At 43.1% G+C, this 288,358-nt stretch overlaps 1 protein-coding gene across 7 annotated transcripts; it reads left to right on the top strand.

Annotated features, from left to right (window-relative positions):
• The first annotated feature begins 104,161 nt into the window (after nt 1-104,161).
• EPB41L3 (erythrocyte membrane protein band 4.1 like 3) lies at nt 104,162-248,554 on the top strand. 7 transcript variants are annotated; one of them, XM_070361517.1, is made up of 21 exons: nt 104,162-104,507; nt 157,179-157,378; nt 160,685-160,882; nt 189,590-189,694; nt 191,178-191,220; nt 197,790-197,865; nt 200,001-200,219; nt 200,814-200,901; nt 207,204-207,356; nt 213,155-213,252; nt 214,247-214,422; nt 218,771-218,937; nt 228,189-228,242; nt 231,235-231,426; nt 242,219-242,341; nt 242,927-243,310; nt 244,099-244,230; nt 245,848-245,946; nt 246,376-246,456; nt 246,727-246,843; nt 248,023-248,554. In XM_070361517.1, the coding sequence occupies exons 2-20, from the start codon at nt 157,190-157,192 to the stop codon at nt 246,835-246,837; spliced, it is 2,688 nt and encodes an 895-aa protein (XP_070217618.1). In that variant the 5' UTR covers nt 104,162-104,507; nt 157,179-157,189; the 3' UTR covers nt 246,838-246,843; nt 248,023-248,554. The 7 variants fall into 7 exon arrangements, with proteins under 7 accessions (XP_070217618.1, XP_070217615.1, XP_070217621.1 ...); XM_070361514.1 differs by having other exon boundaries at nt 218,717-218,937; XM_070361516.1 differs by lacking the exon at nt 104,162-104,507 and adding an exon at nt 104,924-105,001 and having other exon boundaries at nt 218,717-218,937.
• Nucleotides 248,555-288,358: the final 39,804 nt, after the last annotated feature.

The following is a 288,358-nucleotide window of genomic DNA, read 5'->3' as shown; positions in this document are numbered from 1 at the left end:
CTGGCTTAAGGTGATACAGACATACACAACTACCAATTTTAAATACATCATATATCATATTTAGAAAACTCCTTGGTTTGTAAAATGTGGCAAAGAATCACTTTTCAGATGATTAGCTCCAATGTATCGCTAAGTTCTCATGCTTTGCCACAGATCAGAAAATAGCCTAAAGAGTTTCTGCATCTAGAGTGTTCTTTTCACAGGCTGGCATGCATCAAGCCAAGGAGCAGGAAACGGCAAGTCCTAAATCTTTAGAATGAGTTGATGAGTTGCAGTTATGTGGGAGGTTTATTGATCAGTCACTGCTGTTTGATATTTCGCAGCAAAGGGCAGAGCTTCCTACGGAACTTTCTGCTCTCAGCAACTTGGTGAAATTCGTATTATAATGGAGAGGTACTTATTTTATTTTATTAGAGTATAATTGATTTACAATGTTGTGATAGTTTCAGGTGTGATTCAGTTACATGTATATACATATTCTTTTTCAGACTCATATAGGTTATTACAGAATATTGAGTAGAGTTCCCTGTGCTCTAGAGGAGGTCCTTGTTGATTATCTATCTTACATACAGTGGTGTGTGTGTGAATCCCAAGCTCCTGATTTATGCCCCTCCCCCCACACCTCCCCTTTGGTAACCGTAAGTTTGTTTTAGATATCTGTTTTAAGTCTGTTTTGCAAAGAACTTCATTTGTACATTTTTTAAAAAATTAAATTGCAAATATGAGTGATATCATATGATATTTGTCTTTCTCTGTCTGACTTATTTTATGTCGTATGATAATCTCTAGGCCCATCCACGGTGCTGCAAATGGCATTATTTCATTCTTTTTTGTGGCTGAATAATATTTCTTCACATGGGCTTTCTTGGTGGCTCAGATGGTTAAGAATTTGTCCACGATGCAGGAGACTCTGGTTTGGTCCCTGGGTAGGGAATATCCCCTGGAGAAGGGAATGACTACCCACAGTGGTATTCTTGCCTGGAGAATGCCATGGACAGAGAAGACTGGTGGGCTATGGTCCATGGGGTCACAGAGTCAGGCACGACTGAGAGACTAAGCACGAATGCACACACGCATATTCCCTTGTATATATGCACCAGGTCTTCTTCATCCATTTACTTGTCAGTGGACATTTAGGCTGCTTCGGTGTCATGGATATTACAAACAGCACTGCAATGAATATTGAAGTGTATGTATCCTTTTGAATTATGGTTTTCTCCAGATACAGGCCTAGGAGGGAGATTGCTGGGTCATATGGTAGTTCTTTATTTACTTATTTACTTATTTATTTTTGACTGTACTGGGTCTTCACTGCTGCTGGGGCTTTTTCTAGTTGTGGCGAGCAGGGGCTCCACTCTAGTTGCGGTACGTGGGCTTCTCATTGCCTTGGCTTTTCTTGCCGTGGAGCACACACTCCAGGGCACGCTGAATTCCTTAGACGTGGCGTGTGGACTTGGTAGTTGCAGCTCCCGGGCTCTAGAGCACAGGCTCAACAGTTGTGGCACACGGGCTTAGTTGCTCCACAGCGGGTGGGATCATCCTGGACCAGAGATTGAACCCATGTCTCCAGCATTGGCAGCTGGATTCTTTACCAGTGAGCCACCAGGGAAGCCCCTGTTTTTAGTTTTTTAAGGAACCTCTATACAGTTCTCCATAATGATTGTACCAATTTACATTCCCACCACTCTATTTTTACGGAAAAAAAAAAAGGGAAAATCATTCTAAGGCTGATGCATGCCATGCCAAACCTAAGGAGGTCTGGAGGATCAGTGACGATTCAGTGGTTTTAAGTATTACAGTAGGATTTCACTTGGAGGAAAAGCTGGTTAGGAGGATGGGCGTGTCTGATTGTAAGAAAAACATACAGGTGTTCCATCCACAGCATTTTTAAACTTCTGATGTTCTTCAATTTCAGTCCAAGCAGCTTGAGAGGGAGGAGGCTGGTGATAGTGATGACAGCACAGTGTCATTCTTAGGGCTCTTCCTCGTTTTCAAAGCCCTTTCATCAGATTATTTCATTTAATCCTACCTATTCAATGAGGTCCTCATGGCATTCCCAATTTATCTAAGGAGATTGAGATTCAGAGAGGTTAAGTCTGAGATCCCACTGCTGGGAAAGAAACAGCACTGGGGAAGAAGCTGGAAGACATTCCTGGAAATCACAACTTTATTTGACTTTTTGCTTCACGTTTTGAAGTTTGCAGGGGCAGGACAGCAGCAACGAGAGGAAACGATTTTTGCTGCAAAGGCCAGTCTCCAGTTTATGCATCAGGAGGCCACGGATGCCAGCCTTCAGTTTTGCCAGTCCTTGTGTTCGCAAAGATGGCTCCTTAGAGAAAACACAGGGAAGTCTGCCTTTCAAAAGATTGCATAAACCAGCTAGGCCACTTCTGCAGAATCCAACATTCACCTTGAAGGCTTTTGCTAATGAGACAAATTTAAGAGAAATAATGCTCTTTTCAACTATCGCATTCCGTTAAGGATGTGCTGAACAACTTGAATAGTTAGAATACCTAAAATTTCTATCAGAGCTGTATCTTTCATTTAATTCACTGTATTCTACTGCAGTATCTACCTGGATACTTTGGGGGGATTATAGAAAATAAAAGCCACTTTTTGCAATTCCAAATATAAGTCACTGTCTCTTATGTGTAGTCTCCAAGCAGAGTCATTAAATAATATTAACAGTAGGACTTTTGTTGTTTTAGTCACTAAGTTGTGTCTGACTCCTTGCAATCCCATAGACTGCAGTCCACCAGTCTCCTCCGTTCCTGGGATTCTCCAGGCAAGAATACTGGAGTGGGTTGCTTCTCCAGAGGATCTTCCTAACCCAGGGATTAAACCCTCCTCTCCTGCATTAGCAGGCAGATTCTTAACCACTATGCCACCAGGGAAGCCAATAGTGGGACTGGCCTCAGTCAAACTTGCTTTCTGAATTGTTCTCAAACACATACTCAGATTCTCCGTAAGTATGCAGAACAAGGTACATGAAAAATGGGATGATTAATCAATGATAAAAATTTGTCCCATGTGTAGGACTTTTCCATTTCATTTTGTAGAAATGTTTTCTAAGGACTTCCAACTTATAAAGCCCAAGTTTGACCCAGAGCTTTAACAGTACAAGAAAGGGATTCATTTCCCTTGTGAGCTGAGTTGCCACTTTGGAAAAAGACAGTGCTAAATACGAACCCCTTTAATGAGTTCCTTCTGCTCCAAGAGACTCTGTTTCACAAGAGGAAAGTGTCCAAAATCATTTTAATAGACTCCATGATTTGAAAGAATATGTTTCAAAACTTTCGTTGAACTTTTCATTTTGATGCCTGGTGATATGTAATTTCACCTTTTGGCCAACTAAATGGTCAGATGATCGCTAACAACCTTTTGTTTGCATATTACCTGCTTTACTTCCTATTCATCAAACACATAGTTATTTTAAGTCTTTTACATTCTTGATACTCTTTTACTTTACTCTGCTGTTTTTTTTTTTAAATAATCTTTTTTTAAAGATTTTTTTTTATGTGCACCATTTTTAAAGTCTATTGAGTTTGTTACAATACTGACTCTATTATTTACTTTCTGGTCTTTTGGCCAAAAGGCATGTGGGATCTCAGCTCCTCCAATAGAGATCGAACCCACGCCCCCTGCTCTGGAAGGTGAAGTCCCAACCACTGAACCACAAGGGAAGTCCCTACTCTGCTTTAATTATATAGGCCTCTCTATGAAACCTTTCAACTATCTGGCTTCCATCTCTTTAGTCACACTGACAACCCTTAGTATGTGAATCTATCAACAGTTAGTTGTAAATGTGTTCATGTGTTCCTGGAATTTCACCCATTCATTTAACAAATATTTATTGAGACTCTATTGTATGCCAGGCTCTGATATAGGCACTGAGGATACAGCAGTAAACCTCAGAGACTAAAATCTCCTTTTTTGTGGGGTTTACAGTCATGGCAGGGGATGGGTTGACTGTAAGTAATTAATAAAAACAAGCTATACTATGTTGGATTGTGATGCAAGCTATAAAGGAAAATCCAGCGGTGAGAGAGAGAAGGTGTGTTGGAAGCAGGGAGTGTAATTTCAAATACGGTGCCCACAGGAGCCTTCACTGAGGAAGACCTTTGAGCAAAGGCCTGGTGCTGGTGCAAAGTACAGGGACACCTGGGGAAGAGCATCTCAGATGCAAGGAGGAGGATGCACGTCAGGAGCATCTTGGAAGCCAATGACCTTGAGTGGGGCCCAGGGTGGAGAGCAGTAAGACAAGAGGGAGAAGAGGCATTAAGACCAAAAGGGCGGTTCTGTTTGGATTTGGAATTTTTATGCTGACAAAGTAAAAGCCATGGAGTTGGGACCTGAATGGAGAAGGAAATGGCAACCTACTCCAGTGTTCTTGCCTGGAGAATCCCAGGGACGGGGGAGCCTGGTGGGCTGCCATCTATGGGGTCGCACAGAGTCGGACACGACTGAAGCGACTTAGCAACAGCAGCAGCAGCAGGGAGCTGAAATGATACGATATATTTGAAAAGTATGATGTAGGCTGAGGGGCTGACGACAGTCTTCGGTAGAGCCAGGTCCAACACAGGGGACCGGTGACGAGGCTATTATGATAGTCAATAGTGATGGAGGTGGTGAGAAATTTGGATTCTGGACTCTGTTCAAGGTGGAACAAACAGGATCTGCTACAGATCAGGCATGGGGTGTGAGAGAGAGGGTGTTATCAAGCATGACTTTGGGATTTGACCTGCACAACTGCAGGGACAGAGACATCATTTTACTGACGGGGACAGTCAGGAGCTGACAACAGCTCTGGGGGCCCAGGAGCCTGAGACAGAAGAGGCTGCAGGAGCAGGGGGCAGCAGCTGGGGCAAGAGGGAGGGGGTGGCTAATACCGTCAGAAGATGCTTACACAATGGGACTTCCCTGGTGGTCCAGTGGTTTAGACTGCATGCTTCTGCTTCAGGGGGCACGGATTCAATCCCTGGTTGGGGGGACTAACATCCCACATGCTGCACCATGCAGCCAAAATTTTAAAAAGATGGTTACACAAGGCGAGTCAGGAAAGTAAGTCAATATTCTGAGGGTAATGAAAGGTGACTCTCTGTCAGAGAAAAGATTTACAAATAAAGAGGGAGGGCTAGAATGAACCCTGAATGTTTGAGGCGGAATTGGTAGTATTGACGTGCTATTTACATCTCTAGATAAATACAGAGATCAATTTACCTCTATATGTTTTCATAGATATATACATATAAATGGCTTGATAGAAAAATAGATGCATAGATATACACACACGTAGCAATAGACATAAATGTGTGTGTCTGCTTGTGTGTGAACATTTGTCACTTACTTCCTTGCTCGCCCCACCGAGAGAGCGTAGAGGTTAGGACATGCTAGTAGCAGTGAGCATTTGTGTGCCCAGAACTCATTCCTTAATGCCATCCTCTATGAAAAGAAACCAGGGCTCCTCAAAGAGCTCACTGATTCCAAGACTGGGGCAGTGAAAGTACCAAATGAGCCATCTTGATGTGCCAGAAAGTGAGAACCACGGAGGCATGATCAGAGGGACCGAAGAGCCAGCTTGAAGAGACACCCTCTGGCCAAATCTGGATGTGTGAGCATCAAAATAAATAATGAAAGTAATAATATGATCCGTGGGCTGGAATAGGAATTCATGACTCTATACTGCCATAAACAGACAAATGCAGGTAAGGGAACTATTGTTTTCACAGAATGCCAATACACACTTGAAAAAAGGAATGATGCAAATGGGGGGCAGTCATTTGGCAACCATCATAGCAGTGGCTGATTTAGGCAAGACTGGTTGAGTGAAGTTTCAATGAGAAACAGACAATTGATGTAGCCTAGGAGTCTGTCCCTATACTTCTCAGTCATAGGACAGAATGCTGACTTCACACTGGAGGATTCCAGTGTCTGACAACCCAGGAGATCAAGGTTATTATCACAATGATGGGATGCTTCTTAGTGAACTGTCTAGAGCAGAGTAGCATTTCTTTGATGCACCCAACAAAAACGCACGACCTGGGTCAAACATGAAGAAACATCAGATGGATCCAGGTTGAGGTCTCTGAAATCTACAGAATAAAAGGCATGTCATTTTCAAAGCCATCAAGGGCATGAGAGATGGAAGAACTGTGGCAGATGAAAGGAAAAGAACCGGAGGTGTCACTTTCAGGGAATGTGTGCACCTAGATTGGATTCAGGACCAAAAATGAAAATGAAACATTTTGCGGCAAGTTGGGAAATCTGAAGGGATTCTATGGATCGGCCGTACTGTGCTTATGTGGGAGAGAATTCTAGTTTGGGACAAACATATCCTGGAGTGTTTAAGGATAACGGGACATCATGTCTACACCTGCTGTTAAATGATTCAGACAAAGAATACTGATCATGAGTATCTACCCATCTAGAGAGAAAGAGAGGTCAATGTGAAATGGCCACAATTCAGAAAACTAGGACAGAAGGACTTACTGAGTTCTTTGTACTATTTTCCATACTGTTCTAAGTTTGAAATTGTTTCAAATCATTAAAAAGTGACTTCACTGGTCCCTGGGCCTAATCCCACCCTTTTACAGGAAGGAAGCATTGAATGACACACTGCGCTATGCGAAGTCACTGCAGTCGTGTCCGACTCTTTGCGACCCCATGGACTGTAGCCCACCAGGCTCCTCTGTCCATGGTGATTCTCCAGGCAAGAATACTGGAGTCGGTTGCCATGCCCTCCTCCAGGGGATCATCCAGATCCAGGCATGGAAACGGTGTGTCTTATGTCTCTTGTCTCTTGCACTGGCAGGCGAGTTCTTTACCACTAGCACCACCTGGGAAGCCTGAATGACACTAGGAACCCCTAAGTCCTGAATGAGCAGTAACACATGAAAAGGATTTTTCAGGTATCACATGCCACTCTCCCATTCAAAACGGATACAAAAGTGCCACCCACGCTAATTGCAGCACCTTGGGAAAGGTATTTTGCTGGTAGATGGGGTGGAGCACTGCTTTCTTTTACAAGGAGGTCAGAGGCAATTTGGAGGGTAAGAAATGGCGAAAGATTGTGAAACCAGGTCACATGAGGAAAGGCTGGAAGCCCAGGGCACTTTCGTCTGGACGAAAGAAGTCACACAGGGGATCTGTTATTTGTCTCAAACAAGCTGGAGGGCTCTCTTGTGACACAGGGCTCAGACATTTCTATGACCACCAAGGGGAGGAACAGAACCAGAACCAATCAGTAAAAAAAAAAGTGTACTGTTTCGCATTTCATCTTCAAGTAAAAAAGAGGGCATGAACACTGGCTAGTCAGTTTCTCATCACAGGGAAAACACAAGCAGGGTGAGCAGTTGTCAGAAATACTCTATCAAAAGCAAATATAAAAAGGTCTTAGGTAACCTTTAAGCCCTTTTTAAACTCGGTTTACAATAATAGCTACTATTCACTGCATGCTTCCATCTTTCCACAAGCAGACGTTGTGCCCAGCATTATAGACTGCGCTATCTCAGTGAGTCCTACCTACGGCTCCATCAGACAGGACCCCTGATCCCCGTTACACAGATAAACAGAATGAGACTTTAACAACCTGTCTCACTTGCAAATCAAACACAGCACACGGAAAAAATGGAACCTGGAGTCAGCCCTGTGTCTGTCTACTCCATAAGCCACTCTAAGTCCCAAGAACTCTCTCATACCTCCTCCTTCCAAATCTTGAGCCATTTGGTATGTTCAGTAGACCAAAGAGCATCCATTGATTTCTCATACTATTCACAGGTGCTCCAATTTTATCTCTCCTTGCTTTCTCAGCCACTTGAGTCTTTAGCTCCTTCCCTACTATTAAGGAAAAGCCATCTTGTCTAGTTGTTTGTGCCTGGTCGGGCTGTCAACACATCAGATGCCTGGGTGGACTAATATTAGACAAGAGGCATGTCCCCCATCCCCACCTCCACCTCTAATCAGGTACTCCTTCTGGTACTGAATCCAGCTGCACTCAAGTTTGAGCCAAGCCACACCTTCATTCAACCCTCAGTTTCAGCCAGTTCAGGTCAGAGTGCAAAGCATTTGCTATGCTATGCTAAGTCACTTCAGTCGTGTCCGACTCTGTGCGACCCCATAGACGGCAGCCCACCAGGCTCCCCCGTCCCTGGGATTCTCCAGGCAAGAACACTGGAGTGGGGTGCCATTTCCTTCTCCAATGCATGAAAGTGAAAAGTCAAAGTGAAGTCACTCAGTCGTGTCCGACTCTTCGAGACCCCATGGACTGCAGCCCACCAGGCTCCTCCATCCATGGGATTTTCCAGGCAAGAGTACTGGAGTGGGGTGCCAGCACTTAACCTGTAGTATGAACAGACCTCCCATGAATGTTTTACCTCTGAATTGCGCCACCCTAGTCTCTTTGGGTTTCAAGTTTTAAGAAAACGGATGAGGACAGACTTGCCTCTTCTTGAGAAGTAAATGTTAGCTCTTGGCTGCCAGGAGGGGGAAAAAAAGTGGCTATCATTTTCCAAAGTGAACCCAAGGTGTGAGGATCTCATGAAACAAAATCTGCCTTAAGGTGCAAGGAACTGGGGCTACGAAACAGCATCCCAAGTCACTTAGCAATAAGAGGACAGCGAGAGTCTCCTTAACTGGTGACAACTGCCGCCTGATTTTCTTTAGTGAAGCCTCTTTCCTCCCCCTCCCCCTATTGAGGAGTCTAGAAAGCACAGCTAGACAGGACCGCGTGTGCACGCTTGTCACGCTTAAGAGTGGCACAAGGGCACTCACAAAACAGAGATATGTCCCTGACGGACTATAAAATGTGCGATTTGGGAAGTTCATTTTGAAATGTACTAAACTAACAGGGAGTTGGCATTGTACCTCGCTCCCATAGATATATCAGGGAGGGAGACGTTTCTGGTTGACTGGATCACTTCCTAGAGTGGGATTTTCATCTTTTTATATGTTTTTCTCCTCCAGTAGACTTTACCCAAGGAATTGTCCAGAAAGCATGACTTCAGGAGGTACTAAGCGACAGAGGGAAGGTGAGCATGAATGTCTGGACGATGGCCCAGGAAACTCCTATCCCAGTCTCTAGGGAGGCAGTGGGAGGAAAAAGAAAGATCAGGTGCCCTCTGTTTACTTAAAAGATCCAGTTGTGCAAAACGCAGGCCTTGTGCATGCACGGGCGTGAGTGTTCTCCGCCTGGACGCCGAGGCGCAGAATCAAGCAAGCACGTGGCTGACGCGCTGGGCCTTCCTTCAGGCCTCGGGGCTCGGTGGGCACCGGTAGGGGTGTGGCTAGGGGGTCGCTGGAGCCCGAGGTGCTCCGCGTCGGTGGTGCAGGTTGGGTGAGAAAAGACCCGGATCCCAGGACTTATCTTCGTATTTTAGCGTTTCGTGTGAACCCGTGTGAAGCTTAAGCGGAAACAAGCCCCCGAACACTTAAGGACTCGCATCCCCGCCGCTTCTGCCGTGACTTGAACTCTTTTCAGAAACTGTACAGATTTAATACCAGCAAAAGGAGCCGAGTTACCAGGTCCCCTTCAGGCGCGCGAAGGGCTTGTGTCACACCGTATCTCTCTTCTCCAATCCCCGGCCGACACAAAATTGCGCGTGTGTGTGCCCGATCCTTCCCTCCTTGCCGAAGCCCAAGCAGCTCGCAGCATTCGCGGGCTATAAAGCCTGGGGCTGCTGGGCAGGAACGCAGCTCGGGGACGGAGTTGGGCGGGGCCGAGCGCCGGGACTGCCCGGGCGCGGGGCGCAGCCAACCAGCGGCCGCGGAGGCGGGTCGGCGTGGGCAGAGGGGCGCGGGCTGTCACAGGCGCCTGGCGCGCGCTGCAGGTGGCAACTTGGAGGTGCCACCGCCGCCGCCGCAAGAGGGCCCGGGTCTGGCGGCCCCTTCCGGCCTCCGGGAGCCCTTTCCCGCCACCGAGCGGAGATCGGACGAGGGAGAATCCGCAGGAAAAAGCCTCTGCGCAGGGACCCGTGAGCAGCCCTACCTCTCCTCTGCCCTTCCGCTACTTTTTTTCTTCGAGGAAGGTTGTGCCGGGAAGCGGCGACCAGGCTTCGTGAGAGGCCGGAGAGGGACACTCCCGGCGACGCAGGTGAGCGCCTTTCCTCCACCTATCCCAGCCGGGCGCAGGCCAGGACGCTGGCTCGCCCAGTGCGCAGGGGCCGCGGCGCGGGCGCCTGCCCTTGGCTCGAGGTCGAGGAGGGAGAAGGGGAGGCAGGGGGCGAGGCTGCCCCGGCCGGGGGCTGCTTGCCCGGAACCACCTGAAATGCGCAGAGACTCCCGGTTGGGCACTTGCGGCGAGGGATGGACGGAGAGGGGCTCAGCGGTGATGGGAGGGCGGGCACCCTGCTTGCCGCGGGCCAGGATCGCCCCCGTGCGCGCCGTTCGGGAGCCGCAGCGGGAGCCGGGCGCTGCGCCTCTGCGAACCCCGGGAGTGAGCGCGCGGGTCCGGCGAGCTCAAGAACCTTCAGTCTCTGCGAGACCCGGGCTTCGGAGGACGTCATCCCTCCCGGCCCCACAACTCCTCCGCCCTTCTCGCTTCCACCCCTCCGTGCCCGCGGCGCAGCCTATTCGGAGATCCGTGCCTTGGCCGGCGCGTGGAGGGGTTGTTGATTCCCCTCCCTGCCCTCGCCCGAGTTGGAGCGCCCCGGGGTCCCGCTCCTCTGCCCCGACCGCCCAGCAGTGCGCTGGAGGCGAGTGGGGCGGACCGGTTCTCCGCGCCGAGGGCGGAGGTGGCGCGGTCTCGCTCTCCAGTGCTCCCTCTGTCCATACCACCCGCCCCTCCTGCAGTTTGAACCGCTGGCCCAGGGAGGGGAAACTCTGTAGCCAGATCCTCTCTCGCTCTGGGAAACTGGGGGGCCTCCGGGGATGTTGGAAACCTCGGAGAAGAGGCGAGAGTATCTGCCTCCATCTGGACGTTTCAGACCCTACTGTGAATTGGACAGTGGCTCTGACCTCCGTGTCCGGGATCTGGCGTGGGGGTGCTGGCGGCCGTGAGCGTGTGTGTGTATGCGTGTGTTCCTTAGTGAGGCAGAGGTGCAGGGGCCGGCTCCCCCTGCCCGGCGGAGACGCAGGGCCCCGCCACCCGTCTTCGCCGGCCGCGCGCAGCTGCACCGAGCAACTCAGCGCTGCTGACTCTTCTCCTCCGGCTCCAGCTGCCCGCCCCCACCCCCACTCCACCTAGACGCGTCTGGGGTGGCTATCATCTGGCCGGAAGGTGCGGACGGAGATCCAGTCTCTCCCGGGGCGAATGGGGCAGGTTTCCAAAATCCAGAGGAATGCTCCTCGCCCGGCTGTAGGGACCTCGGGAAGAGGCTGGTGGAGGCGAGTCCGCGCTTCGCGGAGGGTGTCGTGTCCCTCGGGAAGCCGAAGTTGGGGTCGCTGAGCCGCCGAACTGCCTTTGGTGCGTCCGGGTCGGAGGCGGAGGAACCGGCCGGCGGGGGGCGCGCTGCGCGGGCGGTGGGCGAGACTGGGGACCAGCTGTGGAGAGTTCCCGGGGCCGCGGGTGCACGGGGGCTCGGCTCCGGTGTGTGGGCGGGGGGCGCGTCCGGGCTGCGGTGGGCTCCGGGGACGCCCACTAGCGCTAGTTGAGGTCGGGGTCGGTGCCTCGTGGGGATCGCCCTCGCGGCCGCTGCGGATCCCAAGCAGTAGCCACGCGGCGCGTTCGGCCCCCAACTCCGCCCGCCGGCCGCGGCTTTCGCTTTTCATTCTGCAGAAGTGGAGCTTCTACGCAGGGAAAGCCGGAGATGCTGGAGGCGAAATCCTCCGGGGAGTGAGGGCGGCGCCCAAAGACGCGGAAAGGGAGAACGCGGGTAGCGCAGTGAAACGCCAAAGATCCCCTAGGCAAGGCAAGGCTGGCCCAGGCCAGAGGTCGGGCTCCGGGCCCTGGCCGCCGCTTTCCTAGGGGACGGAAGGCTCCAGCCTCCCGCGCCCCCAGCCCCGGCTCGTGGTCAACTCCTCTGTAATTCCCTGCGAAGTGCACTGGATTAAGACTGGGCGGGGAAGGGGCTAGAAAGCACGAAATGAATGAAAGTGGAAAGGGCTGTAAATCCCAATTTTAATTCCGGCTTAAATCTAAACTCCATTTGATTAGAAACAGACTCTAATCTGGTCGCGCGGGGTCTGGATTCATTTCTGCTAAGGATAGTTACTGGAGGGCCGGGCGAGGTTCGTCCTTCCCAGACTGGAATTGTCCGCAGACGCAGGTGGGCGGGGTGCACCGACACTTCACTTGCAGCAGGGAATCGGTCAGTTCACGTTGGTTTCGAAATGACCTTGCAGGCCTTCTCTTATTTGTCACAGGCATTCCCTCCTGGATCAATTACATACGTTCAGAGACTTCATGACACCAAGGGGTTAAAATCCTTGCCTGTAACAGTAGTTTCCAAGGAGGGCTTTTTAATGGGCTCCTTAGAACTGCAGTAACCTCAGGGAACATTCTCAGTTCCCAGGAGCAGGGGTGTAAAACCAAAATTTTATACCTCGGCTATAATGTGTAATCCCCCATAAGGGAGGTTTCCTCCTGACTATGGTGTACGTTATTGAGGGCAGGGCTCTGATTCTTTTTTCTCTAGGGCCGGAAATATAGTAGGTGTTCAACAAACACATATAGACTGGTACTTACAATTAAAAATGTTGGCCTGAAAAAAACATTTAATAATTTCTAGGATCAATCATTATTAAAAATCAGAATCTTAAACCGAGTGTTATAGTCATTTTGAGGCCTATTGTGCGTAGTTTAGTTACATTTTTAAAAAACCGTTTGTGATTGATAAAATCACTTATGAGAATGCGCTTAGGATGTTGCTGTTGTTAGTCACTCAGTTGTGTCCGACTCTTTTGCAATCCTATGGACTGTAGCCCGACAGGCTTGTCTGTCCATGGGATTTCCCAGGCAAGAATACTGGAGTGTGTTGACATTTCCTTCTGCAGGAGAATCTTCCCACGCCAGGCAGGGACCAAACCCGGATCTCCCACGTTTCTTGCACTGGCAGATGGATTCTTTACTGCTGAGACACTGGAGAAGCCCACTTAGGATGTTAGGAAATTTAGAAATAACAGAATGACTGTTGCATGTTTAAAGCCCCTCTGTAACAGTCTCAGATTCCTCCAGAAATGTAGACCTCACTACTTTCACAAAGGTTCAATCCACTGTAGATAAACTCATTATTCCAATGTTGGGAGCTCAAGGTTGAATAGGACAGGGCCTCTGTCCTCACATGCTGGTTGGCAAGCCAAAAAGGAAACGTGATTTTGGTCCTGCTGTGTAGACATATGGGAAAGTTAAGAGATCTCAGTGCTTTGAGTGACAGCAGCAAGGGGCACCTGACTGAGGACAGTCCTGTGGTTTGGATTTGGAGGAGGAAGAGGACTATATAAACAGACTAATAAGAACTTTCTCAGTACTTCCCTGGCAGTCCAGTGGTTAACACTCTGCCTTCCAATAGAGGGTGCCCTGGTTCCATCCCCCATCAAGGAACTAATATCCCGCATGTTGTGCAGTGTGGCAAAAAAAAAAAAAAAGAAAAAAATTAATTATATATTAAAAAAAGAACTTTTTTGAAGCTTAGCCTGCCTGTCTATTCCTCCCAGAGCCATCTCCTGAGCTGTGACCCTCACGCCCTCTCTCTCCTCCATGCCTACCCTTCTTCTCTGTAACAGCAGTCTCCAAGCCTCTCTGTTTCTTCTCTTCTTGAAGCCTAAGATTCTTCATGCTACACCTCACCCTGCATAACCAGCTCACCTCACAGCACACTGAATATTAATATGCTATCTCTGAAAATTAAAAAATGGGGAAGAGGAGCAAAAACTCAAGCAGGGGATGATTTGTGTAGGACTTGAAGTCAGAGCAGTGAATAGTTCATTAAAAAGATCCAGGGAGTGGGATGAGTCATGGTCCATTCTGGGCAGCCACTTCCTGGTCTGGAAGGAGAGTAATCATTTTCACCTGCCATGCGGTGAGAATCCATTTATGGCTCCTGCGTTATCAGAGATGCTGGGAAGGCGCCGGTGAGAGCAAACACATAGAACCTATATTTTTCCAATCAGAACTGGTTAACCAGGAATAGCAAGACCCACAATTAGTAAGAAAACAGGACTTTCCCTGGAGAGCCGCTGAAGGGGCTGGAGATGTTGAAAGTTATTGAACCATGATCTTCACAGTAAAGATGGAAGAAACGTCAATAGCTGTTATAAAGTTTCTGATTTATCATTTTGCCAGGGAGTCATTGAAACAGTGATGGAGGAATCAAAGCGACCACCAGATTGCTGCGGGGAAGACAATCATTGTGTTTTAATGCTACCTGAGTGGCATGTGAGGCTGCTTTTTTTGGGCAGCTTTTTGTGTCCTGATGACATGATGTAGAAAGCAGGTCTGATAGATGGACCACCTGTGTTCTGCAGGGCCACCGGTCACAGGGCCCAAAGCTAATACTAGGGCTCCTCTCCTGGTGGGATGCTGGACAGAATTCAGGACACCAGAGCTAAAAGTCCAGTATCTCGGAATCCTCAGTAGCAGAGAGTGAGCGGCTACCTAGCTTAAGAACAGTGATGTGATAGGGAATAGCACTGCATATAATCAGGGCCGATTAAGAGGGTTTTGGTCAAGTGGAATGAACCCAGATCAGAACGGGAGGAAAGATGTGAATGGGCGCAGGAGCGCCTGGTAGAACTTGGTACCTGGGGACTCAGGAACAGAAGGAGGAGGAGAGCTGTCCCATCTCAGTGGGAAAGCAAGGGCCAGAGGTGGCAGTCGGTCCTTGCTGCTGCTCCAGTGTGTTGTTACGGAAGGTCTCTGAGCCACAGCATCTCCATCAGGAAAATGGGGAGAAAGATGCTTCCTAGTGAGAAATCAGTACCATGTAAATGCCTTACATCTGGTCTGGCTTCCAGGTTAGCTGCCCTGGCAACAAGCTTCCAGTTTGCTAGTCCAGGAATGTAGGCTGACTGGATGAATTATCACCAGGTCATTCTCTTCAGCCTCCTTTAGAAGTCCAGTCTCACATTTTCAGCTGCCAAGTAGCTTCCCTGATAGCTCAGTTGGTAAAGAATCTGCCTGCAATACAAGATACCCCAGTTCAATTCCTGGGTCAGGAAGATCCCCTGGAGAGGGATAGGCTACCCACTCCAGTATTCTTGGGCTTCCGTTGTGGCTCAGCTAGTAAAGAATCTGCTGGCAATGAGGGAGACCTGGGTTCCATCCCTGGGTTGGGAAGATCCCCGGAGAAGGGAATGGCTACCCATTCCAGTATTCTGGCCTGGAGAATTACATGGACTGTATAGCTCATGCAGTTGCAAAGAGTCGGACACGACTGAGCAACTCACTTTTACCCACATTTTCAGCTGCCAAGTAGATATTTTTACCCTGCTGTTCCACAGTCACTTGGACTTGATGGATCTCAATGTTTCATTCATCTGTTTCATGCTTTTCTCCCTTATACCAGTACGTGCCCTCAGTCTCCAGGCAGGAAGCCTGGTCTTCATTTTCTTTGCTTCTTCTTCTCACGTAGCTCCCCTGTAGATACACAGAAATGCCAGTAGTCATGTTGTGACTCCCATTGTCGCTCCCTTCCCCAGTCTCTTCCTGTCTGGACTATTGTATTGTCCTCCCAGCCTACTCTTATCCCACCCCCTAACCTGAGCTTCCCACTCAGTCCTTTGATTGGACAATTTTGATGACATTGCTGCTGCTGCTGCTGCTAAGTCGCTTCAGTTGTGTCCGACTCTGTTCGACCCCATAGACAGCAGCCCACCAGGCTCCCCCGTCCCTGGGATTCTCCAGGCAAGAACACTGGAGTGGGGTGCCATTGCCTTCTCCAATGCAGGAAACTGAAAAGTGAAAGTGAAGTCGCTCAGTCGTATCCGACTCTGTGTGACCTCATAGACTGCAGCCTAGCAGGGTGCTCTGTCCATGGGATTTTCCAGGCAAGCGTACTGAAGTGGGGTGCCATTGCCTTCTCTGTGATGACATTGCTGCCTGGCTCCAAACCTCAAGTCTCTCCTATTTCCTGATAGGCGCTCAGCCCTTTCAATCTGTGTTCAACATTCAGTGTGACCTCCCACTGGCCCCCAGCAGGAAACCCATTACATCTGTCCCTGGTTTTTTTTTTTTTGGTTGCACACCTTGGCATGTGGGACCTTAGTTCTCTGGCCAGGGATCAAACCTACACCCCCTGCACTGTAGGCAGAGTCTTAACCACTGGACCACGAGGAAAGTCCCTGTCCCTGTTTTGAATGTACATCTTTCGGTTTTGTGTCCACATCCTTTGCTCATCTACTTCCTTCAACCGAGATCCACCCCCTCTGTATTTTCTTGAAATCCCACTGGTTTTTCAAGGTCTAACTCAAACACCACCTCCCTTCTGTTTTCCCTGGTCATTCTCAGAAGGTCTCCCTTCCCCTTCAGCAGATCTATGCTTCTTCCTCACGCAAATACCATGTTTTTATTCCGTGGTGTGTTCCTGTTGAGAACTTATGGATCTTTGTCTTCATCACTGAGTGGTACCCTCCAGAGTGGAGACTCCATCACTTTTCATTGAATGAATGATTGTGTCGTGAAGCCTGAGAAAGACAATGAAAGAAGGATGCTCGAAACCCAGGTCAAGACCTACCTCCAACCTAGGTAGGAGGAAGAAGTGCCTTGATCAGGTCTTTGCAGACAAAGTGGAAAAGAGGCAATTATCTGGAGGGTTCACAAACCACACTCTACCTCCTTTTGGTCTAATTACATGAGTGACTCAAGCTTTGGCAGCCGGAGGAACCTGTAGCATTATTGACATTCTTCATTGTAGAAATCAGCTTCTAGTCATGTGAGTTGGACAGAGCTTTCCAAAGCAGGCTGGAGTATGGGAAAGCCAAGCTGACAGTGATTGGGCTGAAAGGAAACAGGTATCCTGGGCAAGATGCCTGTAAATGCTGGATGCAGCCAGAAAAAGGAAAGATTCTTGGTCTGGGACTCAGGAATGTCTGATCTAGAATTCCTTTTAGGAAGCTTTTCATCTGATTCCTCTCATAGCTCCTTGCTTTACAAGATATACATACTATATTATCAAAATCTATAATCATGCATGTGTTCATTAGCATGGGTAGTTGTTTGAATGTTTCTGATGGAGAAGAATGAAAAGACTAGGCCTATCCTCCTGTGCATACAATATGTTTGAGGACAGGTTGGAAAACAAGTTTTTATAAAAAGCTTGCCAGTTTGCAAGTTCCAGGAACAGAAATGCTTCCAAACAGTCGTAAATATACAAGCTTTCAAACCTGAGAGGATAAATCCATCCTCATCAAATAGTTATAAACAGCCCATTGCACACGAGGAATGAACAAGTAGGAAGAAAATAGGGCATGATCAGGTGCTGAGGTTTTGAATAGTCAGGAATGAGACACTTTATTAAATGATGTTTGAATTATACTCTCAAACCTCTTCTGAAATCTGAGCAACTGGATGATCTAAGTGATCAAGAGCTGTTGTGTCTGTGCTATATAGACTTTAACACATGGTATTTATATAGTCTGTATACATACATTACAAAATAGAAAAGATGTTGGTCATCCAGTGTGTGAGAACATTTAGCCACATGTTTGATTCCTATCTAGGACAGTGTCCAAACTGGCTAATAGAGATGATAGTGTTCTGTATCACAGAAACAACAACAAAAGTACTGAATGGCATCTCAGAGACACAGCATTTTAATTACTACTCTGATAGTTTAAAAAAAAATCAGCATTTTGCCATAGAAATCTCTTCATCTCTGTAACCTCCTCGATATAAAAGTCCATCGTGGAAGATTCACAAGAACTATTTCAAATACAAGGAAATTTTTGTTCTTTAGGTTTTATTGAAGTCCTGTTACATTAATTTCTGCCGTACAGCAAAATGATTCAGTTACATATAGAAATGTGTGTGTTTGTGGATATATCCTTTTTCATATTCTTTCCCATTATGGTTTGTCTCAGGATACTGAATATAGTTCACTGTGCTATATACCCTGTTGTTTATCCATTCTATATATAATAGTTTGCATCTGCAAATGGAAAAAGAAAATATTTTGTAAAACAAATGTGATTTCTTTTTGGCACTTTTCACATTAGAAAAAAAATTTTTTTAACCAAAGTACAATTCAGTTAGGAAGATAAACCTGCCGATTCTACTGCAAAATATGTCTGCATTTTAAGATCAAATAGAAATGATTATTATGTTGATCTACCTCCTCTGCATCATTCATGTTGTAAAAATAATGTCGCAGACGTTTGTCTCTGCACTAAAATAATCCATGACAAATTCATTTAGACTCTTTGATCTTGAAGTGATCCACATTGATCATGTAATTACCAAGATAATTAGGTAAAACTGCTGCACCTTCTTTTTTCAGCTGGGCAGAGCTGATCTGCTTCTTGAAAAAGCAGTTCCGTTTACAGTGGATGCACGAGTAAGCCATGTTTCCCAGGCCAAAGAGCTTAATAACCGTAATGCGACTCACTCTATCGCCACCTGCAATCGTGTTAGTTCTGAATAGAGTCAGATTTCGCCTACTGACCTTAGGAATCCCTGGGGATCACTCCCTGGCTTGCGAAACCAAATTCTTCCGGGCTGCCTGCACTCCACCATTTTCACTTGCTTTTATTCAGGCCACCATGATGTCAAATGATGACATTTGATATCAAAGATCCCAGATGCACCCAAGGATGCTGTTAAACCCACCCTGACTTGAACCCAATAGAGAGGCGCCCATGAGGCCAGCAGGTGACGTGCTCCCCAGCTTTCCCAAAGTCTGGATTGAGTACAAGTTCAGTAGAAAAGTGAAGTGAAAGTGTCAGTCATTCAGTTGTGTCTGACTCTTTGCGACCTCATGGACTGTAGCCCCGCCAGGCTCTTCTGTCCATGGGCTTCTCCACGCAAGAATACTGGAATAGGTTGCCATTCCCTTCTCCAGGATCCCAACCCAGGGATCAAACCTGGGTCTCCTGCATTGCAGGCAGATTCTTTACCATCTGAGCCACCAGGGCAGCCCACAGGTTCCACGCTGGTAGTGCTTGGATCACTACTCAGCTGGCAGCATTGTCCTCGTGGCCCCGTGAGGTCCAGCATTCAGCCCTTTGTCTTGGAGACACCAGCACACAACAGAGCCTCTTGGCGGATTCTGTGATTGACATGAAGTGGCTCCTTCACTCAGGACCCAGACACGAGGGAGCCAGGCATACTCTGTATCACACTCCAAGCCTGTTACAGTTTCATGGTTTCATAAAATACCCCTGGCACACAGTAAATGTGTGAACAAGGATACCAAGCTTCTAAGCTTATGAAATGTGTGTGTGTGTGTGTGTGTCTCCACACATGCGCTCAGTCGCATCCAACTCATTGTGATCCATGGAGTGTAGCTCACCAGGCTCCTCTGTCCATGGGATTCTCCAGGCAAGAATGCTGGAATGGGTTGCCATTTCCTACTCCAGGGAATCTTCTTGACCCAAGAATCAAACCCACATCTTATACATCTCCTGCACGGGCAGACCGATTCTTTATCACTGCACCACCTGAGAAATCTTGGAGTTTATCAAACAGGCAATGCAGACCCATGGAAGGAATTTGTGTAGGAGAGTCATATAGGAAATTAGAAATAGGCTTACTCTGGCTGTGGGTGGAGTAAGCTTGATGGCACAAAAGGGCAGAAAGTTAGATGGGCAACCAGGAAGCTTTTCCACCTTGCACCACACTCCTTGCTGACCTTGGACTTTGAATCTCTTCCCCTTTGATTTGGGTTCTTTCCTGGGAGGCCCCTAGCTTTTTCTCCTATGATTAGGTGCTGGAATAACAGAATTTAAAACGTAGAGATCTCATTCTTCAAAGGTTGGGTGGCTTAGATACTTTCCTTCATAAATTTTATGAATCTTGGGGAATATTATCGTATTTCAACATCATCTACATTATATTTATAAAGAATGAGTAATGTGCTATTCTTAGTCATTTGCTTTCTTTGGAAAACATATTAAAGATGAAAATGAATTAGGTAATTCAACAATGAGTAATGCTGCTGAAGTGTATGTGCAACCCAGATGTCAAATCTTTTCACTCAGTGAAAAATATCATGATGTTCTGATGTATGTCTTATACCTTCAATATACAAGTATACACTTATCTTTCAGGTTATTTCACATAGTATTTTGTCTTAAGTGTAGCTTTGTCCACCCCCTAGATACAGTTAGGAGATAACTGTGTTTCATGAAAAATAAACAGTGATGTAATTTTCCAGATTGTGGGTTTATCAGCATTTAATTTCCCTGGATGACTGTTTATTCGTCTTTAGGATGGAGTTACAGCTGCTCCAGCTTTCAAATCTACAATCTGAAAACATCATCATAGATTTAAAAAACCTTTTGTTTTCTAAACCTGATATCATCACATAAACTTCATGATCGATTTTACACGTCAGCATTATTGAAACATAATTTTGGCTCAAGGAAATGAAAATATCACTTTGCAAGGGTCTGCTGTACAAAAATACTAAATTCACTGTATTGTAGGAATTAAAACAACACTGTAAATCAACTACACTTCAGTAAAATAAACTACAAGGGAAGCAAGACCAAATACTAAACAATTCTTTAGTAACAATAATAATAGTAGTATTATTAGAAGCAGAGGTAGTATAGTTTTGTTCTCTGGATAATTGATCTCATTAGTTTGATGACGATGTCCTATTTTTCGGAACTGACTCAACACTTTCTTTAACCACATTATCCAGAATTTCATTTTATCTTCCTCCCCTTTGACCTCTCCTCCTAGATTTGGATGGTCTCAAAGATATTCTAAGTAATCTTTACAAAGCCTGGGAAGATGATTTATCTGTGTGGTTTTCACTAAAATCTATTGGAGTGATCAACACAGGCTGAAGTATAGCACATCTTTCAGAATGCTTTCTCCTAGACTCCATTTGGCTTAAGGAAAGGAAGTGTTGGTTACATCTGGCCAGCTGTTAGTCTAGTGGGAAGTCAAGGTCCATTGGGCAGGGCTGGAGTGTAGCAAATGGCTCTAGCAGTGAGCTGTTTGAAGCTTCAAAGAGCAGCTGGGCTGGGACTTCCTGGTGGTCCGGTGACTAAGACTCCTTGCTCCCAATGCAGGGGGCCCAGGTTCCATGCTTGGCCAGGGAACCAGATCCTGTATGCCGCAACTAAAGACCCAGCACAGCCAAATAAATAAAAGAACAGCTGGGCTGAGCCACTGGTGACTTTCTATGGGAGTGTGGTTCACTTATTGCCTGGAAATGAGAAGATTTGGGAAAAGTGACCCATAAAATTATTGCTCTGACCAAAAGTATACTTTTAACAAGATTGAGAAATAGAGTTGAAAAATAGAAAAACCAAAACAAGGAAAATAACCATTTCCTCACATTATACTTCACTGTGTTGGATGGAAGTGAGTGCTGGGTGTCATGGATTCCATAAAGCAAGTTACATTGTGTTCACAGAAAATTAGTCAGAGTCAAAGAAATATGCTCTTCTTTCTCTGCCCATTGCTTCTGAATATTGCCCAAGACCTTGCCTCAAAAATAGCAACAACAGGGACTTCCCTGGTGGTCCAGTGGCTAAGACTCGGTGCTCCCAATGCAGGGAGCCTAGGTTCAGTCCCCGGTAAGGTAACTAGATCCCAATTGCTGCAACTAAGACCCTGCTGCTGCTGCTAAGTCGCTTCAGTCGTGTCTGAGTCTGTGCGACCCCACAGTCGGCAGCCCACCAGGGTTGCCTTTTCCTTCTCCAGTGCATGAAAAGTGAAAAGTGAAAGTGAAGTCGCTCAGTAGTGTCCGACTCTTCGAGACCCCATTGACTGTAGCCCACCAGGCTCCTCCATCCATGGAATTTTCCAGGCAAGAGTACTGGAGTGGGGTGCCATTGCCTTCTCCGAACTAAGACCCAGCACAAATAAATAAATAAAAATATTAAAACAACAACAAACCCAACCAAAACTCTTTTCTTTTCCTGATTGTTTTATTGAAATATAATTGGTCTACAGGGCTTCCCTGGTGGCTCAGTGGTAGAGCCAATGCAGGGGATGCAGGTTTGATCCCTGGATCAGGAAGATTCCCTTGGAGAAGGAACTGGCAGCCCACTTCAGTGTTCTTGCCTGGAGAATGCTGTGGACAGAGGAGCCTGGTGGGCTACAATTCATGGGACCACAAAAGTGTCAGAGGTGTCTTAGTGACTAACCAACAACATCAACAATTGACCTACCACACTGTGTAAATTTAAGGTGGACAGCATAATGATTTGACTTACATACAACATGAAATGATGACCCCAGTAAGTTTAGTGACCATCCATTATCTCATATAGATACAAAATAAAAGAAAAAGCAAAAACTTGTCTTCCTTGTAATGAGAAGTCTTAGGATTTATTCTCAATTTTCATATAAACTATACAGCAACATTCAGGTCTTCATTATATATATCATATTGTACATTATATCCTAGTGTTTCCTTATTTCATAACTTTGTACATTTTGACCACTTTTATCCACTTCCTCCTTCTCCCCCCATACCAGCTCAGGCAACCACACATCTGATCTCTTTTTCTGAGAGTGTTTTTGAAGCATAATTGACCTAAAACACTGTGTCTGTTCTTGGTGCACAGTGTTGTGATTTGATATTTGATGGCATCACCGACTCGATGGACATGAGTTTGAGTAGGCTCCGGGAGTTGGGTGATGGACAGGGAAGCCTGGCGTGCTGCAGTCCATGGGGTCACAAAGAGTCGGGCACAACTGAGCAACTGAACTGAACTAATATGCTACATGATGATCACCACAGTAAGTCTAGTTACCTCCTGCACTGCAGGCAGATTCTTTACTGTCTGAGCCACCAGGGAAGCCCCAACATATTATACAAAGATTAATTACATAGTGATTGGTTATATTTCCCATGGTGTAGATTTCATCCCCATGACTGGTTCATTTCATAACTGAAAGTTCCTGCCTCTTAATCCCCAAATTCTCTTAATAGCCAAGAGCCAGATTTTTGTGAGGCTGTCCTTTAATATAGAGGACATGAAAGTGAAAGTGTTAGTCAGTCAGTCATGTCTGACTCTGTGACTCCATGAACCGTAGCCGTTTAGGCTCCTTTATCCATGGAATTCTCCAGGCAAGAATACTGAAGTGGGTTCCCATTACCTTCTCCAAGGGATCTTCCCAACCCAGGGATCAAACCCGGGTCTCCCACGTTGCAGAGCACATAGTAGGCATTCAGTAAATGCAAAGAATCCTAAAAACTTGATTTAGCATCATGAACCAGGATGCAAACTAAGCATGTCTGCTCATCTGTTTTCAAAAAAGTTTAAGTGGCTGAGTTCATCAGAGTGATATTTTAAAGATCCTTGTCTCTGCTTGTATCTCCTTGTATCTGCAGTGAGGGGTTTGCATTTCCCTTTATTTTTTTTTTAAATTTAATTTAATTTTATTTTTAAACTTTACATAATTGTATTAGTTTTGCCAAATATCAAAATGAATCCGCCACAGGTATACATGTGTTCCCCATTCTGAACCCTCCTCCCTCCTCCCTCCCCATACCATCCCTCTGGGTCGTCCCAGTGCACTAGCCCCAAGCATCCAGTATCGTGCATCGAACCTGGACTGGCATCTCGTTTCTTACATGATATTTTACATGTTTCAATGTCATTCTCCCAAATCTTCCCACCCTCTCCCTCTCCCATAGAGTCCATAAGACTGTTCTATACATCAGTGTCTCTTTTGCTGTCTCGTACACCAGGTTACTGTTACCATCTTTCTAAATTCCATATATATGCGTTAGTATACTGTATTTATGTTTTTCCTTCTGGCTTACTTCACTCTGTATAATAGGCTCCAGTTTCATCCACCTCATTAGAACTGATTCAAATGTATTCTTTTTAATGGCTGAGTAATACTCCATTGTGTATATGTACCACTGCTTTCTTATCCATTCATCTGCTGATGGACATCTAGGTTGCTTCCATGTCCTGGCTATTATAAACAGTGCTGCGATGAACATTGGGGTACACGTGTCTCTTTCCCTTCTGGTTTCCTCAGTGTGTATGCCCAGCAGTGGGATTGCTGGATCATAAGGCAGTTCTATTTCCAGTTTTTTAAGGAATCTCCACACTGTTCTCCATAGTGGCTGTACTAGTTTGCATTCCCACCAACAGTGTAAGAGGGTTCCCTTTTCTCCACACCCTCTCCAGCATTTATTATTTGTAGACTTTTGGATTTCCCTTTACACCCAACAGTCAGAGAGCTGTGAGCATGTGTGTTCTACCCAGGCTAAAAACACTGTGGTCAGTTCCAGGTGCCTTCTTGTCTCAGTGGTCTGATACGATGGTCTGATGGTTTCCTGTTTGTAAGCACAAGCTGAATCTGTCCCTGTGAGGTTGCTTGCTTGAAATTGATGGTATGGTTCTCCCCTACTCTGTGTTGACTCTTCTCTGCTTACAGAGAGACACACTGAATTCAGAAATTGGCTTTTGGGGGCATTGACCTACCAAAGTATCAGTTTGTTCCTGATGTGAAAGTCAGCATCAGAGATGTGAACAGGATGAGGTCAGTGACGTTGAACATCCTGAAGCCTTTTATTTTTCAGCTGTGCTCACACAGGGGAGAAGCCTGGCTTCAGAAGTCCTGTGCCCTTTGGAACAGGTTGAGCAATGTTGCCAACAGAGTCTTTTTTTTTTTTCTTTTTGAGCCCTTGGTCTTCTTTGAAACATTTATACTTCTGCACCCCCCAGCAACCCAACCCCATAAGGAATTGAACTTCCCTGGTGGCTCAGCAGTAAAGAATCTGCCTGCCAATGCAGGAGACACAGGAGACTTGGGTTTGATCCTGGGTGGGGAAGATCCCCTGGAGAAGGGAATGGCTACCCACCCCAGTGTTCTCACCTGGAGAATCCCATGGACAGAGGAGCCTGGTGGGCTACTGTCTGTGGGGTCGAAAAGAGTCGGACGTGACTTAGCGACCGAGCACAAACTCATGCCACAAGGAATGCATTCAGTCATATACTTTGACAAGTTTCGGCACTCCTTTTCTGAGTTATTTTTCAAAGCAGAAGGCGAGCAATGATCAAAGAGCCCTTTAATGGATGTAGTGCATTTTGTTTGTAACAGCACGGAAATGCTTATTTTCTTCAACCTCTGGCCTTTCAGTCCTAGGGGTGAGATGATTAGATTGATAAAAGGCAGAGACCTACTTTCTGAATACAGTCATGCCCCATTTTACAGAAGAATTGTTTTTCCAAAAGTACATTTGTTAGTATTTGTTTGAAATGTTGAATTCTTAGCCCGGAGAGAAGATACTGAAAATTATGGTTAGATTTCTAGGCTAGTTCAGACAACTATGCTCAGTCTGTGTCATGAGAATATGTTGGAATTATTAGTACCACTACTGGGACTCAGACAGGAAGCCAGTGGTGCCTCATCATGGGGACAGCCTAAGGTGAAAATCTTTTAATTCATATATAGCATCTCTTCCTGACTCCTCATTCATCTTCTCCTGCCCACTTTTCTGGGCTCTGATGTCCACATACTTTCTTGAGTCTCACTTCTAGTCTTTCCATTAGGCTTTCTTCCCCCAATACATTCCTTGTTCCAATTGTATTACCTTCTTTATTTCCCAAATAAAGCTATCATTTCCTTAGTTCTGCTGATCAATCCTGATACGAGTAGGAAAGCCATCTGATTGAATTAACTGTAATTGTATGTTTGTATGGGATTGATAACCCCATAGCCCTTTCATGCTATTGCATTAAAAAGGAAAATGTCTCACAGATGGCCAATAGTCACATGAAAAGATGTTCAACACTGCTAATCAACAGATGAATGCAAACTGAAACTGCAATGAGATATCATCTCACACTGGTCAGAATCAGATCAGATCAGTCGCTCAGTTGTGTCCGACTCTTTGCGACCCCATGAATCGCAGCACGCCAGGCCTCCCTGTCCATCACCAACTCCCGGAGTTCACTCAGACTCACGTCCATCGAGTCAGTGATGCCATCCAGCCATCTCATCCTCTGTCGTCCCCTTCTCCTCCTGCCCCCAATCCCTCCCAGCATCAGTCTTTTCCAATGAGTCAACTCTTCGCATGAGGTGGCCAAAGTACTGGAGTTTCAGCTTTAGCATCATTCCTTCCAAAGAAATCCCAGGGCTGATCTCCTTCAGAATGGACTGGTTGGATCTCCTTGCAGTCCAAGGGACTCTCAAGAGTCTTCTCCAACACCACAGTTCAAAAGCATCAATTCTTTGGCACTCAGCCTTCTTCACAGTCCAACTCTCACATCCATACATGACCACAGGAAAAACCATAGCCTTGACTAGACAAATCTTTGTTGGCAAAGTAATGTCTCTGCTTTTGAATATGCTATCTAGGTTGGTTATAACCTTCCTTCCAAGGAGTAAGCGTCTTTTAATTTCATGGCCACAATCACCATCTGCAGTGATTTTGGAGTCCCCCAAAATAAAGTCTGACACTGTTCCCACTGTTTCCCCATCTATTTCCCATGAAGTGGTGGGACCAGATGCCATGATCTTCGTTTTCTGAATGTTGAGCTTTAAGCCAACTTTTTCACTCTCCTCTTTCACTTTCATCAAGAGGCTTTTGAGTTCCTCTTCACTTTCTGCCATAAGGGTGGTGTCATCTGCATATGTGAGGTTATTGATATTTCTCCCGGCAATCTTGATTCTAGCTTGTGTTTCTTCCAGTCCAGTGTTTCTCATGGTGTACTCTGCATATAAGTTAAATAAACAGGGTGACAATATACAGCCTTGACGAACTCCTTTTCCTATTTAGGACCAGTCTGTTGTTCCATGTCCAGTTCTAACTGTTGCTTCCTGACCTGCATACAAATTTCTCAAGAGGCAGATCAGGTGTTCTGGTATTCCCATCTCTTGAAGAATTTTCCACAGTTTATTGTGATCCACACAGTCAAAAGCTTTGGCATAGTCAATAAGGCAGAAATAGATGTTTTTCTGGAACTCTCTTGCTTTTTCTATGATCCAGCAGATGTTGGCAATTTGATCTCTGGTTCCTCTGCCTTTTCTAAAACCAGCTTGAACATCAGGAAGTTCATGGTTCACATATTGCTGAAGCCTGGCTTGGAGAATTTTGAGCATTGCTTTACTAGCATGTGAGATGAGTGCAATTGTACAGTAGTTTGAGCATTCTTTGGCATTGCCTTTCTTTGGGATTGGAATGAAAACTGACCTTTTCCAATCCTGTGGCCACTGCTGAGTTTTCCAAGTTTGCTGGCATATTGAGTGCAGCACTTTCACAGCATCATCTTTCAGGATTTGGAATAGCTCAACTGGAATTCCATCACCTCCACTAGCTTTGTTCGTAGTGATGCTTTCTAAGGCCCACTTGACTTCACATTCCAGGATGTCTGGCTCTAGGTCAGTGATCACACCATCGTGATTATCTGGGTCGTGAAGATCTTTTTTGTACAGTTCTGTGTATTCTTGCCATCTCTTCTTAATATCTTCTGCTTCTGTTAGGTCCATACCATTTCTGTCCTTTATCGAGCTCATCTTTGCATGAAATGTTCCTTTGGTATCTCTGATTTTCTTGAAGAGATCCCTAGTCTTTCCCATTCTGTTGTTTTCCTCTATTTCTTTGCATTGATCGTTGAAGAAGGCTTTCTTATCTCTTCTTGCTATTCTTTGGAACTCTGCATTCAGATGTTTATATCTTTCCTTTTCTCCTTTGCTTTTCACTTCTCTTCTTTTCACAGCTATTTGTAAGGCCTCCCCAGACAGCCATTTTGCTTTTTTGCATTTCTTTTCCATGAGGATGGTCTTGATCCCTGTCTCCTGTACAATGTCACGAACCTCATTCCATAGTTCATCAGGCACTCTATCTATCAGATCTAGGCCCTTAAATCTATTTCTCACTTCCACTGTATAATCATAAGGGATTTGATTTAGGTCATACCTGAATGGTCTAGTGGTTTTCCCTACTTTCTTCAATTTCAGTCTGAATTTGGCAATAAGGTGTTCATGGTCTGAGCCACAGTCAGCTCCTGGTCTTGTTTTTGCTGACTGTATAGAGCTTCTCCATCTTTGGCTGCAAAGAATATAATCAATCTGATTTCTGACCATCTGGTGATGTCCATGTATAGAGTCTTCTCTTGTGTTGTTGGAAGAGGGTGTTTGTTATGACCAGTGCATTTTCTTGGCAAAACTCTATTAGTCTTTGCCCTGCTTCATTCCGTATACCAAGGCCAAATTTGCCTGTTACTCCAGGTGTTTCTTGACTTCCTACTTTTGCATTCCAGTCCCCTATAATGAAAAGGACATCTTTTTGGGGTGTTAGTTCTAAAAGGTCTTGTAGGTCTTCATAGAACCGTTCAACTTCAGCTTCTTCAGCGTTACTGGTTGGGGCATAGACTTGGATTACTGTGATATTGAATGGTTTGCCTTGGAAACAAAGAGAGATCATTCTGTCATTTTTGAGATTGCATCCAAGTACTGCATTTCAGACTCTTTTGTTGACCATGATGGCTAGTCCATTTCTTCTGAGGGATTCCTGCCCGCAGTAGTAGATATAATGGTCATCTGAGTTAAATTCACCCATTCCAGTCCATTTCAGTTCGGGGATTCCTAGAATGTCGACATTCACTCTTGCCATCTCTTGTTTGACCACTTCCAATTTGCCTTGATTCATGGACCTGACATTCCAGGTTCCTATGCAATATTGCTCTTTACAGCATCGGACTTTGCTTCTATCACCAGTCACATCCACAGCTGGATATTGTTTTTGCTTTGGCTCCATCCCTTCATTCTTTCTGGAGTTATTTCTCCACTGATCTCCAGTAGCATATTGGGCACCTACTGACCTGGGGAGTTTCTCTTTCAGTATCCTATCATTTTGCCTTTTCATACTGTTCATGGGGTTCTCAAGGCAAGAATACTGAAGTGGTTTGCCATTCCCTTCTCCAGTGGACCACATTCTGTCAAATCTCTCCACCATGACCCGCCCGTCTTGGGTTGCCCCACGGGCGTGGCTTAGTTTCATTAAGTTAGACAATGGCCATCATCAAAAGTCTGCATATAATAAATACTGGAGAGGGTGTGGAGAAAAGGGAACCCTCTTACATTGTTGATGGGAATTAAATTGGTACAGCCACTATGGAGAATAGTATGGAGGTTCCTTAAAAAGCTAAAAGTAGAGTTACCGTTTGATTTAGCAATCCCACTCCTGGGCATATGTTGGGAAAAGAAAACTCTAATTCAGAAAGAACCCCAAAGTTTATATCAGCACCATTTACAATAGCCAAGACATGGAAGCAACCTGTGTCCACTGAGAGATGAATGAGTAAAGATGTAGCATATATATATATATGATGGAATATTACCAGCCATAAAAAGAATGAGATAATGCCATTTCCAGCAACATAGATAGGCCTAGAGACTATCGTATTGAGTGAATTAAGTCAGAGAAATACACATATTATAAGATATCATTTATATGTGGAATCTAAAAAATAACACAGATGAGCTCATTTACAAAACAGAAACAGAAACTTACAGACACACAAACAAATATAGTTACCAAAGAGGAGAAGGGATAAACTAAGAGTTTGTGATTAGCCGATGCACCCAACCATATTTAAAATAGATAAACAACAAAGATTTCCTGTATTGCACAAAGAAATATATTAAATATCTTGTAATAACTTAATGGAAAAAATACATATATATGTATAACTCAATCACTTTGCTGTGCCCCTGAAACTAACATAACATTGTGAATCAAGTACGTTTTGATTAAAAAAAAAATAGAATGTCTTGTAACTCAAATCAAATGCAAGGTGTTGTATTTACTTCAATTTGATTTTCACTTATTTTTTACAAGCAAGGTACTGATGCAGGCCATGAAAATACAAGTGTGAATTAAAAACGGTGCTTATCATCTTACTGGGAGACAAATATATAAATGCCAATAAACATGATCCAAAATGTTATGAATTTCTAAAGAGAATTTTATGAAAATATCAAACCTTATACCTCACTGGAGTGGAGCAGATAAACTGATAACGATAATACTGAAGAACAAGGGACTTCCCTGGTGGTCTAGTGGCTAAGAGGTCACGTTCCTGATGCAGGGAACCCGGGGTCTGATCCCTGGTCAGGGAACTAGAGGGGCTTCCCCTGTGGCTCAAACAGTAAAGAATCTGCCTGCAGTGCAGGAGACCTGGGTTCGATCCCTGGGTCAGAAAGATCCCCTGGTGAAGGGAATGGCAAGCCATCCAGTGTTTTTGCCTGGAGAATTCCATGGACAGAGGAGCCTGGTGGGCTACAGTCCATGGGGTCACAAAGAGTTGGGCACAAGTTAACAGCTAACACTTTCACTTTCTCTGGTGGCTCAGCAGAAAAGATTCCACCTGCCAATGCAGGAGCCACAGGAGAGGAGGGTTCAATCCCTGGGTCGTGAAGATCCCCTGGAGGAGGGCATGACAGTCTACTCCAATATTCTTGCCTGGGAAATCCCATGGACGGAGGAGACTAGCAGACTTTGCAATCCACTGGGGTTGCAAAGAGTCGGACATGACTTAGCGACTAAACAACAACAACACAACATCCTAAGTGCATTCTTATAAGTGATTTCACCAGTCCCAAATAGTTTAAACGTTAAAATTGAAGAAGTTTCTAGAAGTCACGTCAATCAAGTTACCACATACAAAGCTAGATGTCAGGGGGCTTCCCTGGTGGTCCAGTGGTTAAGATTCTGCACTTCCGCAATAGGGGGCACAGGTTCAACCCCTGGTTGAAGAGCTAGGATCCCATTTGCCATGTAGTGAAGCCAATAAATGAATGAATCAGTGAATAAATAAAGTGAATAAATCAGTGAATTAATTAATCAGTGAATAAATAAAGTTGTCAACAGGTGTCAGGGAGGAGAGTTTCAACTAAATCATCATGAGATAGAGATTTCTATTTTTAATCTATTCATGAATCACAGGCATCTGTCTTCAGCATATACACATTCCTTCAATTCTGTTTCTCTCTCTGTACATGTAATGGTTACCTAAGAATTGAGCAGCTCTTGGATGGCGGGTTGTGATGTGAAGAAAAAAAAAGGGAGGAAACCAAGAAAGGAACTGCCATTTACTGAGCACCTGCTGTGCTCCAAGTATTCTGACCTAAGGGCTGAAAATGCCCTTATTTCTGACCTTTCTTACAGTTCTGCAGAGATGAGCAAAGACAACAAAATCAAGGCTTGCCCAGGGCAAGTGACTCACCAAGCCAAAGTAGATTCAAAAAGACAGACTATCTCTGTGAAATCATACTGGGTCCCTCCTTGCTTTACACCCCTCAAAAAAAAAAAAAAAAAAGAAAAACAGGGAACTATATTTAATATCCTATGATAAACCATAATGGAAAAAATATTTAAAAATGTATACAGGTATATAACTGAGTCACTTCGCTATACAGCAGAGATTGGCACAATGTTGTGAAAAAACTAAATTTCAATTTTAATAAATAAATTTTGAAAGAAAAGTTTTAATTAGATCCACTCAGAAGTTTAGCTTCCCAAGTGGCTCAGTGGTAAAGAACCCACCTGCCAATGCAGGAGATGCAGAGACCCGGGTTTGATCCCTGGGTTGGGAAGTTGTCCTGAAGAAGGTGATGGCAACCCAGTCCAGTATTCTTGCCTGGAGAATTCCATGGACAGAGGAGCCTGGCGGGCTACAGTCCATGGGGCTGCAAAGAGCCAGACAAGACTGAGTGGCTGAGCACACATGCATGCACTGAGAAGTTTAATTCCTTGGGTTTTTTGCTCAAATGTCTTTAGCATTTTTTATAGGTCTGCCCTCCTCTCCTGAGGTTTTACCATCTCAGTCTTGCTGAAAGGCTTGAGCATCTTATCAGTTTTGTTTTGTTTTTTTTAAGGTACAGACTGTCCCCTCAGTGATGCTGTTCCAGCAGGCGTCCCTGGAGAATGCACTTTGATAAGAATGTTTGATGTGACTGGCCTTGTTGCCTGGCTGCGTTCCTTCATCTCCTTCACACCCATTTCCTTACCTGGATATGCCTTAGATCCGTCTTCTCTCACTGATGTTACTAACATACAATTATTTTCTTGTTATTAAAATCATAATCACGCTTTTGGTTGCTATTTATTCCTGGAAATTGCATATTAAGGTAATTATTTTTATCTTGCCGACATTAACAGCTCATAAATTTTACAGTCATAAATATTAACCGCTTAGCTGCCTGCCTCTAGCTCCTTGGTGAAGAGAGAAGTGAGGTTTTTTTCCTCTAACAGTTAGGGGAATGCAGAAGGGACTTGAGGATGGATAAAGCTTGCAGCAGCTTCTGAGGTGACAGGTACCAAAAAGCCAATAGGGCTAGCAGAGGGCGTTCGCGGGCAGCACAGAGGGGCTCACTTCCTCATAGCTCAGTTGATATAGAATCCCCCCTGCAATTCAGGAGACCCCAGTTCGATTCCTGGACGGGGAAGGTCCCCTGGAGAAGGAATAGGCTATCCATTCCAGTATTCTTGGGCTTTCCTGATGGCTCAGCTGGTAAAGAATCTGCTTGCAATGCGGGAGATCTAGGTTCTATCCCTGGGTTGGGAAGATCCCCTGGAAAAGGAAAAAGCTACCCACTCAGTATTCTGGCCTGGAGAATTCCATGGACTGTATTGTCCGGGGGATCACAAAGAGTCGGACACAACTGAGCGACTTTCACTCACTCAGAAGGCCTCACTGAAGTCAGAAAGGACCACCTATCCTGGAAGCTCTATTTCTTCCCGCCCCACAGAGCATCCTCAGAGTAGTGACTCTGATCTTGGCTCCACTGGAATGCGGGCTCCTCTATAAACATTTCCCACTTTCCAATTAACCATAAAGTGGGTTTCAAAAAATGAGCACAGTGCAGACATTGCACCAACCACAGAGGAGAAGTTATTCTTTTTGAAAGCAACCTTGAGATTCATTGTAGGCTGATGAAGCTTTATGTTGGAGCTTTATGAATTCATGTTTCTATGATGAATCATTAAAAGGTAGAAAAGTAAGATGAGCAGTGAGTAATTCTTTACGTCCATCACAGGCAGGGAAAGACACTGTAACTGCAGCCTCCAACACGCGTGGACCAGACTGATCTTGCTTTTTGGTTAAGACCAGAATCATGCATGTGGCCCCGGGGGCTTCTCCTGCATCCTTCTCAGCCTCATCGTTTACCCTTCACTATCCTGATTTCCGTTGTAGACACTGTGGTACCCAAATATTTTGGTCTTAGGACCTCTTTCCTTCAATCATCCTTAAAAATGATTGAAGAACCTTTGTTTATTCGTGCATACTTATTGATATGTACTACGTTCAGAATTACAACGGAGAAATTTTTCAGATATTTGTTTTTAATTCACCTTAAAATAGTAAATTCCATACCATGCGAATGTAAACATTTTTTAAATTTATGTTTAACTGGAGGTTAATGAACGTGAATATTTTTATGAAAGTTGCCTATATTTCCAAAATAAGAATAATTTAGGGTAAAGAGTGTTACTGCAATTCTATTTAATGCCCAGCTTAAGAGAGTGAATTCTTATGTAGGTTCCTGCTTCCCACTTAGAAACTGAAGGTGAGACCTCATAGACCATGTAGCATCCAGAAACTTCCACTGTATGCAAAAGGCAAATTAGTCCACGGGGTCGCTAAGAGTCAGACACGACTGAGCGACTTTACTTCCAGTTTTCACTTTCATGCATTGGAGAAGGAAATGGCAGCCCACTCCAGTGTTCTTGCTTGGAGAATCCCAGGGACGGCGGAGCCTGGTGGGCTGCCATCTATGGGGTCACACAGAGTCGGACACGACTTAGCAGCAGCAGCATGACTAGGGAAAGGGCTTCCCTGGTGACTCTGGTAAAAAAAAAAAAAATCCACTTCGCCAAGCAGGAGACGGGGATTCAATCCCTGGGTCAGGAAGATCCCCTGGAGAAGGAAATGGCAACCCACTCCAGTATTCTCGCCTGGGAAATGCTGTGAACAGGGGAGCTTGGCGAGTCAGTCCATAACATCACAAAAATGTTGGACATGACTCAGCAACTAACAACAACATGACTAGGAAAATTGTTTTGATCTCACTGGCCTCCTGGAAGAGGCATAGGGGCCTCCCGGAGTCCTGGACCCCACTTTAGAAATAGACTCATGGGCCTTCACAGGGTTGGAAATAGGCCTGTAGGGATGGATAATGACAAATACAATTGGCAGTTGAAGTTGAGGCTACAGCATATCCTATTTCAACATTTCTTATCCAATGAAGGGACTGAGCATTCTTGCTGAGAAGCAGACAATAAATACTCAAGGACATTCCAAAGCCCACTCTGAATTTTTCCTGCTTATTTCCCAAAGGTCTTTTCCAAACATCATTTCATTTCCTCTGCACCATGACTTGATGAGAAAACCAGGACCTCATTCTCCTTTTCCACTCAAGGAAACAGATGTTTAATGACTTGCTCAAGATTCCCCCAGTTCCTTTAAAGGACCCCTGAACCCACACTTCAGATTCCCCAATTCCTCCCCTTACTCTGGCTGTCTCCCCTCACTGTGAGGTCAACCCAGGCAGTCAGGGGCCAGGTTCACAGGGTGATGGAACCTGTGGGCAGAAGGTGATTGAAACCAGATGTGTATGCTCACTTCTGTGACAGTGACTCATGTATGCACCTACGTATTCCCTTTCCTGAGTCTCTAGGAAAGAAAAATAGTCAATATTATTTTTATCCACAGAGAGGATCAGCTGTATCCTTTGGCCATTACCAAGGAAGTCCGTGTGTTCTCACTGGGAAGAAAACACCATTCACTATTAGAACTAGGAGAGTAGATGAAACCAAATGCTGCACACTAGTCAAGTTCTTAAACTTTTTAAATATCCAGAGGACGTTAGGGGCACATTGCAAGGTTCCGCGGGCTTGGACGGATCAGGAGGGGGCTGTGGGCTGAGTGCTGACAGCTGGCTCCTCTCTGGTCTCTGCAGGCATGTCTGTCACACTTCATCCAGTGCCCTTTAAGTAACTGCTCTTGTCCCAGACCTGTGGAGAGGAAGACCAGGTTTCTTGAGTATGTGCTAAGGCTGCTTTTGTTTCACAGACTGCAATATTTTTTAACACTTTATGCTGAGCGTGACTTAGACTTTTATTCTTTCTTCTAAAGATTGGGTCTACAAAGGGTGACCAGTAATCATTCTAACAATAGCTGTTTTGTTTTTAAGTGTGGTAATGTGCTGACTCACTGGAAAAGGCCCTGATGCTGGGAAAGATGGAAAGCCAAAGGAGAAGGGTCAGCAGATGATGAGATGGTTAGCTAGCATCACCGACTCAATGGACAGGAATTTGAGCAAACTGCAGGAGATAGTGAAGGACAGAGGAGCCTGGCATGCTGCAGTCCATGGGTTCACAAAGAGTCAGACACAGCTGCCGTCTATGGGGTCGCACAGAGTCGGACACGACTGAAGTGACTTAGCAGCAGCAGTAGCAGTCAAATGCTTGTGGGAGTATGTAAATAATTTTACTGAGTTTTCTGATTTTGATTTTGAAATAGCCTAAGTCTTTACTTGGCCACAACGTGCCTGCAATGCAGGAGACCTGGGTTCAGTCCCTGGGTTGGGAAAATCCCCTGGAGAAGGGGATTGTCAACTACTCCAATATTCTTGCCTGGAAAATCCCACGGGCAGAGGAGCCTGGCAAGCTACAGTCTGTGGGGTCACAGAGAATCAGACACAACTGAGTGACTAATACACTTACTTGACCACAGTCTCAAACTCCTCCCCCATTCTAGGCCACATTGCTTTCATTATTTTTATGTCCCTATGCGTTCATACAACTCTTTTATAGTCTCTTTCTGGAAACATCTATTATACATTCAAATGTGGCTTGCATGTGTTTTCTCTTATTTGTAACATTTGTGTTCTCTTATCTGCTCGTTGAAAGTGTTAACAAGAGATCCCTTTGTGTCTCTCATGAATTATCTACCTTTTCTTTTTTTAAATTTCAATTGGAGAATAGTTGCTTTCCAACATTGTATTAGTTTCTGCCGTACAAATTATGAATACATATACCCCCTCTTTTTCAGATTTCCTTCCCATTTGGGTCACCAGAGAACACTGAGTACAGTTCTCTGTCTATACAGTAGGTTCCCATTAGTCATCCAGTTTATACACAGTAGTATATATCTGTCAATCAGATATATACTGATCTGTCAAATAGTATATATCTGTCAGTAGTATATATAAGCTCATCCCATCTCCTTCTTTCCCCCTTGGTATCCACAGTTCTCGACCTTGTTTTCCTATAGCAACTTTCGCCTTGACCACTGTGTCTTGGCAATGGGGCAGTTTCTAGAAAGGAGAGAACTCTTACTATCATGCTCAGAATGGGGATGAGTTATCACTAGGTGTTGAATTACTTCTAATCTATGTTTTCTTCTCCTTTTTGCTCACCTCCCTGTCTTGCTGCCCCTCGGAACATGGCACGGGACCTGCCCATCATCTGGAAAAATGTTATTTCTGGGCGTGCAACATGGACTATGTGGGTGAGTCATGAAATTAATGTTTAAGCTGTTGATTTCTGTGTTTGGAGAAGAAGAAAATTGCCAGATGAAATTGCTTGTTGGGAAAATATCTTTAGCATCCTGGTGCCCACATGCATGCACCCTATGCGCCTTCATGTTTTGCTCTTGGTTTTATTTCTGAAAGGAGGGGTTTTGTACAATTTTGAAGAATAGTTCTTTATAACAAAGTAGTTTGAAAATATCCCAAACAGTTTGAAATGGAATTTTCTAAGGCTCTTGTTTGGTTGTTTCTATAAGTTATACACCACGGATATTCACAATTACCATTTGTGGCAGATATGTGTGTTGGTTTTTGTGATGCTGGCATTGTTTCTAATATAAAGGCATTGGAAATGGTACACTATGGATGTATTTATATTCAATGAGTCGTGAATTTGACATGAAATCTTCTCACTTTAATTGGTCCCACTTTAATTGGTCCTCAAGGTAGCAAGATTCAAAATATCAAACTTTGTTCTTCCAAAGCTGGGCAGTAAGGATGTACTGGGCACCCAGCTATTCCACCTGTGGGACCAGGGAGGGGAGAAAGGGTTCATGTCTGCTGGTGGATTTCTTGTTGTAGAATGGAGACCAGATGACAGGCAGGTTTTGAATACAAAAAGTAGAGTTTTAGTTACATTTATTTCTAGTTATCAAGCATGTGGGAAATAAGATTCCTCCCCCCGCTGAGAAAGGCTTTGATTAGCATGATACTGTAGGAGTGGCTGGTTTAATAGTGTCTATCCATTTTTAATTTCTTTATTTTTAATTGGAGGATAATTGCTTTATAATATTGTTGGTTTCTGCCATACATTAACATGAATCAGCCATAGATATACATATGTCCCCTCCCTCCTGAACCTCCCTGCCACCTCCCACCCCATTCTACCCCGCTAGCTTGTCACAGAGCACTCGATTTGAGCTCCCTGGGTCATACAGCTCATTTCCCCTGGCTATCTGTTTTACATATTGTTATGTATACATTTCGGTGCTACTCTCTCACTTCATCCCACGCTCTCCTTCCCTCACTGTGTCCACCAATCTGTTCTCTATGTCTGCCCTGCAAATAGGTTTATCAGTACCATCTTTGTAGATTCCATATATATGCATTAATATACGATATTTGTCTTTCTCTTTCTGACTTACTTCACTGTATATAATAGGCTCTAGGATCATTCATCTCATTAGAACTTCTATCCTTTAAAAAAAAAATGTCCTTAGCATGGCTGGTTCCTGGGAAAAAAAAAAAAGAAATCCTTTGGGCTATTCTTCTGTAGGAAAATCATTGTCTTGATTATCCATTCCACTTTCATCCTGGGTCTCCCTCCTCATAAATTCCAAATAAATTTCAAACTGTCGTCTTAGTCAGTTGAGATGGCAGGATTTCACTTGCTGGGAGCAAATGCATGTTACTGTTACAAATACATAATGCCATCTGTTATTTCTGGAATCTCTAAAACTATATATTGAATGTTAGCATGAAATTTGGCATGGATGTTTGTAAGATTTTCTATTCTGGTGTAAGTAATTTGGGAATCTTATTCTTAGATGATTTGGTTGCCCGTAAATATCCTTAGGACTACGTATCATTTAAGTTTACTCTGTTGAGCTATGAGTTGTTGATTTGATGCAATTACCGCTAATCAGCAGTTTTGCCTTTTGGGTTATGCTATGATTTTTCAGTTCCACATCTCAAGTCCCCTTTTGGGATTCACACTGTGTGTTTTCCTCTGTGTATGTCTGTAGGTCTTTCCATTATCCTTCTCATTAACGAGCAGTCCTCAACCTGGCACCCAGGGTCGGTTTTATGGGGAAGACGATTTTCCCACAGACCAGGAGTGGGGGTCTGTGGGAAAATTCGGGATGATTCAAGCGAATTGCATTTATTGTGTACTTTATTTCTATTATTATTACATTACCTCCACCTCAGATCATCAGACGTCAGATCCCAAAGGTTGGGGACCCCTATTGTAAACGATAACCTGCTGGACAACCATCCTTAAAATCTCACTTTCTCTTCCAGTAATAATCAGTAACTAGAACCTACTTCTTTTAAGTTAATCGTGTGCCAAATACTGTGAATTCTTCTTTCTTCTAGGACTTAGAAAGTTTGGAATATAGTACTGTGTTTGTGAGATGTTCAGGGAATCTTCTGAAATCTCTGCTCCCAGAAGCAGCAAAGTACAAGCCAGAGTGTTTGCCTGTTTTTTCACCCTCGACTCCATCCCAGAGCATGTGTATCCTATCAGTTTCTCCTTTTCTTTCACTTTCTAAGGCTCCCTTCTACTCTATTTAGGAATCTTTTGATGTGTGTGTGTCATTTGGGCTTTTAAAATTTGTTTTCGTTCCATTTACAGAGAGGGGACAGGCAGGGTCTGCAGCCTAAAGATTTGGTCGATCTGGGATCACTTTCTTAAAAAAAAAAAAAAAAGCTAATGGGCTTGTCACTCGACATGGTTTCTTTTCTGGGATGTGCATGACCAGATATCATCAGCAGCCTCATTTTTGGCCACACCTTCATTACTTCCTCTTTCCCAGGTGCTGGGCGATGGACTGCACATGTGTCCCATTTAATCTTCATAACCTCATGATAGGAACTTACCTATCATCTGATTTTATGGATGAGTTAACTGAGGTACAACTTACCTGCTAAAAGCCACCAGGGTCCTAGTCATAAACTGGTTTTATTTAGACATATTTCCTTTTAACCATTTTAATATACTTTTTGACTCTCCTGTACCTTCAAAAACAGAATTTTGGTGCATCTCAGACAATATTTTGTCACATACAACTAAATTTGTCTTTCATCTGGAGGTTATATAAAGCTCTTTCATTGTGCAGGGGGAAGGGGGATTAGAAAGGGTTATAGTAAAAAAAAAAAATGTGTCAATCAGTAGGGTGATTTGCCCTATGAAAGAGATTTCTGTTTCTAGAGAAGTTGCTATCCTCAACAGTGTATTTTGGTAGAACTAATAGTGGTTTTGCAGGAAAAAAAGTCAAACAGAAACTAAATTTTTTTCCCAATTCATATAAAGCCTTATGCCTACAAATTCCATTTAGATTTTCAACTCTTTCTTTTGAGGGTTATTGAGCTTCTAAATCTAATCATGAATACTTCTCTAATAGCTAATTTTCTGCTTTATTAGTCAGGGTAATAAGGCCCTTCTCAAAATCAGAGAGACATGAAAAGCAGAGAGTTATCTTGGTCAGCTTGCTCTCCCTGCTTGGCTCTCCCAGGGGTCTGCATTGAGAAGGACAGGAGTTGAGGAAGCCAAGCCATAGACACCTTGGACCAGAAGACTGGGATTTCCAGTTGCCCAAGGTGTGCAGATTTTCATCATATCTTCCCTGAGTTTTGCAAAGGCTTGCCAAATCCTTCTTTTCATCTTTACGCTATCCTTCATCTGGCTCCAAAGATGCATCCAAGCTATAAATCTGCCCATGCCCCCCTCTTGCTTTAAACACCCCAGTGGTTCCATCTTGCTTCTGGTCCTGCTTCTCCACCATAGTTTTGCAACAGCCTGGTGAGCATTATCATTTGTGTGGGTGTCACAGGTAAGGGGCTGCTAATAATAAGTCTAAGTATTAGAGCTTAAGAAGTATTTATTTCTAAAGTAAAATAGGCTGGATTCAAGTTTATCTCTATGGCATTGTTGTCTGTACTCACTTTTATTCTGTACTGTTTCATCTGTGTGTAAAATAAAGATCTGTTAATATCTATCTGTGCTGTGTGCTCAGTCGCTCAGTTGTGTCTGACTGTCTGTGACCCCCAAGGCCTGTAGCCCACCAGGCTCCTCTGTTCATAGCATTTCCCAGGCAAGATACTGGAGTGGGTGCCCTTTCCTCCTTCATGAGACCTTCCCAACCCAGGGATCAAACCTGCATCTCCCACATTGGCAGGCAGATTCTTTATCATGAGCCAGCAGGGCAGCCCATCTATCTATCAGATGTCATATCTGGCTATGTACTGGGGATTGTGTATAAAATCATCAGCCCTCTTTATTTGTCTCATCACCTCGTGGTTTCTGGTGTGTCGCTAATAATTCTGTTTATCCAGAATCTCTGTAGCACTTGTGAGTTGTAACTTTGTAGTTATTGACTGGGTCTATGTAATTTTACTGGTGGGTAATTCCTAGGTAAGAAGGAAGGCAACTATCCCTCGTAGTTCAGATGGTAAAGAATCTGCCTGCAGTGCAGGAGACCCGGGTTCGATCCCTGGGTCGGGAAGATCCCCTAGAGAAGGAAATGGCAACCCATTCCAATATCCTTGCCTGGAAAATCCCATGGATAGAGGAACCTGGTGGGCTGCAGTCCATGGGGTCACACAACTGAGCGACTAACCCACACACACACAAGAAGGAAGGCAAGGACAGCTGAGGAGAACTCCAACATTGTATTGTATGTAATGATGTTATAAACATTGTGACCCAAATGGCAATCGTTTCTGATGACCACATAAACATCAAAGTGATGATAAGAAGTAAAACTTTCAAGAGGACAAGTCATATAAATAAAAAGTTAAGATCTGTACATTTTGTTTGTTTTGGTAGCAATAAATAATGTAGTTGCTCTTCAAGAGTCCATGTTTATTTACTTTTCTAACATTATCCATGAAATCGAGATTTGAAAAAAAAAGATAAAGTTCTTTTTTCAAAATAAAATGTTTTGAAAAATCTTATGTGCTGATGATTTTTCTTATAAAATATCTAATTCTGTGCATAGTAGATAATGTCAGAAATTAGTTTATGTAAAGTGTTGTCCATACCACCCTCATACTCCTGAAATGTCTGTGCTGCTTTTTGCTTTATATTCCCAAGTAATTTTGGTGGAGGTCAGGAGTTGGGAAAATCTGAAAGTGTAGATTGCATGAAAGTCATCTGTCTTATGTCTCCATCTATAAAAAGGTCAAGAACAAAGCTCCTTACCATCACCCGCAAGTTTTCCCTGATCCTGTTACCACCTACCAGATGCATCAGCCAGGTGGCTTTTGGCTCCAGGCTTGTGTCACTTGTTACTCCTGCTGTGCCCCATGTGTGTCCTGCCTTTAACATCCCAAGGACTTGCTTGTATCCATGATTTTTCTCATTTTCTCTCTCTTGCTTTCAACTCCTTGCCTTGTCCTTATCTAGTAATTCCTGCTTGTCTTTTACACACAGCTCCCAAAAGAATTCTGTCCTAATAAACATCCCCTTCTCCCATCCTCCTGGGTATGAGAATCCATCAGACTCTTTCAGCAACTAAGTGTGTCTCCCTGTATCTTTGCATGTCATAAGGAGTAATGGATTTACCTATATATGTCCCTGTTGTTTTATAAAACCATGAAGAACTGAGACTTCTCTTGAACAATGCCTTATGCCTTATTCATTATGCCCTAAAGTCTACAGGGATGTCATGGGTTATTTCTTGAGAATAGATTGTGAAATGGACATTGATGACGAAGATATTTATTAGCAGAATATCCCTGAAACCAACGCCAAGGAGGAAGGCAGGACAGAACAGAGGGAGAAGTTGTGATCCCCACAAAGGTCTCAGCTCATCCTATGAGGACCCTTAGAGCTGGGGTGACCTCCAGGTTATTTCCAGTTAGAGCAAGATGGCCCAAGCATCCTTACCTGCTCCACTGGAAGGATGTATGACATAGGCAAGGCAGCTGTCTTCAGTGGAGGCAACTCCACGAAGGGCTGACAGCTGAGAGCTGCCTACTGACAGCACTTCCGGAAGCTGGAGGATTATAAATCGTTTGTTCCTGGAAGAATATCATAGTGCCCACATGCATGCATGCTAGCATCATCACTTTAATCATGTCCAACTCTTTGTGACCTACAGACTTTAACCCGCCCGGTTCCTCTATCCAGGGCATTCTCCAGGCAAGAATACTGGAGTGGGTTGCCATGCCCTCCTCCAGGGGATCTTCCCTACCCAGGGATCAAACCTGGGTCTCTTTCATCTCCTTCATTGGCAGGCAGGTTCTTTATCACCAGCATCACCTGGGAAACCCCTCGTACTGCCCACTGTGGGGTTATCATGGTGTCCACTTTATAGGCACAGAACTCTTGTGACATTGACTGAAGAAGAGCAAAATGCCTGTGAATTTGGGAAATTGGGGCTGAGAGGAGGAAATGAAACACATGGGTGATGTCTATCTGCTCTATTAATAGAAATGGTTTTAATAAAAATGGATTTTTCTCTGAATAAGGAGATATGATTTTTTAAAGACCCTTTAAGCTCTAAGCCTTCCAGCCCTGAAAGCAGCAAATGCATTGTTTGTAACTGTTCCAAATATTGAAACTTCTGCTGCTCATTCCACAGACATTTATTGACTCCCCGAAAGATACACAGCACTATAGTAGCTGGTGAGGGACCCAAAAAATTGTTTAAAGAAAAAGACAATCAAATATCCAGGAGATTTCAACCCATTGGTAGATAAGGTCATCTAGACAACGGATCACAAAGCAGAGCAGAATGAAACTCTGGAGCGAGATGTCACATGAGCTGAGCTTTGAACCTCCAGAGCCTTGAGTCTGACTCTTCCAGGAAATGGTAGCTTTTACTTTTCTCCCTGAAAAAATATCTCATTTGACTTTTGTAGCCTCTGCAAACAATGACCTCCATTTGTTTAAAAGAGAGGCACTCTTATCACAACTTACAGTGGCCAATGAAAACCAAATCATAACTCTTTCTTCTGTGTTCCATTCCCAGACTCTAAAAATGAAATGATGCTCGTGCCTTTTAGCTGTGGTTTCTGTAGGGAAAAAAAGTCCCCACACGTGGAGCTATATATCAGTTCCAGGGCTGGGCCTACAGAGGCTTATGGGTCTTGCTTGGTGATGTTTGCTTCTAATCACCTCTGAGGTTCGCTGTGGGCTCTTGTCCCAACTGGTGATCCTGAGTCACCTGCAGGGTGGAGGTGTGCCTCAGCTCATTTCCACTGTATTTAAAAGAAAATGCCTTTGGGGACTTTCCTGGTGGACCAGTGGTTAGGACTCCCTTCCACGGCAGGGAGGGCGAGTTGGATCCCTGGTTGGCAAACAAAGATTCCACATGCTGTATGAATCAAAAAATAATAATGTTAAATATTATCAAAAAATAATAATAATAAAAATAAAAGAAAGTGCCTTTTCACCTTGCTTTTATAGAGGACTCGCCCTTCCTTTTAATGACTTCTATGTATATTATAGTTCCTTTCTTTCCCTACCTTATCTTTAATTGCTAAGATGGTGACGGTGCTGATGAAGAAGACATATGATTCTCTCTCAAAGGTTTAGTCAAAAGGAAAAAAAAATGAAGCAAACTGAATTACAATAGCAGAGTTCTCAATTATGCTTATGAGGCAGTGCTGGTGATAAGGAAGTAGTTAAACATTACTTTGCTTAGGAATTGTTCTTGGGACCAATACCAAGTGTCAGCAAAACAAAAAACAATTGATCTATCAAGTTCTTTCCTCCTTGGCATATACAGAATGAGATGCTTAGCTTGGCAAAGTTATTCTGCAGTCTATTTTAGTGTGTAGCTTTCTCTACCCACCATTTACCCACCCTGATGTTCCTGAAGTCCCATATGTAAAAAATTTTAAAACATCAGTTACCCAGTCTCCTCTGCTGACTCTTCTAAAGATGTTACCCTCGAGATAAAGAGAGGAGAGCTGAAGGGCTGAAAACCTGTCAAGTCTGTATTGATCCTTCCTGTTGAATTTAGCATCACTTTCCTGATGTTCATCATGCAGGAAGTAGATACGAGATGCCCAGGTCACCTATCTTTTAGGGAAGAATTTGAATATAAGTTTTACTCCATAAGACTCTATTATCATAGTATCAGTACTGGCTACAAGAGGGCAGCAAGAGAAACGGGGAAAGCACAGTGTTTGGGGGAAGTGTGTGAGTGTATATTTTCTGTGCTACGGGGTGGATTTCACCCCACTCCCATCTGAAAAGCTAATTGGAAAACTCCAGTACACTGTAGCAGAAGGAATAAGAGCATCAACATGGAAACTTGGTATGAAAATAAAAGCTTAATGAGCAATCTTACATGAAAGTTGTCACTTTTAAAGGTATCGAAAAAGGCTCTTATAGTCTGTCCAGTTCATCTAGTCTTTGTTTTAGCCAACAAAAAGCTTGAGAACCCAAAGCTCAGATCATTTCTCTTCTTTTTTTAAAAAAATCACCTGGGCTTCCCAGGTGGCCCAGTGGTAAAGAATCCACTGCCAGTGCAGGAGCTGCCTGAAATGCCGGTTTGATCCCCGTGTCAGGAAGATCCCCTGGAGTAGGAGATGGCAACTCGCTCCAGTATTCTTGCCTGGAAAATCCCATGGACAGAGCTACAGTTCACGGGGTCGCAAGAGCGGGACGTGACTAGAGACTGAGCACACATACTGTCATCAAAGAAGATTGTCCACTCCTCAGTGCTATTCTTCTTTATCCTATTGATTTTGCTTCTGTAAACCATTTATGGTAGCAGAACAATTTGAATTTAGTAAATAGCTTGAAAAGGAAGGGAGCGGCTTGCTTATGGACAATATGAAGCAAACGTCAAAAAACATGATATTTGATATCTGCTTTTTATAACTGTTCTCTTTAACGGGTATAAATTCCCGGTTCTGTTGATGCTGGATTCTTCGGGTAGTGCTAACTGCCTCCATGCCTACCTGACCCAGCCTGAACCTGACTCTTGGATTTTCTGGGGAAGAATTTATGTGAGGTCAATGATTTGTACTTGTTCAAAGGTTACCGTGCTACATAATTCGGCTGTCAGCAGAGTCAGGTCTGTCCTGGCCCAAGACTGTGTATAGATCTGGAAAAAAATAAAATAAAAACAGACTACACAACATTTTACTGCCCAGTAAACTGACAGAATCACATAGGCTATGTCAGCACAGGTGCTGGGTGGTTGGGCAAGGGTAACTGCTGCTCGTCTGAACTTTGCATTTTGAGCACGTGGCATTGGAAAGACAGCCCTGAGATAGCGCAGGGGGAGCTGAACCAGCAACGATGCCCAGGAAATATTTGTGGGGCTATCATGGTGTTTTCATCCAGCAGCTGTGAATGATGACTAAGTTTGGCCGGTTATCTCTGAAGTCTTATCTCCTCCAGCTTGAGTCCACTGAGAGGCTCAAGACTAGACAGCGCCTATTTTTAACAGCAAGTCCTACAGACCCATAATTAAACATGTGTGTGTGTGTGTGTTTCGGTTCAGAAGTCACTCCTAAACCGAGGTTCAGATATTCCTAAATGTCTGGTTAGGCCTTTCTGCATTTCTTAACCATGGAGAACATAGAGATTTGAATGTATTTTGCTTTGCTTTTATTTTACTGCAGTCTAGTTGATTTACAATGCTGTGTTCATTTCTGCTGCACAGAACACTGATTTAGTTATACTTATACATGCATTCTTTTCCATGATAATTTATCCCGGGATACTGAATGTAGTTCACTGTGCTGTTAATTTGGATATTTTGCCTTTTACTCATGATGATGTTTTCCATCCTCCTCCTTGTTAGTCACTCAGTCGTGTCCGACTCTTTGCAATCCCATAGACTGTAGCCCACCAGGCTCCTCTGTCCATGGAATTCTCCAGGCAAGAATACTGGAGTGGGTTGCCAGTCTCTTCTTCAGGGGATCTTCCCAACCCAGGGATCAAACCCAGGTCTCCTACACTGTAGGCAGATTCTTCACTGTCTGAGCCACCAGGGAAGCCTGATGATGCTTTGAGGTTTGTCTTTTACTCTGATCTTTTTGAGTCTTGTTTTTCACAACAGCGTGTCTCTAATTGGAATGTCATGGTATGTCTGAGGACTATGCCCACTTTAGACACAGGAGAACATTAACACTGTCAAAATATTTTTACAAGTGTCCAGAAAGGATTTATTCCCCAATCCCCATATGCCTCCTCTTCAAAGGAAATATAATATTTGCATTGAATTCAAATCCTTACAGCTCTTGACTCTGTCACTTTGCACCTGGTGCTTCTCCATAATAAACATTAATGATCCTATTCATAGTCATGGTTTTTATTGTTAGAAAGAAAAACTCCATTCTGATGATACTATAGATTTTAAGGATACGTTCTTTAAAAGTGAGAAAATAAAAGTGCCTTTCGGGTTTTGCTTTCAATTGTTTTTTTCTTTCGCTTTTTAAAATCATTCCAAATCTTGAACGTGGGGCTCCACCTAGTGTAAGTTTTAGGTTAAAAAAAAACAGTATGAATATAAGGAAAGGGCAAAAATAACAGAATGGACTTCTTAATGCTAAAAATGCAAAACAAAAGACAGTGATATTTCATAAAATGCTTTTGTGGTTCCAGATGCTTCACGGAATTTAGGAATGCAGAAGCATTCTTCTTCGTTCCATCGTTTTCCACAAATTCTTACTTTTATACCTTTTTTGAAAAGCAAAAATACATTATAGATGCGTGTAAATACAGTTTTAGGTTGTAAACATTTTCTTTGCCTATGGTAAATGGATTTAGATTCAATTTTCCAGTGGTGTAACAAGACAAGAATCTTAAATAAAACAGTTCGGGATGTCTTCACAGTAAAGTTAGAGTTGCTACCGGAAATTGCTATTTTTTGGTTTGTTTTAATAAACAAGGACTTAAATTTTAGGCTAACATTTTAATTTAATACTTTCAAGAATACCATCTGATTATATTTTGAAAATATTTATATTGCATCCAGCTTAAAGATTGAGTTTTTTTTTAACTTAGTAGTCACTAAGTGGAGTTGTAGTACTGTCACTAACACAAATTTTTTACAGCTTTGAAATGATCACTATAGTCTAGTGTTCAGTATCTTTATATTTTTTTCTCATAGAGGGGAATTTGCAGTGCTTATGTCTATTGTCAGTGAGTTCCAACAGCAGACTGTATGTACGTCTCTAAAGCACCAAGTACCAGACTGAAGTGACACATACAGGAAATTGACCTAGCTTCACCATATCAACAGCCAAGAGATGCAGAGAGTTGAGAAATTCACTTCAGAAATACGTCCCCTCGAGTGTTAGGATTTTCAGACAGGCAGCATTTGCCCTAGAATTGACCCATGGTGGTTTCCAGGGGAATATTTCCCACGTGCCCCCTGCATGACAGGTGTTGTATATATAAGATGTATCTACTTTTCCTAACACCCTGTGATTTAGGAACACAGAGCTGTTTTACAGAGAAGGAAACAAGCTCAGAGCAGTCAAATAACTTATCCTGGGTTTGAACTCAAGTCTGTGTCTCTACATATTATGTTTTTTCCTCTGCATCATATTACTAAACTACATAAAATTTCTGAAATCTTTCATGACAACAACTCTTTTTTAAGATTCCAATTAATCGCTGTTTTTATTCAAGACTGAATATGTGCTAGGGAGTTCCAAGGGAGTTGATACTATTGTGTCCTCAAGAAACTTTCATTTTAGCTGAAGAGGCCGAGCACAAGTTGTTACTGTTGCTATTTAGGCTCTGAGTCGTGTCTGACTCTTTTGCCAGCCAGTGGACTGTAGCCTGCCAGGCTTCTCTGTCCACGGGATACTCCAAGCAAGAACACTGGAGTTGCCATTTCCTTCTCCAGGGGATCTTTCTCACTCAGGGATTGAACCCGACTCTCCTGCACTGCAGGTGAATTCTTTACCATTGAGCCACCAGGGAAATTCTAGATTTCAGGGAGATGAATTCGCAGGTCCCAAGTCAGAAAAGAGGTTATATGACAGATCTAGAATGTGGATCAAAGATCCTAGAAAGATGAAGACCAATGCATGAAAACCAAAACTGGCTTGAGGAGAGGCTGATGGCACTGGGGGCAGGGAGAGGGGTTAGGAACAAAGTAGACTGAAGCTAGACCCCTGGCAGTCTACAGTGGGAGAAGACAGGTGAAACGCTGGTCAAAGCCAAGTCTTGTAGATCTTGCTATTATCTATGGTCTTATTTAGTTATAGGGAGGGTGTCTGGGAAAAGATATTTCCAGCTGGAAAATATATTCCTTAAAAATAATTTGAAAAAGAAAAAGCTTAGCTAAAGATTTATAGAAAAACATGTCATTATTAGAACCCTATGAAAGTGACTCCATGAAAAGAATCTTCTCATTGCATTTTCAGAAGCATGACATAATGTTTTTGTTTCAAAAGAACATTTTAGCCACAACAATAAAACTGCCACAGAAATCTGTCATTGAGAGGAAGGGAAAAAATCAACAAAACTTTTTCATCCTCTGATTGGAATGAGCAGAATAAGAAATTATTTTCTCTTCATATCCTCTATCATTTCATGTGAAACTAGCATTGCCAACTAGTCAGACACATTTTTTTGTGCCTGTGCTGGTCATCTACAAGTTTTGGAGACCCAGATATCACCACATCTGTGACCCAGATGTGGTCTACTAATCAGAGGACCCGGGCATCAGAGTATGGTTAGAACCTGGGTCTCCAACTTGGCAGTGCGTCTTTGGGTAGGTCACACCCAGCTTCTGAAGATCTCCATCATGTATACAGCAGGAAATAAAAACTAGATCATTGGTTCTCAAAGTGTGGTCTATGGACTGACAGCATCAACATTGCTTGGAACTGGTTAGAAATAGGTTGCTGTATTTCTACTCAGTTAGAAGAGAGGCCCCTCCCAGACTTTCTGAAGCAAAACCATAGGAGCAGGACTCAGAAATCAGTTCTGACATGTTCTCCAAATGATTTTGTGCATTCTACAGTTTTTGAGCCATTAGCTTAGCTGATCTCTTAAATTCCTTCTAGTTTCAATGCTAGAAGATTCTAAGAGTCATGTGGCTCATTCTGGCCCTCGGGGAAATAGTTGTCTGGAGCCATCAGAACAGAGAATCATTTTTCTTTAATAAATATCCAGAAGACAGAGACTGCCATGAGTGGCTCACTGCATTATTTAACCATTTCAAGTTATTGTACCTTGTTGTTTATTCAAAATATATGTAGGACAGTGATTTTTTAAATTGATTTTTGGATTATGGTTACCTTAAAGACAAAAAGAGCTGTGAGGATTCTCCAGTGGGGAAGGTGACTGGAGGGAAGGAGAGCCACCTCCTAGAATAAGCATGTAATTGATACACAACTTTAAGCGGTTCACAGATGCCCTAACACCCATCCCTGGTACTCACAGACTTGGTTAAGAACTGACTTGGAAATTTTTCAATAATTGTTGAGAAAAGTAAGGACATTTCCAGGGGTTCTAAAAGAGAGACTCATTCAATAGATTTCCTCCAGTTTCCATCTGTTTGTCAAATCCATTTTAAATACTTACTGATGGGGAAGGTGCAATTCTGAGTCCTGGGGTGGGATATATCCTATTCTTTTTTGTTGTTGTTGTTTAATTTTATTTTATTTTTAAACTTCACAATATTGTATTGGTTCTGCCATATATCGAAATGAATCTGCCACAGGCATACATGTGTTCCCCATTCTGAACCCTCCTCCCTCCTCCCTCCCCATACCATCCCTCTGGGTCGTCCCAGTGCACCAGCCCCAAGCATCCAGTACTGTGCATCGAACCTGGACTGGCGATTCATTTCATATATGATATTATACATATTTCAATGCCATTCTCCCAAATCATCCCACCCTCTCCCTCTCCCACAGAGTCCAAAAGACTGTTCTATACATCAGTGTCTCTTTTGCTGTCTCATATACAGGGTTATCGTTACCATCTTTCTAAATTCCATATATATGCGTTAGTATACTGTATTGGTGTTTTTCTTTCTGGCTTACTTCACTCTGTATAATAGGCTCCAGTTTCATCCACCTCATTAGAACTGATTCAAATGTATTCTTTTTAATGGCTGAGTAATACTCCATTGTGTATATGTACCACTGCTTTCTTATCCATTCATCTGCTGATGGACATCTAGGTTGCTTCCATGTCCTGGCTATTATAAACAGTGCTGCGATGAACATTGGGGTACACATGTCTCTTTCCCTTCTGGTTTCCTCAGTGTGTATGCCCAGCAGTGGGATTGCTGGGTCATATGGCAGTTCTACTTCCAGTTTTTTAAGGAATCTCCACACTATTCTCCATAGTGGCTGTACTAGTTTGCATTCCCACCAACAGTGTAAGAGGGTTCCCTTTTCTCCACATCCTCTCCAGCATTTATTACTTGTAGACTTTTGGATCGCAGCCATTCTGACTGGCGTGAAATGGTACCTCATAGTGGTTTTGATTTGCATTTTTCTGATAATGAGTGATGTTGAGCATCTTTTCATGTGTTTGTTAGCCATCTGTATGTCTTCTTTGGAGAAATGTCTATTTAGTTCTTTGGCCCATTTTTTGATTGGGTCATTTATTTTTCTGGAATTGAGCTGTAGGAGTTGCTTATATATTTTTGGGATTAGTTGTTTGTCAGTTGCTTCATTTGCTATTATTTTCTCCCATTCTGAAGGCTGTCTTTTCACCTTGCTTATAGTTTCCTTTGTTGTGCAGAAGCTTTTAAGTTTAATTAGGTCCCATTTGTTTATTTTTGCTTTTATTTCCAATATTCTGGGAGCTGGGTCATAGAGGAACCTGTTGTGATGTATGTAAGAGAGTGTTTTGCCTATGTTCTCCTCTAGGAGTTTTATAGTTTCTGGTCTTACATTTAGATCTTTAATCCATTTTGAGTTTATTTTTGTGTATGGTGTTAGAAAGTGCTCTAGTTTCATTCTTTTACAAGTGGTTGACCAGTTTTCCCAGCACCACTTGTTAAAGAGATTGTCTTTCATCCATTGTATATTCTTGCTTCCTTTGTCAAAGATAAGGTGTCCATATGTGTGTGGATTTATCTCTGGGCTTTCTATTTTGTTCCATTGATCTATATTTCTGTCTTTGTGCCAGTACCATACTGTCTTGATGACTGTGGCTTTGTAGTAGAGCCTGAAGTCAGGCAGGTTGATTCCTCCAGTTCCATTCTTCTTTCTCAAGATAGCTTTGGCTATTCGAGGTTTTTTGTTTTTCCATACAAATTGTGAAATTATTACATAGAAAACCCTAAAGACTCCACCAGAAAATTACTAGAACTAATCAATGATTATAGTAAAATTTCAGGATATAAAATCAACACACAGAAATCCCTTGCATTCCTATACACTAATAATGAGAAAACAGAAAGAGAAATTAAGGAAACAATTCCATTCACCATTGCAACGAAAAGAATAAAATACTTAGGAATATATCTACCTGAAGAAACTAAAGACCTATATATAGAAAACTATAAAACACTGGTGAAAGAAATCAAAGAGGACACTAATAGATGGAGAAATATACCATGTTCATGGATTGGAAGACTCAATATAGTGAAAATGAGTACACTACCCAAAGCAATTTATAGATTCAATGCAATCCCTATCAAGCTACCAACGGTATTCTTCACAGAGCTAGAACAAATAATTTCACAATTTGTATGGATATATCCTATTCTTTGTGAGCTTTCACACTTACCTGCAAAAGTGGTCAGAACAAGTACCAAATGGGCCACAGATTCCTTCTGCCGGAAGCTATTTCGGTGTGTGTTTCGGCGGGGAGTGGTGGGGAGGGATTTTCAAAAGAGATGGCACATGAATTGGTCTTGGAGATGAGCTAGATGGGCATTTGCAAACTGAGATGATGGCAGGAAGGAAGGCTGGAGATCCAAGGTCATTCAGGAGGCCCAATTGATGGAGAAGCTTTAAACAAAGAGACCCTGGCTCCTGAGTTTTCTTCAAGGGCTACATGGAAATTTCTAGAGGAGATAAAGTAGAATCCTTTCCTTCCCTCACTGATGTTAACATGCACAGCTGTCAATTCTCCACGTTAGCTCCAAGGATTCTCTTGGAAACAACTTCTTCCAAGTGATGATATTGGATCTTAAACAATTGGGCTGTTCTCCTAAGAGAGCAAGTTATAACCACAAGACATTTGCCCATAAGACTTTTCTGGTAATTTTAAGCTGTATTTTTACTTCTGTTTTCAAGAAGCTAATGGAGGTGTGTGTGCTCAGTCATGTCCAACACTTTGCAACCCCATGGACTGTAGCCCACCGGGTTCCTCTATCCATTGGATTCCCCAGGCAAGAATACTGGAGTGGGTTGCCATTTCCTCCTCCAGGGCAACTTCCTGACCCAGGGATTGAACCTGCATCTCCTGCATTAGCAGATGGGTTCTTTACCACTGAGCCACCAAGGAAGCCCTCAAGAAGCTAAAAGTTGGGTCATTTTAGAGAACTAGTCACTAATCATTTGCTTAGTCTCAAAGTGCCTTGTGTGAATTGATTAATTCTGTGTACTTAACAAGTGCTCATAAGGCATAGCCTTTTAGTCCTTTAATAAGATTTTAATTAATTCTTGCAAGAGCGATAATTTTCTACTCATTTCTTAGACCTTTCCAGTTATAATGACAATAGTTGTGTCCTGATGACCTCATGTAGTGCTTCATTTCTTGGTGGTTTAATTTCAGAAGGAATAGGGCAGTGTGAAAGTATCTTCTGATTTGATTGAATTTTCATCCTTGGTATTCACTGCTAGACTATATTAGGACTTCATTACTGAGAGACTGCTTACATTCCCTGCAAGGGGAACAAACAGTTTAATCTGCTGGAGTTTGCTCGGATTCGTATCCACTGAGTTTGTGATGCTATCTGACTATTTCATCCTCTGCCATCTTCTTCTTTTGCCTTCAATCTTTCCCAGCATCAAATTCTTTTCCAGTGTGTTGGCTCACTGAGCCACCTAAGTTTGGTCACATCAGGTGGCCAGAGTGTTGGAGCCTCAACTTCAGCATCAGTCCTTCCAATGAATATTCAGGGTTGATTTCTTTTAGGATTGACTGGTTTGATTTCCTTGCTGTCCAAGGGACTCTCAAGAGTCTTCTCTAGCACCACAATCCAAAAGCATCAATTCTTTGGCACTCAGCCTTCTTTATGGTCCAGCTGCCATACCAGTACATGACTACTGGAACCATGTCTGGTGGTTTAGTTGCTAAGTTGTGTCTGACTCTTGCAACCTCAGGGTCCTCTGTCCATGGGATTCTCCAGGCAAAAATACTGGAGTGGGTTGCCATTTCCTTCTCCAGGGGATCTTCCTGACCCAGGAATAGAACCCGGGTCTCCTGCATTGCAGGCAGATTCTTTACTGACTGAGCTACAAGGGAAACCTGGAACCATGTCTACAGGATGCTAAGAAATCAAACAATACAATGTCTATGGTGTTGTCATAGCCATCATTACAATCAACCAGGGAGTTAGAATTATTGCTGTCTGGGCCCCATCAATTAAGCTCATGTCTCTGAAGCCTGGGCCTTGGTGTCAGTTTTTAAAGGCTCCCAGGTGGTTCTCAAGGGCAATTAGAGCTGAGATCTCCTGGTCTTCATGAGACCTGCGTGGTTGTCACATTTGGGCAGTGATGTGATTGATAGAAAGATGTCAACAGTTACAGCCAGAAGGTATGGTTTTTTTTCTTTAATGGCAATTGACTTGAAAACATCCAGAGACTCTTACATTAAAGCAGGATATAACATAGCGTGTTCCCAGAGATATGGATTTCCAGGCCCCTGAAGTTCCCCATGGTGATGGACAGCTGGGATGGATGATCCCCATGTGAAGTGAGGGCCTCTGGGGGGTGGGGGAGAGCATCACTTGGTCCCTGAGTTCTCTGTTCCTGCTTCCTTGTCCATATGCCCCCCGCCACCTCTGTTCTGGGCGAACTGGCTACCTGTTTGCTGCCAGTGCAACCTCCCTCCTCCAACACATTCCTAGGCTTGTGCTGCAAAATTAGATAGATCCAGAACCCCTGAGGGGCTGCCTGGATAATCTCCCCAGGATCCCCAGACAGCTGAGGGCCATTCTTGCAATGGCCAGTTGGCAGTCTATCTTCTCTCTTAAAAAAATACGTATATATATATATAATTTTTTTTATTTATTTAGTTTGTGGCTGTGCTGGGTCTTTGTTATTGCACAGGCTTTTCTCTAGTTGTAGCCAGCGAGGGCTACTCTCTAGTTGCAGTGCATGGGCTTCTCACTGCAGTGGCTTCTCACTGTTGTGGAGCATGGGCTCTAGGGTGCTCCGGCTTCAGTAGTTGCAGCACATGGGCTCAGTAATTGTGGTTCCCCAGCTCTAGCTGCTGCTGCTGCTGCTAAGTTGCTTCAGTCGTGTCCGACTCTGTGCAACCCCATAGACGGTAGCCCACTAGGCTCCTCTGTCCCTGGGATTCTCCAGGGAAGAATACTGGAATGGGTTGCCATTTCCTTCTCCAATGCATGAAAGTGAAAAGTGAAAGTGAAGTTGCTCAGTCGTGCCCAACTCTTAGCAACCCCATGGGCTGGAGCCTACCAGGCTCCTCCGTCCATGGGATTTTCCAGGCAAGAGTACTGGAGTGGGGTGCCATTGCCTTCTCCACCCAGCTCTAGAGCACAGGCTTAATAGTCGTGGTTCACAAGGCTTAGATGCTCCAAGGCATGTGTGATCTTCCCGGACCAGGGATGGAACCTTTGTCTTCTGTATTGACAGGTGGATTCTTTACCACTGAACCACCAGGGCTTCCCTGGTGGCTCAGCTGGTAAAGAATCTGCCGGCAATGCACGAGACCCTGTTCAATTCCTGGATCGGGAAGATCTGCTGGAGAAGGGATAGGCTACCCACTCCAGTATGCTTGGGCTTCTCTGGTGGCTCAGCTGGTAAAGAATCCACCTGCAATTCTGGAGGTTCTGGGTTTGATCCCTGGGTTGGGAAGATCCCCTGGAGAAGGGAAAGGCTACTCTCTCCAATATTTTGGCCTGGAGAATTCCATGGACTGTATAGTCCATGGGGGTCACAAAGAGTCAGACATGACTGAGTGACTTTCACTTTCACCAGGGAACCCCTCTTAGCTTCTCTTTTAAAGATTGGGATGATTTTTCTAGTGTTTTTTGGGTGGCAAAACGTTTTAGGTAAATTACTGATCATAATAATTAAATAGCTCATTTCTCTTTGTTTTGAAAAAATGAGAGACAATGAGGAAGTTCATCATAGCTTGAAGCATTTTTAAGTCTAGACCATGCCTAGCTTAGTATTCTTTTATAGGCAATTATTTAATTTTTCTGGCAATTATTTCATTTTTCTGGGAAGGGGAGAGGCTGTAAAAGATGACATCATGTGTCTATTTCTGGGTGTTCTCCCTTTCCAGAAAATGACATATTGAAATCTTTTTAATGTTTTTATTTGATTTCCCTTTTCTTTCACTCCTGGCATTTCTTTTTACCCTATACTTAGAGGTCAAAATAAAGGTGAGATTTTCACATGTTTTACCAAAGAAAAATGACAAATTCAAACTTTTAGCAATCATTGCAAATGCCAATTGAAATTTTCCTTTCCTAATATTTCTTCCACTTTTTTTCCCTCTTAACCAAATGATTCTCATGTTTGCTCACCACAAAAGCTTTGTGGCCTTGGTCGATATACTTAACAAGAAAATAACCATGACAAGTGAGCATTGGATGTATCCTCAAGTCCAGGGCTGTGAGAAGACAGTAAGCATTATAAAAATTTTTTTGTTGAATAAATGAATGGATCTACCATTTAAATTTTTCTTTTTTGCTCAAGATGACTATATAGAAACTTTTCTGGGATGTACATACTCATATATTTCAAACTTAAAATTATTTTATTTCATCATAATAACATAACATTCTTAGCTCACTCGCTTATAGTTGGAAAAGGGCCATTTCCACATTATGGACGGTATTTTGAAAACATCATATGCACACAACTTTTTTCTCTTTCCATTGCATCTTAAGGGTACCGATTCTAAAGTTGGAATTACTGGGTCCCAGGCTGGGGGCTTCCCTTGTGGCTCAGCTGGCAAAGAATCTGCCTGCAATGAGGTAGACCTGGATTCAATGCCTGGGTTGGGAAGATCCCCTTGAGAAGGGAACGGCTACCTACTCCAGTATTCTGGCCTGGAGAATTCCGTGGACTATATAGTCTGTGGGGTCACAGAGCTGGAGCAGCTTGAGCGGCTTTCACTTTCACTCTTTGGGCTGTGCTCAACATCCTGACTCTTTTTGAAGATTGCATGGTTGTGTCCCAAGTTATTGCACTCCTTTACAGGAATTCATAGGGCTCCTAGCAACTCCTGCCAACATTAGATTTATTATTTTAATTCATGTTTCCCAGTTTGGTAAGTGTGAGATGGTACTTTATTTAAATGAGTGCTGTCTTCGTTGTCTATGAAGCTGAATATCATTTCAAAGTGTGTTATTTTAGTGCCTCTGTGTGTGAGCCGCATTTTACTCTTGTCAAATTGAGGTTAGGTATTATCTTAAGGGATTTAAGGAGGTATTTCTAAGAGGCTTACATTCATAATATAGAGAAATTTATTGTGATCATTGCAGCTGTCTTGATTTTCATCTTAGTTCTCATTTTTGTGTCCTACAGAATTATTTTATTTCATTATGTTAAAGCCACTAATAGATTATAGGAGTCAAACAAACTCTAGCTGCTCTCCAGAATTAAAATTCTCTATCTCCCTCTCTCCCTATTTCCGGTCTCTCTCTCCATCTTTTAAGCTTTCATTGGTTGCTTTTACATCTTAAGGAAATTTCATGGCTGTCACGTGAGGGGACAGAATCAGGAAGGGAAGAAGGACGTTGAAAGGCTGTACATGGTCTGTACTGCCCGGGCACTCAACCCTGAATGGTCTTTTTCTAATTATAAGGCCCATTGCTGTTTGATTAATTTCTAACTTCCCTGCTTCTTCCTGATGATCCCTATTTCTCAAAGTTGCATCAAAGTATTCTTCTTACTAATTGTTTTCTACAGATAGTGACAGATGTGAGTTACAGTTCATTTCCAAGATGTGTGTTAAAGTCTGTTCTACTGAATTTTTTAAATGTTATAAACCCAAATCTGTAATTTATTCACATTTTCTCAGGACACTTGAACAAGTTGAGTTCTTGCCATTGCTTCTTGTGGATGTAAAGGGCTAAAGAATTGTGAAGGTTCTGAAGATATTAAAAAATGACTGTAATTACCTAGGACACCAAGGATTTGAATACCAACTGTTTTTCCAGCATCTGCCTATAAATATATCATGTTGTCAGGCTTCATGGAGCTCACTGAATAACCAAGCTGCCAAATAATTATCTTTGGACATCATTTAAATGACCACACAGGAAATCCTATTTATCTTAAACAGTACCACACACAGAAAAACACAATGCAATATAATTGTTGACATTTAAGAATATTTAGACTACTTATTCATAACATATGATCCTTGAATCTTTCAACTTCTCTGCCTAATATAGCTTGGTCAAATAAATGACTTAAAAATACATGACATATGCCAAAATGCAGAATTTTGCTCTAGCTGAATTATTGAAGTACAGAACAAACACATTTTAGCTATCTATTAGCTTCGTTTGTGGATGTAGCCATTAGGACTGCCCCAGGAAGCAGGAGGCACATGCAGCTGTGAATTTCAGCAGGGAATTTTATAGAAGCCAACAAGAGATGTTGAGGTACCAAGACCAGAAGAGGAGAGAGCCGTAACCACCCTAGACTGACATGGTGAGGGGAGGAAGCTTTTTACAGCATCCAGTGTGAGTGGAAGGGTAGGAGAGAATGCTTCCAACAAGAATGGTGCCAACAATATTTCCTTCCCATTTAGGTCCCCACAGAGCACTGAGTAGAGCTCCCTGCTCTATACAGTAGGTTTTCATTAGTTGCCTGCTTTATACATAGTATTGTGTGCATGTCAATCCCAATCTCCCAATTCATTCCACCCTCCACTATATCTGTGTCTTTCTGCTTTGCAAATTAGTCTTCTCTGGTGGCTTAGTTGGTAAAGAGTCTGCCTGAAATGTGGGAGACCTGGGTTCAATCCCTGGGTCAGGAAGATCCCCTGGAGAAGGAAATGGCAACCCCCTCCAGTATTCTTGACTGGAGAATTCCACGGACAGAGGAGCCTGGTGGGCTACAGTCCATGGTGTCACAAAGAGTCAGACATGACTGACTAACACCTTCATCTGCACCATTTTTCTAGATTCCACATATAAGCAATATTATAGGATATTTTTTTCTTTCTGACTTACTTCACTCTGTATAACAGTCTCTAGGTCCATCCACATTTCTGCAAATGGCATGGTTTTGTTCCTTTTTATGGCTAATATTCCATTGTATACATGTACCACATCTTCTTTACCCATTCCTCTGTTGATGGACATTTCAGTGTTTCCATGTCTTGGCTATTGTAAATACAGCTGCAATGGACATTAGGGTGCATGTGTGTTTTTGAATTATAGTTTTCTGGTTATGGGTTTATGACCAGGAATGGGATTGCTGGATCATATGTAGTTCTGTTTTTAGTTTTTTAAGGAGTCTGCAAACTGAATGGTCCTTGGAGATCAGGTCCTTGGAGACATATGCAGCCCCTGGGAAGCACATGGCATCATAGCTGGGAGGAAACCAGGGGAAAGTACTCCAGCCTATCTCTCCTCTACTTCAGTCCTGATGGTGTTTCCCAAAGTCAAAGTCAGTCTGAGCAGAGGGTCAGGCAGCCTGAGTGATGGGGATAGGTCCTATAAGTAGACCCTCACCCTATCCCCAATTCTCTGGTATGGAGGCACGTGGAAAATGGAGTTCCTACAGGGAAATAATTAGCATGATAGAATTTTGAGTTCCCTTTGAGGATATCTATTGATAAACACATTCAGAAGAGCAGTATACAAGAGAATCATCTATCTTTTAAATAGATCTCTACTGTGAAGAAAGCTGAGTGCCGAAGAATTGATGCTTTTGAACTGTGGTGGTGGAGAAGACTCTTGAGAGTCCCTTGGACTGGAAGGAGATCCAAACAGTCCATTCTAAAGAATATCAGCCCTGGGTGTTCTTTGGAAGGAATGATGTTAAAGTTGAAACTCCAGTACTTTGGCCACCTCATGCGAAGAGTTGACTCATTGGAAAAGACTCTGATACTGGGAGGGATTGGGGGCAGGGGATTACAGAGGATGAGATGGCTGGATGGCATCACTGACTTGATGGACATGAGTTTGAGTGAACTCCAGGAGACGGTGATGGACAGGGAGGCCTGGCATGCTGCGATTCATGGGATCGCAAAGAGTCAGACACGACTGAGCAACTGAACTGAACTGAACTACGTGCACTCGGGCTTCCCTGATGGCTCAGTGGCAAAGAATCTCCCTGAAAATACAGAAGACTTGAGTTCAGTCCCTGGGTCAGGAAGACCCCCCTGGAGAAGGAAATGGCAGCCCACTCCAGTATTCTTGCCTGGAGAATTCCATGGACAGAGGAGCCTGGTGGGCTACAGTCCATGGGGTTGCAGAGTGGGACACAACTTAGCAAATAAACAGCAACAACAACTCTAATGCATAATGTGATAATTAATAATACAAAATAGTATTAGAATATAGCTTCTTTAGAACCCTTAATATAGAAAGAAATTCTTGTCAAATCTAGTGTTAATGACCCAAGAGAAGACTTAGCGACTGAGTAGCAGCAATAGTATTTGCATTACTTGCTTCAAAGATAAATATTTAAGCTCTTTCAATATTATTTTGAGTAGCAGGAATAAGCAGAGAGATGATCATGTGTTGGCAAGAGCATCCACCCCTTGTAAATTACAATTGCAGACACCAATTGGGTGAATTTATAAGTCAAAAAACAGCAAAAACTGAAATTAAGCTACACCTAGCATATTTATCTATTTTTCTCTTTCTTTTCAATTTGGGTTTGCATGTCTTTCTTCAAAAGTTTCACACAGTTCTCGAAAGCATGAAAGGGTCATTCTATTAATTGGGGGAAATTGTACCCTCCTCTATACAAGGCAGCCATTGATTGTACAGTAAGAGTCACAGGGGCCTGCAGTCCAGTTTTCTGAGTCATCGTTTCATGCTGGACTTAGCATTATGTTCATCTTTTTTAATTCAAGTCAGCCTTCTCTTTGAAGCTGTGTGCCTTCGATTTTAATTTGCTACAGATTTTCACTTTGAAGCAGATGAAATACTTTGATTCTTTGGAATGTCTCACACTTGGTGGTTAGGAGTTATTTTCATATATTTATTGATTACAGTAACTGAAATTCTCCCTTTTAGAATGGGAAAAACATAAACTATTACTCAGGGAAGGTAATGAACAGTTACTGAACACCTGTCACATGCCAGTCTTTTCATCTTTCTCTTTGTTCTGTATTCTTCATTTTATTTCACAAAGAAGTTTGGAATAATTTTTGTTAAGAGGTCACAATCTTTACTGTAGCTCTATGCAGCAGGTACTATTCATTTCACTTTTTTAGATGAGGAAGAAACATCCAAAGAGTTTAAATAACTTTGTAAAGCTATGAAATGAAGCAGTGTGTGTGTGTGTGTGTGTGTGTGTGTGTGTGTGTGTGTGTGTGTTCAGTCGTGTCCGACTCTATGAAACCCCAAGTTAAACCTTGCTATCTCCCCAGGAAAAATGAGATGATCTACTAATATTAAACTCAGTGCCAGAACAGCATCAAAATATACCTGACAACCTATCAAAAGCTTTCAGTCACACCTGTTTCAATGGGATGGATTTTACCACAGCAGATTCATTCCAGGAATTTTGGATCTGGCATGGAGAGGCCCTTACTGAGCCTTAGTGATTGAATCTAGGAATTTAAGGCCTCAGCTTTTTGCCAGTTTATGCCATACCCTCATTTCCAGTGATTGATAGGTAGAGAACTTATAGACATGTTCTAGAGCAGAAACATGCCGGATAAGCATGTGAGAATGGTTAATCTGAGTTTTCAAAGGTGTTTGTCCTCTTAAAAAAATACAAATGAACTGATTTACAAAGCAGAAACAGATTCGTAGATTTAGAGAACCAACTTATGGTTGCCAGGTGGAAGACTGGGGAAAGGGATAGTTAGGGAGTTTAAGACAGATAACCAACAAGGACCTACTGTATAGCACATGGAACTCTGATCAATATTATGTGGCAGCCTGGATGGGAGGGGAGTTTGGGGGAGAATAGACACATGTATATGTATGGCTGAGTCCCTTCCCTGTTCCCCTGAAACTATCAAAACATTGTTAATTGGCTATGAAAAAATGAAAACGTTAGTCACGCAGTCCTGTCCGACTCTTTGCAAACCCCATGGACTGTAGCCCACCAGGCTCCTCTGTCCATGGAATTTTCCAGGCAAGAATAGTGAATGGGGAGCCATTCCCTTCTCCAGGAGATCTTCCCAATGCAGGTAATCAATCAGCTATACTCCAATACAAAATTAAAATTAAAAAAAAATACAATGACTCTTCAACTTTCAGCTGCTATATGATCAGCCCATCAATTTAATAACACTTTGAGGGTAGGAAACACTGCCACATTGAATATACAAATCAGTTTCACATCCTGATTTCAAAGATGTTGAAACAGTCAGAGAAAAAGCACATGTTAGAAATGAGGAAACAAAGAGTTCCTGGAAGGTTACCTGACTTTCAGAAGTACACTTGTTTCTTGTAGTCAGCTGGATCCAGACGATATTTGGGGAAAAAAAAAAAAAAAAAAAGAGGAAGAAGAGCTGTTGATTTTGAATTGTGCTGCCCTGGATAACCTACTAAGATGGTCATTCTAACGGGTAAATGGGTCACGCCTGGGCCACTGTGTCTCCTGGGCTGGTTCCCGAGTCAGTAGACTTGGAAAACCAAGACTCAACCACAATGTCTCTGAGCTTCCCGAGGCTTCGTGAGTACAGTGGGCAGGCAAATGCCTTTCTTGTGAGACTGGTGGACATTTGACAGACCTCACCTCGATGGGTTACCTTGTCAGGTGGTCAGGACTGTTGTAGGTCTTCTACGATGGTTTATGACCTATTGGTCTCAGCCACCCTGCCTGGGAGTCACAGTGACTAAAAGAGTCAGAAGAGATTATTTCCCTGATTCATCCCTTTGCCTGAATCTCAGAAATTCCAGAACCCTGTCCAGATTCTCCTTTTCTATTCACTGCCCCCCCTTTTTTTCTGGAGTATTTAAGGTGCATCTCATGGGCTCAGGGTCCTTAGTTACCCTGTGGCATCTGCCACCTTCCCCTCTGCTGCTCTGGGTCCCTGTCATGACATCAGTAGAGGCTCCCAATTCCTGGGAGAGGCCAGCCACTTCTCCAGGGACCCTTTGCCAGGTCTGCTGAAGCTCCAGCATCAGTCCTGCCAAATTTCACATCTGAGAGAGAATGAAGGACGGGGAAGCTGGCGTGCTGCAGTTCATGGAGTTGCAAAGAGTTAGAAACCACTTAGTGACTGAACAACAACAGGGGTCCCCAGGGGCTGCTTTTAGTTGGTGCTTACACTTTCATGACAGTTCCTGTAATTCCAGGGGACATTTAAGTTTTTATGAGAGGTTAAAATAAGTGAAAATCACCACTCAGGTCTGACTTCCTGCTCAGTCACAAACTACATAGAATCAATAAGTCATGTAACTAACGGGGTCTCAGTTCTTCCTTCCTAAAATGAGGGCTGGAAGAGCTTATTTGCTTGGTCCTTCCCAGCACTGATATTCTCTGCATTAAAACCATTTTGGCTGTTGTAAGAAAATACGAAGCCACATTTGTCGTATTTAGAAAACATTAGTCTTAGAGCCTCCTTAAACATATACTGTTTAGCATTTTAAGAGTAAGCATCTGTTTGATGTTGGGAGAAATTAACTTGTAGGCTCCAGATGTGATCCTGTTCTCTGTGGAAACATCTATTTAAAGCCCACGTCTCTAACCAGCCTGGAGGCAGCTGCCAAGATCTCTTATGTTCCTTTACCTGTTTTTTAGTCTTTGCGGGATGAAGATTTTGTGAAGCTTTTCCTGCTCCGTTGGCTTATTTTCTTCTGTGTTGAGAACTTTTTCTAGCCTGGGATCGTTCTCAGTCTCCCACTGCACTTCTTCTGTGATGTAAGAGCAAAATGTAGTCGTTGTGGACTCCCATGGCCTCAGGATTCAGTTTGAGAGCAAATCCCAATGGTCTTTGGATCTGAAATCACACTGGAGGGCTTTTTACTGAGACACCATGGAGCAAAATTTTCTAGTTTGATGTGAAAACTCAACATTCCAAATCCTTAGTCTCTTTTGCTTTTCTGTTTCTGCCTTCTCCATGAAAGGTACAGGTTGTTTAAAAAAAATTCAGTGGAGTCCATTTGAAGATCTAATTGGCTTTATTCAATGATTCATGAATCGAGAGGCATCCCATCTGACAAAGTTAAAAAAAGCTCCAAGGAGCTGAACCAAATGGGAGGTTTTTATAAGCACACGGGATGGGGAGAAAGAAAGAGCAGATTCCCTTACTTCCTTTGGGGAATGGAAAAATGGGCCAGTTACCAGTGGATTACCTATTTCTGCTGTCCAGGCAAGTCTAGATGGACTGGTATAAGATTACAGACCTGGGAGGAGCAGAAATTGCAAGAAGGTTGGGATTTAAGTCTTGGTTTGCTGACATGAGGCTTAGCACAGGTGACTCCATTTGGAGTCTGTTGTCTCTATTTTTTAACAAGGTGAAACTACAACATCCTAAGTTTTTAGAAAGGTTAAGGTTTTGTGTTTTGAAGGTCTAAGTGACATTTGGTAGAATGTGTGTGTGTGTGTGTTTGTGTGTGTGCTCAGTTGTGTCCAACTGTTTGCAATCCTACAGACTGTAGCCCACCAGGCTCCTCCATCCATGGGATTCTCCAGGCAAGAATACTGGAGTGGGGTGCCATTTCCTCCTCCAGGGGTCTTCCTGACCCAGGGATTGAACCTGCATCTCTTGCATTGGCAGGCAGATTCTTACCACTAGTGGCACCTGAGTGGTTGATGGACTGTCCCAGAACTAAACAATGAAGTGTGTATGTGTGTTTGGGGGATTGGGGGGGAAGCAGTGATTGGGGGAAAGGGAGTTCCATGCGCCTTTTCCCTGGCTCTCACATATCTTAGCGATTCAGAGTTTGTACAGGCTTTTTTTGTTGTTGCTTTTTGAGCTCTTTTCCTTTTTTGCATTTTTGTATCCCACTCCCAACTCACATACCCATCTCACTTACTCACATCAACAGCAAGTACTCGAAACTGTAGCCTGTTTACTCTTTCATTATTCTCTGGAGCCTCTAGCTTTTAAAATCCAATTTGAGAGAATGTTCTTATAACTGAACCTAAACTCATGGGAGAACTTCACATTTAGACACTGTAAGGGTGTGTGTATGTGTGTGTGTGTGTTGGGTGCTCAGTCGTGCCCAACTCTTTGTGACCCCATGGACTGTACCCACCAGGCTTCTCTGTCCATGGAATTCTCCAGACAAGAATACTGGAGAATTGCCATTTCCTTCTCCGGGGAATCTTTCTGACCCAGGGATCAAACCGGCTCTCCCACACTGAGGCAGATTCTTTACAATCTGAGCCCCCAGGTAAATGCCCCAAACTAAAAACCTCCAAAAATAAGATCTCAGAAGCCAAATTTAGGAAGTCTAGACTTTCTGTGAGTGATGATAATAGTGAGTCTTATTTTTTATAATATTAATGGTGGCCATTCAATAAGTGCTGGTTACATTCCAGACTCCATCTGCTATATACATCACCAACAATTAAGCAAAATTTTTCTTTGCTTTTGTCACAGCAAAAAGACTTAATAGATTTTCCCGAATTTAAAGAGATATGGTTACAAATATCGATGGCTTCATTTCCACTAAGTTGCTCTGAGAGGCCACTGGCAGGTGTGGGCCTGGCCCTGAGGAGGAGCAGAAAGTGAGATACAATGGGAGGCTGCGGTGCCCAGGGGTGTGAAGGACAGGCCATGGTGGGAAGCACGTGTGAAATCACCAGCAAGGATTGTAACCGGGAGCCCCAGGATGGGCGTCATGGACCAGCTGCTCCAAGGGAATCACGTTCATTTTAAGCCACGTTGCTTCTCATATGGATGATTCAGTGACATATGCTGGAGAAGGGAAGGGACACAAGGGTTTTTGAAAATAGTTAATGAGTCTCAAGTAATGCCAGAAAAACTAGGCAGCATTTTGTGTGTTTGTGTCTGTACATATGAGTGCATGTGTGTGTGTGTTCATGTATGTGTCTATACATGTGTGCTTATGAGTATGTATCTTTTGTTATGAGTATATATGCATAAGTGTTAATACATGTATGTGAATATGTATGTCTAAATACAGATTGGGCATGGGTGTATGTTCATGCATATGTGTATATGATGTGTGTCTATATGTATATGTATGAGTGTGCATTTATATATGTAGTGTCCACGCACATGTGTGTATCTATACACATGAAAGTACATGTGGATATTTGTGTTGGTACTGTGTGTGTTTCTGTACATATGTGTGTGTATTAGTATCACCACCATTAAGAGCTTGGACAATGGAACAAGAGACAACTGGGTTCAAGACTTCCATCATAATTGTATGTCCTCTGGGAAATTTCTTGACCTCTTTTTCTTACAGTTTGTCTTTAAATTGGAAACAATAATAATTCATGCCTCATAGATTGTAGTGAGGGACATGTCAAAAAGCGTTGGTAGTGCTCTGGCTGATAAGCAGATAACAGCGTTAAATCATCAGGATCACCACCTTTATCATCATCTGAAGTCCTTGCATCCGAAGGACTCTGAGTCTGTGAGAGTGAGACAGCCCCTTCCAGTTCAGGATGCTAGGTTTGGTTGGTCTGTGTACTGTTCAAAATGTCTGTTAGACTGGTGATACCTTTCTTGTCTTTCAACACAAGCTGGAAAAACTAAGTTGATTGGTTCTGGTTATGACCTGTAGACAAGGTTGCTCCATCCTCATAGATGAATGGGAGTCAGTTGTGCTATTTGTACGTCTCTAGTTGAAAGCAGGGTAGAGGTCTCTGTTCTGGTGGCAGTGGGGGCTTCAGAGTCTGCTGAACCTGAATTTGAGTCCTTAATGCAGCACTGTATGACTTGGACCCAATTTTTCTTTATTTGTTGTTTTTTTTTTCTTGTTTCTTTGGGTGTTTTTAGGACCTCAGATGTACAAACTGGGCTTCCCAGGTCATGCAAGAGGTGAAGAACTCACCTGCCAATGCAGTAGACATAGAGATGCAGGTTCATTCTCTGGGTTGGAAAGATCCCCTGGAGGAGGGCATGGCAACCCACTCTGATGTTCTTGCCTGAAGAATCTCTTGGACAGAGAAGACTGGCAGGCTACAGTCCATGGGGTAGACAAGAGTCAGACATAACTCAGTGACTTAGTATGCACACACTTGTGTGAATTAGACTACTAGTAATCCTCGGTCAATGATACACTCCAGTTGGTGTTTTCTCTTTATTTCATTGTTTTCTAAATGCAGTAAGGCTAGTGAGGGGGTCTCCTAGGTGGCTCAGCAGGTAAAGAAATTACCTGCAATGTAGGAGAGACCCAGGTTCGATCCCTGAGTCGGGACGATCCCCTGGAGGAGGAAATAGCAACCCACTCCAGTATTCCTGCCTGGAGAATCCCACGGACAGAGGAGTCTGATGAGCTACAGTCCGTGGGGTCACAGAGTTGGACACAACTAAGGGATTAAGTATGCATTCACACAAGACCAATGAGACCACCTCCCCAAACAAAAGCCAGATTTGACAGTGACCTTCACGTAACCATCAGGCCATTCCCTTATTTCATTCCAGCTCCACCTGCCCTGACTTTATCCTGAGTCTCATGTTTGTTACTCCTTTTCTTTCCTTTCCATGTGCTTTCACTGCATTCATAAGAAATCCGAAAAAGGAAACCTTTAATTATAATTATCTTTTACTTTCTATAAAGGATATAATGTTGCATGTAATCCTGTGAAACTAATTTTTTATTTCAGAGATTCATCTACATGATGATACACTGTACTACTTTTGTTTTGCTCTATTGTTTAATATTCTAATGTGTGAAGCATTTCATAGTGTATTTATATGGTCATTTGTTGATGGGGCATTTGTGTGTCTTCAGAACGTTATTGTTGTAGAGAGGGGTATTTTGACATTGAACAGAAGTCTTCGTGCACATGTGTAAGAGTTTCTTGGAGAACAGTACAGAGGTTTCTTTTAAAATTTAAAAACAGAGATACCATATGATCCTGCAGTCTCACTCTTGGGCATATATCCAGAGAAAACCATAATTTGAAAAGATACATGACCCCAATGGTCATACCACTACTATTTACAATTGCCAAGACATGACAACAACCTAAATGTCTGCCAACAGGTGAAAGAATAAAGAAGATATGATACACACATACAATGGAATATTACTTGGCCATAAAAAATAATGAAATAATGCCATTTGCAGCAACTTGGATGGACCTAGATCTTATCATACTAAATGAAATAAACCAGAAAAATACAAATATCATAAGATATCATTTATATGTGGAATCTAACAAAAAAAGATACAAATGAACCTATATGCAAAACAGAAATAGGTCTATACAAATAGAAGACAAACTTAGAGTTATGAAAAGAGAATGGGGGAAGGGGTAAATGAGGAGTTTAGGGTTAACATGTCCACAATGCTGTACATAAATAGATAAGCAACAATGACCTACTGTTTAGCACGGGGAACTATACTCCGTACTTTGCAACAAACTATAAAGAAAGCCTGGTAGGCTACAGTCCATGGGGTCGCAAAGAGCTGGACATGACTGAGCAACTTCACTTTCACTTTCATAAAGGAAAAGAATCTGGAAAAGAATAGACATAAATATACGTATAACTGAATCACTTTGCTGTTCACCTGAAACTAACACAACATTGTGAATCAACTATACTTCAATTAAAAATAATAATTGAAATTGAAAACGAATTTCTCTTGGACAGATGTGGAATTGCTGCATCCTAGGGTGTATGAATGTTTAACTTCAGGACATAGAACCAAATGGTTTTCCAAAGTCAGTAGACCTAATTTTCACTCTCATTGGGATGTAGGTCCACAGTCCTTTAACACTTGTTGGACTTTTTCATTTTTGCTAGTTGAATGGTTATCTCACTGGAGTTTTATGTTTCTCTGACAATTAATAATGATGAATACTTCTCACGCTTACTGGCGGCTGTGAAATGTCTCTTCCTATATTTTGATCACTTTTCTCTTGGGTGGTGATTTTCTTACTTGTGTGTAGGAGATGTTGAGCAAGTTACTTGACCATTTGGAGATTATTTTTGCATCTAAAGATGGGGTTGATAGCTCAGTGTTTGGGGGTTGATTTTGGATTCATGTTTATATAACATACCATAAGTACTAGCCTAGAGCACAATAGATGATCAGAAAGCAAAGCTCTTGCTTGTTTCTTGGTCCCTCCCCACCACCGGAGCCTCTATTTCATAGACTAGCTTTGTTGGAATGTGCCCCATTTACTTAGTTGGAGAATCTCTGCTTATTGGCCTGGCCAGTGTAGCCCTACTAATATTTTTATACTTTAGAGATTAAGCAATTCAGTGAACTCAGACTCTCTTGGAAGAAATATGGGGAAAGAAAGTTAGAAGGGAAGAGCTTCAGTGGAGTCTGGTAAAATAAAGGAGGAAAAAAATTCAGCATCATTATTCCATTTTGCTTTCAGTAGCTCTGTTGGTAGATGTTTAAACTGTGTGTATTAATACAGCATGGGCTTCCCAGGTAACTCAAATGATAAAGAATCTGCCTGCCAATGCAGGAGATGTGGGTTCAATCCCTGGGTCAGGAAGATCCCCCGGAGGAGGAAATGGCAACCCACTCCAGTATTCTTGCTTGGAGAATCCCATGGACAGATAACCCTGGTGGGCTACAGTCCGTGGGGTTGCAAAGAGTCAGACACGACTGAGCATGCAAACCCATTAATAGGGCATTGAAGAGACTTCCTTGGCAGTCCAGTGGTTAAGACTTTGCCTTCCAATGCAGGGAATGCAGGTTCGATCCCTGGTTGGGGAGCTAATATCCTACAAGCCTCGTGGCCAAAAAAACAAAACATAAAACAGAAGTAATATTGTAACAAATTCAATAAGACTTTTTAAATGGTCTACATAAAAAATCTAATTAAAAATATGGCAATTGTGGGAAACTAAGGATTTCTAAAATGCTCATCTACATATTTACACTGAAAATTTGATACAAAGCAGAAGATTCTATGATGCCCGGGAGCCGGCGGTCCTAGGATGCCCTCTGTGACTCGCGGTGTTCTCTTTGCTGCTGCCACTGAAGCTGCTTCACAGCACTTTTCAGAGGGCTGCACCGTCATGCAGAGAAGCTACAGAGAGGGGCCGGGAAAACGATTCGGAGACGGGTCTGAAGGACACTGTGGGATGCCGTGCAGTGATTGCTTCCTGCCCCTGGCTTGTTTTTTCGAGCTTTGAATTCAAGGAGAGCAGCTGGATGTGATCGGAAAACAGTTGCCTTTACCTCCCTGGATCTGTTTGTGTTTCGTTGAATCTATTCCTGGAGGAATAGCAGCCAGGATGCCTGCACTCCGGTCACTTTGAAACTGCTGCACTGCAGCATGCCATCCTTCATCTGCCTCTATCTGTGCTCAAAGTCCCTCTTAGGATTTGGAGGTAACGTTTTTGTCTTCCTAACATGAATGTGTGCTTATGAGAAGTGACCATTTATCAAACTCTGAACAGGATAAATGATGAAGCAAGTCCAGTTATAAATTCAACCAGGGAAATGTGGAAATTCTTCTTTAGTGCCTGAAGTCTTTGAAAACGTTGGTTCATTCGTGACTTTGTTACGTTAATTGTTCTCTAGTTTTTCTCTGTTTGAAAGGCTTTGCTTTTCAGTTTTTAGCAGGAAAACCTGGAGGTGAGAACAGATGGGGTTTAGCTACAATGTCATCTCACCTTCCTCTTTATCCTTCTTAGTCTTCGCCAATCTGATTCATCAGAAAGTCTTTGCTCTAAGGACACACACTTAGAGTTAGGAAACAGCTTTCGGTCATTATGGCAACTTCCATGGAAGAAGTGGTTAAAAGCTTGAATGTGCTCCAAAGAGAAGAATGCCACAGGCTTATGCTCAGGCTTTGCAATTCACAAGTTGTAATTCGCTTTTTTTTATGCCAAGAATTACACAGACTAGAATAGTCAGATGTAACTTAAATTTATTCTGGAAATAATAGTAAAACAACTTCATTAAAGCGTGGATGATACCTACACCTCAAAGGGAGGGAGCTGCCTGTCAGTCAAGCCAGGGATCTATTTCAGGCTGGAGAGTCTCATGTCTGACATCCTCAGTGGTTTCTGTGGGTCTTTTGTGGATCACTGGGAAAATGAATTTTTAGCAATAATTGGTTTTAGAAGTAACTAATTAGCAAGGTATGTATACAGAAGCAGCAGGAAACTCAGAAAGGTTTCTCTGCGGGCTCTTTTGTTGGAATCTTTTGATCTTGACATGTATTTTATCAAGTGAATTCATAATATTTTCAAAGGGGGCTGTTTCCTTTGTCACCCACCTCGTCCTGAGAGACAAGGGGCTTTGACTGAACAAGAACCCAACCTCTTTCCTGCCAACTACTGAGTTGCTAGTTTCTCTTAATTCTTTCCTTTTCTCAGAGTAACTTTCAAGAACAATATTATTATCTGGGAGATTTTGGTGTGATATTTTGAATATTATCTGTATTTTGCACCACACTTTATTTTTCTTTGAATGTCTGTTTCTGAGCTATTTCTCACATTTATTTTCAACGAATCCAGAAAGTTTTGCAGGGCTATGCAAAAATTAACTTTCTAGCATGGAAGTTACAGAGAAAATAGGCCTCCCTTAATAGAGCCATTTTGCTTCAAATGAACCTTTTAGTTGGAAATTGGTAATATTTTGCACCTTGCTGTTCAGTTGCTCCATCATGTCCCATTCTTTGCAACCCCATGGGCTGCAGCACCCCAGGTTTCCCTGTCCCTTACTGTCTCCCAGAGTTTGCTCAAACTCACATCCGTTGAATTGGTGATATCGTCCAACTATCTTATCCTCTGTTGTCCCCTTCTCCCCTCTGCCCTCAATCTTTCCCAGCACCCAGGTCTTTTCCAATGAGTTGCCCCTTTGCATCAGGTGGCCAAATTATTGGAGCTTCAGCTTCAGCATCAGTCTTTCCAATGAATATTCAAGGTTGATTTCCTTTAGGATGGACTGGTTGGATCTCCTTGCTGTCCAAGGGACTCTCAAGAGTCTTCTCCAGCACCACAGTTCAAAAGCATCAATTCTTTGGCTCTCAGCCTTCTTTACAGTCCAGCTGTCACATCTTTACATGACTACTAGAAAAATCATAGCTTTGACTCGACTGATCTTTGTCAGCAAAGTAATGTCTCTGCTTTTCAGTGCACTGGGGTGTGCCTGATTCCTCCAGAACAAACTGACAACACTTGAGAAATGGTGTCTGCCTGTGGGCTTACTAGAGACACCTTACCCAGGAGTTCTATTGGTGGCTGGTCCCATCGACATCCTCTACCACGTTCCCATCAAAATTCTAGGCTCCTGGAGGAAAGTGGGTATTCGGCATAAGCCATGTGGTTTGCACCAACAGTTTGGGCCAAGAGAGTCACCTGATCAGTTGGGAGCAGAGCAAACTCTCCCCTTAATCCAAGTTCCCAGGTACCAGCCAAGGGGCAGTCCTACAAAGAGGCCTTTCTAAGGATAGCATATCCTTGCTGCTCTCACACTTCTCTGCATGGGATCTACTGAAGGTTATTGAACAGCTACAGTGACCTTGAAAACCGTGGTTCGAAAGATTTCATTGGAGTGGAGTGGAGAACAGAGTGGAGTAGTTGGTGAGACACTAGAGCCAGGAGCTTGGAAATAATCTAGCCTAAATCTCAGATGTCAGTGTGAGAATAAAAAGAGGAGGGATGGTTGGTACGAAGAATAACAGGTCAAAGATAAGCAATGCAGGGATAGGAAGTGGTATCTAAGTCTGAGAGATGAACTACCCAGAAGGCTTTTTTCTGGTACAGGAAGATTATTTAGGTAGAGCTCCTTGATGGGAAGGGAAACATTATAAATTCTGGATATATTGATATATATTATCTATATTATATTACAATTTATTACATATCATATTTCCTACCTACTGGATGAGAAGGGAGACATTCTAAATTCTGGATATATTGATATAACATTTATTTACATTATTGCATATCATATTTATACTATATTAAGGGCTTCCCAGGTGGCACTCAGAGAAGGCAATGGAACCCCACTCCAGTCCTCTTGCCTGGAAAATCCCATGGATGGAGGAGCCTGGTGGGCTGCAGTCCATGGGGTTGCTGGGAGTTGGACACGACTTCACTTTCACTTTCACTTTTCACTTTCATGCATTGGAGAAGGAAATGGCAACCCACTCCAGTGTTCTTGCCTGGAGAATCCCAGGGACAGGGGAGCCTGGTGGGCTGCTGTCTATGGGGTTGCACTGAGTCGGACACGACTGAAGCGACTTAGCAGCAGGTGGCACCAGTGGTTAAGAATCCTCTTGCCAATGCAGGAGATGCAAGAGACTCAAGTTTGATCCCTGGGTTGGGAAGATCCCCTGGAGGAGGGCATGGCAACCCACATATTATTTATATTAATATATATTATTCATATCATATATATTATTCATATTGTATACAACATATTGTGAAAGTGAAGTCGCTCAGTCGTGTCCGACTCTTTGCAACCCCATGGTCTGTAGCCTACCAGGCTCCTCTGTCCATGGGATTTTCCAGGCAAGAGTACTGGAGTGGGTTGCCATTTCCTTCTCCAGGAGATCTTCCCAACCCAGGGATCAAACCCAGGTCTCCCGCATTGCAGGCAGACGCTTTACCACCTGAGCCATCAGGGAAGCATGTATTATTACACATAATCAAATTATATGTATATCATATAATATAAAATATGAATATTTTACCACCAACAAAATACATTCAAGATATTGGTAAATTACATTAGAAAAACTGATTCTAACTTGAAATTCATGTCCAAGGTATGTTTTTATGTCATGAGTAGACAATGAGAATAAATCACATAATAAAATAATTAGTGTTGAGAAGAAAATTTAAATTGTATTAGCTGTAAAGGACACACTATTAACAGACATAATTTTAACCTAGAAATATTATTAATGTCATTTTAAAGTATTATATTTTAGGCAACTTATTTTAGCATTTTATTCTACTTACCAATCATTAACAATTGGAATCCTTTACCCAAGCTATCTAATCTGGTCGTGATTTTTTTAAACATAAATAGCTCTTGTTTTTTTTTGTTGTTGTTGTTTGTAAGAAAGAAGTATTGTGTGAACAATTCCCTAGAGGTTTGTTTGCTACAAGGTATAGATTTCTGGTTGGAGTTGATTTAGAAAAGAAACATAGGAAATGGAGTCTGTTAGGGGAATGGGAAGTGATGAGGTCTCTGGTCATTGAACCAAATTGATGAAACAATGTATGTGTACACAGCTTCTAAGAAAAACTCTCTTCTCACTGATTATCTGTACAACACAGGCAGATGCCAGCTGCCTGGAAGAGTATCTGTGCTGTGCCTCCAGTCACAGCGGCTTCTGAGAATCCAGTTATATTTCCTCCCCATAGTTACTACTGTAAATATCCTAGTCCTATTTATTGATTAGCATATAACTGCTTTTGATCAGACTAATAACCACTTTACTTAACCAGAGCAATATTTTACATTCCCTATTTTTTATTCTTTTAATGAAGATTCTCTCTCACTTGCAAGGGCAGAAAATATAGTAACAGGTTTGGGATCATTTTTAGACCTGCCCAAGTTGGGGAACACGTGTGATGCAGGAGCTGGGCAAAGCTCCTTCATAAATATGTCCTGTGGAGATGACGTTCTTGTGTTATACAAATTGGATGTGTCAGGATTTTAAATGTCACTTTGGGATTTAATGTGAGAAATTCCTGACTGGCATTTTCTTGACTTTCTTTAGAAGTGACCCGGTAGTCACAGAAACTTAGTTTCAATTCCTTGCTGCTCAGATGTGAGATTTTTCTCTTTCCTTCTTGCAAGTCCAGCCCCCACCTACTCCTGTTCCTCAGAACTCTTGCCATCTTCTTTGAATGTCAGGACTCCCATGAGTGGGGTGGAGGTGGATAGATGGGGCATCCTAAATCCTTTTTGCCTTCACAAAGTAGAGATCTAAAAGCAGGAAAAAGACTATCTTTCTCTTCCATGCAACTATTTTGCTTATTGCTAATTCTTAAAACTCATATCCCGTATTGCTCTAAAGTACCTGAGTTAGGCGTCCCAATTGTTCAAACAGAATAAATGGTGGAGGAAGTCAGGGTTAAAAGACGATACAGGAAGGAAAAAGCAGAGCCAGGACCAGGTGACTCTGAGAGGTATGTACCTTCATGCCTTGTGGACGAGGTAGGTTGCAGGTTTAACTCCTTCAGGGAAAGTGAAGAGGAAGACATGATTAGTGACAGATCTGAAATATCTTAAGATAAAAACCCCAGTTGTCCTACTCCTGAAACCTGAGAGGAGATTCTTCCAGCTGCTCTTTAAGGGTAATGTAAAGGACAATGATTCACCAGCACCCTGTAATAGACAGCTAGACTCATATGGCTGTTGGTTAGGACCTCGTCAGTAGATGCTTATTTACATGCCACACAAACATACATGAGCAGAAGGAGTTCTAAACAGACCACCAATTCCCAGTACACTTGTTGTTGTTCAGTCACTCAGTCGTATCTGGCTCTTTGTGACCCTGTGGACTGCAGCACACTAGGCTTCCCTGACCTTCACTATCTCCTGGAGTTTGCTCAGACTCATGTCCACTGGGACAGTGATGCTATCTAACCCTCTCGTCCTCTGCCATTTCCTTTTCCTTTTGCCCTCACTCTTCCCAGCATCAGGGTCTTTTCCAGTGAGTCACACCTTCACATCAGGTGGTCAAAGTATTGGAGATTCAGCTTCAGTATCAGTCCTTCCAATGAATAATCAGGGTTGATTTCCTTTAGGATTGACTGGTTTGATATCCTTGCAGTCCAAGGGACTCTCAAGAGTCCTCTTCAGCACCACAATTCAAAGGCATCAATTCTTTGGCACTTAGCCTTCTTTATGGTCCAACTCTCACATCCGTACATAACTACTGGAAAAACCATAACTTTGACTATACTGACCTTTGTTGGCAAAGTGATAACTCTACTTTTTAAATATGCTATCTAGGTTTGTCAGAGCTTTTCTTCCAAGGAGCAAGCATCTTTTAATTTCATGACTACAGTCACCATCTGCAGTGATTTTGTAGCCCAAGAAAATAAAATCTGTCACTGTTTCTACTTTTTCCCCATCTATTTGCCATGAAGTTATGGGACCGAATGCCATGATCTTCGTTTTTTGAACGCTGAGTTTCAGGTCAGCTTTTTCACTGTCATCTTTCACTTTCATCAAGAGGCTCTTTAGTTCCTCTTTGCTTTCTGCCATTAGAGTGGTGTCATCTGCATATCTGAGGTTATTGATATTTCTCCTGGCAATCTTGATTCCAGCTTGTGATTCATCCAGCCCAGCATTTCTCATAATGTACTCTGCATAGAAGTTAAATAAGCATGGTGACAATATACAGCCTGGATGTACTCCTTTCCCAATTTTGAACCAGTCTGTTATTCCACCTCCAGTTCTAACTGTTGCTTCTTGACCTGTGTACAGGTTTCTCAGGAGACAGGTAAGGTGGTCTGGTATTCAGCCTAAGAGGTTAACATTTTTCTATAGACAAGAAGAAGGTGGAGGACATGGGGGGTGGGGCAAGGTCTCTTCTAGGAAGGTCCCATAGGGTCCTGCTCAACTATGGAAGGACAGAGTTAATTTTTTCTACTCAGATTTAAGGACACATCCCTAAATGGATGGTCACTGTGGCTTCACTTAGGTATGATACAAGGGAGGATCCACAGCAGGGATAAAAATCCACTTCAAACCAACATGGAACATGATTCTAACTCAAGTTTCTTACCTTTATAGCAGTTATCTGGAAAAGTTAAAATTTGGGGGTAAGAATCATTGAACACCACATTGCCCAGAAATGAAATGTCATTAAAATCACATTATGTTTTGCCCACTGGAAAAGAAGTCCTAAAATGCATCATGCTGAAATGCAATTAATTACCCAAGAGCTATGAATCCTCAGATGCCTAGCATTTGGTACAGAACAGGCTGAAAAAAATAAACTCCAAGAAATGATGCTTAAATTTTGATCACATTGCTGCTCATGTCAAAATAGAGTCTAGCCAACCTAGAGAATGTTTGCATTCCTTTCTCTAAAAGAAGAATTTTTTAATAAGCAGGTCAATGTATTTGAAAATGGAATTTTATTTGACATGAACTAATGGCTCAATGGTGAGGAAATTTAGAGCCAATGTGTATTTCTGATGCCTCTTGGAATGTTTTCAAATGTGTTTACAACCACTTTTCTCAGAGTACATGACTTCAGAATGCTGAAAGTTTTCCACTTTACCCTTCAAAATGTGCTAATATAACAGAGAAGTCCATTTCAAAGCAATGCACATAATTTAAATTCTCCATGTGTACTGGACTTATATTCAGAAAGAAAGAAAGTCTCTAAAAACTTGGCATTTGATAAGAAAAAAACATACAGACTATTCAACACAATGAAACCTATTTTATTTCAAGGATTACAAAGTTCGATGGAAAATGCTGATAAGCTTGCTTTTCCATAATGACTGCAGTCTGCTCCCTCACCTCTGACATCTCTTGCCACGTCTCTGTTGCCAGGCAACAGCAGAGAAATAAAACCTGTGTAAGGAAACTTCCCTACATAAGGAACTACATAAGAATGGCCTGTATTCTTGAAGCTGGCGAACCACTTATTTAGAATTTTAAATGCATTTTTTTATGTTAAAAATATTATCAATAGCAATTCAGTGCCCCAGCCAGCTGCTGTAAGTCTGTTTAACTCTTGATGCCCTTCCAGGATTAAAAAGTAGCACCTTTTCTATCCAGAGTGAACAGGACACGTAGTAAACTCCTCGACCTCCAGACAGCCTCCTTATAAGAATTATAACAACTATCCCATACCCAACAAATAATACTCTTTTTAAAGATTCATTAGTAAGTCAAAGACAAATATCATATAACATCACATATGATGATATGTAGAATCTAAAAAAAAAAAATGACATGAACTTATTTACAAAACAGAAATAGACCCACAGCCATAGAAAACAAACTTACGGTTCAGTTCAGTTCAGTCGCTCAGTCATGTCCGACTCTTTGTGACCCCATGAATCGCAGCACGCCAGGCCTCCCTGTCCATCACCAACTCCCAGAGATCACCCAAACTCATGTCCATCGAGTCGGTGATGCCATCCAGCCATCTCATCCTCTGTTATCCCCTTCTCCTCCTGCCCCCAATTCCTCCGATCATCAGAGTTTTTTCTAATGAGTCAACTCTTTACATGAGGTGGCCAAAGTACTGCAGTTTCAGATTTAGCATCAGTCCTTCCAAAGAACACCCAGGACTAATCCCATTTAGAATGGACTGGTTGGATCTCCTTGCAGTCCAAGGGACTCTCAAGAGTCTTCTCCGACACCACAGTTCAAAAGCATCAATTCTTCGGCCCTCAGCCTTCTTCACAGTCCAACTCTCACATCCATACATGACTACTGGAAAAACCATAGCCTTGACTAGATGGACCTTTGTTGGCAAAGTAATGTCTCTGCTTTTGAATATGCTATCTAGGTTGCTCATAACTTTCATTCCAAGGAGTAAGCGTCTTTTAATTTCATGGCTACACTCACCATCTGCAGTGATTTTGGAGCCCCAAAAAATAAAGTCTGACACTGTTTCCACTGTTTCCCCATCTATTTCCCATGAAGTGATGGGACCAGATGCCATGATCTTCGTTTTCTGAATGTTGAGCTTTAAGCCAACTTTTTCACTCTCCTCTTTCACTTTCATCAACAGGCTTTTTAGTTCCTCTTCACTTTCGCCATAAGGGTGGTGTCATCTGCATATCTGAGGTTATTGATATTTCTCCAGGCAATCTTGATTGCAGCTTGTGCTTCTTCCAGCCCAGCGTTTCTCATGATGTACTCTGCATATAAGTTAAATAAGCAGGGTGACAATATACAGCCTTGACGTACTCCTTTTCCTATTTGGAACCAGTCAGTTGTTCCATGTCCAGTTCTAACTGTTGCTTCCTGACCTGCATACAGATTTCTCAAGAGGCAGGTCAGGTGGTCTGGGATTCCCATCTCGAAGAATTTTCCACAGTTTATTGTGATCCACACAGTCAAAGGCTTTGGCATAGTCAATAAAGCAGAAATAGATGTTTTTCTGGAACTCTTCCTTTTTCCATGATCCAGAGGATGTCAGCAATTTGATCTCTGGTTCCTCTGCCTTTTCTAAAACCAGCTTGAACATCAGGAAGTTCATGGTTCACATATTGCTGAAGCCTGGCTTGGAGAATTTTGAGCATTACTTTACTAGCGTGTGAGATGAGTGCAATTGTGCAGTAGTTTGAGCATTCTTTGGCATTGCCTTTCTTTGGGATTGGAATGAAAACTGACCTTTTCCAGTCCTGTGGCCACTGCTGAGTTTTCCAAGTTTGCTGGCATATTGAGTGCAGCACTTTCAGCATCATCTTCCAGAATTTGAAATAGCTCAACTGGAATTCCATCACCTCCACTAGTTCACAGTGATGCTAAGGCCCACTTGACTTCACATTCCAGGATGTCTGGCTCTAGGTGACTGATCACACCATCGTGATTATCTGGGTTGTGAAGATCTTTTGTGTACATTTCTTCTGTGTATTCTTGCCATCTCTTCTTAATATCTTCTGCTTCTGTTAGGTCCATACCATTTCTGTCCTTTATCGAGCCCATCTTTGTATAAAATGTTCCCTTGGTATCTCTCATTTCCTTGAAGAGATCTCTAGTCTTTCCCATTCTATTGTTTTCCTCTATTTCTTTGCACTGATCGCTGAGGAAGGCTTTCTTATCTCTCCTTGCTATTCTTTGGAACTCTGCATTCAGATGCTTATATCTTTCCTTTTCTCCTTTGCTTTTCTCTTCTCTGCTTTTCACAGCTACTTGTAAGGCCTCCCCAGACAGCCATTTTGCTTTTATGGTTACCAAAGGGAAAAGAGCAGGAGGGATAAATTAGGAGTTAGTGATTAACATATAGATACTCACACTATAATATTTAGAATACGCAAACAACAAGGACCTACTGTATAGCACAGGAAAATGTACTCAATATCTTGTAATAACCTATAATGGAAAAGAATCTGAAAAAATATATATATATATAAAACTGAGTCACTTTTCTGTACACCTGAAACTAACAAAGCATTGTGAATTAACTATACTTCAATTAAAAAACTGAATTACCAAAAATTTATCATACTAAATTCTAATGTTTGGAGTACAAAAAAAAGACTCATTAGTGTACATTTTAGAAAGCTTGAATCATAAATAGAAAGAAAGTTAAGTGGGATCGAGACCTGTAAGCAGCACCATCGAGGTTTGAAGATGCCTCATTTGGGTTGGACTAATTCCAAATTCTGTTTTCTTGCTTTTTAATACTGATAGACTTTTATGCTTTGTGCACATAAATAAGAAATTGTATTGATGTTACCAGAAACATCTTCTTTTAATTCTCTTTGTGCCTGCGTTTCCCTGTAGCGTGGTCTGTGTTGGCAGTAAGCTGCAGTGGAGGTGCTATGCTGGCATCTTAGAGGTGTGGAGGGAAGAACTCTGACGTCCAACATCAACATCTTGGTCAAGTAAAGTCTTCAGGGTGTTTTGCACACAAATTGTAGTCAGATAGCTATGCGTGTTTAGAGTAAATCTCCAGTTTGTAATTTTCCTTAGAATTTTGCAAAATGTTGTGACAGATATTTGTCAGAAGAAAACGGCACTGATTACAAGTTTTGAAGAGGTATGTCTTCAGGTCTAAGCAAAGTTCATCTAGCTGTATAGCTGAACTTTGCTATCAAAGTACCACAGTTTTGGAAAAGGAAATGGCAACCCGCTCTGGGATTCTTGCCTGGGAAATCCCATTGACAGAGGAGTCCATGGGGTCGCACAAGAGTAGGGCACGAGTTGGCCACTAAACAACAAATCCTGCATGACTTCATTCTAAGCAATTCATTTCAAAAGACCCTGTTTCCAACTAAGATCACATTCTGAGTTTCTGGATAAACATTTTTTTTTTTTTTTGAGAGAAACACTATTCACCGTAGTACAGTGATATTCTGTGTGTCTCAAGGGAATTTATATTCTGCAGTTGCTGGCTGTAGTGTTCTATGCCCAGTAGGTATATTTAAGTAAAGTTTTGAACCAATTCTAACATATGACTACAATTTTTCTTTTCTTTTATTAGTTACTGAGTGTGATAAATATCAATCGTGATTTAGATGTTTGTATTTCTTTTTAATTCTATCAGTTTCTACCATGTATATTTTTAGTCATATTGGATATATACAAATTAAAAAAATTTAGATATCCACTTGGATTTAATATTTTCATTAATAAATATCCCTTTAAAAGCAAAAAAGTACCACAATTTAATTATGCCTAAGATTTGGTATGAATTCATGCATTGGAGAAGGAAATGGCAACCCACTCCAGTGTTCTTGCCTGGAGAATCCCAGGGACGGGGGAGCCTGGTGGGCTGCTGTCTATGGGGTCACACAGAGTCAGACACAACTGAAGCGACTTAGCAGCAGCAGCAGCAGCAGCATACCAATATATTGCCATAGGGAAATATTTTAAGAATTCCAACTAGGGACACACGATAAACATCTTCCACTTAGAGGCAGTGAAAGTAAGCTATTGAAAGCTGTGTGTGCCTGGGAAAAAGAGGAAAAGTAGCAAGGTCTTCACCTCTGGGTAAAAGAAATACACATCTCTGAGTTAGTCACCTAACCTAGTGTTAAGAACTGTGTCGTAAAACACAATTGGCCCTTAAGAGGCCAAGAACATGCTTCCCTCTCACCCGCTCCTCTCATCCCTCAGGTGGGCTACTCGTTCACAATGGGGGCATCACTAATCTGACAACTATGTTGTATTATATGCTACACCTCAGCAACGTTTTAATTGAGTTGTTCACAAGCCCTGCTGACTCTTAATTGCTGTTTTGGTCACGCACCCAACAGAGACAGTGATTCCGAATTAGAAAGTGAGTGATTGGTAGTAAACATTTGATTAACTTCATACAATAAGTACCAGTACTTGCTAAAAATATTGGGAGGTAGCTGACCACCCTCTTTAAAATGAGGGTGGTCAAACTAAAAATCTAAACTAAAAATGTTCTGCTCACCAAAACAAATTCTGCTGTTACTATTCTGTTTCATTTTTTCCCCTTTAGATTGCCTCTAGATCTGAAGGGCTAATTTTGAGAATTCCTATTCCAGATTACTGAAAATTGTGCTAAAAAGCTACGCAGTCCCATTGAAAGAAAACATTACCCAATCAAATCTACCGATTGTAATCAAGATACATTTTATAAAATTGTATTTATGGAAAAGTTCCATTGTTTGTTGTTGTTTGTTGCTATGTCATGTCCGACTCTTTGCACCCCATGGTCTGCGGCACATCGGGCTCCCCTGTCCTTCAGTATCTCCCAAAGTCTTCTCAAATTCATGTCCGTTTAGATGGTGATGCTATCTAACCATCTCATCCTCTGCCGCCCCCTTCTCCTTTTGCTGTCAATCTTTCCCAGCATCAGGGTCTTTTCCAATGGGTTGGCTCTTTGCATCAGGTGGCCAAAGTATTTGGAGCTTCAGCTTCAGCATCAGTCCTTCCATTGAATATTCAGGGGTGATTTCCTTTAGGATTGACTGGCTTGATCTTGTAGGAGCTTGCATAATCGTCACTAAACTCAATTTTTTCAATAGTCCACGTTTTTATAACTGAAAGTCTTAGTTTTATTTTTCTCATTGTTCAGCTTGAGCTTCTTATAGAATTTCTTAAGTTCAAAGCATGCTGGGGCTATGCCAAGGCTCTTTGAAGAAGTGGGTAACATACAACAACATATTCAATAAAAACTTCTTAATTTGGAAATCCGGGGATCTGAAAGTATGGACTTGAAGAACAAAAAACTTTACATTCTTCCTCCAAGAGAGATCCTGGGAATGGTCTATATGTATATATATACTGCTAGGAACATTACTGTAACTTTGTTAGTCTCTCCTCTTGTTGACAAATATCAGTATCACCCAGAGATGTTTTGCATTTAATCAGGCCTTGAGTATACCCCAGGGAGCACCCTAGCAAATGTGGAGAGACCTCTGGGAAATCTAGATCCATATTTTCACATCTAGTGTTTTAAAAACATTCTTTGATATTCAACAAAGCCTTTCCTTTCTCTCAGATTTGACTGTTTTTCTTTGTAACCATCCAGAAGAATTGGTATAAATCACAGTGGAAGGAGAAGGGCAGCTTTCGAGCATGGATGGGACAGTACTTCATTGAGGACCAATGATCTTCATACTTTTTGCTTCTATGCCACCTAGAAGAAGTTTGAGAAACTATGTACCCCTTGTCCATTTTTAGGCTCATATCTAAATGATTTTACACTAAATTTTTTCATGTCAAATTTAAATGGTTATACCACACATGGTTTTAGTTATCATGCATATATGATACTTTTCATAATCAAACAAGTACATCACTCTTCTATATGTATCTTTTAAATTCTGTAGCGATCTTCCTGACCCAGGGATCAAACCCAGGTTTGTCATGTAATAGACAGATTTTTTTTTTTACCATCTGAACCACCAGGGAAGCCCCAAGAATACTGGAGTGGGTAGCCATTCTCTTCTCCAGGGGATTTTCCTGACCCAGGGATTGAACCTGGGTCTCCTGCATTGCAGGCAGATTCTTTACCATCTGAGCCACCGGGGAAGCCCTAGCAATTTCCTACTGGCCATCTATTTTACAAGGACAGGAACAAGCTTTTCTTTTGCAGATATTCTGCATCATTTCTTTTTCTCCTTAAACTTTATTTTTTTTTCTACTTGCTCCATAGAATATAACCCTCATATGGTATTTTTATGCTTGAAAGTATTTTATTGATTGCCTATCATAATTCTCTGCAAAAATTGGGTATGTAAATTGAAATTTGAACTTCATTTTTCACTTTATGTGATATAATATTCTGTGTTTGACCTACTGTGCAGCACAGGGAACTATACTCAATATTTTATAATAACCTATAGGAATGAAGAGTCTGAAAAAGAATATATATATTCACTTTGCTGTACACCTGAAACTAACACATTATAAATCAACTATACTTCTAGAAAGAGAAAAAAACTGTCGTATAATATCACTTCTATGTGGAATCTAGAAAAATGATACAGATGAACTTATTTGCAAAGCAGAAATAGAGACACAGAGAACAAACATGTGTACACCAAGGAAGGAAGGCAGGTGTGAGATGAACTGGGGAATTGGGATTGATATATACAAGTGTGTGCTAAGTCCCTCGGTCGTGTCTGACTCTGCGTGACCCTATGCACTGTACCCCGCCAGGCTCCTCTGTCCATGGGATTCTCCAGGCAAGAATACTGGAGTGGGTTGCCAGGCCCTCCTCTAGGGGATCTTCCCTACTCAGGGGTTGAACCCGGGTCTCCCACATTGCAGGCAGATTCTTTACCATCTGAGCCACCAGAACATATACACACGGCTATGTATAAAACAGTAAACTAATGAGAACCTACTGAATCGCACAATGAACTCTGTTCAGTGCTCTCTGGTGAACGAAATGGAAGGAAATATTACTGGCACTGCTCTTGTTGGATGGATTCTTCCCTATCTTTCAGCTCACAGTGAGTGCTGTTAACAGCTTCCTCCCCATACCGTGTCAGCCTGGGGGTGATAAAGTATCCCTCCTCTTCCCAGTCCTGGTGCCTCAACACCCCTTGTTGGCTTCTCTAACATTCCCTGCCTTATTTCTCTGAAATTCACAGCTGCGTATGCCTCTTGCTTCCTGGGGCAGTCTTGATGGATACATCCACAAATCAAGCTAATAGATAGCTAAAATGTGTTCCCTACTTCAACAATTGAGCTAGAGCAAAATTCTGTATTTTGGCATATGTCATGTTTTTCTTAGAAGTCATTTATTTGACCAAGCCCATTAGACAGAGAAGCTGAAAGATGCAAGTATTATACGTTATGAATCAGTAGTCTAGTCTTAAAATATCAACGAATTGAACTGCATTATGTTTTTCTGTGTGTGGTACTGGCTAAGACAAATAGAATTTCCTCTCTGGTCATTTAAGTCCTTTCCAAAGATAACTGTTTGGTGGCCTGGTTATTAAGTGAGCGCCACGAAGCCCAACAACATGACACACTTGCAGGCAGATGCTGGGAAGACAGTGAGGATTCAAGCTCTTGGTGTCCCAGATATTTTGTAGAATGTCCCTCCATTTGGCTTTGTCTCATGTACGTGAAAGTGTTAGTTGCTCAGTCATGTCCAATTTTTTGCAACCCTATGGGCTGCAGCCCGCCAGGCTCCTCTGTCCCTGTAATTCTCCAGGGAAGAATATTGGAGTGGGTAGCCATTCTCTTCTCCAGGGGATCTTCGCAACCCAGGGATCGAACCTGGGTCTCCTGCATTGCAGGCAGATTCTTTACTGACTGAGCCACCAGGAAAGTCCCATGTTTCCCATGAATAGACTAAGGTCATGCATTTGGGGAAGAACCTACACAGGTGATGTGACCTCTCAGTGCATCATGTTGGGAGCCTGTGACCTCTGTGTTAACATTATTGGTGATGTCAACTTTCATCACCTGAGTTAAGGTGGTTCCTACTATAAGGAGGGTAACATGCATCCGTCTGTAGTTAATAAATATTTGTGGGGAGATACTCTGAAACTTAAACTTTCACCCCCTAATTTTGGCATTCATCCATGGATCTGGTGATTTTTCTATTTCCTTCATTCATCCTACAATTATTAGTTGGAATTCTTCTGTAAGAGTTGTGCCTTCTCCTATTTCTGTGTATTTAGTCAGTCATTTATTTATAACGGTATGGAGTCATGGATATTTACTTGATTCTTTGGGTTATACTCGAGTATCATCCTTATTTCCTTTTTTTGCTCAAATTGTTTCAGTCTTGGCTCTTAGGAGCTCCCATGTCCCTTCCATTATGGCCCCCAACTTATTTTTAGGCACTTTCTTTATGGCTCAAAAAGATGCTGCAGGCTTAGCACATGAAGCACGTTTATGGGATTTTTAATTATGTATCCTACTTGAAAATTAAAATTTCTCCTTGGACATCTCATTCAGTTGATCACTAGCCTTTTAGAAGGTTCTTGTGAAGGATTTGCCATGTGTGGCCATAAGAAAACCGCAGAAGATAATACATTCTTTGTTCTTTCCCCCCAATATAATGTCTTGGAAATTACCATGTAAAGTATGGAACATAACATTTGAGTCACATAACAAGGCCTGCCATTCAATTTCCTTTCAATAAACATGCAGATGTTCCCCTTGCTGATCAATGTACCCGAACAAATGTAGATTTTTTTCAGAATGGTGCAGTGGGGTATCCTGCAGTGTTCTCCAGAACTAGGATCTGCAGGCTTCATTCCCCTGCATATTCAGATAGACTTTGTACTTCACCTGAGGCTTTGACGTTGTTCAGTAACAGGTTGTCTCTTCCTACAGAGTGAATTAAGTTTGAAAAAGTTAAAATTAAAAAGTTACTCTTATCAGGCAGTTTGTGTTGCCAAAGTTGTTTAGTTTTTCTAAATGCTTCCCTGGGGGAACTATTTCTAAACAACCACCAATTTTAAGTTAGGAATAAGAGTTCTTCATTCTTTTTTTTTTTTATCTCCTATATTTATTTATTTGGCTGCATTTACATCTTAGTTGTGGCACTTGGGGTCTTCATGGCATCATGTGGGATTTTTATGTCGGCGCACAGACTCTCTAGTTCTGGAACACAGGCTCAGTAGTTGTGACACGCATCTGGGCTTAGTTGCTCCTCGGCATATAGGATCTTAGTTCCCGGGCCATGGGTCAAACCCACATTCCCTGTATTGCAAGGTGGATTCTTAAACACTGGACAGCTAGGGAAGTCCCTCTTCTTCATTCTTAAAGTTACTGCATCTAGACTAGTATAGACTATGGATGTCCTCCTCACCCCTCCACTCATCAGGCAGTTGCTATGCAATTAATCAAGGGAACCCATCTAATTTTAGGTTGAACTTTAATTAGCTCTTGTGCTATCACCATTTTTTTTTTTTTTGCCCTTTTATACAAACACTTTAGATTACTTTCAGCATTTCTGAAACTCAAAGTTGGGGAAAAACCTGATCCAACACACAGATGCCAAGAGGATTTGCAGGGAGCGTCTTGGCGAGGTTACTGGAGGTGCGTATATTTTCGTGTCTGGATGGTATAGTAGAGTTTGAGCCAAAGATCAAAATAAGATGGCAAATAAAAAATAGCCTACCTATCCATTCATCTGCTGATGGGCATCTAGGTTGCTTCCATGTCCTAGCTATTATAAACAGTGCTGTGATGAACATTGGGGTACACGTGTCTCTGTGGTACATATACACAATGGAGTATTACTCAGCCATTAAAAAGAATACATTTGAATCAGTTCTAATGAGGTCGATGAAACTGGAACCTATTATACAGAGTGAAGTAAGCCAGAAAGAAAAACACCAATACAGTATACTAACACATATATGTGGAATTTAGAAAGATGGTAACAATAACCCGGTGTACGAGACAGCAAAAGAGACACGGATGTATAGATCAGTCTTATGGACTCTGTGGGAGAGGGAGAGGGAGAAGGAGAGGGTGGGGAGATTTGGGAGAATGGCATTGAAACATGTATAATATCATGTATGAAATGAGTCGCCAGTCCAGGTTCGATGCACAATACTGGATGCTTGGGGCTGGTGCACTGGGACGACCCAGAGGGAGGGTATGGGGAGGGAGGAGGGAGGAGGGTTCAGGATGGGGAGCACGGGTATACCTGTGGCGGATTCATTTTTATGTTTGGCAAAACTAATACAATATTGTAAAGTTTAAAAATAAAATAAAATAAAAAGATAGCCTACCTATAGAGGTAGGTGAAATAGCATGTCCGTGCTTTAGCATGCATAAAGGCAAAATTTAAACTATAATATCTAACATCGTGATATAGGTGCAATATCATGAAATTTTCTCTCATCTTTTTGAAAACTGCTAATTATGTGGTAGGTGAAAAATATTTTATGTAGATCACATACCAAGAACCTGAGGTAGTTATTAAGCCATCAGTAATATTGTTTAGTATTCATTAGTTTTTCTAGAGAAGCAACCAAGTAAATACTGCCTGATTGATATGAACTGCAAGAAGGTTTCAAATTAATCCGAATAACCATGAACTTATGAACACTGACATCCATAGGTTCATTTGTAGATTGATTGTTTGGAGCTCAGAAGACAGACTGTTTTAGTGGTTGGCTTCCCAGGTAATTGGATGGAGGTCTGTTTCATCCCTTTGAAGAACAGATTGTTGTTGTTGTTCAGTCGCTAAGTTGTGTCCGACTCTTTGCGACGCCATGGACTGCAGCATGCCAGGCTTGCCTATCCTTCACTATATCCTGGAGTTTGCTCAAACTCATGTCCATTGAGTCGATGATGGCATCCAACCATCTCATCCTCTGTCGTCCCCTTCTCCTCCTGCCCTCAATCTTTCCCAGCATCAGAGTCTTTTCCATTGAGTTGGCCCTTTGCACCAGGTGGACAAAGTATTAGAGCTAAACTCTAGTATTTCAATTCTACTGAATTGACGATTTTTGCATGGCAGCTGTGAAACTTTGCTTTTGGGATCCTATCTCTGGTGAGAATTCAGTTAGCTAGGATTTCACAGATGGTCCCTATATAAGATTCTCCTGGTGTCCTAAGATGGGGGAGAAGCAGGGCTCTCTTGGCAACGGAGACTTCCTGTAGTTGAGGTAGGTCCTCCAGGTACCCATAACTTTCTCTCTCTTTGCATAAAATTGATGTTCTAAATTAGGAACCTAGGGAAATTTTTCTTCTCCATTAATTTGAAAATAGGGCTGTTAAAAGTCCAGACTTAATGATATGAGAACATTTCGTGATAGGAAAACATCATCATCTATTCTCCTGATCAACTTGGGAGTAACTGTGGCTGCCTTGACTTCATAAAGATAAAACTGCTGCCAAATATTTTGAAGATCACAAAGTTCTCCACAGGAAAAAAGAAATGTATATTCATCTTCATAAGGAATGCATGCCAAATTTTTCTTTTCTGAGGTACTCTACAGAAATGGGTCCTGGAAACTTTTTACTTTAGAAACTATCATTTAATTAATTTCAGACGCTGTGTAATGTTGGCAAGGAAAATTCTCATAAAGTTCAAAAAACTCAGACTTGATGTAGTCTAATTGAATTAAAGCACCACTGCTGAAGACTAAGTACCTTTGTAGAATATCAATGTCTGTCCTGTGGTGCCCTCTCCCAGATAATGACCCTTGGGGAAATGAGTGTGTTTCTACATCAATATGAATAATCACAGCTAACATTATAGTGGGCTTCCTATGCCTTAGACATACTAGAAAGAACTTAACATATCTGATTCTCAAGCAACCCTAGGATGAGGGTGATTCCCACTCTGCATTGAAATCACTGAGGCCTTAGGGGATAATTTACTGGGCTTCCTCAGTGGCTCAATGGTAAAAATCCTCCTGCAAAGCAGGAGACACAGGAGACATGGATTCGATAGCTTGGTCGAGAAGATCCCCTGGAGTAGGGCATAGTAACCTATTCCAGTAGTCTTGCCGGGAAATTCCCATGGATAGAGGAGTCTGGCAGGCTATGGTCCTTAGGGTCACAAAGAGTTGAACACAACCGAAGCAACTGAGCACTAGAGATTCCAAAGTCAGGTTTAAACGCAACTCTTAACACCTAGTCTGTGCAGCTTCTATATAACTAAATTTAATATGTAATTATACTTCATACTAGAAGCTCAAACCCTCCCTGTAAACATAATGGTAGCTGGATACACATCCCATTCTCTGTTATTCATTTCTAAGATTTTTGTAGGCTCATTTCTGCTTCCCATTTGAAAGGGTCTCAGAGTGCTTCCCTCTGACACTGGAAATTTCTGTCCACTAGCAAAGCCCTGTTTCAAGGCCCCAGGTTCTAGTAATCCTGCATGGTTATTGTAGGGTTCTATGTTTGCATGGATTACAGAAAGCTTGGCCATTATATGAAAAAAAATTTTTTTTAGCAAATATATCAGAGAGCATTCATTCAAAGGAATGTTGTCTTCTTGAAGAGGGAGAGGAGAGAGCTGTCAAATAAATACTTCTATGCAGACAAATGCAGTTCTATCTAAGATCTTTATTGTGACCTTGGGCACAGACTGAATTTCTCAGGTGTTAGATGGTACAATATAGATTTAGGGGTTTTCTGAATCTCAAGTAATAGAGTGAATGTAACATACTTACCAAGTGCCTGGCAGATAGTAGGCTGTCGATAAATGAGAGCTATGTTTGTGAATGGAGATGGTTCTGTGGCTCAGAGTATTTTTGGAACTGCTTTTTGAACTTCCTTCCAAACTAGTCCATTAAACTCTTCTAAGAACTCAGTTGAATGTGTTTATAGTTAGAACTCCCGGTTTGTGTCTTTCTTTCTTTTTTTTTTTGATGGCCAATGGCTCTGACCCCAGTTGATCCCTTTATTCATTAGTCTGGTGCTAAATCATTTTGTCTTCTTCAAAAATATATAACTATCTTCAGCAACATGAGTATTTGTAGTTTTTGATGGGATTTCCAAATACCGACACATGCTCTTGAGAACGTCTCAGATAAGTGCTTTAAAAAAAAAAAAAAATGCTTCCAGCCATGGTGGCAAGACTGGGGAAAAAATGTGTTAGGAGCAGCACATGTGTTAATACATAAGCTCTTGGCTCCGAGTAGATATGACTTCCTGCATTTACCCCTTTCCATCGGGCAACAGAACTGGGTCAGATTAGCTATTAAGGGCTCCTTGCTGCTTCTTCCTAGCTCCTCGTGAACTAGATATATAAGTTCAACACACCTCCCAAAGATTGAGGGTTTCACTGTTGGCTCAGACAATAAAGAATCCACCTGCAATGCATGAGACCTGGACTTGATCCCTGGATTGGGAAGATCCCCTGGAGAAGGGAATGGCAACCCACTCCAGTATTCTTGTCTGGAGAATTCCATGGACAGAGGAGCCATCCTTCTTTACCTTATCAAGTGGGCTGGTTCTCCAGGGGCCCTTAGCTCTGCCTCTGTATCTTGGAGCCCACAGAGGTGAGATGGAGGGAGGGAGATGTCAGGAACCTGTGGGCTGCACTGGCCAAGGAAGCGTGACCAAAAGGTATGAGTGTGAGCTGCCCTCGTAACCTCATTTAACGCCATCACCATTCTACGAACCTAAGATCTCACTTAGTGCTTTCTACATTATTTCATCCAGTCCTTTCAGTGGCCCTTGAAGCAGGTTAGTCACTCAGTTTAGAAATGAGAAAGCAGACACAAAGAGATGAAGCACCATGGCCCAAGCCAAGTCAGGGCTCTGGCGCTTGGAGGAGTCAGGGGGCTGACTCCAGGCCCAATGCTCTGTCCAGCATGAGGAGCCAGGGCCAGACAGAGAGACTCAGCCTGGTCTTTAATTCCTCTTCCAGGATTGATCACTGACATGGAGAGAGTGAATGTGAACCAGTGGCGAAGCTCAGAGGCTGATGCTCTGGGCTAGGGAAGAATTGCATCATTCTCCCCAGTCTATGGGCAGCATTTCAGGTGGAAGTGTTCCTGCTCCTGCCACACCACTGGGAGAAGTAGCAAGGTTTTGGTACCTGTTCAGTCCCTGTGCACAAATGATATGGATGAATATTTAAGTGCCCATTGTGAGCCTTACTTACTTGTCCAAGATCCTAAAGGCCTCGTGGAGTCCAGGTTTATGCATTTGGTTTTTCTTTGTACCAGAAGTAGTGAGCCCCTTGCCACCACCTGTGCAGGCAGACGCCTAATCATCATGGACCGTACTGTCTCCAATGACGAGAGTCTGGTGACGTTCATTTATCGTAAATGTTCACTGAGCATCTCCCATGTGCCGGCAGTGTACATGGTGGGGACACAGCAGTGAGGAGAAGCAGACCTGGTTCTCAACTGGGATTTCATTCTAGCAAAGGGAGACAGCGGTTCATCAGTCACACCCTCCCTGCAGAGTTGCAACGGTGGCACTTTTGGAGGAACTATGACCTAGTTAAGGAAGCCAAAAAAGAGGAATGGAAAGCAGCTGGTCCGAACAGAGCAGAGTAAGTGCACATGGGTCAGGAGCTCCATGAGAGCTCAGAGCATTGAGGCTGCAATAGAGGGAGTTGTCCTTGCCCTGAGAACAGTGGGCTGTTCTTGTTCTAAGCAACCCACTTATGTCTCTGAGTGCTCACTCTTGTCAGGGCAACTGGAGACTGGAGAATGGACTGTTCCAGTATGGAGAGGAGAGATGTGCACAGATCTGGGAGATTCGGATAAAATGCAAAGGACTTAGTAATAGAGTGGGTAAAGGAGCTGATGGGGAGTGAGGTGCCAGGAAGACCCAGGGTTTCTAAGGTGCATGGCTGGGAATGGTGGCGTCATTCACTAAGCCCTCTAGTGCCTGGTGCTAGGAGTTATTTCAGAGTTTCTTAGGGTTAATGTGCCATGCCATTCATACTGGAAAGTACAACTATGAGAAAAATATACCCACTTTGCTCACAGGGCTTGCAATCTAATGATGTGGGGCACAGGGAGTGATGAAGATATTCTGTCTCCTAAGATTTGTTTAAAGTATGGCCGTGGCATAAACTTGGCAATGTAACACACAAGGACACTTCTTTCAGAGTGGGTGGGAGGCCTTAGACCTTTGTTGCCCTGGTGAAGGAAGAGGCTGGGGATTAGAAGACATTCTTGGCAGGTGAAGGATTGATCTGGTGACCTTTGAACAGGCACCATGAATCACTGAATAAAACCAAAATGCAGACCGCATGGAAAGACACAGTACAGGCTTCAAGCTTGAAATTACAGAATGTGAGACTCATCTTTCTTGGGCACGCCAAGTGCAATCAAAAGAAGTGAGCAATTTATTGGGAGCAAGTGGGATGAGAGTGATTTGTGAAGATGGAGGGGGGATTGTAACTTCTTATCCTCCAGAAGCCTCTTAAAAGTATTCACTGACTGATCACGGTGACATCTTTATAAATATCACCATGGCAACCATGGATGTGAGAAACAATTCTAGCCTGGACACTTCTGCTCCAGCTGATGCGACAACTCCCACTGCAGTGGTCATCCCCATTGTTTGTGCAGATGAGTGAGGAGGGTCCCACCTGGATCCTGTGACATTTTCTTTTGTCTTGAGAAGACAAGTGCTCATTAAATCCTCCCTGATGTTAAGTGGCATTTGGGGTGGTGGCTACACCATTCTTGACTTTCATCGCTGAGGATGTGGTAAGAGATGCACCCTGCTGGTGTCATCCGTGTTGGTTCAGGGTGAGGATGGGGAGCCTTTTAGGGTGGTTAGGAGACTCTGCCCAGATCAGTTCCGCCATTGGATCTGGAGGAAGTATGTTGCTTGTAACTCTGCACACGTTTCTACCATACATCCATTCCTTCTCATATTTAGTTTCATCCTTCTGAATCTCTTCTTTCTGGTGTCCAACTCCAATCCCAGGCAACCTAACTCTGCAGTTCTGTACTTCCTGCCCTTCTAATCACTCTTGTCCTCAGAATTCCTTCTTTTATAATCCCTGCTCCTTTCTTCATTCTTTCATTCAACAAATACAAATTGAGAGCCTTCCCTCTGCCAGGCACTGTTCTCTGTGGGCGGGACACCCAGGGAATAGGATCCCAGAACTCTTGCCTTTGTGGGACTCACATTGAGTACGTAATCAGTAAGGAAATATTGGGTGTGATAGATGCAGGATGCAGGGTGGGAGTGTTGGGTCAGTTTATAATCAGGTCCGCTGTTTACAATCAGGCTCTTTGAGGATATGGCATGTGATCAGATTTGAAGATGGGGTGTCAGCATATCAGAGAGAGGAATTGAGCGTGGGCTGTGCCTGGCTTGTTTGAGGATCTGCAAGGAGCCAAAGTGAGAGAGACAGGATATGTGGTTGGCAGAAGAGGCCTGAACAGTGAGAGCAGAGGATGCAGGTCTAGAGATCTTTGGGGGCTTTGAATGTGAATGACATGACCTGGCTTGTTTCATCAGGATCACAGTGTCTTCCATTTGGACAATGACAACAAAAGTCTCAGAAAGGCAGAAGAGATAAATATGACACTCTTACAGGAACCCAGAGAGGGATGGTGATGGTTTGCCCCAGAGTGCTAGCAGTAGGTGTGGTGAGAAGAAAGAAAGAATGTGAAGTCGCTCAGTTATGTCTGACTATTTGCAACCCCATGGACTGTAGCCTGCCAGGCTCCTCTGTTCATGGGATTTTCCAGGCAAGAATACTTGAGTGGGTTGCCATTTCCTTCTCCAGGGGATTTTCCCAACCCAGGGATCAAACCCTGGTCTCCCGCACTGCAGCAGACTCTTTACTGTTTGAGCCACCAGGGAAGCTGGTGTGATGGAGAGTGGTGGTATTCTGGTTATATTGAAGGTAGAGCCACTAGAATTCACTCATGGAGCAGAACTTTCCCCTTTGGCCTTTTTCCCAAGGTTGAAATAGAAGTAGAATACACTTCTTAGTAAAATAGATCCATCTCTAAAGAAGAAAGTGAAGTCACTTGGTTGCGTCCGACTCTTTGCAACCCCATGGACTGCAGCCTGCCAGACGCCTCTGTTCATGGGATTTTCCAGGGAAAAATACTGGAGTGGGTTGCCATTTTCTTCTCCAGGGGATCTTCCTGACCCAGGGATTAAACCCGGGTCTCCCACACTGCAGGCTGACTCTTTACCATCTGAGCCACCAGGCAAGCTGGAATACATGGATTCCACGTGGGGAACAACTTTTTAAATTTGTTGATGAAATTGCACTGAACTGATGGAATTCTGTAGGAACAACTGGGCACTGTGGTTAAGAGCACAGGCTCCAAAATAAAATTACCAGGTGGTAGAAATGATCATTCCTTAATCCCGTGCATCCCTGCCTTCATAGCTCATTCAGTTTCTTCTCATTATAGTACCTATCATAGTTACTGTTTTTGAAAGTCAAAAAACACTCAGAGAATGCCAGTTTCATGAGATTTAACTAAATATGTGTGTGCGTGTATGTATATGTGACTGTAGAGTTGGAAGCCTTTGGGGTCTAGCTTGGGAGTCAGGCCATCCAAGTTTATATCCTGGTTCTACTGGTCATGGTTATGTGACCTTGGACACATTGTTGAACCCGTTTCTGCCTCATTTCCCCCTTCTGTCAAATAGGGACAATCATGGGATCTATCTCATAAGGTTCTCATGATGGTGAAACAAGCTATTCTCATAGACTAGCTCGTAAAACAGTTGCTTGCACAAGGCAAATGCTCCATAAATTTTGGCTCTTAGTAAAAAATCATGATCACTGAGCTGGGAACATGGTGTAGAATCCCAGTGTGTGAACACCCCTGGGGGAAATCACTAGCTTCAAATCATAAAACATTAAGATTATATTTATTTAGACACAACTTCCTACTAGACACCTCTGATCACATACTGGAATCTTCTATCATCCACCATCCAAGATACTCATGAGTGTACAAGTATATTTTCTCTACTTCATGCAGGAACTTGGAATAAAACCATGAATGATATTTTTTTCTTTGGGGTGTTTGAAGAGTTGTTGAAATTCTAGTCATGATATTTAGTGTTATGAGCTCTTTATGCCTGTTGTTAAATATGCCAGCATTTTATTGACACATTACTGTGAAATGGGCAGCCAGCTACAGTAATAAGTTTCCCCTAAAGAGTGCGAGTATCAACAAATCTGATGGCAGGCACTGCCAAGGAAACTTAACATGTGTTCAAAAAACAACTAGCTTCACAGAGGATAATGGGTACATGCATGTTTAATCCAGTGACTTCTGTTTGAAGGTATAAATAGGTGGCTACTATTAATTTTGATTTTCATGGTATCCTTCTTTTGAGAAATTCTATATATGGCTTAGTTTTGTGCTTTAGTCTTCTCTTACTCTTATTCCTCAACTCTGCCTATCCTTAAAAACCACTTAAGAAATATTTAAAAATATTGATACTTGCTCGTCATTCCCCAGAGGTTCTGATCTCATTGGTTTGGGGGTGGATCTCAGGCATCAGTTATTTTTTAAGTATTTTTAAACTTTCATCATGAAATATTTCAAATGTACATAAAGTACAAATATTTATAATAATAAGGCCACATGTATCTCTTATGCCTCTGTCATAATGAACTTCAGTTGTTATTTTTTAAAATCTCCCCTACCTGATTCTTCCAATGCACCACCATGGTTGAGAACCATTCTTTTAAAAAGACAGAAAATGGGAGGAATATTTCAATGGATATTGACATCAAGAGAAGCTGAAATTTGTTCAAGGTCACACAACAATTTTAAAACATCATTCCATACTCTGTTCATCAAGCCATAATGGCATTCATGAACATGTATGTTGTATGGCAAGTGTGTGCCTGCTTGATTTTGTTTAAAGAGTGGAATAGTTGGGAAATTTTCAGAAAAGAGCTTAGAAATATAATGGTTTTCCATTTATAATCCTTGTACCTTGACTCAAACCACATTGTGGCCATCCACTTAATGCAGCTCAATAAAACGTAACTCAGAGATAAAGGTCTGATGAGCAAGGGTGGGACAAGTGGATTAGAGTTGATGGATCAGACAGGTCATGTAGGAAGGGAAACAGTGGTGGAAATTGTCTTCAGATTCACAGAGAAAAAGCAATGAACCAATCACAGATTAATCTCAACCTATAAGAGAGTTTTGTAGGCTATTCCATAGCATGTACATATATATATATATAGTGGTGGTGCTTTAGTTGCTAAGTCATGTCCAACTCTTGTGACCCCATGGACTGTAGTCTGCCAGGCTCCTTTCCAGGCAAGAATACTAGAGTGGGTTGCCATTTCCTTCTGCAGGGGATCTTTCCAACCCAGGAATTGAACCCACAGTCTCTCACATCTCCTGCACTGTGGGCAGATTCTTTCCTGCTGAGTCAGCAGGAATGCCCCATATATGTGTGTGTGTGTGTGTGTGTGTATAAAACATGTATATGTAATATGTATACTGGATATCTCAGTCAGTATATCTTAATGAAGTTAAGATTTGTATTGCTACCTCAACAGTGAAGACTTGTGGGCAAGCTCTAGTTCCTGCATGGCAAACACTTGGAAAACAATTTGGTCTCAGGGGTAAACAGGACTTTAAATATGATCTCGCCAAACTGCCCATTTGTAAGAGGAATCTCTTCTAGGGCATTACTGACAGATGTCATCTGGTATCCAGATGGAGACCCTTGACCCTGCCAGCTGGAAAGTCCACTGCTCATAAGCCAGCAGGTTCATATTAGGATTTATTATCTTTTATTGAGCTGAAATCTCACTCTTTAATATACCTTTAAAGAAAGAAAATACTTCTGATGTTCCTCATGTTGTCATATTTTTGTTACTTAAATATATATAGATGTAAAACTAGATTTAAATTTCTCATTCTGTAGGTCTCATCAACTATAAAACCAAACTAATCTTACAACTTGATATGAAAAATACAAGACCCATAAATTAACAACATATTAATGGCTACCCACCCAGTATTCTTAGGGCTTCCCTAGTGGCTCAGATGATAAAGAATCTTCCCGCAATGAGGGTGACCTAGGGTCAATCCCTGGGTCTCGAAGATCCCCCTGGAGAAGGGAATGGCTAGCCACTCCAGTATTCTTCCCTGGAGAATTCCATGGACTGAGGAGTCTGATGGGCTACAGCCCATGGGGTTGCAAACAGTCAGGCACAACTGATTGACTAACACTAATGGGAATAATGATCTTGTTTTTCAGAAACAAAATCCCTCACTTTGTGCTTAAGGATAGAAAGATGTATGTCTGGTCAATTTGTTTGGTTCACTAGCTTTCACTGATCAGCACAAGGGATACCTGTCTGCATATGTATGTTCTAGCAAAAGGTGTGAATACTTTAAAGTTTCTATTTGCTGGGTTTGGGAGAGTCAAATCTCAAACTTAACCGAAACTGCCAGCAATTAGTTCTCCATTTCCCATTTTTAGGAGACATCCCTTGGCAACTTTGTCAGGATGTTTTGTGCACTTGGAAATTAAGGTCAGAGTTGTAGTGTTATTGCAGTCTTCAATAAATGGGCATCTAATCTAATTATTGCTGGAACTGGGTACAGAACAATCTTTCATTGTTATTTATTACTGTACTTACTGAGAATGAACTGCTGTTGCAAATTGACGCATACGACAGGATCCAAGCAATAACTCTTACAGCAAAATGTGTGCTGACTGTCATGGCAGAGCCTCCTTATAGTTCTGCTTATCTATGTGGCTGAAGGAGGCTGTCTCTCACTTATCTCTGTCCCACCTTCTATAAAAAGCTATGCAAATAATACATCAACCTTGTCACCTGTATCATTATTGCTGTACCCTAGTGTCCTGGACCAGTGGTCCTCAAAACCAAGTGTGATTTTGTATCAGCTGGGGAGCTTGTTGAAAGTGCTTGCTCTCTGGTCCCCACCCCAGGGGTTCTGGTTTGTTTATCCTGGGGCTGGACCCAAGAGTCTTCCTTATTAACAAGCACTCTGAGGGATTCTGATATAAGTGGTGTGAGTGCTTATAAGCTTTCCAAGATTATGGTTGACATGGAAATAAGAGACTTAAACTCTTCACAAACCACCTGAATTGAGAAACTCTGGTGTCCTCCTCAGATTTACATCATCCGCAAAAAGCCCTTCTTCGATGTTCTGACAAGTGCCTGATAAACATCTTGAACAGGAGAAAGTCGACAGCAGAGTCTTTAAAGATGGCTTTGACCTATTAAGCACCAGATTTATTTCAAGGGACACAGATATTCTAATGATGTTTTCATTGATGCCCAGAACATTCTGGAAGCTGTGGACTATTTTCAGATTATTAAGTATGCACGGACAAGGAGGCAATTGGAAATGGCAAATAAAAGTCCTGGAAAACAGGAATCAAATCAAGCACCAAAGTTGACATTTTTCTTGGGAGTAGTTATAGGTGGATACTCCTTAATTTACAGAGTTAACTATGGCCTGTTTGCCTAAAGTGGGGAACATAAGCCTGCAGACAGAGTCAACAAGCTAATAAACCAGACATCTGAATGTGTCATATTACCATTTTTTTTTTCTTCCTCGGTTCATTCTTGTTAATTCTGGTTAGGATGAAATAGAATAGCTGGCTAGGATTATTTACAACTTTACAGGAGACTAAGGGGCTTGCTGGCATTTATTTCATGTCTTTTGGGGTGAAGTGGTTAAAATGTTACGTGTCTTGGCATAACCCAACAGTGATCATCTATTGGGGTATCAATATGGTCTTAGTGAATTACAGATCGCCAACTTCCATTATTTATATTTTACCATTATAAACAAAATGCCCAAAGATATTCTTAATGGATTTTTATTTCTACTTAAAGGAAAGAGAATAGTTATTGAGCACTTCAACTTTATAAAGAACTGAGGATTAGACTAACCCTTAAAATTTTATTGTTGGAAATTATGCTATTTATTTACAAGTGCTGAGATTACTTTCTAAAGTTCACAACAAATGGAAAGTAAAAAATTATTTAATAAGGGTATATTTTAATACAATGAAACTTCAGATCAGATCAGATCAGATCAGTCGCTCAGTCGTGTCCGACTCTTTGCGACCCCACGAATCGCAGCACGCCAGGCCTCCCTGTCCATCACCAACTCCCAGAGTTCACTCAGACTCATGGCCATCGAGTCAGTGATGCCATCCAGCCATCTCATCCTCTGTCGTCCCCTTCTCCTCTTGCCCCCAATCCCTCCCAGCATCAGAGTCTTTTCCAATGAATCAACTCTTCGCATGAGGTGGCCAAAGTACTGGAGTTTCAGCTTTAGCATCATTCCTTCGAAAGAAATCCCAGGGCCTATCTCCCCTAGAATGGACTGGTTGGATCTCCTTGCAGTCCAAGGGACTCTCAAGAGTCTTCTCCAACACCATAGTTCAAAAGCATCAATTCTTCGGCCCTCAGCCTTCTTCACAGTCCAACTTCACATCCATACATGACCACAGGAAAAACCATAGCCTTGACTAGACGGACCTTTGTTGGCAAAGTAATGTCTCTGCTTTTGAATATGCTATCTAGGTTGGTCATAACTTTCCTTCCAAGGAGTGTCTTTTAATTTCATGGCTGCAGTCACCATCTGCAGTGATTTTGGAGCCCAGAACTTACATGATATGTATTAGCCATGTCTTTTTGACTAATATTTTTCCAAGAGTACAAAGATAGAAAGGAGGAAAATATGGAATTTTGATGAATAGGAATGATTTTTAAGAATGATGTGCTAGCAGCCTATTATACAGAGTGAAATGTTTGAAAGAGAAAAACAAATGTCATATACTAACGCATATATATGGACTCTAGAAAGATGGTATTGATGAACCTATTGGCAGGGGAGCAATGGAGACAAAGATATTGAAAACAGATTTGTGGGCACAGGGTGGGAAGGAGATGGTGGGACGAATGGAGAGAGGAGTGTGGAAACATAAACACTACCGTATGCAAAATAGTCAGTGGGAATTTGCTGTATGATGCAGGGAGCTCAAACTGGTGCTCTGTGACAACCTAGAGGGATAGGATGGGATGGGAGGTGGGAGGGAGGTTCCAGTGGGAGGGGACATATGTATACCTATGGCTGATTCATGTTGATGTATGGCAGAAACCAACACAATATTGTAAAACAATTATCCTTCCATTAGAAATAAATAAAAATGTTTAAAAAATAGCTGAATAAAAGAGAGGAGAGAGAATAAGTCTTCAACATAAAAAAAAAAATGATGTGCTAGCAGGTCTAAACTTGCTCCCTCTCATATGTACATATTTTTACATAGTTTGTGCTGCATTTGTACTTGCATTTTAAAATTTCGTTCTGCATCTGTGCTCTGCATGTACACAGACCTCTGAAATGATGTATACAAACTCAGAATGAAGCATCTGGAAGCCTTGATAAGCTGTTAACTTGACACTATTCTTAGAACCCAGAAACTCTCAAATGAATTTTCATTTCAGAAGAACAAGCTTGTTGCTTCTGAATTATGCATTCATCCCCGGATTTCCCTTATTTATGGTCCCTGGTAATGCTATGGCTGAAGACTTTGTGTCCTCTTTTCAAGGACTTGATATGCAATTCAGGTGCCTGAGAGTATCATGAGCATAAAATAAGCCTCAGCTAGTTACCGCGAGGGTTGTTGGCATTTTACTAGGACAACTGACGACGAGGAACAGTCAGCCTAAAGGACTGAAGGGCATGGAGGTATTTTTAAACACCACATGCTTTCATGAAAGGTGGTCTGAGATCATGGACAGGGGTGCACGCCTGTTAGAGCAGCCGCATCTGCCAGGTTTGGTCAAGCCTCAGTGTTCTCCCAGTCCTCCTGCTGGAGGGCAACGTCCTGGTGGGTTCACTAGACAGACTCTCCATCATCTCTTCCTGGAGTCTTGTTGATGAGGCTGTCATACAGCTGGTAAATGCTGCCTTTGCCTTGGCCATCAAGCTGGAGTTATCATCACTCATAAGGTAGCAGGGTACCAGTGCATACCACGGAGTCAGCATGCTGTTGATGCTCCTGGATGGATGGAGGTTCGTGGGGAATCCTGTCTTTACAGTTTGGGATGAAGTCACACACGTACTTTGCCTAAAGTGAGCTGTGTCCCTTTTCTCCAGACCACGGCTAGAATTCTGGATAGCTTCTTGGCCTTTAGTGATGTATCTTCCCTGCGTGCATGCGTGCTCAGTCACTCCAGTTGTGTCCAATTCTTTGTGACCTATGACTGTAGCCTTCCAGGTTCCTCTGTCTATGGGATTCCCCAGGCAAGAATACTGGAGTGAGTTGTCATTTCCTTCTCCAGGAGATCTTCCTAACCCAGGGATCAAATCCACATCTCCTGCATTGTAGGTGGATTCTTTACCCACTGAGCTACCTGGGAAGCCTGTATCTTCCCTACAAGAGAGCAATCTCAGGAAGCCCATTGTAGGGTAAGCCTCTCTTAGTGGGAGAGACCAGAAAGAACTAAGGGCTGGAGTCATGGCCTGGGGTCATCCTTGCCCCACGTTTCATGGATTATTTCAGCATTTCCTGTATGAACATAGAAAATCTGGAATCTGAGTTCTCAGGCCAAATCTGCACTCACTCTGGGACTGTATGAAAGGCATTTCTTTGACCCAAGAACTACTTTTCTGTAACCCACTGAAGCAGCACCATGAGGGGTCTTACACAGACAAGAATATCAAATTCTCTGGGGGTAGAGCGGCTTTATTTTTGATAGCTGGAGGGATGTAGAGTGTTTATTAGTGTTTTACGAATATAATGCCATCAACTATAATGGCATCATCACCTTATCTTCTTTTTGCTTTCCTTCTCTTCTCCAGGTGGAAGAGCTCCTTATTTCCCAAAGAGAGTTATAATTCATAAGCATAGTCTTTATATTATTGTTTTTACTCAGCAGGTATTAATATGTGATGGCTCAGTGGTAAAGACCATGCAGGAGACATAGGTTTGATCTCTGGGTTGGGAAGATCCCCTGGAGAAGGAAATGGCAACCCACTCCAGTATTCTTGCCTGGACAGAGGAGTCTGGTGGGCTGTAGTCCATGGGGTCACAAAAGAGTCAGATACTAAACAGCATTAGTATGTGATAGTGTCTTTTTATTTTGTGAAACCCTAAGTGCTTTTAAACATAAGCATTTTGGAAATAGTCCTTTGTGAGGAAACAGAACCGTCCAAGTGACAACTTAGTTCTTTATTCCATGTCCATTTATTCATTTAGCAGAAGTGTTCACTGCTTGCTTGCAATGTACCCAGTGAGGCACTGTGGGGAGACAGATGACTAGCAGCGGCTTTGGCATGATATTCACAAGGTAGAAAGAAGAGTGTTTATTACAGAGATACAAGCAAGTACTGACGAGCTAGCCCTGTGATGCTCCTGAATTTTTGTTTGGCCTTTCTTTTTCTCCACGTGTGTGCTAGGAAAAACAAAAAAGAATAGTAGAGAGCCTTGGTCAACCCCAAAGAGTTTCATAATAATTACTTCCCAGGTTAACTATTAAATTATGAAGCAGGATGGTTTTTACTCCAAATTTTGAATTCATGCAGTATTAGGATGAATAGTTAGGTACTTCTAACTTTTAAAACTGCTATTTAGTATTTGAACATTTTCTCCCAAGAAAATAGACCTTCATTACACTATTGCTGATTTTTTCCATCACTAGAAAGATCCAAGATTCATCAGTCAGGGAGAAAGCGGTTCGCTTTCAATTAAAAAAAAACAGCAAAAATACTGCAATAAAATGAATGAAAATATGAAACCATCTGTATCTCCAGTGATAATGCCAATGCAGTGTATACTGTAAACAATACAATTTGTTCAAGTCCACTTTAAAGGAAAGTTGTTTAGTGTGGATATATAAAAAAGGAAAAAAAAATCCTTTCTTTATTCACAGATCTCATATGCAACACAAACCACCATATATGCACAGATGTTACATATATGTGTATATATATTTCTAAACACTCTTGTGGCCCCCATAGGAAATTAACATAGGTCATCACCAAGCACAACCAGTATGTGAATTGTCATCTTTGTCTGTCACTTAAAAGACAGTTCAGGTCTTTGTTATCTCTGGTCCTTGGAACAATGCCATACTCACCTCCTGTCTGCCCATCCTTTCTAGTTTTTGCAGTGTTATCAGAATATTTTTCCTATGACATGACTCAAGTCACATTTTCTTCCTCAAAATTTCCCAAAGCTGCAAACCTAAAGAATGCAGGCCCATACACTCCACAGAAACACAGGAACCATGGTTTTCCAACTGTCTCTAATACAGTCTGAAAAATGCCCCTCCATTTTATTCTTTTCCATTAGGTTTATTACAGGACATTGAATATGGTTCCCTGCACTGTACAGCCCTCTCTCCTTTCTATTGCCATCTTCCCTGTCCTGGAAACACGGGGTTACCCACAGACCCGGTCCAGAAGCTCTGCCGCAGCCATTTAACTGTGCACCACTTATCTGGCACTCGATAGTAAACGCAGTACTTGTGTAAATCCATTTTTTCCCTCCCTGAATGAGTCGGTGAGCTCCCAGAAAGGTGACTAGGAGTATTTGGAGAAGCCCTTAAACATTTTAATAAATGTGCCTTGGTTACTTGGCTAGGGCTGTGATATTGCGAGACAAACCTGCAAACCACTCCCCACCCGCCCCAGGCCCCGCCATTTCACTGGGAAGCGTTATCAATTATGACTTCCCATTAGGCCGGGAAGACCACCTGTAACTGCAGCTTTAGGTTGGGGATGGGGAGACGGTGGGGAGCAGGAGGCTGCCTGGAAAACAGGAAACCTCCCTCAACCTCTAATTCAGATCTTCTCCATTAACTTAGTCTTTCTGGGACACCAACCCGGTGCAAAACACCGCCAATTTGATTTTTTTTTTTTTTTCAAAAAGGTGGGTGGGGGGAACCTGCAGTCCCCAAGCCAGTAAATAACTCACCTGAAGGTCAGGTACGCCCTCCCCCCACTCTCCCGGGGGTGTCTGGGAGGGGTGGGGGTGGGGGTGGGGGGCGGATAGAGAGCCCGGCAGTGATCGCAGTAGAAACCCGGAGGCTCAGGCGATTGGCAGCGGTCTGGGAGGCGTCCTCCCCAGCCCGACCCCGCGCCGGGATGAAGGCGGAGGCGGCGGCACGACAGCCCTGAAGTCCCCAGCGCCCCCTCCCCCGTGGCCGAGCCGGGCCGGGCGCGTCCCTGGGCGTGTGCCCCGCCGCAGCCCGCGGAGCCTCCCGAGTCTCCTGCCAGCGGGGCGGGGAGCGCGGCAAGCGCCCGCGTCTGCGGCTGCCTCCCCACGCCCGAGCCTCCGCGCCGCGCCGCGCCGAGGACGCGCGCCCCAGCCGGTCCCCCCGCCGCCGCCGCCGCGCGCCCGGGCCCCCCGGCCCAGCCCAGGTAACTTTTCTGCCTGCGGGGCCGCGGGGGCCGAGGGAGGCGGAGGGTCGCCGGGGGCGCAGGGCTGGCCGGAGGCCGGGGGCGGGCGCGTGGCTGCGGCGCCGCTCAGCCGCGCGAACCGCGGGAGCCGGGCACCCTCCCCGCTCGGCCCGCCGGGACCCCCGCAGGGACCCCCGCCCCCCTGGCCGAGCCGGGGCGCCGCGCCCGGGGACGTGCCCGCTTCGCCCGCCCTGCGCTGCAGCATCGCAGGGCAGGCGCGCGGCCCGAGCCCCGGCCTCCGGCCCCGGGGGCCTCCCCCGGAGCTCCGGCCGAGAGGGGCGGCTGGCCCCTGCTCGGTCAGTTTCCGAGCCCTCCCCCCGTCCCGGGCGCCATGTTTTGAGTTACCCCTCGGGGTGGGGTGGGGGCGGGGGCGACACTGCGGCGCCGCCTGGGGCGCGGGGAAGCCTGCGCGCGGCGGCGGAGGGTCTGCGCGGGGCTTGGCAGACTCGGGGCCGGTAAGGTGCGCTCGCACAAAAGCATCTGCGCTCCAAGCGGCCGCCGCTTTTATGTAACTTGTCCGCTTCGCCGAAGTGGGGCGGGCGGCGGCCCCCGGACGGCGGCGGAGGCTGCAGCGGGGTGGCCGGGGAGGGGGACGAGGCAGCGTCCTCCTAACGGGGTGCGGAGTTGGGGTAGGGGGTGCTCGGGCACCTGCGGGGCCAGGGACCCGGGGGCGGCGCAGCTCACCTGGCGCCTGTGAGGCTGCACTGCCCCGGGAGGCGTGTGCGCGGGCGGCGCTGCGGCGGCTGGGGGCGGGGAGGCCGGGGCGCGGGGCTCGGGACTCCGGGAGTCGGGGTCTCCGCCAGTTCCGGGCGGGTGTTTCCCGGAGCCTGCCGCGGGGGCCCCTGCTGTCTGGGGTCTCCCCTCTTCTCTCGCCCTCCTTCCCCTCCTTCCCGCTCCCCCCCCCGCCAAGTTCACGGCTTCTGCAATGCGGTGGGTGTGGTTACCTAGTCTATTGCCCCTGTGGTCCTTCGCCGCGGGAGCGGTGTCTCCTCGGTTTTCAGATTTCCGGATCCCAAGTTGTCTAGGGGTTTTTTTCTCCTTCAGTCCCAGCCCAGGGTTAAAGTTGAGATGGTTGCAGAACACGTAGAAAGATAAAGAGAACATGTGTTGTTAATTACGCCTGGAGGCCGGCCTGAGAAATCCTGAGGGCCAGGCAGCCCTGTCATGCGTCGCTTGCATTTTCGTGTTTAACTTGGTGTTTCAGCTTTTTTTTTTTTTTAAACCTCAGTCTGGCGGAATTGTTTTTGCAGATATCCCGCTCTTCCTTTTTTTTTGGGGGGGGGTCCATTTTAGGGTCTCCGGGGCGGCCAGGTGTGCGTTGGAGTTTATCCTGGTAGCATTAACTTTCCTAGTAGAAGAGCCATCAGATCAGACCAAGCACTAAAAACAGTCTTTTTGAATTTTACACTGATTTTTAATGTCTCAAACAAAAATGGTAAACCTCCATTTATGATCTGGGAACCCTAGACACAGCAATTATACAGCAAATTGAGCAGAAAAGCCCTATTAAGGAAAAAGAGCGCATCGAGTTTGAGTAAACTCTGGGGAACGGGAGGTGATTCGTATCTTGGATCAAAAAGCTTTTTTAAAAAATGCACGTTAATTTTGGTATCAGACTTTCAAAACTTTAGTTGGAGTAACAAAGTCATTTCGAGAGGAAATAAATTCCATATTGAGAAGCCTGACTTTAATTTGTTAATTTCAGAAGGCATTGATGAAAATAAAATAGCTGAATACTAAATAGTCTCATTTGCATTATGATTTTCTAGTGGTTTAGAAAAGCAACATACCAGATGCACGAGTTACTGCACACAGTTTATCGAGCTAATACACTTTAGGCAAATAATTTTGGCAGCACAGAACGTGTTTTCTGAATGATTTCTCAGTAGCGGGAAGAGTGGCTGCTTTATTTAATGTGTAAACCCCTTGGAGCTGAAGGATTGAGAAGATGGAGGTCAAAGGTCAGTATCTCAGAGAGCTGTTTACATTTTTTTTTAAGTCATTTCTTCTGTACCAGTGCGATTTAGGTTAAAAGCAGGTTTTGTCAGTTCTTGTACAGTGCTTGGACTTGGGCCAACTTTGAATTGTGTTGAAATAGGAGACCTGGGATTTTTTTTTTAACTTGGTCAGAAGCTATCTTGTCCATACTTTGGTCTTGAAACATTGGTCAAATGCATTAAGGGGCTGCCCAAGGAGAAGGGAGGCAACTGTTCATGGACCAAAGATGTTATGATGTCAGTATTTTGTGAATCCTTCCTTGATTTACAGTTTGTTGGGTTATTATGGCAGGGACATACTATCCAGTGTATTTAAGTTAGTGATTTTTTGAAAAAAAAAAAAAAGCCTTAAAATTCACAAAATAGAATTCATGTCCTCTCCAGTAAAATAGAACTCCAAGAGTGAGCTGAAAAATAAAGACATGTTTCTTTTCCTTGAGAATTTGACTCTCATGGAGATTACTTAAGTCCTGGAGTTCCTTGGTCATCTTTCCTCCCCAGCCTCTTCTAAGGATCCAACCATTGTTTTCCTGTGAACGTCAGCTTTATAGTGAAATAGAGACTTACTATGGAAAACCATGACTCAGGTTTATCTCTGGCACCGCTTCCTTTAGAGAGATCTCTGATGGTATCAATGCAGCATCTCTTTCTTTCGGAAGGCTACACAGCTGCTAGCTTGTTGAGAATTCGTCGGGCACTCCTGGAGAGCTCTGCTCTCATTTCATTCCTCTTGGCTGCAGAGAATTGTGTGCTCAGAAGCAGGGTCTGGAGCCATGAAGTCACTGCCCTGCCCTGTCTGGTGTTGTGACATCACTATGGCTCAAAGGAAACAAGGGTGGGGCAGCAACACCAGACCGTCTAAAGCATCTTGCCGGCATTAACTTTGCCTGATCCATGAATGAGGCTGTCCTTTCTCCAGTTGAACTGCACCATAAGGTATTGTTTGAAGCATGAGATATGGATGCAAGCCTGCATGGGAAAGTGTGTTTCATAGATTAAGGAAGCAGAGCGTTTGTGTGTGTGTGTGCAGTAGTAGAAATGATTGACTCTTCCTCCTGTTAAGGAAAATATTGTTAGTTTTTTAGGAGGGCCATTGAAAAATCATATTTAATTAACGAGTATATATTAATGCAGAGAATAGAGTCAGTATATTTCTTACTCTTTTTGTACCTAAGTAGCATTCTTGCTAAATTCTTGGTGTAGGTGGTTAGTCTTGTCTTTCAAAAGTGTGTGGTGTGGTGTCTGTCGAGATACGGTCTTTTTCTGGGTAGACGGTGTTCTGTCTGATGTGTTTTCCAGTGATGTGTTTGCAATTGGCAATTAGAAAAAAAAGATGGGCAAAAGAAAGCAAGAGGTTTCACAAGTGTAGAAGATAACCTGTAGTGATTTGGGGTAGTTGATTTCTGTGTAAGTTTTTGGTTTATGTGTAGATGATTTTATAATTTAGCACTTTTGAATTCTCTGAACTGAGCATTCTAGTGCAGAGATGATCCCAGACAGGCCGCACCCGAATTTGTGATTAATCAGTTTCCTGTTGTGATTCCTGATTTGAATGTGATGCGAGCATAAAGGAGACCCACAGAACAGCTGCAGCCTGGGGTCTTCTTGCCACCTCTTCAGTAAGATGACTGACCTTTTCTCATGTGAGGATATTATGTGCGTGGGACCTGTGAGCAGTTCTCATTTAACCATGTCACTGTCCAGAACACATTGCCAACGCAAAAGGGAAGGAAAATAAAAAAAAGGAAGGATAGCCCAAATAGAGAAGTTGAAATTAAGTACCAGAACTGCAGCTCGATTCGTTGAAACGTCTTTGGTGTTGCATTTTTAGACTTAACCATGATTGGCTAAATTGCACACTTCACAATTGTAAGCTTCTATTAGCGCCAAACCCCTAATTCTTTGGTAATTTGCAGTACAGAGGAAAAAGCTGACAACTTAATTTTTAGATGGCTGACATTTTGATGCACTGTTCTTATAACCCTTCCTTACAGACTTTAAAAAAAAGCAAAAGCAGAAAGGTTTGTATTCAATCTAGAGAACAGTTGGGATACTTCCTCTGCCTCATGCACTGTTTTTTTCTCTCCACTTAAACTGAATGAGTGCCTGTTGTTTGGAGGGACTTATTTTCCTTTTGCTTGGAGTTTCATTCCCAGACCAGCACAGGTCTAAACTCATAGGGTGTTGAGTAAATATTTATGGAATTGGATTAAGAAGTGAGGCCATATGTGACTTATGCTTCACTATTAAAGAATAGTCGACAAGGCTTAAAAAGCATGGCCACTTCCTTAAAAATGAGAATGTTCAGACTCTTGTATGCAGCTGTTTCTAACCGCACGGTCCTCTTCATAATGAGTTTGCTGCTCTGGCCACAGCTCAGATTAGGTAGGTTCTAGAGGTTTTGTCTGATCCAAGAAGAGAATACTGCAGGTACCGTGAGAAAAAAGGACGGCTTCTTTGAGAGAAGATGGGCAGGCAGCCTGCTTCCCTTCCTGCCATCTCTAATTGGTGTCATGGGGACATCAGTAGAGCAGATGTACTCAGAAGAAGGGGAGAGGGATCAGATGGAGGGAGACAAAAGCAGAATGAGGGCTGGGCCATCATATTGATCTTGATGTTGAACTAAGAAGAGAAAAACTATTTTCTCCTTAAAAATTTTTTTATTTTAATGTTTTTATTGGAATATAATTGCCCTAAGATGTTGTGTTAGTTTCTGCTGTACAGTGAAATGAATCAGCCATATGCATACATATATCCCCTCCCTTTTGAGTCTGCCTCCCACCCCACTCCCCCATCCCCACCCTTCTAGGTCATCACAGAGCCCTGAGCTGAGCTTCCTGTGCTTTATAACAGCTTCCCATTAGCCATCTATGTAGATCTCTCTTCTTTGGTCATTTTTTTATATATGTTGTATTTACATTCTCCAGTAGTGACTTTCTCTGTGTTTTAGTCAAGCTCCACATTTCATCCTTTCTCTAAAACAAACCTTTTTTTTTTTTTTCCACATTTGCACATCTCTGAAATTGGGGTATGTCTTACAGTTGCTCTCAGCCATATGGCAGAGAGAAAGCTGGCAACTGAATTCATTGATAAAGACGCAGACGTCAAAAATTGGAGATTGGGTGTCAGTTGATTGGAAGGAAATCTTGGAGACATAATGGAGCACGCATAAGAAATAGCGCATCACCCATGAAGAAACATAGGTGGTATTTCCTGTGTAAAGGCATAGATCACGGTAACTGAATCAGCATGCAATTTGAGAAAGTTGGATTTTGACCTGTAATAGAATTTTTTTGAGTACCTTGGCTAGTTTATTTTGTTTCTCTTTGTGCATGCAGAGAATATGTAATTAAGTGTAAAAGAGTTCTCTAAATAACTAGAAAATTAAAATTCCAACATATGAGTCACCACTTAATTGGCAGAGTGCTACATATTGCTTTATTTCTTAGAATTAACAGTGTCATGAATTTTATGAGATAGGGTTTGTACTTGGCTATGCAAATTTTAAAAATGCTCTGTGATGTTCAGTGCTTATTCACATGCCCCCTTCTATGTATTTGGTAACTGAGGTGCATCCCTCTGTAGGAAAAACCTATTGAGCGGTTTTCATTTTCAAGTTTGGCTTTTCCATTTGGGTCCTTGAAAGATGGTTGGACTTTGACTAGTCATTGAGAATACATTCCAGATAGAACACTCTGAAAGGTAGGAGGCCTCAAGGTAACTGGAATGTAGTCTTTACCCTGCAGAGTAATAAGAGATGAGTCTCAGGAGAGAGTGTGGGGCCTTACGGTGAATATGAGACTAAGGAACATTTTGCACTTTGCTAGGTACTAGGGAGCCATTGAAAGTAGTGGAGTAGGAAAGACAGTGTTCATCTGGTGATCAATGTAGGGTGTATTAGAAGAACAGGAGTCTGGGGACAGATGACCTTTTGTTAAAGGAGTAATCCAAAAAATTTCAGAAATTGTATGTAATGCTAGTTCCTTTCAGCGATTGATATTTTGGCAACTCATGACATATTTTTTGTGATCGTATTTAGTTGAAGCCTAATTATTACTTTTGGACTGATTAGGGTGGAAAATGAAATGTTCAGAAGATGGAATGATTTTCATTCCTATTTTTCCTTCCAGTTAAAACCTCTCTGTTATTTCAGGTATTAAGAATAATGCATACTCCCTGTAAAATATTTTCTAATAATACTGAAAGACAAGCAGAAGAAACTGCACTGTCTAGAGGCCACTGTTGATAATTGTGCTCAGTTGCTCAGTCGTATGCTCCTCTTTGTGGCCCCATGAACTGTAGCCCGCCAGGCTCCTCTGTCCATGAAATTTTTCTGGCAAGAATACTGGAGTGGTTGACATTTCCTTCTCCAGGAGATCTTCCTAACCCAGGGATTGAACCCTCTTCTCTTGTATCTTCTGCATTGGCAGGAGGATTCTTTACCACTCACCTGGAAAGTGACTAAAACAACAACAATAACAATGTGTGTCTTGGAATCTGACAGCCCTGGGATGGGCTCCTAGGCTTGCTATGTGGTTGCTGTGTGATGTGGGTCAAGTCTCTTAACTTTTTGAGTCTATTTGATCACTTACAAAATGGCCATAATGTTTAGATCCCGAGGTTGCTGCTGCTACTGCTAAGTCACTTCAGTCATGTCCGGCTCTGTGCGACCCCATAGACAGCAGCCCAACAGACTCCCCTGTCCCTGGGATTCTCCAGGCAAGAACACTGGAGTGGGTTGCCATTTCCTTCTCCAATGCATGAAAGTGAAAGTAAAGTCGCTCAGTCGTGTCCGACCCTCAGCGACCCCATGGACTGCAGCCTACCAGGCTCCTCCATCCATGGGATTTTCCAGGCAAGAGTACTGGAGTGGGGTGCCATTGCCTTCTCTGAGATCCCGAGGTTATGAGGGTTAAATGATGCAGTACACACAAAGCACTGCATGTGGTACCTGGTACATCACAAGTGTCTAATTAATAGACACGGATTCCTGTCGTTGTTCAGCTGATGAGTCACGTCCAACTCTTTGCAACCCAGTGGACTGTAGCCCGCCAGGCTCCTCTGTCCACGGGATTTCCCAGGCAAGAATACTGGAGTGGGTTGCCATTTCCTTCTCCAGGGGATCTGCCCAACCCAGGGCTCAAACCTGAGTCTCCCGCATTGCGGGCGAATTCTTCACCACTGAGCCACCAGGGAAGCCCTACTGGCTAGTGTCTTAATAAAGATAATACACTGGAAATAAATAGTCCTAATGATTGTGAGAATGCTCAGCATGGAGGAAAGACCCTTGTCTGGGTTTCTGTATGGCTGATCCATCATTTACCACTTTTGTAGCCCTAGGAAATGAATATAAAATTTAAAAGGTTAAGGAAGTAGGATTAAGGGTTAGTTTTCTTATCTGTTAAGTAGGGATGATAATCATGTAGTGTAATGGTCTGGAGTATGAAATGAATGTCTAATTGAAAATATGTGGCTCTTTAATACATCTTCAGTTGAGGTTAGTTTTCTCTCTTTATGATGAATAATAGAAAAATGGAGTGAAGTTAGTAAAGCAGAGATGCTTCTATGAGAAAATGTGATCTGCTGATCAAAATCAGGCTGAGTACTTTGGGTCTTACAGATATTTTCAAGATATTGTGAAATTCTTAACTTTCATATGGGGGCAACAAAACAAAGCATTGATTTAATAGGATCTGAAAATGAATTCGCTGATTCAGCAGACATGAATTTGAGCAAATTCGGGAGATAGTGAAGGACAGAGGAGCCTGGTGGGCTACAGTCCATGGAGTTGCAAAGAGTTGGATACAACTGAGTGACTGAACAACAAAAGCAACAGCAAAGAAAAATGAACTCAAGAGGGAGCTTCCAGGGGACTTCCTGGTGGTCCAGTGGCTAAGACTCGGCGTTCCCAGTGCAGGGGCCCGGGTTTGATCCCTACTCAGGGAACTAGATCCCACATGCCACGACTAAGAGTTTGCATGCTGCAGCTAAAGGTCCTGTATGCTGCGCTTAAGACCTGGCACAGCCAAATAAATTAAAAAAAAGAGGGAGCTTCCAGTTCTTGGACCTACAGTTTCGATGCAGCCTAAGGGTCTTCAGAAGCTTGTCTGACGCTATGGCCCAGTCTCAGTAGAGACCCAGCAGGTCGCCACCCCCAGCAGATAGCCTTTCAGTTCTCACTGTGCCTTCTGCAGGTGTCTTCAGACACCATCTTGGAGTCACCTCTGCTCTCCTGGATGCTGTATTTCAAGCTGGGGGACCAGCAATACGCAAATAGGATTTCAGATTGGGATGAATGTTCTGAAGCAGGACCAGGTCACAGTGTTGATGGGTGTAGAGGACTGCTTCAGCTACTGTAACTTGGGGACGGTTAACATTTAGTTAAGTCCGTCCTTCTTGTTTGCACCCTTCCTCTGCAAGTGAGACATCAACCCTTAGGTGGTAATCGGTGCCAGGCAAGAGTCACATCTTCCATCAGCTGCATGTCTTTGGGCCTCGTACAGCGCCTGGCTGTAGTCCCAGGCATGCTCCTCTGTCCATGATTTTCTCCAGGCAAGAACAGTGGAGTGGGTTGCCATTCCCTTCTCCAGAGAATCTTCCCAACCCAGGCATTGAGCTCAGGTCTCCTGCATTGCAGGCAGACTGTTAACCATCTGAGCCACCAGGGAAGCCCAGCTACTGAAAACATAGCTTTTATACTCACCAAGCCCTCTCTTGTACCTTACCTTTCTTGTGATATGATTTTTACTGAGACCATGCATTCTTTTCTTATTTCTTAAGTTTGATCTCTTGAACCTTCCCACTCAGATGTGGGCTTAACCATGCATGAAACTAATGGAGCCTATGCTGCTGCTGCTGCTGCTAAGTCACTTCAGTTGTTTCCAACTCTGTGCGACCCCACAGACGGCAGCCCACCAGGCTCCCCCGTCCCTGGGATTCTCCAGGCAAGAACACTGGAGTGGGTTGCCATTTCCTTCTCCAATGCATGAAAGTGAAAAGTGAAAGTGAAGACGCTCAGCCATATCCGACTTTTAGCGACCCCGTGGACTGCAGCCTACCAGGCTCCTCCATCCATGAGATTTTCCAGGCAAAAGTACTGAAGTGGGGTGCCATTGCCTTCTCTGAACGGAGCCTATACTTAAGTTTAAATTCAAACTGTATCATCTTTTTCTTAGAGAACATTTCCAAAATTCGTTTAAGTGTCAGTGTTTATGAAACCTACACCTGCCTCTGATCTCAACCTGTATTCAGTTCAGTTCAGTTCAGTCTCTCAGTCATGTCCGACTCTTTACGACCCCATGAATCGCAGCACGCCAGGCCTCCCTGTCCATCACCAGCTCCCGGAGTTCACTGAGACTCCTGTCCATCGAGTCGGTGATGCCATCTAGCCATCTCATCCTCTGTCGTCCCCTTCTCCTCCTGCCCCCAATCCCTCCCAGCATCAGAGTCTTTTCCAGTGAGTCAACTCTTTGCATGAGGTGGCCAAAGTACTGGAGTTTCAGCTTTAGCATCATTCCTTCCAAAGAAATCCCAGGGCTGATCTCCTTCAGAATGGACTGGTTGGATCTCCTTGCAGTCCAAGGGACTCTCTCCACCCTTTTCTGAATTCTTACTGCAAATGTGGTTCACCCGAACCCAGAACTTTACTGTGTCCCAGTTCATCTTCTCATGGGTGCACACGAAAGGTGTCCAAAGACTTGGATTTGTGACTTGACTAAAAAGCTTCTGGACCTCTCAGAGATGTAAATTCTCATGTAGGAGTGTAGAACAACCCTTCCTTCCTGCGGAATCACCTTCATGTAGTTCAGTCGCTCAGTTGTGTTTGATTCCTTGTGACCCCATGGACTGCAGCATGTCAGGCTTCCTTGTCCTTCACTGTCTCCTGGAGTTTGCTCAAACTCATGTCCATTGAGTCAGTGATGCCATCCAACCATCTCATCCCATTGCCCCCTTCTGCTTTCTATCTTACCCAGCATCAGAGTCTTTTCCAATGAGTCGGCTCTTCGCATCAGGTTGCCAAAGTGTTGGAGCTTCAGCTTCAGCATCAGTCCTTCCAATGAATATTCAGGGTTGATGTCCTTTAGGATTGACTTAATTGATCTCCTTGCAGTCCAAGGGACTCTCAAGAGTCTTCTCTAGCACCACGAGTCGAAAGCATCAGTTCTTCAGCGCTCAGCCTTCTTTATGGTCCAACTCTCACATCTGTACATGACTACTGGAAAAACCATAGCTTTGACCAGATGGACCTTTGTTGGCAAAGTAGCGTCTCTGTTTTTGTCACTGTCATGAGCCAATGGTACTTTTCCATTGATCCAATCCAATTTTCAAGCTGTAAGATGTAGAATATGATGATAATCAGTGTTTTGTTTTTTTTTAGTGAGTTAAGGTAGCAGACATTTAGTTGAAGAAACATCTTGGATTTCTTCCATGCTTTGCTCCCACCATCCTGTGCCTTCATTCCTTCTCCTGATGATGAAATACATCCTGAGGACTTCGCATTAGCACTGTGCCGGTGTCAGCGACAGAGCAAAAATGAAAATAAGAAGCAGCCACTCGCTGGGCTCCCCCAGGGCACAGAGCTGTCACTGCCTGTGAAAGGGGCATCGGGCTCCAAGTTCTCCCCAAGAAGCTCACCACTCAGACTTGGGATGTGGTCCTGGCAGAAGGGAGTGAGGTCTAACCTAGACCTGAACAGTGGCCAGGAGTCAGCATGTGGTGGAGAAGGGGAGGGTCTGGTAGGATCCAGAGTGGACTAGAGAGGGGGTGTTTGTGGGGTGACTGACAAGCAGGTACAAAGGCCAAGGGGGAAAGGATGCTTAGTCAGACATGGTACACGACTGAGGGATGAGACTGGATCCAGGAAGAACACTGGGGAGGTGACAGTGTTGCAGAGGTCCATGGGGTCCACAGGACATCCAGGGAGAGATGTCCGGTAGCTTTCACACCAGAGCAGTCCAGCTTCTAGATCAAGATGGGGACTCATTACAAAAGGATGCTATTAATGCCTTGGAAGCTGAGGCCCGGGAGAGGGTGAGTGAATAGGGTGTGCAGAGGAGGAGGGGGATGGGGGGCAGACACACCTGGAAGCGTGTTTAGAAGGAGCAGTGCTCAGGGCTCCTGGGCACCCAGGAGCACCGAGGCTGTCTTGTGCCTGAAACAGCTTTGGTTCAGCTGCTGACATTGGTGTCTCACAGGGACTCAGAGAGCAGGACCCGTCTCCTCTGGGAGCACCTGGTGTTTCTGCTTCCTTGCGTTCCTTGGTTTTGAGGATGGAGCGAACTGCTGGAGGTAGAGGTCTGGGTGGGGGCAGCAGGAATTGGGGGAGCCCAGGCCCCCAGGAATCTTTCCCACATACAGGTGAGGTGTGAATTACACGCCTGCATATAAGAGGTCCTGGTATCCATGGCGTTTTATTTTTTTTAAAGAAGTACATTGAGAAGCAGAGGTGACATGGCTAAAAGTGCCCGCCTCCTACGTGGATGAGGGGCTGTGTCTAAGGTGACACTGCTGACAGTGGAAAGCACTGAACATAGATTTCGGCCTTCTGTGCAGCCCTTGTTTGTGGACCCTAAAAGGCTCTGATGTGTCGTTTGAGAGCTAGGAAAGTGATGACAGCTTTTCCAGTCCCTTAATTTGTTTCCTGTCTCCTTGTACCAGAAACGTTTCCACCAGTGGTAAAATATTCTTGATCACAGCAGATTAGAAATACTGGACAGCCTTGTCCATTACGTAGAGATCCGTGTCAGGATGACCCATGGATGGGTCTTAACTCAGATCTCAGAGGACGTCGAGATGGGGTGACGATCTCTCTTAGAAATAGTGTGTAATATTTCTGATACCTGAAAAAGTTGAGTAATAGGTACAGTGACCACCTCTGTATCCCACATCCAGTTTTAAGAGATAAAACTTTTTAAAAATGTCACTTTTTAATGATGTTTTTATCTCTTAAAAACATCACTTTTTAAGAGAGAGAGCACTATCCCAAATTGCTTACTTTCCCTGTGTTCTCCTCTGCAGTTGTACCTCCCTCCCTCCTAGGATTCTCTATAGCATCACTAAATTATTTGTGGTGGTGTTCACATTTAAGCAACTTTAAACAGTGTCTTGTACCTGTCCCTCTGCAGCTTTGTTCATCCTGAAGGCTCCATGACCTCCAGGAGCCCATGGTGTAGTTCTTGGGGGTGAAAACTGATGCTTTAACCAGAGCTCATGGCTTCCTCACCAGGCCTTGAACAGGATTGTGCTTCTCACCTCAGAACATGGTACAACCCTATATCTTCACGCTGTGTATCCCTGGATTCAGCCAACCATGGATTGAAAAATACTTCTTCAGAATGTTCTAGAAAGTTCAAAAAAAGCAAAATGTAAATTTGTCCCCAGCAGCTATTTACATAGTACTTGCATTGTATTTACAACTATTTACATAGTATTTCCATTGTGTTAGGTGTTATTGAAAAATATTTTTTTAGAATGTTCCAGAAAATTTCAAAAATCAAAACTTGAATTTGCCCCCAACAATTATTTACATAGCATTTGCATTGTATTGACAACTATTTACCGAGTATTTCCATTGTGTTAGGCATTATAAGTAATCTGCATGCTCAGTCACTTCAATAGTGTCTGACTCTTCGCAACCCTGTGGATTGTAGCCTGCTAGGCTCCTCTGCCCATGGGATTTCCCAGGCAATACTGGAGTGGGTGGCCATTTTCCTCCTCCAGGGGATCTTCCTGAACCAGGGATTGAACCTGTGTCTCCTACATTGCAGGCAGATTCTTTACCTGCAGAGCCATCAGGGAATCCCATAAGTAATCTAGAGATGATTTAAAGTCTATGGGAAGATGTGCAGGGGTTAAGCAAATACAGTGCCATTTTATAGGCTTCCCAGGTGACTCAGTGGTGAAGAACCCACCTGCCAATGCAGGAGATGAGGGTTTGATCTTTTGGGTCAGGAATATCCCCTAAAGGAGGGTCAGGAAGATCCCCTGGAGGAGGGCATGGCAACTCACTCCAGTATTCTTGCCTGGAGAATTCTATGGACAGAGGAGTCTGGCAGGCTACAGTCCCTGAAAGGTAGCAAGAGTCAGACATGACTGAGTGACTGAGCATGTGCCATTTTACATAAGAGACTTGAGCTTCTATGGAATTTGGTATCTGAGGGTGTCCTGGAATCAATCACCCCTCCCCAAGACAGACACCAAGGGATGAGTGTCCTTGCTGCCCATCAGCCTAAGACGTCCTGCCTCTGCACCTGCACCCCATCGCCTCTCACCCCACCCAGCACTGACTCCCTGCTCTGCATCCATTTTCTTCATATGAGTATATGTTTTACTTGTTTGTGTCTGTCGTGTGCCTCCCCCAACCAGAGCATCTGCTTCATCTGTTCTAGGACTTAACATCTGTACTGTTCACCATGGACCCCAGCTTTGAGAACAGTGCTGCTCAGTACCCAGCTAACTGAAGGAGTCCTTCAAGATACGATGTGATAGGAATTTGCCACGTTTTTATTGTCGACCTTTTAGTTGTGGTGGTTTGTCTACTATGAATAAACCTACATTGTACATACATGCAGGAGTCTTCTTTTTTTTAGAAAACAAACACATTTCATTATCAATCCAAAAATAAAAGAAGAAGATGTGAGCTTACGAAGGAGAACTTTTTATTGATCCATCTTTAACCTTTGATTTAGTGGATACGGTTGTGTTCAGAGTGATTTAATGTTGAATTGTAAATATAGCTTCAGTAAGTGAGGCCCCCCTGATGGGAAAAGCTGGCCTGTGTGGCCCGAGGTATCTTGCCAAGAGGTGAAGGAGCCAGTGTGTGTGCACCAGGTCGAGACCTTCCTGCTCTGAGCTGTGAGCTCAGCCATGCTTCCCAGAGTGACAGTTGGGTTCCAGTCATTTTCAATTAATTTGGACTTGCAGTTCTTTATGCTCATTAGAGTATCGTAATTTTCCCCCTCCTCAAGAATTAGCACTTCCACAATCATTTGTACCTTCCCAGACATGCCATCTGGCCTGCCCCCTTCTTTCCCTTCCATTATTAGCACAGTCAAAGGTAAACACGTTTTTTTTGCCCCTCTTCCTTACCGATGAATATTCCATTTTCTTGTAATTTGGAAGATAATTCGTACACCTCTCGTTTTCACTCTTTGTATTCAGTGCTGGAAAATCAAAGTGTGCTTGGTTTTCTGGGCTCTTTAATGAAGCATCAAGTCGATAGTGAGGTTTTGATTAGATGTGCATTCTAATTAAAGGAAAACAAATGATAAATTTCCACTTGGATTGCCATAGGAAGTGATTCCAACATATAAGGATAGATAGTCATGGTATCCTATCAGCAAAATAATTTATAACTTGGTTTTGAAGAATTTCTTATCCAAAAGAAAGCTTTCATGACTGCCCTTTTTTCTGCTTCTTTTATTGACAGTATTTTTCTCTGAATCTGTGTATCTTGTCTACTCTTGGGGAGGGTGGAGACCTGGAATTTCTCTATCCAGGTATTCCAGAAGCATTGGTGAAATGGAATGTTCTCCCTCCATTGAGAAATTTGTTTTCCGTTATGTTCCTTTTTTCTTGATGCCAGCAATGACATGTTCTTGGATGAGCCTTTGAGTTCAGGATGGTGAGTTGAATGTGCCTGGTTGATAAAGGGGAGCTGACTGAGTGGTAAAGCAGATCAGTTCAGTTCAGTTGCTCAGTCGTGTCCAACTCTTTGCGACCCCATGAACCACAGCACGCCAGGGCTCCCTGTCCATCACCAATTCCCAGAGTCCACCCAAACCCATGTCCATCAAGTTGGTGATGCCATCCAGCCATCTCATCCTCTGTCATCCCCTTCTCCTCCTGCCCTCAATCTTTCCCAGCATCAGGGTCTTTTCAAATGAGTCAGCTCTTTACATCAGGTGGCCAAAGTCTTGGAGTTTCAGCATCAGTCCTTCCAATGAACACCCAGGACTGATCTCCTTTAGGATGAACTGCTTGGATCTCCTTGCAGTCCAAGGGACTCTCAAGAGTCTTCTCCAACAGCATAGTTCAAAAGCATCAATTCTTCAGTGCTCAGCTTTCTTCACAGTCCAACTCTCACATCCATACATGACCACTGGAAAAACCATAGCCTTGACTAGACAGACCTTTGTTGGCAAAGTAATGTCTCTGCTTGTGAATATGCTATCTAGGTTGGTCATAACTTTCCTTCCAAAGGAGTAAGCGTCTTTTAATTTCATGGCTGCAGTTACCATCTGCAGTGATTTTGGAACCCAGAAAGATAGTCAGCCACTGTTTCCATTGTTTCCCCATCTATTTCCCATGAAGTGATGGGACCAGATGCCATGATCTTCGTTTTCTGAATGTTGAGCGTTAAGCCCACTTTTTCACTCTCCTCTTTCACTTTCATCAAGAGGCTCTTTAGTTCTTCCTCACTTTCTGCCATAAGGGTGGTGTCATCTGCATATCTGAGGTTATTGATATTTCTCCCGGCAATCTTATTTCCAGCTTGTGCTTCCTCTAGCCCAGCATTCCTCATGATGTACTCTGCATTTAAGTTAAATAAGCAGGGTGACAGTATACAGCCTTAACATACTCCTTTTCCTATTTGGAACCAGTCTGTTGTTCCATGTCCAGTTCTAACTGTTTTTTTTTTTTTTTTTCTATTTTTTAAAAATTAATTTTATTTTATTTTTAAACCTTACATAATTGTATTAGTTTTGCCAAATATCAAAATGAATCCACCACAGGTATACATGTGTTCCCCATCCTGAACCCTCCTCCTCCTCCTCCTCCCCCATACCATCCCTCTGGGTCATCCCAGTGCACCAGCCCCAAGCATCCAGCATCGTGCATTGAACCTGGACTGGCATCTCATTTCATACATGACATTTCACATGTTTCAATGCCATTCTCCCAAATCTTCCCACCCTCTCCCTCTCCCACAGAGTCCATAAGACTGTTCTATACATCAGTGTCTCTTTGCTTCTTGACCTGCATACAGATTTCTCAAGAGGCAGGTCAGGTGGTCTGGGATTCCCATCTCTTTCACAATTTTCCACAGTTTATTGTGATCCACACAGTCAAAGGCTTTGGCATAGTCAATAAAGCAGAAATAGATGTTTTTCTGGATAGCAGCTTAGATATTCTCTGATGACCATGGGCATGGCTAGCGTGCACCCCCTGCCCCCATCATCCCCCATCATCATTCCTCCTGACCTACATCCATGCATGACCACACAATAGTTCTGAGCAGGCCGCACTGGTGCCCTGCCTCTGGCTTCTCTGGTTTTAGGTGGTCTGATAACAGCCATTACTCATTTTGAAGCCATCATTTCTCAGCATAGGCAGTCTGGATTCTGTCTTAGACCCAGATTAGCAAGTTGGAAACTGCTTTAAAGGGTTTGTTAATTGTTGTTATGGCTTTATAAAAGTGAAATAGAATTACCTGATAGAGCAGTCTTGTTTCTTGGCATTCTTTTATCTGATACTGGAAAGAGGATAATGTTGAAATCCCGTTCAGTAGAAACAGCATCACCACAGTCTTCAGAAGTGTTAAATGTGCATTGACTGTTTCTCCTATGGAAGGAATCTTCTTGGGAGATGTACTGAGGACAGTGTGGTGATTTGAATGCATTTGTTTCATTTAGGGTAGGTGATTCTGTGGTACTTGCTGCTGCGGTTGTTCAGTTGCTCAGTTGTGTCTGACTCTTTGCAACCCCATGGACCACAGCACACTAGGCTTCCCTGACCTTCACTGTCCCCAGAATTTGCTCAGACTCATGTCTGTTGAGTCGGTGATGCCATCCATCCATTTCAACTTCTGTCGTCCCCTTCTCCTCTTGCCCTCTATCTTTCCCAGCATCAGAGTCTTTTCCAGTGAGTCAGCTCTTTGCATCAGGTGACCGAAGTATCGGAGCTTCAGCTTTAGCATCAGTCCTTCCAATGAATATTCAGGGTTGATTTCCTTTAGGATTCACTGGTTTGATCTTGCTGTCTTAACCTATTTTATCATTAATTGCATTTCACATGAGCAGGTTTTAGATATTTCCTTTTTAAAGAGCACTTTGATTGTGGAAACATTGGGTTTGAATTCCTGGAAGATACTGTACGTGGAAGAACAATTTTATTATTTGTCTTATTTGATGGGCTGCTGCTGCTGCTGCTGCTAAGTCGCTTCAGTCATGTCCAACTCTGTGCGACCCCATAGACGGCAGCCCACCAGGCTCCCCCGTCCCTGGGATTCTCCAGGCAAGAACACTGGAGTGGGTTGCCATTTCCTTCTCCAGTGCATTAAAGTGAAAAATGAAAGTGAAGTCGCTCAGTCATGTCTGACTCTTTAGCGACCCCATGGACTGCAGCCTACCAGGCTCCTCCATCCATGGGATTTTCCAGGCAAGAGTACTGGAGTGGGGTGCCACTGCCTTCTCCTATTTGATGGGCAGTGACCTTAATAACAAAATAATACTCTGATGGTAAATGTATTATTATACTTGGGCCTTTTCTAACCACCACAGTTTAACTCCTGGGAGGTGCTTAACCACTCTGACCTGGCTCCATCCTTGCCCTTGTGAGGCAAGCAATTTAGCTGGATTGTCTTCTGTGATTAATGCTCTGTGACTCAAAAACATATCCAACTTTTTCAGCTCAGAAATAAATCTGCTGACCTAGTTTCTTTGGCCTCTATTGCTCGCTCCTTGATTTGAAGCATCTTTCTTTGGGGGCATCTCTGGTTTGACACATTTGAAACATCATTGGTTACTACCTGTTGTTAGTGTGTCAGGACACCCAACAGGAAGTAGGAAATGTAGCCGAAGAGCAGGGACAGGACCTTGACTTGCCGCAAAAGATGAAGCAGTCTCGTTCCTGAGCTGTGTTTGAGGCTTTCATCCCTGAGGACGTTGTAGGTTGGGCTGTGCTCATTTATAACACTTGGGGAGCACAGTGAAGGGGGTGAAACACTCCCTCCCAGTGTTTCCCTGAGGACCGAAGAGCAAAGCTGGGGGATAACTAACCACAGGAGGAAGGGACCAGATATGCTCAGCTGAATCCCCCTCAGTGCAGGGGAAGGAGGGTGAGTCCTTTCTAAGGAAAAACAGACCATCCTGTGTGTCGGATGGACCTCATGGTTGAAGCTAAGATGATCCCATGGTCAGGGGCAGCAGTGGTCCTGCAGGAACTCAGCAAGGAGACACCTGCGAAGGCTTCCTCCAACACGGGATGTCCCCAGTGCTCTGCAGAGCCTCCTTAGGGACCTTGAGCAGGGGAGACACAGCTGGTGGCTTCAGTACCTTCTCTTGACAAAGCCCGGAGCAGTTCAGAGGCCCCACCCTGTGCTCTTAAACATACTTGGCATTGGATATGTTGTTTCAAAGTTCTTGGTTGTAAGTGCTAAGTGACTCTTTTGCCTGAGAATTTTTGAAAAGGAAAAAAATGGGAAACAGCCTGACGTATCAGGAGTTCCTAAGATGTAGGGTGGATTGGAGAACAGGGCTGAAGAGAAAACGGTTTCTCCCTCAGCAGTCTCCCCTTCTTTCCTGGGAGTTCCGAGCTGTGTCACCATCTTCCCAAGGACATCCCGCAGTCATCTGCATCTGGACCTGCAGACGGGCCCCGCTGCCACGTGGACGGGCTTCCTTTGCAACGTGCTGTGTGCTTTCACCAAAAAAAAAAAAACAACTGTTGAGGGTTTGTTGTTGTTTCTGCCCTGTTTTCCTCTCTCAAAGCCGAGCGTGAGTTGCTGTCCCTGCAATTTTTCTCTCCAATCAACCCTATAATTTTATTGTAATAATTCTCCGCGGGCTGTCACTCGACACACATCCAAGCAAACACATCGCCTGCTCGGTTGCCCAACAAATGGGTTCAGACACTTGAGCCTCCTCTTACTCGTGTCAACCTTTGAGATATTTGTACCAAAAGGAAAAGCTCAACTCTTTTCATTTTAATCCTCATTTTTATCTGCAAATGTGTGTCCATGTAGAAGAGTGTGTGTTTGTATTCTAAGTAGTGAAAGAATGTTGTTATTCAGTCTCCAAGTACTGACTCTTCTCAACCCCATGGACTGCAGCACGCCAGGCTTCCTAGCCCTTTCACCATCTCTCAAAATTTGCCCTGGTTCACATCCAGTGAATCGGTGATGCCATCCAACCATCTCAACTTCTTTCGCCCTCTTCTCCTCTCGCCCTCAATCTTTCCCAGCATCAGGGTCTTTTCCAATGAGTTGACTTCAAATCAAGTGACCGAAGTATTGGAAGTTCAGCTTCAGCATCCGTCCTGCCAGTGTATATTCAGGGTTGACTGCCTTAAGGATTCACTGGTTTGATTTCCTTGCTGTTTTAACCTGTTTTATCATTAATTGGATTTAACATGACCAGTTTTTAAATATTTCCTTCTTAAAGAGCAATTTAATCATGGAAACATTGAGTTTGAATTCCTGGAAGACATTGTAAGTAGAAGTATTGAAGCTTCAGCATCAGTCCTTCCAATGAATATTCAGGGTTGATTTCCTTTAGTGAAACAATGGAGAGACCCTAAAAGGTCCTTTCAGAGGGGACTAAGTGCATAAACGCTCACTCTCCTAGGCTGGGGTACCAAGCAGTATCAAATACAAGGAGATCGTTTTCTCCACCCAATAAGGAAGCTGGTAAGCGATAGTATTCAAAACATGTTGCTTATTCGTTACTTCATTCAACAAAGATTTACCAAGTGCCTAACATTGAGTGCCAGGCATTTTTCTGGGAACCAAAGATAGAAACAAGCCAAGAAAAAAAAAAATCCTTGGTGTCCTGAAAGTTATACTCTAGAGGTGAGAAGTAGAAAATAAATCATAAATTTGTTGGTGTTCAGTTGCTCAGTCTTGTTCAGCTCTTTGTGACCCCATAGACTGCCGCCTGCCAGTCTTCCCTGTCCTTCACTATCTCCTAGAGTTTGCTCAAACTCACGTTGATTGAGTCAGTGATGCTACTTATCCATCTCATCCTCTGCCACCCCCTTCTTTTGCCTTCAGTCTTTCCCGGCATTAGGGTCTTTTCCACTGAGTCAGCTCTTCGCATCAGGTTTCCAAACTATTGGAGCTTCAGCATCAGTCCTTCCAATGAATATTCATGGTTGATTTCCTTTAGGATTGACTTGCTTGATCTCCTTGCTGTCCAAGGGACTCTCAAGAGTCTTCTCCAGCACCACAGTTTGAAAGCATCAGTTCTTCGATGCTCAGCCTTCTTTCAGATCCAACTCTCACATCTGTATATTACTACTGGAAAAACCATAGCTTTGACTATACAGACCTTTGTTGGCAAAGTGATGTCTCTCCTTTTTAATATGCTGTCTAGCTTTGTCATAGCTTTTCCCCCAAGGAGCAAGTGTCTTTTAACTTCATGGCTGCAGTCACTGACCGCAATGATTTGGGAGCCCAAGAAAATAAAATCTGTCACCATTACCATTTTTTCCTCTTCTGTGCCTTGGATGCCATGAATTACAATAACAGGATATTCAACGTCTGATGAGTGTTATGGAATGACACAGCAAGGGAGAGGAGAAAGAGGGGGGGTGGACTGGCAGTTTTGAGAGCACGTAGCACTCCGGGAAGCCTTCAGGGAAAGATGCAGTTGAGCAAAGCCTGAAAGGGGGGTGGGGCACAGAAGCCTGATGGTGTGGAGGGAAGAACATCCCAGGATGCGTGCACTCTTCACAGACTGACTGTTGCTGGAGAAGAGCAGAGCTTATCCAAGCATGAGCCCTGTGGCTCTCCAGGGTCTGCAGACCACTGAGCAGTCAGAGGGGAAGGAGAGACCGGGAGCCTGGGGCCAGGAATCCTAGGGGAGCCAATGTTTAGGGGGGCGGCGAGACAGGGGCAAGGGGGAGCCATGGCTGTTCTCCGTGCAGGTGGTGGAGACAGTGCAGTGCAGAGCCGTGTGTCCAAGCTGCTTCTGTTTTGTTTAAAGGCGGGAGTTAGCATCCATGTTGGTGTTTGATTCTGCCTGGGGCACTTCTGGGGAAATACCCAAAACACTTGACATGTGTCTTCTGGGGAGGCCAACCCCCTGGGGCTCCAGTCAGGGGAAAAGGAGACTTTCTCAGTTTAAAAATGATCAGTTTTTAAGCCATTTCCATTATGAGAACATTTGAATGGACAGCAAGCCTTGCCTTTCCCTCCTTGGCTCTACTTTGAGGGCTTCTTCTTGATGGATCGTGCCAGACCCTGACGTGTCACGCTTTGGGGTGTAGCGGGTGCCTCTTCTCATTCATTCATTGACTTATTCATTCATTGACTCATTCATTCATTTACTCACTCACATGTGCCGAGGACTGCTTGACATGTCTGCTGGTGGTGTTTAGTCACTCAGTTGTTTCCGACTCTTTGTGACCACATGGACTGCAGCCCACTAGGCTCCACTGTCCATGGAATTTCCCAGGTAAGAATCCTAGCGTGGGCTGCCATCTCTCTCTCCAGACATGTTTGGTGATGAAGCCATAAACCAGAGACAAAGCCACAGTGTTTGTCTTGAGAGCAGTACCCAGACCTCCTCCCCACGCTCATTCCCACTGAGTTTAAGGAGTCCCAGGGCCCTTTAGGATTCCACTAAAATGTTGTTCTCATGCTCATTCTGTTTTCAGATTTTTATAGGCAGTCCTTGAAGCCTGACTATAATTTAGGGCACTAGTATCTGTGTGGAAAAGGCTTCCTGGGTGGCGCTAGTAGTAAAGAGCCTGCCTGCCAATGCAGGTGACTTGAGAGGCAGCTTCTATCCCTGGGTCATGGAAGATCCCCTGGAGGAGGGCACAGCAACTCACTCCAGTATTCTTGCTAAGAGAATCCCATGCACAGAGGAGCCTGGTGGACTACGGTCCATAGGGTCAAAAAGAGTTAAACACAACTGAAGTGACAGCACACATGCGTGCCTCTGTGTGGAAAACAGGCTTTGGGGCTTTCAACGACCACTTTACAGGTTACATTTTGGAATATGACAAATTGGCTGTGGGCAGCTGCCCATACACTGGTCTTAACTGTTCCAATCAGCAGATTTTGTTAAACAGTCTACTCTTGGTTATCTCTGCCTATGGACATTTGTAGTAGTGTGAATATATGAATTTTGATGGCTGAATTAAAAAAAAAATCTATCATTAATTTTTTTGCTTAGGTAAATCTTTCATTGTTACTGGAGTACAGTTGCTTTATAATGTTGAGTTCAGTTCAGTCGCTCAGTCGTGTTGGACTCTGTGACACGAATCGCAGCATGCCAGGCCTCCCTGTCCATCACCAACTCCAAGAGTTCACCCAAACTCATGTCCATCAAGTCCATGATACCATCCAGCCATCTCATCCTCTGTCGTCCCCTTCTCCTCCTGCCCCCAATCCCTCCCAGCATCAGGGTCTTTTCCAATGAGTCAACTCTTCGCATGAGGTGGCCAAAGTATTGGAGTTTCAGCTTCAGCATCAGTCCTTCCAAAGAACACCCAGGACTGATCTCCTTTAGGATGAACTGGTTGGATCTCCTTGCAGTCCCAGGGATTCTTAACAGTCTTCTCCAAAACCACAGTTCCAAAGCATCAATTCTTTGGCGCTCAGCTTTCTTCACAGTCCAACTCTCACATCCATACATGACCACTGGAAAACCATAGCCTTGACTAGACAGACCTTTGTTGGCAAAGTAATGTCTCTGCTTTTGAATATGCTATTTAGGTTGATCATAACTTTCCTTCCAAGGAGTAAGCGTCTTTTAATTTCATGGCCACAATCACCATCTGCAGTGATTTTGGAGCCCAAAAGAATAAAGTCTCACACTGTTTCCACTGTTTCCCCATGGGACCAGATGCCATGATCTTTGTTTCCTGAAAGTTGAGCTTTAAGCCAGCTTTTTCACTCTCCTCTTTCACTTTCATCAAGAAGCTTTCTAGTTCCTCTTCACTTTCTGCCATAAGGGTGGTGTCATCTGCATATCTGAGCTGATTGATATTTCTCCCGGCAATCTTGATTCCAGCTTGTGCTTCTTCCAGCCCAGCGTTTCTCATGATGTACTCTGCATATAAGTTAAATAAGCAGGGTGACAACATACAGCCTTGACGTACTCCTTTTCCTATTTGGAACCAGTCTGTTTCTACTATACAGCAAAGTGAATCAGTTATACATATACATTTGTTGTTATTCAGTCGCCAAGTCGTGTCCAACTCTTTGCGACCCCATAGACTGCAGGAGACCAGGCCTCCCTATCCCTCACCATCTCTTGGAGTTTGCCTAAGTTTATGTCCATTGAATTGGTGATGCCATCCAACCATACATATATCCCTTTTTTAGATTTCCTTCCCATTTGGGTCCCCACAGAGCATTGAGTAGAGTTCCTTGTGCTCTACAGAAGGTTCTGATTAGTTAGGCAAATCTTGAAATGAATTTACATTCCCCAGCTTCACAGGGCTTCCCAGGTGGCAGTAGTGGTAAAGAATCTGCCGGCAATGCAGGAGACGCAAGAGATGCGGGTTCCATCCCTGGATTGGGAGAAGGAAACGGCAACCCACTCCAGTATTCTTGCCTGGGAAGTCCCATGGACAGAGGAGCCTGGTGGGCTACAGTCATTGAAGTTGCAGAGAGTTGGAGATGATTGAGAATGCACACACAAATTCATAGGCTCTGATACCCAGGATGATAGTCTAGTCACATGCTGTGGAAAGGAGTTCCTGGTGTGCTGCTGCTGCTGCTGCTAAGTTGGTTCAGTCATGTCTGACTCTGCGACCCCATAGATGGCAGCCCACCAGGCTCCCCCGTCCCTGGGATTCTCCAGGCAAGAACACTGGAGTGGGTTGCCATTTCCTTCTCTAATGCATGAAAGTGAAAAGTGAAAGTGAAGTCACTTAGTCGTGTCTGACTCTTAGCGACCCCATGGACTGCAGCCCACCAGGCTCCTCCGTCCATGGTGTTTTCCAGGCAAGAGTACTGGAGTGGGGACGTGCCATTGCCTTCTCCGTCCTGGCTGTGCAGTGTTGAGCATTTCTGGTTTAGGGAGCCGTGGAGTGTGAGGAACACTGACAGTTATTTCCATCAAGGATGGTTTTAGACCTCTTTTGGGGGACTGGAAAGAAAGAGCCTCAGTTTATAGAAACATTCATGTGGGAAGCAGCTGATAGTGTCAGGAACCAGCACGGACTTCCTAGTGCCTCCTTGACCGCGTGACTTCCGGTCATAAAAGTGAGAACAGGAGTCCCCTGCCCTTCCTAGAACATTGGTAGTCAGCAGGGTCCTTGATTGCATGGGAGGGCTGGTCCTCATGTCCATTCTTTCAGTATCTCCTTAAAGTATCCTCTTAATTTTGTCTTTGGCATTTCAGAAGCCCACAGTGTGGCTGAACCTTTGGTCTTAGCTGTGGTCTTGAGCTTTCAATTTGAAGAAGCTGGTGGCAAGTCCAGTTCTCAGCTGTGGCCAGGTATCAGTTGCCCAGGAGAGCATCCATAGACTGTGTGAATATCCACCCCGTAAGTGGGGCTCCAATGTGGTCCAGAGACCAGAGGCATCTGTAGCATCCAATATGTTTGTTAGTCGGGAACATCTCGTTGCCCTGAGGACCCTGCCTGTACCAGCTATCAGCTTTGGGGGCATCTCGCTTTTTATGGGCACTTGAGTTTCAGTCCATTATAACAGTCCTTTCTCTAGGCAAGGAAATAATGGTTTTCAGGAGTCTGAGGATGACCCTAGCCACAGGCTTCCCTCTGCCAGGACAGCAGGTTCTTCTCCTTTGGGAAAATCTGCTTCTGTGCCTTTGTTTCCTATGAATATTGGACCAGGTCAGAGAGTTGGTGGGTGGTCCTCTGTGTTTGGAAAAAGTTACTCATTTTCTTAAGAATTGGGCTGCTTTTTGTTTCAAAGATTCAGTCCAATGTAAAGCTTGCTCCCTCTTTGACTTTTTGACTTAATACTCTCGTTTCTGAGACAGGGAACCCGGATGATTTTGAAATAGGATGGGATTTTCATCTGCCTTCTCTTAGTTCCTCCTTGCTGTGCTGTGTTGGTTCATCTTGACGATGGTGCCTGGAAAGGAAAATTATGTAAAAGGCCACGGGAGCTGTGGTATCGGCTCCAGTGCTGATGCTCTCTGCAGCTTTGAATCGGAAGATCTCTCCTATGGTTTTGCACTTCCCCATTTTTCATGCTGAGTCTCAAGTCCCCACCCACGTGACTGGCTCAGTGCATCTGAAAGCAGACACTGCTCTTAGATCTGTTCATAGCCAGTGGTGGAAGAATTCCCGTTTGCCTCCCAGGCCAAATTCCGATCCGTGTTCTTCCAGCAGCTCCGTCTTGAAGAGGACATTTTAGGGGATGATATAAAGCACAGCCCTCTCAGCTCCCCTAGCAGCCTCCACTGAGGCAGCTGGGGAGTCTAATTATAGGCTGGGAAGCCCCTGAGGAATTACAGAGTGTTAGCAGAAGGCCGGCATGTAGATGACAGCTGTTTGCCTGGGGCACCAGGGAACACAGTGCAGAGAGAAGAAAAACACAGTGTCCTGTCCAGCAGATGTTGGCCTTAGACACTTGTGATAATTACCGTCCTTGGTGTTAGCAAAAATGCATCCGTGGTCCGTCACTGTAGTGGTTCTGGCTCAAACCCTGTGGGCAAGAGAACACATCCCTTCCCTTGATTGTTCAAAATTGTGTGTTTGAGACATTTTGACTCTTCCGTGTCTTGGTGATTAAAACATAGTGTAGGAAATCAATGTTCTAGACCTGTAATTTGGCATGTCAGAATATTCTGGGTGCAGCTGTGCCCTGCCTACACTGATGGATTCTCGGACCTAGGAAATCCCACCTTCTTGTTGGAAGCATATGGTGTGAGAAATATTCCCTCTTTTTTAAAAAAAAAAAAAACCCACCAGGCCCAAAGTCATGCCAAGAAAGTGCTAATGAGTTCTCGGAAGGAATACATTTCTCAGGCTAAGTGTTTTTCCTAAGAGGGTCATACGAAAATATATTGTTTCTTTGTAACTTTCGTTAGTATTTTGACATTTCTTGATAAAGATAAAAGGGATACATACATTAATAATATGCGGTGCAAATAAGGCAAGGTTTGGCTTTTAAAGAGGAGAAAACTACTTTGGAAATGAAAGGAATAATTATTTGCAGGTAGCCTCTAATGCTTACGCATGGGCTTCCCTGTTGGCTCAGCAGCAAAAGTGCAGGAGACACAAGAGATGTGGGTTTGATCCCTGCACTGAGAAGATCCCCTGGATGAGGAAATGGCAACCCACTCCAGTATTCTTGCCTGGAGAATCCCATGGACAAAGGAGCCTGGCACGTGACCATCCAAAGGGTCACACAGAATTGGACGTGACTGGGCGACTGAGCACACATGCAGCCATAAAGGGAGGAAGAAAATGTTTTTCAAGCGTGATCTTTTTGTATAATGTATATTTTTTACTATTTATGTAAAGACATACATAATGTCTTACGTCTTATACATAATGTGTTATGTATGTCTTATTTTGGTTGTTGAATTACTCTTACAAAAAGTGCAAGAACACTTACGCCATTTTTGATTGGCCTCAGATATAAAGATACGTATTAACTTTTGCTGTTGTCTTCTCCCGTAAAGGGAAGGTCAACCCCACACTGAAATCAGCGGCGAGGACTGTCTCAGCAGCTGCTCTGGCGTTCTGTTTCAGTTAGGCTGAGGCAGGAAGGAAGTGCCTCATACTGAAATAATCATCACATAAGGGTTTATGTCAGCAGTGTCACTAAGAGTTGTAATTTAATGTATAAGACACACGGAGGGAAATGCTCATTTTCTTCCTCTTTTGTAACCTTGTAGTTATGCTTTTGCCTCTGCATTAACCAAACCAGAGTCAATAATGACTTTTTTATTGAAGTGAGATTCAAGTTTTAAAATGCAACTTTAACTTTGCTGTGTCTTTTTTTTTATCATCAGATTTGTTGTGCATGAAAGTTATCTTGATTTTCTATTGGCATATACCATTAAAACTATAGATGCTACATTCTGGACATACTGGGCCTAGGAATCTGAACTGTGAATGATAAATAACAGCTAATGTTTGAGTACCTAATGTGGACTTGAGAATTCAATGTGATAATTTTTATATAAATCCTATGAGTTATCACGTTGAATTCTCATAAACTGGCAAGATTGGCAGACAAGATTAATATCCCTGTTTAATAAACTAAAACTCAGAGAGGTTAAGTAACTTTCCCAAAATTACACAGCTGATTAATCATGGAGCCAGCTGAACCCATGGTAGAGTTTATACCCTCTCTGTTGTATTGGGTCTTCATTACAGATAGAGACCCATGAATGGCTTGAACAGTTGGGAAAATCTGACAATTTTCTAGGCTGCCACCTTCAGTTTTATCTGGTCATCCCATCCTTTCTGTTTTCCTAGGTCCTTGCAACCCAGCACAAACATCCCTGGCTTTCTCTTCCCTCATTACACCAGACGTGCAGCCTTTATGCTCTGACGGTTAGGATAGGTGAGGCGATGCTGCTTTAACAACCCCAGATCTGCACCTTAAAGATGAACTTCTTGCTTGAGCTCCATGTGCATCATGGTTTGGCAGGAGGTCATTACCCAGGGTAGTAACTGAGGGACCCAGGTTCACAAGGACATCCTACAGTGTGCCTAGAAAGAGGTGGACAGGTGTGACTTGGGAGAGAGTTCTGCCAACTGCGCAACCCAGTTCCCAAACAGGAGACCCACACAGGCCGCCCACTGATGCCCAGGTGCCTTTCCTGATGTGATGTCCCTTGTCCTGCCATGTTCTGTGGATCCTTTTTCTGAAGGATACGCTCCTGTTCCCTTACCAGAAGCTCCAGCGTTTTTATATAGGTGTGGCATAAACACGCATGCTGTTTGGAACTTGGGGGCTACCGGTGTGTCTTGTACCTGCATTCGCATAGCCAGCCCTTTCTCACTCAGGTTATTGGTGGGAGAGTGTGACGACTCTGATTCAGCTTCTGGTGGGAGTTAAATGATGGAGGTGAAAAGGAGATCTGATGCTCGCCATCCCAACTCATCTCCATCTCCATGATGCTGTGATTATTCAGGCCTTCATAGTTTGCCTGGATCGCCATAAGATAGTCTTCACTGGGTCTTGGTCTATTCCCTAATCCATTCTGCACCTTCTAGCCTCTGTGATGCATCTAATACACCAATCTGGGCTGTTTACTGCAAGGCTTAACACCTCAAAATGTTTTGTGGTAGCCTGGATGGGAGGGAAGCTGGGGAAAGAATGGATACATGTATTTTTATGGCCAGGTCCCATCACTGTTCAGCTGAAATTGTCATAACATTGTTAATCCATTATATGTGTGCTCAGTCGTGTCCTACTCTTTGCGACGCCATGGCTCCTCTGTCCATGGGATTTCTCAGGCAAGAATACTGGAGTGGGTTGCCACTTCCTCCTTCAGGTGATCTTCCCGACCCAGGGATCAAACCCATGTCTCCTGCATTGGCAGACAGGTTCTTTTCCATTGAGCCACCTGGGAAGCCTAATCACCTATACCATCAGATCAGATCAGTCGCTCAGTCATGTCCGATTCTTCGCGACCCCATGAATCACAGCACGCCAGGCCTCCCTGTCCATCACCAACTCCCGGAGTTCATTCAGACTCATGTCCATCAAGTCAGTGATGCCGTCCAGCCATCTCATCCTCTGTCGTCCCCTTCTCCTCTTACCCCCAATCCCTCCCAGCATCAGAGTCTTTTCCAATGAGTCAACTCTTCACATGAGGTGGCCAAAGTACTGGAGTTTCAGCTTTAGCATCATTCCTTCCAAAGAAATCCCAGGGCTGATTTCCTTTAGAATGGACTGGTTGGATCTCCTTGCAGTCCAAGGGACTCTCAAGAGTCTTCTCCAACACCACAGGTCAAAAGCATCAATTCTTTGGCGCTCAGCCTTCTTCACAGTCCAACTCTCACATCCATACATGACCACTGGAAAAACCATAGCCTTGACTAGACAGACCTTTGTTGACAAAGTAATGTCTCTGCTTTTGAATATGCTATCCAGGTTGGTCATAACTTTCCTTCCAAGGAGTAAGTGTCTTTTAATTTCATGGCCACAATCACCATCTGCAGTGATTTTGGAGCCCAGAAAAATAAAGTCTGACACTGTTTCCACTGTTTCCCCATCTATTTCCCATGAAGTGATGGGACCGGATGCCATGATCTTTGTTTTCTGAATGTTGAGCTTTAAGCCAACTTTTTCACCTATACCATAATACCCCATAAAAGATAAAAGTTAAAGAAAAAAACTGATACTACAATCCAGCTTTCCCTGATCTCTATTATGGGTTAAGTGTATGTGTTCTAGGAGTGCAGGTACCTCCTGACTCCAGTCCGGGTTGATGATGGTGAGCTGTAAGTAACTTGTTTGATGTACTTAGTTTTTTTTAAATGATTATCATGTAGGTACAACATGTTGTTTAGCGGCAAAAATCAAAAGTAGGCCAAATTAACATGAAAAGGTGCTCAACATCACTGATTATTAGAGAAATGTAAGTCAAAACTACAGTGAGGTATCACCTTACACTGATCAAATTAGCTGTCACTAAAATGTCTACCGGTAACAAATGCTGGAGAGGGTGTGGCGGAAAGGGAACCCTCCTATGCTGTTGGTGGGAATGTGAATTGCTGCAGCCACTATGGAGAAAAATATGGAGGTTCCGCAGAAAACTAAAAACAGAATTACCATACCATCCAGAAGTTCCACTCCTGGGCATATATCCAGAGAAAGTGAAAGTCGCTCAGTCATGTCTGACTCTTTGCAACGCCATGAACTGCAGTCTGCCAGGCTCCTCTGTCCATGGAATTCTCCAGGCAAGAATACTGGAGTGAGTTGCCATTTCCTTCTCCAATAATCCAAATAAAACTATAAAAATATACATGCACTCTTATGTTCATAGCAGCACTATTCACAGTAACCAAGACGCAGAGACAACGTAAATGCCCTTGGACAGATGAGTGGGTCAGAAGATGTGGTGCACACATATACACGTGATAGACGTACTTAGAATGAAATGTTGCCCAGCCATTAAACAGAATGAAATAAGGCCATTTGCAGCAACACGGATGGACCTAGAGATGATCATACCAAGTGAAGTGAGTCAGAAAGAGAAAGACAGATACTATGTGATGTGGAATCTAAAATATGAAACAGATAAACTTCTATACAAAACAGAAACAGACTCAGACATAGAGAAGAGACTTGTGGTTGCCAAGGGGGTTTGGGGTTGGTGAGGGAAGGATTGGGAGTTTGGGATTAGCAGATACAAACTATTGGGGTGGCCCAAAAATTTGTTTGGGTTTTTCCATAAGATGGTGCAGAAAAACCCAGCTGAACATTTTGGCCATCCCAATATTATATATAGGATGGATAAACAAAAAGGCCCTACTGTATAGCACAGGGAACTGTATTAAGCATCCTGTATATTCATCATCCTGTAATAAACCATAGTGGAAAAGAAAAAGTAGGCCAGGTCAAAAATAAGGTATCAGAGCCTCATGTTTTCAGGATGCAGGATATATTAAGAAATGTTACTGAATGAGTGGATAGTTTGGAATGAAGGTGGATTATAGAAAATGATTTGAATAATTATCTTACAAATGAAAACAAAGCAGAATAATGGCAGAACAACAAAAATCCTATTAGTAGAAATTTGCCCAAAGTGCTTTTGAATAGAAGGCGAGCAGGTTGGTGCCAGTGCCCCGGGTTAAGCATATTCAGTTAGGGGCCCGCGACTTGACTTTTTGATCTCCTTCAGCTCCTTTCAGGTGAGCGTGATTCCCCAGTAGCAAACTGTGAAGTAGGAAGATTAATGCCTCCAGTCCCATTTACATTTCCAACTGTTCCTTCTTCCTGCTACACTGAACTCTCTTCCCTGCCAGTTCTCTTTGTCTGAGTCTGTTTCTCGTAATGGGGAATGAGGGAGTCCACGGAGAAAATAGAAAGATAAAAACAGGAATACTCTGCAAAAGGTTTAGAGCAAACGGAAGAGATTTTAGTGGGAGGTGTGTCTTCTGCTAAGGTCAGTGTTAATAAAATATTAGACTTAGTGAATTGGTCTTGTTTTCCCCATCACCAGGAGGAGAACATAGCTTGCAAAGTGGTGTATTTTTCTTTTTTTGCTTGTTTTTTTCGTGACTTTTGGAAGCTGAATGAAGAAGACAAAATATTTTTAGGACCTGATAAGGATTATGTGTGTGTGTGTGTGTGTGTGTGTGTGTGTGTGTGTTAGTCGCTCAGTTGTGTCTGAGTCTTTGTGACCCCATGGACTGTTTAGCCCACCAGACTCCTCTGTCCATGGGATTCTCCAGGCAAGAATACTGGAGTGGGTTGCCATTTCCTTCTCCGGACCTGATAAGGATTAGACTCTAGTAATTATGATTTCATAGTTGTGGTTCCTAGATTACCCAGAAAACTTATTTTCATCGTCTCCCTGGCTGATGGAGGGCGTCATTGTCCCGTGTAACCTTTGTCTGAATGCCTTTTCCTTATCTCCCTCCTGAGAGAGTCCTGGGAAGATAATTATCTCCCAGGCCCGGGTTTTCAGCGGAGTTCACGTAAGCAGGTTACTGGAAATGACAAGTGCACAGAAATGATATATGCGGCTGTGATTTTTTTGACAGACTAGCCAGGAGAGCGTTGAGCCTGTCCCTTAATTTGGTTTATTAATTATGAGTAGATTAGCACTAACAATGCTATAAAACTCTAAAGGAAAAGATAATATTTCTATAAGTTTCAAAGAACTTTGCCCAAATCCTCTTTGGATTTTAACAAAATGTTCATTTTTTTTTAAACTCCCTAATATTGGAGTACATTCTAACCAGGAAATAGCAACAACAGGAATTGATCCACTGGTTTAAAAAGGATGGTCCATTCATTGAATGGTTCCTATGTGTGTTAAACTGTATTAAATGCTACTCTATATATTTTATTTTTTATAATTCCAGCAATCATAAGATGTATTTTATCTACATTTTATAACTGACTAAAAATGGATTCCTAGAGAGTTTGAGTAACTTACTGCAATTCACAGAGCTGGTAAGCGACAAAGCTCAAATTTTACATTATCCGTTAGATTTGAACACCTTAGACAGAGATCAGTAACTGTTCCCAATTGGCAAAAGTGATTAACTTGAGCTTAAATATCTTAAATACTAAGGTTGTTTTGCCTTTTTTTGGTTAACCCCCCTTGAAAGAGAAGAGACTCCTGTCAGATTGTCAGTGCTGAATATGAGGTGGCTATTGTTCAGTCGGTCACTCAGGGGTAGATTATATTCTGTCTCTTGGACCTCATGCTGATGTTCTGGGTGAGCTTTGGTTGCTCCGTGGTTCTTTACAAGTTTTGCCCTGGACGGATCTCCCTTCAGCAGAGCCTCCTAAGGGAGACAGGTGTGGATGTGGGAGGGGTGGCTCATTCTTCACAGCACTTTTTTGGATAGCACATTTTTGACATCTGGATTTTACACAGAAAGGAGTGCTCCTCTTTAGATAGACATGGAGCAGGTGTCTTCTGCATGAAGTAGGGATCCTGGTTAGTGTACAAGACACTCTGCCCTGAATAGCATGGGTTGGAAGTACTCAGGTCCACTTACAGGCAGATTTTTTTCAGTGGTACATACTATTTCGGGCTTTGGTGGCTCAGATGGTAAAGAATCCACCTGCAATGCAGGAGACCTGGATTTGATCCCTGGGTTGGGAGGATCCCCTGGAGAAGGGAATGGCGACACACTCCAGTATTCTTGCCTGGGCAATCCCACGGACAGAGGAGCCTGATGGGCTACAGTCCATGGGGTTGCAAAGAGTTGGACATGACTGAGTGACTAACACAGCAACTTCTGTTTCAGCCAAGATTGGTTGAATCCAGGGATGCAGGACCATGGATGCACAGGAGGAACCCAGTGTACGGAGGGCTGACTGTGGTTATGTGTGATGGGGCAGGGCCCCTGTCCCCTGCATTGTTCAAGGGTCAGCTGTGCTTTTAACTCCAGCCACACTCTTGGGTTGTGCGGTGGCCTGGTCTCCTTCAGCTCCAGGGTCCAGACTGCCCTGCAGACTCCAGGCATTTGGGGACCATCTTCAGAGGTGGACTTGAGGAGGAGGAGTGTCTCAGATCTGGAGGCCCTCTTGCTGTGTCCCAGCTCTGGTCCAGAGGGGCCGTAAAGAAGGAATACCTGACAGTAAACATCTGTGCTTCTGTGACATTTCCAAGGTGTCGCCGCTAGAGATAACAGTGACTGTGCTTTTTCTGGCCAAGGACCCAGCTATGTCTTTTTCCCACTGTGGGAACTAAGCTTCTTTTAATATTTTTATTTATTTATTTATTTATGGCTGTACAGCCTGTGGAGTCTTAGTTCCCCAACCAGGGATCAAACCTGTGCCCACTGTAGTGGAAGCTGCTACTGCTAAGTTGCTTCAGTCGTGTCCGACTCTATGTGACCCCATAGACGGCAGCCCACCAGGCTTCCCCGTCCCTGGGATTTTCCAGGCAAGAACACTGGAGTGGTTTGCCATTTCCTTCTCCAGTGCATGAAAGTGAAAAGTGAAAGAGAAGTCGCTCAGTCATATCCGACTCTTAGCGACCCCATGGACTGCAGCCTAGCAGGCTCCTCTGTCGTGGGAGTTTCCAGGCAAGAGTACTGGAGTGGGTTGCCATTGACCACCAAGAAAGTTCCTGAAGCTTCTTTAAAATCTAGATTTTTATCTCACCTCCTGTTCTATTGAGGAATAGTCCACATTGGGTAATTTCAAAGAACATTCTGAGAAATTAATAAGAAAAACAACAATCACGATTGCTATAGTGTATTGAGGATCTGCTATGTGCCAGGTGTTGTATATACGTCTCTAGTCCTTATGGTGACCTCGTAAGATAGATGTTCACTCGTTTAAAGATGAAGAACCTGAGATGCGAGAGGTGACGCTACCCAAGCACTCAAAATTAAAAGGAGACTGAACTAAATCTTAGCCCAGGTCTGGTTTTCTTTACATTCAGGATTGGGTAGATAAGAGGGTTTTAGTCATGAGGGCTCTTCTTAAGAAATAAAACGTTGATATATCTGTGACCTCTTCTGTTAGGCAACCAAGACCCTGACTTAGGGTGAGGACTCAGCAATTTTTGTGAAATTGAATTGAAAGCACAGGCTCAGGGCTGGTAGGTGGTAAGATTTCATGAAGGCAAAATCTGAAGGAGATCTCTGAATTGTAATTAGCAGGGTTTTTCTTCCTCCCTTTTCTGTCCACCCCTCTCGTGTCTGTCCACTGTCCTCTCTTCATGGGGACCTCATTTCAATTTAAGGGAGGTGCTTCCTTGGAAAGAGGAGGAAGATTTCCTCAACGTTAAAGAAGTCAGGTGTTCTCAACCTTATTTCAGTCATCATCATCACTAATACACACAGATAATATTCTTTCTATCAGTTATTACATAATAGTCTGTTAGAAAGAAGATTGAGCATGACTGAGGCAGAAGAATGTAACTGTTGTGGAACAGACCTTGGAATGAATCTTGCTCTATTACTGAAGTGAAGATCTTAACGTTGGAAAGCATACAGTCTGCATGTACATTTTGCATAAACCAGCGAAAGCAAAACGACATGTACATATGGGAGACGTGAAACACAGTAAGGGTGCTTCAGCTTACACAAGCAAGAGTAAGCCGAAATTGATGGTCTTGACCAGGGCCAATGACTTGTTGTGATCTATTTGTCATTTCTGCCTCCAGATACAGTTGCTTAATAACTTTAGGGGCTTCCCTGATAGCTCAGTTGGTAAAGAATCCACCTGCAATGCAGGAGACCCCCATTTGATTCCTGGGTCAGGAAGATCCACTGGAGAAGGGATAGGCTACCCATTCCAGTATTCTTGTGGCTCAGCTGGTAAAGAATCTGCCTGCAATGTGGGAGACCTAGGTTCGATCCCTGGGTTGGGAAGATCCCCTAGAGAAGGGAAAAGGTACCCACTCCAGTATTCTGGCCTGGAGAATTTCATGGACTGTATTGTCCATGGGGTCACAAAGAGTCGGACATGACTGAGCAACTTTCATTTTCACTTTTCCATCAATAACTTTAGGGCTGTGAATTTTCTGATTGGGCCACTGATTAATAAACTTCAGTGTGGGGATGACCTGGGTGCTTATTAAAACTGCAGAAATGCTAGCTCACTATTTTCATCCCAGTCTGCATTTTAGAATCCCAGAGTGGCTTTTAAAAATTAAGGAGGCTTAAGACCGGCCACCAGGGATTCTGGTTGAATTAGTGGGCTTTGAACCCAAGCATCTTGTGAGGAAGATTCTCTGCACCAGTGGTTAATTCTGAGGACTATGGAAATTTACCAGAGCCCCAGATGATTCTGATACATATACACGTGGTCTGCGTATCGTCCTGTGCACACCTTAAGCCTTCACTGGTTTGCTCTATCTACTGAATGGTGGCACTGGGTTATATTAGTGGCAGATAAATAGGCCTATTTCTGAAGTGTTCAATTATTTTAGGATGAGTCCTTTAAAAAAAAAAAGCCAATTTAAGATATTAGGATAGTCACCTAGAGAACAGATTATTTTAAAGATGCGATAAACATATTTTTAAGGGACTTTCCTGTGGTCCAGTGGTTATGAATCCCTTTTGCAATGCAGGTGACACAGCTCCCATCCCTGGTCGGGGAACGAAAAGCCCACATGCCACAGAGCAACTGAACCTATGCACCACAACTAGAGAGTGTGTGCCGCAACAAAGACCCCGTGCAGCCAAAAAAACCCCACATACCTTTAAGAAACAATGTTTTGGGAACTCCCTGGCGGTCCAGTGGTTAACACTTCACTTTCCAATGGGGAGGGGTTGTGGGTTCGATCCCTGGTAGGGGATCTAAGACCTCACATGCCTGAGGGCCAGAAACCAAAGCATAAAACAGAAGCAATATTGTAACAAATTCAATAAAAGCTTGAAAAATGATTCATATGGAAAAAATCTTTTTGAAAGAGAAGCAGCAATATTTTGTTGATTTGTTTTCTTCTGGTTATATAAATAATACTTTTGTACAAAATCTGAGAAAGAGTCGACCATCTAGAAATGATCTGTCAACATTTTGGTTTCTCTCTTACACACGTCTTCGCTTGGTGAGCCTAAATGTTGAAAACCGCAGGCTTCATCCACAGCCTCTCCAGGGTTAGTCATTAGCACTACCCTCTCCAGCTGTCTGGTTTCTGTTGCTCTCCGATTCCTTCCAGCAGAAAGCATTGCTTCCCTGCTGTCAGAGAACAGTTTAATCTATCTTCCTCTGGCCTTTCATTTTTCCTGCCCTACATCAGAAGCATCAGTGGCTCAGCTGGTAAAGAATCCCACTGTAATGTGGGAGACCTGGGTTGGGAATATCCCCTGGAGAAGGGAAAGGCTACCCACTCCAGTATATTCTGGCCTGGGAAATCCCTTGGACAGAGGAGCCTGGAGGGCTACTGTCCAAGGGGTCACAAAGAGTTAAACACGACTTAGGGACTAACCACCAACAACAGTATTTTTCACAGCCTGACCCTGGCAGAGTCTGCTTTGAGAAAACCCTTCTTATTGTAGCTTCTTTATGTATAAAGCTGCCAGTTAGATTTAGTTTGCTTTCAACAGACAAGTGAAAGGATTTAAAACTAATTACATTGTGAAAAGTGCAGTAATTAAAATTATCAACATTTGAAGTGAAGCAGGTTTGCCTGTGATTAAACCTTTTCTGGAAACCTAGACTGTAAAGAATGTAGGAAAATTTTTAAAGATGAACTTCGATTCAACCTTTCTGTTTTTCTTCAAATTTATTTTTGTCTGTAGGGTTTTAAGTTAATCCCCATTGAACTGGAAATGTGTGGATTTAAAAATTGAAAGAGCTGTTTATTGGCTTAGTTCCCCATTAGAGAAAAAGCATATAAATAAAATAGCACACCTGTAGCCATTCAGTCTTGTTTTAGTACATTGGGTGGGAAATTCAACCCCCCCTAATTGGAATCTGGAGTGCTGGAGAAGACTTAACTGAGAGTCCCTTGGATAGCAAGCAGATCAAACCAGTCAATCCTAAAGGAAATCAACCCTGAATATTCATTGGAAGGACTGATGCTAAAGCTGAAGCTCCAGTACTGAAGCCACCTGATGCAAAGAGCTGACTCGTTGGAAAAGACCCTGATGCTGAGAAAGATTGAGGGCAAGAGAAGAAGGGGGTGACAAAGGATGAGATGGTTGGATGGCATCCCCGACTCAATGGACATGAGTTGGAGCAAACTCCGGAGATGGTGAAGGACAAGGAAGGCTGGCATACTGCAGTCCATAGGGTCGCAAATAGTTGGACACGACTAAGCGATTGAACAACAGTAGATCATAATCTGCCATTAGAAGGCAGCTGCACTGGGCTGTGTTTTTATCTGCTGAGTCACCTGAGGGAGGGGGGCAGGACGGATGGTGGCTGAGCCAGTCTCTGAAAGCTTTAATTACAAAGGATTCGAGGTGCAAATGGAGAACCTCTTCAGTGCTACAGGCACCAAGGGAACAGCCCTGGAGTAAAGAATCCTCTTATCAGCGCCTTCAGAAAACTGGACCAGACACTGTCTCTAAGCAGCTCATTTGTGTGCCAGGGAGATCCTTTAAGAACATTCTTTGTAGTCTCCTTCCATTGCTAGCATAGAGATAAAAACTAATGCATTATGGTAAGAAACAGAATAATTCAGTACTTGGCCTCACATTTGAATTGAAGTTTGCAAAGACTCAACAACCTGTCAAAACTCCCAAATGTAGAAGGATCCAGAGTACCAGAGGAGCTCCCATTTCCTCTCTTACAAGAGTTCTGAACACTTAGTTGATTAATGGGGCAGGGGTCGGGGGGGCAGAAACTCTATGATATGGAACTGTGGTGAAAACCAAATTCTATTAATTTGGCTTTGGAATACCTAAGTGTCAAGACAATGTCAGGATTAAAAAGGGAAGCTGGTTGAATTTAGCATATTCTACTCGGGGAAGAGCTGAGAGCTTTCAACTTGTATTCGTTTCTGTTCATGGCAATAAACCACAAAAACAGCCCCGGCTTTTAGGAGTCAGACTCGATTGGATCTGAGTTCCCAAGACATTATTTGTAGACACGGGACTTAGAGGTTCAGTCATTTGTTCACACGTAGGTGTTGTTGCAGGGTGGGTTCCAGACACACAATAAAGCATGTCACACAAGTTTTTTGGTTTCCCAGTGCCCATAAGAGTTACACTTATACTACACTGTAGCCTGTTAAGTGTGCAATGGCATTATGTCTTAAAAATATTATACAAAACTTGACACTTTATTATTAAAAAGTGCTAACCATTATCTGAGCCTTCAGTGAGTCATAATAGTAATATTAAAGATCACTTATTACAGTGTTGTTAAACTCAGGTTCAGCTGCTCGCCGTTCAAAACCAATCATTTGAGAAGCAAGTGTCAGTAGAAAGGAAAAGTGCTTTAAGCAGACAAGTCAGCAGTCTGGGGAGAAGGTGGACCAACTACAAAGATGCTGCTCGGCCATGATAGCGGTAGTTTGAATCACTCGTTGTTCAGTTGCTAACTTGTGTCTGACTCTGTGGCATCCCATGGACTGCAGCATGCCAGGCTCCCCGGTCCTTCACTATCTCCTGGAGTTTGCTCAAATTCCAGTTCTTTGAGTCAGTGATGCTATCTAACCATCTCATCCTCTGTCGCCCCCTTCTCCTCACTTATATGGGAAGATAAGTGAATCACTTAGATGGGACATTTCTTCCGGGTTTCCTTTGGCCAGTCATCTTGCTTTGCCCAGTTCTGAGTCAATGTTCGGTTTATCTCCAGGTCCTTCCACATGTGCATGCGCCTCTTTAGTCAAGATGGATTCCAGTGAAGAGGGCTTTGGGTAGGTGGGCATCATTCCTTTTTGACCTCCACAGCGCCTTTCTGTTCATGTGTGTAAGGAAGGTCTCCCTGACCTTGACTTCCTTGAGAGTGAGAAATGTGTGGTCTTGTATCTGGCTGGGGTTCAGCTGCTTCTCCTCTTCAGCTTAGAGTATCTGTGCACAGAGGACAGACTCTATTTTCAGCCTGGGCCTATCGATCTCCTGCCTCAATCCCTAAAGTGCTGACGACTCTAAAGAGAAGCCCGAACCCTGGCTTCTCGGCCAGGTTGCCCCAGAAACCAGAGGGGACGTTGTCCCTCACTGAGTGCAGAGGTTGGGAGTTTTAGCCATGACCTTTTCCCTGTTTTGAAAACGCATGGTTCTAAGGGAGAGAGACCCATTTCAGAAAGAGCCGGGCAGCTCTCCTGAGTGGTGGTTAACGGCACAGAGTCTGACTCTGTTTTAATTTATTCACTCTCTCTGGTTCACACCTCATTTCTCACAGATGCAGAGTCAGATGCTGGGTAGTAGAGAAATATGCTCCCTATTTAAGGTGCCAAAGATATCTTTTTGCTAATAAGTTCTTCATCGAGGCAGAATTGGCCAGAAGAAACACGCCATCTCCTTTTCTTTCCTATTTGGATTGTAGCCGTGGAATTCTGAAAAGTTTCAAACAGTGGAGTCGGACAGCATGTTGTTGGTGTCTTGTCCATTTGAGGCCCTCCACGAACAACACTTTCAAAGTTGGAGCTGGTTAAAGTCTAGGCTCAGATGGATATTTGAGGCTAAAGCCACTATCGGTGGAAAGTCACAAATTGTTGAGAATCTAGAAGCAGGGTCAGTACCATTCATATTTTCTCTAAAAGCAACAATGATCATTTTGTTTTCCAGAAATAAGTTGGCAACCTGGTATAGAATTTTAAGAGCTTGCAGTCGATTAGAAACTAAAATTGTGATGTTCTATATATATATATATATATACACACACATATATACACATATATAAAGATAAATTAAGTAGTAAAGATAAGTGCATAAAGACAAGTAAGTAGTAGGGAGAATAGTCTATAAACCAAAATGTAATGTTATAGAAGTTTAAATTTATTAATGTTTGATTTACATTGAGTAAAGGAATAAAGTAGCATTGTGGAATTGTAGATGATCACATAAAACAATGACTTTGGAAAGCTGTCCAGTTCTGAAATAGGGACAGAAGGCTAAGGGTAGGTTTAATTGCTATCACTGAAGTGCAGAATTCATGTAGAAGAGGTCTTATCTGAAGCAGAAACTCAGATTAAAAAAAAAAAAACTCATTTGTGTATTTGGGTGCATCAGGTCTTAGCTGCTGCACGAGGGATCTTTGTTGTGTGGGCTCAGTTGCTGCACAGCATGTGGGATCTTAGTTCCCCAACCACTGATCAAACCCGCATGCCCTGCGTTGCAGGGTGGGTTCTCAACCTCTGAACTACCAGGGAAGTCCTCCAAAACTCAGATTTAATTGTTGGCCAGTGGTGGTTGTTATATGACCTTGGGCAAGGATGACTTCCCGGCCCCTATCTGTCCTGCACACCTTGGGTTCCCTGTGAACAAGTTCCTTTACTTTCTCAAGCACCACACCCTGTTAATTACAAAATAATATTAGGGAAAGCACAGAAAGGCAATGAGAAATTACTCCAAACTCAGGAAGCTCCTATGCATTTTGCAAATTGAATCTTCCTTTGAGGAAGCCATAAGGCAGTATTTTCTAATATTGGCGAAGATGTGAGTTAAGAAGCAAATAATGCTGTTTGAATGACGATCCACACACAGAGAATATAATGCCAGTTTCTTCCTTAGAGTGATTTATGCTTAACAGTAAATGAAGAGAATGTTGCTAAATTTAGCTTGCTCTCTTAGACTTTCCAGGATTCATATTGACATAAGGGCTGTCTTTTTGCCCTTTCTGATGGATTTCATTGGTGGCTGAAATTTCCATTTTGATTTAATTTTTTGCCTATAACCCCAAGGGTTCTGTGGGAGCATCTCTGGCTGAGGGAAATGAAGTCGTGGTCAGTCCTGAACTCTATTTCAGTGATAGGGAACCCAAATGCATGGCTGTAAACAGAGCTCGTACGAAACAGAATTCAAATATTCTAACTCCTAAAAATAAGTGCTTGGCACTTTCTTATCACAGGAAAGCTCCTTAAAATATTTCTGCTGTGCATTGACTAATTCATTCAAATGCTTGTCCAAGTGAAAAAATGTAAACATGATGTGAAAAGTGCTGCCCTGTGCTTGGTAAGGTGCTTCTAGATCCAACCTGGGCAAGAGAAGGTTCATGGGTAGACAGCTTCGTCATTTAAGTTAAACCCTTTGATAGGAGCAGAAGTGTTCTACAAACTTACTAGCACCTCTTTGCTGACGATGACAGCGTCTCAGTGATAATCACATTAAAATCTCATGGAGACTGAAATTCTTAGCCACGTTATGTGTGAAATGAGCATATAGGTCCAGATGCCCTTTAGCTATGAGCTCGGTACCCAAATGAAGTCTAGGAAGCCATGCTCTACACCCAGGGCCAAAGCTTTTCCGTGTTAATCTGCTTTTCTGGGAAGACTGGAGCTGTCACTTAGACCAGAAGAAGACATTCATTACACATGCAGCCAGGCGTTGCCTCTCACCTGAATGTGTTTAGAAATGATGGATAATGACGTTGGGTTCCCTGAAGATCTGCATTAGAGATGCGGCAGCGCCCAGAAGGACTGCAGCCTCATCTTTGCCTGTGGCTGGGCTCCCTGCCTAATGAGTGCATAGTGTGTGGTCTTCTCACCCCCAGGGTCCCTGTGTTTATGAAACCTAACAATGCTAAGCTGTTGTATCTCCCAGCTAGCCCATCTCCCCTGCCTGCACAAGGCTCGGATCATAGCTTCCAATACCCTAGAAGGCACCCCTGCCCTTCCTTCGTCTCCTCCCAGCATCTTCCCTCACCTGGACTACAGTAACCCGCTCACTGCTCCCCCTGCTCCCATCCTGGCTCCCTCACTCCAAACCCAGCATGGTCTTTCTCTCTTTAAAAAAAAAACAAAAACAAAAACCATTTCTTTATTTTTTTTGGCAGCACTGGATCTTCATTGCTGTGCATGGGCTTTCTCTAGTTGCAGCAAACGCAGGCAACACTCTAGTTGCGGTGCATGGGCTTCTCTTGTGGAGCACATGGTCTAGAGTGCTTAGGCTTTTTAGTTGTGGCTCAGGGGCTTAGTTGATCCCCAGCATGTGGAATCCTCCCAGATCAGGGATCAAACCCTGTCCCCTGCATTGTCAGGCAGATTCTTAACCACTGGACCATCAGGGAAGGCCCTGAGTCGTCTCTTAAAAAGCATCAATAAGACCCTCTGACTGCTCCCCTTAAAAGTTCTCCACTGCCTTTAAAATAAAACCCAGCTTCATATGCTGGCTTAGCAAGGCCCCAAACCCCACTTACATCACCTACTTCATGGTGGCCCTCCCCCTGCACCTTCTGAGTCCCAGCTCCCGACACCAGCTTTTTTTCCTTAACCATGGGCTTCTCATTGCAGTGGCTTCTCTGTTGTGGAGCACAGGCTCATTTCATCCTTAGGGCCTGGGCACTAGGCTTCTGGAAGGCATGGTCCCAGCCCTTGTGCCTGATATTGGAAATGTCCCCTCCTTGGAGAAGCCCTGCCTAACCACCCAGCGTCAGCAGCCACCCACCCACTTGGTGTGTGCTCCGACTCTGTGGGTGGCCCATGGACTGCAGCCCACGAGGCTCCTCTGTTCATGGGATTCTCCAGGCAAGAATACTGGAGTGGGTTGCCACGCCCTCCTCCAGGGGAGCTTCCCAACCCAGGGACTGAACCCAAGTCTCTTGCACTGCAGGCAGGCTCTCCACCACTAGCGCCCTCTGGGAAGCCCCACCCAACTTGAGATTCACTCATCTAATACCGTCTCCCTGGGGCTGACGTCTTTCATTTCTCTGTCTCCTTCAATTAGAAGGCAGGCTCCCCTAGAGCAGAGACTTGTTTGTCTTCTTCTCATGTGTCCCCGGGCCTCACATTCAGCACATGTTTGTGGAAGGGATGGATTCATGAACGAAGCAATGATGTAGCCAGTATTTCTAACCTTAGCTGATAAATGCCCAGGCAGAAACAGAGAGACTCGGCCACTATATGCAGCCGTGTCATTTCTGAATGTACAATATCCTTGGAAATACCAAAGCAATCTCTCGGACCCTTCAGGCCCCTTTCCCCACTGTCTGGGGTTCAGGAATCCAAGTTTGGGGCCGTCCTTGCTTTTAACCCAGTGGTCGTAATGCAGGTGTACTAAAGCAAAACTGAGATTGTTGTTCTGCCACTCGCTTTATAGACCTAACTTGCCAGCAGCTTAATGGTTTTGGGAACTTGGCCTCTCCTCCCATTAGTGGTGTCACTGAATTCTGTTAAAATCCTTTACCAGTGCAAGTCCCCTTTCCTCTAGAGGGGGAGCCAGCTGTTCCCCTGGTTTTATAGAAATGTATTTAGAGGACTATGGAAACTACAAAATATCCTGGTATTTCAAAGATACATTGGAGTTTTATACCCTGGCATTTCCCATCAGTTGGATTTCAAAATGTGGACACATGTTCATAAAATGGACACTTACATAATCACCCTATCTATTTTCTTTTTTTAAACTTTTTATTTTGTGTTGGGGTATAACCGATTAACAATGCTGTGATAGTTTCATGTGGACAGCATAGAGACTCTGCCATCCCCGCCGTCCATATACATGTTTCCATTCTCCCCCAAACTCCCCTCCCATCCAGGCTGCCACATAACATTGAGCAGAGTTCCCTGTGCCATACAGTACATCCTTGTTGGCCATACATTTTAAATTCTGTTTTCTAAACTGTATTTGTTTATCTGCTCACACATAGAGGTAAGCATCTTTGAACTTGAAAAGCTAAAAAGTTGCTGAAAAAATTATTTAGGGTTTTCAAGTGTATTCAGTAAACTAAGAGATTGTTTCAGTTTCTTAGGATTATCTGGGTAATGTCTTGCTTTGGTGAATTAAATCAAACTTGAAGAGACTCAAATAGCTGATGAAGCCTTGCACTTGTACAGTGGCCAGGAGGCTGGTTTTCCCACCAGAGTGTGAGCAGTTGCTGCTCTAGGAGCTTCCTGTTCTTGGAGATCAGTTAGTCTCGGTCCTCACTTAAAGGACAAAATTTCCTTAGACTTCATTGTTAATGGGCTTCCCTGGTGGCTCAGCAGTAAAGAATCCTCCTGCCAGTGCAGGAGATGTGGGTTCGATCCCTGAGTCGGGAAGTTCCCCTGGAGATGGAAATGGCAACCCACTCCAGTATTCTTGCCTGGGAAATCCCGTGGACAGAGGAGCCTGGCAGCCTACAGTCCATGGGGTCACAGAGAGTCAGACACGACTGAGTGACTAAAGCCACCGCCACCATCATGCTGTTCATACAACAGTGTCTCAGGTTTCAGGAATCCTAGAATTTCAGCCTCTTAGAACAGAGGGAGAAGCCAGGTTCTTTGGGGTCCCAGAACCTGTGGTAGAGTTGAGGGTAGTTGCTGCGTGGCTGCCCGGCCCTCAGCGTCCTGCCTCATCCTTGCTCTTATTTATCCCCATTCCCCTTTTGTCTTCCCGAAGTAGCCTGTGATCTTTGATTGCTTCTAAAGCTAGTCCTTTAACTTGAGGTTGAAGGTTAGCGATTATCTTTTTTACCCAAGGTGACTTCCCATGAGCCTGCCCTGCGGGCTGGTGGACAACTCTCAGCTCAAAGCAGATTTCTTGCACCCTGGGCACCGTGTTACTTGGCTTCTCAGAGTAGCCTGTCAGACTGATCGTTCCTTGAAGCGGGGGGCTGTGGCCTTGTTTGGGGGTGTTGGTCTTGTTTTGTTTTAAAAATTCTGAGTCGTGGATTCCCAGTACTGTTATGAAACCTGTCTCCATACTGATGGGACTTGATCATCCTTTCCAGGTTTACCATGGTTGTTGTGAAAGTGGTTTTGAATTATTGTGTTGTTGCCATAAAAACTCTTTCTGTTTCTTCTACAAACTTAAAGTCTGACACCTTCATAGGCTTTGGTCTATTGGCTTATAAGATTTGAAATTAGTATGGCCCAAGAACGTCTTTGAAAAAAAAACAGAATTGTCCTTGCCACTGGTCCCAGGCATCGTTGCCATTCATTACTGTCAAGGTTTCAGAGATACTTTACAGCATTGTTGTTCACTGGGTAAGTCATGTCCAATTTTTTGCGACCCCATATTCTGCAGCACACCTGGCTCCTCTTTCCTCCACTGTCTTCTATATTTTATAATGATTTTTTTGAATTTTTTGAATTTCACTGTTTTGTGCTTTGAGGAGTGTCTCGTCCACTGCTGCCCCATCAAGGCCTTCTTGGCCTGTCAACTTGGTCTAATTTTGAGCTGATGTTGGTCATCCCCATGGCTGCCAGAACGGCCTCTGTGTGATGGGATGAGGACCCTTGATGAGGACCCCTTAGCGAGGACCGGCTGGCCTCACAGGGCCTGATCTCTGCCTGGCTGGTCTCATGAGCTCGCCTCACCGGCCACGTAGCTCTCGTGGTCCAGCCACCACTAACCACGTGCCCTCACGCCAGGACATGTACACAAGTTCTCACGCCCTTCTGCTTTTGCCTGACTGGTCACTTGTGCCTAGAAGTTTCTCAGGTCTATTTCTTTAATTACAGCTCAAGAGGTGACATTGACAAGTGTGAAGGGGATGGAATTGGGAGTGAGGAAAGAGAGGTCCCAATCCCCACCGTGAGCAGCTGGACAGACGGACACCTACTGACATGGGGAAGATGGAAGTAGACCAGATTGGGGGCTGGGAGGGGGTGGGGCCAATGGTTTGGATGAAGAAACGTTCAGTCTTAGGTGCCCCTGAAATAGCCAGGGAAACAGGACGGGCAGTGGAGTTGTGTCTGTGGGTCTGAAGCTCAGAGAAGTCACAGAGTAAGGAACCTGTATTTCGGATGTGCTCTTGTGCTGGGAACCAAGTGGAGGAGCTCAATTCCAAAGACCTGCAGAGCTTAGAAACAGGATGAGATGATGAATGTGAAGAGGAGGATGGAAATGAGGCAGAAGGGAGGAGGAAGATCTTGAATGTGTCAAAAACACAGAGAATTCAGAGATGGGAAGGGACTCGCGTGGATTTACTGGCTTGTAGGGAGGTCATCGGTGACCTCAGTAGGATTTAGTAGAAAAATGGGGACCACCCTGAAGGGTGACTGGGGATGGGGATGTGGTGACAGCATGGGGGTGAAGTTCTTTTAGTTTTCCTTCTGTTTAAATTAAAAAAAAAATTTATGGAATATAATTGCTTTACAGTGTTGTGTTAGTTCCTGCTATGCAGCAAAGTGAATCACCCACACGTGTGTGTGTGTGTGTGTGTGTGTGAGTGTATGTATATATACATGACTAGTCACTTCACTCGTGTCTGACTCTTTGTGACCCCATGGACCATAGCCTACCAGGCTCCTCTGTCCATGAGATTTCCAAGAATACTGGAATGGGTTGCCATTTCCTCCTGCAGGGCATCTTCCCAACCCAGGGATGGAACCCCAGTCTCTTGTGTCTCCTACATTGCAGGCGGATGCTTTACTGCTTGAGCATTTTTTTTTTTTAATTCTTTCCAGAACATGACTGTAAAGAAGAGTAGAGAGGTAGGGCCATCCTGGAAGGGTGAAGATGGGGTTGCAGAGGGGTAGGATGCAAGGTCAGGAGCAGTTGTTAGGTGTGTGGGGGTGTGTTTAGTGGATACTGGGGTTTTTTTAATGCAAATAGACTCCACTAGAGGAGTCATGGCAATGGCACCCCACTCCAGTACTCTTGCCTGGAAAATCCCATGGACAGAGGAGCCTGGAAGGCTGCAGTCCATGGGGTCGCTGAGGTTCGGACATGACTGAGCGACTTCCCTTTCACTTTTCACTTTCATGCATTGGAGAAGGAAGTAGCAACCCACTCCAGTGTTCTTGCCTGGAGAATCCCAGGGACGGGGGAGCCTGGTGGGCTGCCGTCTCTGGGGTCACACAGAGTCGGACACGACTGAAGTGACTTAGCAGCAGCAGAAGAGTCATGGGATATCACTGATTTTCACTTGCTTGAAGTTGGTAGTTTTAATGGATCAGTGAATAGTATTCAGGAGTCACAAATACTTAAGCTGAGTATATCAAGATCTACTAGCCTCTCTTCTGTACATTTATATTTGAAAGATCAAAGGGAGAAAAGGCTTGTTTTCTTAAAAATCATTAGTCTTACAATCCCCCAGGCAGGTAAATGGTGTGAAGGGGTTTCTTTATGAAATGTTTTGTTACTCCACAGGAATCCTGTTGTATATGTAAGGACAGAGATTTATATGAAACATTCTCCTGCAGGAAAAATCCTAGGTTTGTGTCTTTTAATAAAATGTCACTGAATTTTCTTATCTGCAAGAGATGTAGGTAAATTTGAATGCAGAAGCTACTGTGGCAGTCAGGAGATGGAGAAGTTAGAGATGCTACTTCTATAAGTGGAAAAAAATGAGGATAAACTGACTTTTTTCTTCTGTAGAGTGAAAAATTAGAGCTGAAAAGGAATGAAGCCTCAAATGAATGCCAGGGACCATTTTTTAAAGGAGAAATGAATCAGGAATTGGGAAGGATTTCATTCACACCTGCGCCATGCCTCTTTGGAAGCTAATTACCATTTCTTTTGGTAGTCATGGAGTAAATACAGCCTTGAAAAGAGGCATCATGGAATACAGTTTATGTTTCTTGAAAAGATAAAGAAGGCTTCTCTTGCCATCATCCCAGTGCATGTAGCAAAAGTCCTTATACCAGTTTTGAGGATTTAGAGTTTCTAGGATTCCAAACTTTTTTAAGCTGAAGCAGAACACAGTTAACAAGGTAAATTTAATATAGAGAAAAGGCCCAGTTTAGCCAAAGCTGAGCATAAGCATTTTGTGTCACTTTCTGTTTGTGATCACAGGTGATACTGTTCCTTCCACTCACCGAATGATTGCTGATTTTAGGTCATACAAAATTAATCTATCAGAAGAGAAGGGAGCATTGGAAAATAGTCATCTTTAGTGAGTTGGCAAGGATAATGTGCAATTTTAAATGGCGGGGGTCATCCAGGAAAGCAAAGAATTGAGTATAAGAAAAAGAAAAACCAAAGCACTGTAAAAATCATGCAAATCTAATACTAAAGAATGTTTCGGCACTTGGGTTTAAGATTGGAGATGTACATTATAGAATTATTAAACTAATGACATAAAGTAAGAAGGACCATATTAAGAAGCTTTGATTTTAGTTGTTTGTTATTGAAAAATCAGTTTATTGCTCACTTATATTGGCATGTGAATAGGGAAGGAAGACTATTTTCAAAGTTTTGAAATTGAATTTACAGGTTGAGGCCATTGATACAGTTTGCTCATAGGTACAATTTGACCTTATGCCCTTTCAGATGTTAGAATTAAATATTGATTCTAGTGAGATTCCAGAATTTTAAAACCTTACATTTTTAAAGTTTCTTACTTTCAGTTCATTTCAGTTCAGTCGCTCAGTCGTGTCCGACCCTTTGTGACCCCATGAATCGCAGCACGCCAGGCCTCCCTGTCCATCACCAACTCCCAGAGTTCACTCAAACTCATGTCCATCGAGTCGGTCATGCCATCCAGCTATCTCATCCTCTGTCATCCCCTTCTCCTCCTGCCCCCAATCCCTCCCACAGCAAGGAAATTTTATTTTATTAAGACTAATAAAAAAACAGCAATGATTTATATTTCTTGTATTATATATTTAGTGTTAGGGGAAATGATATGCTGAGGAAATTTTGACAAGGGCGTAGGATTTTATTTGAAGTGCGGTTCTATGATAAATGTGATATATGCCAGGTCAGGTATTAGTTATTCCTAGGCAGAGAATAATGCTAGGTTATTTCACTATTTAAATAGCTGATAGGTGGTTCCTGGGCTCTGTCCATTTTGCATTTTTATTCGGCCTTTGTGGAGCTGGCTTTTTGCCTTAGAGACAAGACATGGAATTAAAGACAAAAACCAGGTGCTGAGTGATTTCATGGCTAGAATAGTAGCAGTCAAAATTGGGATATTTCTTTACGAGTTTTACCTTTCTGTTTCATGTAGAGTGAATCCCAGGCTAATTTTATGTTTAGAAAGATTTTTATCTTAACACGTATTGAGAAGATTTCAGCCCAGATAGTGAAGAATCTGCCTGCAATGCAGGAGATCCCAGGGTCAGGAAGATCCCCTGGAGAAGGGAATGGCAATTCACTCCAGTATTTTTACCTGGACAATCCCATGGACAGAGGAGCCTGGCGGACTACAGTCCCTGGGGTTGCAAAGAATCGCACTCAACTGAGCGACTAACACGCTTTCAGGTCTAGAGTGCAGTCATATGAGCTGTATATACCACAGTTACCTGTGTGGAAAAAAATACTTACGTTTAAAAAATAGTAAGGAAATCCGGAGAAGATAGTCAAAGAGGTGGCAGGGGGTTACAACATATTTATCTCTGCTTCTAAACCAAGAGTAGGGCTTGACTCATATCTGGTACTCCCTGAAGGTTGGGCAAGTTGAATTGATTATTAGAATGACTCCTCCCCTTCTAAAAGGAAGAATTCAGCTATAGTCTCTGAATTACACAATCACCACCTCTCCCTCCCCCTCCACTGTTTTTTCTGTAGACTTGACACTCTGTATTATAAGCTTAAAAATGAGAATATCATATTTACCTTCAAGATTTGCTTGAAAATCTAAAATATAAGGAGGAAAAAATTGTACTGGTTTTATGTAGATCCCTGGGTGGCCCTGCACTTGGATTGATGTTTACATTTACATGGTAACTGAGCACACGCCAGGTTGACACGTCTTTTATTCAACAGGCAGAATAGCTGGTGATGGTAAAAAGTTACCTAAAATAGAAAGCACCACATTCAGTTTATAAGATAGATTAGTATTTATAATGTTTCCCTCTTCAAAGTGTTAAGCATCTTCCAATGTGTATTGTGAGAATGGGAATTAAATGGTGGTTTTACTATGGAGTTTTATTGGGCATACAAATTCTACACCATACTAACAGGTGTATTATTTGCTTAAAGTGTGATACTAATTCTTTGCTTGATATATTTTTACCATAAAATTAGGATTCAGTTCAGTTCAGTCGCTCAGTCGTGACCGACTCTTTGCAACTCCATGAACTGCAGCACACCAGGCCTCCCTGTCCATCACCAACTCCCGGAGTTCACTCAGACTCACGTCCATCGAGTCAGTGATGCCATCCAGCCATCTTATCCTCTGTCGTCCCCTTCTCCTCCTGCCCCCAATCCCTTCCAGCATCAGAGTCTTTTCCAATGAGTCAACTCTTCATATGAGGTGGCCAAAGTATTGGAGTTTCAGCTTTAGCATCAGTCCTTCCAAAGAACACCCAGGACTGATGTTTAGAATGGACTGGTTGGATCTCCTCGAAGTCCAAGGGACTCTCAAAAGTCTTCTCTCCAACACCACAGTTCAAAAGCACCAATTCTTTGGTGCTCAGCTTTCTTCACAGTCCAACTCTCACATCCGTACATGACCACTGGAAAAATCATAGCCTTGACTAGATGGACCTTTGTTGGCAAAGTAATGTCTCTGCTTTTGAATATGCTGTCTAGGTTGGTCTAACTTTCCTTCCAAGGAGTAAGCGTCTTTTAATTTCATGGCTGCAGTCACCATCTGCAGTGATTTTGGAACCCCCAAAAATAAAGTCTGACACTGTTTCCACTGTTTCCCCATCTATTTGCCATGAAGTGATGGGACCAGATGCCATGATCTTCGTTTTCTGAATGTTGAGCTTTAAGCCCACTTTTTCACTCTCTTTCACTTTCATTAAGAGGCTTTCTAGTTCCTCTTCACTTTCTTCCATAAGGGTGGTGTAATCTGCATATCTGAGGTTATTGATATTTCTCCCAGCAATCTTGATGGCCGTTTATGCTTCTTCCAGCCCAGCATTTCTCATGATGTACTCTGCATATAAGTTAAATAAGCAGGGTGACATACAGCCTTGACGTACTCCTTTTCCTATTTGGAACCAGTCTGTTGTTCCATGTCCAGTTCTAACTGTTGCTTCCTGACCTGCATATAGGTTTCTCAAGAGGCAGGTCAGGTGGTCTGGTATTCCCATCTCTTTCAGAATTTTCCACAGTTTATTGTGATCCACACAGTCAAAGCCTTTGGCATAGTCAATAAAGTGAAATAGATGTTTTTCTGGAACTCTCTTGCTTTTTCCATGATCCAGCAGATGTTAGCAATTTGATCTCTGGTTCCTCTGCCTTTTCTAAAACCAGCTTGAACATCTGGAAGTTCACGGTTCACGTATTGCTGAAGCCTGGCTTGGAGAATTTTGAGCATTATTTGACTAGTGTGTGAAATGAGTGCAATTGTACAGTAGTTTGAGCATTCTTTGGCATTGCCTTTCCTTGGGATTCAAATGAAAACTGACCTTTTCCAGTCCTGTGGCCACTGCTGAGTTTTCCAAATTTGCTGGCATATTGAGTACAGCACTTTGACAGCATCATCTTTCAGGATTTGAAATAGCTCAACTGGAATTCCATCACCTCCACTAGCTTTGTTCGTAGTGATGCTTTCTAAGGCCCACTTGACTTCACATTCCAGGATGTCTGGCTCTAGGTGAGTGATCACACCATCATGATTATCTTGGTCGTGAAGATCTTTGTTGTACAGTTCTTCTGTGTATTCTTGCCACCTCTTCTTAATTAGGATTAGGAAGGGAAATTATATGATGATCTGAGATATTCATTTTTGAAATATTTACCATACACCTGAGATCAGAAATTGCTTAAAATGACATGGTGACCAGTGGTATAGAAGCTCTCTTGCTTAGAGCAAGAAACAGCTTTAACTAGGGCAGCATGTCTATTAGTAGTAGGAAAAAGGTAACAGCAGGGAATAGCTTATTTAGATGTGATCATGTTCAGTTCTCCCATTTGGCAGATGTGGAAACTGAGGCACAAAATACTAGTGTCTTGAAAAGTAAATTATAAGAACATGGCGGTTATATCTTAGACCGTCGTTTTTAGGATGTAAGAGCAGATTATTCTCTGTCCAGATCTGTTGTGTGAGTTTCAGATGGAATATGAGACAGACTTCTTCAACACTCAAGGGAAATGAGGGGGAGCTGAGAAGAAACCTTTGAGAGTGAACTTGTGATGAGCAGGAGAGGGGATGCTGTCTGGCTTCCCTCCGGCCATGGCCAGGGCTGGCGTGGTCCAGTGTGGGACAGGCCCGGCAGTACTTAAGGAGCCGCTGTTATACTGTGGTTGCTCATTCAGAAGGGCGTAACAGTTATGGGACATCACAGAGGAAAGACGTTTGTTCCAGGAAGAATGCATGGATTCAGGGCTGTGGAGGGGCAGAGCAGGGTCCCTGGGGAGGAGGAGAAGAGTGAGAAATTGTACCCGCTTCCATTATTAGATCATCCTTCCCAGAGACTAAAATGTATCTTCAGCTGATACTGCAAATTCATGTTTCTGAAATTAAACGTATCTAAGTTAGGTAATTATTAGGATGGTAGTGTCATTTCCCTGTCACCTGTGGCGAAAATCTAATAGGAGGAAAACCCGTGATGGCCCCGAATCAACTTGACTGCTAGTTAAATGTTCATTTTGCGCCGTCGACGGGCACCCTTGCCAGTGGTGAACTTGACAAGGCTGCTTGCTGGGTCTGTGTTGGGTTCTTAGCGTTTCTCCCTATTCTGGGTGCTGGTTCCCCGAGTGATAGGACTGTCCCTCTCTCTGCCTGCAGAACAATCGACCATGACCACCGAATCAGGATCAGACTCGGAATCCAAGCCGGAGCAGGAGGCCGAGCCCCAGGAGGCGGCGGGGCACGAGGGGGCGCAGCCGGGGGCGCAGCCGGGCCCAGAGCCGGCCGCCGAGGAGCAGCCCCAGGCGCCGGAGCAGTTCGAGGAGGCGGCAGCACACAGCACGCCGGTGAGGAAGGAGGTGAGCCTGCATCGCCCCGTACCTCTGGCATTCCAACTCAGAACCATGAATGAATGTCTGCTGAGCTTTTCCAGGCTTTGCTCTGGCCTGGGTCTCCTAGCACTAGCAGGAACGTGGGGGTCCAGGGGACGGGGAGATCATCTGCTTGTCCTCTTCTGTTCCCCTGGCAGATGGACACTTAAGCTGTTTTAAGACTTTCAGTGAATGACATTCCACAGCCTTGCTTAGTAACGCCTTTCTTTGATGAAAGCACTTCAGTTCACACTGAAATCTGGACTGCGGGTCCACGGTTTTATCTGAGTTTACAGGGAGGCTAGACACTGCACTGGCAGCTCTAATTATGCTCCCAGTTGTTTATTTAAGCCTCTGGTGGCTCAGACAGTAAAGAATTCACCTGCAATGCAGAAGACCTGGGTTTGGTCCCTGGGTTCAGAAGATCCCCTGGAGAAGGACATGGCAACCCACTCTAGTATTCTTGCCTGGAGAATGAATCCCCATGGACAGAGGAGCCTGTTGAGCTGTAGTCCATGGGGTCGCAAAGAGTCAGACATGACTCAGCGACTAAGCATGTACACACTGGTTCAGAACTATTCTAATGTTTCCCCGGGGGCTACTCTGACCTTAAGGTTACCAGCTGTCCCTAGTAGGTGTTCAAGCTGCTCTCTTTCTCTCTGCCATGGACATATTCAACTTGGTTACCTAAATGTGTTTAAGTTGTCATGGAAATGTGATTATTCCTTTTAAAAATTTTCCTACAAAATATAAAGCATGATTTATACCTGGGCCTTGAATGAATCCATATTTAAATTTTTTTGTCTTCAAACTTCAAACCTGGGATTGGTATGTTTTAGGTTACTGACTCATGGGTTAAGGGAATCTGGGAATCTCTACATATGGTTGACCTTTTACAGGTTGAAAGTGTCTGTGTCAAGCTAGAAATTCTAGAGAACATCAAAAGAAGAGACATGAAGTCCCCATGTCTTTTTAAAAACACAACATATAATTATAACATTAAACTGTATGTTGACAGCCTGATTATTTTATTTCTTTTCTCATAGTACTTAAGTTCTGCTTTTAAACTCTATAAAGAGTCATATTGGAACTTCCCTAGCGGTCCAGTGGCTGACTCTGCACTTTGAAATGCAGGGGACATGGGTTCAATTCTTGGTCAGGGAACTAAGATCTTGCATGTGGTGCGGTAGGGGGTCAAAAGGAAAAGAATAACATTTATTTTCATGCTCTGTCTGATCGACATTTTGTGAAGGGAGCTGTGGGTTATCCTTTAACTTTTTGTCAGGTAGAATCTAAGGAGCAGGTGTTGGCATCACGGTTTCCCTTCCCTTTTCTTTTTGTGTAGACATGGTGGCTGTAGGGTTTTGTTTGTTTTCAGATCTTCAGCAATTTTAAATTACTAGGCTGGATTTTTCTATCCTCTTCACTCTGAAATGAAATAAACATGAAAGTGGGAGAAGAGTTTCTATACCCAAGTATAATTAGACATACATGGTTAATACAAGGATTGACTTTCTATACTCAGACAATGGAAACTAAAGAGAAGTGTGACTCTAAACCACTTTTCTTCTGTGGTTATCTCAGTGTTTCCAGAACTCTTTTCAAGTCCTCTGGACGTCAGCTTCCTCCTTTACAAAATGGAGAGGTCAGAAAAGAGAATTTTCTAAGAACATATCTTTCTTTGGACTTTTCAGAGTGTATTTGCAGACCATTAGAAGAGGTGGTTGGGCCCATGGGTTGATATACATTGGTGGTGATCTAATAGATAGAAGAGGGATAGAAAAAGTCATTGGAGAGAGGGCACAGGGAGATTCCAAGGGGACTGACTCAAGGGAGAATGTTACTGTTCTGTAGGATCGCTCCCTCTTAAAGTTCTGAGTCTAGCTTGGACTGGACTGTTAGGCTTTGAAAGCAGATTAAAGCCTTTGAACAGATTTGATATTTTTTTATACTGGCTCATTACAATGAAGGGGGTGGGAAGCAGACTTAAAGGATTATTTTTAATTAATTTCGTACTGCTAGCTTCGTTGAATTGAGTTAGAGCTAAATCACGTATTTTAACAGTTGTAAAATTACTGAGAAGATTAATCCTTAAAACTCTGTAGGCTTTACAGTTTATAAGATACCTGGTATGTTTATGGAGCAGTATGGGTCATGGAGTAAAGGACCTGCCAAACAGCTCGACCCAGTGAATGAAAGAAGCAGAATACATTAGATTCAATCTTAGATGATTTGTTTACTTTTAAGGCTTATACTATCCAATGCCTTTGTTTTTTCTAATTGAAGTATAGTTGGTTTACAATTTGTATTAGTTTCAGGTGAACGGCAGTGTGATACAGTTATACACACATTTTTTTTTTCAGATTCTTTTCCATTATAGGTTATTACAGGGTATTGAAGATAGGTTCCTGGGCTGTATGGCCCTTGTTGCTTATCTAGTTTAATATATATATAGTAGTGTATGTTAAGTTGCTCCAGTTGTGTCTGACTCTTTATGACCCTATGGGCTGTAGGCCTCCAGGCTTCTCTGTCCATGGGGATTCTCCAGGCAAGAATACTGGAGTGGGTTGCCATGCCCTGCCTCCAGGATATCTTCCTGACCCAGCGATTGAACCCGCGTCTCTTATGTCTCCTGCATTGGCAGGCAGGTTCTTTACCACTAGTGCCACCTGGGAAGCGTGTATCTGTTAATTCCAAACTCCTAATCTGTCCCCTCACCCTTTCTCTTCTGATAACTATACATCTGCTCACTATGTCTGTGAGAGCCAATGCCTTTTTAAAAAGTCAGGAGCCCGAACTTCCTGGCAGTCCAGTGGTTAAGACTTCACCTTCCAAGGAAGGGTTTGCAGGTTTGACCCTGGGTAGGGTGCTAAGATCCCACATGCCTCAGAGCCAAAGAACCAAAACATAAAATTGAAGCAGTATTGTAGCAAATTCAATAAAGACTTTAAAAATGGTCCATATAAAAAAAAAATCTTTAAAAGTCATTTGTACCCTTCTTTGCTTGGGCAAAACTTGATGGCATTCACTGAGAGCTCAGCACTTCTCGTATAAATACTTGAGTCAAACTGAAAGAAGTCCCTATGGGTACATTCAGGTGGCAGAAATTATTTAGGTGTACCTGTTAGTATTATTTTTGTGTATGTGTATCCATTCCTTATATCCTAATTCAGACATCCCTCATCCTGTAGGAAATAGAAAATCCCGTTTCTACAGTGTCCTTTGGTTGCCTGAGCAATGCAATATTTATTTCCTGTCTTGCAATGAAAACTGTCCATTGTTTGCTCTCCACAGGTCACTGACAAGGACCAGGAGTTTGCTGCCGGACCTGCCAAGCAGCTCGAATATCAGCAGTTAGAAGACGATAAACTTTCTCAGAAATCATCTAGCAGCAAACTATCTCGATCTCCATTGAAGATCGTCAAAAAGCCTAAAAGCATGCAGTGCAAAGTGATACTTCTGGATGGATCAGAATATACCTGTGATGTAGAGGTAAGTGTATATTTTTTTTGTCCCAGATATTGAAGAGCTGGGGTATATTGGTCTAAAGCATGCAAGATGTCTCTTTGTTTTTCCAGATCTCTGGAAAATTACTCAGACCCAGTTTCTAAATACAAAATTATTTCCAGTCTCTCTCACAGGGGATCAAATTACTGAAAATACTTGTAAAGTCCCCAAAATGTTACAATTAAGAGAAAAATGTGATCTTCTTTAAAAAAAAAGAAGGCAAACTATCTAATACTTTCCATGGTAGGAAAAACATTTTGGAGGCCTTAAAAAATCAGGTTTTCTTTAATATCCTGGCTGTGAGCTGTCATTGAAATGAATTTTACTTTTTCTGTTTGCATTACTTATGGCAGGGTTGTTAATTGGAGGAAACTTACAGATTTCTGTACACAGGAGCGGTAGGGTAATTTGAATGGTGAATGTCCTTTTCCTGCTTGGACAATGAGTAGGATCTGCAGCTCAAGTGTAAAAGGGTTTTAAAATTCACATCTGCAGCTCGAGTGTAAAAGCATATGCTCCTCTGTGCTCTCTCTGTAAAGAAAACAAAAAAAAATTCCTTTGAGAGAAAGGGCAGATGAATGACTTTTATCAGAGATGTGTGGCCAGACCAAGTTGACAGCTGAGAGCAACGTGGGCTGTTGAGAGCCGTAGAGACACGGATGGTCGCTGAGTATCGCGAGAACACAGGCTGGGCGCGAACTCAGGCGGGAGCTAGAAGTCTGCCAGGTCCACCACCCGCCATCCACAGCATCTTCTCCTTGCGCCGAGCTGGGGGAGATTCCCGTTTTAGATTTAATATTTTCATTTAAAGAGCTGTTCCTCTGCCTCCAGCTGCCTGCCCTTGGTCCTTTTCACATCCCTCTGCTTAAACCCCGCCCACCGCATGACTCCACTGGCCCCCTCTTCTGCCAGGGGTGCTGAGAATCTGGACCTCTGTGTGTGGTTGTTCATTTCAGTTTCTCTTTTCTCATGACACAGCCAGCACCAAGCCCACCTGATGCCCTGTGTTCTCTGCCTGTAACCCCTGCCTCATTCCTTGTAGTCTACACAATGCGCTCAACGCACTAGTGCTTTTCTTGGAAGAGAAGGTTCAAATTCATTTCACATTGATAACATCATTTAGGGTGGGGATGGGGTTGCATTACCAAATCACTACAGATTACAGGGACATAGAAAACAATTTTTTAAATAAACTCTTAAATCAAAAGTGATTTCATTTATCATCTTAATTTAGAGAATTTTTGTCATCCTGTAACCTGACAATTGTTAGTGGGTTGCTTAGTGAAATGGGCTTGTTTGTCACCGACTGGTTGAATAGGAAAAATGGGTGGGGAGTAAAATATATGTTCTGAGGTTTGCCACACACAGATCCATTTGTTGCAGTTTGTCTGCTGCTTCTGATTTTGCCTAATTTCTTAGCCCAAAGTATTCAATTATTGATTCAGATGTTTATTCTGGAAACGAAGATCCAATAATATAATTTTACCTGGGCTTTACTATGAAGCTTAAAGCCCTTTTGTAACCTTTAGCAACGTTGCATTTTTCCAATGTGGATCCACCTTCTGGAAAAATTTAAGTCAAGAGAAGCTTTCTTCCTTAACTTGAGGGTGAGTCTTTCTACTGAATTATATTTATATAATGGAGTAAATAGGGTTCCCTGGCAATCCTCTAGTCAGGACTACCAGAGTTTTCTAAAGAACAGTCTGGAAGAAAGTGGATAGTGTTTTCACATAGGGAGAATTCCAGCAGAAAGCGTAGGTGCATCTGTGGAAACCAGTAGCTCTGATGGCTTCCAGTGCTTTTTCCTGTTCTAAGACTCATGGAGAGAAGAAGCACAAAACTCTGGAGAAGCAGGATTACCACTCCCGACCCCTGTCCCCAACTCGAGCAAGTGAATTAAGAATAGAATGGAGGAGACAGTAAGAGGAATATCTCCCCACCACCCCCCCCCCCTCTTTATTTTTGCATTGAATAGACCTCAAACAAGGCATTTTATTTTAATGAAATCTATGTGCCTAGCTGTTTTTCCTCTCTGGCTTATTTAATGCCTTTAATGTTTCACCGTCAAAATCAACAAGGCTCAGTTTGCCACGACTGTGTCATGAGAATTTATAGTTGCCAGCAAAGGACCCCCTGCCAACACACACACACACACCTTACCTGTACCTGATTCTCTCTTCTTTTGATGGTACAGGTAGCTTTTCCCCTTGCCCAGTAGTGCTGCAGCAGAGGAAACCCAGCGACCCTGAAAATCAAGATACAAGAAGCCTTTGCTCTCTGAAAACAGTGACTTCATGAAGTGTACAGTTCCCGCCCCCTCTGTTTGATGGGAAGCCCTTTCCAATTGTGCTGGATTTTTCAAATTTCCCTCCAGCAGTAGCCGTAGATCGTTGTAACAGTGGGTGTTTTCCATTTGAGAGATGTATTTCCTCAGTCATTTTTTTCAAACTCTTCATCATGACTATCTAAAATATAAAAAGAACTAATTACACATAAAATATAAGAAAAAAATCCGATGATCAGCAATTTGATATGCATGTTTGGGCAATGTTTGCAGGCCCCAGGATTGTCACATTTGCCAACAAAATCACCAATACTGCCCTTCCCTTCCTGTCATTTTTATTGGATCTTTAGAGAATGCCAGCTACTTCCTATGGCCAGTTTGTCACCATCATCATTGCTATTTAGTTCTTGACCTTGAATTTTAAAAGAGAAAATAAACAGAAATACCAGTCACAACAATAGAGGAAGTGGTGCTTATCATGTTTATTTTATTTTAATTTCACTCTCATTGTTTCCAGGTCTGATTAGCGTACAGTGTACTTTCTGATGACCATCCAGTTAGAAATGCTTCCTCTTATTTGACACCATATTCATCTAGTCTGATTTGGTTTTAGGAAAATAAAATAGACATGTTTGAACTTTGAATCCATATTTCATCCATATTTTAAGTCATTTTCAGATGTAGTTTGGTTTGTTCTCCATAAGAAACCCAACGGGTGGAGGAGTCCCAAGCTTTACCTCAAAAGTGGCAGAAGGTAGACCTTGAAGCAGACTTTGTTTTTCACAAGGTCCCACTGTGTTGCTGGTTTAGTCCTGAGCAAGACCAAGTGCTTGTGAGCCCCAGGTAATCCCATGTGGGGCTGGAATCCAGGGGACGATGCCCATAGGTGAAAGAACTCTAGCCTCTCTGGAGAGAGCTTTGCATCAGATTTGGGCAAATACAGAAGGGACTTAAGTGTAGCAGTAAAACCTTAGAAGCCTGTAGCTCAGACATCCCCGCAGCTTTGGCCATGCCCAGAGGCCTGCAGGTTGATGGACTCCATGACTGAGTACCACTCAGATCCTTCCAAAATCCAGAGTGTTTACTCCAACATGCACTTCTTGCTACCATTCAGAGATGCTTCCAAGGGACCAGGGAGGATAAAGGAATATTTTGCCCTCTGTCCTAAATATGCTTTCATCACCTTCTAACTATTAGAAAGGGACTGTTAAAAATTTTCCAAATACCCTATCTTGCTTGTGATCCAATTAACTTTCCATATCATGCTTCTGTTTCATGTATTCTACTCACTGGGGTTTAGTTGGAAAAACAAAATCACTGTCTGAATTTTCCATCTTCTCTAGGTTACATGATTAAAATGCCTTATGGTCCCTTTAGAAGTTCTTGAAAAAGTTTGTGTTAGTTGCCCAGTAGTGTCTGACTCTTTGCGACCCCATGGACTGTAGCTGCTCCACCAGGCCCCTCTGTGGTATTCTCCAGGCAAATATACTGAAGTGGGTTGCTATTCCCTTCTCCCAAGCATCTTCACAACCCAGGAATTGAACCCATGTCTCCTACATTGCTGGTAGATTCTTTACCATCTGAGCTACCAGGGAAGCTCTTAGAAGTTCTTGATTGAACAACACATAGATTTGCTATCACACAGAAGGTTGAATAGAACACCTATTGCCTTTCATGGAAGTTGTAGTTGTGAAAAATAAAAAAGAATTTTTTAAAACCACTATGAGTATCATTCACTCAACTACTACATGATTCAGAGGTTTTGATTCTGTATAATTGTGTAAATTTGGATTTAACCTCAATGGGTTTCTGTTCAACTGTGTTTTACTACATCAAAACATCTGTTATGTCTTGTGACCAAGTGGCCCGATCTTGCAGCTGAGCCTTCCAGCTTGAAGACCAGTGGACTCCTGACCACAGAAGGGCTTTAATAAACTCAGTTTCCTTGTGCAGTGACTCTTTGAGCAACCATAGGAACAGGGACACACGAGGACTGTTAACAGGCACCTTCTTATTTACCTGACATAGTCAGCATGCAGTCTTCCCAAGGTGTTCAGATTTGACTTCTTGAAGATTTAAGAGAAACAAACTCTTTTACTAAAGGTGTTAAAATTTTTCTCCTAGTTTTCATTTCAAAAAGTAACAGGGACCACAGCCTCCCAGGCACATAGCTCCAAGCTGATTCAGGTCCCAGGACAGGAGTCTCTGCCACTAGTTGAGCTTCTTTAGCCTCCTTCCTAGAGGAGGCCCTTGATTACAGCTTCCAAACATCTCTTGAGGTGGTGTCTCCAGCAGGCATCTCACTCACATCTCTGTATTTTGTAGAAAACATTGATTGATTTGTACATGGCAGGTACTGAAACAGTTTTTAACAAGGGGGTCTTAATTATGATTCGTCTTAATGAGCCTTCTTTTTTTCTTGTTTACAACCATTCTAGTCCCTAGAACTGACATCACACAGTGTGCAAAAGATGACAAGGAAGACATTGATACAAAGCATTTCTTGAGGGCCTGCAACGTTCCAGACACTGAAAACCAAATGATGCAAAGACTTCAAGCTTAGACAGGGTGTTCTCTTCCTCAGGAGTCACAGTTTTAGATCTGGAAGGATCATTGGAGATAACTTTGTCTCCTGTCCCATTTCACTGAAGAGGAAATAGGCCCAGAGTAGTTAATGTTATGCCTGAGGACACACAGCCTGGAAAGGACCATGAAGGGCTAGGGCCCAGATCTCCTGCCCTCTGCTCCAGAATTCTCTTTGTTGTTGTTCAGTTGCTCAGTCATGTCCGACTCTTTGTGACCCCATGGACTACAGCATACCAGGCTTCCCTGTCCTTCACCGTCTCTGAGAGTTTGCTCAAACTCATGTCCATTGAGTTGGTGATGTTATCCAACCATCTCATCCTCATCTAAGAGACGGGTTGAGTTGATGGAAAGGATGTCATCTTCTCAAGACTTCTTAAATCTAATTTATCAAAAGGACCACCCAGGCCTTGCTTCAGGCTATACTATCATGAAATAAGATGCCCTGAAAGATACCTGCACCCCTATGTTCATAGCAGCACTATTCACAGTAGCCAAGACACGGAAACAATCTAAATGGCCATTGACAAAAGAATGGATAAAGAAGTTGTGGTACATATATACAATGGAATATTACTCAGCCATAAAAAAGAATAGTATAATGCCATTTGCAGCAACATGATGGACATGGAGATGATCATACTACGTGAAGTAAGTCAGACAGAGAAATACAAGCATGATATCACATGAGGAATCTTAAAAAGGATAGAAATGAACTTATTTACAAAGTAGAAAGAAAATCACAGACAGAAAACTTACGGTCACTAAAGGGAAAAAGAGGGGGGATGAATTAGGAGTTTGGGATTAAAGTATACCCATTACTCTATACGGGCTTCCCATGTGGCATGATGGTAAAGAATCCACCTGGCAATATAGGAGACGCAAGAGAGGCAGGTTCGATCCCTGGGTTTGGAAGATCCCATGGAGAAGGAAATGGCAACCCATTCCAGTGTTCTTGCCTGGAGAATCCCATGGATAGAGGAACCTGGTGGGCTACAGTCCATGGAGTTGCAGAGTTGGACACCACATAGCAACAAAAACAAAAACAGCAACTACTGCTATTGCGTATAAAGTAGGTAAACAAAGGCACTACTGTATAGCACAGGGAGCTATACTCAATACCCTGTGATAACCTATAGTGGAAGGTAATCTGAAAAAAATATTTTTTTTCAGTTTGCATTACATGAGAAGCTAACACACGTTTGTAAATCAATTCTACTTCAATTGAAAAAAAAAGATATTCTGTGAAGAGTAGAACTTGGAACAAGCAGTTTTTAATTTTGAGTAAGAAGGGGAAAACAGCTGGGGAAGTGTCTTGCAGAAGCTCTTCAAAGTGGGGAAGGGACCAGAGCTGCAGCTGATCTCCACTCCTTGCCAGAACGTAGAATGACTGGGAGCCAGTTGTACAGTTGTTGCGTGTCCTACTCAGAGTGGAAAGGCAAGTCTGATCTGGGACCCTCACCATCCTTTCTGGAGAGAAACACTTTCCACAATACAGTGATCTCTTCCCCCAGTTTTCCTGATCAATTGCCAGTTCATTTCATAATTACAGCATTTTCCCCATGAAAGACAGGTTATAATTTTCAAGATTATAGCTCGTCTCCTTTTTGTTAGCATTTAAATTGATGCCTTACTTCTTCCGGCCATAGTCTTGGCTCTGCGGGAAGTTTAGGGAGAATGCTACTGGCATCAACCACACAATGAGAAAAGTCTTTTCAAAGTTAGTTCACAACCTGGGAAAATGTCTACATGGTGGATCATCTCTTGAATGTGATACCACTTTTTTTGTTGTTGTTACCTTCAATGTCAGAGGCAGGTGTCTTTGACCTTGTCCCTTCTTGGACAGCAGAGCTCAAGTCTTGTAGAATAGCAGGTTCTTAGGGTCAGAGGACAGTGTAAACTCTAGTTCAGTCCTGCACTCACATTCCAGCAAAGTGCAGAGGTAGGTTCTGGAAGCCTGGAGGACAGTGATTTTAAAGTCCTTGTCTTAGGGACACAGTAAAATAGTCACAGAAAACCAGCTTGCACACAATTTCGTGGTGTCCATCCACATACTAGCTGATCTGGTCTTAGAGGGAAGTGCACACAGTCAGGCAGCAGTTAGTGTCAGGATTTGACTGCCATGTATGCCTTACAGTCCAGCATCCAACTGGCACAGGAAGAGAGCTGAATATGAGGATTGTAGTTTGAAAACCCAGAGAAGGCAATGGCACCCCACTCCAGTACTCTTGCCTGGAAAATCCCATGGACGGAGGAGCTGGTAGGCTGCAGTCCATGGGGTTGCTAAGAGTCGGACACTACTGAGCGACTTCACTTTCACTTTTCACTTTCATGCATTGGAGAAGGAAATGGCAACCCACTCCAGCGTTCTTGCCTGGAGAATCCCAGGGACAATGGAGGAGCCTGGTGGGCTGCTGTCTATGGGGTTGCACAAAGACGGACACGACTGAAGCAACTTAGCAGCAGCAGCACCAGTTTGAAAACCCTTGTAATTTAAAAGGAAATAGCCAGCTGTTACTTCCCTGATAGCTTAGTGATTAAGAATTCGCCTGCCATCGTAGGAGGCACAGGTTCTATCCCCGGGTCAAGGAGAGCCCCTGGAGAAGGGAATGACAAACTACTCCAGTATTCTTGCCTGGAGAATCCCATGGACAGAGGAGCCTGGCGGACTTCAGTCCATGGGGTCACAAAGAGTCAGACGTGACAGCACGCATGCACAGCACAGCTTATTACCTTATAATATAGTAAACACTGGAAAGTATTTCTTAAATCTGAGAAAGTAAATTTCATCTTGACTGTCCCTTTATAGGCTTTTTTCCCCCAACCTGGAAAGATTATCAGTGTTTCCATATGAGCTAATCATTTATCTGGCAGTTGGGGAAATGCTGAATGATTTTATTAAATTTAAACAGGAAGTAACTGCACTCAACACCCACTTGTGAGGACTGAGACACTGACCTTAAACAGGAAATTTGCTTTTCTCACGCTGCCCGGCTTGAACCTGCTGAGATCAGACAGAAGATGTGGCTAAGAGTCTGTTGCTGTTATGCCAGAAATCAGTAGGTGTTTAACAAGCCTGAATGTGTGCTGAAGATAATTAAACACACTCCATATCTGGCTTTCAGCACTAGCCTCCTCTCCTGAGCCAATTCCCACTTTATGGTGAGTGAGGAGGCAGTGGTCTTTGGCGTTGGTGATGAACTCCTCAAAATGTGTAGGAAACTCTATTAGAGAAGGTGTCCGACTAAGTCACCCGCTTTTCCTTCACGCTTGATCCCTTCAGAAGTCCCTTTACAGTCTTTCTAGTTCCAGTAAGCCTTAATTCAGTATAGTTTCCAGTTTCTTCCTTGGTAACTCTGAGTAGTGTTATTTGAAGAGGTTTCTTTACTATTTTTTTAAATCAGAGTTTAGTTGCTTTACAATGTTGTGTTAGTTTCTGCTGTACAGCAGAATGAATCTGCATGGTGTGTGTGTGTGTGTGTTTGTCGCTCAGTTGTGTCCAACTCTTTGTGACTTTATGGACTGTAGCTGGCCAGGCTCCTCTGTCCATGGGATTCTCCAGGCAAGAATACTGGAGTGGGTTACCATTCCCTTCTCCAGGGGATCTTCCCAACCTGGGGATCAAACCGGAGTCTCCTGCATTGCAGGCAGATTCTATACCATCTGAGCCAGCAGGGAAGCCCTATACATATACATAATATGCCCTGTTTTTTGGATTTCCATCCCATTCAGCTCTTTACCACAGAGCATTGAGACCACACAGTTTTGAATGTCTTAAAAATGCAGGTTTCGCTTGTGGCTCAGATGATTAAAGAATCTGCCTGCATTGCAGGAGTCCAGGTTCGGTCGCTGGATCGGGAAGATCTGGAGAAGGAAATGGCAACCCACTCCAGTATTCTTGCCTGGGAAATCCCATGGACGGAGGAGCCTGGCAGGTTATAGTTCATGGGGTCGAAAAGGGTCAGACATGACTTAGCAACTAAACAAGAACAGCAACAAAATGCAGGTCATCCTGTATTTGTCCTTCTGTAGCAAGTAGAGAGTCCCAGGGACGGGGGAGCCTGGTGGGCTGCCGTCTATGGGGTCGCACAGAGTCGGACACAACTTAGCAGCAGCAGCAGCAAGTAGAGAATAAGAGAGTCTTTGTGAGCCTGTTATCCTTGAGGAGTTTTGTGATGTGCTTGGTTTTAATGCAAATAACCAGGGACAATAGGAGCAACTCAGAAAAAGCAAAGAATTGGAAATCTACTCAACTCACTTCCATTTCATGCTGAGACAGATTCTCTGCTTTTGTAGAGAACTTTCTCTCTTGCCTGAAGAAATTGGGAGTGGCTGTTTGAGGCACGTTTCTTAGATTCTTCTTTCTTTTTTAGGATCTAGGTTTTGAAATAGGGCTGATGCATAAAAAGCATGACTCCAAATCTTTAGCTGACTGTAAATACCTCCCTACGAGCAAAGATTCCTCCGCAGTGGTTCATGCTGTTAAAAATGGTATGCACGTGTCCGATCATATTTTTGGCATATATTTATTATTAGAATGTGTTGGCTGACTTTCCCTGTGGTGATATTTAAGTCAAGTAGCATTCACTTATTTTATTTACTTATTTTTAAATTTCCAGAATAATTCTTATTGTACTCAGGATATTTACACAGTTCTGTTTAGAATTTTGGCAGATAAGGAGATGAGAAAAGTACACATGGAGAATTTGAAACGTCAGGAGCAGCTGAGAGTGAAAAGGGAAGGCCAAGGGCCGGCCGGGAAGGATGGGCTTGACTTGCTAACAGGGTTGAGTATTTGCACATACTGGTTTTCTGTGCGTGTGGATGCTCAGACTTGTCTGACTCTTTGCTACCCTATGGACTATAGCCCACCAGGCTCCTCTGTCCATGGGATTCTCCAGGCAAGAATACCGGAGTGGGTTGCCATTTTCTCCTCCAAGGGACCTTCCTGACCCAGGGATTGAACCTGCTTCCCCTGTGTCTCCTGTACTGCAGGTGATTCTTTACTGCTGAGCCATCCAGGAAATTGGTTTTCTAGCTGTATAACACATTCGGAGAAGGCAATGGTACCCCACTCCAGTACTCTTGCCTGGAAAATCCTATGGACGGAGGAGCCTGGTGGGCTGCTGTCTATGGGGTCACACAGAGTCGGACGACTGAAGTGACTTAGCAGCAGCAGCTGTATAACACATTACCATAAACGTGGAGATGTAACACATATCATCTCACATTTTTTGGCTGGATTGTTGCTCAGCATCTTATAGAGGAGAAGTCATGTTCTTCACCGATTACACTTTGTATAGAGGCGGGTCTAGGGGAAGACTCTTTGCCACCCCATGGACTACAGCACACTAGGCTTCCCTATCCTTCACTGTCTCCCGGAGTTTGCTCAAACTGACGTCCGTTGAGTCGGTAATGCTGCCGTTTAACCTTCTGTCACCCCCTTTTCCTTCTGTCTTCAATCTTTTCCAGCATCAGGGTCTTTTCTAGTGAGTCAGCTCTTCTCATCAGATGGCGAAAGCATTGGAGCTTCAGCTTCAGAATCGGCCCTTCCAGTGAATATTCAAGGTTGATTTCCTTTAGGATTGACTGGTTTGATCTCCTTGCAGTCCAAGGGACTCTCAAGAGTCTTCTCCAGATCTATCATTCAAAAGCATCAATTCTTCAGTGCTCAGCCTTCTTTATGATCCAATTCTGACATCTATATGTGACTACTGGAAAAACCATAACTTTGACTAGACGGACCTTTGTCGGCAAAGGGATGTCTCTGCTTTTTAACACGTCAATTAGGTTTGTCTTAGCTTTCCTTCCAAGGAGCAAGCATGTTTGAATTGTGGTTGAGTAATGGGTCTCCTTCAAAAAGGTTCAGGAGAGACTCTCCACAGAGAAACATTCCCAGTATTACTTTCTAACTGCCGTCAAGGCATGGCAGTACTGAAAGCAGAAAAGATGAGGCCATGGAATGCCCCAGGGACCGTCCATGGAGAAATAGTGTCATTCACTGTGATTGATTCTTGTTCTCCCTCCTGTCCGATGCCAGCTGTCCCTTTATTTCTTTAATTTGGCTCTTTGCTGTCCTTTGTACATTAGAATTTCAGTTACACAAAGTGGTAAGGACAATAACGTTACATTTCCTCTAAGGAATGCCTGACCCCTGTTTCTTGGAACACTTGAACCAGACAGGGGACTTCCCTGCTGGTCCAGGAGTTTTGACTTCATCTTGCAATGAAAGGGCTGCAGATTTCGAGCCTGGCTGGGGAGCTGAGATCCCACAATCCTCAGGGCCAAAAAAAAACCCAAAAAAACATAAAACAGAAGCAATGTATATGTAACATTCTTTCAATAAAGACTTTTAAAATGATCTACATCAAATTAAAAAAATTTAAACAAGACTATTAGGACTGGGCTTCCCAGGGGGTGCTAACGGTAAAGAACCCACCTGCCAATGCAAGAGACATAAGAGACACGGTGTTCGATCCCTGGGTTGAGAAGATCCCCTGGAGGAGGAAATGGCAACCAGTATTCTCCAGTATTCTTGCCTGGAGAATCCCGTGGACAGAGGATCCTGGCAGGCTACAGTCCATGGAGTCACAAAGAGTCAGATATGACTGAAGCAACTTACCACACAGCACGTTAGGACTAATTTTACATTAGCATAATGTGTCATCCTGTGATCATCCGTAACTGTGAAGGGGTGGTATTACTCAGAAAGTTTTTTAACTCTTTAAATCTCAAATTAGAAAACAATACCCTCTCCCTGCCTCCACCCACCCAATACATAGTCTCCTGCAGTTTTCCAGTTCAGGGTTGTGGTCATGGCCTGCTGTTCATTCAGGAAATACCACCTCCTCCCACGTCTTCCCCCTCCTTTTGGTCTAGGGCAGATGGGCTTTAAGCTGAATCCAGGTTCCTTCTCTCAAGAGCTGTAAAACCACGGATTCTTTTCCTCTTCAGTTCTGTGGTTTGTAATGACCAGCCAGTGCACTTCCAGGTTTTTATTTGCTTCTTCTAGACTAGATCATAGGAGAAGGCAATGGCACCCCACCCCAGTACTTTTGCCTGGAAAATCCCATGGACGGAGGAGCTGGTAGGCTGCAGACCATGGGGTCGCTAGAGTCGGACATGACTGAGAGACTTCACTTTCACTTTTCATTTTCATGCATTGGAGAAGGAAATGGCAACCCACTCCAGTGTTATTGCCTGCAGAATCCCAGGGACCGGGGAGCCCGGTGGGCTGCTGTCTATGGGGTCACACAGAGTCGGACACGACTGAAGTAACTTAGCAGCAGCAGCAGCAGACTAGATCACAGATTTTAAATTGTGGGATTCTCGTTGGAATGCATCACAGTTCTATCAAGAACGTTAGCTTCTCATAACCTGGTATGATATCCCTTGTTGGATTTCTAGTGTGGATGTTTTATCTCTAGATAAATGGAATTTGGGTCTTTTGCTTGTCCTGCCAAGACTCGTCTCTTTTGTTAGTGTTGTCTAGTGACTGTTTCCTGTGGTTTGGTTCCAGGATGTGTCTACAAATGGCAAATTTAAATGGCCAGATTAGATGCTAATTCATGAAAGGTTTTGATCAGTGGGGGTTTCTTCTCCACGACAAACAAGGCATCTTTGCTGCATCAGAATGTGTGTGTCCTGTGTGACAGACAGCTGTGTGTAACTGGTATGCACATTTGGGGTCACTTTCCAATAAGGGTGAAAGCAATTCCAATCTCGAAGTCATATTTGCACTTAGGAATGCACTGTATTCATCCCACGGCTGCTTGTAGGCATGAGTGATGGTATGCGGACGTACAGTGAGCACAAGGAATTGGTTCTTAGGATGGTGTTCGGAAGGAATAAAGAGACTTGTTATTTCTTATGGAATGCCATGGTGACAGCAAATAAAGTCACTAAAGAGCCGCCACGTTCTTTAGGGAAGTGCCCCTAGACTGGACTTGTCAAACGCACGGGATGCTTTTCAAGGATTACCTGAAGCAAAATGCTTCAGTTCATGTCTCCAGTTATTCCTTTAAAAAAAAACCACTGTCCAAAATATCATGTTGTGACAAGCTTCCTTAATAATACCAGGTCAAGAATTCATCCTCATAGGGGAAAAAAAACCCACCCAAATTCTAAAGATAATTTGTTTCAAAAATACATTTTATTTTAAGTTAGGGTTTCTATGATGTGTACTCAGCCATGTTCTTAAGGTATTTTACAGACGTACATGTAGGCTGCCCACGTGGCTCAGTGGTAAAGAATCTGCCTGCCAATGCAGGAGACTCGGATTCAATTCCTGGGTTGGAAAGATCCCCTGGAGAAAGAAATGGCAGCACACTCCAGTATTCTTGCCTGGAGAATCCCATGGAAAGAGGCGCCTGGTGGGCTACAGTCTGTGGGGTCACAAGGAGTTGGACACAATGGAGCACACACGCATATAGAGATATACATGGAATATAATGAGAAGAAAATGAATAAGCAGAAAGCAGCACCAAGAGAAAATGAGAGGAAGAAGGTGGGAAGAGATGAATCCATAAAACCCGTGTTTTGAACGCTCGCCTCACAGCGTCCATATAATAAAAACACCCCTGTTGTTCACTGGAAGCCCACTTCTACTAACATTACTCAAATCAGCAAACCAGCAGGAATTTGCCACCCTGACAAGTGCGATGCAGGAGCTGTAAAAAACGTTCTCTGGGACTTGGTCCTGGAGGAAGGGATGCTTGAGGAGCAATCTGAAGGATGAGGGAGGGTGTTGGGGGGACCCAGAGTGTGAAGGTAGCTTGTGCAGACTTTGTTTGGCAGAAGGAATCCAGGGGGAGTGGGGAGGAACTGGAGGAAGGTTGTGTGATGGAGCAGGAGGTCAGGGGCTCCTCCCTGCTGTCACGGGCTCTGACTGCGTCCTCACGCTGGCTGGCTGTGCTGCTGGAACTGAATCCGATAGCCGGCTTCTGGTCTTCCCACGTGGGTTTATTCTCACAAAGATTTTTGGGGGATATAAAAGCAGAAGTGAAAACACATTTGATAACATCTTGGGGTGACCTCCTTGGAATTTCACTTCACGTCCCCTCCAAACCTCTCAGACCCCAGGCATCCTACTGCCCCAGAGTCCTTATTAAGCCAGGAGGGAGCCAGCAGGACTGGCTCCAAGGATCACCCTTCAAAGAAGGGGGAGCAGGGTCACCCGAGTCCTGAAGAACTTCCCAAAGTCTCTCAGCCCCGAACCTCCCAGTTTAACCCCGAACGCTAGTAAGGTCCAGGAAAGATGGCTGCTTTCAGGCAAGCACAGGAAAATAAGCAGAATCATCTGAACAAAACTGTAATATTTGACTTTTTGCTTGAATAGAACTGTTTTAATTTTCCTGTCAGTGAAAGAATGTTACAGCTCTTTGTTTAGGGCAAAAGCCTGTACCTACTTTAAAAGCCATTCGTTTTCTGGATTCAGTTAGCCTTGTCATTTCAGTTTTTCTGTGATTGTTATTTTGTGACCGTTTGCTAATGCAATTCATGCTTTAAAAATAAATATAACCACAGAATGCCAAGAAATCACCATCTGAGGTTCAGGTGTCAGCAGAGTGACATTCTCCGAGGTTCAGTGATCTCTTAGGATGGCTGCAGGGTGAGGGGGGACCTCGTGTATCCTAAGGCAGCGGGGCGCGTCTCGTTCTAGAACAGTCCTGGCCTGTGCAGAGCTGAGCAGGCTCCACCCGCCTCTGCCCCCAGGAGCAGGAGCTGACAGGCCAAGGGATTAACGCTGGCTTTTCATGATTGCCAGCTCAGGAGCATTAAGCCAGGATGTCCCTGATCCAGAGCGGATGGTCCAAAAACCGTCCTGACCTTGGGCATATAGACCTGGCAGTACCCAGGGAGTCTACATAGGCTACTGCCTGTGTCCAGCAGAACTGGAGAACATATGTATGTAGGATCAACATGTTTGATGATTGCAAAGACTTCTCCCTTCATCTACTGCATTTAAATGCTAATCTGAAAGATGATATGCTTTCAGTGAAGGCCAGACTGATCCTAAGTATAGTTGAAAGTGTGATCAAAGGTACGTCTAGTCAAGGCTATGGTTTTTCCTGTGGTCATGTATGGATGTGAGAGTTGGACTGTGAAGAAGGCTGAGCACCGAAGAATTGATGCTTTTGAACTGTGGTGTTGGAGAAGACTCTTGAGAGTCCCGTGGACTGCAAGGGGATCCAACCAGTCCATTCTGAAGGAGATCAGCCCTGGGATTTCTTTGGAAGGACTGATGCTAAAGCTGAAACTCCAGTACTTTGGCCACCTCATGCGAAGAGTTGACTCATTGGAAAAGACTCTGATGCTGGGAGGGATTGGGGGCAAGAGGAGAAGGGGACGACAGAGGATGAGATGGCTGGATGGCATCACTGACTCGATGGACGTGAGTCTGAGTGAACTCCGGGAGTTGGTGATGGACAGGGAGGCCTGGCATGCTATGATTCATGGGGTCACAAAGAGTCAGACAGGACTGAGCGACTGAACTGATCACCTATCCTGTTTTTTTTGCCAGACATTTCTATTTTCATTATAGGTTTTTCATAGGTTACACAATTATTTTAATTTAAACCCACAATTTTACTGGTGAAAGGATATAATTACATTTTTGAATTATGAGAGTGTGTGCATGCATGCTAAGTCACTTCAGTCATGTCTGGCTCTTTGCGACCCCCTGGACTATAGCCTGCTAGGCTCCTCTGTCTATGGAATTGTCCAAACAAGAATACTGGAATAGGTTGCCGTGCCCTCCTCCAGGGAATCTTCCCAATCCAGGGATCGAACTCTCATCTCTTACGTCTCCTACATTGACAAGTGGTCCTTTACCACTAGCGCCATCTGGGAAGCCCCAAATTATGAGAGTAGTTTATGTAATAACCCTGAAATCTTCCTCTGTGTGCTTGCTCACAGTCTTGTCCTGTTAATAGGAGGAGACAGTTGCTGAAAAGGACACTGGTTCACTTAAGACCTATTTATTTAAAGCACTGACTGTTTTTATTCAGGTTTATTCATCGTTGCCTTAGCAGTGATTCCCAGCCATTTTGGCACCAGGGACCAGTTTCCTGGAAGATAATGATTCCACGGACTGGAGGGGTGGGGATGGTTCCAGCATATTCGAGCACATTACGTTTATTGTGTACTTTATTTCTATTGTTGTTACATCATCTCCACCTCAGATCATCAGGCTGTAGATCCTGGAAGTTGGGAACCCCTGCTGTATAGGTTTGAAAAGTGACCATTCTACAAATTTATACTTGTTAAATGTATAATATGAAAAGTTATATTTTCACTGTCAGCATCTGCGTCGCCTCCAGGTCTTTACTTGACCAAATGAGTTGTAAATCACAATTGGGGATTTTGTTGGATTTTTCTTATTTTTGGAGACTTGTCTTGGAAAGTGGTCATATATGGATGTGAGTTGGACCATAAAGAAGGCTGAGCACTGAAGAATTGATGCTTTTGAATTGTGGTGTCGGAGAAGACTCATGAGTCCCTTGGACAGCAAGGAGATCAAAGCTGTCAGTCCTAAAGAAATCAACCCTGAATATTCATTGGAAGGACTGATGCTAAAACAGAAGCCTCAATACTTTGGCCACCTGATGCAAAGAGCCAACTCCATTGCAGAAGATGCTGATGCTTGGAAAGACTGAGGGCAGGAGGAGATGGGGTGACAGAGAATGAGACGGTTGGATGGCATCACTGACTCAATGGACATAAATTTGAGCAAACTCAGGGAGATGGTGAAGGGAAGTCTGGAGATGGTGACAGGGAAGTCTGGCATGCTGCAGTCCATGGGGTCGCAGAGTCAGACGTGACTTAGTGACTGAACAACAATGACAGCTCCCAGGAAATGTTTCTCCAAGTCCCCTGTTGTTCTGAATTAGGGCCTGTGGTTCTTTTTTGTGATTCAGGTTTAAAAGTCTGTGTCTCTCCCTCATCCCTCTTCCCCAGGCTTCCTTCTCTGCGTTCACTTGGCACTCATTGGCTTAGTGACTTGAATCCCTAGCAGATTAACAGCAGGAAATGTTGTCTGACAGTTCGCTGCCAACATCTCATACGTGTGATGTGAAACTCTTTGTACAAAAGCAAGCCCAGTGTTTTTGCTGGCCAAGAAGAAGCGTGCTTCACCGGAAAGCTATTATCGGCCACGGTACTCGGCTCTGAGCACAGAAGTCTGATTTCAAACAGAATGAAATGGCTACAACAAATGAAGGCAGAAACAGATTGTGGCTGAAAGAAAAAGACGTCTTCCTAAAAGCAGTGGAGGAGCTTCACGTGCACGAAGGGGTTCTTGTATAGGTGCTGAACGTGTTTTTGCAGAGAATTTCAAACCTCGGTGGGCTCTCCGCGTGTGAACTCTCCCTTCTTGCTCTGGCTGTGCTGCAGGCTGTATCTGTGATAATTCGTAACTCTCATGTTTGGCCTAGGATGTACCTAAGTGTGCCAGTACACCCAGTGCGTGTGAAAAACCACTTTGTGTTTGTATTTGCACAGGGTAATGGAATGTTCCCTTGGTTTACTGATAATGATTCTCTTTTCAGCCATTTCCCACTTTGACCTGTAGAGTGAGATTTGTTTTTCATGAGACATAGGGGTGATTTAACTGCAGATGAAAAGGCTTCAGTCTCTCTCCCAAATTTCAACATTAGAAACCCTGAATTTGCAAAAAAAAAAAAACAAGAAAAACAACAATAGAAAAGGACCCTGAATAAATTGGATTCCTTATGATAAGGGCCAACTGATAATCACCAGCATTGATTGGTAATGGCTTCCCCTAGGCTAGGCAATCTGTATGCTTTCCTGTGTTTCTTATTTTTTTAAGAAATTTTATTTCTGTTTTATGGAAGAGGACGGAAGGTCTGCATTCAGTGCTGCTGTGAAGGTTCCTTGGTCATCAGGGGGGTTTATGTTTGGGGTTTTTTGCAGGGGCAAGGGGCTCGAGGTACATAGGATCTTAGTTCCCCCAACCAGGGATGAAACCCACACGCCCTGCAGTGGAAGTGCAGTCTTAACCACCGCCAGGCCGCCAGGGAAGTCCTTTCCTGTGTATTAATTAATGCAACAGTCTTATGAGTAAGGAAAGATATTATTACCATTTTTTAAGGAAGGGAGTGAAGTTCAGAAAGCTTCAGTGACTGTCTCACCTCACAGCCAGCTAGTTGTAGAGTCAGGGTCCAGCGCTGGGGCTGTCTGATGAGCCTCGTTTAGAATAGAATGATAGGGAAACAAACTTGAATTGGAAAAGAATAATATCTTTAAAACTGCATCCTAAAGATATTTAAATAATGCTAGATGAATTCCAATCTCTAGACAGTTGAGACATTAGACAACTGTCTAATCTCTAGACAATTGGAAATAAATTACTGTTTTGTTTAAAAACCAAGCAACACCAGGATGTGGTTCTGAGTTCCTGTTTTCACAGGCCTCTCCGTATCGGCACTGCCAACTGAGCCGAGTTTAAGAAAATGGCAGAATAACTATTAATGGACTTATTAATATTTAAAAGAACTGTCATGGTTTTCTGAAAAGCCAATTGCCTGTGAATTTAAAGAACATGCTAGTGAGACACATAACGTCTAGGCAGAAAAAATTCATCTCTGCCTCTCACATCAGCCCTCCTTGCATTCGCTGTCTGGATCACACTTGGGATTTGGGCTTCCCTGGTGGCTCAGCTGCTAAAGAATCCAGCTGCAATGCGCGAGACCTGGATTCTATCCCTGGGTTGGGAAGATCCCTTACAGAAGGGAACGGCTTCTAGTATTCTGCCCACTCTAGTATTCTGGCCTGGAGAATCCCGTGGACTGTATAGTCCGTGGGGTCGCAAAGAGTTGGACACGACTGACGGACTTTCACTTCACTTCACACAGGCTGAAGTTTCCATTAAGTCCTGCCCTTTGGGGCGTGGATTCTGGCAGTAGTGATGGGGATAATGGACTTCCTGCTGTGCTTATTAAACTTGGCATTGAAAGTACACTTGAGACAGAAAGCCCCAAATGTAAGTGGATGCACACAGGGCAGCTGGGGCCACGTAGCACTTCTCAGACCTTCCCGGCCTCAGATCTCTCTCGGGGACTTCAGGCTGTTGTCACAGACCAGACACCGTCATCATCTTTTATTCATGAGTTGACCACGGACTCCTGCTATTTTCTAAATGTAGATTTAAAAGAAAACAACAACACTTAAATTTCAGGGCAGACAGTATTAGAACATTTTTCAAACAGAAAAGGGAAAACTGAGGAAGAAATGACTTACACGGAGTCCAGGTGTCCGATTTAGGCTCAGGCTCCAGCCAGGTCAGTTTGTGGAGCTCTTCAGATGCTCCTAAACACCAGGCAAATGGTGATGCCGTCTTTTAGAAATTAAGAGAATTCCATTTGACCTTTAAAAGTGAGGAGAATGGAGAGGCATTCAATGAGGAAATACGCAGTTACAGAAGGAAGCATGAAAAAAGAGATGGCATTTTGCAACAAGACTAATCCAAGGTAATGTGAGGAGAAATTCCTCCTTCAGATTCATGCCAGGAGCACTTATTAGACACATATGTTGAATGTTTTTGGTGTTTAGGACATTCTGTTGGGGACATTAAAAAGGGTGTCCAGTTTCCTGTCCTTAGGGGACAGAAATGCAAGTTCACAAAGTGCATCAATCTATGGGAAGGTATAATTTGCAGGAGAAAATCAGCAATCTGTTTGAGGAAGATACATGGTGGAGAGATGGAAGTGCTTACAGGGCTGGTGCATCCTCAAATTTCAAAGCAGCTGAAATAAAGGTACAGAAGTGTCAATTTCTCTGTTAGTTCTCAACATCGTATATATTTCTTTGTATTAACACATGTGGTTTAGCCTAAGCTATGACAGACCTAGAGAGCATATTAAAAAGCAGAGATCACTTTGCTGAAAAGGTCCATCTAGTCAAAGCTATAATTTTTCCTAGTCATGTACGGATGCTAGATCTAGACCATAGAGAAGCCTAAGCACCAAAGAATTGACTCTTTCAAACTGTGGTGCTGGAGAAGACTCTTGAGAGTCCCTTGAACAGGAAGGAGATCAAACCAGTCAATCCTAAAGGAAATCAACCCTGAATATTCATTGGAAGGACTGATGCTGAAGCTAAAACTCCAATACTTTGGCCACCTGATGCTAAGGGCTGATTCATTGGAAAAGACCCTGATGCTGGGAAAGATTGAGGGCAGAAGGAGAAGACAGGCAGCAGAGGATGAGATAGTTGGATGGCGTCACCAACTCAATGGACATGAATTTGAGCAAACTCAGGGAAATAATGAAGGAGAGGGGAGGCTAGTATGCTGCAGTGGACACAACAACTGAACAATGAAATGTAACAAGACTTTTTTTTAAGCAACAGTTTCTAGAAATGGACACATCGATCCTGAGGAGCCTCAAGGATGTACCCGCAACCTTGGTGCTGATGGCTTTGCTTCCCCGCCTCCCGCCCCCTGTCCCCCTTTTAAGGAGTAGGGACCACTGATTAGCTACACTTCTCAGGCAGGACGACAGTCTCTGCTTCATTTTCTCCATAATTGTGCAGCTCCAGAAAATAAGAACTGCAGCCCATCTTCTCAGGCAAGGACATTATACTTGACTTTACAAATTTCTCTAATTTCAGCGTTTAGCCTTTCTTAGCGACTGATTCATAGCTTTGTGAGACTGAAAGAAAAGACAAATTGTATTGAAGTCTTGTGCTGAGATTTAGTACAATTTGGGCTTATGTTTGGGAGCACAGATCAAGCCAGAGTTTCCAGGCCTTTTAGGAGGGCATGTGCCCAGGTGTGGGCTTCCCAGGTGGCGCTAGTGGTAAAGAATCCACCTGCCAACGCAGGAGACATAGGTTCAATCTCCAGGTGGAGGAGGGCATCATGACCCACTCCAGGGGTTGTATTCTTGCCTGGAGATTCCTGTGGACAGAGGAGCCTGGCAGGCTACAGTCCACAGCGTCACACAGAGGCGGAGGCAACTGAAGCGACGCAGCACGCACACACGTGCACCAAGAGCAGCTCCTCCCTCCATCCCACCCCAGGCTCAGAGCCCTGTGTGTTTGTTCCTTCTGGTCTCCTCCCTAACGTGCTGGGCAAGATGTGAATGCTTCTGCTCAATCACAAAAGAGGAAATCAAGATATTTCTTATCCCACCTGGGTCATTTTTTAGTATGGTATCAGGTTCTTCTGGAGAAGGCAATGGCACCCCACTCCAGTACTCTTGCCTGGAAAATCCCATGGGCAGAGGAGCCTGGTAGGCTGCAGTCCATGGGGTCGCTAAGAGTCAGACACGACTGAGCAACTTCACTTTCACTTTTCACTTTCATCCATTGGAGAAGGCAATGGCAACCCACTCCAGTGTTCTTGCCTGGAGAATCCCAGGGATGGGGGAGCCTGGTGGGCTTCCGTCTATGGGGAAGAGTTGGACACGACTGAAGTGACTTAGCAGCAGCAGCAGGTTCTTCAGTTAAAGTCTATATGTTTTGGCTCTCCCAAGGGAAAATGCCACCACTTAAAATTCAACAAACATTTTAATTTTGTGTACCTTGTTCATAGTTTTCAATGCAAATTCATTGTTTGGTTTGTTTACTGGTTGGTTTTATAGTTTGGTGATTTATCATTGCTCGTTTGTATCATTTTATTTCAACATTTGACTGGTTTTTCATTTCTTGAGAACTTAACGTTTTTTAAGAAAATTTGTTGGAAAGGATATCTTAAGATTTTAAGACTGTGTCTGTATGTAAATAAAGTTTATTATCATGTAGCTATCAGTGTTGGTCTAAGAGGCCTGAAAGAAACTGTTATGAAAAAGTTACATATTTCATCAAAAAAAGAAGCATTGCTTTGGAGTCCTCCTATTTAAGAGTTTTTAAATTGTAAACTTAATTTAAGTGTACCTTTCAACCATACCTGCAAACAAGATCTTGATAACCTGCAAAGACCATGCTCCCACCTTCAGAAATTCTGATTTCTTTGTCCTGACATGGGTTCCTGGATATTGGTGTCTTTTTCACTGTTCCCAGGGTCCAAGGTTGAAAACCCTAGGTTAAATTATTGCTTCTGCAACATTGGTTATGATATGCTGGCAAGAAAAATTTTATGTAAATTTTCCATCACATTACCTTTTTAATCTCTTGATGATATTTGACCAAAATGAGGTCCCATAAAAAGTGTAGGAGGGACTCTCCTGGAAGTCCAGTGGTTAAGACTCCATGCTCCCAATGCAGGGGCATGGGTGTAATCCTTGGTAGGAAAACTGAGATCCCACTTGCCATACAGCATGGCAAAAAAAAAAGTATAACTGGCTTGATAGCATGAAGAATGTCTTTATAGTCGGTCAGGGTAAAAGGTGATGCACAGATAGATGGCTGCAATGTAAAGTGGAATGTGGAAAGTGCCCTCTTGGTACCAGAAGTGCTCAAATGTCCAGAGACAAGAGACATCACATTTGGCTGGGAGGACAGGAAGTGCTATAAAGAAGTGGCACTAGAGAAGCGTCGTGAAGGATGAGAGTTGACAGCAAAAGGCCAGGCAGAGCATTTAGGGACATTTAGAGCTTCACTAAGGGTAACACCCATAATGGACTGAAACACATCAAGCCTGATTTACCTCCGTGAGTTCATAGTGACAATGTAAGACAAAAATTCTAACTGGTGACTTTTAGATGATGCTAGGGAGCCAACTTGTCTTGAAATTGAACAGAGGAGAAGGTGTGAGTGTTGATCCTGGCTTCATCAAATTATGTCACTGGATACATAATTTTGACAAAGAGACTCTCTTCATAGACATGCTCCAGCTGATCATTGGGGGAGCAATGATGAGGATTAGAATATTCCCATCTTGCCATCTCAATTCAATGGGTCTAGGGCAACAATCTTTAGTGACTGTGCTTCCGAGATGGCTTAGTGGTGAAGAACCTACCTGCCAATGCATGAAACATGGGTTCAATCCCTGGGTCAAGAAGATCCTCTGGAGAAGGAAATGGCAACCCACTCCAATATTCTTGCCTGGGAAATCCTATGGACAGAGGAGCCTGGCGGGTTACAGTCCTTGGGGTCACAAAGGAGTTGGACATGACTTAGCAACTAACAACAACAAAATATTACAAAAAAGGCAGGAGTCACTGTATGCCTCCTGATGAAATTACATAGCATCTGTTATAGAAAACAGTCAAATAAGAATTCTGGTCAAGCTTCTAGATTTTACTGTCAGTTTACAGAAAATACAAAAGACAGAGGAACGTGTTAAATTACACCATGAAGATGCGAGCAGCAAGTCTAGACTGAGGGAACTCTGCAGGCAAATGACCTGATTTCCAAAACAAGTTCATTTCAACAGGAAAACCAGGATAAATGGAAAGCTTGCAGTTTCAGAGAGACTACGGAGATATGACAGCCTATTGTGATGTATCGGAGAAGGCAATGGCACCCCACCAGTACTCTTGCCTGGAAAATCCCATGGGCGGAGGAGCCTGGTAGGCTGCAGTCCATGGGGTCGCTACAAGTCAGACAGGACTGAGCGACTTCACTTTCACTTTTCACTTTCATGCATTGGAGAAGGCAATGGCAACCCACTCCAATGTTCTTGCCTGGAGAATCCCAGGGACGGGAGCCTGGTGGGCTGCCGTCTATGGGGTCACACAGAGTCGGACACGACTGAATCGACGCAGCAGCAGCAGCATTGCAATGTATGGGCTTATCAAAGAAAATGAAAAGAAAAGCTTTGAAACAATTGGAGAAATTAAAGCACTGACTACACATTTGGTGATAGTATGGACTGATTGCTAATTTTGTTTAAATGTGATGAAGGCATTGCAATTATACTTTTTGAAAGAGCAGAGTTAAATGCTAAGATAAATAGAGACAAAATTATTTGCTTAGATGCTTCCAAATAACTGTCGGGTAGGATGAGGGGAGCAAAACTCAGATGAACCAAGGTTGTGATCTTCAAAAGGCATTTGTTAAAATTGGGCGATAAGTATACAGGGTTTCATGATACTGTTGTCTCTACTTTTGGAACTGTTTGAAATTCCCCAATCCTGAAACATTTTGAAGTTAATTTTTAAAACTTGTTTCTCTAAGCAGACAAGTGAAAGTGAAAATAAACATTTTAATATAAACTTCCCAAGTGATGCTGATTGATAAGCTATGCCTTGAGAACCAGTGTTTTACAGACATAAAAATCCTGGAGTAGCTTTGACTTCGGGAAGTTTCATTAATGTTGCAGAAAGACTTGTTTCATCTGCTGTGTTTGAGTGGTGGTGATAGCTGTATCCTCATCTTCTCTATTAGAAATCCAGTTTTAAGAGGAAAAAAAGAGTCAAGAGAGGGCAGTCCATCATTGGTTTGTTGTTGTTTAGTCACTAAGTCGTGTTCAACTCTTTTGCAACCCCATGGCATGTAGCCCACCAGGCTCCTCTGTCCATGGGCTTTCTCAAGCAAGAATGCTGGAGTGAGTTGCCATTTCCTTCTCCAGGGGATCTTCCCAACCCAGGGACTGAACCCGTGTCTCCTGCGTTGGCAGGGAGATTCTTTACCCACTGGGCCATCTGGGAAGCCCCTTGGTTTGTAACTGCAAAGCAAACTCAGGATTTCATGATGTTCATGTGTTAATAGTGAAGGGTTACATGAACTGCGAATGCATTTGAGTCAGAGACATGACTTATCAACTCTCAGGAAACAGCAAATGAGATTAAAAAGTGTTTGTCTCCAGTTAAGTAAATTATCCATTGATTTTAGAATAACTCTGTCCAAAAAAACGTTTTTGAATCTACTGAATTCTTGACTCATTATAGCAATATATAAACACACCCCATGAAAATTAGGTGCCTAGATTTGATCACTTCATGAACATCCTTTCTCTGGGAAACAAATATTTAACATAAATTCTCTAGAAATTCCGGGTGACTGTTGAGCTTTAGTCATATTTTAGATACTATTACCCAAAGATGCACATGATGTCAAACATGTAGAAATAATTGACTTGAAAAACTCGAATAATATGCTAGAAAAAAATCATCTGTGTAAAAACTATCAGTTTGGGGGAGGTGAGAGTGATTACAGAGGGGAACTTGTGTGGGGCTGGAAAATAGTCCTGTTTTGTGTCCTGTCTCGACTCCAGCCATCACCAGGGTCTTTCCCTTTACGTGTGCAGATGCCATGTCTAGGCTCTGGGGCAGTGAGCTGTGATCATAGTGATGTTGGCCATGAGCACAGGGGCCCTATATCCTCGAGTCCGTGATCCCTGGCTCCTTATGGAGTCTTCCATTCTCAATCAAGGATGAGCAGGAGAAGGCCCACATAACGTGAGAGGCCTTTCTGGTGTCATCCAACTGGCTGTCGGCTGTGGTGAGATTTAGTAGATAGGAATTTCATTGTTTACATATAACCATCTGTAGTGAAAGTGAAAGTCACTCAGTTGTGTCCAACTCTTTGCGACCCCATGGACTCTGCAGTCCATGAATTCTCCAGGCCAGAATACTGGAGTGGATAGCCTTTCCCTTCTCCAGGGGATCTTTCCAACCCAGGGATCAAACCCAGGTGTCCCGCATTGCAGGCGGATTCTTTACCAGCTAAGCCACAAGGGAAGCCCAACCATCTATAGTAGGAGAGATCAAACCAGTCAATCCTAAAAGAAATCACCCTGAATATTCACTGAAAGGAACTGATGCTGAAGCTCCAGTGCTTTGGCCACCTGATGTGAAGAGTCGATTCATTGGAAAAGACCCTGATGCTGGGAAAGATTGAAAGCAGGAGAAGGGGATGACAGAGGACAAGATGGATGGATGGCATCACCAACTCAATGCACGTGAGTTTGAGCAAACTCTGGGAGATGGTAAAGGACAGGGAAGCCTGGTGTGCTGCAGTCCATGGGGTTGCAGAGAGTCAGACTTGACTTAGCAACTGAACAACAACGACAACATTATAGTAGATTCTAAACAAACCGTCTTGGTTCTTAGAGCCAAAACAGACAGAAACAAATCCCCCCAAACCCCTCAGGGTTAAGAATGGACCACTATGTTATTGTCTTACAAACTGTTTGTTAGTGAAAGAAAAAGAAAGTAATTTTGCCCTGAACTGGTTATTTCTATGTGGAAAAAAAAAAAAGAAAGGCCAAACTAATATGAATATAGAAATTTGTGGAAAAGAAAGCCTGAAAAGAATTTTGTGTGTGATTATATTTAATTTAATGAATGAATTTTAATATTGTATTAAAGGTGTAAAATAGTGGAAAACTAAAAAGTATATGTATGTGTGTGTGTATATAAATATATAGTATTCAAATATGTTTAAGAAAAGTAGTCTATTCAAGAGAAAGCTGTGGGTCATTGTTGTTCAGTCGCTAAGTCATGTGACCCCCATCTTTTCACCCCATGAATTACAGCACACCAGTCTTCCTTGTCCTTCACTATCTCCTGGAGTTTGATCAAATTCATGTCCACTGAGTCGGTGATGCCATTGAGCTATCTCATCCTCTATCAACCCCTTCCCTTCTTGCCCTCAATCTTTCCCAGCATCAGGGTCATTTCCAACGAATGAGCTGTTTGCATCAGGTGGCCAAAGTATTGGAGCTTCAGCTTCTGTCCTTCCAGTGAATATTCAGGGTTGATTTCCTTTAGGACTAACTGGTTTGATCTCCTTGCTGTCCAAGGGATTCTCAAGAGTCTATTCCAGCAGCACAGTTGGAAAGCATCAATTCTTCGGTGCTCAGCCTTCTTTTCGGTCCAACTCTCACATGGGTCATTAATAGAAATCAAATGGTGAGGAGCCAGAAAAGTAAGAACCAGCTAGCACAGTGGTCTCGCCTGAGCTAGGCTTTCCACCTGTTAAACAAGAGGAAGAAGACAGGTAGTTAAAACGATGTCCAAGGCTGCCTGCAGCACGAGGAGGATAAGTCCTCCATTGAGGGCCTGGCTGAGGTCCGCTGGGTCAAAGAAAGTAGAAGTTTCTGTAGAGAAAGGTTTATTTATTTATCTGTTTTGTTTTTGCTCATTGAGAAAGTACTTGGCCAGACACTGCTGTTTATTTGTATGTGTATGTGTTGTGTATATTATGTTCTGCTTAAAGCAGTTAGGCAATAAACATAATTGATATCTGAAAAAACAGGGTATTTTTTAAAATTGTTTATTTATTTTGGCTACACTAGATCTTAGTTTTGACATATGGGATCTAGTTCCCTGACCAAGGATTGAACCCAGGTCCTCTGCAGTTGGGAGTAGGGGTTCTTGGCCACTGGATCATCAGGAAAGTCCCAGAGCAGGATATTTTAATGTTGTGTGTGTGGTGAGTTGCTTCTGTCCTGTCTGACTCTTTGCAACCCTGTGGACTGTAGCTCATCAGGCTCCTCTGTCCATGGGTTCTCCTGGCAAGAATACTGGAGTGGGTTGCCATGCCCTCTCCAGAGGAATCTTCCCGACCCAGGGATCAAACCCGCATCTCTTATGTCCCCTGCACTGGCAGGCTGGTTCTTTACCACTAGCAGAATTTTAGTACTAAGGATGTTTATCAGCCCCACAAGGAGCTGTGTTTGTTCTCCTGCAACAAAAAGGCAAACTGAGTCCTACATTACATATTCTGCCACTTGTCACTTAGGCTGATAACAGCTGATGTTTGTGGGATGCTTGATGTGTGTAATCATTGGACCAAGTTTGAATGTTTTTGTTCTGGGAGATAGTGAAGGACAGGGAAGCCTGGCATGCTGTAGTCCATGGGGTCGCAAAGAGTCAGACATGACTGAGTGAGTGAACAACAACGCTGCAAATAAATAGATGGCATCATACCCATTTTACAGAGGGAGAGAGGTCTGCACAGATGTAGGGGACATAAGGAAGATTCAGAATTAGGTTTATCTGTTAAAGCCACCAACATAGGCAGCAGCAAGACTGCCTCTCTCATCTAAGTCCTCTGCACCTCTGTGTTCTTTTCTCTTAAACTGGAGATCTTACCAATGGAAGCATCAGAAGAACCAGTTTGTTTTTTGTGTGTGTGAAAACTTTATAATTTATTAAGAATTTTTCAGAAGCAATATTCCATTATTTACAAATATAAGATTTAAACTAGCAGGCAGCATTTTGTTGTCATACCATTTACTCATATCCGTTGAGTGTTAAGCAGTTTTGCTATCATGTAATTTATTTTCATACATTATTAAACTTTATTCAAATACAACATTGATTATTTAGCTAGCTATAAACCAGGCTTCACTTTTCTATCCTAAATTTATCTTTTCTCCTAAATAGTCATGCTTGAGGGGGCTGAGTAATTTCCAATATATTTGCAGTTGCACAGTAATACATACCACCTTACAGATCTTCTGAATACTTTCTTTTTTGGCATGCCCATTGTTTATCAATTTTCTTATTTTTCTCTTACTGTATTAAATCTTAAAGACAAATATGCTTAATGTACAAGATGTGAAATGTTGCTACTATGCAAACAAAAAGTAGTTTAGCTTAATTGCTGACGGTTAATCCATCTCAGACTCCAAGGCCAAGTTGAAAGAGCTTTAAAGTCTCACATGAAAACATGATAGATGCTGTGTATCACCATAAATTAAGCTGATGGATTTTTTTCCCCCAGATGATTGCCTTTTTTCCAGACAAGAATACTGGAGTGGGTTGCCATTTACTACTCCACATGATCTTCCCAACCCAGGAATCGAATCCTCATCTCTTACATCTCCTGCAATGGCACCCCACTGAACTGATCACACCCACTCATCATTTACTGAACAGTTACAACAAGCAACATTTTAAAGTGTACCCGTTTTAATGGTGGCAATTGAAGAACTTTTTTGGTAACTTGTTTTTCTGTTTTGTTCTTCACAGAAACGCTCCAGAGGCCAAGTGCTGTTTGATAAAGTCTGTGAACATCTGAATTTGCTAGAGAAAGACTATTTTGGGCTTACATATCGAGATGCTGAAAACCAGAAGGTGAGTGGTTCAAAGCTATAGAGAATCTTCTGGCTTCAGCTGCCCTTCACTGCAAGAAAGTGAACTGACACTGAATCGGTAGATCGTCTTCTCCACCCACCCCTCGCACCCCTACACCTCACATGTACTGTCTGAGGCCCTAAATGCTGTTTATCACCTTATTTCTTCATGAGGGAAATTATCGACAACTTCCTTCAATCTTGAGTCTTTTGGAAACAGTAAGTCAGTGTTTCTGCTCTTCATGCTTGAGTTCTTTATGCTTCCAGAAAAGCATTTTATATAGTGCTTTGGGGAGGGTATGATAATACGTCAGTGGATTTGAGCCACTGAGAATCAAATACATTGATACACGGGAAACATGTCCACTGGATGCCATCTTACTGTTAATTCATCTCATTATGCTTTCATATTCTGGCTGCGTCACAATATGAGAGGGGTCTTGTCTTAGGTATCCAGTCTGCCTCTGTAGACTCTCACAGCTGATGCAGCCTCGTTAGGCCTTTTCCTCACTTATCCTCTCAACCACCTGAGAAATGAGGAAGAACAAATTATCTCCTTAATACTGGAAACTGAGCCACCACAATCGTGTTCATAAATGTTACTTGTTTGGTTGTCATTCTGTGAATCGTACTTAATCTTGGCTGGATTCACTGGGTGATGTCTTCACTTCATCATGAAATGCCTGAGTGTTCTGATGAAGAAAATCATAAAGTCTCAAACAAGTGTTTGTTTGTTAGGAATGCATTTAAGAAGGTGCTTTAAAATCTATAATCACAGAAGTCACTACATGGGAAGCTGAACAGCTAGGACATCAGTGGAGTCACATTACACGTAGCCAACTCTATGTGTTCTCAGGTTCTGCATCTGCAGATTCAACCAACAGAGGATCAAAAATATTTTTTTAGAAAATTCCAGAATGTTCCAAAAACAGAATTTTAATTTGCTGGTGTACCAGCAGCTCTTTCTATCGCATTTCCATTGTATTAGGTGTTAGAAATAATCTAGAGATGACTTCAAGTATGTGAGGGGATTGTATAGGTTGTATACAGATACTGTGCTATTTCATATCAGGGACTTGAGCATCCCCAGATTTCAGTCATCTGGGGTCCTGTGACCAATCCTCTGCAGTGACTGGGGGTTGGCTGTTTCTTCATTTTTTTCTCCTAATTTGTTAGAACATAGAATCCACCATCTTTTCTACTCTCTTTCTATGCTAGCTTGAATCTCTGAAGGCACTTGTAAAAGAATTTTGTCCAGCCTAAATCCTGCACATACACACATCTTCTCAAGAGACAAGAGCCTGGGCCCTCTCGGGACGAGTGAAGGCAGCTGGACATATTAGGGGCAGGACCCAGCTGGAGGCCCTTCCGATAGCCATTCCCTGCTCCCTCCCAAATGCACTTAGCCCGTGTCTCTACCCACTCAACACGAAATCATTTCTGTTCTTCTCTGATTCATATTCAGACTCTCACTTCTTTTTCAGAACTGGTTGGATCCTGCTAAGGAAATTAAAAAACAGATTCGAAGTAAGTTCTTTTGGATTATTTTGTGTAGAAATGGGAGGGAGATTTCCAAACTGTGGGCTTATCTGAATTAGTACCTCTTACCCACATGGCTGGTGTGGATACAGTATTTTGAAAGACAGATTAAGATCTCAAGTTTTATTTTTGGCAGATTTGTCTGGCTCAGATACCCATCACCCTTTATGAATTATGACAACCTGGGAGTAAAATGACATGACTTTTGACCTAGTCCCTTGCCTGTACACAGATGTGAGATGTGATTTAATCAAGTGGTGCCCCCATTGACAATCATTTTAAAGTTCCAAATTTAATTATTAATGTTATATTATGCCTAACCAAAGTACGAAAGGCAAGCAGTCAAGCTAGAAGTAACAGTCATTTAATAACAAGTCAGACTGAATTTTATTATCTGATGATAGCTTCTTTCCTTAGCCCCTAAAGGCAAATTAAGAAATGCACATTTCACATTTCCTAATGGACAAAACAACTACAGGAGCAACACAGAAAGTTTAAAACAGGTAACTAATAAGTATTAGACAGGGTGCTAAATCTTAGTAGTAATTAACTGCTAATTAAAATGAGACATTTTTTCACCTATTCAGTGAAAATGGCACTGTAGCATAGGCAGTTGAGAGAGAGGATTTTTTTTTAATTTTTAGCCCTTTTCTATAGCTGTTGCTTTTTGCTATGGATAAATGGTAAAAGATATACTTTATAGTTTCAAATAACTAGTTAATTTTTTCAAGCAGTTCATTTTTTATCAATAAAACCTAGTTTAATTTTCCAGAGCAAAGATTTTAAAATTTTAATAATTCCCTGCACTGGCAATTTTGTACTCAATTGGGAGAAATATAACCCTTTAAGAAGACACTTTTTGTCAATATTTATTAGAATTTAAAAGGTACTTATTCTTTGACCCCTAATTTTACTTGTAGAAGTGTTATCAGTGTGTGTGTTAGATAGGAGTATGTACATATGTGTACGTGTAGGAAAGTTCATTGTAATACCATTGGCATAGCAGAAAACTGTTTCAACTTAAAATATCCATGTATAAGGAAATGATTAAATCGATCATGAAATAGCCATACCTTGAAATACTAGGTAGCTATTAAATAGAATGAGATAGAGTATAGTTTTAGCTCTCATTAGTGAGACCTTAAAGAAATAAATCATATTTGTTTAAACAGAATTATGCATAGGGACTTCCCTGGCAGTCCAGTAGCTAAGACTCCACGCTTCCGCTGCAGGGGGTGAGGGTTCAGAACTAAGACTCCAGCGTGCGGTGCGGTACGGTGCAGCAAGACAGAGTTATGCATGTATATAGGTATGTGGATATTTGGGAAGAGCATGAATGTTATTAATAGTAAATACCCCCCAGAAATGTCCCTGCGGGGTAAGGGGTTGAGAACAACTAATTTTTTATTTAACCCTTTTCTGTGGCTATTGCTTTTTACTATGGATAAATGATAACAGGTAGATATACTTTATAATTTCAAATAACTAGTTAATTTTTTCAAGCAGTTCATTTTTTTTGTCCATGAAATCTAGTTTAATTTTCCAGAGCAACTGATTCTATTTGGAGACAAAATTTAAGACGAGTTTATTAATAAGAACATCATTTCCATTGAAGTTTTCAACAGTTTACTATTAAAAGAGAAACATCTTTCTAGTGCCTTTGAATGTGCTGAGACCTCCAAATACCCTAGGTGCAAATAAAAAGTAATTAGTAGTAAGCAGTTTGAAATGGTTTAATGCTAGGTAATATCTCAAAATAGTGAATTTTTCCTCAGATAGTAGAGAGCCTGATGAATTATTTGTACAGTGAAAACATCTTTACCATATTTTTGAGAGGAATTTGGTGTCATCACTAACAAGAAACTTGATAATGAAGTAGTTTGATAGAAATAAATTGGGATTGAAACCAGGGAAAGCTACAGGTGTGATAAGTAGATAAAAACACACCTTTATCCAGAGATGTCCAGTAAAAACTTTAAGATGATGAATACGTTCTGAGAACTTTTTTATGGAGTTATTAAAAGCAGATGTGCTGAAATATGTCTTAGCATTTTGTGTGCTTTATTTAAGTTCCTTATAGTGACCTAATTAATAAAATACTATTTCGTACTTGGGTGATTTATAGTCACAAAGCACTTTGAAAATCTATTAAATGTTCAAGGATAAATCATAGTAGTGTTGCAGGAAAGGCTGTATGTATCAACAGGTAGTTTTTTTTGCTGTTAATAGAATTCTTTTTTTCTCTGTCTCTCTCTCTTTATTTCCCATTTATCCTTTGTCCTACCTTTCTTTCTAAGAGACAAGCTAAAGGGACAATCAGACATGAGATTTAAAGCAAATTTTCCTCGTGTAGATTAGACAGTGTTTGTGACAGAAACATAAAACCAAGAGATAATCGTGCAGACAAAGGAGGCACAGAAAATTGGGATTTTTTTGGAAATGGAATTTGGTGTTTTTATCTATATTTCTCATTGTTTCCTGGGTACTAAATACCTTCTTTCCACCAAAGTTACATTCTGTTAGTATCAAGGCAGAAAAGTATTATCAGGCCTCATGTAATTATTGTACAATCACCTTCTCTTCTAAACACACATAATAAAAGGATATTTCCATTATTTTTATGTTGTAGCCCCACAGTAGTTCTCTAGCATGAGATTTTCAAGACAATGGCAATCTAGCTGATAGAGATTTTAAATCACAAATTTATGAGAAACAGAAAATTCTGAGCCTGTAGAGTTTGTGCTTATAAAAAAATTCTTATTCCAGTCATCTTTTATGCCTAACAGATCTAAAATTTCTGAATCTACTATTTTAGGATATAGTGTATTTATAATATAGTGATTTTATGATATAGAATATATGATAGTCATTTATGCTATAAACATAGTATATTTAGACATTTTAAGATTTGGCAGGCATAGAAGACTAAAGTTAGAATTTTTGCATAATAATGAATTCTCTTTAGTTTCACAGTTTTCTAATTATCATAAATTTGTAATTTAAAAGCCTATATCAGTGTTATAGAATGTCATTTTTATGCATTGAGACTCCTCCAATTGTGAAGTCTCTAACCAGAGTCATCTGAGCAGATTCAGGATCACAGGCCTATTTATGGCATAACCATAGCTTCTCAGTGATTTGTTCCTACCAAACTCTCTATGGGGATATATATTTCAGTTTAAATCTGCCTTGCATATTAATTTCAAATTTTATGCCTCATTTCACTGGATTTTTTTCCCCTTGATTATGGTATAGGTTATGTTTTCTTTAAGCTTTCCCACTTTTCAAAATAATGTCCTATGAGACCTCATTGTCATTTGAGTTATAATCTTCAGTTCAGTTCAGTTGCTCAGTAGTGTCTCAGACTCTTTGAGAACCCACGGACTGCAGCATGCCAGGCTTCCCTGTCCATCACCAACTCCCAGAGCTTGCTCAGACTCATGTCCATCGAGTCAGGGATGCCATCCAACCGTCTCATCCTCTGTCACCCCCTTCTCCTCCTGCCTTCAATCTTTCCCAGCATCAGGGTCTTTTCCAATGAGTCAGTTCTTCACATCAGGTGGCCAGAGTATTGGAGCTTCAGCTTCAGCATCAGTCCTTCCAATGAATTCCTTAGGATTAGTGATTTTCAAAGTGTGGTCCCCAAGACCAACTGTATGAGAACCATAAGGGCGTTTATTGAAATCATAGGTTCCTTGGCTGTGTTTCAAATCTCCAGAATAAAAACCTCTGAGAGTGGAACTTGTTGTTCTTCAGTCACTAAGTTGTGTCTGACTCTCTGGGACCCCATGGACTGCAACATGCCAGGCTCCTCTGTCCTTTACCATCTCCCGAAGTTTGCCCAAATTCATGTCCATTGAGTCAGTGATGCTATCTAACCATCTCTTCCTCTGCCGCCCCCTTCTCCTGCTGCCCTCAATCTTTCCCAGCGTCTGGGTCTTTTCCAGTGAGTCAGCTCTTTGCATAAGGTGGCCAGAGTATTGGAACTTCAATTTCAGCATCAGTCCTTCTAGTGAATATTCAGGGTTGATTTCCTTTAGGATGGGCTGGTTTGATCTCCTTGTGGAGATCAGAGCTATGGAGTAGAGTAGAGTGGAGCCTAGGGATTGACATTTTTACCAAGCCCCTCAGATGCTTCTCAGGCCCACAGTCCTTTGAAACTCACTTTCCTGTAATGAGGATTTTTGCATTGAAATATCTTTCTTCTATTTTTATTACCTCTTAGTTTCCAACTTAGAGTGTTTACCCTGAATTTATTATGAGTTTATTTAATTACATTGCTAAACAATTCATTGGATTCACTTTAAAGTGGATGAAAATTATAAAAGAGCAATAAATCCATTTCCCATAACTAATCCATTAGCTTTCATTCCAGTTGCTTGGGGGTGAGCCAGCTCCCATTGTAAACTTCACTGTTGGCAAGTGTTCTGTTTTAGCAGGAAGTGAACAGGGATCAATAGGAGAGTAAAATCAAACCAGATTATTTTTAGAATAACAGGAGGACTTTTTCAAGAACAGGGGGAAGAATAATCACTAAGAATATATTTGATTGACAGATATGTTATGACTTGTAACTCTTAGAGCCGGTGTTTTGGGAATATTTTCTGGGTGGTTTAGAAATGACATGAAACACCCAGTAATACCTGGTCCCATGCTAAGTCCTTTGTAAGTCAACTTAAGAGGGATCCCTGCCAGGTGGAAACCTAAATGTAATATGAGTAATAATGTCAAGAACAAACCAGAATTAATAAATGGACCATGCCGTTGATGACAGAAACACAGGTAACCTATGCAGCCTGAGCATGTGCTACTCAAGCAAGAGAATAATGCAAAGGCTAGAGCTGGCGTGTACTTATCATGCTGGCACTTTTCTTGTGAATATTTGGGAAGAACTCTGGGAGAGAATGGAGCTTCCAGGAGTCATGGAATGAGGAGGCGAGATGGGGTGTGTTAGAAGTCTAGGAAAGAGCTTCCCTGGTGGCTCAGTGGTAAAGAATCTGCCTGCCAATGCAGGGGTCATGCCTTCAATCCCTGGCCCGGGAAGATCCCACGTGCTGAGGAACAACTAAGCCCCTGCACCACCCCTGCTGAGCCGGTGCACCCCAACTGGAGAGTAGCTCCAGCTCGACACAACTGGAGAAGGCCCACGTGCAGCAGCAAAGACCCAGAGCAGTCATAAAGAAAGAAAGAAAGCCTAGGAAAGTGTTTGAAGCATAAGGGTGGAACTGCAAGGACAGGAATCACAGAGCGAGAGGAAGAGTGTGGCTCAGAGGAAAGGCCTCCAGCACCAGAGCTGGGAGACCCAGAGGCTCTTCTCTGCAGCCGTTAAGAAGCAGCAGGCCCTCGCACTGTGCTAACTGGGTGCAGAGAACAAATGAGAACAGTTCCCAGCCAGGAGCACCCAGGCCTCAGTAATGTGCCACGCTAAAAGGTCAAATGGAAAGAGCAAGAGGAAAACATGTGACAGGGTGACCACAGAGAGAGTAAATGTAGGGAAAAAAATGTGTTTTTTCCCACATTTAAAGTAATAAACCTGGTTAGGTGTGAAAGCGTTAGGTCGCCCAGTTGTGTCCGACTCTCTAAGACCCCGTGGACTGTGACCCGCCAGGCTCCTCTGTCCATGGAATTCTCCAGGCAAGAATCCTGGAGTCGGCAGCCATGCCTTTCTCCAGGGGATCTTCCTGCCCCAGGGATCAAACCTGGGTCTCCCTCATTGCAGGTGGATTCTTTACCTTCTGAGCCAAAGAGCATGAATCAAAGGCAGAGCTCAGGGAAGCTCATGATGTCTCACATATGTGTGTAGACTGGCCCAAGAGCAGGTACCCGTGAGCTGATGTCTGGTTGACCTGCTTCCCCACTGGAGAGGCCAGAAGAGATGCTAGAGGAAGAGGAATGGCAGCGTGCAGTGAGGACCCATCCTGATCAGGGGATGATGAGGAGGGGTGGGTTTGGGGATGCACAGAAAATACCCGCAGTGTCTCTTTAATCAGAAATTTCCCCGAGTGAGAAGAGAGCTTTCCGAATGACCCATAGAGCAGATCATCCCTTAATATGACAGCAGACTTTTCCTGTAAAATAAAAATATTTTGAATAGTCCCTTGACATGTATTATTAGAGGATCTGACCTGTAGAAACGAAACAGACAAGACAAGGGAAACGGGGTTATCTCTGCAGTGTTGGTATGTGAGCTCCCCAGAACTTCAGAGGATGGATCCGGCCAGCTCCAGTCTTGTCCAATTGAGGCCTTTCCATACCGTTTACTATTTTCCCTCTTCCCAAAGCTTACCTTCGTCCCTGAGAAAGGGAGCAAATTTAGTCAATTTCCTTGCTTGTTAGAAGCTCCAGTAAAGGATTTAATGGGGGAGATAAGAGATTGAGTGTAGTTGCCGCGTTACCTGCGGATTTCACTGAACAGAAAAGTCACCATTTTCCAGGGATGATTCAGAGTTGTCAGCAAGTTAGTGCCTAGAGTTAAGACAGCTCTAGCTATCAGTTAGTATAATAAGTACAAAGGGATTGTCTGCAATTTTGTTATAAATTTTTTCTCCTCTCCATAGGTGGTGCTTGGCACTTTTCGTTTAATGTGAAATTTTACCCACCAGACCCTGCCCAGCTCTCTGAGGATATCACCAGGTATTTGAAAGTTGGCTGTGAAAAAGGCAGTCATGTTGGGGGCTGTGCTTCTCTTAAATTCTGGGGAAGGGAGCAGGCTTACACCTGGTGAGCTTCTTAGTCGACTGCACCCAAAGGGCGAACAGAAGACAGCTGAATGGGAGCAAACATCTGATAAGAAGATTTGCCGAATGGTATCTGTTCACAGTTGAATCTTTGGTGTTAAGCTGATACTTCCTACTGCCTGACCCCGGTGGGAAAACACGGAATTGAGATGCTGTCATCCTCCCACTGCAGTCAAATTGGATGGGATTCAGCCTGAAATAATATGGCAACTCCTGGTGCTCCTGCTTTAAAACTTGGAAATGTGTCTTCAGATGCGTATGCCTTTGTATATAACCAGTCTGATACGTTGGTGGCTGTTTTGTGTATTTGTGTATGTGTACACACAGGCATGCACACACACACAAATATACATAAACACATGCACATTTAAGAGTTTACCTTCCATGCCTTCTATATACGAGGAAAATGATTCATTTGTTTTGGGGAAAGAACGTTAAGAAAGGAATATCGGTCTGGCCCGGTGGCTGAGCTTTGAGTGTAAGGAAGAATCTCTTTATGAAGTGATCCTGGGTTTGCTGCATGTCTTTTTAGGCCTCTTCAAGTGCTTTCTGCTTTGGAATCCCAGGTCTTCTACTGTGTTTTGTAGTAAATTTATAAGCAGTCAGAGTGATACTGTACAGTGTAGCTGTACATCCTTCTTGGCAAGCTTTTCAGGAAAGAGAAATTACTCAAAAGTTTCAGTCACTTGCTATGATGAAAAATAATTCCAGTAGACATGTCAGAGAAGAGGAAAAACTAGTTCCAGAAGATTTCTTTTATATGTACATTAAATCAAAGAACAATTTATAATTTCTTATTTATATATACTTTCTAGTAATGTTGTGGCTATACAGCTAATTTGTGGCTAATTTGTGGTTAGACAGCCTGTATATACTTGGATATGAAATCTAGTACATGATTCCTTTCTATTTATGTCATGTTTGTTGTTGTTCAGTCGCTAAGTCCTGTTCAACTCTTTGTGACCCCACGGATGGCAGCACGCCAGGCTCCTGTGTCCTCTACTCTCTCCTGGAGTTTGCTTAAATTCATGTCCATTGAGTCGGTGATGCTGTCTAACTGACTAGAACCTGTGAAATTTGTAGAAATCTTTGTATCTAGATTACACAGCATTTATATCATCACCTTTAAAAGCCATATTGCGAGGGGACCTTAAGACTTAATCATAGCCCTCAGCTTCAGCAGTTTGTTTTTTATGTGAAAAGTGCAAGGTATATTTTATCATTTATACTCATATTCTGGGCCGTGAAGAGTATCATTAAAATTCATCAATGTTTCCATTTACTGTGGAGTCTTCTCCAATTAGTATTATATCCATAACTCTTAGAAGCAAAATAACAGAAGATAAAAGTCAACTATTAATGGAGATATTTAATATTGGCAAAATTATACAGAAGGTGTTCTGGATTCCCCCAATTTAAAATTGTTTACTTTTAGTGAAGAGATTTTAAGTACAAATTCTTCAAAGTCTTCATAACAGTTTAAGTTATCTTCATTTTAAAAAATGAGACTTTAACACAGGAGAAGGCATCCACTCTAAAGAGACCCTCATTTCAGGATGCAGGAGGTGGCAAGCCATGTTTGTGATGGCACAGCCACAGTTTATCTTGGTCCCATGGCAGGACCTTTCATCTAGATAGCAAAATGAGTCTTCCTTTAGGCTTTGGGGTCTCATCATTATATTTAAGAGCACTGTTTTAATATTAGAATTGCCTTCCCCCTACCCAGAGAGTTTGACCTTCAGCATTACCTTAATGTTAGAGGGACAGTCTGTAGGTTTCCTTTACCCTGTGCATCATGAACGCATCTATGTTTGATGACAAACGTGGAGTTGCCACTAGATGCCCTTAAATATTACATTTTGTGGCCAAGTATGTCTTCCCTTGGTGTGCAGATCCAAATAGAGATGCTGGACAGAGTGTCCCAGCGGGTCGTTGCGCGGGGAGAAGTTGCCTGCTGCCCGCCTGGGACTGTGCGGGCTCCTTTCCGGTCTCCTAACTCTGGCTTTCCACCCGCCCTCTGGCCCCCGGAAGGTACTACCTCTGCTTGCAGCTGCGTGACGACATCGTGTCCGGCAGGCTGCCCTGCTCCTTTGTCACGCTGGCCCTGCTGGGCTCCTACACCGTGCAGTCGGAACTGGGTGACTACGACCCGGACGAGTGTGGCAGCGACTATATCAGCGAGTTCCGCTTCGCCCCAAACCACACGAAAGAACTGGAAGACAAGGTCATCGAGCTGCACAAGAGCCACAGGTGAGCGGCAGGGGCCCGGAGAGCATCTTGTCTGAGCTGTGCTCGGTGGGTGGGCGTCCCCTGCACTGCCTGCTTCTCCTGGGACCTCCAGGTTAATGGCTTGAGGATGGTACACAGTGGAGTGAGGTTCTGGGTCTGATACATTCTGGGTGGTTGGTGGTTCCACTCCCACTTGGGATGTCCTTGTGCTGTTTCAGCTAAAAGTCATTTTTCTGATACTCTCCCCCGCACCCTACCTCCCTTAGAGCACAAATCAGTGTCTCTGTGGGAACTTGCATGTGAGCTAAGTGGGAAATATTACAGCCCCACCAGGTTCAAAGGCTTCCCTGGTGGCTCAGACAGTAAAGAATCCGTCTGCAATGAGGAAGACCCAGGTTCCATCCCTGGGTCAGAAAGATCCCCTGGAGAAGGAAATGGCAACCCACTGTGGTATTCTTGCCTAGAGAATTCCATGAACGGAGGAGCCTGGTGGGCTGCAGTCCATGGGATCACAAAGAGTTGGACACGACTGAGCAACTAACACTATCTTTCACCAGGTTTGTTAAAAAAAAAAAAGAAACAGTATTGTAATTAATACTTTTCATTTCTTATCAGAGGAATGACGCCAGCAGAAGCAGAGATGCATTTTTTGGAAAACGCCAAAAAACTCTCCATGTATGGGGTCGATTTACACCATGCCAAGGTATACACTTTAACACTCCAGACTTTCTGATTTCATGGAAGTGTGTACAAGGCCCGGTTGTCACAAATATTGTGTGCTAAATTGCTATGTATACCCTTGTTCTGGACATCCACCAGGCAGTCAGTAAATTCTTGTTAAATTTTTAAAACTGTCTGTAAAGTTTAGGCTTCCCTGGTGGCTCAAATGGTAAAGAATCTTCCTGCAATGCAGGAGACCTGGGTTCGATCCCTGGGTTGGGAAGATCCCCTGGAGAAGGGAATGGCAACCCATTCAAGTATTCTTGCCTGGAGAATTCCATGGACAGAGGCTACAGTCTGTGGAATCACAGAGTCGGACACGACTGAGCTGCTAACGCTTTTACTTTCATAAGGTTTAGATGCTGTGACAAAGAATCAGTGCTTTGAAATAAGAGGATTATTTTGGAGTTCAAGTAAAGCTAGCCAGCCAGGCTAAGTCACTGGGTGAGTTGTTGAGGCTCTATCTTGATTCCAGGATCTCGGGAAGAGAGAAGTTGGGGTTGAAAGGTAGGCAGGTTAAGATTGCGGAGAAAGTACTAGCTGCTTTTACTCCCTGTCACACTTCTGGAATCTTTGTATTTTTCAACAGTGAGAGAGTGAGCATTGGAATGTTAGTCTGTTATCTGACAGCTATGAATAGAAGTGCCGTGGAAGCAGAGGCTTTCCTGAAATCTTGTATCATCAAAGCATAGAAGATGTGTTAGGCTCTTAGAGATAGATTCTGGTCCTTCAGCAGTGTTGAAGAGATCCATGCTTGAAATTGAGGGGCAGCTGCTTCTGACTTGGACTGATACAGTGACGTCCTCCTGGGTGGGGACATGCCTTGACTTCCGGTGCACGGAGTGGTATGGTCTCACGGTCCAGACCTCACAAGAACGTGCACGCAACAGGCTGCCAGGCAAGCGAGCGTCTTATACAGTCAAGTTTGGGGCCAGTAAGTGAAGAGGGTTTTGGCAGGCTCTGTTCAGGCAAACATCTCAACAACGCTGGGGACCCCTGGGAGGGGAAATACATGATCTGTACTTTCTGTTGATGCTGCATTTGGAAAGCTGATGGGTTTAGAATGAGTTTGGACAAGATAATAGTGAGCAAATGAGTGCCGTTCTGACTGGGTTTGTCTGTGCATCATTTGTACATCACTCAGGATGAGCAACTTCTGAGGCCCAAAAGCTCCAGTACGAGCAGGATCTCTGAGACTTGGCTGGGGCTTCACCGGGGAATGCTGGTACAGCAGAGCCAAGAGCGCTGACATTTGTGTGTAATTACAACAGCAGGTGTAGCTCTGTTTACTTGCCAGTTAATTATTACAGGTTTTCACTTAGTTGGCACTCAGATCACATAGCGTTTTATAGTTTTATGTCAGCTATAAGGTAGAATGAGGAATTGAAAAAGAAAATAAGGACACACACTTAGATTGTTTTTCTCAGAGTTTTCCCCTGCATGGCCAAAAGATAAAGAAATAAGACAAAAATGAAGGTAGCTTGGAAATTGGAGTGAATCAAAAGCTATTTTTGATACATACGATGACTCACTCACTACCCAGGGAGAATAAATAAATGAAAGATATGGGCCTCTGTTTAGGAGAAGGGCAGCTCAGGATGTGTCACTGTTCCTATCGGGAAAAACGAAGCCACTTAACATGGCTTTAACGACTAAATTAAAATAGATAGCTGGTTTTTCATTCGATAATGTGATTTGAAATTAGGCCAATTAAAAAAGAAAGAATTAAGGAAGTGGCAGTGCCGCCTGTGATAGGATTTCATCTGAATGCTAAGTATAACAAATGATTTGGTTATGGGCTTCATTTTCTGCTGCAACTGCCTTCCATCATTTCAAGGAGGAAATTTACTGAATTACATTAAAGCTAATTTCCGGTTATAAGTGAGATGCTTCTCTGCTGTGGATAGTATCGAAAGGCCCTGAGTTTTAACACCTAGTTAGAAATTCTGAACTGTGATCTTGGACTCAACAGCTCTCCATGAAGAATAAATAACCTACATTAGGTGAAGGTCCCTTGTTTTGGAAAAACCTGTTCTTAATACTTTGTTTTTCTCCTGAAGAAGACTGTCTCTGCTTGTTGGTCGTTTAGTATCACTCTAAAGGCTCTGTCAGAGGCGTTTATTTCATATAAGATTCGGAAATGTAGATATAAATCCATATTGGATATCCTGTGGACCAGGAGATAATAAAGGATGGGGAAGTTGGAACAGTGCTTTTAGATTGAGGGATAGTAGGTTTATTTATTTTAACTGGGACAGGCTGAGACTGTCCAGGTCTTCCGTCAATGCTCCCTGCTAAACACATGTCCCCAAACACATGGTTATAGCTTTCAATACAGTTTGTCAAGTTACTGCTAGATGCTATGGGCTGCAGCAGAAACCTAGATATCAAAGTGAAAGTGAAAGTCGCTCAGTCGTGTCTGACTCTTTGCAACCCCATGGACTATACAGTCCACGGAATTCTCCAGGCCAGAATACTGGAGTGGGTAGCCTTTCCCTTCTCCAGGGGATCTTCCCAACCCAGGGATCGAACCCAGGTCTCCCACATTGCAGGCAGATTCTAAACCAGCTGAGCCACAAGGGAAGCCCCTAGATAGATATCAAAAGTATCCTTTTTTTAACCAACAAGAACCTATTATATAGCACATGGAACTCTGTTCCTTATGTGGCAGCCTGGATGAGGGGTGGGGTTTGGGGGAGAATAGATACATGTATATGTATGGCTGAGTCTCTTCCCACTTCACCTGAAACTATCACAGCATTATTAATTGGCTTTACCCCAAAACAAAAAGTTCAAAAGAAAAAATAATAATCCATTTTTTGGTTGCTGTGTCTTTAATGAAATGGAAACATTCATCCAGTTTTAAGCCCTGCTTATTCCTGACATTTTCTTTCTTCATTTGCTTTTTCTTCCAACCCATCCGTAGTAGCTTAACATGTGCTAGGCAGGTGCCGTGCTGAGCATGTAGGTCACTGAGATAAACAGAGCAGGTTCTTCCCCAGCCTGGGTCAGGGGAAGGAGGAGGAGGAGGAAGGGGAGTTTGGGGCAGCACATTTGCCTGGGGTGTGCTGGCCGCAGTAATGATAGGGGGCCACAGGAGAAGTGAGTGTGTTGAAGGCCCCACAAATAGTTTCCCACCTTCTCAGGGTTCAAGGACACTCATGAGTGATATGAAACATAATAATAGAAGAGGTTGTAAACGTCCAAAGGCGTGTTTCCTACTAGTTCTTCATCACAAAGACCGTGACTCAGGAGACCTTATTCCAGCAGCCCTGCTCACGTACACACATCTGCTTGAGGCCTGAGGGGTCACCTGGGTGGTCCCGAGAGCAGATCATCTGGATCTAAGCATCCACTGTGCCGCTACATCCAGTGTCAGGTGACAGCTCTGTAAATTGCTCTTACAGTTACAGCCCTTGATAAATGGTGGGTGGTCTCTGGTCTCTGAATTCCCCTGAAATCTGATTACGTCATCATATCCTGCCGTCAGTTCCTTCCATCTCTCTAGAGTGAGGTCGTGTCTAATGGAGCAATACGTTTCCAAGGAGAAATGTTTCATTTTAAGTCAATTAGATTGTATGTGTAACCTCACCATGCCCAGAGAGGGACCAGAATACTTATTTTTGACTCTGGAAATGTTCCTCCTGTGCTTTGTACTGGCGAGATTTAGGACGTCAGTCCACCCACCCCCATACGGATGAGTCAGAAGCCCCTGTTTGGGTTCTTTTGTGTCTCTCTCCCCACTTTGCTGGGGCTGCAGTGACTCAAAGTGAGACAGCCCTGACAATGACATGTCCCCAGACCTCAGCTTTGCCTCTCCGTGACCCTTTTTACAACAACCAGTGAGAAACGGGTGGGGGGCTCCGCCTCACACACAGCCCTGCCTTCTGAACTTTGTCCTTAGCCCACGTAGGACACCGCTGATACTCACTTTACCCTGATCTCACCTGAACACAACGTTGAAGGGACACAAACGGGTCATGGGGCGTCTCCTGAGCTTCACATAACATCTCTGATGACCCCCGGGACCCCTCATCACACCTCCCTAGGAAGTGACCTAAAGATGTAGGATGCAGGTAGCTAAAGCAAGTTGCAAATACAGCACGATCCCCCTTGTGTTTAAAAAAAAAAAAAAGAGGCCTAGGACTTCCCTGGTGGCCCAGTGGTTAAGATTTCACCTTCCAATGCAGGGAATGTAGGTTCAATTCCTGCTCAGGGAGCTAAGATCCCCACATACCTTGCAGAGAAAAGCAATAATGTAACAAATTCAATAAAATACTTTAAAAACAATCCGTATCAAAAAAATCTCTTAAGAACAAACCTATACATATATATTAAGTTCATCTATATTTTTTGTCTGGAAACCAAGTGATTAAGAGTACGACTGGGCGGTGAGTGTGTGTTGGGGGCCTGTTGGGGAGGAGGTGCACACTTTAAAAAATTATTTTATACTCAAATTTTATAATGATATATTAAAAAATCAAGGCTCTTTTTAAAGCAACAAACCCCAAAACACTCAAAGGAAAGGATGGGGCCTGTCTGCTAGTCTCCATATTAGTTAAGTCCTGCCCCTGGAAACAGGCTGCCCATGTTCAGCTGGGATGGATAGCTAACCTATCTGTGCCTTGGTCTTCTTGCCTGTAAAGTGGGAATAATAAGAGCAACTAGCTCAGAAAAATGCTAGTGAAGATTAGTAATGTATGTAAAGTGGTCCGGCCAGACCTGGCACCCAGTGATGAGAACCCAGGCTCTGAACACCACTGCAATTAACACACCTTCACCTGGATGACCTCCTCTATGTGCAGTATGGACATCATAAGTCCAGGATACCTGGGTGAATAGAGTCTCCACTAACAGATCTCCATAGCAATGAGTATCTTCATCACAAGGCTATTATTTAGTGGTAATGTGTTTTAAATGGCTAAAGTATTTTTCATACTTAAATCAGAGCTACAGACAAGCCTTTTATAGGTTCCAACCTGGAGGCTTAAATAGTGTACCCAGCCATAAATGGAAATAGATGAGTTGCTCATCCTTCTTTTTTTTTTTTTTTGCAATTTTAATTTTATTTTATTTTTAAACTTTATAATATTGTATTGGTTTTGCCAAATATCGAAATGAATCCGCCACAGGTATACATGTGTTCCCCATCCTGAACCCTCCTCCCTCCTCCCTCCCCATACCCTCCCTCTGGGTCGTCCCATTGCACCAGCTCCAAGCATCCAGTATCATGCATCGAACCTGGACTGGCGACTCGTTTCATACATGATATTATACATGTTTCAATGCCATTCTCCCAAATCATCCCACTCTCTCCCTCTCCCACAGAGTCCAAAAGACTGTTCTATACATCAGTGTCTCTTTTGCTGTCTCGTACACAGGGTTATTGTTACCATCTTTCTAAATTCCATATATATGCGTTAGTATACTGTATTGGTGTTTTTCTTTCTGGCTTACTTCACTCTGTATAATAGGCTCCAGTTTCATCCACCTCATTAGAACTGATTCAAATGTATTCTTTTTAATGGCTGAGTAATACTCCATTGTGTATATGTACCACAGCTTTCTTATCCATTCATCTGCTGATGGACATCTAGGTTGCTTCCATGTCCTGGCTATTATAAACAGTGCTGCGATGAACATTGGGGTACACGTGTCTCTTTCCCTTCTGGTTTCCTCAGTGTGTATGCCCAGCAGTGGGATTGCTTCATTTTTTTTTTTTTAATCTTCTCTTTTGTATTGGAATACAGCCGATTAACAATGTTGATAGTTTCAGCTGAACAGCCAAATTTAAAGCAAAAGTTGCTCAGTCATGTCCGACTCTTTGTGACCCCATGAACTATGCAGTCTGTGGAATTCTCCAGGCCAGAATACTGGAGTGAGTAGCCTTACCATTTTCCAGGGGATCTTCCCAATCCAGGGATCGAATCCAGGTCTCCTGCATTGCAGGTGGATTCTTTACCAGCTGAGCCACCAGGGAAGCCCAAACAGCCAAGGGATTCAGCAATACATAGACACATATTACATTTTAACTGTTTTTCTAGATGACCATTTTTTGTAGATGCATTATTATTTTTCTCTATGGCTTTGATATTCTAACTTTGTATTCTAAAAGGTAGCATGTTTTTTAATCCAATTTAGGCCTCTGTTATCATTCACTGATCTCTTTATTCTTGTGCCATGTATCACATGATGCAATTGCATTTAATTTAAAATATACTTTGATACCTGATAAGCCTAGGACTCCTTCGTTACCATTCCTTGTTTCTCGCTGCTGTTTTTCAGGATTCTGAAGGAGTCGACATCATGTTAGGAGTGTGTGCAAGTGGTTTGTTGATATATCGTGACCGACTTCGCATCAACAGATTTGCTTGGCCAAAGGTTCTAAAAATTTCATACAAACGGAACAACTTTTACATTAAGATCCGGCCAGGAGAGGTAAGTAGACCCCAATTTGCATGTACGTTGGGAAGAAAGTTACCAAAGAACCAACAGAACATTTTTCTAAATTTTTTTTAGTAGAAATTTACCTGGTCAGCAGCTTTATTAGGATAACTTTGTGACAGTAGATAGTCAATAAAAGTATTTGATATAAATCTTTAAGAAGAGTTCAAAAATGAAAATTCATAATTACATGGTTATTTGCACCCATGGACTCTATTTGTGTGTTACCGTAGTGGCTCAGTGGTAAAGAAGCCGCCTGTCAATGCAGAAGTGGGTTCTATCCTGGGTCAGGAAGCTCCCCTGGAGAAGGAAATGGCAATCTACTCCAGTATTCTTACCTAGGAAACCCCATGTACAGAGGAGCCTGGCGGGCTACAGTCCATGGGGTCTCAAAGAGTCAGACGTGACTTAACGACTAAACAACAGCAACTCTATTTGTAAAATATTTAATAATAAAATAAAAAATAAAAGTTTGTCTATTTAACCCTAAACCAAGAGGTTTTAAGACTTTTCTGATAAGATTAATGAATGTGAAAGACAAAAAAATGATCAAACAGAAGTTTAAATCCCCTGCTCACATGTTTGGAACTTGGCAGGACATAGTGAGTTATAGCTAACTGCCTAAGAGAATTTATTGTAGGTTTGTCCAAAAAACAGTAGTGCATACAATCTTATCTTCCCTTTTTATTGTTTTGTCCTAATTTTTCCCCACTGCATACATTAATTGAATGATTTTTTCCTTTTGCATATTTTAATGTAAAAGCAGGATTCATGAATAATGTTTTGTGTTTTTTTGTGCTGTGGTAGAAAAGAAACTTAGTTGCTAAACCTCTTTGTGAATAAAGAATAGATTTCTTCCCCATCTGTCCCGTTGTGCTGTCTCTGCATCCTCTTTGTCCTCCAAATCTGATAGCATCCTAAAGGGAATAACATAGAGGTAGTGTGCTTCAAAGTATAAGAAAGATTAGAGCAAGCAAAACTGGGTGTAAATTGTGCAAGTTCAGTAGCCTGATACATTTCTCCTCTTTTGTTTTTCAATCAGAGAGACTAATGAAAGAATCAGAATTGTTAACTAATCTTTGCTCCTTAGGCAGAAATATCCACGATTACCTTACAGCCTCCTTAGTGGTTCCGTATCTATTTCTTGCCAACATTGTACTTGTTCGGTCACTAAGTCATGTCTGACTCTTTGTGATCCCATGGACTGCAGGCTCCTCTGTCCTCCACTGTCTCTTGAAGTTTGCTCACATTCGTGTCCTTTGATGCCATCATGTTGGTGATGCCATCTAATAGTCTTACCCTCTGCCACACCCTTTTGCCTTCAGTCTTTCCAGCATCAGGGTCTTTTCCACATAATACATAGTAAATATCTGCTATTATCTCATAACAGATAATATATATGTCCAATTTCTAATTAAAGTAGTTAATATAATGGAAGTAGTCCAAGCCCTGATTTCAGCTCATCTAGCCTCTACATTTTCTGGTAGAGTATAGAATTACCTCCTGTCTTCGAAATCAACTTCTCCACGGGTGGAAAATGCAATTTCAAGCATCACTATATGGAGTATAATGGTTACAGTAGTTCATAATGCTATATTGTATATTTGAAATTGCTGGTAGAATAGATCTTAGAAGTTCTTATCATAAGAAAACAAGATTGTAACTCTGCAGTGATGGATAATTAATTTGCCTTATATGGTAGTCATTTCACAAAATGTCCAAATATCAAAACATTATGTTGTACATCTGAAGCTAATATAATGTTATGTATCAGTTTTGTTCTCAAAAGTTTAAAGAATCAGACTATAAAGCAGGCAATTGTGTTTAATGTAAATATAGAGTCAAACTTGTATTTGAAGACTGAAATAATCTACAAGCTTTTCATACAAATACATGAAATTAAAGTAATTTTTTATATTTCCTTAAGACTGCATGTTATGACCAAGATATATTTGATTTATGGAGCATTTATTAAGTGAGCATCTGTTTATTGCCAAGAACTGTGTTGGGCCAGCTTCCCAGGTGGTGCTAGTGGCAAAGAACACGCCTGCCAATGCAGGAGACATAAGAGACTCTGGTTTGATCCCTGGGTCACGAAGATCCCCTGGAAGAGAGCATGGCAACCCACTCCAGTATTCTTGCCTGGAGCATCCCTCGGACAGAGGAGCCTGGTGGGCTACATTCCAAAGGGTTGCAAAGAGTCAGACACTACTGAAGTGTGAATATTCACAACCCTGAATATTCATTGGAAGGACTGATGCTGAAGCTGAAGCTCCAATACTTTGGCCACCTGATGTGAAGAGCCGACTCGTGGGAAAAGACCCTGATGCTGGGAAAGATTGAGGGCAGGAGAAGAAGGGGATGACAGAGATGATTGTATGGCATCACCGACTCAATGGACTCGAGATTGAGCAAACTCTGGGAGATGGTGGAGGACAGGGAAACCTGGTGTGCTGCAGTCCACGGGGTCGCAAAGAGTGGGACACAACTGAGTGACTGAACAATAACTGTGTTGGGCATTGAGAATAGAAAGATAAATGTGACCTTGTTCCTGTCCTGTAGGGAGTTTCTGTTTCGCAGAGAAACAGACTGAGACAGTTGGAATCACAGAGTCATGATCCAAGTGTGATAATATTCCATAGACGAGGAGTGAGTGTAGTGAGGGGCCAGAAGGGGAAGTCGGAGCAGTGCATCTGGAGACCACCATGAGCCGTGGGAGCTTTAAACTGGGATGTGACATACTCGGTGGATATTTTGGGATGAGATTCAGCAACTTAGTAATGTGATGTGATGGGACCTAAACTAGGGCAGAGGCTGTGGGAATAGACTGGAAAGAGCACATCTGAGAGAGGTTTCAGAGGCAGAGGCCATGATCCTGCAGACAGGATGCAGGAAGGATCGAAGGAAGAAGAAGAGAGTCCAGGAAAATCAGAGGGCTTTGGGTTTGCATGAGAGGTTGATGGCGATGATATTATTAGATAAGAAAGAAAAGGGGGGAGAATTTCAGAAAAAAAAAGATTGACATTTCTTTGCAACAGAGTTTTGGGTGATGGTGATCCTTGCGTAGTAAGAAATAAAAGATTTGAAGAGTGTCGTCAACTGTATAATACATTTTATTCAAGGCCTTAGGCCTGGAAGAAATTACCAAAGAACAAGTAATTCTTGTTCAATGAGGACAAGCGGGGGAAAGACCCTAAAACAAAAATTATGGGTAGTGCCACTTTTTCTTGGCCTTCTTGGCTAAGATGAAGTGTAGTACAGGGGCTTCCCTGGAGGCTCAGTGGTAAAGAATCTGCCTGCTAATGCAGGAGATACGAGAGACACAGGTTCAATCCCTGGGTGAGGAAGATCCCCTGGAGAAGGGCATGGCAACCCACTCCAGTATTCTTGCCTGGAGAATCCAATGGGCAGAGGAGCCTGGTGGGCTACAGTCCATGGGGTTGCAAAGAATCAGACACGACTGAACCACAGAGTGTGCGCACACGTGTGCGCATGCACGCACACACACACACACACACCACTTTTTAAGGGAGGGGTTGGCAGAAGAGGACCAGAGGCCAATGAAGAAAAGCATCCAGAGAAGAAAAGACTAGCCAGAAACAGTCATGGCTGATATATAATGATGATGAGATGCAGTGACTCTGGTTCACCAGCAGTACCAAATGGGGCAGAGGAGCCTCTCAGATGGGAACAGAGAAGAGTGGGTTGAACTTCGCAGGCAGGTCCTGTCGTGACAGTAGGAGCTCAGAAAGGAGTGAAGACCGGGCAGGTGGCAGCCAGGTGAGAAGTGGGCTACAGAGGCTTCTCCTCCTGCCCCTCAGCCCTGACCCCGGCTCTGCAGAAACAAGCTCAGAGAACGTCCTCCCTGCCCTCACTTTTTACAACCATGTTTATAGGCTGAGCAGAAAGGGTGAGAAGGAATTACTGGTGACACAAAGGCTCCAAAGAAGTTGAAAGAAATGAATCCAAAGCCCAGAGAAAGATAAGCATTCAGAAAGTGCCGGCCCTCTCTCATCCTTGTGCTGAGGAGACTCTTCCTGTAAAATCCCTGCCCTCAGCATCACAGTGTGTGGTCCTTCAGCAGAGCGTGTGGTCCGTATGAGATGCAGGATGAACACGTGGAAGATGGTTTAGTCGGGGTCCCTGGTCCTCTGGTCTGTCGGTTGACTGGGTGCACTAGGTGGGGTGAGTTCCCATGACTGCCGCATGACCATCAGAGGGAGGGAGAATTTGGGGAAAGCAACTGCATTTACAGTCACCCATGATGTTCCCCCCATCTCCCCTGCCCAGTCCCTCTCAATGAACAAGGAAGAGAGGTCCAGCATATGAAAGCTCACATGCCTTGCACAGGACCCCTCCCTTGGTTCTTTGCCACGTAATTTCCTTTTGCTGCTGATTATACCGGTAGTCTGGTGGGTTTGAGCTCTTTGGGAAAGGCTTTACTGTTTAAGATGATTGCCCTCTGGTGGCCTGATGGATCCTGTCTTCAGAAAATTTTTAAAAAATTACTGAGTATCTGCCATAATGATATGAAAATCTGTTACTCAGGAAATTAGCTATTTCACTTTGGAGTGAGTGTCATCTCAAGTCTACATACTGAAAAATATGAAAATACGTTCTCCCAATCCTTGATCTTATGCAGTCGGGTCTTCTCATCCCAAGGTTCTGCATCTGTGGATGCAACCAATCATGGATCAGAAATATTCAGGGAAAAAAATTCCAGAAAATTCTGAAAAGCTAAAAATTTGAATTTGTTGCAACTATTTCCATAGCATTTTACATTGTACTTAAATTCTTCCCCTAGCATTTACATTATGTTAGGCATTATAAGTAATCTAGAGATGATTTAAAGTCTGTGGGAGGGTTGTGTATGTTATATGCATATACTAGGCTATCTATGTAAGAGATTTGAGCATCGATGGGTTTTGTTATCCAGGGTGGCCTGGGACTCATCCCCTTGGATCTTGAAGGACAAATGTAGATAGTGATGAGAGATGTTAGCATCTAACATGGTAATCCATGTTGTTGTTCAGTCACTCAGTTGTGTCTCTTTGAAACCCCATGGACTGCAGCACACTAGGCTTCCCTGTCCTTCACTGTCTCCCAGAGCTTGCTCAAACTCATGTCCATTGAGTCGGTGATACCATCCAACCATCTCATCCTCTGTCACCCCCTGCTCCTCCTGCCCTCAATCTTTCCCAGCATCAGGATCCTTTCCAATGAGTCATCTCCTCGCATCAGGTAGCCAGAGTATTGGAGCTTCAGCTTCAGCATCAGTCCTTCCAATGAACAAATAAAATCAGCAATATCTGATACCAAGTCATCGGATACATAGAATATATGCATATTTCTAGACCAGATACAAGGAGAGAATGTCATCCTGAGGCTGCTGTAGACTCTAAATGTTTTATTCATTTCTGTGTTCCAGCTGATGTCATGATGTCAGAGAGAAACCATGAACATTAGGTTTAAAAGATCAGGACAAATTGGTCTCTGGAAGGAATACAGATTCTGTCCTTTTCTGTGTTTAGTTTTCATAAGATTAATCCTTGTACATGCAACATTTACTACATGCGTAATGTGGTTGTCTGTACCTGCAGTGTTTTGAGATTGATATAAGAAGTTTTTTTTTTAATGAATGAATGTGTGTAGCATGAAATCGGTATATAGCAATTGATTTAGGGAGTAGAGAAAAATTTATGGGTGGTATTTTTATTTTGTATGTTATTTGCTTTCATGTTATTTATGACTCCAAACTTCACTCTGCTCTCCAACATTTTTTTTTAATTTAGTTTGAACAATTTGAAAGCACCATCGGGTTTAAGCTGCCAAACCATCGAGCCGCCAAGCGTTTATGGAAAGTATGTGTAGAACACCATACATTTTTCAGGTGGGTGGAAATCACTTTGGTTTTGTCCTAAGGAAGTAGGGTGATTGGAATCACCTTACTGAAAAAGGTGGTTAGAAAGAATATGGCAGCAAAATTCTTTCTATCCTTCAAGTTTGTTGCCGTCAGATGCCTTGATAAATCCTAAAGATCTTCTGACTAAATTTGAAGGGTTTTCCTTCAACTGTCTTATAGTTACCTGTCTTATCAGTCCCTTTATTATCTTTAGTGGCTTTCCCTATTTTTATAGGGTGTCTATTTCAGATGGCCAGTCCATTCCTTGCTATTTAAATAACTTTTTAATACCCTCAACTCCTCTGTTGACACACAGTAAAGTTGTCAGATTTGTGTCTACAAAATAACAAATTATCACCATTCACTGATACCACCTACTTAGTTGTTCACTGGATTTGTAGAACCACAGACCCTCCAGTTCCATGGGATGGTCAAGTTCACCTAATCCCAACTCTACCCCCATAGCATGTCTACAGCATCCCTTGTTGATACACACTGTGTGAATTGACTTTTTTTCTTACAAAATCAGATTCATTGAATTGCAAGTTGGCTATTAAACCTCTGGTGCACAGAGCACTTTTTACCTTTCAGAACAGAGTAAGAAAGCACTCTTGGGGCTTCCCTGGTGGCTCAGTGTTAAAGAATCCTCCTGCCAATGCAGGAGACACAATTGCGATCCCTGGTTCAGGAAGACCCCGCTTACCACAGAGCAAATGCACCGAGCCCATGCAGCACAACCATTGAACCTGTGCTCTAGAAGCTGGTAACCACAACTACTGAAGCCCGGGGGCCCCAGAGCCTATGAGAAGCCACCACAAGAAGCCCATGCACTGCAGCTAGAGAGTAGCCCCCGCTCCCCGCAACTAGACAAGAGCCCACACAGCAAGGATAACCCAGCACAGCCAAAATAAATAAAAATAAGTTAGCATTCCTAATACTTAGCTTAATCGTCTTTCTGATGTTTTTCCTTTAATCTTTGTAGACTGTTGTTACCAGAAGCGCCTCCAAAGAAGTTCCTCACCTTGGGTTCCAAGTTCCGGTACAGTGGCAGGACACAGGCCCAGACCAGAAGAGCCAGCGCGCTGATAGACCGTCCAGCCCCGTACTTCGAGCGCTCGTCCAGCAAACGTTATACCATGTCCCGCAGCTTGGATGGAGGTAGGTGGCGCTCGTAAGGACTGCTGGTGGCCACCAAGTAGTGTGAGACCATCGTGAGCCTTTGATGGATATCATTGCTCTGGGATAGTATGGAATGAAAAGCACTTGTTGGTCTTCGATCAAATGGAAAATTTTAACTAACCCCTAACCTCAAAAAAATCTTTAGGGACTTCCGCTGGCAATCCAGTGGTTAAGATTTCATGCTTCCACACAGCAGGCATGGATTCTATCCCTAATCAGGGAACTAAGTTCCCACATGCCACATGGCATGGGCAAAAAAAAAGGTGCCTTTGTGAGTCTGATGTCTGCTGTGCCGTGCTTAGTCGCTCAGTCGTGTCCGACTCTTTGCGACCCCAGGGACTGTAGTCCACCAGACTCCACTGTCCATGGGGATTCTCCAGGCCAGGATACTGGAGTGGGTTGCCATTCCCATCTCCAGGGGAATCTTCCCAACCCAGGCATCAAACCCAGGTCTCCCACATTGCAGGCGGATTCTTTACCACCTGAGCCACCAGGGAAGCCATGGTAGGTTTATGTAAAATCACACAAAAGAATGGTACTTGGAGAATGAGGCAGCTTTCATAAGTTGGCACCCTGAATTTGGAGAAGGATGCTCTTATTCTTCAGTATAGGAATCACATACTTTTACATCATTTGCTTCTCTCACCAGCAGATCTTAAATGATTATCAGGTTTATTTTAGATCATTTGGTTCAGAAAGAAAACTGCATTAAATGTATCTCTTGTTCCTTTAGAAATGTCAGCAGTGAAATGTGACTTTTATCTGTCAGTGAATAATAGCTTATAGGAAGGATGACATTCAAATAACAGTGAAGGGCTCCAAGTGACCTCCTCCTGGTTTATATTAATCACTCCAGCAGATGGGCTGGGAGGGTGGCTGTAAACATTCTCCACCTTTAAGTCAGGTGTGCGTATGATGGGGAGAGAATCACTCAATCACTTAAGTAACATTTTTAAGGCATAAAAGGGAGTATTCAGCAAGTTTCTGCGTCATGGGGCAGTTTTCTGTGGCCATGCAGAGTTACACACTGGTGTGCTTTTCTGCTCTAAGACATTGCAGCTAAAGTCAGAATATCTGTATCCTCAGAAGTGAGATCCACAGAGCAGAGGCCGAATGTAATCGCTGTGCCACGTACAGCGTTTTGTGTCAGGGAGTTGAGCATCCAGTTTTTGGTTGTCCTCGAAGGTCCTGGAACCATCCCCTCCAGACTCCATGGGATGACTGTGAGGCTTGACTTAGGCCCCAGGCCTCTGTCTCCTAACCCAGAGCTCCTGGACATGAGATGTGTTATAGGGACCTTGTCCTGGACATACAAAGTGATGTTTCTAGCATGAGTATATGATTTTAATAATAAGCAAAAGCATAAATAGAATCAAAAGTTATTATTACAGATGCCTGGGATCACCTCCCCCTTGACCTTCTCTGCCTTCAGCTCACTGTAGAGTCTCAGTCCTTCCTTCCCTTTCACCAAGCCCTGATGTGACTGTTGGGGTGACATACTCCCCAAATTTCTTGACTTAAAAGGCTATATTGCATTGATGTTGTTAGAAATCCTGATTCTGACTGCAAAAGGAGATACAAATATGAATGAGGGGAGATAAAGAATCCTATAATGCTTTATCTGAATATATCTGTCCATGGAATTCTCCAGGCCAGAATACTAGAGTGGGTAGCCTTTCCCTTCTCCAGGGGATCATCCCAACTTAGGGATCAAACCCAGGTCTCCTGCATTGCAGGTGGATTCTTTACCAGCTGAGCCATAAGGGAAGCCCAAGAATACTGGAGTGGGTAGCCTATCCCTTCTCCAGCGGATCTTCCCAACCCAGGAATCGAACCAGGGTCTCCTGCATTGCAGGCGGATTCTTTACCAACTGAGCTATCAGGAAGCCCAACAACATGAAGTCATAATTTATAACTCTTGATTCTTGGCTCCAGCCGCTGAAGGGGCTAAGAAGCCGTGATATCCAACAGTACTGAGCACACTGAGTTCCTACATTGTACTTTCCCGGTGTCTCCCCTGCCCCCGCCACCATGTTCTGTGCTTATGCTTGTGTGGATATAGAGAAAGTTAGGAAAATATGTACCAAAGAGTTTGCAGTGACAGTGGAATAAGGAGGGTGGGGCAGTGAGCAGACTGAAGAAAAGAAGAGAAAGCCTCTGTAAATTGACTTGCTGCCATGACCAAGAGCTCCTTTTGCAGTTTGCAGATTCTAATGACGTGAATGAAAACAATGCACATAAAATGAAAAACGAATTGTCCCAGTGGAGTACTTTATACAAAGTTTACAGAAATTTTTAAAAAGTTTATAGAGGGAGTCAAACCTGTGTTATTAGTGCTCTGTTCTTCTTATGAGTTCTGTTAGTGAAGTGGGAAGAACGCTCAGCTGGTGTAGATAAATCCAGACCCGTTCCCGGTACGGCAGTGGGTGAGTGGCTGACCATCTCCAGGTCCCAGGTTTAGGCGCCATCTGTAAGGTGGCATCATGGCCACCTCTGGCAGGGTTGTCGCAAAGAGTGAATAAGACGCTGGTGAAAGCAGTCTTATTCCAGATGTGACCCTGAGACCTCAGCAGGCATATTGAGAGTCATTCTTTAGGCTCTTGTGAGCGGGCCTAGGAAGGTCAGTTACCTTTCCCTACCTTCTACAAGAGTGTTCCATTTTTAGAATCTCTGAGAACCAAGCTTTCGGGAAACACAGTTTACTAGGACTGTTCGAAGCTGAATTAAGTTCTTTGAAAGTTCACATCCGCAGTGGCACCTTCTCTCCGTATCGTCTCATCTGCTCTTCTTTAAAGCATCTGTGTAAACTGGTGTGTGTTCTTTAAGTCAGTGTTGGAGGAGCTCATGTAGAATCACAGCTTTTTGCCCTGAATGTCCTTCACGTGGTTCTGTGATGTGAACCCAAGGGGACACATTTGCTGTGAATGCTGTTTTCCTTGGGACCCTCTGTGCGATGGTGATTGCTGAGAAGACAGAAGCCAACTGTGAAACCAGTGTACTAACTCCGTGCTGTGTCTCTCTCCCCCGCCCCAAAGTGACGCTAGTGTGTGTTGTCCCACTCTCTGGGGTCCTGCCGGTTCTCGTATGTTTTCTGTGCTGCTGTGTCGGGGACCATGGCTGCATGTTGGAATAGCTACTGCTTTTTGCAAGGTTGCATCTTCTATGAGAAAAGCCTAACAAGCCTTTTTAGGAAACTGTCTCATACAAGCTTTTTTGTCACTAGATGGAGATGTAAAATATCTTAGTGAAGGTATTTTAGTGAAATGGTTTACTATTCAAAGGAGTTCAGAGTTTTTTTTCTTAACGTTTATGTCTTAAACTCCCAAAAATATGAAAGCAGATTAAATTTTGCCTGTGATTTGAAAAGTAACCTTTCTAAATTTTAGTAAATTTTATGATACCTAAACCCTAAAAGAATGAGTAACAAATTTCAAAAAATTTAATTAAATCAGGTATCTCTTTCACTAAGACATTTTAGCTGGGAGGAAGGGCTGGGTCTTACATCTCTTACATTTGCATGCTTTGCAGTTGCATGAATTACATTAGCAGTGTTTGTCTTCCTTTCCCCAAATACCAGAGACGAATGAATGTATGCACATTGTGGCAGTCTTTTTAAAACGCAGTAAAAATTAAAACATTTCTGCACTTCAGTTGAGCAGAGCTGCCATCCGAATTGTATCATCCCTGCTGAGATGGCTGCTTTTCAGTATAACTTAGGTAGCTTTTATATTGTAGGAGAGAGAGACTTTTCAACCACTAATAACAATAGTAGTAGTAGCAATAGCAATAACACTACAAAAAAATTCAGTGCTCCTCAACGACTGGCACTTCCAAAGATGTGCTTAAAGTCAAGTGTAGGAGGGCAGTCATCTGCTGTTAGTTGTGGAACTTGCCTCCGAGTGCTGCTGCCCAGCTGGTTGACTCTGTGGGTAAGTGGCTCAGCAGTCACTCATTGCTCCCCGGTTTCCACTCACATCCACCCTCACACACATCCTTACCAGAGAGCCTGCGAGTGGATGAACACTGTGCTGGTGGCTTTAAGAGATGAGCATGGAAATCACGCTTAGACGCAGTTACAGGTGACAGAAATATGAAACTGCGTTGTTGCTTAGATGAGAGTAACTGCAAGGCTGATGTGTCTTTTGAAGAGAAACCTGGTGCTTTACGGGGGTTTTTGCTTTTTTTTTCCCTGTAATAGGACAATGGGTGGCGTCCATCCTTCTTCTGACTTAACTATCTCAGACTTTATTTCTCCAATTGTATCTGCTTTTAGCGTCAGTGAATGAAAACCATGAAATATACATGAAGGATTCTGTGTCCGCTGCAGAGGTTGGTACTGGCCAGTACATCACCACAAAGGGCATGTCTCAGACCAACTTGATCACCACTGTGACTCCGGAGAAAAAGGCCGAGGAGGAGCGGGACGAGGAGGAGGACAGACGGAAAAAGGCCGAGGAAGCCACGCCGGTTGCTGCCGTCCGGCACGAGGGAAAGGTACATCTCCCCTCTGCCTCCCAGGGCGCCTGCAGATTCTAAAGAACTCCTGAATGGTGCTGAGAATGTGAAGCAGGAATGTGTACATAAGACTTAGGCTGACTCATAGCTCAGCGTTAGTCACATTCATACTATCAGTCTTTATTATTTCTTCTGTCCACAGTTTTCCTCTGAAAGATCCCTTTTTTAACTTTTTGAAACTGCTTATTGAACAACTTAGGTGCTACGTAAGACTTTCAACAGCTGTCCTGTTTGTAGATCTTAAAAATACTTTTGGCGGCATATTAACCCATTTATTTGTGTTTGGGCTTAAAATTCAGAATTGCCGCTAAAGCTGTTTTCTTTGTTTCTGGCCCCATTCTCCTACCCAAGGGCTGTGTATTTATCTAGATGTACGGTATTGACTTTGCCATACTCTTGACTGCAAGTAACTGAGTGACCACAGCTTGCATATTCATACGCTGTTTTCTCTCTTAGTCTTTTGATTTTAACCTCATCATTAAAGTAGCCAGTGAATATATTTTGGAAAAGGGTTAAGGCAGACTTCACAGGGGAGATGGAGGGTGAACTTGGCAGTCATTTCTCCAGGGTGCTTGATTCGCTGAATTCGGTCACTTCATTTCATCTGAAATTCAATTTATTAAAAAAAAAAATAACATTATGGTTATTTCTGGAGTTCCAACACTACAAAGCAACTTTTTGAGAAAATGAAAGTCAAAAAACATCTAGATAGCATCCTTCTGGTTCCGGTTTATGTATCTTGCAGAGCAGCTCCCATAAAAGTCAAAAAATACAGTAGGAGGTTTATATGTATTAATCATGGAAACCCAGGAATGTACAAGGAGAAAGGAAACTGCAGAATAAAAATACTGTGTAACTTAGAGGTGATGCTAAAATTGATGCTAAACTTGATTCAAAAGTGCTGTTTTGCAGGCGGGCTCTTCAGATGTAGAGGCTGGGGTGGGAATTTCCCCTGGGGCTCTGTAGAGAATACTTTTGGTAAGAATGTAACAGAGACTTCTGAACAGGCAGATTGGCAAACGTATCATCATTCTGTTTATGATAGAACATCCCAGTAACCCAGTGCACAGCCCTTTTCTTAGGGCGAGTGAGGGAATGAGTGAAGTCACTCAGTCGTGTCCGACTCTTTGCGACCCCATAGACTGTAGCCTACCAGGCTCCTCCGTCCATGGGATTTTCCAGGCAAGAGTTTCTTAGGGTAAGATTAACTAATTTGCCTAACTCAAAAATAAAGACAGGGCATAACAACAAGGATATCTGGCTCACTTTAGCTACAAAAATGTGCATTGTTCTGACTTTCATTTTCACACACCTCCTTTTCAGTTAAGGCGGGTTTTAACTAGGTCTTAATCAGAAAATGATAATATACTTGAAAACCAGTGCGTCCCATGATTTCTGGAAGTTGCCCAGGCTAACACTCCACTTTCAGGGATGTGTAAATAATATGAAAGTGTTAGTCGCAGTCGTGTCTGACTCTCTGTGACTCCATGGACTGTAGCCCACCATGTTCCTCTGTCTATGGGATTTTCCAGGCAAGAATACTGGAGTGGGTTGCCATGCCCTCCTCCAGGGGATCTTCCCGATCCAGGGATCGAACCCAGGTCCCCCGCATTAGCAGGCAAATTCTTTATCTTCTGAGCCACCAGGAAAGCCGAATAAGATGAAGTAAGCTATAAAAGTAAATGACTTGTCCTTTGCTCCTGAAATGATCCACTCCTACTTTATTGATTTTAGAAGATCAGGGATTTGTTTACGTGAGATGGAGCCCTGAGCCGGTGTCACTTGGTGCCGTTTGTGCCACCGGAGAATGGAAAGACAAAGGAGACCGTGGCTGTGAGAGTCAGAGCGCCGTGACCCAGATGCCTTCTGAGAGGCTGGGGCCCAAAGCTCCTGCTGCAGTAACTGCCTGCTGTCTCCCTCCCCCCACCCCCACCCCCACCACCACAAAGCTGTTTTAAAACCACTCTTTAAAAAAAAAAATTAAAAATCCACTCTAATCAGCCGTGTAAAAGATTAAGCCGTAATTTCATTTTTCTCCATCTTCCAAAAGGAACACAGCACTCTTTTTATTTTGTTAACCAAAATGAAGGTGTGTTACTGAAAACAGTATTTAAACGACTGGTCCCTGATTCCTTTAAGAATGTGTTTCCCCGATGATCACCGCAGGTGACAGGGCAGCCTTCTGAGGGCTCTTAACTTTTGCATTATCCTCAGTTCAATGAAATTTGTGCAAGGTCTTGTGTAAGTACAATGTTTAACATCAAATGTGAGTATTAGGAAAAGACATATTTGTCTGATATCAAAAAAGAGACACTTCTGCATTATAGTAGGTCCATGCTATCATTTTATTTGTGCATTTTTTACCCTCTGCCTCTGTACTTCCCAAGTCAGGGTTGGATAACCGCCACAAAGCAAGCTGGGTAATGTCCATGCTATCAGGACACTAGGCAGAAACACACATGTGCATACACACATGCACACACACACACTTGCACACACACACACACACACACACACGGTGGACGTGCGGTCATCTTCAGGCTCCAGGTGACCTTGTCTTGAACTCCTTGGTGGCAGCGGCCTCTACACTGGACCCAGGTCCTGTTTGGCCTTTGCCTGCTTCCTCTCCCCTCACCCGCTGCCCACCCCACCTCCTCGCTCAGCAGTCCCCCTCCACCTGCAGAGAAAGCTGGCTGTGGTCACAGAGACCGTGGGGCCAGGGAGGGTGTGAAGAGCTTCACATGCCCACAGAACCCTGCACAGCCCTCCCTGGGAGCAAACTCATGTGATGCTGGCCTAGATCTTCCTCTTAAAGACTCAAACCATACCACTCCTCTGCTAAGAAAATGCAGAAGACTGGGAAATTGTGTCTTTCTATTACTTATGGATCACACATAATACAGAGTAAACACTGATAAACCACATCACAAAAAAACACAGTCTTTTCGGCTAGTTAGCTTATTGAAAGCACTTCTTCAGGCTCCTCTGGGTACACCATGGGTAAATGGAGCCGGAAGAGGAGTTTTCAGAAGAGCCTCGGTTCTTCACGGAGACTTCATGTTCCTACTGTGTTCACTGTGGATTTCCCTCATGGGAACTGCTTACAGATAGGAATGGGGCCAGAAACTTCTTGATTTGGAAACCACCTTGTTTTGGCTATCATCGACTAACCAAGGACAGGTGATGCTGGAGATTTTGCTTTAAATGACCGCAAATTGGATTCACTGTGATTTTAATCCAGTTGAACCCTCATGACAGATCTGGTAGCCGGACATCAGGAGAAGTTATTGAAAGTCTTGGTTTTACGTTATCAGAGTTATATTTTCTCTCAGCATCCTAACCATTCATGGAGTTGTTGGTCTAAACACAAGTTTTGAATCGTATGAAACATGTAGATACTGAGATTTCCCACAGATATCTTCCCCTCCAACCTTTTTTTACAGCCTACCCTATGTTTGGCTTGAGGGTCTAATGGGGAAAACGATGGCTCTTCATGGGAGCGTTGGCATGTACCTCGAATGCTTTAAGATTCATGAACGACCCCAGTGCTGAAATTCTTGTTTTGACGATTTTATATCGGTACCCATAAGAAAATTAACTAATCGCAGTTTTCTTTTTGTCCTTTTGCACCTCTGTTCGCTGCTCTCTGTCTCTCTCGCTGTCCCTCACATCAGTCACCTGGGCTTGGCACCGACTCATGCCCCCCGCTCCCCCCATCAGCCCACCGTCCCCCTGCATCCCCCACAGGGCTCCGCAGGAGGTGTAAGGAGAACGGGCAGTCCCCGCTGGGGGTCGAGCTGGCCCGAGACTCCAGGCGCCAGCACGGGGAGCCCGCCTCGGACCCTGACGGCCGAGGGAAGCCGTGCCCGGGGGACCACGACGTGGCTCTCGGCTACAAACCGCAGCCGGGCAGAGGGGCCACCCTGTTTTCCTTCTCCCTGCAGCTCCCTGGGTCCTTCCCCTCTCTCCTGGATGATGATGGCTACCTGTCCTTCCCCAACCTGTCCGAGAGCGCCCTCCTGCCCCAGAGCCTGCAGCATTATCTCCCCATCCGCTCGCCCTCCCTCGTGCCCTGCTTCCTCTTCATCTTCTTCTTCCTGCTCTCCGCCTCCTTCTCAGTGCCCTATGCCCTCACTCTCTCCTTCCCTCTGGCTCTGTGCCTCTGCTACCTGGAGCCCAAGGCGGCCTCCTTGAGTGCCTCACTAGACAATGACCCGAGTGACAGTTCAGAGGAAGAGGTGTGTACCTCGGCATAGAACACACGTCCCTGTCGTGTTCGGGGCTTCGGTCCGAAACACTTGGTAGACGGCTGCTGCGATAGTGGTCCTCCTTTCAGAGCCTCATTTACCGTCTGTGCCACTCCGTGCAGAGGTTTTGTGTGCCGGGGATGCGCCCCCCCCAGCCCCGGGGTTAGGCACAACACCATGTGGACACAGCAGGCTGAGCCCAGCCAGACCCGTGCTGCCACCCACCGCCTCCTGCGAATGGGAAAGCACTCAGCCTCGAGGCAATCATACATAAATAACCCGTTTGCTCTGTAGGAACTCAGGGTCAAATAAAGGCTCTGTTTAGTTACCATTCAATAAAGGAAAGGACACAGAAGACAGATAAAGTAACTTTTCAGCTAGACGAGGCAAGGTACCAAAACGTGTCCTGATGCAGTGATGCTGTGTGCTGATACGCGCCCAGTAAAGGATGCTCCAGGTGCGGGGAAAGGGCCCCGCCCTTGAGGGTACATCACCACCAGGGTGGCTTTCCAAGGTTGTAAGCGCCTCCCTCTCCTCCCTGGAGGTTCTGAAATGCCCCCACCGCTCTTTGACGGTCATTGCCAGACTGTCCGTGTGACTCCTGGAGGAAAGTCCAATCCTGTGGTTGTGTTGAGTCAGAAAGATAGGCTGGAGCCTTTTAAAACACCCAGTGACATCAGTTATGGCAGGGTCAGAAACGGGAGCAGAAAGAGCTGAAGTTGAAAACAGCGGTTTTCAAACACAGTCAGGGAGAGACTCATTTTAGGTTTCTATACACCATAAAAATGGGCTGAAATTCCTTGAGCACAAGCAATGCCAGATCAGGTATTGGGAGGCAACCATGCTGTCAGGCCAGCGTGAGCCCCAGATCCACCCACGTGGAGACAGTCTGGTAGGTGAGCCTCTGGGGCTGGCAGCCAGGAAAGGACTTGAGCCTTCCACCTCCGTACCTGAAAGTGGGCTGACCCGCATCCCTCATCTGAGCCACTGGGGGAGGTGACATGGTAGCTGGTAGTTTTTCCTTTTAATTGCTCCCCTTCCCACCACTGCACTGGCACGTGAATAGCCCAGCGGTTTCCCTTTGTACAGCCTTCAGTAGACGCCAGGAAAAGTACAGAAGCTGCCAACAGGCCTCTGGCTGACACCCCTCCTCCCCCACCCCCACCTACACCTCCCCTAGCTCCTCCAGCAATTCTCTTCCCACAAAACAAGGGTTTTGTGGCAGGAGACAAACTCGATACACCTAGCAGTTAAAAAAATCACAAAGTCAAAGCAGCACTTTAAAAAGGAAAGAAAGTCTATTCAGGTCTGTGCTCAGCTAGAAGTGATAATTCCAGCACACCTGTGAGTGTATAGCATTGCAAGGTGCATAAGCATCTATATTTAGTTGTATTATGACCATTTCTTTGTGGCAGCAGGGAAAAAATGGTAATGATCTGAGAGATGTTCTAAAGAAAAGTTTAGCCTTTCAATTTGATATTGTCTAAGAACCCTTTGCAAGGTTCTTGGATCTTACATGACTTAGATCCAAATCTTAACTGTTATAGAACTATTTTCACACATGGAAAATATTTTAAGAGAAAAACCACTGTAAATCCTAGTCTTGAATATCTGTTTCTCACAGTAGAAGCATTATCAAACAATGTAGGTCTAAACATACAGCCTTTAAGAACACAATATCATCTACAAAAGCTGTTTGTACTATTAACTGGTTTCCAACCTGGATATCATCTATTCCTTTAGCAATGGAGTTAGTCATCCAGCTCACAGAAGGCAAAAAGATTGCCATTTTATGTTCTTCTGCATTGTTAAATAACTGAACTTTTATGTAGCCAACCACACAGATCTTGTGCCTAATCCAGGGTATACATCTTGTTGTAATCAGTGCATGAAAATTAATGTTCTACTTGGGCATGTCTGCGTTACATCAGCAAAACAAATCACAGCACTTACTCCTTGCAAGCTGGTGGCAGCGTGGCTGGTGTGTCATAAACCCTCCTTGTTCCTGCAAACCCCTGAGACCGTGAACCAGCTCTGGCCTCGGCAGCCTTCCTGGCCACCCATGACAGCCTCCTGCCACATGACCTTGTATTTGGCCATCTGTTCAGTGTCGCCTCTTAACCCCAAATGTTAAGAGCTATGTGCTCTGGTTCAAGCTGAGCTAGAAAACTCAGATGTAGGTCATTCAGTTTAAAAAAAAAAATCACCATTTGTTGACACGGCCTGTTTTCTTCCCTGGGCCTCAAGCACTTTGGCAGCAAAACCGGGAGACTTTGTAACATGCAGTTCAGCTCTGTCACTTTCGTTTTGCAAAATCACTAATGACTGGAATGCTTTTTAAATATTTTGACATCCCTGCTTACATTTGTCGCATGTGGCTGTGGCTTCATTAGTCCCAGCCCTTCTCAAGAGTGAAATCCAGTGTAGAGAGCTGTAATCCTTTCAAACTGTAGGGCAGTTGGCCATTTTTTTCTTTTGTCCTTCTAAAATTTGGCTCAAATACAGAGGGGCTGAATACTAAATCATCTACATCTCCCAAAAGACATAAGATGAACTTAGTTCACCATAAATTGTGTGTCAACTTGTGAAGCATTTTTTGATGATGCCAAAAAAAGGAGATGGATTAAATCTGGAGGAAAAGATTGACCACCTGATTTAACACTTTAAATTGTGTAAACACATCATATGATAGTCCATGGTACAGCACACACTTTGCAGTTTTACTTAGTCATGTTCCGTTGGTCAGTCGTGTCCAGCGCTTTGCAACTCCATGGACTGTAGCCCGCCAGGCTCCTCTGTCCATGGGATTCTCCAGGCAAGAATAGTAGAGTGGGTTGCCATTCTCCAAACAGTTGCTATAAAAGTTGTTTTATTCAGCCTTTATGACTTCAGTCTTTAACTGTTTACTGATCAGGTACTATATTTGTTGAAGGACTGACTGACTAGGTTCTAAGTAGGAATGTAAAGGAGCTTAGATGTGGCCTAAGCTACTATTTATTTGTGTATACCTAGGAAAAATAACAGCAATAATGGTGAAACATTGAGTTGGCTGAACTTTTTGGCCAACCCAGTATTATATTCATAGCAATATTTATGATTTTATAGGCATTTTTAGCTCTGTGTGTGTCAGGTAGTTAGGGCTATTAATTTCCCCATTTTCCAAGAAGGAAATGGGAATTCAAATATGAAACATTCCCCTCGTGCCGCAGAGTTAAATAGCAAGCATTAGAGCTGGTGTCATTCTGACATGAGACCCCTCTCTCTTATTATTAACTGTGGCGGTAATTCCAGTACCAAGATGCTTGGAACGCTGCTGAAGTGAATTCTAAAGCCGTAGGGGAAGTAACATAAGGGGGAAGAGAAATACTTTGAAGAACATTCGAGGCCTTTGGCACAGCTAGTTAGTCCTCTGAACCAAGTCGTTTTTACTTGTTCTCGAAAGCCTAAGGTTTCCTTGAGTTGTTCTGTACCTTTCAACAGCAACCTAACTCTGTCTTCCTAAATCAAACCAGCCTTGCCCTAGACTGTCAGTTGGTGAAACCATGTTAATGCACCACCAGGGTCACCTGATAAGAAGATTAATAGCCACCCCCCTGCCAGGTGTTGCCAAGATGGTTGGGTCATGACAGTTGTCAGTGTGGTTTCTTTACCAACCTATTGGAAAGGGTTCCCTGCCCCGCTTAGGCACGGGAGCAGGTTGCCAGGATAGAGACTTAGGTGCATAGGGCAAGCATGAGTGACAACTCCTTTTCTTTCAGGAATATAGGAAATGAAAGCTTGGGAGCAGGTCAAAAAGTCAAGCCAGCCAAGAGTTGTGTCAACTTAATCATGTCCCAGCCCTCCCTCTTGATAACCCATGTTCTTTGCAGTGAAAGATCTAAGAGGCAGATTCACAACCTTAGAACCCCGAGTTTTGATTGTCATTTACAAATTATTAATCACACAGCTTCATTCAAGGGAATTTTAATAGTTGCTAGTTTCAAAGGGAAAGTCAGTTGATATTATGTAAGATGTTTAGGTCTCCTTTTCAATGGCCATGGCTCTTCTCTCCTCCAGAAAAAAAAAAAAAAAAAAGAAAAGTGTTTGTTCTAAATCGTAAACGTCTATAAAACAGATTAAAAATCAGTCCTGAAATTCCTATTGTAATTCTCCCGTGAAAACCTAGGGTCTGTAAAATGCTGTGCTTTGTTTTATTTGTTTCCAACTAAATGTCTCTTTCCCTCCCTCTCTCCTTATTTTTCATTACTATTATTATTATTATTTGCTTCATTTGAATGTTTATTTGGAACAAGATATTCAAATTCCATACTTTTATATACCTCTTTCTATTGGAGGGTGGGACAAAGTAAACAATATATAGTCTTAAAAATATCTAGTTACCAATGCTGCTGGAGAGTTAAGTTACACTTTTCATACATAAAACATAGGCCAGAGTCACTGGCATGTGCTTTTTAGAATTAAAGGGTAATGCAGATAGCCTGATGGTCTTAGATGGATGCAAATTATCAAAATGATATAAAAAATGAGGGGCTGAAAGTCCAGTGACTATTATAGTAGCTTTTTATTTAAATGTACTTGTTTATTTACCTTTCAATTGTGACCTATTATACTAGAATTTTTAAAAATATATATAGATTGCAATTTTATTTGCATTTAACATTTTTAGATCTTTCTTGGGGTTTCTGTTAAAAGGGCGGGAGAACGACACAGCAGCAGACATGGCACCCTGGCTAACGCGCGTCCTGCGGTTCAGGCGGGCCGTGTGCTGCTGGTCTTCCTCCGAGTGTCTCTGCTGATGGGACCTGGCTCTGGCCTACCTTTGGCTTTTGTTTGCACCTGCATTCTTGTGGGAAGGTAGTGCGATTTTACAGGGCACAGAGAAAGGGACTGGGCTCTCGGACCCGGACATACCTGCTTTGACCAGATGATTTGTTTTCTCTTCCTGCCTTTCTCCTGGAACCTGATCACCTCTGCCACCCACAGACGGACAGTGAGCGCACAGACACGGCAGCTGATGGGGAAACCACCGCCACTGAGGTTGGTACTGTAACCGAGGGGCTCGGCCCGTTGCCTGATGACAATGCTCTGAGGGCCAGCTCTGTGTTTATTAGCAGCTTGCATTTAGCATTTTGGCATTTAGAGTGGAGAGAAATGCTACCTTAATAATAGGAGTTAAAAATATTCTGCTGCCTAGCCCACTGGTTCTCAAACTTTGGCCTGCATCAGAGTCACCTAGAGTTTTCTATTCGCGTTCAGAAGAAAGTCTGGAGTAGGCTTGAGAATTTACATTTCTAACAAATTCCCAGGTGACAGTGGCTCTGTCGGTTGTGGGGTTGCATTTTGAAAACTCTTGGCTAAACTGATAATACATTTTAAAAAATGTATTCCCTTAACCCAGAAGTTTATGTATGATAGCCGTAATAGGAGGGGGAAGATGTCGGGGGAAGGTCACAATTAATTTAAGTAGCTTGTTTACTGAATACAAATACATTTTAAAATCCTAAATGGTCAGAATGCTTATTAAAATTATAATACTTCTCTTAACTCATTTTTTGTAGTCTGGATATAGTCTAGGTTACTCAGAAGAAACTAATTCCCCAGGGAAGAGAAAATTAGCAAATTACTGTTAGTACTTTATGGGAAAAAAGAAAAATTATCACATTGACCAGTGATAGGAGAAAAACTGTGCTATTATTTAATTTTATTAATTTTTAGGGTTCATTAAATATGTATATGGCTTGTTGTTTTTTAAATCATCTCTATCAGCAACTAATTAAGATATCTGCAAAAAACAATATTTATCTCTAGTAGTGGAAATCAAGATGTTCATTTCCTAAAGTGCTAACAGAATTTATTTTTCACTTTGCTGTAGTGTTTACATTAGGTTGTTTTTTATGTTATCCAATCATAATATTTTCTAGTTGGGTATTTAGGAAGAACTAAAAATATTACAAGTAGTATTTACACATCATTTCACTGAAAATATTTTCAGGAAAACATTTCAAAATGGAGTTAATTGTTTTTTTCCTTTGGAAATGGCAGAGTTCAATTCAAAACTTGGAAATCATCATTTGTTAATTTAAAGATAATACTGGAAAATTATTAGCAGTTTCTTTTAGGCAGTCACATATAAACTGATTATAGTATAATCATTTTCTATGCCAAATATCCCAATTGCATCTTAATTTTGTGAGAATTAGTTACAGGTAGCTACTGATACATTCAACAAATTTCATTGTAATCGTAACGTATGCTATAAACGAAAAATATTTTAATAATACTACTTTAAATTTTCTAGTAGTTTTAAAATTTGTATTACATTTGAAGCATGCAAGTGAAGACATGTAACATAGATAGATTATGCATTTTAAAAATAAAACAAAGAGCTATGAACCCACCACCATTGTAGAGTCAACATGCCACCAGCCCTCTAACACTTTTTATAAATAAAAAGCGTTATTTTTATTGGAGCTCTTCTTTTATCTGGAGCTGGTTGTAACAGTAGTTCAGAGTGGGGCATTCAGGTTAGACAGTCTGGTCCCCATTGAAACCCAGACAGACTCACCTTGAAGGCAGCCTGCTCCAGTATCACCTGCTTCTCATCCATAACTTCACTCTGGACCTCCTCTTGTGGTTGATTTTGGACTTGAGGGAGGTTTATTTATTTATTTTAATTTTCTTAGTTACCCAGTATCAGCCCTCTCCTCTTCCTAAATTTGTTTTAAAGTACGTGGGCTCAACAAATTCAAGGTTTAAAGAAATTTTTTAACGTGAGAACCTTTGTGTTAAGTTCTGTGTGTCTCACTTCTCTAGTCTACACATCGGGGATCATAATAGCTAACCTCATAGGATTATGGGAAAGATTGACTCAGAGCACTCATCATTGGGTATTCATAGCCGTTTGGTGAACTTTAATTTTGATGTGGCCCCTCACACTTCCTGAACCATTTCTAATGTAAGGACAACCCGTCAAGTCCTAGCTGTCACCTCCCACACAGGGTGTATGCTTGTCATACTTGGAAGTCTCCAAGTTGAAGCGTCCAAGACCCACCGAGCAAGGAGTCTTTTGCTCTCATCATCTCATTAAGCTTCATAATTTGTGGGTGAGAACATTGTGGTTCACATATAAGAAAGAAATGTCCTCTAATGTAAGCATAAACAAGTGTCCCCGCGTAGCTGGCTTATCTAGACCCCATCCTTCGATCTCAGAGTCGATGGCATGGTAAGACTTTATCTCCCACTCTTTCTTGATGCTGGCAGTCGGACCAGGAGGAAGATGCAGAGCTCAAGGCACAGGTAGAAAACTCAAAATGGAACAAAAGCCAAAAAAAAAGCAGCGTGCGATAAGTCACTGTTGGTCTCCGGTGTTCAGATCTTCCAGCATGCTCCGTGGCGGTGACCGTGTGTTGGTGCCGTGCGCAGGGTGGCACTTGTTTTCGTGACTTATCATGTCCCTTACCTTTCCTTTCTTTTCCACTTTTTTCAGAATAGTCTGATTAAGCGAATAAAGGGTGAAAATGTGTATGTCAAACATAGTAATCTTATGTTAGAGGTTGGTATTGGTATATACCAGTGCATGCTCGTGTGTGTTGGTTTTCCTCCAGGGGCACACCTGTGGGCTCGTACCATGATGCATGAAGGGTGTGTTCTCACCTGTGACTACGTGTGGTTGACTTCTCTGCTTCCTTTGATTCCTTCCTGTCCCCCCAGATGTAGATCCCCTTTCCTGTGTGTGTATTTATTTTAATTCTCTGGTTCTGTGTGAATTACACTCTTTACAGTTGACCTTTGAAACTTTTGATTTTTATGCTTGTGTGATGGAGATTTTGTTTTCCCTCGCTTTTCCTTGGAAATATCACATTTTCACCAGAATGTTTGTGGTAGTGTCATGAACCCTGATCAGAATTTTTTTTTTTATTTTGACTACTAATGAGATAACGACCTTACTTTTAAAAAGAGAGCGAGCACGTGCAGAAAGGAAATCAAATGTAAAACGTTGACTGTTGGATTCTCTATGTTCTGAATATAGGAGCTAGATAAAACCCAAGACGACCTGATGAAACATCAGACCAATATTAGTGAGCTGAAAAGAACCTTTTTAGAAACCTCCACAGACACTGCCATCACGAACGAGTGGGAAAAGAGGCTTTCCACCTCCCCCGTGCGACTAGCCGCCCGGCAGGAGGATGCGCCCATGATCGAGCCGCTGGTACCCGAAGAGGTCGGTATTCAGGCGTCAGGCTGCACTCGTCTTCAGTTCACTAGCGTCACTCCTCTACAGGGTCTCCAGGGAAGGGATCTGGAAGGCTTCTGAGTATAGAATCTCACCCCTTGTCTGTGTATAACCTGTAAAATGATTGGGTGGCCAGGGAGTGAGTAATCTCATCCCATGGTGCCTTGGAATGACCGAGGACACTGTGGTGCAGGCAGGGCTGCTTGTTCTAGATTTCACAGCTAAGACACTGACCTATTGTATGAATTAACTGTCACTTTTTCTGAATGTACTTTCGCTGCCTGAAGAAACGCCCTGAAGGCCCATAAATGTTTCTCATCACTTGCAAGATGAGGCCTATTGAGATGGTCTAATGTTTGAACATTGTTCTGGAGTTGATAACATTTCAGGACATATTTTCCTCTGGGAATACTATACTAGGCTTTTACTGGTATTTGATTTTTATTTATAACATATATATACATACACTTTTTTAAAAAACTGGTTATTTTAACTGACTTATATATAAACATTTATATTATGATTTATAATGAGTTTTTATTTAATTTTTAAGAGGGAAAGTAAAGGCCAGATTTTTGTTTATAACATATATAGTTTTTAAAACTGGTTATTTTAACTGATATATATATAAACATTTATATTGTGATTTATAATCAGTTTTTATTTGATTTTTAAGAGGGAAAGTAAACGCCAGAGGTCTTTTTGAGTAAGAGCTTTCCACATAGAACAAATACTCTCTTTAAATGTTCGGCGAGAGGACTCAGCTGGTGTAACTTCAAGGCTCCCCTGATGTAGGACCCACAGTGGCAGTGGAACTAATCTGACTGTAGACCATTACACGTCATCTTTCTTTATCTGTCTATCAAAAGAAGTCATTTTTAAAATCAGCTTCTTTCTAGCATCACATTGATTAAGTTATTTCTTACCAAGATTCCTTTCTTGAAAGACATTTGTCCAGGAAGATGGGATAGAACAGAATAAAATTAAAACTTAGGCCTTTATGGGAGAAAACTCCTTTTTAAGCAGGAGTCTATATGCAATGCTTAGGTATTAGTCATTTTCTAAACTTCCTTTGAAAGCTGTTTATCTAAAGTGACCACAATCCTGACTTTCTTGACAGTTCCAGTCCCACTTTTTAAAAAATGACAAGATGTATCTCCATTTCAATCATTTTGAAAAAGGCCTTTTTATGCAGAATAAATGAAAAGTCCAGTGACCAAAATATTCTTGTACCATTGGTGGTGGTGGTGGTTTAGTCACTAAGTCGTGTCCGACTCTTGCAACCCCATGGACTGTAGCCCACCAGGTTCCTCTGTCCATGGGATTTTCCAGCCAAGAATACTGGAGTGGATTGCCATTTCCTTCTCCAGGGGATCTTCCTGACCCAGGATTCGAACTCAGGAATCGAACCGAGTTGCCTGCATTGCAAGTTTCATTCAGATTGTTTAGAGTTTCACAACAAAAAGTTTCAGATTTTCCAGATTGATTTAAATATTGTAGTTCCTGTATTAGTAAGACTGTCATTCATGAGTTATGGTCAGATTAGTTTTATCATCATTGGTCAAATTTGATTTACCCTATTTCTTTTTTATTTATTAGTTTTATATTTTTTTTAAATTGGAGGATAATTGCTTTGTAATGTTGCATTGGTTTCTGCCATACAACAGTGTGAATCAGCCATAAGGATACAGATGGCCCCTCCCTTTTGAGCCTCCCTTCCACACCCTACCCCATCCCACCACTCTAAGTTGTCACAGAGCACCAGGAGCAACCTGTGTTATACAGTAACTTCACACTAGCTATTCTACATATAGCTCACCGTATTTCTATAAGGGCTGGAAATAAGGAAGGACACACTGGCTCTGAAGATGACAGATACTGGATTAAGTTACAAAAGCACAAAATAAATTGCCACTGAAAAAGTCAAGCCTCTCTTCCTCTGCTGTCACTTAAGGACTTGGGAGGTAGCAGGCTCTCTGAATGGAGGTTCAGGTAGTGTGCTTGGAAAAGTTAGAGTGGTGATAATAAACCAGGGGCTGTAGAAGTCTAGGCCATTAGACTTGTAAAAGAAATTCTTTTTGCTTATTAAATCCTCTAATTCTTTGAGAATAACATTGATGATCCCAGTCGTGTCCAACTCTTTTCGACCCCATGGACTATAGCCCACCAGGCTCCTCTGTCCATGGAATTCTCCAGGCAAGAAAACTGGAATGGGTTGACATTTCCTCCTCCAGGGGATCTTCCTGACCCAGGGATTGAACCTGTATCTCCTGCATTGCAGGCAGATTCTTTACGGCCTGAGCTATCAGGGAAGCCCATTGATGAATCCAAAGAACGTTAATGACTTAAGAGGTGATGGTTTGAAATACTAAACTTGACATGGATACGGCTGCCATGTCCTTGCCTTGTCCTTGTTGATGCAGAGAAACTGCAATAGACCTAAGAAAGGATTTTTTTTACAAAAGGATTAAAGGGTGGAGGAAAGACGTCCTCTGCAGAAGAGCAAGCACTTGGTTTCCATAGCCCAGGCATCAGCAGCTGACTTTGTAACTGCGTTCAAGTGTCTGTTGAGCGGTTATACAGATGGTGTACCTCAGGGCTTCTCTACCACCCAGAAGGGAAGACACTATAGGAAGACTTGCTGGATATAAAGAAGAGCTTCTTAGAAACAGGGGTTATCAACTCTTTTATCAAAGGGGCTCTGAGAAAGCAGCTCTAAGTAGCTTCAAGTCCCAGAAGAGTGGTCCTTCCTGGGCTGGGCAGTCAGGGCTGTGCCCACTTCCCTTGCCTTGGGGGCTTCCATCTAACACTTCTCCCCAGTAGGATGACACCCAGTTTATACTCATTTGAGGGCCCTGGAGACAGCCCTAAGAACAACCCTGCAAGTTCTTATCTTTCAAATTCTTCATTTCTATATTCAGACTTAACATGGCTTTCATTATTGGTTGTGTGAAAAGCACAAAAGATAATAGTGTCCTCCCAGCTGCTAGGCATATGCAAAGCATATTTGTTTAAAAACACATAAACAGAAGATATTCATCTTAGAGGTGAGATATTTTTCTAGATAAATTACTCATTTGATCTTACCCATTTGTTTAATGTATCTCACTTAAAATTAATTAAAACAGTAATTGGCCAGTTTTAGAAAGACGTCTAATTATTTCTAAAAGAAGGTATTTAACTTAATTTTTTTAAGTGACATCTCAAAGTAATATTATTTGTGTCAGAAGGGTAAAGGAACTTTGATTTAGTGACCCCAAGCTTAGTTGGACTTTTTTTTGGCAATCTCAGTGATACAGTGTTGTTTTGGAAAGATAATATAATGACCCCTGATTTTTAATGAACCATCTTTTTCTTTATCTATGGTGGTCGAACCCTAAGTAAATCTCTTTTGCTACCAACTTATGAACAATTAAGAAAATTAGGTGTTGGAAATACAATGAGGTAGTAATGGGATCATATTCTTAGAATGTAATGTATGTTTAATGTAAAGTGTGAATTTTATTGCCAGTTGTTTCACGTTTCAAATGTTTGAGTTCACAGCAGACAAGAGGCCACGATGCCCCAAAGAAGCAAATGATAGCAAATCCTCCTGAACTTTGTAAACCAGACAAACCCGCACATAGAACCCATGGAATGGAGGGTAGATGGATGAGATGTGAAGGGTGTCCGCTACATCTTCTGTCCACAGATACGTCCCATGGCAGCCTTTTTGTGATGCAGTCACAGGCCTAGTCCGTATCAGGGGAATAGTGAAAGTGTTAGTGGCTCAGTTGGGTCCAACTCTTTGTGACCCCATGGACTGTAGCCCGCCAGGTTCCTCAGTCCATGAAATTTTCCAGGCAAGAATACTGGAGTGGGTTGCCATTTCCATCTCCAGGGGGCTTCCCGATCCAGGGATTGAACTCTGGTCTCCCACATTGTGGGCAGATTCTTTACCATCTGAGCCACCAGGGGAATATTCCTTTGTGGTTATTTGAATACTGAGAATTTCCACATTCTAACCACAGTGCAATACAGGTTAGCAGTTATACACTGCCAGTGCTGTCCCCTTTTTTAAGGTGGCAGGCAGTTTTACTGGTATATAAGCTTAGCACACCCCACTCCAATACTCTTGCCTGGAAAACCCCATGGATGGAGGAGCCTGGTAGGCTGCAGTCCATGGAGTCACTAAGAGTTGGACATGACTGAGCGACTTCACTTTCCCTTTTCACTTTCATGCATTGGAGAAGGAAATGGCAACCCACTCCAGTGTTCTTGCCTGGAGAATCCCAGGGATGGGGGAGCCTGGTGGGCTGCCATCTATGGGGTCGCACAGAGTCGGACACGACTGAAGTGAGTTAGCAGCAGTAGCAGCAAGCTTAGCACGATCAACCCTCCCTATTCATGGATTCCAGATTGTGCACATTCAACTACTCACTGAAATTTATTGTAATCCTAAAATACTAAACATTTTCATGATAATTTGCAGACAGGTGCCAAATGGTTAAAAAATAAATAGTTGCTCAAGGCATTCCCAGATAAGGTTGAACAGGTAACAAGTTTCATGTCTCATACTGTAAGCAGGTGTCCTTTTCAAAGCCTGTTGAATGCCACGTTTTTGCTTTTTTATGTTCTTGTTGGTGATTTTTGCTGTCTAAAATGACCTCCAGGCATAGCGCCAAAGTGCTCTCTAGTATTCCCAAGTACAGGAAGGCTGTGATGTTCCTTATAGGAAAATATGTGTGTTAGGTAAGCTTTGTTCAGGATTAAGTTACAGTGCTGCTGACTGTGAGTTCAGTGTTAATGGATCAATAATATATATTAAAGAAGTGGTCTTTAAACAGAAACACACATAAAACAAGGTTATGCATTGATCAGTTGATGAAAATTTCATGGCCAGAGGCACCCAGGAACCTGACTGTCTTTCCCTTAGGAGCCATGGTTCAGCATTCACTAGTCCAGTGTTCACTGATTCAGTGTTCATGGCAACTGTATAGACCATAATTGTCATGAATACCTAGAATCAGCTCTATGCACTTTTCTGCTTTCTTATCCAAGTTTACTTTTGCTATTCAGGTCTCAGATGGCCCTTAAATTGGGCAAAAAAAGAAAAATCCATTCACCATGGATCATCTATACATGCTAGAGAGAATCATCTTTATTCTCTGAATCTGACTTCTGTGACTTTGCATTTAGACTTTGGGGTGCAACTCTGGATCACCTACAAGACTTTTAAACTACTGATACCTGGGTTCTGCATCAGAGTCTGATTTAATTAGAGGTGCACTTCACACATTCAGTTCAGTTCAGTTCAGTCACTCAGTCGTGTCCAACTCTTTGCAACCCCATGAATCGCAGCACACCAGGCCTCCCTGTCCATCACCAACTCCCAGAGTTCACTCAGACTCACATCCATCGAGTCAGTGATGCCATCCAGCCATCTCATCCTCTGTCGTCCCCTTCTCCTCCTGCCCCCAATCCCTCCCAGCATCAGAGTCTTTTCCAATGAGTCAGCTCTTCGCATGAGGTGGCCAAAGTACTGGAGTTCAGCTTTAGCATCATTCCTTCCAAAGAAATCCCAGGGCTGATCTCCTTCAGAATGGACTGGTTGGATCTTCTTGCAGTCCAAGGGACTCTCAAGAGTCTTCTCCAACACCACAGTTCAAAAGCATCAATTCTTTGGCGCTCAGCTTTCTTCACAGTCCAACTCTCACATCCGTACATGACCACTGGAAAAACCATAGCCTTGACTAGACGGACCTTTGTTGGCAAAGTAATGTCTCTGCTTTTGAATATGCTATCTAGGTTGGTCATAACTTTTCTTCCAAGGAGTAAGCATCTTTTAATTTCATGGCTGCAGTCACCATCTGCAGTGATTTTGGAGCCCAAAAAAATAAAGTCTGACACTGTTTCCACTGTTTCCCCATCTACTTCCCATGAAGTGATGGGACCAGATGCCATGATCTTCGTTTTCTGAATGTTGAGTTTTAAGCCAACTTTTTCAGTCTCCTCTTTCACCTTCATCTTACTTAAAAGCTCTCCACATAATTGTAATGCACAACCAAATTTGAGAACCCTCAACCTAAGCAGAAATGAAAGTCACAGCTCCATAGAGACCCTTATGAGCGAGTAACAGCTCTGTGAATTTTGCAGGCCACTATAGGGCCTTGTGTACCAATTATGACACAGACATGAATGTTTAAGTAACTAAATGAAATAGAGTGTGCATCTGACTCTGTCTTGAAAGTGAAGTCGCTCAGTTGGGTTCAACTCTTTCAGACCCCATAGACTATATCCCACCAGGCCCCTCCATCCATAGGATTTTCCAGGCAAGAGTACTGGAGTGGGTTACCATTTCCTTCTCCAGGGGATCTTCCCTACCCAGGGATCAAACCCTGGTCTCCTGCATTGCAGGCAGACTCTGTCTTAACCCCTAGTAAATGTCTCAATCACTAGCTTTTCTTTATCAATAACTCTTCACTTCTCTTTAGTCAAACTCACTGGGTTGGAGTCGATCATACATAGGATTTATGGTAATACTTGTCCCCTCATGTTACCCTTTTCTGTTATAGGGTGTATATATACGTATAGGCACAGTTCTGAATGCAGACCATGTGGACATTTTTAATTACAGACACAGACGTTTTTAAATTAGTTGATGTCAGGTAACAGGATATGCTGAAAACCACTGTTTTCCTGCTGCTGGGTCTTTTTTTTTACGCTTTCATCCTAGGAAAAACATTTAGCTCAGTGATTATAATTAGAAGCCTAGTCTTGGTATTCTGAAAAGTACCTATAATTTCAACCTTTCCTTCCTGTTTCTTATTTCTGTTGGAAAAAGAGGCTCTGATTGAAAGTTTAAAGCATAAATCCACATTTAATGATGCCACAGGGTACATTTTGTCTCTTCCAATATCTTTCTCCAAAATGGGGCAGGACAGAAATTTTTTTTCCCCTTCAAAACGTCTTCTTTGTTCCTTATTTAAAAGGAGCATCTGAGAGCAGTGCTATCAGAATCTGTCAGCAGGCCCTTCTGGAGAACATTCCAGATGCTCCTCTATAACCTCTTGCAGGAAAATGATTAAGTAGAGTACTGAAAGCTTTGTAAACACATACATAGGAATTTTAAATACCTCTGATAAAATTATACTGTTTAACAAACAGCAAGAAGGTTTATTTTCAAAGTTCCGTTCATCTAGATACTCTGAACTCTGTTATTATTTTTAAATGGCTTTACTAAAATGTCCTTTCTATCATTATTCTGTGGAGTTTTATTAGCTACCGAGCCTGTGCAGAGACACAGGCTCAGTAATTAATGTATTGTCCCTTGAATTATGCATTTTTAATACTAAAGAAAGAAAAACAGGTGAAAGGAAAACACCTATTTTAACATGACATGTGTAATGTTTTTCTTAAGTTTATATGTTAAAGATGAGTACGATTTGAAGTACTTAATTCTTCACCAAGATATTCTGAAGCTGACTTTTCAGAATTACTCACCATGTTATAAAAGTTCAAATAAAGCTATAATCTTGAGAATATTTTATGTTTATCTGTAGAGTAAAGACCTCAAGCTAGGCTGGGTATTTCAGATTAGTAGGTAATACAGTGATCCATGTGCATTTCCTTCCTCTGCATCAGGCAGCTCTTCAGTGCAGAATATGATCAAGAATTTGTCAGAAATGGAAGTGAGGATTTATTCCCAACTTATTTTTCTTAATCTTAGCATTTTCATTTGAATACTCATTTCTACAGTATTGCAGATGACAGCCATATAAGCACCTATTGAGACTCCAGGAAGTCCTTTATTCCACCCTTGCATGTTCTGTGTTTGTAGAAATGAGAAATGTTTGAGTTCTAAAAACACGAGAGAGTCACAGAATAATCTGTTTCACTTTGGAAATAATTATTCAACTTTGACATTAATTTTCCAAATTAACAGACAGTAATTCTTCTGGGGAAAAGAAATGAATGACTATTATATGTGTAGCACAAGAAAAGAGCTGTCTTCCTAACTTGCTTTTTTGGAAACTGTCTGCTTCCTCCTCTCCCACCCAACCCCCTTTATTCAAACAGACTGAAGAAGAAAGGGAGATTTCAGAAAAGGTTCTATTTTTGCAGCAAGGAAGCTCTCCATTCTTTGAGTCTCAGGTAAAAAACAAACAGTAAGGAATCAGAGGGAATTGCTCTTCAGATTTCAGTGTCATTCAAATATCTTTAGTTTTTCCTTTTAAAACTTACCTTGCTTGCCACCAAGGTAGGTATATCATTTTTGCCTAGATTCCGGGGAGGGAAAATAGGGAATTTTCTTACTATTTTGGTTATCCGTTAGCCATCGTTTCTTTGTGGCCTTTGCTTCTCAGTGATTATGTCTGTGTTTGGTCATTGAAGCATCATGATTATAGTTTGTAATGATATTATTGGGCCTTTTTACTGTCTCTTTCACCCATAGAGCCATGGTAATTCAGATGACCTTGATTGACTTTGAAAGTTCTGAACTTTTATTGGTTTTCCCACTAGCGGAGTGTGACACAGAAAATTCAGGAAGGAGACTCAGCAATCTCTGTGGTTACCTCTCGTCAAATCATTTTCCAGAAAACTGTCCCGTCGACCCTTGAGGTTATTTTTCAATTCATTGCATTTAATCCAGCACCAGTCTATAGATGGGTCTGTAATCTTCTTTCTTAAGCCCCACCCCCTCCAATTCTAGCTTAAAGTTTTCAGGCAAGGATAAATAAGAAAGTAAAAAACATCCGAGATCAAAATGTCAAGCAAGGCACTCCCTGCTCCTGGCTTGGTTTCTCTTCCCTCTGTAACCTGTTAGACTAAGTCACCTGCTAACCTCTGCATAGGCTTCCCAAATACAGAAGTTTCATAACTCCCATTTCTTCTGCCTTTTTGGGACTAACACTAAGGAAACTGTCAAAGAAACTCCTGAGACAATGAACTTTGGTTGTAAATAAGTTCGGAACAGTGTGCAGACAAGTATAGCCAATTTTTTTAAGAGGCTCTGAACAATGTGCTAACAGTGGGAAATGGTTCATTACCATGCCTGGAACACAGGTGCACTCTATTTATGGATAATAAGTGCTAGAGTGGATTCCAGCACCCATATAAGGAAATATAATTCACAAACACGGAAAATGATTTTCACAGAAGTTTGTGGAAATGCTGGCACGTACTTTGTGAGAACAACAGATGTGAAGTGCAGTGTTCTATTTCACATGGAAAACAGTCTTTTCTGTGTCCACCTGAGTAAAGCTGAATAACATGTACAACAGCTTCAAAAAGGTTTTATAATCTTGAAATACAAAATGATCAGACATTGAGTACAAGATCAGATATATTCCTTGCAAAATTTACCACTAAAGTGTTTCAAGAAATCTGAAATTGCAGGTCTACAATAGACCGTACTCTGAGTTGAAGGCTAGAGTTAATACATTTCAGATGAGAAGAGATTGCAGCCGTAATTAATAGATCACAACCCCTGCCCTGGACACTCACCTCCCAGACCCGAGTGTAGCTCTCATCTAGATTGCCTTTTTTAAAGGATTCTTATTTTAGAAATGAAATACCATCAGAATTTCTAATTTAGCTTTTATATTTCAAATATAGGGCACAGAGGATTGGGTTATTGTAGACAAAGTGCCCACTGAGGTAGCTGATGGTGATTCGAAAAAGACTGTGACGTACAAGGTGGTGACCTTGAGCAGTAGAACTGGTGACATCCCCACCGACCTCTTAGGATCGAGCACCATGGAAGTGCAGAGCTTCGAAGACTTGGCCCAAGAAATGCACTTGAAGGAAGAGAACAAGCAGAAGATATACACTCTCGGAAAGTCCTATGACACCGTGTCCGGAAAAATTGTCACGATGACTGGAAAAGGCAGAGAAGGCGAGAAGGTGGTGTCACCCTCCACTGTGGAGCGGGGACTGGCCGAGTCCATAAAGACCCCCCTTGTCCTGGCTGAGTTCGAGGTCCTCAGAGCTGTGACCGAGGACAGGGCCAGGAGAGGGGCTGAGGTCCACACCCCAAAGCGGAGGCTGTCAGAGTCGCTGGCCCCCATCAAGGAAGCCGAGTCCCGACGGCAGAGCCCGGAGGACGATGCTGTGGGGAAAGCCCAGGTGTCCAGGAGGGATGCTGGCCTGGAGGGCCCACGACTGGGCCGAGCGGAGCCCGAGGCCGAGGCCTTGAAGGTGGGGCCCTTTGGTCCCCGCAAGAAGAGCCTGTCCGAGTGGAGGTACTCGCAGGAGCCGGCCGTCACTGTCGCCACTGCCCGTTATGTCGTCACCGAGTCAGCTGCATCCCAAGTCGTGGTAACCGGGGCCGCCTTTGGGCCGCCGTTTCCGATTCCAGCATGACTGTTTGCAGAGGCAGCCCTTCCACCCCAGCCTTTCCGTTTCTCTGGCTGTTTGGCTTATGTTGAGAGCCGCCAACCCAAGCTTTTTGGTTGTTTTCATGGTTAAAAGTCACCACGCCGTCCGACGTGCACCTTGAGACACCTGCCGTTTTATTTCAGCTCTTGTCCCCGAGGTGGGGTGGTGCTGCCGGCCTTGCGGGGCCAGGAAAGGATCGGCTTCACCCGGCACCGCCCCAACCCAGGAACTCTCTCTGCTTTCCCGAACCAGAGCCCCTGCTCACCCTGATGACTGGCTGTTTCCCCTCCCTTTCTGTAGCTCCTGCCATCCCTCGCCCTGGGTCCCACGCCCACCGTTGTGTCTCACCAGCTGTGAATGTGTACATGCCCACATGTGTCCCAACCACTGTGCCTGACTCTCCATTTCTCTGTTCACTCAGACCAAACAGACTTCTGGCGAAAAGCTCATGGACGGCTCAGAAATCCTCAGCTTATTAGAGTCCGCGAGAAAACCGACAGAGTTCATAGGCGCGGTCACTTCCACTTCTCAAAGCTGGGTGCAGGTGGCCATTTGTTTCCATGCCCCGTGTCCCCTCTCTGCCTTTTTGCCTTTTCTTTATGCTTTTTTGATGTGTGTGTGTGTGTGTTTTCTATCCAGGTGGCTTTGCCTTAAATACCTAAGAGGGTCTTCACTTCCACCCCTCTGCGCCTGCCTCACATATACATCACATGTCTTCAGTTCCATTATAAGAACATACTTCAGATGTTCAGAAAGTAATCTTGCTGACACATTTTAACAGCATTTAATTTTTAAAGCATCTTATGTCATCTGTTAGGTCTGGAGAAGCCGCCGAGACTGATAGGCATGTGCCCCAATGCTTTCGTTTTGTTTTGATTTTTCAATTGCATTTCATACAGCATTCTGTTTCTTTTGCGACATCCCAAAGGAGCAGCACAAGTTTGAGTGTGTGTTTTGGGGTATCAGAGATTCTGGTGGGGGGGATGAAAGCTAAATTATATTTTCTGTCAGTGCTGCCGGGTATAAGCACAGGTACCCCAGTGAGCGGCTTCTTTTGTTTTTTTTGCCTTTTGACCTTTTCTTGGTGGAAAGTCATGCTGACGCCACAATTTTTTTTTTTCCCATGCAGCAAACAGAAACCAAGATGGAGTCCAGCGATATAGAGACGGAAACAGCCCAGCAGCCCCAGCCACCGAGTGTAGAGAAGGTTGTGCAGGAAACGGTGCTGGTGGAGGAGAGACACGTGATGAATGTGCATGCGAGCGGGGATGCTTGTTACGTGGCTGGAGATGACGCGGACACTGCGACCCAGGCAGCACCTGCTGATGCTTCTGGCGCAAAAGAGAAGGAGGGCTCGGCTCTTACTGAGGGGGCAAAGGAGGAGAAAGGGGAGGTGGCCGATAAAGTTGTTGTGGAGCAGGACGAAATGGCCACTGCTTCCTGTGAGCCAGAGGAGGAGCAGACTGCAGCCGTCCACGTTTCAGAAACTTTGGAACAAAAACCTCATTTTGAGGTAACTAATAGTTAATATTCCTTGTAGCACTAAAGCAAGTCCCTAAAATTTAGTTAAGTGTAAAGGCGGGGCTATGTGTTGATAATTTTCTTCCTTTTCCAAGAGCAGTTTGTTTCTCCTCTTAACTGCCTTCTTGCATGGCAATTGTGGGTCTCTGTGCTGGTTTTCATCTTTGGGATCACATGCAAACATAGATTATGATGATTAATAATCTACAGTTCCAGGAAATGGTTCTTACTCTTGTAATTACTGTAATTGGCAGGAAACCTGGGAGATGCATGGCCAGCCAAGATATCAGAAAACTTGATAGATCTATTTCTGATCAGTATACTTATCCAGAAGGGCCATAGCCAGGCTTGCCCAAGTACCAAGTGCTAGAATTTATTCTTTCTTTTCTTTTATTGAGATTCCAGAAGTATATGTAGGCAGGGGTGGTTCAATGTCTTATTACTTGCTCCTTTTCTCTAAGAAGTTATTCAATAAAAGGCTAATTTATGGTTTTTAATCTATTAAAATTAGTTCTTGAGATAGAAAAGAGGGAATATAAAAATGTGGGTGTTTTTTCAATTTCCTTCAAAATGTTTTCCTTTACCTGGAACATTCCATATGAATTCTGGGAGACTCACATATATCTGTTTTATGCCTCATTCCCCAACTTACCCCCATGTAATACATAAACATTTATTTCATACTAACCTGTGCTTATATAGCCACCAAGAGGGGAGGGGGAAAATATATGTGTCTGTGCAAAATTTAAGAACCACTCTGCTTCCTTCCCGTTGGTATAGTCTTCAACTGTGAAGACAGAAACCATCAGCTTTGGCAGCGTTTCACCAGGAGAAGTAAAGCTAGAAATTTCTACCAAGGAAGTGCCAGTAGTTCACACAGAAACAAAAACCATAACATATGAATCATCACAGGTAAGACAGTCTATGAAGCCCAGAGCCCTGGCACCTGTTTTACCCCATGCATGACTTCGTGCACCTAAGCGTAATTAGTGAAAGTGTTACTCAGTCATGTCCAACTCTTTGCAACCCCATGGGTTGTAACCTGCCAGGCTTCTCTGTCCATGGGATTCTCCAGGCAAGAATACTGGAGTGGGTAGTCATTCCCTTCTCCGGAGACCTTCCCGACCCAGGGATTGAATCTGGGTCTCCTGCATTGCAGGCAGATTCTTTACTGTCTGAGCTACCATGGAAGCCCTAAGTGTAATTACATGATACTGAATCTATGAGAAGACTCAGAGGACCCAATTGTCTCTATCAAAAACAGTGCAATAATTGTAACTTTATTACTGATCAAGGAAGAGCAGGTGACTTAAGCAGGTCTTCACATGTCTGAAAATGTAGACGTGAAGTCAAAGTCACTCAGTCATGTCAAACTCTTTGCAACCCCAACTATACAGCTCGTGGAATTCTCCAGGCCAGAAAACTGGAGTTGAGTAGCCTTTCCCTTCTCCAGGGGATCTTTCCAACCCAGGGATTGAACCCAGGTCTCCCCACATTGCAGGTGGATTCTTTACCAGCTGAGCCACAAGGAAAGCCCAAGAATACTGGAGTGGGTAGCCTATCCCTTCTCCAGCAGATCTTCCCAACCTAGGAATCGAACCGGGGTCTCCTGCATTACAGGTGGATTCTTTACCAACTGAGCTATGAGGGAAGCCAAAATGTAGAAAGAGGCTCAGAAATCTTATCTCCCTCATTGTTTAGATAAGGAAAAGCGCTAGTTCCACCAGCCCCTGCTTACACTTCTGAAGTCCTGTGTTTTTTTTGTTTTTGTTGTTTTTAACAATAGTGACCATTTAGTAAGCCTATTATGTGCCACATCCTCTACAAACTTCCCACATAAATCTCATAAATAAGGTGGTGGTTGTTGTTGTTCAGTTGCTAAGTTGTGTCCAACTCTGCAACCCCAGAGACTGCAGCACACCAGGCTTCCCTGTCCTTCACTGTCCACTCTCTCCTGGAGTTTGCTCAAACTCAACATCTGTTGAATCAGTGATGTCATCCAACTGTCTCATCCTCTGTCATCCCCTTCTCCTCCTGCCTTCAATCTTTCCCAGCATCGGGGTCTTTTCCAATGTGTCAGCTCTTTGCATCAGGTGTAATGGCCAAAGTATTGGAGCTTCAGCTTCAGCATCAGTCCTTCCAGTGATTATCTATGGTTGATTTCCTTTAGGATTGGTTGGGTAGAATTTTTTTCTTTTGACTTGTTTGCGCAGCACAGCGTGTAGGATCTCAGTTCTTCTTCCAATGGTTGAATCTGGAGCACTGCAGTGAAAGCATCTAATCCTAACTGCTAGACCACCAGGGACCTCCCAAGAAGGATTTTCTTATATTTTGATCTTTTGTAGTCCTGGCTTTTAATAATAGTTCACAGCGGCCGTGTTTGGTCCAGTCTAGAGTCAGTGGCAGCGCTCAGGGCTATCAGGGAAGCACAGAGATTGTGCAGATAACTAAGTCATCACCATGCCCTCAAGCAACAGAGCAGGCGTCCTGGAGAGGTAATGTGTCGTGTCTCCTGCTTGGCTTGCTTAGGTCGATCTCGGTGCTGACTTGGAGCCAGGTGTGCTCATGAGCGCGCAGACCATCACATCTGAAACCACCAGCACCACGACCACCACCCACATCACCAAAGTAAGTGGACTGGGAACAGATCCAGGGAGGTGTCCGTGCAGAACCCCCAGGTTGCGCTGCACCTGCAGGCAGCTACATGAACACCAGGATGCCAGGCACTGCCTTGGAGCTCTCACAGCTGCTGTGTTTCTGATGCTTCTAGCCTCACCTGCCGAGTTCTGCTTAGGAACATGTGTTCCAACGCCCTTGGCGTAGTACCAGCTCCCTTGCTTCGCATATGACAGACGTTTCAGAAACACCAGCCAGCCAAACCCAAAGGAATCTATTCTGTCTTCACTTCTGAAATTAACGGTTGTAAATAACTGCCATAGGAGTCCGTGTCCACTTTTAAAGAATAAATGAAGCTACTTAAAGCTGAGTCAGCATTTTCTACCATTTCCCCCAGTCAACAGGGATGGTAAAGTCATAACACTTGTCTGTTGCTTTCAGACTGTGAAAGGAGGCATTTCAGAGACGAGGATTGAGAAGCGAATCGTCATCACTGGAGATGCGGACATTGACCATGACCAGGTATCTCGTGAGAGAGGGTGGATGCCCTGGCGGGGAGCCACGAGAAACACCAGCTGGCCCTACTTCGCCCAGAGCTGCCCTCAGTCCAGCCTGTAGTGGAACGGTTTCCGAGTTAACTTCCCAGCACACAGCGTATAAGCCCCTTGGCGGTCGTTGCGCTCCATTTGTGAATTGTGTAGATAGATCCAGCTCGTGAGTCTCCTCCTTGCTCTGATCATGCATGTTCCACCTCCTTTTTGTCTCTGCCCTCCTGTGATCTCCCGGGGATAGGCGCTGGCTCAGGCAATTAAAGAGGCCAAAGAGCAGCATCCTGACATGTCAGTGACCAAAGTAGTGGTCCATAAAGAGACAGAGATCAGCCCGGAGGATGGAGAAGACTGAGCCCAGGTAAGAGGCGGGTGCTGCTTCTCCAGGCTTGGCCTCGGCTGGCATGTGGCCCGGGGCTTCCCTCTCTCCCTCCCTTCACCTCCTCCTTTTCTCCTTTTTCTCTCACTGGCATTTTCAGGGCTGGGTATCAAGAGGATGGAGAATTGGTTTGCGGATACTGGTTTGTTTCAGATTTACAGGCTCCATACTATGGACTTTTGATGTCCCCCCTGCCAGTTAGAGGATAAAGAGAAAGCAGAGTCTGCTTGCCTGGTCCTGCATGTCTTCCTTTTAGTCCATGCTCCTCTCATTAGCCAGGTCTGAAAGGTCATGTTTGTTTTATTTCACTGGCCATGTAGCCTAATCAGCTCTAATATGGTTTTGTTCTGAGAGGTGCAATTTGTGCGTTCCAAAAACTAGGGGAATGAAATGACGCCCATTCTGATGCCAGCATTATCCCATTGTTAGCTGCTTCTTCAACTGTGTTTGGTTCTGGCCTGTTTAAGCTTTTGTTTTGCTTTGTTTTACAATTTGAAACCAAACCACTCACTCTCACTGTGGATGTTATCTATTTTCCTATATTCTTTGGGAATTTTTTTTTTCCCCCGAGCGTAGCACTGTGTCTCAGGAGGAGGCAAAAATGCAGTCTTGTGGTCCTGCTTTCCTTCAGGAAATGCATGCCTTTCCAGCTGCTGTTTGGCCAGAATCACAAGCAGACCGAATCTCGTGTGTGTGCTCAGACTTGTCATGCATACTAACCCGCCCACCAGAACTTGATGAGCACTGAACATCCTTGGAGGGCTTTGAGTGCTGAATGCAGCTCCTTGCACACTTGGTTATGTAATAAAAGTCTCTTAAATGCTCTACCTGTGTAAAGGAAGTTAGTTCTCTAACATTGGTTTAAGAAACCTAGATTGATAAAGTGGCTTCTCTCAAAGGAAAAATATAAAATGCACTCATCATATTCAAATTAAGAAGGAAAGCAAAAAAAGAAAAAGTTTCTCTTCAGTGAGGTCAGCCACTTGGGTAATGATGAGGTTATTTCAGAAGAAGCCTATCCATGACATACACTGGTGTTTTACAGTATCTTGTCCAGAAGAGCATTTAATAACCTTGTAAGATACTTGCCACCTGACTTCAGTCTGAGGGAAACTCTCATATATTCTCAAATGAGTAACTGATCAAATCTCTCTTCTACAGGAATAACCTAGGCTGTACACGAAGCCAGTCATGCAAACCATTAGGAAAAACCAGAATCTATATGGCGTTCCCTCTTCTAACCCACTGACTTGTATCTGCCTGTGGACAATTTCAATCCAGAAGAACTGACTTTGACCATTTAATAAAGACACTGGCAGAGAGATCTTCCCATAATAAAGCAATCTGAATCAGCACCACTAAACCAATATTGCATGAAGCAACAATACAGTTACAAAAAGAGCAGCATTTTTACTTTTCACACCGTGTCTCCGTTCTCAGCTCCACCTGCACGTTCATAACCAACAATAGAAACCGTGATCTCATGTAACACACGAAACAGTCCATGCCTTTCATAGCTGATGATGGTTAAAGTCTAAACAAAACTGCAATTTCTTAGGTGACACATCTTTTGTTTACAGATCAACGAAGATTACCCTAAACTGCTAGAAGCTGTCTAGGTCCGCTGTGTCAGGTTTTTCCCAGATTAGATGTGCCAATAACCGAGTTTATTCAGTAAACAACTTGAATCTTGTTATTTGTTTCCTCTGGTTTATTACTCTCACCCATCAACAGTAATGACTCTCTGGAAATATTTAATGCTCACAATCCTGCTTTGTGTAATCTAATTTAATTCGTTACAAGGTAGTACTGATTTTAGCATATTAATGTGATTTCTTCCCTGTCGTCTGCTTTGGTCCGTGTTCAGTCTGGAAAGCTTCCCAGGGTACCCTGACGAGTCCTAAATATGTAAAATGTCATTATTTTGGAAAGAAAACTGGTATTTTTGTTAGTTTACTGTAATGATGAGACTTCACTCCAGGAAAACTCGTTGGGCTTCAGTTGCTTTTGTTTTTTCTTTCTTCATTTCTCCTTCCTTGTATTTTTTTTTAATTTTCTTTTTTTACTTGAAAAAAGTGTTTTATTTCCAAATCTGGTCCATATTTACAATCTAGTTCAGAGCCAAGCCTTAAACTGTACAGAATTTCCACTGTAATTAAACTATCTAGCATTGAGTTATAAATAGCCTTCAAGAAGATATATTCTCCATTTCACTGTCAACTGCATCGCACAGCCCCTGGTGAATGTATGTTTCCGCATAGCAAAATAAAAATGGTCAATGCATTTAAATCTCTAATTCTCTACGTGTAATACTTTCAGGATCAGACGCATTTGGCCCAGAGCTAACATTTGCATGACATCAAAGGCCTCATTCATCTGCAGGATAGAGAGAGCCTGTCTTTTTTCCAGGATAAAAAGTACAGAGAGATGGTGAACAAAATACGTGTAGATAAATGTTGGGTTGCCTATGGAAGCCTGGAAAAGTACAACGAGTATCACAGAACCTCGTTTTCACAGTTTTTGCTTTTCTGTTAGAAGGGAGGCTCTGTTGAAAACCCAGTGCTTCTGGGGGCTTTTAATTCTACCGGAGAGACACCTCTGTCTTGCATTAGCACCAGAGCTGAGCAGATGAGGAGGCCGGTCTGCAGGCCCCACGTGTGTTCCCGCGGCTCATTCACCTCAAGCTCCTTGAGTGCCGGGGACTAAGAATCAGACTTTCTGTTGCCAGCTGCCCACCTAACGCCTGAGTGTATCCACTGATACTTCGTCCCTCACTTCCCAACTTAAAAAAAACTCATCATTAAATTTTTTTTCCAGAATATTATTAATATATTTGACCACATTTATTGTGTTACGTTGCTCAGTGGTGTCCGACTCTTCACAAACCCCTGGACTGTGTCCTGCCAGGCTCCTCTGCCCATGGAATTCTCCAGGCAAGAATACTGGAGTGGGTTGCTGTGCCCTCCTCCGGGGGATCTTCCCAACCCAGGGATTGACTCTGTGTCTCCTGCATTGGCAGGTGGATTCTTTACCTGGGAAGCCCTATTTGACCACATATCTCAGCCCTATTGAGGGAGTCAGATTCTTATTTCTCTCTGAAGTCCTCAGTCTGTCTTTACTATGAATACTAAGTGTTCATTTTAGGAACTGAAGCATCATTTTAATTGTGCTTGAAGCCAGTCCAAAATTATCTTGAGAAAAGTTAACATTTTTACTGATAGGAAAATGGCAAGTGGCCTCCCAAAGATGCCAGCACCTGGTCTGCTGACTTTTATCCAAGTTGTACCTGTGTTCCTGGTTTTATTTATTTTTCTGAAATTTTCATTGAGGTATAATTTACATATTATTTTCAGGGTACAATATCATGATTTCATATTTTGTATATGTTGTGAATATAAACCCACCATAAATCCAGTCACTGCTGTCACCATACACAGCACAATTTTTTTTCTTGTGATGAGAACTTTTAAAGTTTACTCTCTTAACCTTTAAATATATGTTAATAATATGGTATTAATTATTATAGTCACCATGCTGTATGTATTGCTGTGTTTACCAAACCTAGCATTTTATGTTCCTCTGCCCTCAGCAGTAAGGGCTTACTCATTTTTATGAAATTATACATTGTCAAGGAAGCTACATGTTTTCAGCTTTCTTTTCCTTCTAACGTGCTTCTCAGACTTTTTCCAGCTTCCTTCTACTATTCCAGATCACTGTCACATACTGCTGTGACAGCAGTGCCCACTTCTAGTACCAAAATCTCTATCTGCTTTCCATTACTTTATAACATGACCAACCTAGACAGCATACTAAAAAGCAGAGACATCACCTTGCTGACAAAGGTCCATATAGTCAGAGTTATGGTTTTTCCAATAGTCTCATGGATGTGAGGGTTGGACCACAAAGAAAGCTGAGCGCCGAAGAATTGATGCTTTTGAACTGTGGTGTTGGAGAAGACTCTTGAGAGTCCCTTGGACAGCAGGGAGATCAAACCAGTCAATTCCTAAAGAAAATCAACCCTGAATATTCATTAGAAGGACTGATGGTGAAGCTGAAACTCCAATACTTTGGCCACTTGATGTGAAGAGTCGACTCACTGGAAAAGACCCCGATGCTAGGAAGAATGGAGGGCAGGAGGAGGGGGGGACAACAGAGGATGAGATGGTTGGATGGCATCACCAACTCAATGGACATGAGTTTGAGTAAACTCCGGGAGTTGGTGATGGACAGGGAGGCCTGGCGTGCTGCAGTCCATGGGGTCGCAAAGAGTTGAACACAACTTAGTGACTGAACAAGGCGTCTAAAAGACCCTAGCTATTACACTTGCAGAAACTGAAGAATTCCACTCCGGTTACCTACTTGCCTCCCAGAAAATAAATGCTTGCTTCTCAATTTGCTCAAAAATTCAGGTCCAGCGTCATAAGAAAACAGGAATTTATGAATCTCTCAAACGAGCAGAGCAAGTTACAAACCTAAAGGCATTGTGGTCCAGCCACTGGTGGCCTGTGTGCAAGCCTGTGTGCCTGCTCACTCAGTCCTGTCTGACTTCTGCAACCCCATGGACTGTCGCCTGCCAGGCTCCTCTGTTCATGGGATTTCCCAGATAAGAATACTGGGGTGGGTTAGCATTTCCTTCTCCAGGGGATCATCCCAACCCAGGGATCAAACCTGAGTCTCTTGCATCTCCTGCATTCTTTACCAGCTGAGCCACCCAGGAAGCCCCTTGTGGTCCAGCCTGCTGATGACCTGCAGTTCCATGCTAATCACACAGGGATGTGCAGAAACATTCGTTGTGGAGTTGCTGAGTCCTCCAAAATCTTCATGTTTTCTCTGGAGTCACAGAGCAAATGGCTAAGACCAGGCAATAGCCCTCCTTCCACGGTTTCTGCGCAGTGGAGCCAGCATGGAGCTCAGCCCGGGTGTGAGGCATAGCTTTCATGGACACCTCGGGCTCCTTCTGCGGTGTTGGGATTAATGGACAGAGCTGCATTGATGCTGAAACTTCACTGCCCCAGCAAGAGAGAGGGGGGCAACACTAATAATGTGGGGATTTCCTGCAGCTTCACTCTCCTGGAAGAATTTTCCCATCCCCTATTCCCTGTGCATGCAAAGTCACTTCAGTTGTGTCCGGCTCTCTGCGACCCTATGGACCATAGCCTACCAGGCTCCTCTGTCCACGGGATTCTCCAGGCAAGAATACTGGAGTTGCCATGCCCTCTTGCAGGGAATCTTCCCGACCCAGGGATCGAACCCACATCTCTTACGTCTCCTACATTGGCCGATGGGTTCTTTACCACTCACACCACCTGCGAAGTGCCCTCTATTCCCTATTCCTTTCTGATTTCCTAGACCACCACGCCCCTTACGCTGGGCACTGTGTGAGTTCATGCAACTTGTAGGGTTCTTCCGTTAATTTTTTTAAACAATCCATTTCCTTCATTCTTTCCAGCACATCTGTTACGTTGTATTTTCTAAATCAACATCAATTGTAGCTATTTTTTGAAAACCAATGTGGAATCTACAATAGGGCTCTAAAATGCTCCTAACTGACAAATGAGAGTTATAGGTACCTCCATGAAATTCTCCCTTATCTTTCTCACTGTGGTCAATTAACCAGTGTCAGAAGCATCTGCTGTGACTTGCTGTAGAGGTGGCCTCATATTTGTTTGTTTAACTTATTTTTTTAATTGAAGGATAGTTGATTTACAACACTGATTTGATTTCTGCCATACATCAACACGGCCTCGTGTTTTAATAGGTATTTACTAAGTAAAATTGGGTTATTCCATTTTTTGGTATACGTTTTTGTGGCAGGTCATTGGTGCATGTAAAATTGTATTCTCAGAAATGACATTTCATTTTGCCAAATCGTCTCTTATCAGAGCTGATTAATTCTGAGGAAGAATGATGGAGTTAATGCTTTCCCGGGAGTGTTACACACATACACACCCACAATAGCCTCTTATGTTTCTTTGAGATAAGTGTAATCTTTTAAGGGATTGGACAGGTTCTTGCATTGCAAGCTCAAGGGAGAGCTTATCAACCAAGATAATATGTGGGTTTTCACAGCACCCCATGCAACAAGGAGGAACCAGAGTATTCTGGGGCTGAATTTCAGGCTTAAACACTCTCCTTGAATAATACTGAAATCTAAGTGATCCCTGAAGACATGCAGTGACAAAGAAATGCACGTTTTAATACACTGTGATTTTACAATTATCAGCCAAAACACCACTGTACGTCTAAGCTTTGGAAGGGTGCAAAGCAAAAGCCACTTCTCGTGGGAGTGTCAGTTACAGATTTGCAGTAGAATCAAGGAAGACATGTATTTTCGAGTTTTTTACAAACTTTTGACCCCGCAAATCCACTGTGGGAAAATTTTTCCTAAATCCAACACAGTTTATAGAAGTTAATGTACCGTTCTGTTTGCCACAATGTTATTCATAAAAACCAAAGTGTTTAAACAGTAAATATTCAGCAAAGTGGAAAATTTATAAATTTTCCTAAGATGGAAGTCTGTACAATGCCCAAGAATTGTAGAATACTGACCTGATAGAGGAATTAATCCTAGTAAATGTATAAGTAGGTAAAACAGTTTATACATGATGATGCTGAGCAGGCAGACATACTGTCTGTGCACAGAAAAGAAGAAACATCAGCCAAAATGGTACCAGTGATTTTCAGAGGAGGGAACATACAATGATTTTCTTTCTTCTTTGTGCTGTTGTATTTTTCCTGTTTCTTCAAGTGTCTGTCACCTTTATTATATATATATATATAATTTTTTTTTTTTTAACCATTGATTCGGGAACAGTGAGAGAGATGTAAATGAGAAATTTGGAAAACTGACTTTTTCCTGGAACCTCAAAGCCATTATTACCCTCACCAAATGTTACAGATGCTTTGTTCAACATGGATTTCTTTAACCATGTTCTAATTAGAATGGTGATAGCTGAGTTTCCATTACAGATAATGAAGTTATTTATAGTAACACTCCATGCGAAATCTTTCCAAATGAATAAGGTTTGCTTTGTATGAATACATATTTGTGGTTCAGGAAGTGCATTTGCTTTTGATGGGCAGTAATTTAGTATACTGTGTAAGTAATTTTTAAGTGTTACCACAGTATAATTGAAAGATGATGCTTCTCTGGGTGTGCTTAATTTTTACTTTCCTCTGCATAAAGCTGTCTCTCACCGGTGCTGTCTTTCTTTAAGCAAGCATGGCCTAAAACAAAACACATAAACACTGGACTCAGCAACCATGCATTCCGCCCCTTTTTTGTCACCTTAAGGCAATGACTTGAGCATTTGAGCCTCGGTTAACTCAACATAAAAAGGGAACAACAGCCAATTGCAAAGGTTGTTATGGTGAAAACTCTTTGGTTCTATGACAGTCAGTACCCTATAGAAACACCTGAGAATGTTCTTTGTAAAACAGAAAGCAGTAGTTTGATGTAATGACCTGATTTGTCCCCCACTTCCCACCACGCTGGGCATCCCTTATTCTGTACATGAGAACACAAACTGATTTATCTCAGGAAGAACAGATTGCTTTTGCTTATGAAAAAAATAGCCCTCTGCTTGGGCTGCAAAAATCTTTTTTTATTAGGATTCAAGCAATGAGAAAGACCCTAGCTAGGATCCTTCTCCGTATCCAGGTCAACATTCACTTTGTTCAGAGGGGCAAAAAAGATGCACGGGGTGTGTGATGACCCTCGTGCTGAGTTGATATTGTCCATGAAACCATGGCTATGAGGCAGCCAGCACAATGTCTTGCAATGTTCAGCATGAAACCAAAACCACACACACAATGATCCCGAGATTCTGACATGGCTCGTCGGATAAGGTGTGAGTGCAGGGTGTGCACATATTGGCGGATTCACTGTATTAATTTTCTGTGTTGGGATTTTATATTTGCAGGGGCCCTTTTTGTATGAATAGAGAGTTGCTAAGTGACAATATAGAACATGCTTGAGGTGCTGCGTTTCCAATACCTTTCCTAGGGATACTCCCCGAGGACTAAGAAGAAATTCACAGGCAGCTCCAGCTCTGTGTTTTCTAGAGCAGTGGGTCTTAAGCCTAAACATACATTAAAACCACTTGGGAATTTGTTTTTAAAGATGCTACAGTCTGAGCTGCTGGAGCATCTGAGTCCTGGTCTGAAGGTGGGGCTCAGCATTACTATATTTTTAAGAGACTGCAGATGAATGCCATGGACAGCCAGTGGGGGGTGGGGCACTGGTTTCAGAAAGAGATCTCAGACCCAGCATGCATTGGAACACACACAGTTTCCCCGTGACTCCGTAGGTCTGGGGTAGGACCTGAGAATGAGTGTTTCTAGCAAGTTCTCAGATGCTGCTGATGCCTGAGGTCTAAAGATGGCAGGCACTGGGGCAACTTCTGGTTGTTCCTGGTAGAAGGAGCATTGATTTAGGACTGAGAAGAGCTGGGTGGCAAGTTTCTTGACCTACAGTGATCCATCTTCTAGAAAAGGAAAGTAACTTACCCACATAAAAATTATTGTGAAGACTTATTGAGACAGTATTCTCAGCATCACTTAAGGAATGTTTCTAGTGCTGAATAAGCCTAAGGCAATACTATAATCTCCACATATTGGGAGCCTGTGACAGAAAGAGGGGGTGGCCCCCTGAGCACTAAGAAGCAGGATGGTCAAGTGATGAAGGCAATACAAGTACTGCCTGTAGTCATGATGGAAATACTAACTCCAGTCCAAGAAATTGTAGGGCAACAGGAATTGCCTTGGAAATACTGATAAGAATCACCAAAGTGACAGTTTACAAGGAGGCACCAAAAATAATTTTTAAAATATTGCAATGATGCCCCACAAAGTGCTTCGGCATTGGTTATAATCACCCAACACAGACTCAGAAAGCCTTGAAATAAACTACACTAGAGAGGAAGGCTGGAGAAGGCAATGGCACCTCACTCCAGTACTCTTGCTTGGAAAATCCCATGGACGGAGGAGCCTGGTAGGCTTCAGTCCATGGGGTCGAGAAGAGTCATACACGACTGCGCGACTTCACTTCCACTTTTCACTCATGCATTGGAAAAGGAAATGGCAACCCACTCCAGTGTTCTTGCCTGGAGAATCCCAGGGACAGGGGAGCCTGGTGGGCTGCCATCTCTGGGGTCGCACAGAGTCGGACACGACTGAAGAGACTTAGCAGCAGCAGCAGCAGAGAGGAAGGCAGTCACGGCCACTCAGAAGGATGCTCGTAAAGAGGTGAGCAGGCAGATGAAAGAATCCGTCTGCAATATATGTGATGGGAGGTGCTGCAGTGATGAATGACAGTTGTTTAATCACTAAGTTGTGTCCAACTCTTGCGACCCCGTGGACTGTAGCCTGCCAGGCTCCTCTGTCCATGGGATTTCCCAGGTAAGAATAGTGTAGTGGGTTACATTTCCTTCTCCAGGGGATATTCCCGACCCAGGGATCGAACCTGCATCTCCTACGTTGGCAGGTGAATTCTTTACAACTGACCCACCTGGGAAGCCCAAGTGACAATTAGCCCAGAGGAGAAAGAGCATCTCTTGAGTAGGACAGGAGAAGTAACTTGGGAATTGATCCTTAAGGTATGTGGAGTTCATCAGACATCAGGAGGGTGAAGAGCAGGACTCAGGAAATAGAAGCTTCTCACCAGGAACAGTTTCTAAGTCTGGCACTTGATGCTTCCAAATAGCCATCTGCTGCCAGTTCTTCTGTTCTGCTAACTGTGGGAATGTTAACCTACATGACAATTTAATGGAGACCATCAGAGGTGTAAGGGAAACATCCCAAGAGAGATGACGCCTCAGTACAAGTGACTGAGGGTCACCAAAGGACTACTGATTGCAACGTCTGACCCCAGGAGGAGCCATGGCTGAAGTCCAAAGACAGGGCTGTAGAGGGAAGGGTGGGGATGGAGGAGGGGGTGGAGCAGCTTGGAGCAGGTGATGAAGGTTGTGGGGAATCTCCTCTCTAGAGGTGATAAAGGAAAAACAAAATGTACGACAGTGTTGGCTCTGGGGACTGGCTTAAGATATCCAAGAAATTTGGAGCTGGGTTGAATTTCTTCCAGCTTTATAATTCTAGATTTATATAAGTGATAGCTTGCCATGTAGGGAAAGTTTAAAAATAGGAAAACATGTTCTTCAAGTGCAAGGAGAATTATCAAAACTATTTAAAAAGATAAAACTAAGAAATTCAATGGAATTTTTTAGTAAAAAAAAATATTGTTTTATTTTTTATACCTATTTCTCAAATACCAGAAATAGGTAGGACAGTCTGATTAGTTTATGCCATCCTTCATACCTGACTTAAAAGTCTGACAGTACTGTGTGATATACTTAATACTAATAATACTATGAATAATTTCTCCTTTGAGAATTCAAAACACCTTTTCAGCATTTTTCCATGTATTCATATTTCTCCTCATTACACAGTGTCGTGGAGACAGGCGGTGAAGGAAATGACCCCCACTGACCTCAGCTCAGGACAGATTCTTCAAGTTGCTTTTTGGAATAAATTCCTTGTAACAGCCTGTTTGTCACATGACTCTCAAAAAAGTACAATATAAAGTTTATATGCAAACATTAGGTGCTTTGAATTTAAAAAACTTGAATTTAAGGTGGAGGGGATTTTCCTACAAAAAGATACAGAGGTGATCCATTTGAAGCATGACATTACCCCCTTTCTTTCTGGAGAGAAAATTATCAGCAGTGTCTGGGGAAACTGAACCAGCTTTAGGTCTTATTGGTATTGGTTGGGATGTTCTGTTGGGTTCTAAAATATAGTGAAATTTTGGCACAGTGGTAAAGAATCTACCTACAATTGCAGGAGACACGGGTTCAATCCCTGGTCCGGGAAGATCTCCTGGAGAATGATATGGCAACCCACTCCAGTATTCTTGCCTGGAAAATCCCATAGATAGAGGAGCCTGGCGGGCTACGGTCCACAGGGTCCCAAAAGAGTCGGACATGACTTAGGGACTAAAACCACCATCCTTAGGGTCAAAGGCATCCTCAACCATCCAGGTGAGACAGCTTGACTTGCTTATGTCAAAATCATCTCTCAGCTTTCTTTAAGTCATTTCTGAGAAAGCGAGAGTTTTCCATCCATCAGGGTTAGCAGGTGGGAATCAGTGGAGGAAGGGAGTGGGTTGGAAGGTGGGAACTGGGAGCAGAGGGACCAGTCAGCACAGCCTGGATCTGTGCTTGGAGCTACCTAGCAGGAATTAAAGAGGCTGCCACAAACTCAAGACCAGGTGACAGTCACAGGTAAGAGCACATGAACGTCGATGGGAAATGTTGACCGGGCGATGTGAGCTTAGAAGGTTGAGGAGAAAGTCAGGCTTCCTCCTGGACACGCAGGATCCAGGACCTTATGAAGGACTGCCTGCTCTGCATGTAGCTGACTTTTGAGAACTCTGTTATTGGCATGTTAGCTTGTCATTCCCCTTCTAAAAGTGATCTGGCAGGAGTGGAAGACCAGGGGGAGGCAGAAGTCCAGCTGAGTGTGCTGGGCAGTTAGGTACCCATTAATAAAGGGCTAGTGATAAGTGGATGTTATTTAAGAACGCATGACTAATGTCTAGCTGTCATTCCCTTGCCATGCTCCATGAGATGCCCCTGCTGTGCCCAGAATGGCTCATACAGAATTTTTTGACAGGTGCTCTATTTTGTAAAGAATGAACACCTGACTCGGCCTTTACAGACATGAACAAAGAAAAATGCAAGCACCATTTATAAGGCCATGCACCATGAGAGGTGACTTGTAAGTCACCCCTCCTACACACACACAACTCAGCCCTTTGCTGACAGCTCAAGCCATCTCCCGATGCCCACCACACCTGTCTAGGATGGCTTTTCCAGAAGCTTCCCCATCCTGTTGATTTCACTTAACCCCCACCATAAGCAGTCTTTCATCAATGTCTCGGTCATCCTCTTCTGCGGGTGCCATTTGTTCCCCCAAGAACACTTGATCTGTACAACCAGCTCTGTGACGCTGGGCAGTTAGTTAAGCTCTTTCTTTCACATCTTCAGGTGGAGAGTTGTAAAGGGCTCGTCTGAACCATATCAAAATGACAGTACATGACCAGCTCTGACCTAAAAAATGGCAATGTCATTTGCTGCGAGAATGACTTGAATATAAGACAATTCAAATAGTGCCCAACAAGCTGTAAGCATTCCTTTCTAGTTATGATGCTCGTGGATACGTCCTAAGTCGCTTCAGTTGTGTCCGACTCTTTGCACCGCTATGGGCTGTAGCCTGCCAGGCTCCTCTGGCCATGGGATTCTCCAGGCAAAAATACTGGCCTGAGTTGCTATGCCCTCCTCCAGGGGATCTTCCTGACCCAGGGATTGAACCTACGTCTTCTGCATTGGCAGAAGGGTTCTTTATCACTAGTGCCACTTGGCAAGTGCCTGTGATGCTCAGATGCTATAAATGATCTCTCTGCCCACAACAGCACGTCTGTGCTGCCTCCTCCTCCCCCATCGCAGGTAGACACCGCTCAAGTAGTGTAGGGCTTCCTCACCCAGCCCAGAGGCAAAGTTAGACCTTAGGAAGGAAAGGGGCTGCTTTTCAACGCCATGGCCCTGTTCTTCTAGACTCACCCACCAGGGATTTCCACACCCACCACCTGCTCCTCTAGCGCAAGCGGTGCCTGGCGTCTTGCCACAGAATGTTTTCATAGAAACGCCCTGCCTAACAGGAGGGTTCCATCACTGTTAATGAAACTGTGGGTGAGCGTGGGTTAAATCTATTTCACCTGTAACCTCACTAACTGTGGCTGGACAAGGTTCGCATGTCCTCCAGCTGCACAGAGCCTGAACAATGAGATGCTTGACCCAGTTCTCTTCCAGAGTCTTAGACCAGCTGTGTCTAGCTGGAGCTGAACTGGTTGAGACTGGATAGGACCACTGACCCTCCATCTGGGCACGTGCGAGTGTCCCGCAGCTTGGTGACCTTTTGACTTCAAAGGGTGGAAAACTCCACCGTCAGACTGCGCCAAGTACCTCCCTTCTTAAGGTGCACAGGCCTGTGGCTGAGCTGCGCCTGCGCAGAATGAGGAGGCCCCCCCACCTGCTTCCCATTACCTTTCCCGCAATCCCTGTGCTCCCTGAACCTGTGAGGCCAGCTCATCCAGGAACACCCTAGCCCCTTTCTTCTGGGAGCTGCGCCTGAGACTTTGTTCTCTTTCTGCATTAAGCTGCCTTGTCCACAAGTCCCATCTCAGAGCATGGGGGCTCAGTGTTCAGCCTGCTGGGTGTCGGACAAAAACAAACTTTGTTCCTTAACGTTAATCCTTGACTCACCTGCAGTTGCCCTGGTAAGTGGGGTTCTGTGCGCTGGCCTAGAGGCTCTAGAACCTTTGTGTAATTTCGGTATTTGGGAACTTATGTTTTGGATTTCAAACTTTTTACAAATAAATTTAACTTGCAGGACTTGGGGGAAGGGGTGTTGAGCTACCTGATTGACTGACTATGACCCAAATCTAGAGCAGAGCTTAAGTTTTCCAGGACTGGATCAGGGGAAGGGGGTGATTTTCCATGGGTAGGAACACTCCAAACAGGTTAAAACATACATGTGTGCCTGTTTGATGCCCCCAGCTGTCCTCATTCTAATTCTTTGCAGCTCATTTATTCTAAATCTGTGCTTCCTATGTAAGCTGTCTCTTCTAAATAACATCAAGACCTCTCAGAGATCCCTCTTTAATGTCTAGACTTGTCATAAAACTTCTGCATCCTGCCTCTCAATACCAGATCCCAGCCAAGTCCTAGGTCCTTTCACCTTTAATTTAGAGCATGTTTATAAAAGTGAAATATTAAAGAACTGAAGCAGACCTGTAACTATGAAGAATTAAGACAAGTTAAAGGTAAACATTTCTATCCCCCTTTTGAACTTCTGGATAATATACTGAAGGACAAAGGAGGCAAAGGAGGTGGCGTCTTTTGCGGGGAGGGGGTCTTAAAAAAGGGAGGGGACACTTCTCTGGTGGCTCAGTGGACTAAGAATCTACCTGCCAAAGCAGGGGACACAGGTTCTATCCCTGGTCCAGGAAGATTCCACAATGACTGAACCTGTGCTCTAAGGCTCATGAGTCACAACTACTAAAGCCCGACACCCTAGAGCCCATGTTCCCCTACAAGAGAAGTCATAGCAGGGAGAAGCCTGAGCACCACAACTAGAGAAAACCCGTGTGCAACAAAGACCCAGCACAGCCAAAACTAAAAATTATAATTTAAAAAAGGGGAGGGGGATTTTCCTGGTGGTCAGTGGTTAGGACTCCATGCTTTCGCTGCTGAGGGCGGAGGTTCAATCCCTGACTGGGGAACTAAGATCCCATAAGCGGTGGCATGCCCCCTCCCACACCAAAAAAAGAAAAGGATGGTACTATTGAGGCCAACCTTCCCTTACTTTTGTGACATCCACTGTCAGTTTCCCTACAGGCACACTCTGTTGGCTGAGCATCCTTCAGGGGTCCTACTATTAGAAAGATCAATGATTTGCCTATTACATCAGCAAAATACATTAGGGATGAACTCCTACCAAGGAAAGAATTGGGCTCATGGGGCATATTAATTAACTTAAAGTGGAAACACTTTTTCTACACTGTTGATAAGAGATGGGAACACACCACCCCACCTGTACTTTGGGTATAGGGTGAGTGGAAGGAAGAGAGTAACAGCAAACGTTAATTCAGACAGAATTCAACAAACGTAATTCACAGGGTTCTATTCGCAGCTGGTGCTGAGAACGAGATTATTGCTGTTGTTGGTTAGCTACTAAGTCATGTTCAACTCTTTTGCAACACCATGGACTGTAGCCCTCCAGGCTCCTATGTCCATGGGATTCCCCAGGCAAAAATACAAGAGTAGGTTGCCATTGCCTTCTCCAGGGGATCTTCCCGACCCAGGGACTGAACCCAGGTCTCCTGCATTGGCAGGATGATTCTTTACCACTGAGCCATCTGAGAAGTGTGGAATGAGATAGGAGTTGAGAAATCAACTCACCCAGTTAGCTTTTTTTTCTTTTTTGCCTTTGAAAACTAGTTTCCCCCTTATCAACATCTACATTTTGCACTCTTAGGTAATTGTGTACTTATAATTTTGATTTATTTTTTTACACAGAGAACGTGTGTGCGTTTCCAAAGTCTATCTTAAATGCAAACTTAGCATACTCTTACATATTTTAAGAGTATATAGTTTTGCATATATAAGGCAATTCAAATATAATTCCTCTTCCTAACTCAGAAAATACCAGTACTGGATTGTAGAGCCTCTCAAGGCATTTTCTGCCTTATGGAAATTTAGCCCACTCAAATATCACATGCGTTCTAAATTTAAACGTCATCAGATTTGTGTAACATTTCACTTTCCAGTGTATTTGCGATGATGTTGTAAGACACTGCTACATTTCAGGGATCATTTTGCTCTACTTTCAACAGTTTTGTCAGGAGCTTGAATTCATTCGGGGGAGTGCTACCTAGTTTGATTTCTGAAAAGTTGTCATCCAGGATTGAGCAGCCAAAGGATACAGGGTATTTGGGCACCAGAAGAATCCTTAGTGAGCTGCCTCCTGACCCAGTGTGAGGATGCTCCTCACTGCCACCCTAAGTCTGCTGCTGCTGCTTCTAAGTCACTTAGTTGTGTCCGACTCTGTACGACCCCACAGACAGCAGCCCACCAGGCTCCCCAGTCCCTGGGATTCTCCAGGCAAGAACACTGGAGTCGGTTGCCATTTCCTTCTCCAATGCATGAAAGTGAAAAGTGAAAGGGAAGTCACTCAGTCGTGTCCGACTCTTCGTGACCCCATGGACTGCAGCCTGCCAGGCTCCTCCACCCATGGGATTTTCCAGGCAAGAGTACTAGAGTGGGGTGCCATTGCCTTCTCCAACCCCAAGTATAGCCTTTCATAAAGCTCAGAGACTCTGGGTATGATGACTTTAAGGTGTTTTTTTGTTAGCCTCAGCTGTTGAACTGTATTTTAACTCATTCACTCAGGGGATTTTTGCAGAAATTAATGCCTGTGGCTCATGAATTGTTATGTAAGTGAATAATGAAATGTCTCTGGTCAATGTTCGGGTAACAAAAGACATCTTCTAATACGTTGTCTCTAGTCGATAATATGTTGAAAGTTAGCTCCAAACTGCTACTCAAGAAGTGTGGCCTAGGCTTCCCTGGTGGTCCACTGGTTAAGAATCCACCTAGCAATGCAGAGTACATGGTTTGAACCCTGGTCTGGAAGATTTCACATGCCACGGGGCAAGTAAGCCCCTGTATAACAATTACTGAGCCTGAACACTCTAGAGCCCATGCTCTGTAACAAGAGAAGCCACTGCAAGAAGAAGCCCACACACTGCAACTGGAGACTAGCCCCCACTTGCTACAACTAGAGAAAGCCCATGTGCAGCAACAAAGACCCACCTCAATAAAAAAAATTTTTAAGTGTGATTCAACTCTGAGGAATGTTGTTGCCTTTTTTTTTTTTTTTTTCCTTTTTCATTGCCTTTTTAAAAAACCACAGTGATCACAAGTCATTTCCAATCTAGGAGTAACCACAAACTCTTAGCAACCTGAAGAGTTTTGAAGGAAGTTCAGTGGTGTAGTTATTTTTAGATGTTTTTATGAGTGTGCCTAAGATCATGGCATCTGGTCCCGTCACTTTATGGCAAATAGATGGGGAAAAAGTGGAACCAGGGACAGATTTTATTTTCTCAAGCTCCAAAATCACTGCTGACGGTGACTACAGCCATGAAATTAAAAGACGCTTGCTCCTTGGAAGGAAAGTCATGACAAACTTAGACCATGTATTAAACAGAGACGTCACTTTGCTGACGAAAGTCCTTATAGTCAGGCTATGGTTTTTCCAGTAGTCATGTACGGGTCTGAGAGTTAGACCATAAGGAAAGCTGAGCACCAACGAATTGATGCTTTTGAATTGTAGTGTTGGAGAAGACTTGAGAGTCTTTTGGACTGCAAGGAGATCAAACCAGTCAATTCTAAAGGAAATCAACCCTGAATACTCACTGAAAGGACTGATGCTGAAGCTCCAATACTTTGGCCACCTGATGTGAAGAGCTAACTCATTGGAAAAGACCCTGATGCTCAGAGAGATTGAAGGCAAGAGGAGAAGCGAACGACAGAGGATGAAGTGATTGGATAGCAGCACCAATTCAGTGAACATGAATTTGAGCAAACTCCAGGAGATAGTTAAGGACAGGGAAGCCTGGAGTGCTGCAGTCCATGGGGTTGCAGAGTCAGACACGACTGAGCAACTGAACAACAGCAAATCAGTGTGCCTGACTTTATTCTTAACAACTGTTCTAGCAAATCACAGTGCATATTGTTTAATTTCACATTCTTACACCATGATTGGGACTTTTAATTTAAAAAAAAAAGCACCAAAAAAATAAATAAATAAGCATCTACCACAAGTAGTAGAATAGTTATATAATAAGAAAACTTACCCTGGAAACACTTGCATAGCAACTAAAGAGCAATTAGTAGTGCATCTGCTCATATAATCCTAGTACATTTTTAAAATAAAATTGTTCTTCTAGATGACTGTACCTTTTAAACAGGATTTGCTTATGTTTTATCCATATTTATGAAAAATATAGCACCTTATCCCATAATGTGTGTCATTCTGGCAGTTTTAGATCATTTAGTCAGATATTTTAAATAAAAATAAATTTAATGTCCACTTAACAGCAGTCTTCCCTGGTGGCTCAGACTGTAAAGTGTCTGTCTACAATGTGGGAGACCCAGGTTCGATCCCTGGGTTGGGAAGATCCCCTGGAGAAGGAAATGGCAATCCACTCCAGTACTATTGCCTGGAAAATCCCATGGACAGAGGAGCCTGGTAGGCTACAGTCCATGGGGTCGCTGAGGGTCGGACACGACTTAGTGACTTCACTAACGGCAGTAAAACTCTCTGAAAATGTTTGTCCTGGTCTGTAATGTTTAAGATCAATAGAGTAAACATGCAGAATTCTATAATTTTTTATTTTGCATTAGATCTTAGGTATTCCCAGTGCAATTAAAGCATCTGTAGGAGCTGTCCATGGTTTTCTGTTTTATAAAGTGCAGAGTAAGTCCCAAACCTTTTCATACTGTCCATAGGGTTTTCCAGGCAAGAATACTGGAGTGGGTTCCATTTCCTTCTCCAATTTTTCTCCAGGTTTTTCCAATAGTCATGTATGGATGGACATAAGAGTTGGACCATTAAAGAAGGCTGAGCACCAAAGAATTGATGCTTTCAAACTCTGGTACTGGAGAAGTGTCTCCCTTGGACAGCAAAGAGATCAAACCAGTCAATCCTAAAGGAAATCAACCCCAAATATTCATTGGAGGGACTGATCCTGAAGCTGAAGCTCCAATACTTTGGCCACCTGATGCAAAGAGCAGACTCATTGGAAAAGATCCTGATGCTGGGAAAAGATTGAAGGCAAAAGGAGAAGGGAGTGACAGAGGATGAGATGGTTAGATAGCATCACCAACTCAGTGAACATGAATTTGAGCAAACTCCGGGAGATAATAAAGGACAGATCAGCCTGGTGTGGTGCAGTCCACAGGGTGGCAAAGAGTCAGACTCGACTCAGCAACTGAACAACAAGGTCTCAAATAGTTTTCAAATGTCTTGGTTTCAAGGACCTTTTCACACTCTTAAAGATAAGTGAGAACTCAAAGAGAGGTGTTTTATATCAGTTATATCTACTAGTATTTATGTTATTAGAAGTGGAGAAATGTTAAAATATGTATCCATTTTAAAATAATAAATCCATTTTGTGTTAATAGATATATTTTTGTTAAAAAATGGTTTATTTTCCAAAACCAAAAGGTGAAAACAGTAACACTGTCTTACATTTAAGAAAAATCTCTTTAGTGTCTAGAATAATAGAAAAGCAGATGAGTTTTAATATCTGCTTTGCATTCAATCTGTTGTGGTATATTATCTTGGCTGAAGTATATGAAGAAAATCATCTCACACAGACATGTAGTTGGAAAAGAAAAGAATATTTTTCACAAAATTTTGAGCATTGTTTAACACGGCACTAAAACTCCACTAGTGATTTATGGGGACTCTGAAGCTGTTATCAACATTCTTCTCACACTCACATATTGTTGAGCATTGACTTGCATCTCACACTTATGATTTAAATTATGATTGTGATGGGCTTCCCCACAGGTCAGCAGGTAAAGAATTCGCCGGCAACGCAGGAGACACAAAAAGACGTGGTTTCAATCCCTGGGTCAGGAAGATCCCCTGGAGAAGGAAATGGCAACCCACTCTAGTATTCTTGCCTGAAAAATTTCATGGACAGAGGAGCCTGGCGAACTACAGTCCGTGGGGTCTCAGAGTTGGACGCGACTGAGCAACTGAACACAATGATTGTAATATGATGCATCAGTCATTTGAAAAATGTTGGCTCACTGGATTGATTACACAGATCTTTTAAGCACTGACATATTTCATCATATAATCCCCGAAAAACCTCCTTCATTCATACAACCACTAATGTCACAATACTTAAAAATCTTGGAGGGTTAGAAAACTGAAAAGCTTACAGTGGGAAAGACACGTTTTCCATTATTCTAATTTTCACTTGAAAAGTTGACTTTTGTTATTGGCAGAAATAATTTCAGTTGAAGTATTTTTCCTTGAAGTGGAAACCTCTTTTGGTCTTTGAGAAAATATCTGCGAAATCCGTAAGCCTGATTAGCTATGGTTAGTCTCTCAGTCACATCCCATAAAATAAACTGTTAGTTGGGCTTGTAACCCACAGACTTTTTTTTTTGACTGTGTCATATGCAGGATTTTAGTTTCCCAGTAAGAGATTAAACCTGGCCCCTTGCAGTGGAAGTGTGAAGTCTTAACCACTGGACCACCAGGGAAGCCCCCATGTTTGCAGCTCAAACAGCCACCAGGCAACCATTGTGCCCCAGTAGCCACTGAAGTGCTTTTCACCTACTTCCAGTGTCACCATCAAAACATTCAAAGACAGGTTAAGGGTCAAGATTCAACAAAAGTAGTGGTTTTTATGGCTTCCTCAAGGGCATTTTTAGTGAAAATAGCATTTTTAAGTTTTAGGGGTTGTTTTGTTTTGTTTTTTGCTGCACGTGCCATCTATTGAACACAACGGCTGATAGAATGGATTTGACCCACTGGATTTATACTAAAGGGCCAGCTGTTCTACTCACTAGGGCTTTTTTGCACCTTCAGAGCAAATGTCAGCACTGAAAATGGAAAATAACATCTCAGTGTTATTAGGAAAATAGTTTGAGCTGAAATTTCTTGGGGACCACCAGGAGTTTGCAGGCCACACTTTGAGTCACTGTCCTAAACAGTTACAGAGTCATAGGTCACTGGATATGTGAGGAACCCCAAATAGAATCACAGCTTTAGAAGAGATTTTAGAAGAGATCATTCAGCAAAATGATGTCCATGTTGTCCCACATTTTCAAATAGTATGGTGTTCTCCAAAGTATAAATATGTAATACATCTCCCATTTTACAATACTATAGATGAGTATTTGCAATCAGCTATTTTTCACCCAATGCATTCTACCCTATATATAGATCAAATTTAATCCCATCACTTTTGATTCTGTTTTCAGTAGAGATGGAGGTTGGTTAGACCACTTTGCATAAGATTCCTATTTGTAAAAGCATGTGAAGTTGGTTCTCCCTGCCTTCTGCATGTGTTTAATCATAATCCTTACAGGTTTGCTTTGACAACCACTTTTATCCCCTTTTTGACCGACACGTCTTCCACGTGACCCTTTTTTAGGTACACCTGTCCTTCTTTACTCTAGGCCTTTTATCATTAGTTTTGCTAACCTGGACTTCCCTGGTGGCTCAGACGATGAAGTGTCTGCCTACAATGTGGGAGACCTGGGTTCAATCCCTGGGTTGGAAAGATCCCCTGGAGAAGGAAATGGCAACCACTCCAGTATTCTTGCCTGGAAAATCCCATGGACGGAGGAGCTTTGTAGGCTACAGTCCATGGGGTTGCAAAGAGTTGGACACGACTGAATGACTTCACTTTCTTTCTTTGCTAACCTGAAAATGTATCACACACCTTCCCCCAGCGCACTACCTCCATGCTCTGCCTTGTGAACATCTAGCTTGCAAATGCCCTTCATGTGGAAAGCTTCTGAGCAGTTGCCAGCACATGGAACGTTTCTGCTGACAGCCACCTGTGGGTATAGAATAAAGGGAAGGAGTCGTGTTGTGGACTAGAGCAGCCTTGTCTAATGGACCTTTCTGCAGTGATGGAAATCTTTCACATCTGAGCTGCCCGTGGAGTAGCCACAAACCACTTCAGGCTATTTTGTACTTGAAACATGGCTGCTGTGATTGAAGAACTGCATTTTAAATTGTATTCAACTTTAAATAGCCATGTAAGTGCAGTGGTACCATATTATATAAGTAATACCCTACTTTCAGTATCTCATTTAATTAGTGAATTGAATGCAGTCCTTCTTAACACTGTCGGTGTGTAGACATTACTTTTGCTCACCAAATGGGTTCTTCTTTATTTCCTGGGCACCCAGGGGAGATCACTGCCCACCCCTCTTGTGGGAAGGCAGGATCATGGGACTACTTTTGGCCAAAATGCTGTGAGCAGGTGACGAAGGTCACTTCCAGAACCAATACTTATTGCTTGTGCATGGCACGCCTCATTTGTCCTGCTGTGGTGATGGGAGTGTCCCAGATGATGGAGACTCTGTGATCCTGAGACTCGAATAACTGTGGAGCTGAATGCTCCACCCCACTAAACCCACATGGAATGTGCAACATGCATAGGAAATAAATGTTTATGTGTTAAGCCCTGGGAAATGCAGGGTTCCTTATTACTACAGCATAACTTAGATGTTCCTGGCTGATGAGTTCCCATCAGAATCACCTGAGCAGGTTTTTAAATCCCCATTCCTAGGACCCACCCCAGTCTGGGATCAGGACCCTTGTGTTTTGGTTCAAAAGCCCTCTCCAGGTGAGTCAGATGCACGCTCACCTAATGAAGAACAAGAGCTGAAAGGTGACATCGTTGTCACTACAGATACTACAGAAATGAGACTTAGACTGCATGCATGTGTGTTCAGTCGTGTCTGACTCTTTGCAGCCCTATAGACTGTAGCTCACCAGGCTCCTCTGTCCTTGGAATTTTCCAGACAAGAATACTGGAGCAGGTTTCCATTTCCTTCTCCAGTCAGGTAGATGGTGCAAGGTTGTTTGGCCACTGAGTGATGGAGATGGCATTTGAATTGCTCTTGCCCTGGGCAGTGCCTCCTTTTCTCTTATCAGAGGTGGGAGTGGTGAAGAGAGCAGAGTGGAGTCTCTTGTTTTCTTAACTGAATAGGTTAATACTTTTATTCTTATTACAACACTTTTCCAAATAGCTATTAGCTCCACAGAAGCCCGTTTAATCCAAAATATAGTTTCAAGAGTTGCATACACTGTGGAATAGGCAGAGAGTCTAACTTCTACTTAATATGTTTTGTTTCCATAGGCAAATGTATTCCACATTTAGCTAATATATCTAAAATGGAGAAAAGTAATTTAAGATTTTATTTTTGATGAGGATTTTTTTTTTTTTTGGTCTTTTTGAATGTTACAACATCGTTTCTGTTTTGTTCTTTGGTTTTTTGGCTGAGAGGCATGTTAGAGCTTAGCTCCCTGACCAGGGATCAAACCCACACCCCTAGATTTGGAAGGCAAAGTCTTAACCACTGGACTGCCAGGGAAGCCCCTAAAATGAAAATTTTTAAATAAAAAAATCTATTTGTATTGGAGAATCGGTTATGGGTAATAAAAACAGCATCATATATTGCCCAATTACTAAAGAATATTCTTAGTAACAACTACTCTACTCATCATATATTGTCTGTCTTAAATCTTTTCTTTTTTAAGTGTTCATTGAATTTGTTATAATATTGCTTTTGTTTTATGTTTTGATTTTTTTGGCTGTGACACATGTGAGATCTCAGTTTCCTGACCAAGGATCGAACGTGCATTGGAAAGTGAAGTGTTAACCACTGGACCACCAGGGAAGCCCCCTGCCATAAGTGTCTTTGTTTACCTTTTAAAATGAGGAGACTTGGATGTCAGTTATTTCATTTATTCACCAAATATCTATCACATATCTGTTATGAACTGGCACTGGGATGTGTGTTAGGTACAGAGAGGTAAACAAACACACAAAAAAATATGTGTCCTCATGGAATTTACAGTTTAGTGGGAGATGTAAACAGAAAGCAAATACATAGTTAAATATAGAATTACAAATTGTGTCAATTTTCCCAAAACTGGTATCTAAGTTTAATGTGCTTTTATTTATAATCCCAGCTTTTTTTTTCCTTTGATGGAGAAGATTCTGTAGTATCTTGATCATGTGTCTATGGAAGAATAAAAGACCAAGGCTAGCCAAGAGGAAAAGGAGTTGGGTGAGGCTGGGGTGGCACAGTTTATGTTGGGTGTTAAGTGTGAATCCTTGGGAAGCATTGAGATAGAACCCAAAGTGTTAGTCGCTTCAGTCGTATCTGACTCTTCGCAACCCTATGGACTGTAGCCCAGAAGACTCCTCTGTCCATGGGATTTCCCACGCAGGAATACTGGGGTGCATTGCCATTCCCTCCTCCATGGGATCCTCCCGACCCAGGGACCCAACCCAGGTCAGCTGTGTTGCAGGCCGATTCTTTGCCACCTGAGCCACCAGGGAAGGATAGGAAAGGGTTAATTTGTGGGGGGGGGGGGGATTGTGGGGGTGGGGATAAAGAATGCCTATAAAAGGGAGGAAGCCCTCAGACCCCGATGAGGCTTGACCTCTGTGGAAGGGAAGCTGCAAGGGCAGACGCCAAGCAGTCATGACCACCGCGTCCCAGACAACCTGAGAGTGGAGAGCTTGGGGTGGAGCGAAACTTCCACAGTTGGGGGCGTCCCACTCTGGGTAGAAGTGAGTTGCGCTTCCGCTACGCCAGCTCAGCCACTGGCTGGGGGCTTCCTGGCCCCTACACTGAGCCCCATGCAGCTCTCCAGCTCCTCCGGGCTGACCTGCTGGGTTCTCCTGCAGGAGATCTGAGCAGGCATGAGGGGGCCATCCCAGGCCATGGAGCAGCTCCCAGAGTAGAGCCACCTCCGTCAGAAAAAGATGGTGCTAGGGTCATAATGGAGACAAAGTCCGCGGGACAGAAGGAGCAACAGACAACACTGGTGAGTGAGAATTACTTTACGAAAAACATTTAACCCAGTGGGAGGAATGGTTTGTTTTATAAACGGTGCTGATGTAAAGAGCTGTCTTTCTAGAAGATAAAAGTCGGCCTCCCAACTTAGCCTAGACAAAAATTCAAGCCAGAGGTACAACGGATGTAACTGGCATTAACAAAATCTTTAAAATAATATAAGAAATGCCACAAAACTTTAATCCAACAGCAAGGAAGACTTTATTGTGCATAGCTGGAAATCAGAAGCTATCTTTTAAAAAAGACTGTAGAATATTTAAAATCTTTGCCAAGAAAAGAAACCATAAATGAAGTAACTAGACCATGCAAAGGTCAGGAAAATCTTTCTTAACTCAGGTTGGCTCATGGTAGGGAACAGCTGTGAAGTAAGGTTGATGTCTATAAGCCAGGAATGAAAATCAGTTGTGTATTTCTTAGCCAAATAACACACCTACACTTTCAATACCAGTTGGGTGGCTCAGATGGTAAAGAATCTGCTTGTAGTGCGGGAGACCTGGGTTTGATCCCTGGGTCAGGAAGATGCCCTGGAGAAAGGAATGGCAACCCACTCCAGTATTCTTGCCTGAAAAATCCCAGAGACAGAGGAGCCTGGCAGGCTATATAGCCCATGAGGTCACAAAAAGTTGAACATGATTGAGTAATTAACACTGTGCTGTAGGACCAATTCTATGACCTGAAAGTCTTAAGCAGTGCTCGAGGAGAATCACGTGGACTCTCCAGTTTCTGATTTCCCTGAATGATTTACAGCTGTGGAAAAAATCTGACTCTCACTGCAGTGAAAGCCAAACCCCCAGCGCAGGTGTTCCTAGCTGCAGGAATCTTCTACGTTAATGTGGGTGTTTTCCATTGTATCCCTATAGAATATGATGGATGCCTCCGAATGTCTCTTAGACTAATCCCTTAACCCTCTGGCAAAGTTGTCATTTACCCTGGAAGGTATAGTCCTTTCCTGGATCAGGGCTGAGGTTCAGTGAAAGAGGTTAATCTCCAGGAAATGAAATCCAGAAAGGGAGACTTCAAGTAGATCAGTAAAGGAACTTGTTTTCTTTTTTTGAGGTTTTCTTTGCTTGGCTGTTGTTCAGTTGCTTAGTCATGTCTGACTCTTTGCGACCCCATGGACTGCAGCACGCCAGGCTCCCCTGTCCTTCACCATCTCCTGGAGTTTGCTCAGATTCCCTTGGCTACAGATTCCAATAATGCAGATGTCTTTGAAGTGACCTATGTTTAGTAGATGCTCAGATGGCCTTGATTGATAGACCTTACAGGGTCTCAGTTGCTAAGCCACTCACTGAAGATGCGTAAGGAAGATTTACTGAGAGTCACTGAGACAGATAACTAAGGGTCAGAAGTTTTCTGTAGCTCGTTCCCATGTATTTTCCCAAGCCTTTGATAGACATAGCAGCCCTCCCCCAGATTCCGTGGACTAGCACATGAATGGTCTCAGGACATGGTGCTGCTGCTGCTAAGTCGCTTCAGTCATGTCTGACTCTGTGCAACCCCATAGACGGCTCCTCCATCCCTGGGATTCTCCAGGCAAGAACACTGGAGTGGGTTGCCATTTTCTTCTCTAATGCAGGAAAATGAAAAGTGAAAGGAAGTCGATCAGTCGTGTCTAACTCTTCGCAACCCCACGGACTGCAGCCTACCAGGCTCCTCCATCCATGGGATTTTCCAGGCAAGAGTACTGGAGTGGGGTGCCATTGCCTTCTCCCAGGACATGGTGACACCATTATAATTTCAGTTTCTTCTGTCTTTACCTCCAAGGACTACGCATCTGTAAATTTACTATTGCTCTGTATATCAGAATTACTTTTACTAGCCCTCAGTTTTCTTCTTCAGGTTTCAAGGGATACCCCTTACCCTGGTATAACAATATCTGTTGACTAATTCATGGGTTTCCCGAGTGGCTCGGGAAAGAATCTGCCTGCCAAGCAGGAGACATGAGTTTGGTCCCTGGGTCAGGAAGATCCCCTGGAGAAGGAAATGGCAACCCACTCAAGTATTCTTGCCTGGGAAATATCACGAACAGAGGATCCTGGCAGGCCACAGTCCATGGGGTCACAAAGAGTCAGATATGACTGAGCAACTAAACAACAACAATTCAAGGTTATTCTCTGTATAAGTTGCATATATACATGAGCTCTAAGACCATCAATATGCATTTTCAATGAATTTGGAAATATTCATGGGACTAAATCATCTTAGTATCACAACCCCTCTGGACATCAGTGTATAACAATCATTTTCATTAGATTTTTCTCCCTCTGATATTTGAAAGGGAGATAAATCTTATCCATTATCTGTGACGATTGCAATGACAATAGGAATGGTGATTTAATTTCAATATTTATATGAATACATGAATACGCTTGTATCATTCACAAGATTTATGAACAGTACATCCTGTTGAGGCTGAAAGAATGCGAGGCCTAAAGGCACAATTACGTGTTTAATTCTAATTTCTTTCTAGGAGTTTTAATTGACTTTACAAGGAAGTACCTGGTTTAAATGCGATCTTTTATAAATTGTTGTAAGGTAATGTAGGAGGATGGAAAGAAAACTAGCTCTGGGATTTCTAAAACCTGGGGAATAGTGCATAATGCAGGGCCTCAGGGCTTTGATGCGCTCTGCCATTTAATAGACAATTCAGTTTAGTTGGACAAATCATGTCACTTCTCTGGATCTTAAGATACCTTCTTTGGAAAGGAAGACTGAGCTGGGGGCTAAGGAAGATGCTGCAAGTACAGCCCTCGCGATGTGGATAGTACGGGGCAGCTTTTCTTCTCAGTTATTTCCATCTGGCTCCATCACTAACCGTGTGATACTGAGCTGGTCACAGCCTGCAAAGGCATCTTCTCTTTATTTAGTTAAAATAGTTGCAGCTAAAGAGTTAAACTCTAAATTCCCCTTCAACACTGCATCTTAAATTCTTATATCTGAAATGCAATTTTTTTTTAACACCACGTCCATCCTAAAGGCACTCTGTAAGATTCTTCTCTGTTAACTCTTCCATGAGCAACACTCATCCCTACCTTCCTCATCCACATGCCAAGAAGAGTCAATCCCAACTCCTTGCACCCCAAAGTCTCTTGCCTCTTAAGGTTAAGAGATCTTAAGGCCAGAGGTGGTTTCTTTCTCCTCTTTGCCTCAGTTGGAAAAAACTCTTAACATGAAAATGTCTTCTAATGTAATCATGTCATATTTTATAGACTACATCCTTTTACCCACACCCTACTCATTTCATGTTTGACTTTTATGTTATTGAAAGAAATGAGGACAGAGGTATAAAAATGCACCTCTGGGTCTTTCTCACCTTATCCTTGAACAATGTACAAATGACTCTTTAACAGTATTTTTCATATAGGTTTGGGCTCTACTAAATTATTTTCACTCCCTGTGCCAGATTCTTTATCTATCAATAGAGTTCCTATTCCTTTGGTGGAGGGCAGTGGTCAGACTTTGAATGTAGCTTCCACTTGACTGGAGACTTTAACATAACCTGACACTTGTCATTCACACCTGGCTTGGAAACTAAACTCTTCTCCAAACCCAAGACTAGGCAAGCCTTTGAATGGAGTGATTGTGGCATCACCTCTGGCATCAACATGGACATCAACCTAAAAGAAGTCACCTGGGAATGCTAATCTGAATATGAGAAGTGATTTGCATTCTCCAAGGGTCCAGAAAGACATTCAAAGACTTTTGGTTTTGCTTTAATACAATTTCCCTTTGAGCTTGACTTACGCACTACAGATAAAATCTCACATAATTTGATATTTTCCTTTGGGCTGTAACCTCTAGGTGACAGTCAATATTATTGAATAAACAATTCAACACTGGAATATTGCACAACAAGTCTTGTGACATTTTGACCATGGGTTGTCATTTTTCTGGGGCAATTTGTTATTGAACAAATTAGATTTCCCAAGAACATGGCCATTTATTCTTCTAAAGAGATAAGACACTTGCTGAACTCGTTTTACCTCTGCAAATCTCCATACATTATCTTTGTTGTCCTCAAGTCTCACAAGTCATTAGGTCTGGGTTTGTCTGAATGAAGAGTTCTCTAAAGTAAACTTGAAAGCTCCGAGGCCCTGGAGCAATATTTCTCCATGAGACAGTCTGGCCACCTCTGCAGATGGTCAAGGCTTTTGCTGGGTGCAACAGTTTTGGGTCCTGAGGCTCAAGTGATGAAAGGGCTCTTAGAGGGGTCCTGAGTAGCACTGGCTTTAGGCAGTCACACCTTTTACATCAAGATTCTCATTGCTGTCACTCAGGAAGGACTTGTATTAATAAAAGTCACTGCAGGGCGGGGGGGGTGGGTGGGGGTGGGGGTGGGGGGAGTGGGGCTACTGAGTAATTCAGTAAATGACAGCTTTTACACTGAAGCATCGCTTTGCCAGAATCAGCCTGGGATCTAGGAAACAAGAGAAAAACATGGCAAACTTATAGACAGGTAAACAGCAACTCACCCTGAGCCTGTACCACATAGGAGTAAAATTGACCAAGTAAAGAATCAGATTGCCATCCTCTTTATATCATCAAAGTATGATCCTACCCTAGTCTATAATCACACACAGCGATAGGGAGAAGCCCACGTGCTAGACACAGTGGGGCAGTGAAGTGAACCCCATTTTGGCTATTAGGGGGGAAAGAGTCTGGCCTTAGAAGTTGGACCCTGGCCCTCACTGGTGGCTGCTTGTGGTTTTCCTACCATCTTTAGGGTCTCATCTGCCCAAGGAGGAAACACACAAAAATATGGTGTATGTGAGCCAAGTACATAAAGATGTTCCTGGTTCATTCAGATAGAGCAGTTCCAAAAAACCCATGTGGAGGTGATGATAACTTCAGTCATTTAATAAGGCAAGTTATTGTCTTTGAAATAACTGATCCATCAAAATGGTCAAATTAGACCCTGTCAGATTATTCCTTAGAACACATTTAAAAATGAAGTGTTATATAAATGAAGTGGAAATCACTTTATAGCAAGAACAATTAATACAAGCCGGCCTAATAAGAACCATCTTCCATGCCTCATGTTGGTATCAATTGAGTGGATGGGAATTCAGTTGTGCCTAACTGATCACAAGGAGATATTTGCATAGAGTCATTTTCTTTCTTTGCCATCAGAATTCAAGAGTTAAACTACAATAGTAAGCAAGGGCAGAGAAGGCAATGGCACCCCACTCTAGTATTCTTGCCTGGAAAATCCCATGGACGGAGGAGCCTGGTGGGCTGCAGTCCATGGGGTCGCTAAGAGTCAGACACGACTGAGCGACTTCACTTTCACTTTTCACTTTCATGCATTGGAGAAGGAAATGGCAAGACTATCGCATTCCAGGCTTCCTTGTCCTTCACTGTCTACTAGAGTTTGCTCAGATTCATGTCCATTGAGTCGGTGATGCTATCTAACCATCGCATCCTCTGCCTCCCCTCCTTGTTTTGCCTCCAGCCCTTCCCAGCATCAGTCTTTTCCAGTAAGTTTGCTCTTTGCATCACGTGGCCAGAGTACTAGAGCTTCAGCTTCAGCATCAGTCCTTCCAATGAATATTCAGGATTGATTTCCTTAAGAAACCACTCCAGTGTTCTTGCCTGGAGAATCCCAGGGACGGGGGAGCCTGTTGGGCCACCGTCTCTGGGGTTGCACAGAGTCGGACATGACTGAAGCGACTTAGCAACAGGAGCAGCAGCAGCAAGCAAGGGGGCAGGGGCGTTTTAAAGCAACTCAGCCTGGTTGAAAATGTGATTTACTTGAAGAAGTGACTGAGAAAAAGCTTAGGACTTATCTGATGGTCCAGTGGTTAAGAATCCAAATTTCTAATGCAGGGGGCACAGGTTCGATTCCAGATTGGGGAATTAAGATGCCACATGACGCAGCCAGAAAAAGAAAAAAATCATTTGTACCCATTGTCAACTGGTCTAAAGCAGATATGAACAGGATAAAAGCAGAAAAAATATAATCAAATGGAAGAGTACAAGATATGTCATTGTTGTTCACTTGCTAAGTTGTGTCCAACTCTTCGCAACCCCACAGACTATAGCATTCCAGGCTTCCTTGTCCTTCACTGTCGACTAGAGTTTGCTCAGATTCATGTCCATTGAGTCGGTGATGCTATCTAACCATCGCATCCTCTGCCTCCCCTCCTTGTTTTGCCTCCAGCCCTTCCCAGCATCAGTCTTTTCCAGTAAGTTAGTTCTTTGCATCACGTGGTCAGAGTACTAGAGCTTCAGCTTCAGCATCAGTCCTTCCAATGAATATTCAGGATTGATTTCCTTAAGAATTGACTGGTTTGATCTCCTTGCAGTCCAAAAGATAGGCTAATTTGGAATAATTCTAGCTGTTGAATTTTACCTAGACAGGCCTCATTGGTGCTAGAGCAGCTTTTGATATTTCCCCAAAACAAAAATCCCCTTTAGCCTTGAGTCCGCAGTCAGGAGACAAGCAGGCAATAGCCATCTGGCATTCCCTTTCACAGCCAGCTCGTGGGGCTCCCTCTGGTTTCTGGGACAGAATCCTTAGGAAGCCGATTGGATGGAAAAGCCAAGAAAAGAGCTCCAAAGCCCCCAGAGAGGAAAAAAGGCCTTTGATGTCCCAGGTGGACTTGAATAAAAGACCCAGGTGTGCTGAGGAGAGGATGCTTGCTCATTGGAGCCCAGGGACAACTGGGGACTTAGAGTGATGATGAGACATGCATTCTTCACCTGCTGCAGACATACCTTCGATACTGGTGAAGCAGGAACACTGATGCCAGAAATATCAGTACTGCTCCTCTAGCAGAATTTAATTTAAATTTAAAACAATTAAAAAAAATTTTTTGTTGGAGTATAATTGCTTTTCAATGTTGTGTTAGTTTCTGCTGTACAATGAAGTGAATCAGCTCTATAAATACATATATCTCCTCCTTCATGAGCCTCCCTCGCCCCTCCAATGATACAGAAATTTAAGATTCACCTGTCATGTCAGGCATTGTCATAAATCCTAGAAATATAAAGATGAAAACCATAGTTTTTGTGCTCCAAGAAGTCATCATCTACTGGGGAAGGTAAACATACAACACAACAAAGGATGGAGTGGATAAAGGATAGCGAACAATAGCAGAAATAAGGAAGAGTGAAGGGCAGGAGTGGTCATGGGATAGACAGGGAGGGGATTACCGTGGAAGAGGTGCTTAAAGCTGATCTTGAAAGATGAGTAGAAAGGCTTCCAAACACCTGGAAAAAAGGAAATACACGAGACCTTGGCTTGCTTGAAAAAGTCTGCCGAGTCGAATGTTACTAGAGCATAGGTTTCACTGGGCTTCCCTGGTGGCTCAGCAATAAGGAATCTGCCTGCAATGCAGGAGATATGGGTTCGATTCCTGGGTCCGGAAGATCCCTCGAAGGTAATGGCAGCCCACTCCAGTATTGTTGCAGGAAATTCCATGGGTAGAGGAGTCTGGTGGGCCAAAGTCCATGGGGTCACAAAAGAGTAGGACATGACTTAGTGACTAAACAAACAACAAAGCTTCATTGGTCAAGAGGCGACAGAGAGATGGGACCCAGAACTTGGAAAACCTAGGAAGTTGTGCTGAATAATTTAGACTTCTCATGCAGCTCAGCCAGTAAAGAATCTGCCTGCAATGCAGGAGACCCCAGTTCAATTCCTCGGGTGGGAAAATCCCCTGGAGAAGGGGTAGGCTACCCACTCCAGTATTCTTGGGCTTCCCTGGTGGCTCATCAGTATAGAATCCACCTGCAGTGCTGGAGACCTGGGTTCGATCCCTGGGTTGGGAAGATCCCATAGAGAAGGGAACAGCTACCCACTCCAGTATTCTGGCCTGGAGAATTCCATGGACTTTTTTCACTACATGCTCTGGAGTGTCATTATTTTAAAAGTTGACTGCAGCGTGCTGTGTGACAGGCAAATTGGAAACAAACAAGTCAGCGGTAGAGAGGCCAGCTCGGAGGCTGTGGATAACAACCATTTGAGCCTGCAGTCGGGGGATGGGGGTGGGACTGAGGGATGAAGGAAGAAAGATGTCTAGGAATTCTATCACCAAATTTCAGGATGTACGGGGCTCCTGCCACCAGGAGTTCTTGTGGAGGAATGTACGAATGTGGGCGTGGGGGTGCTGGGAGCCAGTGGGCAGAGCAAGAACTACAAAGGCAACTCAGGAAGCTGACCTGGCTCTCACCCGCCCCACTCCGACCACAGCTGCTTTACACCCTCGCCTCCGCTCAGACTTCAGCCCACCCACCGCTTCCCTTTGGTCTCCACTCTGCTTCTACCAAGGTCATCAAAGACCTCCCAGTCACTCATTCTCTGCACATTTGACCCCACTGCAATCTCCCTCCTTGAGATGTTTTGTTTCCTTAGCTACCACATCACTCACTTTTCTTGTTTCTCTCCTGTTTCCCTGGCTGCTTTTCTTACTTGTTTGTAAGCTTTCTTTTCTCTCCCTAGAGTTTATCCTCAGCCTCTTATTATTACTTTGGGCCACACCACGAGGCATGCAGGGTCCTAGTTCCCCAACCAGGGATCAAACCTGTGCCCACTGCAGTGGAAGCTCAGAGTCTTAACCACTGGACCACCAGGAAAGTCCTGCCTGTATTTTCTTTTCTTCTGCTTTATTTTTTTTTCCAGCTTTATTGAGATGTAATTGACACACATGTATGTTTAAGGGTACGGTATGATACATGGGTGTACATACTGTGAAATTATGGCCACAACAAGGTAAGTTAATGCCTCCATCACCTCACACAAGTACCACTTCTGATGTGTAGGAGAACATTTAGAACATTTTAGATCTACTCTCTTGACAGCTTTCTAGTATACAATAGAGTATTGTTAGCTATACTCTCCATGCTTTGTATTACAACCCCAGAACTTACTCATCTTACAACTGGAAGTTCGTATACTTTGACCAACATCTCCCCATCTCCTCTGCCTCCAGCCCCTCATAACCACCACTCTACTCTGTTTCTGTGAGCTTGGCTCTTTTAGATTCCACATATACAGGAAATTGTGCACTGTTTGTCTTTCTCTGGCTTAATTGCACTTGGCGTAATGCCCTCAAGGTTCATCCATGTTGTCACGGATAACAGGATTTCCTTTTTTTTGGTCTGAATAGTATTCCATTGTATGCATGCAGGCCACATCTTCTTTATCCATCCATCTGTTGATGACATGTAGGTTGTCTCCTTGTCTTAGCTGTTGTGAACAGTGCTGCAGAGAACATGGGAGAGCAGTTATCTCTTTGACATCCTGCTTTCGTTTCCTTCAGGTGTATATCCAGAAGCAAGATTGCGGTATCTCATGATAGTTCTAATTTTTTATTTTTTTGAGAAAGCTTCATACTGTTTTCCATAGTGACTGCACCAATTTACATTCTCAGCAAGAGTGCACAAGGTCTCTCTTTTTCTCCACATCCTTACCATCCCTTGGTATGTCTTGTCTTCTTTGTAATATCCATGCTAATAGGCATCAGGTGCTATCTCACTGAGTTTTGATTTATGTTTCCCCAACAATTAGTAATGTTGAGCATCTTTTCATGTGCCTTCCGGCCATTTGGATATCTTCTTTGTAAAAATGTCAGTTTCTCTACCCTTCTTTTTTCTTTTTATTTTTTTATTGAAGGATAATTGCTTTACAGAATTTTGTTGTTTTCTGTCAAACCTCAACATGAATCAGGTATATGTATACCTCTGCCCATTTTTAAATCAGATTGTTTGGGGTTTTGCTGTTGAATTGTGTGAGTTCTTTATATATTTTGAATACTAACCCTGTAACAGTTTGCAAATATTTTCTCCATTCCATAGGTTGCCTTTTCATTTTCTTGATTGTTTCTCTTGCTGGGCAGAAACTTTTTAGTTGATGCAGTCCTCTTATTAATTATTGCTTTTGTCACTTCACTTTTGGTGTCATATCAAAAAATCATTGCCAAGATCCACGTCAAGGAGTTTTTTCCATATGTCTTCTTGCAGAAATTTTACAACTTCAGGTCTAATATTTAAGGCTTTTATCCATTTTAAGATAATTTACATGAGTGGTGTAAAACAGAGATCCCATTTCTTTTCTTTTTTTTTCCCTGTGATTAATTCTCCCAGCAGAGCTTCCCAGGTGGCTCAGTGGTAAAGAACACACCTGCCAATACAGGAGATGCAAGAGACACAGGTTCCATCCCTGGGTCAGGAAGATCCCTTGGAGGAGGAAATGGCAACCTGCTCCAGTATTCTTGCCTGGGAAATCCCATGGACAGAGGAGCCTTGTGAGCTACAGTCCATGGAGTCTCAAAGAATCAGACATGCCTGAGCGCACACATATACAATTTTCCCAGTATACTATTTATTGAAGAGATTGTCCTTCCCCCATTGATTACCTTGGGTACCTTGTCAAATGTTAGTTGACCATATATGCAAGAGTTTATTTCTGGGTTTTTAATTCTATCTTATTGGTCTATATGTCAGTTTAATGCTAATACCATACCTCACTGCCCCCAATGTTTATGCCCCAAATATTTCTGGTGGAAATAGGAAACATCTTACCTATCATCAAACTACTCCACAGAACATTGCTGTTCATCAGGAAAAGCAATTCATAATAAGAGAAGAAATGGAATTCATTGGTCTTTACACATTCTATTACTGAGAGGCATCTAGCCTGACAGAGCTAACAGACGGCCTCCTGAAGATTCAGCGTAGTGCAGTGAAGAGATGGCATTCTGTGTATGAGATGGGCATTGCCATACAGAATATGCTTTGAGACAGCACCCAGTCTGTGATGCCGTTTTTCCAACTGCCAGCATATATGGGTCTTAAGGTGGGTCTGGGAGTGGCTCTTCTCACTATCAAATCTAATAAGCCACTCCTAGAATTTTTGCTTCTAATTCCTACACATTTGGCTTCTGCCGATTTCGTTCACGGTCTTACTTCCCAAGGGAGGAATGCTTCCACCAGGAGACACCATTGCAGGATGTGTTGGGTTAGAAGCACAGAGTGCCACCTGGCCGTCTCAGGTCTCTGTGTCCCTGGACTAGCAGAGACCAGTTGGGGAAATGGATTCTGATCATCAAGTCAGTGAAACTTTGATTGCTACTATGAAATGACATCAGTGAATAAAATCTGGACATGAGAAGACTTTCCTGGGGCACATCTTACTACTTCCCTGCCCATTTGTACAAGTTAACTGGACTTCCCTTGTGGTCCAGTGGTTAAGGCCCCGTGCTCCCAATGCAGGGGGCCCAGGTTTGATACCTGATCAGGGAACTAGATGCCACATACCACAACTAAGACTGAAAAGAAAAAAAGATCTTGCCTGCTGCAACCAAGACCCAGAGGGACCAAATACATGAATAAAATAAATATTTTTTTTAAGTGAGCAGAAAACGACTGCAGCCTAGCAAAGACAGGACTATTAAGAATTAGAACCCTTCAGAAATGAAACTTCAATTTACTTCACCAAGTCAAAATTCCCAAGTAGTTTAGGTGCTAGCCCTAAATGGCCCAGGAACCATGGAATTAGTAGAAAAAATGAAATTGTTAGTATCAACTATAACCTTGCCATCAGTAATAGAAACAATGATTGTAGCAGCTAGGCATATTTTTTTTTCTTGTTTTCATGAATTTGAATATTTTTGCCTTCATTCTCATTTTCTATATTACTTGGTACAAAGAAATTTCATGATTATTGCCTTTGCAGTTTAGTCTTTGTATCAGAGTACACTCATGTGGGGGTTGTAATGAGCTAGACAAGCAATTAAAGACACCCAGAGGGCCTTCCCCGGTGGTCCTGTGGTTAAGACTCAGCACTTCTACTGCCGCAGTATAGCTTCAGTCCCTGGTTGGGGAACTGAAATCCCACATGTTGAGTGGCCAAAAAAAAAAAAAAAGCACACAACACCCCGAGATAAATATGTAACTGGTGGGATTTTATACCTCTCTTCTTTGGCTATAGGTGATGTCTTACTTAGTCTTCTCAGGTTGCCATAACAGAATACCACAGCCTGGGGGGCTTAACCAAGAAATATTTACTTTCTCACAGCTCTAAAGGCTAGAAGTCCATTATGAAGGTGCCAGGAAATTTGGTTTCTGATGAGAGTGCTTCTCCTAGTTTGTAGTTGGCTGCCTTTCACTTTGTCCTTTCATGATCTTTCCCCAGCACATGCACCAGGGGATAGAGAGAGAGATCTTCCTCCTCTTATAAGGCCACCAATTCTATTGGATTAGGGCCTCACTCATGTGACCTCAGTTCAGTTCATTTCAGTCACTCAGTCATGTCCAACTCTTTGTAACCCTGTGGACTGCAGTCATGTCCAACTCTTTATAACCCCATGGACTGCAGCACGCCAGGCTTCCTTGTCCATCACCAACCCCCAGAGCTTGCTCAGACTCATGTCCACTGAGTCAGTGATGCCATCCAACCATCTCATCCTGTCATCCCCTTCTCTTCCTGCCTTCAATCTTTCCCAGCATCAGAACACCCTATCTCTAAATACAGTCACATTGGGTATGAGTCTTGTAACATGAGTTTCAAGGGGGACATAATTCAGTTCATAAGCAATGAGAACATTTTCATTTGTACAAGAACATCTTGTTGGGAAGAAGTCATTATTAGTATGGGAAAGTTTACATAAAATCAAAGCATGCATACACTAATAAACATATGTGTAAAATCCTAAACCAAAAATAAATAAATAAATAAATAAAGTCCAAGTTATATAAAAATAATTCATCACTAACAAGTTGGATTTATTCCAAGAACATAGATGGTTTTAACACTTGAGAAGTAATGAGTACAATTCATTTATCATAATAAAGAAAAGATCATATATGGTCATAAAAAAAGATAGAAGTGCATTTGATAAAACTCAACATGAAAGCTCAGTACTTTTTGTAAATTATTAATACACAATAGCTCCCTAATCTAATAAAGAGTACCAAATACCCTATAGTAAGCAATATACTTCATGGTAAAACAAAGCTTTTCCTCTGAGTTGGAAACAAGACAAGGTTCCCAATCTTAACACTTAACACTGTAATGTGTCCTAGCCACCACAGCGAGGCAATAAACAAGCAAACAAATAAGTGAAATAAACAAAGGGCATAATGATTGGAATAATAAAATAAATTTTCTTTGCAGATGACATAATTATGCAAGGCAAATACAAAATAAGACACAATTAGAATTTAGCAAAATCATCAAGTGCCCAAATGTATTTCTTCCTACCTGTAGTAAACAGTTTAAAAATATGATTTTAAATTATTTAATTCAAAATAGCATCAAATATATGAAATTTTAAAAATAAGTCAAAATAAAAATGAGCAAAACAACCATACCAAAAACTAAAGAAAAATTATTGAGACCAAAATAAATGAAATGACATGTTAATGGATTAAAAATTTGGAAATATTGATATAAGACATGAAATTCATATAAATGGATTAAAGTTAAGGAAGTTAATTCTCCCTAAATAGATTTATGGATTTAATAAAATCTCATTGAAAAAGGCTAGCAGTTTCTTTTGTATAAAACTTACAAGATGGTTGTAAATTTCATTTGAAAATGCAAAGGGCCAAGAATACTGAAAAAAATATTGAAGGGAAAAAAAGGGGGCTTACTCTACTGAATAAGAAGATTTATTACAAAGCTATAGTAATTAAGGGAGTGTCGTTTTTCTGCAAAGATTACCAAATACACCACATACAACAGAGGAATAGATCCGAGAATCTACAATCAGTGCTACACTTACATGGATGATTGATTTTTGAAAAAGGTCACACAGCTAAGCAAGGTGGGAAAAAATGACCTGTTCAATAAAAGTTGTTGGGATGATTAGATATCCAAACATACAAAATGAATCTTGACCTTGACACCACACTACACATTAATCAATTTAGTTTAATTTTAGATATAAATGTGAAAGGAAAATATAATACAAATGTTTAGTATGACATAAGGAAAGGCTTCTTCAACAGGGGACCATAAAACTCATACAGGAAAAGTTCAGTTGCTCAGTCGTGTCCGACTCTTTGTGACCCCATGGACTGTAACCACAAGGTTCCTCTGTCCATGGGATTCTCCAGGCAAGAATACTGGAGTAGGCTGCCATGCCCTCCTCCAGGGGATCTTCCCAAAACAGGGATCAAACTTGGGTCTCTTGCATCTCTTCCATTGATAGGATGATTCTTTACCAACACCACCACTTGTAAACAGAAAAATGCAAATTAAAACAATACACTGTACATTACACACATATACCTCAGAAGGGCTAATTTTTCTTTTAATTGGAGAAAAGAAACAGGAGAAAAGGTGAGAATGTGGAGTAACTGGAACTCTTAACTACTATAAGTAGTGTAAAATGGTGGAACTTTGAAAATCTGTGTAGTAGTTTTTATTAAATTTGGAAATTCACATTCAGTATGTCACTAGTTTAAGCGACACTGTATTATTCTTTTGTGTCTTGATTCTGTTGTTCAACACTGAGTCTGTGAGATTCATTTATGCAATTACTGTGTACTGTTCATCATCATCTGTCTTGAGTTTCTGAGGTTGCTTTGGTCTCAGTTGACTATTGATTATCCACATCAATTCTCCAACATGTGGGGAGCAGAGTAATACCCACTCTTCCTCAGCTCCACCTACAGAAGCAGAAAACTGACTACCTTCACCCTCCTACCATCCTCTTTTGAGCATTATCTTAAGCATAAGGGGATCTTCCCCTTTGAAATTGGGATAAAGACTCAAAGAACAGAGAGTAAAGTACAAATAAAGTTCAGGTATTGGGTTGGCCAGAAAGTTTGTTTTCCCATACGATGTCACAGGAAAAACCCTAAAGGAACTTTTTGGCCAACCAGATACTTTAGAGGCCAGGCATATGAAATTAGGGTAAATTGAATTGTTTAAAAGAGAAAATCATGGAAGAAGATGATTGAACTTCCAAAGTTTTGCTATATTCCAGGTACTGGGCTAGACCAACCTAGCCTGGGACACCAAGAAAGACTTTTGGTGGAGAACACACCAGAACAGAGTCTGAAGCCTGTGTAGATACGAGTCAGAGAAGCAGTGAGAGAGTTCAGCAGACGGAGAAGCATGTGCAGAGGCCTTGGGTGAGTACCAGCAGGAGACATTTTGAAGACCACAGGCACCCATTTGGACAAAAATAGCACAACAGCAGAGAGTGGCTGGGTCAGTGTGGTATGTAAGAGGTGGCTTTCAGAAGGCCTTGAGGACCACAGTGCAGAGCTGGGCTGTACCCTCTCGGTTCTCTGGAACCTCTAAAATTTTCAGTGCGATGTTATGGTTGGTGGTGATAACAAACTCAGATCTGCCTGATAATGAAGGTAACATTGCAGAGGCAGAACTGATATGATTCAGTGATCAATTGCAATGAAGGTGAGAGAAATGGTGAATTTAAGGATGGTGCTAAGGTTTCTGATGTTGGTGATCAAGCAACTGCTGCTCCCTCACATTGAGGAGAATGTAGAGGGTTTAAGAAGCTGGATGACTAGTTCAGTTTGGGAAAAATGAGAGCTAGAAAGTTGCACATTAATCCAACCAGGGAAGAAGAGCTTGAGACACTACGCGGGAGAGATTAACATTTAAGGGAAAGAGAGATCATAAAAGACAACAGAAAGGACATTTCAGTGTAAGCGCTATTTTAGGCCTGAGGGCTAAAATGTGTCCGCTGGCTTCAGCAATAAGGCAGTGATGATTTGGGGTGGCTGGGGCAGAAGCCAGGTACAAGTGAGTGAAACATATACGCTATCATGTGTAAAACAGATAGCCAGTGGGAATTTGCTGTATGGTTCACAGAACTCAAACCGGGGCTCCCTAACAACCTAGAGAGGTAGGATGGGGTGGGAGGGGGGAGGGAGGTTGAAGAGGGAGGGGACATATGTATACCTATGGCTGATTCATATTGATGTAGGGCAGAAAACAACACAGTATTGTAAAGCAATTCTTCTTCAATTAAAAATAGATAATTTTTTTTAAGTGATTGAAAGAAGGAATTGGAATAAGAAAGTGGACATGATGGTTACAGACCACCCTTTCAAAGAGATTAACTCAAGAAAGGAAACGGCCATCAGGACAGACAAGGGAGGTGTTTTTTTTTTTTTTTAATATTAGATTATATAAACATTTTATGCTGAGGAAATCCTCAGTAAAATGGAAGAAAGTTACACACCCCGGAAATGGTAATCAGTGGAGCATCATCTAGGGAGAGACCCTTCTACTGCGACAGGAAGACGAGAGCCTTGCGGCAGCAGTGAGTCTGCAGAGCAGGGGCCCAGGGGTTCTCTAGTCGCCTGAAGCCAAGGGTCTCCTTTGCTGTGTGAGGCTGCAGGCTGTAGGTCTGGGGTGGCGCCGACCTTCTTAATAGAGACACTTTCTCCCATGCTTCTCAGCTGCCTGGGGGTGGTGATGCAAAGATTAGGAAGATTTGGGCTGATGGAAGATGAGGGCTTTGTCAGGTTTGTGGGGAGAGATGGACAAGGGAAGTGAAGGTTTGGAGTAAAGGTAATCATTATTGCTAAATTAAGGTTCTTTGGAGCTTCGTAGGATAGGGTGCTTAGTCTTGTTCAGGTTCATCATTCTATAAAGGGGGTGGCTGAAGAACTTGTCTAGAATCAGAGCTCTTTGCTGGTAGAGTGATGTCCAAAATTTAGAACCTTTGAAGCTGTGTCTTTTCTACTGCACCCATTGAGGGGTTTTCTGTCCTGGCTCGTCTCTGCCCTGTGCACTTGCCAATGGGCACTAACTTGCAGGGTGGATTATTAGAACATGGTCATCAGGCATTTGGAGAAGGCAGGTTTGCTTCACCTCTGACGTTGCTTTTGAGCATCGCTGAGTCACGGGTTCCTCCATGCAGACGCGGGCTGCTTGGGTTTACATGTTAACAGGTGGAAACCTTTTCTCTTACTGCTGGTTTCCAGCAGACACCCAGGAAGCACAGGGTTAGTACTATAGGGAAGGAAACTGGATAAGAGACAAAGCCATCCTGTATATCTGCATCTCTATTGCCACCCTGGAAATAGGTTCATCTGCACCATTTTCCTAGATTCCACATATATGCATTAATATACAATATTTGTTTTTCTGACTTTTTTCATTCTATGTGATGGACTCTAGGTCCATCCACATCTCTACAAATGACCCAGTTTCATTCCTTTGTATTGCCATCTATACACTATCAGGTGTAAAACAGACAGCTTGTGGGAACGTGCTATAAAGCACAGGAAGTTCAGCTCGGTACTCCGTGATGCCCTAGAGG

This window comes from Bos mutus, chromosome 24 (genome assembly GCF_027580195.1).
Source record: "Bos mutus isolate GX-2022 chromosome 24, NWIPB_WYAK_1.1, whole genome shotgun sequence".
Lineage (NCBI taxonomy): Eukaryota > Metazoa > Chordata > Mammalia > Artiodactyla > Bovidae > Bos > Bos mutus.
Note: the sequence above shows the minus strand (reverse complement) of the source record. Positions and strands in the feature narration are given on the sequence as shown.

Bases quoted from the DNA above. Each gene is read 5' to 3' on its own strand.
- EPB41L3 (XM_070361514.1), top strand. From the start codon at position 157,190: ATGACCACCGAATCAGGATCAGACTCGGAATCCAAGCCGGAGCAGGAG. The intron at 213,253-214,246 runs GTGGGTGGAAAT...TAATCTTTGTAG, and splicing joins GAACACCATACATTTTTCAG to ACTGTTGTTACCAGAAGCGC. The intron at 245,947-246,375 runs GTAAGTGGACTG...TGTTGCTTTCAG, and splicing joins CCACCACCCACATCACCAAA to ACTGTGAAAGGAGGCATTTC.